The sequence below is a fragment of the Gorilla gorilla genome, chromosome 6 (genome assembly GCF_029281585.2).
Source record: "Gorilla gorilla gorilla isolate KB3781 chromosome 6, NHGRI_mGorGor1-v2.1_pri, whole genome shotgun sequence".
In the NCBI taxonomy this organism is placed as follows: Eukaryota; Metazoa; Chordata; class Mammalia; order Primates; family Hominidae; genus Gorilla; species Gorilla gorilla.
This window is the reverse complement of record NC_073230.2, coordinates 108,469,165-108,757,522: the sequence shown is the minus strand read 5'-3', so window position 1 is coordinate 108,757,522 and position 288,358 is coordinate 108,469,165. Positions and strand designations below refer to the sequence as shown.

The window sequence follows — 288,358 nt, the reverse complement described above, 5'->3', positions numbered from 1 at the left end:
TCTGTTTCATCATGTTAAACGTTCTAAGCACAAAATAGAAAAAATGGTGCAATTTTAAATGTTAAGATAAAGAAAATGAATGTGTGCTAATCTTAGAATTCAGAGAGTATGATTAGAAAATATCAAAAGAAGCAAGAGAATTCAGTTCTACTTAGAATACAGCCACTACACAAGGAAGATTAAGGGAAAAAATATTAGATACCATTTACTAATAAGCTGACAAGCAGGAAAATGACATTTTTGTCTTGGATATTATAAATATATTTTTGTGATTAGACTTTATAAATAGGGATGTTGGATTTAGGATAACAAAATTTTTCTTTTTAGTGTTGTTTCCTGTTCAGTCTATATAAAGTGAGGGGTGTTCAGAGTACATATTTAACTTTTAAGAAGAGAAGAATGCTAATTACTCCAGTATTCCTGTACCAGCCAGTTCCAAATAATAGACTAGAATGGTAAAACTGAGCCAACATGGTATGTCTTAGGGTGCAGCACTCTCTAATGCTTAGCTTGTTTGTTATATCCACTCTATTCATTCATTAGGTGCCAGATACTACACCATTTCCTCTTAGAGAGTGGACATGAGCTAGTGTCCTATTTTCTTTAAGTAAACTAACATCATTCTGTAACCAAATAATATTCAGGTATCAGTTGATGATCTAATCCAAAAACAAGAATTTTGTCCAAATTTCACTCATTTTAGTTATCACTTTCTCAATATTTGCTGAGTACTATTTCTACTATTATTTACTATCATTTTCTTATATTCATTACAATAAAGATGGTAGTTAATGTTTAATGTGTCCGTCCATGTACTACCCTAAATCATTTTACTTGGTATCAGAGGAATACAAATCACATTTGGGGAATGACTAGAGTTATGAGAAAAGAAAAAAAAAAACACAGCAGGTTCTGGTGGAAGCAGGAGTTTAAACATTACACATTCCTTTTAGATCCAGCCGTTACTCACAGACAAATTACTGCCCGGCAGCAGCAAGACTTTGACAGAGTTGTTATATCTAGTCTTTCAATATTCAGGACCAGTATTTAATAATGAAAACAAGATGGATTATTCCTTGTTACATGTGACAGGCATGATGAAATAAGAATTGTCATAGCTATTTACTACTTTTGAAAGAAGAAATGTGATCGGAAATGAAAATGCTCACTGTGATACTTCAGAAACTTTGATCAACAGCATGTATCTCATAAAAGTGTCCATTGGAAATGCCTGAAATAAGTCTTCCCAAATGCATTTACTTTAATGTTTCTTGTAAAATAAAAGACTTTTAGCCCCTCACTGTGTGCAAAATTTCACAGTATTTTATTAAAAGTGATCTTATGATCTATCTGGCTTTGGCATGGAAATCATTTTATTCTTGCTTTTTCTGAAGTTGGCTCACATGATCAATCTAAGAGTTGAGGAAAGAAAAGTGCTAGTCCATGACCTGATTTGCGATGTCTCGTTGCATAAGAAGGTATCATAATCCAACTTTCACAGGAAACACAAAGTTACCCTACTGAAAGCATAGTGGATAATAAAAGTGATATTCAGCTAATTTGTATACCTTGAAAAAGGAAGCCAAAAGCAATTAACAGATTTAAAATATATAAGAGAATGTAGTTTTTAAAAACATATGTCTACCAGCCTAGTAACTATAAAGTTTTAAAGCATTAATTTCTATGCATTTATTTATTCAGCAAATATTAACTGAACACCTATACTAAATGTTAGGCAATGTTCTAGATTCTGGGAATAGAGCAGTGAACTGCAAATCAGAAAGAAAATATCTTAATCTTGTGAAGATTCCATTATAGTGTGAAAACAGACAATAAACTAAGTATAGTTGATCCTTGAACAACATGGAATTGGCTGTGTGGGTCCACTTAAGGGTGGATTTTTTTTCAGTAAATATAACTGACCCTTCAGATCAAGATTCCACATCCGCAACCAAACGTGGATGGAAAATACAATATTGGAGGACTGGAAGATCACATATATGGAGAGCCAACTGCTCCTGTCTGCAGGTTCCACAGGCCAGCTGCAGGATTTGAGTATGCATGGATTTTGTTATACATGGGGTCCTGGAACCAATCCCCCACAGCTACCAAGGGATGACTGTAAAAAATATATATAAAATTGGAAAAAAGATAGGGGTGCATGGATGAGGTAAGCATTGCTTTGTTTTGTTTTGTTTTGTATTTTTAGTAGAGACAGGGTTTCACTGTGTTAGCCAGGATGGTCTCGATCTCCTGACCTCGTGATCCTCCTGCCTTGGCCTCACAAAGTGCTGGGATTAAAAGAGTGAGCCACCACGCCTGGCTAGCATTGCATTTTTTAAAAGGATGGTCGGGGAAAGCTTCCTTAAGACTAAGTTAAAAAAAAAAAAAGATTTGTAAGTAAGTGAACCTTGAATATCTGCAGAAATAACATTCCTGGAAGTGGGAATAACATGGGCACATTTCCTGAGGTAGGTATCTACCAGGCATCTATATAAGGAACAATAAAAAATCCAGAACAACTGGAGCAAAATGAGCAGTGGTGGAAGTAGTGAAAGATGGAGTCAGAACATTAAGGGAGAAAGATCACATAGACCTCATAGAACATCATAAGGAATTTGCTTTTACTCTGAATAAGATGAGAAACCTGGAGAGTTTTGAGCAGAGAGGAGAAATAATCTGACCTTGCTTTATTAATATCACCCTGGCTTCTGTGTTGAGATGAATATTGGATAATGGTAGTAGCAGAAAAGCCAGTGAGCAGGCTATTTCAATAAGCTTGATGAGAGCCAAGCAGTGGCAAATGCCTATAGTCCTGGCTACTGGGAAGGCTGAGGCAGGACTGAGTGGCTGAGGCAGGAGGATCACTTGAGCCCAAGAGTTCCAGTCCCATCTGGGCAACATATAATAACCTGATGCAAGACCCTTTGATTTGGACCAGGAAGGTTGCAATGAAGTGGCAAGACTGTGATATGTTTTGAAGATAAAATCAAAAGTATTTTATTAACTAATTCATCGTAAAGTCGAAAAATGAGGAAAGTTAAGTATGACCCCAAGGTTTTTGGCCTTAAGAAATTAATGTTGCAGTTAACTGTGATTGCAAAGTTTGTGAGAGAAACATGTTTGGTTGGGGAAGATGAGGAGTTTAGCCTTGGACATTGATAAGGTTTGGATCTGTGTCACCGCCCACATCTCAAACTCATGTCAAATTGTAATCCCCAGTGCTGGAGGTGGAGCCTGGTGGGAGATGATTCGATCATGGGGAAAATTTCCCGCTTGGTGCAGTTCTTGTGATAGTGAGTGAATGAGTGCTCATGAAACCTACTAGTTTAAAGGTGTGTGGTACCACCCTGCTCTCTCTCTTCCTCCTGCTCCAGCCATGTAAGATGTGCCTGCTTCCCTGTTGGCCCTCCTTCATGACTGTAGGTTTCTTGAGGCCTCCCCAGAAGTTGAACAGATGCTGCCATGCTTCCTGCACAGTCTGCATAATCATGAGCCAATTAAACCTCTTTTCTTTATAAATTACCCAGTCCTAGGTGTTTCTTTATAGCAGTGCAAGAATGAACTAATACAGACATGCTAAATTTAAGATGCCTGTTGGACATCCAAATGAGGATGCTTAGTCAGCAATTGGATGTAGGAATCTGGAGCCCAGAGGAAGGTGCTAGTTAAAGATATAAATTTGGTGCCTACCAATTTTTAGATAATATTTTAATCCATGAACCTGGACAAGAAAATCAAAGATTCAGATATTCAGGAATATGAAAAAAAAAGTTGGAAAAGAAGACAAAAAAACAACCAGTAAGAAAAGAAAGAAACCAGAATGACGTGTTGCCTTGAAGGAAAAACTCAAAATTGCCCTGAAGGAGGAGGGAGGAGATAATTGGTCAAATGCTGCTGATAGATAAGATGAAGGCTAAAAATCAATCATTGGATTTAGCGACATGAAGAAGTTTTAAAGAGTGTGAAATTTGAAAAGCACAATGCTCTTAATGAGCTAACCTCAAAAAAAGGAGCAGAGAAATGAAGTGGTAGCTGGAGGAGTTGGGAGGTTTGTTTCTTTGCTTGGTTTCTAATGGGAGACATAATAGCATGTTTGTATACTGATGTGAATTAATGAATAGAAGTGATGGTGGGATGATGCAATTCAACTTTAGTAATAGGAAGAAAGGAACGATTTTGATAAAAATGCTGATAGGTGAGAAAATATGGTATGAAAGCTTAAGGGATTTCCCTTCTGGTTACTTCAAATTTCTCAGTGAAATTAAAGTCATCAGTTGAGAAGGGATGCTCCAGGTCTGAAGATAAGAAGGTAGGAAATAGGACTGTAGGACAGTGAATGAATTGAGGCAATGGCGAGTGTATGCTAGAGAGCAGTAAGGGGTCACTTAAAGATTTTAATGAGAAATTTAAAATGAGACTGCTCTACATGAATGTTCCTCTCCAGCCATGTTCAGGTGCAAGGTCGTAGGCACTGATAAGGGAAGAGTCAGATTTGGCAGGTGTTGTTTTTCCAAGTGTTATGACGTAAGACAGAGGCTAGGATGTTGAGGGTATATACAAGGAAGAGATTATAATTGAACATGGAACTAAAGCTGGGTATGAAAAGAAATAAAGACAAGAGGTGGTGAATGATAATGAAATCTGATCATCATAAGTAGATTTAAGTTTTCCATGTAATTATAGAATTAATGTGGAATTGGGTGGAAGAAGAGAGCTCGAATAGGGTCAGACTGCTTGAAATTGATATTACAGATGAACTGTGTTAAACTCCTGAAAATATCACCAGCAATCTATTAATAAGGCAAAACCAGGCTTATTAGAATTCACTGCAGTAAGGATGAACACCACCATGACTCTTAGCCATGTTTCAAAAGGAGAAAATCAGGAAAGGCTATCTATAGTGGTAGGACTCTGGCAACAAATTTCAAAGTTTTTGTTTTGTCTTGTTTGGGTCTGGGAACTAGGAACCGGGTAAAATTTGTGACATAGCAAGATTTAATGTGTAATTGTGTCAGAGAGCTTTTTTTGCCCAGGGGAACTGACTTAGGTAAAGGCCCTCAGTAAACTGATTTGCAGGAATTTTCTGAAGCAAATAATAAACGCATTTATTGGCACATAGTTTTTGTCTTATCTTTCCTTGGAAAAGTTTTTCTGAAAAAAACAGCTCAGTCATGCTAACACAGGTAGCCTCAGATCCAAGCCATAAAAGCTGTCATCTTAACTGAAGTGATTGCAGATCTAATTTAGTTACTATAAATGTCAAGGACAAGGTTTTATGACAAAGTATCTAAGTACTTGACGAAGAACTGAGGATTTGATCATTGGAGAAGTGGATTCAAGGAAACAAATGAATATTGAGGTGACAAAGAACTAAGTCAGGAATAGTATTGAAATCATAGTGAGCCAGTAGTCATAATTATCAAGAAATGAAGAAATGACTAGAGAATGGTAGACAATACAACAATAAGAGATACAGAGGAGTATGGCATGCCAACATGAGATTCAAAATTAGGAAGTTTAGAAAGGAGGGAGGATAAATATCCCAAAAAAGACACATAAGAGCAAGGAGTCCTTCTAGAGCAACTTCTAGGCTGCATGGTACTAGAAATATAGGAACGCATAGTTTCTTAGCCGTTTATGAAAAAGATAGCCAAGCAAAGCCCTAAAGGCAGCTGAGCAAGGCCGAGCCCTATACCAAGCAACTGAAATAGGGATCAGTTAGAACTGGCAACAGTGGGAGTATGAAGTGAGGAAGATGATGGAGAAGCCCAAGTGTCAGGAATGAGAACAAAGGGTAAAGATGATCTAAATCAGGAAGAAAATAATAATTAGCTGAAGATACAGTGAAAGTTTGGAAATATTTTATTTCAATTCTTTTTTCCCAGTATGGGCTTTTAAAAATTTATTGTTTTTAATAGACTTTAGAAGATATTTTAAAAGAAAGGTTAAAAATTCTTGAATTTGTATCTTAATTATCAGAGCCAACTATGACTATGAAGTAAAAAGCTCAAGCATCTTAGAAATAATTCTAGATGTCAGTGAACAAGTTGCCTATAGCTGAAACTCTTTTTATTTAATGTTTCATGTGACTAAGTAGAGGATGTGCTATCCATTTCCACTGAGATATACTAAGCTATTATTTGCCAAATGGAAAAGCACTCAGAGCAAATGATTAATAGTTGTGATGAGTGGTGGACAATGGGGGATTCTCATAGCCATTATGATCTTCACGAATGTGTAATACAAATGAAACATCTAAAGGTTTTCCTTTTGCATTCATAACCAGGTTTCCCTACTCTGATTTTTAAAACAAAGAATGTGATCTCAAAAGAGAATCTTTTCTTTTCTCAAATGGTTGTGAGCAAAACTACTTATCTCTCATCAAGAAAAGAAATTGCATTACATCAATTTTAATAGTAAACATCTGATGGTCTTATCATTGTAAAGAGTACTAAAAGCATTGCTTGATAATTTACAGTGTAAAAATACATAGTAAACAAATACTCATTCATGATAAAAATAGCAAAGTAGAATAAAGGGGTAACTTCCTCAACTTAACAAAAAAACTACAGCTAACATCATTCTTAAAAGTGAAAAACTAGAAGTTTTTCCACTAAAAAAGGAACAAGGCAAGGATGCTCTCAACAGTCATTTTCATCATCATACTGGAAGTGTTAGTTAATAAAGTAAGAGATGAAAATAAAATGTGTACAAAATGAAAAAGAATAAATGAAATTGTCTTTGTCTGCAGATGGTATTTTTGTCTATAACGAAATAGAAAATCCAAAAGAATCAGTGAAAAAAACTCCTGGAACTACTAAGTGATTATAGCAAGTTTGCAGAAAATAACAGTAATATACAACACTCCATTGTTTCTCTATATGCCAGCAAGGAACAATTGTAATTTGAAATTAAAAACACAGTAACATTTAAATTATCAAAAATATAAATATTTAAGCATAAATCTAACAAAAAAATAAAATATCTATAGAAGTAAAACTACAAAACCCTGACACAAATCAAAGAAATACTAAATGAATAGAGAGATATTTTAGATTCATGGAAAAAGAAAGACTCAACGTTGTTAAGAAGTACTTCCAAACTTAATCTGTAGATTCAATGTGATCCCAATAAAAATTCCAGAAAGTTATTTTATGGATATTGACAAACTAATTCTAAAGTTTATGTGGACAGTCAAGAGATGTAGAATAGACAACACAATACTGAAGAAGAACAAAGACAGAGGACTGACACTGGCCAACTTCAAGATTTACAATAACCTTACAGCAATCAAGTATGGTAATCATAAAAGAAAGGCCAAATAGATCAAGGGAACACAATAGAGAGCTCATTATTACATTTGTGAGACATATATATACATATATATGTTGGTAGAGGTATAGGTCATTTATTTTCATAGCTGTCAAATAATATTCTAGTTTATAAAGATATCGTATTTTTCCTCTATTTTACTGTAAAACGGATATTTGGGCTGTTTCCAGTTTTAGAAAATTTTTTCTGTATATTGATTTTTTTACTCCATGTATTAGTCAACAAAGGTGTGTTAAAATTGTGCATAAAGTTTATAATGATAAATGTATCAATTTTCACATGATTAAAAAAAAGAAGACACAAAATAGAATCACTATCAGGAAGCCAAAAAGAAATAAAAGAGAAAATACATGGGAGAAAATATTTGCCATTTTGAGAACGTCTGTTCAGCTCCTTTGCCCATTTTTAAATCATGTTATTTGTTTTCTTGTCATTGAGTTCTTTGAGTTTCTTATAAATTTCGGATTTTAGCCCCTTATCAGATGTACAATTTGTAAATATTTTCTCCAAGTCATGGCCTCTTGGCACCCTGTTACTTTTTTCTTTTGCAGTGGAGAAGCTTTTTACTTTGATGCAATCCCATTTGCCTAATTTTGCTTTTGTTGCCTGTGTTTTTCAAGTTCTTACCAAAAAAATTATTTCATAGACCAATATTATGGAGCTGTTCCTCTGTTTTCTTCTAGTAGCTTTACAGGTTTAGTCATTTAAGTCTTCTATCCATTTTGAGATGACTTTTGTATATGGTGTAAGATAAATATCCAAATTGATTCTTCAGCATGTAGATATCATTATTCCAGTACAATTTATTGAAGTGCCTATTCTTTCCCCATTCTGTGTTCTTGCCACCTTTGTCAAAAATAAACTGACTGTAAATTTTGGGGTTTATTTCTGGGCTGTCTATATTGCTGTGTTGGTCAATATGTCTCTTTTTATTTTGGTATCATGCTGTTTTGATTACAATAGCTCAATAGATCAAAATTATATCAAAATAAAATCAGATAATGTGATGCCTCCAGCTTTGTCCTTTTGTTCAAGATTGTTTTGGCTAGTTCAGGTCTTTTCTGGTTTCATACACATTTTAGGATTTTTCTATTTCTGTGTAAAATGACATGAGAATTTTGATAGGAATTGCATTGAATCTCTAGATTGCTTGGGGAAGTATGGACATTTTCACAATATTAACTCTTCCATCCATAAACATGGGTTACCTTCCCATTTATCTATGCCTTCACTTTATTTTATCAATGTTTTATAGTTTTCAGTTTATAGATCTTTTACCTACTTTTTCTAAATTTTCTCTAAGTATTTGTTAATGCTATTGTAAATTTGGTTGTTTTCTTAATTTCCTTTTCAGACAGTTTATTAGTAGTGTCCAGAAACACTACTGATTTTTGTATATTGATCTTGTAATGTGCAACTTTATTGAGTTTGTTTACCAGGTGTAATATATTTTTTGGTGAAGTCGTTAGGGTTTTCTGTATATAAGACCATGTCATCAGCAAACAGAGACAATTTCACTTTTTCCTTTCCTATGTAGATACGTTGTGTCTTTCACTTGCCTAATTGGTTTGACTAGAACTTCTAGTGCTATGCTGAATAGAAGTAGCCAGGCTGGGCATCTTTGTCTGAATCCTGATCTTAGACGAAAAACTTTCAAATTTTCACCATTGAGAATCATGTTAGCATGGGAACACACAGACACGTGGAAAGGGTGGAGAGTGGGAGTGGGGAGAGGATCAGGGAAAAATAGCTAGTGCTGGGCTTAATACCTGGGTGATGGGATGATCTGTGCAGCAAACCACCGTAGCACACATTTACCTATGTAACAAAGCTGCACATTCTGCACATATACTCCATATGTTAGCTGTGGACTTGTCATATATGGCCTTTGTTGTTTTGAGGTAGGTTCCTTTTATACCTAGTTTGTTGAGAGTTTTCACTGTAAAAAAATGTCTAATTTTGTCCAGTGTTTTTTCTGCATCCATTGAAATGGTTGTGTGATTTTTGTCCTTCATTTTGTTTATGTGGTAGATAACAATGACTGATTTACGTATGTTGAACCATCCTTGCATCCTGAGGATGAATCCTGCTTGGTCACAGTGAATGATCTTTTTATTGTGCAGTTGAATTTTGTTTGCTAGTATTTTGTTGAGGACTTCTGCATTTATGTACATCAGGAATATTGGCCTGTCATTTTCTTTTTTTGTTATAGTTTCCTTGTCAGGGTAATTCTAGCTTTATAAAATGAGTTTGAAAGTAGTCCCCCCTTTATCAATCTTTTGGAAGAAGTTAGGAAGGAGATTGGTATTTGTTCTTCTTTAAATGCTTGGTAGAATTCATGAGAGATTATTTATTAGTAAATCTTCTTACTCATTTTTGATCTGTTCAGACATTCTATTTCTTCTGATTTAGCATTGAAATGTTGCATGTTTCTGGCAATTAATTAATTTATTTTAAGTTATCCAATTTGTTGGTGTTTACAGGTGGTCCCTGACTAACTATGATTTGATTTACAATTTTTCAACTTTACAATGGTGCAAAAGTGATACTCATTCAGTAGAAATTGTACTTCAAATTTTAAATCTTTTCCTGGACTAGTAACAACTGGTATGATACTCTCTCACAATGCTGAACAGTGTCAGAAAGCTGAAGTTCCCAGTCAGCCACACCATTCTGATGGTAAACCATAGATGCTTTGTAGTGTACTGTGTTACCAGATAATTTTGCCCAATTGTAAGCTGATGTAAGTGTTCTGAGCATGTTTACAGTAGGCTGGGCTGAGCTAGGATATTTGAAGGGTTAGGTGTGTTAAATGCATTTTCAACTTATGATAATTCTAACTTATAATGAATTTATTGAGACATGACTCTCTTATAAGTCAAGGAGCATCTGTAGTTGTTCATAGTGGTCTCATGACCCTTTGTATTTCTGTGGCATCAGTTGTAATGTCTCCTCTTACATTTCTAATTTTGAGTCTTCTCTCCTTTTTTCTTTGTTAGTCTAGCTAAAGTTTTGTTGATTTATCTTTTCAAAAAATCAAATTTTAGTTTTGTTGTTTTTTTCTGTTGTTTTTCTAGTCTCTATTTTGTTTATTTTTCCTCTGATCTTTAGTTCCTTTCTTCTGCTAATTCTGACTTTACTTTTTCTTTCTTAGTTCCTTGAGGTATAACGTTCGGGTGTTTATTTAAAATCTTTATTCTTTTCTGGTATAGATATTTATTGCTATAAACTTCTCTTAGAACTGTTTTGGCTGGGCACAGTGGCTCATGCCTGCAATCCCAGCACTTTGGGAGGCCGAAATGGGCGGATCACTTGAGGTCAAGTGTTCAAGACCATCCTGACCAACGTGGTGAAACCCTGTCTCCACTAAAACTACAAAAAATTAGCTGGGCATGGTGACGGGTGTCTGTAATCCCAGCTACTCAGGAGGCTGAGGCAGGAGAATCGCTTGAACCTGGGAGACAGAGGTGACAGTGAGCCAAGATCACACCATTGCATTCCAGCCTGGGTAACAAAGCAAGACTCTAGCTCCAAAAAAAAAAAAAAAACTGTTTACGGCACACCATAGATTTTGGTACGTTACATTCCAATTTTTGTTTGACTCAGTATATGTTTTAATTTCCTTTTTATTTTTTTTTAAACCCATTGGATGTTTAGGAGCATGTTGTTTAATTTTCATGTATTTATGAGTTTTTCATGATTTTTCTATTACTGATTTCTAGTTTCATGTTATTGGGGTCAGAAAAGATATTCAATATGGTTTCAGTAATCCTCAATTTGGTAAGGCTTGTTTTGTGGCCTAACAATCTATTTTGGAGAATGTGCTGTGTGTACTCAAGAAAAACATGTATTCTGTTGCTGTTTGATAAAGTGTTCTGTAAATATCTGTTAGGTCCATTTGGTGTAAAATGTAGCTCAAATCCAATGTTTTTTAATTGATCCTTTTTCTGGATGATCTGTTCATTTTTGAGAGTGGGCTAGTAAAGTATCCTCCTAGTATTATGTTGCAGTCTATCCTTATATTTAGCTCTATCAATTTTTGCTTAATGTATTTTGGTGCTCCAATGTTGAGTGCATATATATTTACATTGTTATAACTTTTTGATAAATTGACCCCTCTATCATTATAAAATAACATTCTTTGCCTCTTTTTACAATTTTTAAAGTCTGTTTTGTCTAAGTATAGATACTTTTGCTTCTTTTGTTTTCCATTTGTATAGAATATCTGTCCATTCTTTCAATTTCAGTTTGTGTCCTTAGAGGTGAACTGAGTTCCTTGTAGGCAGCATATAGTTGGGTCTTTCTATTTTTATCAGTTCAGCCACTTGATGTCTTTTGATTACAGAATTTAATCAATTTACATTCAGATGAATTATTTAGGTAAAGACTTATTGTTTCCATTGTGTTAACTGTTTTCTAATTAATTTGTAGATTATTTGTTCTTCTCTTCTTCTTTTGCTATCTTTCTTTCTGGTTTGATGATTTTCCATAGTGGTGTGCCTTGAGTCCTCTCTTTTTATCTTCTATGTACCTACTAAGAGTTTTTACTTTGTGCTTACATGAAACACATAAAATATATTACACTATTAACAGACTATTTTAAGCTGATAATAACTTTACTTTTATTATTTGCACAAACTCTACACCTTTACTTCCCCCAACATACAATTTGTTTTTGTATCTTTTAAAGTCTGTGTTTCTTAACAAATTATTTGTTTGATTATATGGTTACTTTTACCAGTGAGTTTTATATTTTCGTATTGCTACTAAGTGGCATTTTCCTTCAGTTTCCAGAACTCTTTTTAGCATTTTTTGTAAGGCAGGTCTAGCAGTGATAAATTTCCTCAGCTTTTGTTTGTCTGAGGAAGTGTTTATTCTTCACTTTTGAAGAGCAAGATTGCTGAGTGTAGTGTTCTTGGTTAACAGGTTTCTTTTTCTTTCTTTCAGCTTTTGAAACATATCATTGAATTCCTTCTGGCCTACTAGGTTTCTGTTGAAAAATGTTGATAGTCTCATGGAGAGTTCTCCATGTACATAACAATACACTTTTCCCTTGCAGGTTTCAATATTCTCTATTTTTCCTTAATTTTTGACAATTTGATTTCTGGTGAGATCCATCCACTTGATCAAAACATGGTGGAGAAAGCTAAAGGAGAAGCAGACATGTGCAAAGCGGCAAAACCTAATGGGCATCCTGCTTTGTAACAACTCGCTTTTGCAGTAACAAATCCATTTCTGCGGAAGCTCATCTAGTCTTATGAGAGCAAGAACTCACTCACTGCCAGGGAAAATGAAACTAAAGCTTTTATAAGGGATCAGCCCACAAGACTCAAAGACCTCCCACTAGGTACCACCTCTTAATGCTCTCACATTGAGGATCAAATTTCAACATGAGTTTTAGTGAGAACAAAGTATATCCAAATCACAGCATGCTATAAATATTTTTAAATATTTTATCTCATTGGAGTCTTTAGGGAAAAACCAGAAGGAAATAAACATTACCAAAATGTACTTTACTCATACTATTTCGTTTGTTTCAAATTTACTTTCAAATTTCAGTAGTTAAAAACTTTTTACTGGCAAAACTACCACATAACAAAAAGCGAAGTTATTACACTGCACTAGTTGTTATTTACATTTAGTAAGAGATAGCTCAGGTGAATAAGGTTCTGCTAAAATAGTGAGGAGTCTGTAAGGTAATTCAAAACTATTCATGTTATAGGTTGTGCTCTCTAAGCACAGCAAATAAATCTCATTCTAAAATTAGAAAAACAATATTACAATTCCCTTTATCTTTTTGCCTTTTCCCTATCAAATTTCAGCATTACAGTTCTCATAAATACTTCTGAAGTCTTTGTTTTATTTACTGTGTTTAACACAAGAAAAGAGAATTTAAAATCACTAATAAGCTTTTCTGTGTGTTCCTAAGTAATTTTTAATCTCTTTGGTATTTTCTTTCATTTGATGATTTCAACTAACCTATTGATAAAGGCTACCATTTGTAGTATGTGTTTATGTGTATAAGAATATTATGAACCTTTAAAATTTTTCTATTTCTAATCATCAAACATATAATAACTCTTTTTTTCTTTTTTGAGACGGAGTCTTGCTCTGTTACCCAGGCTGGAGTGCACTGGCGCGACCTATGCTTACTGTAACCTCTACCTTCTGGGTTCAAGCAATTCTCCCTGCCTCAGCCTCCTGAGTAGCTGAGATTTCAAGCACCCGCCACCATCCTCAGCTAAGTTTTGTATTTTTAGTAGAGATGGGGTTTCGCCATGTTGGCCAGGCTGGTCTCAAACTCTTGGCCTTAGGTGATTTGCCACCTTGGCCTCCCGAAGTGCTGGAATAACAGGTGTGAGCCACCATGCCTGGCCATAATAAGTTTTGACCAGGGTTTAACTTCAATATAAAACCCGTTTCCTTACCAAATTGTTTTCAGAAATAGATTCAAGATAATAATACACCTTCATGAGCAACGTTTAATTTAAGACTAAGACTGATTTGGGGGGCAGCATTGAATTGTTGATAAGGGAAAGTGGTGATGGAATTGGAAGAGCAGTATGGGAGATTTGTTGGGAAGGGCCTTTTTTTGGCTTACCCAGAATATGCCAGAATGACAGTTTCTACGACCATTGAAAAGAGAATATTGAAACCAACCAAGAAACTCTGAAGATCTCAATGCTTATATTACAATGTCAGCCCTGACACTCACTGACATATTGTTAGCATCCAGGATATCTAGCAAAGATGTGCTAACTTTTCATCCCAGTCTATTCTAAGGATCCGTAAGTAGCTAGTAAATATAATGCTTTAAGAGCATTTTTCCCAAGGAATATCCCACAGTATCTTCATAAATATTCACTTGGTATTCCTCCAAAATTAGTTTCTCAGCAAGATTTCTGCTTCCTTTTTAGCAAATATATTTTTTATGAATTTTTTTAAGAGGAGAGTTATAGTGTCACTGATTCAGAAGCTGCCTTTATAAAGGAAGGAGAGAGAAAAAGTCAGCCTCAGAAAACTTTTGTCTTTTGCTTACAGTAAGTGATATTCATACTCCTTCAATTTTGAAAAAATAATCTAACAATGATTGTCTATCCTAGGCTGCTTTTGGATATACTGTTAGTTTCTAAAGCATCTCTGTTTTTTGTTTGTTTGTTTGTTTTTTGTTCTTTGAGACGGAGTCTCGCTCTTTCGCCCAGGCTGGAGTGCAGTGGCGCGATCTCAGCTCACTGCAAGCTCCTCCTCCCGGGTTCACGCCATTCTCCTGCCTCAGCCTCCCGAGTAGCTGGGACTATAGGCGCCCACCACGGTGCCCGGCTAATTTTTTGTATTTTTAGTAGAGACGGGGTTTCACCATGTTAGCCAGGATGGTCTCGATCTCCTGACCTCCTGATCCACCCGCCTCGGCTTCCCAAAGTGCTGGGATTACAGGCATGAGCCACCGCGTCCGGCCGCATCTTTGGTTTTTAAAAATCATTTTTTCTGCTTTTATATCCAAGAGTAACGTTCCTTCTTCTTCTACGTATCTCATTACTGAATGAGGTCTAGCTTAGGAGTATAGAAAACCCAGAGGAAAAACTGGCAATTAAAAATCCCAACAAGAGAATGCTGGATAACAACACTTTTTTCTCTATAAACCACTTTATTTTAAATTTGTGAATAGTACTGACCTACACTAAGCTTCGTAGAGTTTTTTAAATACTTGTCTTTTTAAAAATAGAAAGTCACCAATGCTTCAATTAATTGTAAAATTCTGAGGTGCTTCAAATTTTCTAGTGAAAGTTAAAAGTGTAAACATATTTTCAAAATTTACCTGTTTTTTCCCTGTAAAATAACTGATGCCTTGGCAGAGAATGTGCATTCTTGCCCAAAGTGCCTACAGTTTGCCTGACTCACTCTGCCTGGGATAGTTCCATCCTGAAGTTCAGTGAGCTCTGAATTTTCACTCTGCAAAGTAAATGAAAAATTTTGGTGTAACAGGCAGAGATTTTGCCACCAACCATCTATTTGTATTAATTGGATTTGTGAAATGAAATTCCTGCATGGTTTAATGAGAATAATATGCTAAAAACCTCGTTGAACTCCATCTCATGCAGACAGACTTCACCAGACAAAGGATGTAAAACCCCTGCTATTCCTCAGCACTCTGGGCCTTATAATTAGTGACATGCATGGCAACAACACACCCAGCATGCCTGTGCTTTTCGCTTTGGGTTGTATAGTTGCAAATGAAAATAGGACCCATATTTTGTCAATAAAATTTATATTTTGGGAAATATAAATTATTATAACATATAAATATTAACCATTCCAGGGCATAAGACTCTGCAAAAATGACCTAATTCACAAACATTTTCAGTCTTTAATAAATTTATGATGGATAATTTTAAGTAGTTTACCATATTAGAAATTTATAATGTCAGGCAATACATTTTTAATAGTAAAAATGTGTTATTTCTGAGATAATGGGACATATTGTTCCTTAGCATAAAGGTCTAGATCCAGTAGTTATCATCACAAAAATAATAATCACAATAATCACATGTATTATATGACTTTCATGCTACGGAGTTTTATGATCAATATATAACAGATAATCTGTTTTCTATGGAATTCTCTAATTATAGATTTTAAGAATATTTTAGTAAAATTTAAAGCATCCATTTCTGCAATATTAGTAAAATTGAAGGATAAGTGAATTTGTGCCTGTCTGTTGGAAGCTTAGTGGCCATACTTAATGACTCATTGAAATTATCCATTAATGAGTCCTGAACCAACTTTCTGAAAACAATTACTTTGACATTACTATGCTAAGTGAGGAGGATGCAAACGTGAATGTCTAGTAGTCACTGCCCTAAGTCTGTTAAGAGAAACACATGTATAGAGCAGACATTCACAATTCAATACAGTGTGCACAAAGTGATGTTGACATAGGGAATCAGAGACTGTTTTCCTGTAGATTCTATGAGGATTATATCATATGGAGAGAACAGTTCAACCACAAAGGAAAAAAAGGGTGTATCACAAAGATAATGAAGATATTTCATCATTGAATAACATGCATGGACCATATCAGTATGTCATATGATATGACATACTCTTTCCTGGTAATAATAATATTTCCAGGTAATTGAAGCCAGGAGAAAAATTGTGAAATTTGAAGGTAAAATTATAAGATCAATAACTTTCTTTTTTGGCACAGAGTAAAAGGCAGATATTGGCAATCTATAAGTATTTGTTGAATAAATGAATACACGTTACACATTTTTGTATAAAATGGATCGTTTAATATTTGCAATGAGCCTACAAAAGACATACAGAGATGCGAAAAAGAGATAAAGAACCTACAAAAGAGATAAAGCATTATGACCTCCATTTGAGAAAATACAGTTTAAGATAACAGACTTTAAAAGAATCAACCAAGATCACCCATATAGTAAGTGACTGAGTAGGGACTCAAACATGTCTTGATTTCAAAGGCAGCCACTTTCTATCACATAATACCCCTTCTACCTCCACTTTGTTTATATATTCAAATTTCAAGATGTCTGGAGAGCAAGAAAATGTGTTTAGGACAAAGATAAGCGAGAAGTAGAAACCCTACTTTACTTTGAAATTTATCGCCAAATCCCCTATCAAAATCAGGGATAGCTTCATGAACACGTGTAGTATGCAAGAATATATGTAATGTAATTCAACATCGGAGTCACTTTCCTCTAAGCAAAGAACTCTTGAGTCAGAAAACAATGACTGTAACACTGAGAAAGTAAGTCCTTGAAAATTTTCTTAGTCTTCCTTCAATATGCAAATTCACTTATCAGATTAGTCCTGTTAACACTGTCTAAACAACCTCAGAACGCTTGGGAGAGACAGAATCACATTCACAGGGGGTTCATTGTAGTGAGGGTCTCAGTGATAGTGGAATATATATAGATGAGCTTTGAGAGCGCCACCTTGTGGCCAACTTGGAGGAAGACAATCTGGCAGGAGAGCACCATAGGTGGCCAGGAAGTCAGGAACAAGCACAGATGATTGAAGTTGGAAGGTAGGTTGGGGGACGGGGAGGAAAGGCAAAAATGGAAAAACTCATTATTTTACTTATGCCTCGTCATGCTTAAAGCCTGGGCTTTAAAAGAGAAGTGTAGGCATGGGACTATTATATTTTCCAATATTTTCCCCAGACTGTTTTAGAGTTTTAAAGAAGCCATAATCCATTGTGCTTCATAGGAAGAATATGACATAGTGATGTAATATCTGAGATCATGCAGTTACTTGTAAAATTTCCCGTGTCATGGCCACAGTTTCCCAAGTTAGACCAGAACCAAAGTTACCAAGAGTAAAGCAGTGGCTTGCTTTGCTAGTAAGTTCTCCAGTAAAATTAACTAGAAAAACTGTATTTTAAAAATAAGATAGTAGGACTCACAGGTAATATGGCTGAATAGGAACAGCTCCAGTCTGCAGCTCCCAGCAAGACCAATGCAGAAGGCAGGTGATTTCTGCATATCCAACTGAGGTACCCAGCTCATCTCACTGGGACTGGTTAGACAGTGGGTGCAGCCCACAGAGGGTGAGCCAAAGCAGGGTGGAACATTGCCTCACCTGGGAAGCACAAGGGGTAGGGGAACTCCCTCCCCTAGCCAAGGGAAGCCATGAGGGACTGTGTCATGAGGGATGGAGCTATCCGGCCCAGATACTACACTTTTCCCATGGTCTTCACAACCCACAGACCAGGAGATTCCCTTGGGTGCTGACACCACCAGGGCCCTGGGTTTCAAGCACAAAACTGGGCAGCCATTTGGGCAGACACCGAGCTAGCTGCAGGAATTTGTTTTGTACCCCAGTGGAACCCGGAACGCCAGCAAGACAGAACCCTCCACTCCCCTGGAAAGGGGGTTGAAGCCAGGGAGCCAAGTGGTCTTCCTCAGTGGATCCCACCCCCACAGAGCCCAACAAGCTAAGACCCACTGGCTTGAAATTCTCGCTGCCAGCACAGCAGTCTGAAGTCCAGCTGGGACACTCAAGCCTGGGGGGAGGAGCGTCCACCATTACTGAGGCTTGAGTAGGCGGTTTTCCCCTCACAGTGTAAACAAAGCCTCTGGGAAGTTCAGACTGGGCAGAGCCAACCACAGCACCACAAACCCACTGCAGCCAGACCGCCTCTCTAGATTCCTCCTCTCTGGGCAGGGCATCTCTGAAAAAAAGGCAGCAGCCCCAGTCAGGAGCTTATGGATAAAACTGCCATCTCCCTGGGACAGAGGACCTGGGGGAAGGGGTGGCTGTGGGCACAGCTTCAGCTGACTTAAACATTCCTGCCTGCCACCTCTGAAGAGAGCAGAGGATCTCTCAGCACAGCACTCAAGCTCTGCTAAGGGACAGACTGCCTCCTCAAGTGGGTCCCTGACCCCTGTGCTTCCTGACGGGGAGACATCTCCCAGCAGGGGTCAACAGACACCTCCTATAGGAGAACTCCAGCTGGCATCTGGAGAGGGCCTCTCTGGGACAAAGCGTCCAGAGGAAGGAGCAGGCAGCAATCTTTGCTGTTCTGCAGCCTCCGCTGGTGATACCCAGGCAAACACAGTCTGGATTGGACCTCCAGGAAACTCCAGCAGACGTGCAGAAGAGATGCCTGACTGTTAGAAGGAAAACTAACAAACAGAAACCATAGCATCAACATTCACAGAAAGGACAACCACTCAAAAACCCCATCTGAAGGTCACCAACATCAAAGACCAAAGGCAGACAAATCCACAAAGATGAGGAAAAAACAGTGCAAAAAGGCTAAAAATTCCAACGACCAGGATGCCTCTTCTCCTCCAAAGGATCACACCTCCTCACCAGCGAGGGAACAAAACTGGACAGAGAAGGAGTTTGACAAATTGACAGAAGTAGGCTTCAGAAGGTGGGTAATAACAAACTCATCTGAGCTAAAGGAGCATGTTCTAACCCAATGCAAGCAAGCTAAGAAACTTGCTAAAAGGTTACAGGAAGTGCTAAACAGAATAACCAGTTTAGAGAAGAACATAAATAACCTGATGGAGCTGAAAAACACAGCATGAGAACCTAGTGAATCATGCATAATTATCAGTAGCCGAATCAATGAAGCATAAGAAAGGATATCAGAGATTGAAGACCAACTTAATGAAATAAGGCTTGAAGACAAGATTAGAGACAAAAGAGTGAAAAGGAACAAACAAAGCCTCCAAGGAATATAGGACTATGTGAAAATACCAAACCTACGTTTCACTGGTGTACCTGAAGGTGACAGGGAGAATGGGACGAAGTTGGAAAACACACTTCAGGATATTATCCAGGAGAACTTCTCCAACCTAGCAAGACAGGCCAACATTCAAATTCAGGAAATACAGAGAACACCACAAAGATATTCCCTGAGAAGAGCAACCCCAAGACACATAACCGACAGATTCACCGAGGTCGAAATGAAGGAAAAAATGTTAAGGGCAGCCAGAGAGAAAGGTCAGGTTACCCACAAAGGGAAGCCCATCAGACTAACAGCAGATCTCTCTGCAGAAACTCTACAAGCCAAAAGAGAGTGGAGGCCAAAATTCAATATTCTTAAAGAAAAGAATTTTCAACCCAGAATTTCATATCCAGCCAAACTAAGCTTCATATGTGAAGGAGAAATAAAATCCTTTACATAAAAGCAAATGCTGAGGGATTTTGTCACCACCAGGCCTGCCTTACAAGAGCTCCTGAAGGAAGCACTAAATATGGAAAAGAAAAACTAGTACCAGCCACTGCAAAAACATAACAAAATGCAAAGACCATTGACACTATGAAGAAACTGCATCAACTAATGGGCAAAATAACCAGCTAGGATCATAATGACAGGATCAAATTCACACATAGCAATATTAACCTTAACTGTAAATGGAATGAATGCCCCAATTAAAAGACACAGACTGGCAAATTGAACAAAGAGTCAAGACTCATCATTGTGCTGTATTCAGCAGACCCATCTCACATGCAAAAACACACATAGGCTCAAAATAAAAGGATGGAGGAATATTTACCAAGCAAATGGAGAGAAAAAAAACAGGAGTTGCAATCTTAGTCTCTGAAAAAACAGACGTTAAACCAACAAAGATCAAAAAAGACAAAGAAGGGCATTATATAATGGTAAAGGGATCAATGCAACAAGAAGAGCTAACTATCCTAAACATGTATGCACCCAATACAGAAGCACCCAGATTTATAAAGCAAGTTCTAAGAAACCTGCAAAGAGACTTAGACTCCCACATAATAATAGTGGGAGACTTTAACACCCCACTGTTAGTATTAGGCAGATCAACGAGACAAAAAATTAACAAGGATATTCAGGAGTTGAACTCAGCGCTGGACCAAGCGGACCTAATAGACATCTACAGAACTCTCCACCTCGAATCAACACAATATACGTTTTTCTCAGCACCACATTGCACTTATTCTAAAACTGACCACAAAATTGGAAGTAAAACACTCCTCAGCAAATGCAAAATAACGGAACCGTCTCTCAGACCACAGTGCAGTCAAATTAGAACTCAGGATTAAGAAACTCACTCAAAACCACACAACAACAGGGACACTGAATGACCTGCTCCTGAATGACTACTGGGTAAATGACATAATTAAGGGAGAAATAAATAAGTTATTTGAAATCAGTGAGAACAAAGACACAATGTACAAAAATCTCTGGGACACAGCTAAAGCAGTGTTTAGAGGGAAATTTATAGCACTAAATGCCCACAGGAGAAAGCACGAAAGATCTAAAATCGACACTTTAAATCACAATTAAAAGAACTAGAGCAAGAGCTAACAAAATCAAAAGCTAGCAGAAGACAAGAAATAACTAAGATCAGAGCAGAACTGAAGGAGATAGAGACATGAAAAACCCTTGAAGGGATCAATGAATCTGGGAGCTGGTTTTTTGAAAAGATTAACAAAATAGATATACCACTAGCCAGACTGATAAAGAAGAAAAGAGAGAAGAATCAAATAGACACAATAAAAAATGATAAAGGGGATATCACCACTGATCCCACAGAAATACAAACTACCATCAGAAAATACTATAAACACCTCTACACAAATAAACTAGAAAATCTAGAAGAAATGGATACATTCCTGGACACATACACCCTCCCAAGACTAAACCAGAAGAAAGTTGAATCACTGAATAGACCAATAACAAGTTCTGAAATTGAGGCAATAATTAATAGCCTTCTACTAAAAAAAAGCTCAGGACCAGAGAGATTCACAGCCGAATTCTACCAGAGGTACAAAGACGAGCTGGTACCATTCCTTCTAAACTCTTTTTATGAAGCCAGCATCATCCTGATGACAAAACCTAGGAAACATAACACACACACACAAAAAAAGAAAATTTCAGGCCAATATCCCTAATGAATATTGATGTGAAAATCCTCAATAAAATACTGGCAAACTGAAGCCAGCAGCACATTAATAAGCTTATCCACCATGATCAAGTGGGCTTCATCCCTGGGATACAAGGCTGGTTCAACATGTGCAAATCAATAAACGTAATCCATCACATAAATAGAACCAATGACAAAAACCACTTGATTCTCTCAATAGATGCAGAAAAGTCCTTTGATAAAATTCAACACCCCTTCATGCTAAAAACACTCAATAAACTAGGTAGTGAAGGAACGTATCTCAAAATAATAAGAGCTATTTATGACAAATCCACAGCCAATATCATGCTGAATGGGCAAAAGCTGCAAGAATTCCCTTTGAAAACCAGCACAAGACAAGGAAGCCCTCTCTCACCACTATTATTCAACATAGTATTGGAAGTTCTGGCCAGGGCAATCATGCAAGAGAAAGAAATAAAGGGTATTCAAATAGGAAGATAGGAAGTCAAATTGTCTCTATTTGCAGATGACATAATTTTGTATGTTTAGGAAACCCCATCATCTCCATCCAAAAACTCCTTAAGCTGCTAAGCAACTTCCGCAAAGTCTCAGGATACAAAATCAATGTGCAAAAATCACAAGCATTCCTATATGCCAATAATAGGCAAACAGAGAGCCAAATCATGAGAACTCCCATTCACAATTGCTACAAAGAGAATAAAATACCTAGGAATACAACTTACAAGGGATGTTAAGGACCTCTTCCAGGAGAATTACAAACCACTGCTCAAGGAAACAAGAGAGGACACAAACAAATAGAAAAACATTCCATGCTCATGTATAGGAAGAATCAACAATGTGAAAATGGCCATACTGCTCAAATTTATAGATTCAAGCTACCATTGACTTTCTTCACAGATTTAGAAAAAAACTACTTTAAATTTCATGTGGAACCAAAAAAGAGCCTGTATAGCCAAGACAATCCTAAGCCAAGAGAACAAAGCTGGAAGCATCATGCTACCTGACGTCAAACTATACTACAAGGCTACAGTAACCAAAACAGTTTGGTACTGGTACCAAAACAGAGATATAGACCAATGGAACAGAACAGAGGCCCCAGAAATAACACCACACATCTACAACCATCTGATCTTCGACAAACCTGACAAAAACAATCAATGGGGAAAGGAGTCCCTATTTAATAAATGGTGCTGGGAAAACTGGCTAGCCATATGTGGAAAACTAAAAGTGGATCCCTTCCCTACACCTTATACAAAAATTAATTCAAGATTGATTAAAGATTTAAAAGTAAGACCTAAAACCATAAAAACTCTAGAAGAAAACGTAGGCAATACCATTCAGGACATAGGCAAGGGGAAAGACTTCATGACTAAAACACCAAAAGCAATTGCAACAAAAGCCAAAATTGACAAATGGGATCTAATTAAACTAAAGAACTGCTCCACAGAAAAAGAAGCTATCATCAGAGTGAAAGGCACCCTACAGAATGGGAGAAAATTGTAGTAATCTATCCATCTGACAAAGGGCTAATATCCAGAATCTACAAGGAACTTAAATAAATGTACAATAAAAAAAAAACAGTCCCATCAAAAAATGGGGAAAGGATACAGACACTTCTCAAAAGAAGACATTTATAATTTATACGGCTAACAAACATATGAAAAAAACTCATCATCACTGGTCATTAGAGAAATGCAAATCAAAACTACAAGGAGATACCATCTCATGCCAATTAGAATAGTAATCATTAAAAAGTCAAGAAACAACAGATGCTGGAGAGGATGTGGAGAAATGGGAATGTTTTTACACTGTTGGTGGGAGTGTAAATTAGTTCAAACATTGTGGAAGATAGTGTGGCGATTCCTCAAGGATCTAGAACCAGAAATACCATTTGCCCCAGCAATCCCATTACTGGGTATATATACCCAAAGGATTATAAGTCATGCTACTATAAAGACACATGCACACATATGTTTATTGCAGCACTATTCACAATAGCAAAGACTTGGAACCAACCCAAATGCCCATCAATGATAGACTGGATGAAGAAAATGTGGCACATATACACCATGGAATACTATGCAGCCTTAAAAAAGAATGAGTTCATGTTCTTTGCAGGGACATGGATGAAGCTGGAAACCATCATTCTCAGCAAACTAACACAGGAACAATAAACCAAACACTGCATATTCTCACTTATAAGTGGGAGTTGAACAATGAGAACATATGGGCACAGGAAGGGGAACTTCGCACACTGGAGCCTGTCAGGGGGTTGGGGGCAAGGGGAGGGATAGCATTAAGAGAAATACCTAATGTAGATGACGGGTTGATGGGTGCAGCAAACCGCCAAGGCACATGCATATCTATGTAACAAACCTGCACGTTTTGCACGTGTATCCTAGAATTTAAGTATAATTAAAAAAAATAAAAAGATAGTAACAAACTATAGAAATTATCCCTGAAAGTATGTTTATTGCAACACTATTTACAATAGCAAAGACTTGGAACCAACCCCAGTGCCCATCAATGATAGACTGGTTAAAGAAAATGTGGCACATATACACCATGGAATACTATGCAGCCATAAAAAAGGATGAGTTCATGTCCTTTGCAGGGACATGGATGAAGCTGGAAACCATAATCCTCAGCAAACTAACACAGGAACAGTAAACCAAACACTGCATGTTCTCACTCATAAGTGTGAGTTGAACAATGAGAACACATGGACACAGGGAGGCAAACATCACACACTGGGGCCTGTCAGGGGGCAGGGGAAAAGGGGAGGGAAAGCATTAGGACAAATACCTAATGGATGTAGGGCTTAAAACCTAGATGACAGGTTGATAGGTGCAGCAAACCACCATGGTACATGTATACTTATGTAACAAACCTGCACACTCTGCACATGTATCCCAGAACTTAAAGTAAAATAAAATAAATAAATAAAATACAAAAATAAAAATACGAAATACAAAAAAAATACTTACCTGTCATAAACTGCTAAAAGCAAGTTGAGAGTGAGTTGTATTCCAGAGCAACAACTCCTGAGGACTACTTCCAAAACCGATGCATTCCAAAAGCTTTAAATGTTGTGATGAGACTGGAATTGCTCTTTGACAGCTCTCAATGTTTGTCACTCTGCTGAGATTTCAAACTGGACAGGGCTTTGACTCACTATGAAAAAATGCAATGTTTTCATTAAAGTATTCAAAAATATTTATTGGTTTACTAAGTAACCAACAGCATGCTAGGTATCGAGATTATAAAGAAAAAAAAGTATTCTCTGCAATAAATTCACAATCTAGTGAGAAAACAAGCACATAAGCAAACTACGGTAGGTATAATAATGGAGTTTCAATGAATTTTAAATGCATAGAACATTGAAAAACACAGATAGTAGCACCTAATCCAGCATGATTGGTCAGGGCAGGTTCCCTAGAGGACAATATACTGAAACTGAGCCTTGTAAAATGAATAAACTTTTCTCTGACAGAGAGGAGGGAAAAAGAGGCTTCCCTTATACCCCTTATGAAAGGGGTAAATATTTCCAACAGTAGCAATGTTAATCACCGTTGACATTTCCTGCTTGTTAAGTGATCTATGACTGAATGCTGAACACAACCCACAATTGCAAATGTTGCTTTGAGAACAAGATGCAAACAAGAAAATGGTAAATATAAGGATCTATACAGAACTTTTGACAATTATTTTGATTTGAAGTTTACTTAGAATTGACTTCATTGTAGAAATGACTTTGAAGTTATGTGGTTGAAGGTGTGCTCAATTAAATGATCATTGCATTTATTGTTTTGTTTGTTTAAATGCAGTATTATCTGGGAAACTCATACTTAAAATAATTTTAATCTTCCAAGGAAGTTTGATAGTTAAAAAGTTGTGAAAGATTATTTGTCTGATAAATACATTCAATCAGTAATTTTTGAGATGTCATACATTTTACAGTGTACAATTTACACTTCCCTTGTTGTGTCTAGCCCTCTGGAATTAATGAGAATAGTGTGGCAGAATGCCCAGAGGCAGAAGCTAACAAGTGCTTTTAAAAATATGTAACACTTCTTATCTCCTGCCACTCCTAATACACAACGCGCATTTGAGCCTCAGTATGTTATATGCCATACTTACACACTGTACATGCCCCATCAACCTGTTCACACCTTACTCATGTGCTCTTTTTGCTGAGTAGCTACACCTCTTTCCACTCCCTGAGTGACTCATGAACAATTGTCGTGTATCTTAATTTCTGATCTTATATATGTGGTAGTGCTTCTCACTATCACTAGTTTATACACACGCTTTTGGGCTTCAAGTGTCAAAATCATTGTATTTGTTAATTACTTTTATTAAAGCTACCAATTCAATTGTGTCGAACATAGTCAAATTTTCCCACCTTCAAAAGAACTTGACAATCTTAATCTACCTTTAAAAATTTAACAACTGTCAGAAATTATATTAATTTATGGTTTCTCCTTAGGGTTAGTGAGATCCTGTGAAGCAGTAGGACCCTAATAAGAAGGTATCTCCTTGGTACCTTGTGGGGAAATTGACTTTTCCAAGTTTTAATGAGATTTAAATGCTTTGCTGGCTACACAACAGCAAACATTGGAGTTTACCCAACAATTTATTGGCTAGGAATACGAGAAATCTAATTCTAGAGGGTACTAAAAGCATTGGAGAATATGTGATACTGTAATAAAATGCTTAGGTAGATTAATAACACAATTATTGGAAAGATACAAATTGAATCATTGTGAACAAATACCATAAAACAATGTCCCAACTTCTATTTTTATAATTTTATTTGTCTTTATGGAGCACTCTGAATTTTTGACCATTAGATTATGGCTGGGAAAATCAGGCCCATCAGAAATTCTCAAAAGTCACTGGCCAAAACTCACCAGAAGCCAGAGGTCAAGAGGACCATTGATGCAGCTCATTCATTCAGCCCCAGAAGCATGGAGCAGAGTGGAAAGGGTGAAGAAAGGAAATGGGGTTCCACAGAGACGATTCCAACTGTCCATTTTCATCAGAAAAACTTAAAATGACACCTAATTAATTTCTCACCTAGTTGTATACAAAATGTTACAGCTTGTTTCTTTCTTTCCCTCCCTTTGTCTTTCTTCTTCCTTCCTTCCTTTCTTTGTTTTCTCTTACTTTCTTTCTTTCTTCCTTTCTCTCTTTCTTTTTCTTTCTTTCTTTCTTTCTTTCTTTCTTTCTTTTTTTCTCTGTTTCTTCTTTTCATTCTTTTTTCTTTTTTATCTGGAAAACTGAGTTTTTATTAAAGGGGTAATTTTTAAAATCTCACTAAAGATTTTTGTAGTAAGAATGGGGTACATCTCAGTTGCTACACATACTAGCAAGAAGTGAGTGTGAAAAGATCTGCCTTTGATTATCTCGTGAGATTAATATACTTTAAAACAGCTCTTAGGTTTGTTTTTCTTCCTCTGAGTAATTATAGGTTGAAACTTTAATTTCAACCTGATATAGTGTGGCTGTATAGAATGAAATGGCATTTTGATATTTTTAGCAGAATATATAAAAGGACTTATAAAAATACTAATCTAAAATAATATTGTTCTGTAGTGGTTTGTAAATACTATCACATTACATCCTCATTTTTCATAGTTCAATATCCTTGTCTATTAGGAAGAGGCATAATATTTCTTCTTGATACATTAGTAAAATAATTACTTGGAAAACATACCAAAAAAGAGCTATCTTATGCAAATTCCATTTAACCACAAATGGCATTTGACAATGATGCAGGTATTCATTTTTGATCAAAAAATTTAGCTACCCAGAGCTGTTTACAATAAACATCATAGAAAATGCCATTTGTTCCAGATAATTGCTCTATTTATTTAATTGATGCTTATGATCAAATCGCAGTGCAAGTTTCCAGATATGCATATTGATGAACTAGATGTAACACAGTAAGTTTCTATATTATTTTTTAAAGTACTCTGTGATCCAGTGGATTTGAAATTTGCAGCTACTGTCGGGTTTTACTAATCTTTGCAAATTTTAAAAAGGAAAAATAAATAAAATATAACTACAGATGACACAAATATCTACATGTTACTCTTTGAACATGAATAATTTATAAAACTTGCTGAATAAAAGTAAACATCAAGATTATTTCTATTTTATATCTTTCTTTGGCTTTCCCATTGTTGTAAATGCTAGCAATCAAGATAAGCAGTAATCCATATTCTATATCAATTATTAATTGCTATTATACATCTATATCATTAATTGACATTACTTTATATACAGCTACAAAGGTTTTTGTGTAGCAATGACACAGATTGCAGACATCACATTAAGAAATTTGTTTCATTAGTCTATACTTTTGCTCTGTTGTCTCTTCTGGATGAGAAAAGTACTTCATTAATAACATGGGATTTTCCAAGTTGTATTTAGGTTTTAATGTTTTCATGACAGCAATCTGACTGCGTTTATTTAAATTTAAAATATACATACCCTTTACGTAATTTCATTCTGGGAACTTAGTCAACCAAAAAAGAAACCTACCAATACATAAGATGCAATTAGAAGATATTTATTACCATATTATTTGTGTAGACCAAAAATAAAAAATAAAAATAAACTGTCAAAAAGTCTATCAATAAGAGAATGTTTAATAAGTTATGGAGTAGACATTGGGCTAGTCTGGTTCTTATGAGATGCAGATGGCAAGACAATTAAATATGAAAAGATTTATTAGGAAAAACGCATATAGGAGACAATATTGGGTGGGAGCATCTGAAACTACCCTGCAGTCTGAAGAAAGTTCAGTGAAGCCATCGGGGAGTCTGTGAGCCTAAATAGCAAGAAGGTAAGTATTCCTTCATGCACATGGAATCTTTGATACATACATTGATAAGCCATGAGGCAGGGAAGAGTTAATAATACCCCAAATATCTCCAAGTTTTCTTACCTTTATGACTAATGGTACCAGTCTGTCTACCAGGATTCATTCTGCACCTACAAACACTACCCCAGCTTCAAAGTTCAGCTCAAATATTATCCTCAAGCTTGCTACTCATGTACTATATAATTTCATTTCTACGGTATTCTTGAAATAAAACTATAGAGATGGAGAACAAGGTTAGTGGTTGAGAGGAGTTAGGATTAGGAAGGGTGTGGCTATAAAGGCATAGCGCAAGGGATCTTTATGGTAATGGAATAGTTCTGTATCCGAGACCTGAAGATGTTTATTAGCACATATTAACATTACATGGTGGTAATATTCAATGGCTCAAGGGACAAAATTGCATAAGAGTACACACAAAAAAATATAGAAAATTGATGAAATTTGAGTAAGCTCTGTGGATTGTACTAATGTCAATTTCTTGTCTTTGCTATTTTAGTTATCATTGGAAGAAACTGGGTAACAGGTACACAGGACTGCCTTGTACATATTTTGCAACTTCTTGTGAATCTGTAATTCTTTAAATATAAAAAAATTATACATGTACAAAAAAATGTGCATGGCCAAATTATTTGTAATTGTCCCAAATTGAAATAAAATCAAATGACCATCAAGAATAGAATGAATACAAGAATTGTAGCATTTTCACACAACAGCCTTAAAGCAATGCTGCACGCAACACAGATGATTTTCACAAATGTAATATGGAACAAAAGAAGCCAGTATACACTGTATTACATACTTTTCTTAAAAGTAACCTATGTGCTGTATATCAGCATAGTGGTTATCCTTGGAAGGGTAGTGCCCGGTAAGAGGCATAAAGATACTAAAAATGTTTCATTTCTTGATTAGGTTGTGTGGTATGTTCACTTGTAAAAATTCTCTAAGCTGACACTTGCATGTGTTTTACACTTTAATAAAATGTATATTTGAAGAATAATTGCTAAGGAAACCAGCTGTGTATTTTTATCACATTTTGTCTGATTGATAGATGGGTAAGAGTGAGTTAAGACTTGATCAAAAATAATTAAAAATAAAAAGATTTTTAATTCTATGCTTTAAAAAACTACTTCGGAGAGTATACAAAATTACATAACTATTTTTAACTCACTTTCTTTCCTAGCTAGGGATAAAAAACACTGGGCAGGTGAAGGATTCTTTATTTTTTTTTTAATGGTGGCCTGAGAATCCAAATAAAATGATGAAACCAATAGAAATATATTCATATGTACTTGTATGTCTAGTCTATGACTTACATGTGTCCAGGCTTTGACAAATTATCATCAAAGTGACAATTGTTCCTGGAGAGCCCCAGCTGGGGAAAGTGCAGCTGAAGATGTTTCTTAGCACATATACCATTACATGGGACTCATGTAACTTGAAAAATGCTGCAGCTGTAAACCTTTCTCAGTTGAGGCAAGACAATGGAGTTTAAATATTTACTGTATAACAGCAGGTGCTAAGTTCCATATTAGGTAGGAATTATTTATTTTGTTAATCTTCTCTCAGCCAATGTAGGGTGATTAGTTTATTATTAGTGTATACTTAGCCAGAGATTTTATAGCTATAATATCAGCACAGATTTATAGGGTATAAGTGATATACTGAAGATTCTTATGACTGTATTTTCCTGTTTAAAAAACATAAAAGCCTAAAAACTCAAGAGACCATCCTCTGACTAAAACATAAAGGTAATTTCAATACAGAATAAATAGAAAATCAATGACAGCCCATGCAATAAGCCTTTGGAGTTTTCTGTGAGATGTTGCCATGTTTTTCCGTGATTGCTTCTTGGGCATTCAAACTCACAAGTAAAATAGAGGGGAGGTCGGGTGCGGTGGCTCACGCCTGTAATCCCAGCACTTCGGGAAGCTAAGAAGGTGGATCACCTGAGGTCAGGAGTTCGAGACCAGCCTGGCCAACATGGTGAAACCATCTCTACTAAAACAATACAAAATTAGTTGGGCGTGGTGGTGGATGCCTGTAATCTCAGCTACTCGGGAGGCTGAGTCAGGAGAAACACTTGAACCCAGGAGACAGAGGTTGCAGTGAGGTGAAATGGCGCCATTGCACTCCAGCCTGGGCAACAAGAGCAAAACTCCATCTGAAAAAAAAAAAAAAAAGGGCAGAGGGAAAGAGCATTATAGTAAGAATCCAGATATTTACATGTTTTTATAGCCAGTTTTATCACTATCTTTTTGTCTTATTTTACAAGTCTCTCCACCTCTTTTGTCCTAAGTTTCCCTCCCACAAAAATATCAGCTCATTTTTTTAGTGTTACTATTGACTGATAAGTGACAGAAAAATAGTAGGTGTGAAATTTTTGCTTCAGCAAATTATCTGTTACATTTGCACAGCAGCCTAGTGAGCACAATGGAGAAATATTGGCTGAATCAAAGTATAGCTCGTTGGTTTGCACTTTGGTTGAACGAGGGAACATATATCAGAGAGCAGATTGTTGGTTCCATTAGCATCACCTTAGAACCTGCTGCGGAAGGGCTCATTCATTGGCCCAGCCCTGAATAACTCATACATCACTGGCTTGTACCCGAGTATGATAATACAAGTCTCAGATTTGGAGCTGACAAGATGCTAAGAGGTAAAGCATACGTATGAGATCATATTATCAGTTACTCAAAAGATCTAAACAGGACCGAGACTGGTGCCATTAGTCATAAAGGTAGGAAAAGTTGGAGATATTTGGGGAATTGTAAAATCTTCTCTACCTCAGGGCTTACCAGTATACATATCAAAGAGCCAAGATCATGCCACTGCACTCCAGCCTGAGCAACAGAACAAGACTCTGTCCAAAAAAAAAAAAAAAAAAAAAGATTCCATGTATATGAAGGAATACTTGCCTTCTGTGCAAAGTCCACAGAAGCTGTACAGATATCAAATAAATCTAAGGCAAATGTATAACACCTCATGGTAGTAGGTCTGCAAAAGACAGCTTAGAAAATTTTGGATGAGCATTGTTGATATATTAAGTTCAACACATTAACAACATAATGTGCCTATCAAAAAACAGCAATAATATTTGCATAGTATCCAAAGTGAGAAAGCTAATAGTCGTATTCTTCACTGGTTGGACAACATCTAGTGAGACTAGTTCATGGCTCCAGATAGGGGACTCTGATAAATTATGGTATACCACATTATTCAGTATGGTGAAGGAACTGAAGCCATGCTATGAGAGCACTGTGGAGGTGCCTGCACATGTATAGGGGGAAAACACAGAAGACAGGATATGTATCATGAAATATTTGAGGAGCTATTAAGAAGAAAACTTATTTGATCAGGAAACCCCTCCCCACAGAGTCAAGTTATAGGAAGGTAGCTTTTTATTCAACATAAACTAAAAACTGCTAACTATTGGAGATGTCAAAAGATTAAATGAGGCCGAGCGCGGTGGCTCACGCCTGTAGTTTTAGCACTCTGGAAGGCCGAAGTGGGTGGATCACTTGAAGTCAGGAGTTCGAGACCAGCCTGGCCAACATGGTGAAAGCCCGTCTCTACCAAAAGTACAAAAATCAGCTGGCATGGTGGTGGATGGCTGTAGCCCCAGCTACTTGCGATGATGAGGCAAGAGAAACTCTTGAACCCAGGAAGCGGAGGTTGCAGTGAGGCAAGATCGCGCCACTGCACTCCAGCCTGGGTAACAGAGTGAGGCTCTTTCTCAAAAAAAAAAAAAAAATTAAGTGAGCCGTCTTAAATGATGCTCTCCATCTCTACTGTCACTTCCTTTTCTAAGCCACCATGAACTTTAGCCTGGAGCCCTTCAGTAACTGCTTAACTTTCAAATCCATCATTGTTCCAATTCATTTAGCATACAGAAGCATGAAGGAGCTTTTATAAATGTGTATCTAAAGTAGCTTAAACTTGTAAGCATCTTTCCTTCTAACCCGAGCTTCCTTCTTAAATATTTGGCAGGCCTTACAAGGCTTTCCAGGATACGGTTTCTACTCACGTTCTTAGCCTTATCTCTGCATCACTCACTCCCTCCATCATTTCACCCGTGATTGCAAGGACTATGGGCTTATTCTTCAGTTGTTCAACGCTGTCTCTTACCACTCTACTCAAGAACACCTACATGTATTCATGTATTTCAGAGCTCAACTAGTAGTTTCTCAGAGAGGCCTTGCTAGGTCCGATCCCCTTGTGTCTTTCGTGTTCTGTTGTATGTATTTATAAGATTCAGTCTGTTTGTCTCTTCAACTGGATTATTTACAAGCTTCGTGGCATCTGGAGCCTAGTATCTCTGTTTCCTGTGTCTCACCCAGTGTAGATTCTGATATATTTATGGATTAAATGTAGCAATAAGTAATATTTTAGGACTTTTTTGCCTGTATGACATATAGGGCCTGAATTGGGTGAGATTCACTCTGGTTTTCAAAAAGTTCAAAGGATAGGAAGCCAATAAATAAATAAATAATATTTACTGCTTCTGGCAAAAAAGACAGTGCAAATTAATGTCATATTTTTGTGAGCACGAATTTTCTTAGTGAATTATAGAGCATCCATCACCTTATTACTCAGAGTGTGATCCATAGACCAGCAGCATCAGCATCACCTGGAAGGTTGTTAGAAATGCAGAGTTTTGAGCCCACCCTAGACCTACTGAATCATAATTTGCATTTTACCAAGACCCCCAGATGATTCAGAAGCACATTAAAAAATTGAGAAGCACTGATCCGCAGTATCTTCATATTTATACTATTAATGATTTAAAATTATTTATGTTTTTCAATATAATTGATGTAATAGAACGTATCACTGGAAAAAAATAAACTGGACAACTGATAGTTGATTTCCATCACTGTCTAATGGATGTCACAGGCTATATTCAGCTACCCTCACGATCAGGGCAAGTTTACCTGACCACAAAGCAAAGAAACAAACGAAGACCTTACAAGTCAATTTGATAGAAAAAGCAGATGGCAAACAGCCTCACAGTTTAAAATTTATTCTGTAAGCCCATTTTGCATGATGATGTGTCATATAAGCAGCTAGTTTGTAGCCTGTCATTTGGGATATACCTGCAAAACAGACATTTCTGAAAACCGTTTCATTTCAGTAACTGTGTGGTTGTGTGCAACTGACGTTATTGAGAATGATTTCTAATTATTTTGGCTTCCTTCTGGTAAATTACCAGAGAGAAGTCTAATTTACCATATGGTTTGCTGATACGCTAATATTCACAAGCCATCATTAGATGCAGTTAATCTACAGTCAGGTGCTCTGTTTGTTCAGACATATTGGAACAACCACTGATTAATATTGCTGAAGAGAGTGGTTAATTTTATTAGCCACTAAGAATTCTGCTGTGAATAATCTTATTTGCTTCATGTGAACATTTATCTAAGAATGTGCAATCCAGAGAATATATTTTAAATGCAGGCTCCCCTTGAAACTCATACCAACACTGGTAATGGAGTTCTATAACAGGCACTGGACTTTGTTCACTTTGCAATCTGAGATTTGAGGGTTTCTTTTTCCCTGCTATGTTTCTACTGCTATTTTTATTAAGTGTTGCAGTTTTTTTCTGTCAACTTCACCTGAAGAGACATCAATCTTGCTCCCCTAGGGCTTAGAATCTAAGCCAGTCTGACAATACAACTCAGACATGTTTCTAATAATCATTTAGAAGCTCTATGACAGAATTCTTTTTCCATTTATCAAGAACTATACACAGGCATTTTGATCACTGTCGCAATTTAGAGAGCAGGTAACAGTAAATGTGCTGAGGATCCCTTCCTACATCCAGTATCAGGTTCTGTTTGAGGTGGGAGCATTTAATGAAAACAGAAAAGTTTGAATATAGAATGCATTTTTCCACTTTCCTCTACTCACCCATAAGGTTTCACTCACTCCTCCTTCTCCCTTCCTTATGATCCTTTTTAGATTCTATTTTTCTTTTTCCCAGAAGAAGTAGTAGAGACAAGCTAGAAACAGAATTTAAATATATTTTAGAATAGATGGCATTCTAAATACACACTTTGTTTCTTTTGATATCTATCCACTTTAAAAATTGCAAGCATTTGTTTTCACAATTTTACTATACTGTAAATTGTTTATAAGAAAAGAGATTGCATAACTTGGGGAAGGTTTGAATAATTTTTCAGTCCTCAGATATCTAAATTTTGCCCCATACCACATGTTATCTTGCTATTATAATAATTCTCTGAGCTCTTTGAAAATATTCCCAATAATGGAAAGAAATTTGGATATTCAGTACATATCTATTGCTAGTATGTGAAGTATCACATAAAATATTTGGAATGATTCCAAAACATACAAAAATAACTCTTTATTTCAGTATGCCCTATCTGTGCTTATGCATAGTCATAACCAATGTATTAGTATCTGCTGCACTGGTGGCAGATAGAGCTTATGTTTTAGAGTCACACAGAAATGAGAATGAGTTGTAGTCACTTCTTACCACTCTGACTGTGAGCAAATTGACCTCTAAACACCCCATTTCCCTCTGTACTGTGGGGATTACATCTTCCTTACGATACTTGTATCAGGATTAAATTAAAAATATATATGTATCTGTAAAACTTAATGCAGTGCCTGCCTGTCAAAATAAGTACTTAATAAAATGTAGTTATTGATATTATTTGTTTAGATATATTTAAAAACAAAAATATATTCTTGTATTCAAAACAACTCAGCGTATACCCATAGGTGCTTATTCGTTATTGAATTCAAACAATGGCTCACTGGTGACCAAAACAAAGTTCTTTTTGGAAGCAACAAACCCACCCACAGGTATAATATTAAGGCTCTGTGACCCACACAATACTGCTTCATGTTTTAGTTGAATACTACAATGGAAATATAAAAACAGCTAACAACAAGTTTTACTGTGTTTTTGTGTATGCAACTTTTATTCCAGAAAATAAAAGAATAAATAGAATACTTGGCTTTCATAATTTTTGTAAAAATTAGTTTCTATAAAAATGAGACAGTATATTATTTTTAAAATCAAAATAAAGTCGAGTGGGTTAAATGACTAAAAAACAATAATTGTATCATTGATCATAAGAAAGGGCATTTCTGCAGATGTGACTTCAAACATACATATATCTATGCACATGCCTACTAGAAAATAAGCAGTTATCAAACCTTTACAATAGGTGCAATTCCACTTGTCACAAGTAACAATGTGTGAGAGATAGGTAACTGTAATTTCCTCTATTTTCACTGTCTAGTATCCATTTCTGAAATGTGTATCCATTTTTTCCTCAGTACTTTCATGCTAATATTCTTTTTTAAAATCAATATACCATGATGGCAAAAGTAAATGTTTTAAAAATACACAATTATGTTGAGAAAGTAGGACTGTGTGAACTAGTAGGAATTTTTTTAAACTTCACATAATGCAACTTTATGTTCCTCCTGAGCTTAAAGTAAAATAAGATTGATTACAAATGTAGTGATTCTAAAATATACAACAAATTATCCAGTTGCTGTACGCATATTCTTCTGGCCATCCAAAGATAGTATAAGCATTAAACATTAATTCTCACTACCTGGAAAAAATATCATGAGGGCTTGGCTTTCCATGTGGTAATTACTGAAAGCTATGAATTAAAAATAAAATAATTGTATATGCTTGTTAGAATATTTGAGTGGTGGCTGCTGCATGAAATGGACTCATGAGTAGCAATGGTTAATGGTATATACAATTCTCCTGGAAATAATTAATATCTGGGGAATAAAAGACCAGACCAATAGTGTTTATTTTTCTATTTTCACTTATGATCAGAATAGCTTAATTTTACTTCTAACATATTTTTACTTAAAATTCATGTATTTCAAATAATTTCCTTCATATATAGTGCATTTCGTTAGGTACAAAAATAATGATTGCTGGTCAGAACAGGTCTATGAAATACTTGAGTCTACTAAACTATCGTACTCTTGTTTTTCAAAGTGTGATAGAAAGGACAATAAGTGAAAAAAGTTAAAATATGTATTTTTCACTCCAGTTAAAATATGGTTTTAAATACTAAAACTTAAATTATTTGGGGTGTGAATAAGAGAGTTATTCAGTTATATTTGCGGGAGTTTATATTTGATGAATTTGGGTTCTTTGTAGAGTGTTTTGTTTGCTTGTTTTCTGGGTTTTTGTTGTTGCTGTAGTTTTTGTTTTTGTTGTTGTTTTGAGGCCAAGTTATTTAGCTACCCTAGAAAGAGAAATTAACTCACATTTCACCCACAGTGGGACTGGGGAAAGGAGATATCTGAGAGTCAATCACAACACTCTGGTTGGCAAAATAATAAATATCTGTGCTTTTAAAAGTGTTCAGGTCCATAAAATTTGCACCTTCTATTCATTGTTTGAACTAAACAGTTTAATTTTGCACAGGCTGCATAACTGTTAGCTATTATAATGCTTAAATAACAATCATGCTCACAAGTTGTCAATATTCCTATGCTGAAGTTACTATATCTGTTAATCTCGATACTTAAATGGCATTGGTTGTAAGGATGTTGAAAGAAGAAGGACTCTTTGTTGGCTTTCTTCCAAGAGACCTGAAAGGATCATATATTTTTTGGTGTTTGCTTCGGTTCTCCACTTTGCAAGCCTCAGAAGTTTGATTTTTATCGTCACAAAACAGATGATTCTAAGACATTCATACCAATTCACTCTCATGAAATGAACTAGAACTAAATTGCCTAATTTATTAGCTTACATGGAAGAATACATCTGCCAAGGGGAGAGAAGATGAAGATATGCATTCTCTGGCCAGAACATTCCCTCCCTGTTGAAAAAGCCATTAGAAGCCAAATTATAATCAAAAGGTTGCTTGATGATTATGTAATCAGAACAAGAAAAGTTATTTGTATGATTTGTATGTTTAGTGGCACTAAACCATAATGGGAGATAGCAGTCTCCACAGTTCACTTGATATCTGTCACTGAGAGAGATTCAGTCTTTGTCAGGGCCCCCTGTCTTCTAGAGAAATAAGCCTGTCTCTTTGGTGCTTTGCCAACTACGGCTCTTCTGACTGACTCAGTCATTCATTAGCTTTAGTCTAGTCTTGCTGTGTTCAGAGGGTCAGTGTGTGCTTCTAAGTGAGTTTCATGACTTTTTCTAACTCACATCAGGCTCATTCTATAATTGTAGAGCGAGAAGCGGTTCCGTTCCCCTCTTGTCAAGTTCCAGGGGAAGTATCCTTTACACCCAGCAGAGACTTACTGAACAGCCTGGCAAAATCAGAATTGCTATCTTAAATTGTCTGGAAAGTGATAAATAATAAATTTCAACCGCACTTGAAAGTTAAATTAGTTCTTTTCAATGTATTGTCTCATATGATAAAATAGCACTAATTTTTTTCAAACTGAGGGGAGCCAGGGGAGAACAATTTAAGGAAAGAGTACACTATAAATCAGCATGAAAGCTCTTTTAGATATATTGTCCTTTTTATCTTAAAAAAAATTGATACATTTGTCTTAGATTTTTGGCTTTGATTTTTTTATTTTAATTTTTATTATGTTTTTAAGTGTGGCAACCATGAACAAAGCAATCACTTGGTAAAGAATATTATCATTAGAATTCTGAGAGGCGATTACAATATCAGGCAGTAGGCACCACACTGTAAAGCATGACTGCATAAAATCTGCAATCAGTGCAAGGAGCAGTTTCCTTTAGTTTCAGAGAAATTACAGCAGAACAACTAGGTAGCACGTAAAGAAAAGCATTGCTTGTAGAACAGAGAATCGTTAAAAGCAGAGATAGGTGTGAAGGGTAATGGAGACCTTCCCCCACAATAGTCAAAGGCACTCAAAGTCAATGATGATTTTGCGATGCCTCATGTGGATGATGTAATCTCTACAACAACTCAAGTAAGACAGATAGTATTCTTAATTGCCAATGTGGAAAGTCGTCATTTCCATTTTTTACAGAGGTAGGAGAAGTAGGACCTACAGAATTATTATTTCACTCCACGTATCCTTTTGGGTGCTTGCTTCTGGTCATTTAGCTATAGACTATTTGTTGACTGCTCTTCCCCATGGAAGCGTATCTCATGCACTGTCCTGAGATTCATGTCTGTGGCTTCATTCGCTCACTGGACATTTCCACTCAGATGTCATGTGAAAACTGCCAACTTACCATTTCCAAAATTGCACTTGTCTTTTTCATATGTACTCCTGCCTCACCTGACATGTTCTTGACTTTAGTTAATCATGTAACCATCAATACATTCTCCCAATAATATGCTGAGTCATCCTCTACTCTTCCCTGTACCTTAGCTCAGCATCCTAATTCAGCCGACTCTATTCCAAAAATGTATTCTGTATTTTACCTCTACTCTCCTAAGATGCTGCCACTGCCTTTGTATTCTAATCACCAGCTTCCAAGACCTAGCTTCCCCCTCATTAGTCTTATCCAACTCTAGTATAACCTTCATATTTTACCCAAGTGAACTCATAAGTAGCAAATCTGACAGTGAGACTCCCCAACATGAGAAAATCACCAGTCTCCCTTAGAATAGCATGTCAAGCCCATGACGGAGACTGGCCAGCTATTTGTCATTTTCCTTTCCTCCTGGGCAGACAATGAGACTACATTGCCAAGCCTTCCTTGCAATTAGACATGGCCAAATGACTGAGTCCTAGTCAATACAATAGAGACAGAAGTGATCTAAACCATTTCTGGGACAGGCTGCCAACTCTATATTGATGCCTAGCACTACGTCAGAAACTGTAAGTTAAAGATGAGGGCGCTTCCACCAGCCAGGATCCCTGAAACATCAAGTTGGCCGGAGCCCCTACCCAGCACAACTAGGAATATGCATTTTGGACTATAGGTGAATGAGAAATCCCTTTTTTATTCTTAAGCCACTAATATCTTAGGGAGTATCTAGTACAGCTGCTATTATTACTTTAACTGGTCTAAAGCTTAATCATCCTTCCTAGCCACACACATTCTAGCTTATTCCCAAATCAACCTGCATAGCCCTGTGCTCTGCACCATTACCACACTCTGCGTGTTCACTCTCCTTGCCTTAAAAGGCTTGGAAGACTGCAAGGCGTCCTTCAAAACTAAACTCAAATATTACTGTTACGATGGTTTCCAATGTTCCTAGGGTCCCGTGAATATACACATCTCAGCATTTACTATAGGACCCATAACTATGAGTGTGATAATGTTATAGAAAAATTCTTGAGGGTAAAGGCCATGTTATGAATGAATACACAGCTAATATCCTGTGATTGTCTTTCAATAAATTTTGTTAAATGAATGAATAAATTAGGTTCTACATACTAGGATTTTATAACAAAGAGAAAACAACCAGTAACTAGAGTTTGTCTATGAAAATCATTCTTCATTTGGGCAGGCGTATTTGAATATTTTCTGAAAATATTCACAAACCTTCTAGGTATCATATGTAAATAGCTGTCTTGTTGTTTTCTAGGGATGGCTGACACTAGAATACATCTTCCTTGTCTGTTTCTATAATTTTCAAATTTTTGAAACTACTGAGATTTACTTTTCTAAAGCTTTTCCATGCACTATTAAGCAGAAAAAATGAAGAAAGTAGGTCAGGTTTCTGACCTGTTAGCCTTGCTTTAGTTGTGTTCTTACACAAAGACACTGGCAGGCGTTTAAAATGCAGAAATATGAACAGAAAGTACAATACCAATGGCAAAATCTTCTTCTCCATTTATATATTTTGCTGTTTGCACAAAAGAATGATTTTGACAGTATGTTGTACACAAGAAAAAATAGTTCAAAATGCTGCTACTGGCTAGAGCTTCATATAAAACAGACTCATGCTTCCTGGTCTAAGATAGTTTACTTTTCTTTCCCGTGTAGCATCAACTAAATAATCTGATGAAGTGCAATTTCTATTCAGAAATCATGATTTTTTTATTCTAAAGTAATAGAAAATATGTAATAAACATAACACAATTAATATTCACCCATCTCTTTATGTAATGTTCATGGAACTAAATCATTAAATCTTTCATTGCTGATTTTTCCAGAATGGGAAAGATTTATAACTCTATGCATTAATGTTATTTCATACACATAGTCAAATATATATACAGCTGCTTACTAAATTATCTTAATGATGACACTTGTCTCAGAATCTCTGACATAATGTAAACTTGATTCAAAATGAAGTATAGGGTACATAGCTGTGTTAACCTGGGTTATTCTGTACTCAAATACAGATTCACTGCCTTAAAATACTGAATCATCTTTATTATATTTACTGAAGATGTCAAAAAGATCTTGACGTGGTTAAGAGAACTTCTGAATGTTCAGGAGTCTTTCAGTATTTTGGGCTGGGAAAAAAAGAGAAATTATAACTTTATATCACTTCATCCACACTTATTTTGTCTAACTTCATTTGTTATATTAGCCTGTCTTGATATATTCTTCCAAGATCTGCTCTCCATTCTCTCCTAGAAGTCTTCTATTTCTTTCTTCAAAATTTAGTTAGCTTTTATTATATGTAATCAGCTACTTAATCTGTTCATGTTTGTTGTCTAACATGAGTAAGGCTAACTTTCACTAGAACTTAGTTATCCAAATAGCATTGGATTCCAAACATATACATTTATTCTATTGCTGCTGATAAGTCTCAAAGCTGTTATCCTCATAAGATCCTTCTTAATCACTTGGTGAAATCAAGGTGTTGGCAGGGCTGTATTCTTTCTGGAGGCTGTAGAGGACAATCTGTTTCTGTGCCTTTTCCAACTTCTAAAGGCTGCCCACTTTCTATGGCTTGTGGCCTTTTCCTCTGTCTTCAAAACCAGAGATAATGGACTGTGTCCTTCTCATACTGCTGTCTGCCTATTTCTCTTCTACCTTCCTTTTCTTCCATTTAAAGACCTCTGTGATTACACTGGACCCACCTGGATCATCCAGGATAATCTCCATATTTTAAAGTCAGTTAAATAGAAACATTAATTCTATTTGCAACGTTAATTCTTCTTTGCCATGTTGTATTAGTCTGTTCTCATGCTGCTGAGAAAGACATACCTGAGACTGGGTAATTTATAAAGGAAAGAGGTTTAATTGACTCACAGTTCCACATGGCTGGGGAGGCCTCACAATCATGGCTGAAGACAAAGGAGAAGCAAAGTTACATCTTACATGGTGGCAGGCAAGAGAGTGTGTGTAGGGGAACTCCCCCTTTTTAAAACCATCAGATCTCGTGAGACTTATTTATTATCACAAGAACAGCATGGGAAAGACCTACCCCCATGATTCAATTACATCCCACCAGCTCCCTCCCACCATATGTTGGAATTATGGGAGCTACAATTCAAGATGAGATTTGTGTGGGGACATAGCCAAACCACCACTGTCCCCTCCCAAATCTCATGTCCTCACATTTCACAACCAATCATGCCCTCCCAACAGTCCTCCAAAGTCTTAACTCATTTCAGCATTAACTCAGAAGCCCACAGTCCAAAGTCTCATCGGAGACAAGGCAAGTTCCTTCTGCCTATGAGCCTGTAAAATCAAAAGCAAGTTAGTTACTTCCTAGATACAAGGAGGGTACAGGCATTGGGCAAATACTCCTATTCCAAACAGAAGAAATTGGCCAAAATTAAGGGACTACATGCCCCTTGCAAGTCTGAAATCCAGTGGGGCAGTCAAATCTTAAAGCTCCAAAATGAGTTCTTTGACTACATGTCTCACATCCAGGTCATGTAGATGTAAGAGGTGGGCTCCCATAGCCTTCAGCAGCTCCGATCCTGTCACTTTGCAGGGTACAGCCCCCTACGTGGCTGCTTTCATGGGCTGGCATTCAGTGCCTGTAGCTTTTCCAGGTGCCCAGTGCAAACTGCTGGTAGATCTACCATTCTGGCATCTGGAGGATGGTAGCCCTCTTCTCACAGCTCCACTAGGCAGTGCCCCAGTGGGGGTTCTGTGTGGGGGCTTGGACCTCACATTTCCCTTCTGCACTGCCCTAACAGAGGTTCCCCATGAGGGCCCTGCCCCTGCAGCACACCTCTGCCTAGACATCAAGGCGTTTCCATTCATCTTCTAAAATCTAGGCAGAGGTTCTCAAGCGTCAATTCTTGATTCCCATCCACCCACAGTCTCAACACTATGTGAAAGCTACCAAGGCTTGGGGCTGGCATCCTCTGAAGCCATGGCTTGAGCTGTACCTTGGCACCTTATAGCCACAGCTGGAGCAGCTGGGATGCAGAGCACCAAGTCCCCAGGCTGCACACAAAATGGGGGCCCTGAGTCTGGCCTGCAAAACCATTTTTTCCTCCTAGGCCTCCAGGCCTGGGGTGGAAGGGGCTGCCACAAAGGTCTCTGACATGCCCTGGAGACATTTTCCCCATTGTCTTGGCTGTTAACATTCGGTTCCTTGTTACTTATGCAAATTTCTGCAGTAGGCTTGAATTTCTTCCCAGAAAATGAGGTTTTCTTCTCTGTTGGTGCAAATTTTCCATACTTCTATGCTCTGCTTCCCTTTTAAACATAAGTTCCAATTCCAAGCCATATATTCGTGAATACATTAAACTTTTAACAGCACCCAAATTACCTCTTGAATGCTTTGCTGCTTAGAAATTTCTCCCGCCAGATACCCTAAAACATTTCTCTCAAGTTCGAAGTACCACAAATCTCTCAGGCAGGGGCAAAATGGCACCAGTCTCTTTGCTAAAACATAGCAAGAGTCACCTTTATTCCAGTTCCCAACAAGCACCCCATCTCCATCTGAAAGCACCTAAACCTGGATTTCATTGTCCATACCACTATCGGCATTTTAATCAAAGCCATTCAACAAGTCTCTAGCAAATTCTAAATTTTCTCACATCTTCCTGTCCCCTTCTGAACCCTCTGAACTGTTCCAACCTCTGCCTGTTACCCAATTCTGAAGTACCTTCCACATTTTTGATTATGCTTACAGCACTACCCCATTCTACCAGTACTAATTTACTGTATTAGTCTGTTCTCACACTGCTAATAAAGACATACCAGAGACTGGGTAATTTATAAAGGACAGAGGTTTAATTGACTCACAGTTCCCCATGACTCGGGAGGCCTCACAATCATGGCAGAAGGCAAATGAGGAGAAAAGTCACGTCTTACATGGCAACGGGCAAGAGAGCATGTGCAAGGGAACTCCCCCTTTTAAAACCATCAGATCTCATGAGCCTTATTCACTATCATGAGAACAGCATGGAAAAGACCTGCCCCCATGTTTCAATTACCTCCCACCATGTCCCTCCCAAGACATGTGGAGATTATGGGAGCTACAATTCAAGATGACATTTGGTTGGAGACACAGCCAAATCATATTATTCTGCCCTTTTTTTGTGGAAATATGACATATTCAGTTTCCAAGGATTAGGACATAGCCTTTGGGAGGGCCATTATTCTGTCTACCACAAATAGTACAGGTATGGGTTGCAAAACTGACATACCTGGGTTACAAGTCACCACAAATTATCTAGCTTTTTTGCTGTAGTGCTCTTGTGGGGAAAGTAGTACCTCCATCACTGGGTTATATAAAAAACAATTTTTTAAAATGAATCTAAAGAGGGTTTTTAGGACTGTGACTGACATATAGTAAGCTTTAAATAAATGTTAGTTATTATTAAAATTTTGGTAATCTCTTGGCAGTACTTAAATTGTTTGACAAAGTGATTGAGCAAAAGCTTTTTTCTTTTCTTTCTTTCTTTCTTTTATTTTTAAGACTGGGTCTCACTTTTTAGCCCATGCTGGAATGCAGTGATGTAATTACAGGTCAGTGCAGCCTTGACCTCCTGGGCTCAAGTGATCCTCCCACTTCAGCCTCCTGAGCATCTTGGACTACAGGTATATGCCACTGTGCCCAGCTATTTATTTATTTATTCATTCATTTATTTTAGAGACAGGGTCTCCCTGTGTTGCCCAGGATGACCTCAGACTTCTGGTCTCAGGCAATCCTCCCACCTTAGCCTCCCAAAATGCCAGGATTACCGACATGAACCACCACACCCTTCCAAAAGTTTTTTTTTTTTTTTTTTGAGACGGAGTCTCGCTCTGTCACCCAGGCTGGAGTGCAGTGGCGCGATCTCGGCTCACTGCAAGCTCCGCCTCCTGGGTTCACGCCATTCTCCTGCCTCAGCCTCCCAAGTAGCTGGGACTACAGGCGCCCGTCACCACGCCCAGCTAATTTTTAGTATTTGTAGTAGAGACGGGGTTTCACCGTGTTAGCCAGGATGGTCTCGATCTCCTGACCTCGTGATCCACCCGCCTCGGCCTCCCAAAGTGCTGGGATTACAGGCGTGAGCCACCGCGCCCGGCCCCAAAAGTTTTTTATTTATGTCAAGTATAGTAGTGATAAACAGTTAAGCTGTAAACTCAAGGTCTTAAAGGCTTTGAAAAAGAAAAAAATAAATTGTATAGTTCAAGAAATAAAAGCTAATTTGAAAATTGCAATTCTAATAGAGAATATTCTATAAATGACTTGCCCCCTTTGCCTAATTACATTGGCCTCCTAAGGAAACTTATGTCCCTTTGGCATTGTCACTCACACATGTATAAACTGCGATGTTCATTGACCCAGAGCACAGTTTTTCCAGTCTTAATACACGTTCCCTATATTAAGCTCTGGGACTTTTCCTTCCTGTTACAAAAATAATTTCATTTTGTAAACACTTTGTGGTAGTCTCAAAATACTTTAAATACAGCCAGAGTCTCTTTCAAGCCCCAATACCCAAAAGTAGGATCTTCCGAAAAGCATCATGCACTTAATGTAAAGTGCATTTTGCCAGCTTTAATCTGTAAGTAAACACTGCAGACAGCTGGTCTTATTGCATGAGGCTGTATATAAACACAGTTTCAGGTCTCTAAATCTCATTAGTTACCATACTTCCCATTCCTATTCCCACACTAAGCTTTGTCATTGGGAAAATTGGTTCATCTCCTTTTCTGTTTCTTTGCCTATCTTGGATTTTTTAGAACACATATATGCATTTTATTTCATTTTGTTTTAAAATTATTTCCACTGAAGTCCCTCTACTTTATACCTTCCAAAAATTCACCAATCCTTCTGTCTCATTAATAACATCCTTTTATGTTTTCCAACAATGCTATAGATTCTTCTCATGTTTGTTTCCTTTGTTGTTTCTGTGAGATTTGGAGAATGTGAGCTTCATCCACAACAGGATCAAAAGTCTAAACCATTGCATTTTGTTTCGATATATGTGTAAGTTAAAAATTTATTTGAAACAAGCCTACTCACATTTTTGAAAGAGCAATATATTTTCATTAGCATAACTTAATGATACTATTGAAAATATAATGTATATTAAACAATAATCTCAAATTTTTCTGATGTTGTGTATCATACTTAGTAATAATTATATAATGTTTTTGTATTTAATGAATAATAAAATAAATTGAGGTAATTATCAAGTTAAAATTAACTTGCAGGTTATTGTTTAATTTCAAGAAGAAAAATACCAAATCAAAGTAGAACACATCTCAGAAATACTTTAGACTTTAAGCATTAATTTTTCACCTTAGATTTCTTCTTTTGGTGAGATTAAGTGCAAGCTATTATCAAACATATAATTGTAAAATTATCTATGTGTATTTCATATCAGACTCCAAAGACTTATACTGCTATCTAGTGGCTATATTGAGTAATATAAAATTATTAACTAGGTAATCCTGCTCAAAATGCATAACACTACACCATTGCCATTATATTTTTGAAAATAACTAAGATTGGCTTACTGTTCATCTTCTAAGAACATAAGCTCTAAAAATTGCACTTGACTTGCTTATGGAGGACAAGGTACAAATTCTTTCATTGTGAATGTAATATACTTTATGAATAAATGTATTGTTTTAATGATGAATAAAAGAATGTTTAAGGATGGAAACACTGAACAAAAAAAAATCAGATAAACACGAGAACAACTCTTAAATAATGAATCACTCTTTCTGATAATAAAAACATAGCTTCTTCTGAATATGTAATACCTTGTCCTTGACTTTTAAACATTGCTAGGATTTTTACGTTTTTACCCAGGGATTTTCTAGTGATGGTACAAACTGGGTTACATTTTAAGCAAAGCTATTTACAGGGCACATAAAGTTCAAAGAAATTCTAAGGTAACCTTTTCAGTTTATTATTTGTATATTGAGAATTCACATTGTAAAGGATAATTGAGAGTTCTTAAAACCTAAATTATTCGCAGTGAAGAAAAAGAGGGAAAGTTGCCATGTGAAGATTTGATAACCAATGTGAGGATCAAACAAGCAAAATGTAGTGGTTAGTTGGCCTAGCTTTTTTAATGGCTGTATCACATCTACATTATTGAAAAGATCACTTGAAAAGGATGACTACTAAGGAAAATAACGTATTCTCCAAATGTCGAGATTTTGAAATGAGAGCATTACCTGATCCCCCTCACAGTATGTGCAGCAGGGGTGTGGCTGGTCTGTTCGGCCACCATGCACTCAAACACCTTACAGGAGGGGGAGCATGCAGACGGGCAGGTGCAGGAACCAGGGCAAGCACTTTTGGGCTCTGTCCACATCGTAGCACCTGGGGTGGGTGGTACCTGACACTCCTGAAGCCCCTGTGGGCATGTTACAACGCACTTTTAGCTCTGCCATCCGCAGATGGCTTAAGTGTTAACCAGCTCAGTGCCCTCTTGGTACCCAGGTTCTTGTTGGGCATCCAGGAAGAATCAGGGACACGTGGATGAATTAAATGATGGTAAATGTGGGGGATTTTTTTGTGAGATGGAGGTGGCTCTCAGCAGGATGGATGGGGAGCTGGAAAGGGGATACAGTGGAAAGATGATCTTCTCCTGGAGTTTGGCCATCCCTTGGCCGATCTCCTCTCTGACCATCCCCAGACAAACTCCTCTCAATGTTCAGATGCTCCTTCTTTTCTCTCCTTCTCTGCTGCACTGTTCTGCCACTCTTCTGCTTCTCTGCTCTGCTGCTTGTCTGCTCATCTGCTTGTGGAGCCTGGGGTTTGGGGTTTATATGGGTACAGGATGGGGGGCGTAGCAGGCCAAAAGGCAACATTTGGGCACAAAAAAAGGAATGTTTCTTCCATTTAGGGCCACAGGTTTCCAGGCTTGAGGCTGGGGCCTTTACCTAGGGACCACCCTCTTCTACCCAGTATTTCCCTGCCTCCTGTCCATATCAATTTGACAGCACTGTCTCCACAAAGAGGGGCCAGGCAAATGTTTAAGTATTATTGTTCATAGGAGGAAGGCTAGTTCTGCTGTTTAATATCTGAAAATTGTCTTTGCTACCCAAATACATCCCCTACTCACAGATATAGATTGAACATATACGTGCGCCCATAGATGAACATGTGCATGATCACAGAGTTCAGATTGTTACCTAGGCTACAAGGTAAACATTTAGTTTTTCTCCTAGGGCAGTTTAACCCTAATTACCTTGAAAATTAAGTAAATCTTAGAAATTTGACATTTTCTGGAAATAGCCCTTAGGTATTTATAAACATATTAAATGCTATATAATTCATATAATGCTCAATAAAAATGTTAGCACATATTTTAATCATAATTTTTACACCTAAATGTTAAAATTTGTAATACTTATCATGGCTATTATTTTGGATGTCTCATGGACTCCTTAAACTCAATCAAAGTATTTAAATGAAGATCATTTAGAGTTTCTGTAAGGTTTTACTTACAAATTATTCATCAACATTTTTCAACAGTAAGGCAATTGCACAGTACAACAAAGGATTATTTATAAATTTTCAATAGGACTGAAATCATGGCTGCGTAATGAAGAGCTTCATGATGCTACTAATAATTTAATTGCTCTGAAGATACTGGAATACATCCCAAGTCAAGTGTCACCAACTACTTCTCAACCATGATATAAGAATAACTATTCCAAAATCATTAAATTCTGAGGTAAAGGCTAACTTAAATTGTTTAGTAAAACCTCATGGAAAGTATTTGTTGGGCCAGTGAATGCACTTGACAGACTGTGTGCTAATATGAAATGCCAGCATGTGATTACTTCAATTAAAAATCCACTGACTCGGTCATGTCTTTTGTGAACCTCATACAAATATAGAGAGTAATCATGAGCAATGGTGCATGAAATGACAAGTTCTGAGGAGGTTTACAACAACTTTTGTTGTATGTATATTATTTTTATATTAATACTATAATAATATGACTTAATGTTACCTTTAAAGTGAATGCAATATATATATAATATATAGTATATATAATACATATATTATATACACACACGCCCTAGAGAGAGAAAGAATGAGAGAGAGAGAGAGAGAGAAGAGAGATACTCCAAATAATAAGTGCCATCTAGTAACAATCATCTTACCTTCTTTATATAAGAATTTCCATAGCTTGATATAATTGTTCCACAATGTGTGCATGTATCAAAATGTCACATTGAACCTCATATTGACAATTATCATTTTTCAATTAAAAATAAACACTTTAGCCTTGTGCAGTGGCTCATGCCTTTAATCAATCCCAGCACTTTGGGAGGCCGAAGCAGGAGGGTCACTTGAGGACAGGAGTTCAAGACTAGCCTAGGCAATACAGAAAGATCCCATCTCTACAAAACAAAAGTAAAAAATAATTAGCCAGGCACGGTGGCACATACTACTAGGCCTAGCTACTCAGGAGGCTAAGGCAGGAGGATTTCTGGAGCCCAGGAGTTGGAGGCTGCTGTGAACTATGATCATATCACTGTACTGCAACCTGGGTAAGAGAACAAGACCCTGTCTCTAAACAAACAAACAAATGAACTTTTTTCTGTTGGGGTGCAGAGAAAAAAAAGCAAAACAACTATATATAGTTATATATATATAGTTTTATATATATAGTTATATATAGTTTTTATATATGTAGTTTATATATAGTTTTATATATGTAGTTATATATTGTTTTATATATAGTTATATATAGTTTCATATATATAATTTTATATATAGTTATATATATAGTTTTATATATATGAAAGAATTTTATCTATTTTTATATATAGTTTTTTATGTAAATATAGTTTTATATATATATATATATATATATATATATATATGAAAGAATTTCCAAAGCCGGTGAATACGTTTAAGGTTACCTATTCACTCATTTCAAATACTCAAATATTTTTAAGTGACGAAACATACAAGATGAACAGAAAGAACTAAATTACACTCAGTGGCAACTTTAGAGCCTTCAGAGACTAAAGAACAATTATATATACATATATATCATATATATGTATGAAATATATATATCTCATATATATACGTTTAATAAAGTAATCACTATTACTTTAACACAGTTTATTACGAAGCAGAGATGTCATCCAGCAGCCTTCTATTAAGAGTTGAAGTTATAATCTACATGAGATCTGATGTTGGTTGTGAAGTTGATTTCTGCTCTTATCTCCCTGTTAAAAGAGTTTCCACCCACCAAGCTTCAATAGATTGTACAAATAATGGAAGTAGAAACAGTTTCTACTGATATCTGAAATATAAAGTAAAAAAGAAAAATCACACATGTGCATGAGAAAGTGTGGTTATTATTAAAATGCATGCTCTTTCATATTTTCCATCTCAGCATTTTGAAAACGAGACGTCAGTCTTTGAAACCAGGTGAGAAGAATCCCACCTTCCTCATCAGAAGAGGAAGTGATAACTCATGCAGACCTCTGCGTAAATCGCCATTACTGGAATCAAATCATGAAAGAAAATATTTACCGTTTATGCCTTTGCTTTTAAAATGTTTGAGGTACAGTTAATAAACGTTTATATATTCACATTAGACTCAACCTCTTCACCTCATGCTAATGTAAAAATTTGTCATTCTACTGCTGTCACAATTGATACAAAATACAAAATCCATATAAAGATTATAATGGTTGATTAGTTTTTCAAATGAAGAAGGAAAACAGTATATCAGTTACGCCTACAACTGTGCATTTTTTTTACTTATATCTACTTGATAATTGTGGGAGACAGCATTGACTTCCAACTCTTGAGGTCTATTGTGAGCACATGAGCAAAAATTTGGTAAGTCTGGCTTTTGTCATACATCATCCTCCTTTATCTATTAGTACTTTGTCAATCATAATATAATAACACCAAAGTCGTTAATATTCTTCAGCAAGCTTACATTTTAATTCTTTTTCTCATTGCTCAAAAATTACAAATAAGTCTTAGTATTATAATTTTAATAATATGTTGGCAGTTTATTTTCAAAGTTGGGAGTACTTGGCTAATAGAGTTATGACTTGCCTCTTCACATTTCAGGAAATATATTTTCTAATATTGCCATATTTCTAATATGATAAGCAATGGACTTATTCGAAATATATTTCACAAACTAAAAATAGTCTAACTTCTGTTCTGAACTTTATATTTTTAACAGCATTTTATACATGCAAAATAACTATGATAGTTTTTCTCTCCAATTAAGCATTTTAAAATAACCAAAAGTAAATACTTAAAATTATTTGATATCTTTTATTATGGAGATGTCAATCAAAACAAAATCAGATACCCAGATATCCAGTATTTCTAGATATCTTAATCCAGGGGAAGATAAAAATGATTTCAAAGCAAAGTGCTTTACACATGCTTACATTTTTAACAAAATGCTTGGAAACACAGAGAATATACATTCTAGTCTGCTCACTCAGGATCACCTCACAACATCCTTCTGGATATTTTCCTCGTACTCTGCTCCACTCAAAGCACACATTTCTTCAAAATGTAGTACTCTATGCATGTTGGTTGACAGCAACCCAATGAAGCTAGACACTTACGCCAAAGCCTGTGTTCAATTCAGCAGAAATGAACACTTAACACACCATTAAGCCAACCATTAAGGCCACCTTGTTCTCTCTGCTTGGCTGCTGCCTAACCTGCCAGGAAAAGGCACCTTAAGTGCTTCCAGTGAAAGCGACACATCACAGCAGCAGAGTGATGGATTCAAAGCACAAATAAGAGCTCCAGAGGGTGGTTGCTAGGATGGAAAAGCAGGTGACTGCTGCCCTAATATTCTGTGATTCTGTTTAAGAGCAAGGTTCAAAAAGAAAAATGCACACACAAGGAATGGACCAATCAGTAGAAAATAAATATTTAGATAACTCTTTTCCATTGTATTAAAAAATGCTCTCTTAGAGTTTCTTATGTCTATGACTTAGAGGTAAATTTCCAACAAGCTATATTATATGTATGGGTGTGTGTAAAAATGTACCCAAGGTGTTTTTTTTTCCTTATCGGCACTATAACACAGTCTATAACAATTTAACAAATGAAGCAAGGTAATTATTCTTCTCAGTGTTAAATTACCTTCTTGAGACTAGGCTGGGCTCTTTCTATGATTTAACTTACTAAATATTCACAAAAATCATTTTTTTATTTTACAAATTAGGAAATAAAAATGTAAAGATGTTAAATGAACTTATCTGAATTTCCATAACTAATAACAATAGAGTTTTCAACTAAGATCTATCTGATATTTTGCCCTGAAGCATCTATCATTCACATAACATCACATTACCTCTATTGAAAATTTGTTATCTAATCTTTGGTAGCTATAAATCAAGTTGTTTCATTTGCCGAGACAAGCAGCTAAGTATCTATAAATATGACACTTGGTTTGAAGTTGAGCTCTGATGATTTCACTTTTAGTAATTTTATGGAAATACATTTCACATACCATACAGTTCTCCCATTTAAAGAATACAATTTAATTGTGTTTAATAAAGTCACAGAATTGTTCAACCGCTACCACAATCAATGTTAGAAAATTTTCCCACCCAACACAAAACCTCATACCCTTCTGCATTCATCCTACCATTTCCCACAACCTCCCAAACCAGCCATAGACAACCACCGATGTACTTTCTCTCTCCCTGCATTTGCCAATGCTAAGACATTTCTAATAAATCGAATCAAACAATATGTGGTCTTCTGTGGCTGGCTTCATTCACTTAGCATCATATTTTCAAGGCTCATCTATGCTGCGGCATGAATAAGTATTTCATTCTTTCTTATTGCCAAATAATATTGCATTGTATGACTATACTACATTTTATTTATCCATTCGTCTGTTGGGCCTTTGGATTATTTTCACCTTTTGATATTATGAATCATGCACTTATGGACATTTGTATACACATTTTTACATGGACATATGCTTCCACTCTCTTGGGCGTATACCCAAAAGGGAAATTCCTGGATCATATGGTAACTCTAGGTTTAACCTTTTGAGAAACTGCTGAAGTGTTTTTCAAAACTGTGACCCATTTTTCATTCCCAATTCTAGTTGTATGAGTCTTCACCTCTTTTTTCTTGGTCAGTATAGACAAAGGTTTGTCAATTTTGTTAATTTTTTTAAAGAACTAACTTCTGGTTTTATTTTTTTCTTTTGTTTTTCTATTCTCTATCTCTTTTCTAACCTCATTTTTTCCCCCTCTTTCTGCTTGTTTCAGGTCAAGGAGTGTTTGAAGATGCTAGGTCAATACATAGGTTTGAAGAAATAAATATGTTGATTGTGTATTTACATGACTGTCTTCTCATACTCTGGATTCGAGGTTTTGGAAATCAGGAATTCTGACTTATTCACCTTTGTCTCAATTCCTATTATCTTTGCCACAAAGTACTGCAAAAAATATGGATAAACAATTAAAACCATGTTCTTGAATGCACTGAGGAACTAACAAGAAAATTGGGGATAATCAGAGAGTGAGAACAAAATTAAATTAGAAAATTAGAAACAGGTAAGCAACAAGCCATTTTCGCCTTGACAATATCAACCAAACAAAGCAAGGTGAATTGAGCTTTAGTTTTCACTGACCTATAGGAGTGAAACAGAATACTGTGAAAGGCAGGAAATCCGGCAAGGTAACAAGGTCGGTCCAATAAACTATATATACACCTGCTTCCCCAGGGTAATGGCAAGGGAAGACACATATTACAAACGTATCTATAGAATATTCAAAGCATACTAAAATAAAATGTATTTTTGATTATACATACATACGTGGTAAAACTATGAAAACTATGAAAGCAGGCAAAAGAATGATAAATACTAAATTCTGATAACATTTCCTCTGAGCAGAAAGAGAAGAGAATAGGTTACACGAAGACACATAGGGATTTTAAAGGATATGTTAAAAGAATTTTCATAAACTGGACGGTAAAATGTAGTTGTTCATGTTATTGTACATTTTAAATAAATGTTTGGTATTTTACAACATCTGATTTTAAAAATTAAAAATAAAAATACATAGAAGGAAGCCCATAGATCATTGTAAAAATAATATGAAACCTAAATAGTTGAATGACCAACTCAAGGTCAAACAGCTTGTTAACAAAGTCCAAGATTAAACTAAGTTTTATTTAATAAGTATGTATAAAACTTTTGGCCAGGCATGGTGGCTCACGCCTGTAATCCCAGCACTTGGGAGGCCGAGATGGGTGGATCACCTGAGGTCAGGAGTTCAAGACCAGCCTGGCCAACATGACAAAACCCATCTCTACTAAAAATACAAAAATTAGCTAGGCATGGTGGTACATGCCTGTAATCCCAGCTACTCGGGAGGCTGAGGTAGGAGAATCGCTTGAACCCAGGAGAGGGAGGTTGCAGTGCAATGAGATCATGCCACTGCACTCCAGCCTGGGCAACAGAGAGAGGCTCTTTTAAAGGCCATCTACAAAATGGTATAATTTATCACTAGGAAAAATGGCTTAAAATAGCAATAATGTAATTGGCCATATTCTGCTAACCATAACAAGTTTTATATCAATTGAAATTCTTATTAAATGTCCTTAAAAATATAGCTACAACAATTTGCAAGAAGATTTATCCACTTGTGGCTCATTTGCCTCAAGTCCCCAATCCCAGGTTTACTTTTCCTATTCACAAAACATTCTTGAAAAGTTGCACCCTACTGCCTTGTGTTGTCAAGATGTGTAACTTTCAGTATTAGAAAAATAGTACCAAAAATTCATAATGGAATATAATCTCTTCATATTTTCAAAAAAGAATAAATCCACATACATATGATAACACGCATATGAGGACTTTTTGTGCAAAGAATCACAAGAGTTGGTAAATTTTTGTTATGTTTATTTTACCACAATTTTCAAAAGTGGTTTTAGTCAGCTATGGGAGCTTAAAGAAATAGATCATAAAGGAAAAGTCAGACAAAGTTGATTCTAGCATTGTTAAAAGGGCAGTTCTCAAAGGGCAGCTCCTGGACCAGCAGTATCAGCAACAACATCATTATCACTTGGGAAACTGTTAAAAATGCCAGTTTAGCAATTTATGTTTCAATGAACCCTCTAGGTGTTTCTGGTACTAGCTGTGAGAATCACTGATCTATTATATAGTCAGGGCTGAGAGCTATCAACTTCAGGGCAGGGATTTGCAGCCCTAAGACATATCAGAATCACCTGGAGAAATTATAAAATGCTGATATCTGGGGCCCATCCCAAATTAACTTAATTAGAATCTCTGGAGGTGCAGCTGCTATGAAAAACAGTCTGAGGTCCTCAAAAAAAATAAAAAATAGAGCTACCATATTATTCAGCAATTCCACTTTTCAGTATGTATACAAAAGAATTGAATCAGGATCTTGAAGTGATTATCTGCACTTCTATTTTCATTGCAATATTATTCACAATCGCTAAAGCATGGAGGCAACCCAAGTGTTCACTGACAGATGAATAGACTTTAAAAATTTACACACACACACAGACACACACTGGTATACTATTCAAGCTTTAAAAAAAAGTATATACTGGGCCGGGCGCCGTGGTTCACGCCTGTAATCCAAGCACTTTGGGAGGTCGAGGCAGGCGGATCACTAGGTCAGGAGATCGAGACCATCCTGGCTAACACGGTGAAACCCCGTCTCTACTAAAAATAGAAATATTAGCTGGGTGTGGTGGCAGGCGCCTGTAGTCCCAGCTACTTGGGAGGCTGAGGCAGGAGAATGGCGTGAACCCGGGAGGCGGAGCTTGCAGTGAGCGGAAATCATGCCACTGCACTCCAACCTGGGCAACAGAGCGAAGCTCCATCACAAAAAAAAAAAAAAAAAAAAAAAAAAAAAAAAAAAAAAAAAAAAAAAAAAAAGAATATTCTGCCGTATATGACAATGATGCAAACATACATGAACAGGTTGACATTATGCTAAGTTAAATAACCCAGTCACAAGAGGACAAATACTGTGTGCTTCTAAAATAGACTCATAGAACAGAGAGCCAAATGGTGGTTGCCGGGGGCTTGGGGCTGGGTAAATAGAGAGTTGTTCAATAGTTACAAAGTTTCAGTTATGCAAGATGAGTAAGTTCTAGAGATCTGCTATACAATATTGTACCTATAGTTAACACTGTATTATGCACTTAAAAAAATTTAAGAGGGTAGATCTCATGTTGAGTATTCTTAACCACCAGAAGGGGGTGGGGGAGACAAGACATGTTTATTGCCTTGACTGTTTTTTGTGATGCTGGTTTCACAGGTGTATGCGTATGTCCAAACTTATCAAATTGTATACAATAAATATGTGCAGTTTTTTGTACTTCAATTATACGTCAATTAAATAAAACAGCTCCCCAGGTGATTTTAACATGCAGCTTGAGTTGAGAAACATTGCTCTGATGGCCATAAGATGGTTTAGTTAAGGTCCTTAAAAACTCTTTAAGGCATCTGGGCATGCCTTAGATGTGTAGAGTGATGCAGTGTAAGCGAGTGATATGTATAGTTTAACTCCATCGCCAAAATTACCGTTACTATGAGATGTGGCTGGATGTTCTTTTGTTTTGTTTTTGTTTTTGTTTTTTTGAGATGGAGTTTCACATTTGTTGCCCAGGTTGGAGTGCAATGCGCGATATCGGCTCATCACAAACTCCGCCTCCCGGGTTCAAGCGATTCTACTGCCTCAGCCTCCCGAGTAGCTGGGATTACAGGCATGCGCCTCCACGCCCGGCTAATTTTGTATTTTTAGTAGAGATGGGGCTTCTCCATGTTGGTCAGGCTGGTCTCCAACTCCCAACCTCAGGTGATCTGCCCGCCTCGGCCTCCCAAAGTGCTGGAATTTCAGGCGTGAGCCACCGCTCCCGACCGGCTGGATGTTTTAAATGTTAAATTAATCAGAGTCCATGTTCCTTAAGGAAACTACTGATTATCATTTGATTTTTTCATGTACCATGTCTAGAGTTTTGAAAACACTTTGATCATGTTACATGGAAGCAAGTCTGGTCCTTTTCAAAAAAAAATTCACTTCAGATTAATAAATTGGTTTTTGAATTTTTTTTTATCAATCACGTAAACTTAATATAAATGTGGCCAGAGATGGGGCCTAAAAGGCCTTGATTCTCTAGTGATAGCATTCCTATACGATCCTATATGTTTAATATTTTGTTCTCTACACCTACCACGTTGTGTTTCATGGTTATCAAGAAACAAAATGTTTTCAAATCACACAGACAATTCTTTTAATTTGTGCTTCATAAATGGTGATTGTTACTATTTGCATCATTTCCTTTCCGCAAAAAGTAACTTTCATGGTAGATCTTCTCCCCAGTTCAAGTGCTTTTAATTCAGTATTATAAATTCTCCAGGACTCACCCTGTAGCACTGTGCCCAGACTTGGATTTCACAGGCAATGCCCCTCACTCTAAGCCTTTCCATCTGCTTTTCTCCCACTCACTTGGCTTCCAACATTCTTATTTTATTTCCCACCTTTCACCTATGAGAGCAGTGAACTGATTATGAATACCTACATCTATTGATTAATCAAAAGACAGATGAGGTTGTTATATAGCTTTCCTCATTTTAAATATATTAAGTACATTTTAAAAGTTTCCTTTTAAACTCAATTATCTTTCCTTGTCAGTTTAATTTTAAAAAGTAAAAACCCATAGGAAACTTTTGACAAGAAACACTTCCAAGGCAGATTGATGTCAGCATCATCTCCAGATGATTCTAATGTGTCACTAGGGTGGCAAACTCCTATTCTAGAGTCCATAGTTCATTACCCTGGCTATACATTAGAATTACCTTGGATACCTTTAACTATACTTCTTGAATCCCACTCTTAAAGATCCTGATTTAAGCTCTGGAGGTGATTTGAATGTGCAGCTAGGATTGACACTTGCTGCTCCAAACCAATGATTCTCATAGTCTCCATCAGAAACACAAGGTGAGCTCATTAAAACCGAAGTCACTGCGGGAAAAGACAGCCGGTTGTAGACTTCATGTCTACCAATCAACAGAAATAGAAAATGGATGTTACTTGTTTTATGCCCTATAGTTTCTGATTCTAGTCCCTGATATGTAATAAAACAATACAGTATGCAGTAGTCGCATATATTGGGACATCTGCAAAATGGAGACAGAACTTGTAAAATATGTCAAAAAAATCTTTGGTTTTCAGCAAAACACCATACAAGTCTGTAAACTTGCTTTCTGAGTATTATCTGATCTGATTCTATGGAAGGTATTTTGCAACTGTAAATTGTAGACGGCTGATAGCAATGCAAAATGATTGTCTGTAGACATGCAAATTCTGTCTGTCTGGAACAAGTTCTATTGACTTTCCTTCTCCACTACAAAAGAGGCTAGCTTTGCCTCCATTTGCACATTCAGAGCTGTTTTACACCTTTTCTAAAATTATTTTTAACAAATTTAGATTTTTTTAATAGTGCAAATAATAATGGACTGGCAATAGACATTTTTTCAAAGGATCTTTTGAGCTCAAAGGAACAAAAATTTCAAAGGAATTTTTAATTGTACCAGTTTGATAGTGTTTAATAAAAAAATATTTAATATATTATGTGCCTATCCAGGTACAATGCAAAAATTATAAAGTAAATTTTTCCCAGAATAATTTCATCCTAAATATAAATGTAGCAAAGATCTCCTGGTATAGTGTATTATTACTTACAAGGACTCAAATTACATATTACATATTACTTACAAGGACTCAAAAAAAATTTTGAGACTAAATATCAGGATGAACCACTAGGTGGCAAAGTAACATTTGTTTTGTCACATTTTTAAACAGACTTGAAACCTTCCTTCAATGTTATTTGTAATTGAAATATGATGTTCACGGGATTCTGATTCAGTAAGATTTTCTAAATATTCTCTTATTCAAATGAAACTTAGTAGTTTTCTCAGGGAAAAGCAATGTTCATAATACATTCTTTAGAGGAACAAAGAACAAAAAGTTGTGTTGGATTGAAACATCTATTCTGAAATCAAAGCTGAACTTGAATTTAACAGTTTTATATCTGATGTAACAAAATCCTCAAGTATGAATGGACCTTACATATCACCTTTACTACAAGTTCACCTTTACGCTGAAATGAACTTTAAGATTGTCCTGATCACTAATTCTTTGTGCTCCTATTAAACATTTTCATTTAGAGAAAATATGCTCTCTCACAAGACATATCTATTGTTCTTTCTTTAATTAACATTATACCTTGGGGTCTTCCTTTTAAAAAAAATTATTTATTTTATTTCAGTTCTGGAAAATGCTTTGTTTTCTATGGCACACATCCTATTTAACACAATGTCAGTCCAAATTTACCTTTTTTTTTTTTTTTTTTTTGAGATGGAGTCTCACTCTCACCCAGGCTAGAGTGCACTGGTGCAACCTCGGCTCATCTTAACCTCCACCTCCCGGGTTCAAATGATTCTCCTGCCTCAGCCTCCCAAGTAAACTAAAGGCATGTGCTACCACATCCAGCTAATTTTTGTATTTATAGCAGAGATGGGGTTTCACCATGTTGGCCACGCTGGTCTCGAACTCCTGACCTCAAGTGATCTGCCCGTCTTGGCCTCCCAAAGTGCTGGAATTAGAGGCACGAGCCACCACTCCTGGCCCAAATTTATCATTCTTAATGGTGGAGCTCTAGCAGTATTTCTATTAAACACAGAAACAAAAATAGGATGTCCCCTACGTTCACTATCTATGTCTTAGTAGTTAGTAACCATAAACTTCAAAGCTTAAAACAACACATATTTATTATTGTAGTTTCTTTAGGTTAGAAGTCCAGTGTGGCTATACTGGGTCCTCTGCTTAGGGTCTCACAAGTTTGCAATCAAGGTGTTAGCCAGGGCTTCAGTCTCATCAGAGGCTGGACTGGGGAAGGACTTGTTTTTGTTGGCAGAATTCCATTTCTTGCAGCCATATAGGACTGAAGGCTTCACCTCTGCTCCTAGAGGCCAAACTCAGTTTCTTTCATGTGAGTCTACCAACATAGGCAGCTTAGTTTTTCAAAGCCAGTAAGGAAAGAGAAAAGCAGGCAAAAAATTCTAGTAAGCCAAGGCATTGCAATCTCACGTACTTAATCATATACATCTCATCACCTTTGCTGTATTCTATTGATTATAAACAAGTTATAGGTCAGACCCACACTCAAGGGAATGGGACTATGCAAAGACAGAAAGTTCAGAAAATGGGTATCATGAGGAAGCATTCTAGGGTGTGTCTACCACACCACTATCACCCTTTTTGTCTAATATTATACTTAAGGTACTAACGGTATTAGTCCTTTTTCATGATGTTGATAAAAACATACCCAAGACTGGACAATTTACAAAAGAAAGAGGTTTAATGGACTTTCAGTTCCACATTGCTGGAGAGGCCTCACAATCATGGCAGAAGGCAAGGAGGAGCAAGTCTCATCTTATGCGGATGGCAGGAGGCAAAGACAGAGAACTTGTGCAGGAAAACTCCCATTTTTTAAATAACCAGATCTTGTGAGACTTATTCACTATCATGAGACAAGCACTACGAAGACCCATCCCCATGTTTCACGTGGGAATTATGAGAGCTACGAGATGAGATTTGGGTGGGGACACAGACCCAAACCACATCACTAACTTACAAGAAAGCAAAGAATAAGGCAATATAAATAAAACAAAATATAAGAACAATAACACTAAGTGTAAATGAATTTAACTCCCTAAAGACCAAATTCATGGGTTGGATGATTTTTCTAATCCAACTACATGGCTTTCTATTTTATTTTATCTTTAATAAAGTGACACAGGAAAGTTTCAATGTAGATGAATAGGAAAATTATTTCAGAAAAAGATGGAACAAAAAAGACAATATAAAAATAAAAATACGGGCCGGGCATGGTGGCTCATGCTTGTAATCCCAGCACTTTGGGAGGCTGCGGCAGGCAGATCACCTGAGGTCAGGAGTTTGAGACCAGCCTAGTCAACATGGTGAAACTCCATCTCTACTAAAAATACAAAAAATTAACCGGTCATATTAATGACCTTTCACTTGTTTATACTTTTGTAGATATGCTGAGAAATGATAAAGTCACCCCATGATATTACATGGGTGTTTACATAAGCTTGTCATTCTTACTGTTTTATGTCTCCATTTTATTGTTATATAGTGAGCCCTCTGTATCCATGGGTCCACATCCACAGGTTAAACAAATGGAAATTGAAAACATTAGAAAAATAAAATAAAAAATAACAATACAACAATAAAAATAATACAAATGAAAATACAGTATAACACCTCCTACATTACATTTACATTGTATTAGGTATCATGAGTAATCTAGAGATGATTTAACATATACACAAGGATATGGGAAGTTATATGCAAACACTATGCCTTTTTATATAAAGTACTTGAGCATCCCCAGATTTTGTTATATCCCAGGTTTCCTGGAACCAATCTCCACAGATACAGGGATATGACTGTTAACTAATTTCATCCTAAATTTATGTTTATAAGAAACTTATTTTACTGATTTTAAGTTTAAGACAAGTAAACTTATGAGGCCTTATATAAGTAGGAGTCAATTTTGATTGTTTTACATATGAAGAAAAACTTTTCTAGGTATACATTACTTGTTCAAAATAATATCCTCTCAAAACTGTGAAGATTTTGACTCATGAGACTTCAGTCTTTATTGTTGTAGAGAAATTGCTAGCTTTGTGCTGTCTTTTCGTAAGTAACTATTTTCACCCTGTGTGGATATTAAAGGATTGTAAATTCACTTTTGAAATTCTAAAATTTTATCAAATATCCAAGTATGTCAAATCTTGGACCTTAGTTTTATTGTTTGGTTCCTCCTAATCCCTTAACATCTAAATTTTTCAAATTTTTCTCCAGTCCTGAACAGTCATCTCCCTTTGTGTCTTAGATGGAAGTGACCACTTTATCAGCCCTGTATTTCATTTTTTGTAGTTCCTGTTACCTGCATATTTCATCTTCTGGACCTATATCATATCTTTTATTATATTTTGATTATTTTCCTTTGAATTCTATGCAAATTTCTTATGCATTTCTTCTACATGTCAGTAATATCCAATGTGGTATCAATCATCTCCATCGCACTTTCAAAAATAAATCTGGCTATTCTGTTTTTCATGTCCTGCAGCATTTTTATAATAATTTCGTATTGCGCGCTCTTGGTCTAACTTTATTTCTGACTGAAGTATTTGCTCTAATTCCTCACATAATTCTCCTATCATAAAACAGTAATGTTTTTGGTGCCAATTGTTTTTGCTTTTTCTCAACTGCCAGCAGGAACTCTATATATGTCTTTTCTTAGGACTGAAGTCCTATCAGAGACTGAGCAGGGCTCCATTTGAATCTTCTAGAGCCATATAAAGGAAAAAGAGAAAGAAGGTCCTTTGTCATCTTTGTTAAAGGAAAGAAGCAGCTGGCCGGGCATGGTGGCTCATGCCTGTAATCCCAGCACTTTGGGAAGCCGAGGCGGGTAGATCACCCGAGGTCAGGAGTTCGAGACCAGCCTGGCCAACATGGTGAAACCCCGTCTCTACTAAAAATACAAAAATTAGCTGGCCATAGTGGCAGGCATCTGTAGTCCCAGCTACTCAGGAGGCTGAGGTAGGAGAATCCCTTGAACCCAGGAGGCAGGGGTTGCAATGAGCCAAGATTATACCACCGCACTGCGGCTTGGATGACAGAGCAAGACTCCATCTAAAAATAAATAAATAAAAAGAAACATAAGATGAATTTTCTCTTACATTGGGAGAGTTAGGCTCTTTCATTTTATTTCATAAGGGCATAGATTGAATCTATGTTTAAATACTAGAGCAAAATCAGGGTGAAGAGATGTGGGAGCCCAACCAAAAGCTAGTGGCTACGCTGGCAGCTTAATGCCCTCTATAACCTGAACCAGGATTGAATTACAGCATACATAAAGCAGGACATGTATATGGATTTCATGTGGCTTCCCAGTAGTCTGCTGGAAGAGAGTCTTTGTTGTTTACTTTAGCACTAAATATTTTGTCTCAGAGCCAGTGACCCACAGCCTCTAATTTTGTAATCCAGAGATCATTTTCAAACACTGACCTAGTCAAGGAGATATCTTCTAAGTCTAAGACATTGAATTCTGTAGAAAATAAAACAGTAAATATACAATTAGGAAATAAGTATGCCACCTATTCTTCATGTATATGTGTATTTGATTTCCTGATTTTTACTAGACTTCTATTTAAAGATTTTAAATATATGTACCAAGTTGATGATATATGCCTAAAATTGTGCTTAATAAAATTCAAGGCATATTTTAAAGCCTTAAGAAATATTTGTTATTGAACCACATTTTGACAAACAACTGTTCTCCATTAAGCCCAGCACTTGATTCTCTTTTTCTCTCCCTTTACCTCTTACCCACATCTCTCCTTCTCTCTCTTTTTCTTTTCCTCTCCTCCCACAGTCTCTGGCTTGGAAAAATACCTGAGTGGTGTACTTGTCACAGAATTGCAAAATATTATTTATGTATATATATTTTGAAAATGAAAGCAATTATCAGGATTCTACTTCTCATCTTCTATAACTTATGATACTTAATATGATAATATGAGTAATATTCATTAATTCTACAGGTGAAACATTATTTGCAGATGGATAAGAGATATTTTCTAAGGGCAAATTCAGTAAGTCTGCATATTATTATAAGCCAAAAATAGCAGGAATTATTATAATAAAAACTTGAAGAGCAGAACTTGGACATATAAATCAGATAATCTTGTCCCAGAAATGTAAAAGGCTGTACAGCTTGCAAGCTGTGTTCTATTTCTGAAAGAATTTCAAACAAATATTACACATTCCATCAATGAAGAATCAACCTCATCATAATACTGACAATTGACTGTATATACTTATGAAAAAGCTGTTGGATATTCTGAATTTTCCATATGCAGCTGTGATATCAACATGCTTCCAGTTTTCAATTCTTGTTTTGTTGTTTTTTCATGTTGTTATTGTTGCTGTTCTGATACTAGGGTAGACATAGCAATTTTAATACTTTAATACTGTCCTTACCATTTTCCTTTCCAAACAAAACTGTGTCATCTACAGCTCTGACCGATGTAGACCAAGTGACACTTCTCCCAGGCCACAGATGGGTGTGACAGAATCCTATGGCATTTTCTCAGATAGCTGGGGCAATTGTAGGGAATATTCTGTGAAAGAGAATTCACAGAAATTTGAATTGGAAACATACAGAAAAAAATGAGGTCATTATTAGTGAAAACTAAAGATGAAATAAAGCCATGAGAACGATTCAGGATCATGAGGGTCATGCTAAATTGAGTTTATGAGGAGAAAGAAACTCTTAAGCACAATAGGAAATTGAGAATATGAACAAGCAAGAGCTGCAAGGTAGGACAACAGAGAAGGGCTGTGTTTTAGCATTCCTCTAAGACACATACTTTAGATTTATGAAAATTTTTGATGTTCAGCCGTAAGTTCCTGTAAGAAGGAATCGTGAGGAGACTTACACATCAGACATTTCTAGGCGGCCTATAGGCCGTAAAAATTTTCCCAAGGTGCTTTGGATATTTGTCATCAGTTCAATCATCATGACCATTTTCAACTATTCCCCTAACATGATGGCATGTTTAGGCAATATATTATGTTTTTTAAGATAAGACAGCATTTTTTGATATGATTGCTATTTTATAAATGTCATTTGCAACCTCCATCACTGCAAACTCATTAATTAATTAAACAAATATTTATTAAGTTCTTATTGTAGGCCAACACATTGTTATCTGTGATCATGTGAGATAAAAACTAAAGGGATCCACAGGAGGACAGCAAATTACAGAAAACGTGTCAAACAATGAATGAATCATACTTCACAGGGAAAAGTTGAAATATTTTCCTCTAAGATCTGGAACAAGACAAGGATACCCACCTTCATCACTTTTATTCAACATAGTACTGGAAATCCTAGCCAGAGCAATTCAGCAAGAGAAGAGTGTAAATGGCATCCAAATTGGAAATGAAGAAGTTAAATTGCCCCGTTTGCATATGACATGATCTTACATATTTTTTAAAACCCCTAAAACTCCACCAAAAAAAAAGCCTGTTAGAACAAATAAGCTAATCTAGTACATTTGCAGGATACGAAATCAACATAGAAAAATCAGTAGCATTTATACACACTAATAGCAAACTATCTGAAAAAGAAATCAAGAAAACAATTCCGTTTACAATAACTACAAAAAAATAATAAATACTGAGGAATAAATTTAACCAAGGAGATGAAAGATCTCTACACTGAAAACTGTAAACATTCATGAAAGAAATTGAAGACACAAATAAATAGAAAGATATTACATGCCCAAGAATTGGAATAAGTAATATTGTTAGACTTTTCCTACTACCCAAAGTGATCTACAGATTCAATGCAATACCTATCAAAATACCAGTGGCATTCTTCACAGAAATAGAAAAAAAAACTAACATGTGTATGGAACCACAAAAGACCTCAATAGCCAGAGAAGTCTTAAGAAAAAAGAAAAAAACTGGAAGTGTCATATTATCTATCTGACTTTAAATTAACTAAAAAGCTGTAGTAACCAAAACAGCATGGCATTGGCATAAAAGCAGAGACATAAAGCAATGAAACAGACTAGAGAACACAAAAATAAATTCAGACACTTACAGACAAGTGATTTTTGACAAAGGTGTCAAAAACACACAATGGAGAAAGGACAGTCCCTTCAATTAAGGGTGCTGGGAAAATTGGATATCCACATACAGAAATACAAAGCTAGACCATTATCTCTCACCATAATCAGAAATCAACTCAAAATGGATTAGATACCTTAATGTAAGACCTGAAACAATAAAAGTGCTAGAAGAAAACATATGGGAAATGCTTTGTGACGTTGGTCTGGGTGAAAATTTTTTGGATAAGGTCCCAAAAGCACCAGCAACAAAACCAAATATAGACAAATAGAATTACATCAAACTAAAAATCTTCTGTACTGCAAAGGAAACAATCAATAGAGTGAAAAGACAATACAGTGAAAAGAATGGGAGAAAATATTTGCAGACTATACATCAGACAAAGGTTAATATCAAGAATATATAAGAAGTTCAAACAACTCAGTGTTTAAAAAAAAAATCCAACTCTCAATAAGCAAAAAACCTGAGTAGATATTTCTCAAAAGAAGATATACAAATGGCCAACAGGCATATGGAAAAAAATGCTCAACATAACCACAATGAGATATCATCTCACTCTAATTAGAATGGCTATTATCAAAAAGTCAAAAAAAAAAAAAACAATAGCTGGCACAGATGTGAAGAAAGAGGAACTCTTATACACTGTTGATGGGAATGTAAATTAGTACAGCCATTATGGAAACCAGTATGGAGTTTTCACACACACAAAACAGAACTACCATATGATCCAGCAATCCCACTAATAAGTATATATCCAAGGAAAATGAAATCAGTATATCAAAATGATGTCTGCACCCCCATGTTTATTGCAACACTACTCACAAATAGCCCAGCTATGGAATCAAGCTAAGTGTCCATCAATGGATGGATTTTTTTTAAGTGCTATATATACACAATGGAATACTATTCAGCCATCCTGTCATTTGCAACAGTATGGATGAATCTGAAGGACATAATGTGTATTAGTCTGTTATCACACTGCTAAAGAAATACCTGAAGCTAGATGATTTATAAAGAAAAGAGGCTTAATTGGCTCGTGGTTCTGCAAGCTGTACAGGAAACCGCTGGGGAGGTCTCAGGACACTTTCAGTCATGGTGGAAGGGGAAGGAGAAGTAGGTACGTCTTACATGGTGGCAGGAGAGAGAGAGCAAAGGGGGAGGTGCTACACAGTTTTAAACACAGACTCCTGAGAACTCACTCAATATAATGACAACAGCCAGAGGGATATCTGCCCCATGCTCCTCCTCCAACAATGGTGATTACAATTCCACATGAGATTTGCATGGGGACACAAATCCAAACCATATCGTTATGTTAAGTGAAGTAAGCCAGGAACAGAAAGGTAAATACCTCATGATCTCACTTACATGTAAAAACTAAAGAAGTTGATCTCATAGACGTACAGAGTAGAATAGTGGTTACCACAGAGGCTAAGGGGACGGGGATTGGGGAGGAGATGAGGAGAGATTGGTCAATGGATACAAAGTTTACAGTAAAATAGGAGAAATAAATGTTGGTGTTGACAACAGAGAGACTCTGGTTACCAATACTGTATTGTATATTTCAAAATAGCTAGAAGAGAGGATTTTGAATGTTCTCACAGCAAAGAAATGATAAATACATGAGGTGATGAATATGTTAAGTACTCTGATTTGATTTTTATACGGTGTATATATGTATTAAAACATCGCACTGTACCCCATAAAAATGTACAATTACGTCTCAACTGAAAACAAAATTAAAAAAAAAAAAACCCTGGTGCAGTGACTCACAACTATAATCACAGCACTTTGGAAGTCTAGAGAGGACGGATTGCTCGAGCCCAGGAGTTTGAGACTAGCCTGGGCAACATGGTAAAACCCTTTCTCTACCAAAAATACAGAAGTTTGCTGGGTTTGGTGGTGTCTGCCTATAGTCCCAGCTACCAGAGGGGCTGAGGTGGAAGGATTCCTTGCGTCCAGGAGGCAAGAGTTGCAGTGAGCTGAGATGGTGCCACTGCACTCCAGCCTGGGTGACAGAGTTAGACCCTGTCTCAAAAAAGAAAAAAGAAAAAAAAAATTAGCCAGATCTCGTGGCACACACCTGTAGTCCCATCCACTCCAGAGGCTGAAGTGGGATGATCGCTTGAGCCTGTGAAGTGGAGGCTGCTGTGAGCCATGATCATGCCATTGTACTCCAACCTGGGTGACACTTTCCTAGATAATTTGAGACTTCTGCACATCAAACAGGAAAGAAGTAAAGAAAAATACCTATGTCATGCTAATTCTTCAGAGAATTTAGGCCTGAACAACCAAAGGAAACAAATTTTACATCCTGGGGCAGGGTGATACAGGCAGAAGTAGCAACTAGCACAAAGTCCCTGATGAGAAAATGAATTAAATGCTCTTATTTTAAGAGGAGAAATTACGGTCCTGGGTAGGGAAGATTATACAGCAAAGCTGGAGCTCCAACCACAATATTTTCACTTAGAGTACATTTCTCAGCCGGGCGCGGTGGCTCAGGCCTGTAATCCTAGCACTTTGGGAGGTCGAGGAGGGCAGATCATGAGGTCAGAAGTTCGAGACCAGCCTGACCAATATGGTGAAACCCCATCTCTAATAGAAATACAAAAAAAAGAAAAATTAGCCAGTCGTGGTGGTGTGCACCTGTAATCCCAGCCACTCAGAAAGCTGAGGCAGGAGAATTGCTTGAACCGGGGAGGCAGAGGTTGCAGTGAGCCGAGATCATGCCACTGCACTCCAGCCTGGGCTACAGAGTGACAGTGAGACTCCATCTCAAATAATAAATAAATAAATAAATTAAATAAAGTACATTTCTCTTCCTAAAGGAAGATTTATCTACATAAAATCAAATTTACCTACTTAAATATCTTCAATAATTCCCATGATAAAAGAAAAAGGAACATCCTATAAAAGACAGGAGCATTAAGAAAATGGAATATCAAAATGTCATGTAGAGGAAAGTCAGTTAGTGATACAGGAAATGTTAATGATATATTCTAAAAAGAGGATTTACAATGAGTATGTAGTTTGCCTTTGCCTTATGATCCTCCCCAAAAGTTGTTGGTGAGTCTGAGCTATGTAGACTTTGGAATGGGGAGGGGTTGCACCCTCCTAGTGCATATACCCCACTGGGGTGTATATGGCATATGTTCAGGAGGTGAATAGACTCGCATGGAGTGTTGTAACCCTTACAGAGTGAGGAGGACATCTACGCTGGGAGGTGGCCTGATGTTGGATGTGGAAACCCAAGCAGAGTGAGGAGGGCTTTTGCACAGGAATTTTGTCTGGTTCAGGGTGTCAGAGCCTGAGAGGGGCCAGGAGGATGTCCGTGCAGCTATCTGCCTGGTAAAAAGTATCATATCCCTTGTAGAAAAAGAAAGTTATCTGTGTAAGAAAAAATGGTGACGGTAGCAGGACATTAGTTACATACAAGGATATTGATAAAATTAGTAAATACATTAAGTATAATGAGAGCTAGGTTTCTTACTGTCAATGAAAAGAGGTACCAATAGGAAAAGGGAAAAAGCTAGAATTAATCCAGTAGTGTTAGATAGGAATTGGAGATATCAGTGTTATCTCATGCTCTAGATCTACAGATAGGTAAGTAGATAAAAAAAAAATAGATGTATATGTGTACATGTGTGCGTGTGTGTGTCGGTTCTCCTCTGCTGCTGCCCTCAACCCCTTCCTGTTGATATTCCCTGGCCTATGGTCTCAGCTCTGAGCACTTCTCACATTAAACAGTCAATGAACAACCAACCTTGAAACTTAGGAGTCCTCCTTGATTCTCCCTTCGCCTAAATCCCTGCATCCAAAAAGTAAACACATCTTATTTTCTTAAACCATTCCTCAAAGCTATTTTGTAGTTGCTAAGTTTGTGTTATGCATTTTCGACCTCAAAACTTTTCCATCTATTCCAGCCTACCTACTTCCGCATTAATACAAGCCTAAATTACTGCCTCCTTTCCAACCTCCCTGCCTCTAGTTTATTCATTCTGCCATTCATTCATCAAGTATATATTTAACTTATATTATGCATTAGGACAAGACAGCCAGTTCTCGCCCTCATGTAATTTATAGCCTAGTGGTGACTAATAAACTAATTTGATAAATAATTACAAAATTAACCTTGTAAGTATAATTGCGATACAGATGCAAAGGAGAACTACAGGAGTTATGAGAAGATATAACCAAGAGAAAAGTTCTAATCTGGAGGATGAAAAAGTCATCATCAAGAAAGTTGTATTTGGGCATGGTGGCTCACGCCTGTAATCCCAGCACTTTGGGAGGCTGAGGCTGAGGTCAGGAGTTCGAGACCAGCCTGACAAACATGGAGAAACACCATCTCTACCAAAAATACAAAATTAGCTGGGCATGGTGGCGCATGCCTGTAATCCCAGCTACTCGAGAGGCTGAGGCAGGAGAATCACTTGAACCCAGGGGCGGAGGTTGCAGTGAGCCCAGATAGAGCCATTGCACTCCAGCCTGGGCAATGAGACTGAAACGCCATCTCAGAAAAAAAAAAAAAAAAAAAAAGAAAGAAAGAAAGTTGTATTTGAGCTGTGGTCTGAAAACAATAATGGTTTTTAATGGTGGGATGGTTGGGATAGAAGATTCCAAATAATAAACACTGCATATGCAAATTCGTCAAAGCAAAAAGAAGCAAAGTACATTCTAGAAACCAAAATAAGCCAGCCTAGCTAAAGAACAGTGAGGGAGGGATAGAGAAGAGGTGGATTTGAGAGATAGCTGGGAGGTAAAATTGACACGAGTTTGGATGCACTGGATCTGGTGTTATCTGGGAGAGGGAGGTATCAAGGATGACTCTTGAATTGCTGATTTTAGCAACTAGTTAGATGATTATGCTATTTGCTTTGAAAAAGAACTGGAGCGATTCCAGGCTTGCAATGGAGGAGGAGGAGAAAGAACATGTTTACTTTCAATTTCAGGTAGAAAAACTTTTATCTGCCTATGGAACCACTTACAGGAGACAAATGGAGCTCGGAGTAGACATGTGATAGACGTGTAAATTTGAGGACAGCTGTTGAAGATAAGAATTTTCAGAGACAGAAGAGTCAAGGAAGCTAAAGGAAGGAAGCCTTTCTAAATGCAGGAAGTGATTAAGTCTCAATGTCTGCTGACACATCGGAGAGAATAACTAAAATTCATCTATTGGAATTAACCATATGAAGGTCAAATTACTTCAAACTCTTAAACCTACCAGTCAGTGGGAGGGCTGGTAGTGGGGGGTGCAACCCTCTCATGGGACATTCCTCATTGACTCACCTCCACCACAGGGGACTTATTCACATTATTTCTCACTGCCCCACCTACCCATGTTCCCTCAGAAATATTACCTTTACTCAAGCCCTGATTCAAATTTCTCCCCTGAAGAACATTTTTGCCTTGTGTTTTTATTTACAGTGCCCATCACTTTTAATGTTCATTGTGATTTTTATATATATGTTATCTCTCCCTATAAAAAATATTAGCTCTTTGAGGGCAAGGATCATATTTCTGTCATCGTTGCTTCCACAGTGACTGGCACATGGGATATAAATATGAGTTCAGTTGTACTTTTTAAATTTTCTATTACTCATGAGTTGCTTTTCAATGAATTTCTCATTATCCTGTTTCTCTTTTCATATGCATTTCTGAAAGAGGCTGACAAGATGTTTCCCAGTAAGCTTTGCCAGGTGTCGGCATATTCGTGAAGTCACCATGGATACAAGTTCTGTTCCTCAATTTTGTAAGTCAAAAAATCTTAATTTCACCAGTTAATCTAGTGGTGACCAGATTCTAGAAAGTATTCACAACAACTGAGTTTATAAAAAATATATATATATACAGATATATATACACATATGTACACACACACACATACACACACACACATACACTCCCCCCACACACACAAATCTGAAGATAGCATACATTCACATGTTAAATATTCCAAATTAAAGAATACTTTGAATGTTTATGAAATGTAGAAAAAATAATATACACATTAAAATATTTAGCTTGTCCATGATTTTCATATTTGATGTTTTGAAAAAGGGAAAGACAATGATAGAGAAGGCAGAATCCATAGATACTGTGAGAGTCGTGGTAAAGTAGGAAGAACATAGTGCATCTGAAATGAAACAAACCAGGGTACCAATTCCAACTGTGGTTCTTAAGCAATTTTTTTTATCCTTAAACTGGGAATCACAAAGCCTACCAAATAGAATTATCATGAGAATTAACTGATTCGATTTATAAAAAGTTCCAAGCACGCTGTATTATATGGGTTGAGGCCTCTGGACTCAAACTGAAACATCGGCTCTTCTGGAGCCTTCAAATAAGAACTACACCATCAACTCTCCTGGGTCTCTAGCTTGCCAACTGCAAATCTTGGGACTTGTTAGCCCCCATAATAGCAAGAGTCAATTCCATATATATATGGAATATATAGGATATATATGGAATATATAGGATATATATGGAATATATAGGATATATATGGAATATATAGGATATATATATATGGAATATAGGAGATATATCCTATTGGCTGTGTTTCTCTGGACAACTGACTAATAGACATATCTTGGGAGAATGAAAGAGTTTGATGAGGGTCCTCCTAGTGGCATAGTTAATGATAAAACTCACTGTAGATTATTGTCAATATTTACTATCTCAACCAATGCCTCCAGATCTCTTAATTGATGTAGCATGCTAAAAGCATACATTTACTAGAAATATTTAGCAATATTTAGAAATTTTAGTCAGCCATTGAACGTTTTCCAAGGTACACAGGTAAACAAATTTCTGATAGCAACACCTATTGCTACTTTTTTCCCTCCCTGACATATCCAGTTGTAACATTTCTTTTTCATATTTGCGGCATTACAGTCATAAGGAAATGTTTAATCCATCTCAAAAGTGTTCATTAAAGACACCGTAGAAGCTAAAGCATGTGTTTTTGAAAGGCAGTGATTTTTAAAATGTCTCCCCACGCACTCTCTCTGCACACATGGGCACGCACACACTTGCACCACCCATAAAATGTTTAAATGAGAAAAGGAGCGTATTTTATTTGGAACTAAAATATACTAATCATATTTTATTGAAAATACTTTAAATTTTACTTAATGAGCTTTTGTCAAAATCTGTGCAACACTTTTTTTTTTCCTTAGTTACTGTGGAAATTTTTTTCTGTAGAAAAAATGTAAGATGCTACCTATGGTTAATTTTTGCACAGTCTTTTGGAATTTTGGTTAACAGATGAGCCACAGTATAAATTTTTTTACTAAAACAGGGCTCCAAAGGCAATATGGATTTGAGAAAACTACTCAACATTTTTATATATGTTTCAGTCAATAATACAATCTTTATTACAAAATATAATTTCAAACATGATAAAAGACAAATTTGTAAACTTACTCTTTTTCTCTCCCTTATGTCTAAAGGAAAATAAACATCTTTCCTTGTCCTTGTTAACAGATAATTTTCACACAATGGTAAAATCATGATGCTCACACAGATATAAAAATAAACAGTTGTTCATTGCTATTTAACTCAATCTTTAAAAACAGGCAGATATTATAACTGGTTCAAACAAGAACTCACGAACAGATGCATTTATAGATCAGGAATATTGAAGTAAATGTGCAGATGGGTGCAAAACTGTTTTTCCAGAAGGAGGGGAGGGAAAATTGCAGTCAATTAAACCTCTCTCCAGAAAGGAAAAGTTTCATATGCCTGTAGACAATAATTTTTTTTGCATTATTATCAGTTATCTACATTTAACACAGTGGTAAAATAGCTTCCAAAGAATCAGAACCAGATAACCTGAAGAGGTATTCTCTAGGGCCTAACAATCTGTAGTTTTCCACTGAAGCACATATTTTTCTTTACATTCAAAAATGTGGTGTGTGCCTGCAGTCCCAGCTACTCTGGAAGCTGAGGTGGGAAGATGGCTTGAGCTCAGGAGTTTGAGACCAGCCTGGGCAACATAATGAGACCCAATCTCTTAAGAGATAAAAGAAAGCAAACCCTAACCCTGTCTCTGCAGCTGTCAATGAGCAAAAATATTGGCATTTAAATGTGTTTTCGTTGTTCGGCCATATACTAACCAAAAATTTCATAGAGCTTCAGAGGGATAACTTAAAGCCTCATTCCTCCAACCCAGCCAGAGAAATATAGCTTTTAAGAGACTCAGATTAATTCTTTTAAAAGACCCCAACTGTTCAAAGTTTATGATGTTGGAGTCAGTGGGGCAGACAGGGGTAGCGGATGGAAGCTGGCTGGAGAGAGAAAGAAGGGAGATGTTGGAAAGAAAGAGGAAAAAGGGAGATGTTGATGCCCTCTGTCACTTCTCTGCCTGTCATTACCTAATCCTGTCTCTAAAAAATAAAAATAAATGTGGGCTTTGTTATTTAGCACAATCGTATTTATACACGAATCTCTTACTTTTATACCCAGTAATCCATTTTTTAAACTGTGGTATTTTAAAATATATGCAACATAATATTTACCATTTCAATCATTGTTAAGTATAAAATTTAGTAGAATTAAGTGCATTAACATTGATGGGTAACCGTTACCCAATCATCCATTTTTTTATTCCATACATTTCCAGGACCTTTTTCCAGGGGAAACTGAAATGAAGTAGTAAGAGGAAGAAAACTGTAATACATTTTACATAAAGAAAGCTTCTCCTTGTCAGCGGATATTTTTCAAAACATCAATCTATCACTAATACATTGCTATTGGTGACATTTCATATGTTCATTAAAATTTGCCTGAAAAATTGGTTTGAACTTGTGAAAAACAATAACAGACCTGGGATCTGAGGCTTGTTTGCAAATGTAAGAATCTATTTGTAAAAGGCCACCTTTCAAAGCATCTCCAATATGTCTTTTTCCCACTAATATAAAAGGGTGGACTCATTGCTAGACAATAGTAATAAATAATTTTTTTAAAAACTAAGACTCCATAACAAAGAGAATGTGTGTGGAGGTCTTTGGCTGTAATGGTGTTTCCTGATTACCTCAGTCCAGTCACATTTAGAACCTGTCATCATGCCTGTGGGGTTTCCTGCCTATGGTTTTTTCAACATGAATAAATCATTTTACTGATTCATAGGACCTTTTCTCAGCTTGACTCTCTGTTTCCTGATTGGAGCCCACTGCTTCTGAATCTACCTCCAGTCAGAGTCATATAATCATTAAAAGCAACAACAATAATAATAGCTAGCATTAATGACATGCTAGACCTTTAATTCTCCCAATAACCCCATTGCAAACTTATAGATGACATGATTGAGCCTTTGATTGGTTAAATAATTGGCCCAGTCATAAAACTATTAAGTGGTTGAACTTTAATAGATAGGTAATTCATTCAGGCTTTTATTAAATGTTGACAGGCAGTCACAGACTAGATGCTAGAGCACAAAGGTAAAAAGAGAAGAACTCAGGCCTTACGTGGCACAGTTGTGCTTAGAGTCAAATATGATTAATCAGGTACCTGATGGATCTGAACTGGAAAAATTATGATTTGAGGAACTTATAAGCAGTTTTTACCCTTTCAGGTGAATAATGAAATATCTTTAATGAAATTCTTTACTTTTTTCTTAAAAGTGACCTTTTGATGATACCCTGTAGACAAGAACTGATGAAGCAACTTCTCATAAATTCTTCTTACAAGTCCTGATCGTTGATAAGTTGTTTTAAAATCAGATGCTTTGAATCCACGTATAAATGCAAATTGCATGTGCTCTCAATATTGAGAAAATCTTTTGTACTAAAATTTGAATTTAGATCAATCTGTAACTGAAGATCATTATTTGTTCTTGAGACATCTATGTGTTTTTGCCCAAGAAGTTCCCAAAAGGCTATATTCGTCTAAATCAATAACAGGTTAGATACACAAAACTGACCTTCTCTTCTGCTCATAACACAGTGAAGTTTCCAACAAGGAATTGGACTAGATTTGGAGAAAGGCTACTCAGAGTAAGTGGTTTTTGTCCTAAGAATAGTGTTATTAAAGGCTGAATAACCTGGGTTTTGGATGTTTAATGTGAACTATTGTGAATGTCTTGATTAGTTCCTGCTGTTAAGAGCACACTTCCTGGAAGAAAAAGGATAGACTTACACTCAGTCATCCAAGGAACTGGCCTCTGATTGGAAAATGTTTATTCCTCTCTTGGTCTAAGGGCAGTTGGGCGTAGATGGAAAGGTGTAGAAATGACTGCAGATTCACATGGGTGAAAACTAACCTTCCATCTCTTGAAGCCCACCAGCAATAGATATGGACTTTGCACATAGGGTTTGTCCCGCGGGCTCTAAAACTTCAGGAGGCGTTGCTGATTCTATCCCATACATTCAAGTATTCCCAGGCCTTCAGTAAAACTTGGTTAAACTTTGGAGCTTCATTTTAGTTGTACTATGGGGAATAAGGAGCATTGCTTCTTCTACAAGGTTAGAATGGGAATATCTGCAGAGGTACCATCAGATTTTGGGTGTTCCTGAGGGAAAACAATCATAGATTTTTGCATGTTTCTTTCATTTGCATATTTCATGACAATAATTTATTTAGGTTTCTTTCATTTGCTTATTTCATGACAATTATTTATTTAAGTTTGTTTTGAAAATGTTTATTATGTTTTTCCCCTGAGCAGACTGTAAACTCGTTGAAAGAAAGAACCATGTGTCTGGTTTACTGTTGAACACCCATGGCCTAGCACAGTGATGAGTACAAGAGAAATGCTCAAAAAATCTATTCCTTGAATAAGACAGAGTTATTGAGAGCAAAGGCAGCTGTAAGATGACAAGACAAGAAATCACTGGAAGGAAAAGGAGAAACTAAAAATGAAGTTTGCTTAATTTTGGAATTGAGATGGGTAAATGTGCATAGGGATTTTGATTACTGAAAACAACCAGAAAAATCAAGTCATAGATCAGTGTGAGTGTGCCTCCATGAGTAAGGGATAATATACTGCCACTCAATAAATTAAAGGGGTGGCGGGAATCCCAAAAGTAAGATGTCTTTATGAATTCATTGCCCGAAATGGGTCAGGTCACTGTGTTTGTGGTAAATATGCATATGCATGAGCCTAATAAATTTCTTAGTCCTCATATTATATACTTATTCTTAAGGCAAGGACCATGTTAATAACCATAGTTAGTAGACAGCATGAACTAGCTGGTTTAAGATAATGTGTTTTTTTTTTTTTAAGGAAGGAACTTAAGAGAGTTTCCACTACCCTTGTGAAATAATTACTAAAATTCATTATTCTATTGATCTAAAGAGTGGGATTATGACATTTTACAACCCAGTACAAAACCCTCTTAATATTTTCATCAATAATAGATTCAGTCATCAAAAATTTATCATCTGTGACCAGGCGCAGTGGCTCACGCCTATAATCCCAGCACTTTGGGAGGCCAAGGCAGGAAGATCACCTGAGGTCAGGAGTTCGAGACTAGCCTGGCCAACATGGCAAAACCCTGTCTCTAGTTTAAAAATCTAAAAATTAGCCAGACGTCATGGCACACGCCTGTAGTCCCGGCTACTCAGGAGACTGAGGCAGGATGATCACTTGAACCCGGGAGGTGGAGGCTGCAGTGAGCCAAGATCGCACCACTGTATGCCAGCCTGGGCAACACAGTGAGACTCATCTCAAAAAAATAAAAACAAAAAAAAATAAAAAAAGATTTATCATCTGAGGCCAATGCAAGGGTACTTCACATGCTAGCAAGTCATTCCCTATTTTAAAACTATAATGATAAATTTTAATGTGATTGTTTAGCCATTAAATTTCCTGATTTTAAAAGTATTAATCTAGAATAATGGTTTTTGCTTTGTTTCTTATATTTCTTCCAAAATCTAGACTCTGAGTATTTACGATATGGATTTAGCTGTCAGTATCTGAGAAGCAGCAGAGAGCAATTGATTTTAAAATTACAAAAACATGAATAAAAATATTAGGTCATATCTATCCAATCTCTAAGCAGTTTTACAGAGAATGATAACTATAAAGGAATTAACATCAAGGGCATTGTTCCCTGAGTCTAATTCATCTTCATTGTTGGAGGCTGCCTTGTAAACTAAATTGAATGCATAGGTGTCTGCTTCTTTAAATCCTGAAGTCAGAGCTGTTCTGCAAATGGCACCTTTATTGTCTTCATTTTAGCTGTTTCCTCTCTCTTATTTTTTTCTTTTTGTCATGTCTATTTGTTATCTCTCCAGTAATCAATTGTGCCTTCCATGTTCTATAAGCTAAATCAAGAAATATGATTTGGTAGATTACACAAATGGATTGCTTTGTGAAAGGTAGAAAGCAGGAATTTGCCACCTCCCTTAATAGATTTTTCAGAGAATTTATCCACAGAAGAGCATTTATTTTCTGTGGCTTAATCTTCTTAAGGGTACCATCAACATTCTCAGTAATTACTATACTTTAGTTCACTTGTTTGATTGCCTTTTGTACACTTTGAGGAAGAACAATACAGCCTGTTTTCTATTGCGTTTTCCTACAGTAATTCCGTATCTGTAGAGTAGGCTCCCAAATATCTTCTTGAATACAAAGGACTCTATTCTTCCATTCAATGTGAAAAATTTGTACAAATAACTACCCATACACGTCACTCGAATGTGAGGAATAAATAGCTCCCTTAAAATATCAAACACATCATTTAAACTTACTCCCATCAATGATTTTAAATCTGTTGTCACACTTCAAACATTTGAATTGGAAAATTTAAGTAATAATATTATAAAATATTAAAGTCCACAAATTTCCAGAAGACTTGACATAGTTTTCTAAAAGTTTTAATTATGACAGAATTTATACCTTTTTCACTGGACTTGAAAATGACTCAGTAGACACCTTATCCCATTTGTGAATTTGTAATCATGTCACAGGAGACAATTGAATTGTGCCCTGAAGAGATATATGGTCAGACACAATTGTATACATTTTTAACACATTGACAATATTATTCTAAATTATCATGCATTTATCTATATTCCACATACTTTTATTTTAGTCAATATGCAATTCAGTACTTATATTGCAAGGATACAAAATTTGATCATATTTTTATATATAATTGTTTAAGTCTGATTAGGTTTATATTTCTATTAGAAAGCATATGTTTGAATAATAGAGCCAATATTATGTTTAATTTTTAATTGTAGGAAGTCATTTGTAGCCACTAAAGGTTGTTGCAATTTGTCTAAATAGCTATATTACTTTCTTTCTTTTTTTTTTTTTGAGATGAAGTCTCGCTCTGTGGCCCAGGCTGGAGTGCAATGGCACGATCTCAGCTCACTGCGGGCTCCGCCCCAGGTTCACGCCATTCTCCTGCCTCAGCCTCCTGAGTAGCTAGGACTACAAAGGCCCACCACCTCGCCCAGCTAATTTTTTGTATTTTTTTAGTAGAGACGGGGTTTCACTGTGTTAGCCAGGATGGCCTCGATCTCCCGACCTCATGATCCACCTGCCTCGGCCTCCCAAACTCCTGGGATTACAGGCATGAGGCATCTCACCCGGCCTTAACTTTCATTTTAAATCAATTGTAACATCTGCCTGGTTTCCCAATACCATGAGTAAAATAAACACTTTATTTAACATATTGTTCATGCTTATATCTGCATGAGAGTCAGAATTTTACGTTTTATCTGAAAATTATTACTAACAGAATTTTCCAAACCAAGATTATTGTCATAAATTGTATTACCCAGAAGCAGATGCTGAGGTGGAGACTGGAGTATAAGATGTTTCTTAGAGAGTAATAACTCTCTAAGTAATAGAGAGTAATAGAAAAGTAAAGAGAGGAAGCAGAACTGGGCTGCAGAACGAGTGGAATTGCAAAGCAGTCCTGACTGCCTCTGCCAGGCCAGTTGTAGCCCATTAAAGAGTCCCATGCTAGCCGTCTACCTCGCCTGCCTTAGTCATGTGATGCGGGCTTCCCAGAGAAGACTGTGACCTCAGCCAAGGAAGCTCCCTACCCCTAAGACAAATCCTGCATTCTCCTTCTTTCTCTTTCACACGTACAAATTTGCCTAAACGATGCCTGCAAGCCATCGCATAACCTTTGACTTGTACTTTTTGTGTGTTTCACAAAGCTGAGTGAACTAGCGAGTTAGCAGGAGTCCTCCTGGAAACTATTTCTACATGGGACTGCTAGGCCAGCAGTAACACAACTGCACTTGGAAATGACTGTAAAGCACATAAACACAAGCCCCTAATTCCATGCTCAGTGTATCGCCTTAAACAGATTCCAGAAATGCTTGTAGCCTCTGCCAAACCACAGGCACTCGGGAGTGTTAAACAGGAGAAGCAATGTGACTTATCCAATGGCAGTTTTTAAAAAAATCTTACATTTGCCAAAGTCACAAAAGCATATATCCATGTGAACACATGGCAAGGGCTCCGAAGGAGCTTACCCTGAAACTGAAGCATCATTTTCTTCATAGCAAATCTATTTCTAAGTATATGTATGAGTTCAGTGTCACAAGGGAGTACAGAAGATAGAGTGAGTAATGCCAGGAAAACTTTACCAAGGAGATGATATTTGCTCTTGCTAGGAAAAGAGGAGGCAGCAGGTAGAGAGAAAATACTGGACTTACAAATCAACAGGAAATACATATAATGAGTGTAGCTTTAAAGACCTGGTTTGGATAAACATTCTAAATTTGAATGCTTATCTCAATCTCTAGATGTTTTCTGAAAACCAACTACATTTAGAAAATAGGAATGTAAATATTCTGAGAATAGATTCTTTCCTCTGTGAACTTTTGCCTGAAGAACAAACTTGCCTTGCTTCCCAGTAGGTATACAACAATAATCTGGGCTAGACTTCTCTTAAAGGAGACATAACAAGCTATCAGTAATATTCCATTTGTCATATTGATCAAATAAAACAGTGTATCTCTTTAATTCCTCTCCCAGACTCTCATTCCTTTACTGTTGTTGTTTCTTTACTTCTCATTCTCCCTTTTTTTCCTTCATTTTTAATGCACCCCATTAAATAAAAATTCCAATTCTCCTCCCTTCCCACCCTTTCCTAATATGGCCTCTGGAAAACCTCCTTCAATAAAGAAACTCCTTTATGTCCTTTACGTCTTCCTGCCATAGCTTTGCCTTAATTGAGATCTGCTTCTTTTTCCTATTGAGAAAGATTTCTTTTTAGCTCTCAAATTTAGAGCAACGGTGCAGTTTATCATTCTAACTGGAAAATTTCAAAGAGTGAAAAGCGGGATGTTGGGGGGCAGTGTGTTTATCATAAGGCTGGGATCACAGGCATAAACCTGAACTGCCTGGGACAAGCCAAGATGTCTGTTACTCTACCTTAACCACAAACATGAAATTAGAGTTGGGTCAGAAAAAAAAGAAGTAAAGTTTCTTAAATCTCCATCGTCACTTCCAAAATAATTTTTCACTATTATTTTACAGTTCATCACCCAGATGACTGTATTGCCAGCCTAGAACAGGGGTCAGCAAGCTACAGCCTGCAGGCCACGCCAGTTTTTACAAATAAATTTTAATCTGAATACAGCCACAGTCTTCATTTGCATATTGTCTGGCTGCTTTTAGCTACAGTGGCAGAGTTGAGTGATTGCAACAGAGCAGAATGGCTCCATAAAGCCTAAAAGATTTACTGTACAGTCCTGTAAACAAAAGTTTGCTGATCCCTGGAATCCACTGTAAGTGGGGGTCTGAGCATGTATGTGTCTATTGATCTTACTCATCATGTATATCAAAACAGCACATGAAGCACAGAGTAGATGCTCAGTATTTGTTTTATAAATAAATAAAATGTAAAATAAAGCTACAATAACGAATATGCATGAACAGACTGATCTATTGAACAGAAAACACAAAGTCTCCCTGATAGTTACCAGTATTTAGCATAGGTATTTAGTATTTAGTAAATTTTCTACAAAAGAAAAAAATGGCTTACGAAGTAAATAAACTTGAAAAAAATTAAACTGTTTGGAAAAATTATATATTTACCTTAGCTATTTTGTGTGCAGAAAAAATGTTTTCTAGTTAGATTGGGAACATCTGCCACCACACTGATGCTCTCCTCTTTGAACTGCAGAAGTAACTCTGCACCCGTGCTCTGGCTTGAGCTCCTCCTTGTTCCACACACTCGGGCTCTCACTCCACTCATTTCGTTTTCTTCTTTCTCCAGGATCTTCCATCTCTACCCCTCCTCTTACTCAAGAGGCAATGGTTATATACAAGGGCTTTTGAGTCAGACTTCCTGGGTCTGATCCTGGCTCTAACTCTAGCTAGTTAATCTTGGGAAAGTTTTTAACCTTTCTGTGCTTTACTAGGCTTGTCTTAAAAATAAGGAGAGCTATCTCATAGATGCCTCATAAATTTTTTGTGAGAAGTAAACACAACACTTCATATAAAGTGCAAGAACACTAACACATAATTAGCACTTGATTTTTAAAAAATAATCGTAAAAAATAAAATTATATTTAAGGCTAACCTATCTTTATAAATCCAAATGGTGTATGACTCTATATCCCTCTTTATATGCCCTTCCCTTCTCAGACAAGTTCTTTGAAAGAGTAGTCCTAATAAATTCCAATGCTCCTTTTTACCTCCATCCTTCCACCAAATTGCTCTTCTCTCAAGGGTCCCTGGTGACCTAATTTCCAACATCAAGGAAAATGTTTCATTGCACATTTTTAAATAAACTGCTGCATTTTCCTGTTAGCTACTAGATCCTTTTGAAATTCTCTTCTCTCTTACCGTCTGTGAAAATAATTTCTTTTGATGATATACTGAACTATCTGATTAGTCTTGGTCTCCTCTGTGAGCCCTTTTGCCTCTGTTAAAAGATGGTTAATCTCCAAAGTTCTATGTAAGTTCTCCTCTCTTATAATTCTATTCCCTCTCACTGGAAGGGTAGATGAGTGCCTCTGACTGTATCTACATCAGAAGATGTATCTTTCGATCTCTGGAGTCGCATGTGCAAATGCTTCTGTACATATCTAATTGCTTACATCACAGAGCTTTCACAACCATCATATCCAAAACTGCACACATCATCTTTTACCTCCACCCATTATTGCATACTTTCATTAATGGTCTCACTAGCTACCTAACTGGTCAAGCCAGAAATCCTGTGGTCCTATTGCTCCTTTAGTGCTACTGAAGGAATTCTATCTAGAATGAGAAAACTGTGTATTTTGAAGCCAAAACAATCTGGCTTAAATACAGCTCTTGGACTGCTTAACTGGTATTCTTTGGCATGTGAAAACATTATTTGATCTTCAAGTTCCTCTTCTATAAAAATGGGGCAGCAGCCAGGTGCGGTGGCTCATGCCTGTAATCCCAGCATTTTGGGAGGCTGAAGCGGGTGGATTACTTGAGGTCAGGAGTTCAAAACCAGCCTGGGCAGCATGGTGAAACCCTATCTCTACTAAAAATAGAAAATTAGCTGGGCATGGTGATGCTATGATGTAGTCCCAGCTATGCAGGAGGCTGAGTCAGGAGAATAGCTTGAACCCAGGAGGCAGAGGTTGCAGTGAGCCAAGATTGTGCCATTGCACTTTAGCCTGGGCAACAAGAGTGAAACTCTGTCTCAAAAAAAAAAAAGAAAAAAAAGAAAAAAAAAGTGGGGCAGCAGTACTAAATTCACATATTTGTGGGGGGAGAGTGAATGGTAATCTGCCACCACATGAATGCTCCCCTCCCTCAATTGCAGAAGAAACTGCACCTCTGCTCTGGCTTGGGCACCTTCCTGTGCCAAATATTCAGGCTCTAACTCCATCCATTTTGTCTATATAATATATAAAAGCACTTAACATGAAACCCATAGTAGGTTTTCAAAAAATACTAATTTGCCCTGCCTGTCTTCAGTGACCACACATCCAGTTCGTCACTTTCTCTGTCTTCTTTCTATATGGTTTTCAATCCCATTTTTTCTTTTCCGTTCCTATTGCCACTACCTTAGAGCCGCCCTTCATTGTTGCTCACTTGAATCAGCAACACCTTCAACTACTCTCCTAGCTTCCAGTGTACACATCCCCCAAATCATCCTTTACCTTTAGAATGTGCTTTTTGAAAATTTTGAAATCCTACTTACATCTCCTTTCTTTCTTTCCCTCTATACCAAAATTCCTTGAATGAGTTGTGTCTGTGCCCACTTTGCCCACTCCCATATGCTCTTACATCTTCTAATTGATTTTTCATAAAACGTGCTTCTATTAAATTCACCATCATACTTTACACTGCACTATCCAGCCTGTATTCTCAGTCCATTTTATTTTCACTGACCTGTCAACATTGTTGAACTCATTAGCTGACTTTCTGCCCCTTGAAATATTATTTTTTTCTCTTGACATTTAAAATATAACATTATCTGGGTTTTTCTCTCTCTCGCTGGACACTTTCTCAGTCTCCTTGATGTTTTATCTTCATTACCTGATCTCTAAATATGGAAACCTTCTAGGACTTTTTCATTCAGGATATTCTCCCCATGTCAATATTCAGTCTTTACGGGATTTCATCTAATCTCATAGTATAGTATAATATCCCATCTATATGCTGAGAATCCCTGCATTAATACATTCATGCTGATCCTCTCTCCAAAATTCAGACTCATATAACCAACTGCCTTATTTATATCTCTACTTTGATGCCCAATACCAATAATCACCTCAAGTTTAAGTATCCAAAGCTGAACTACTAGTAACTCTCCACCACCATCACCAACACAAAACTGTCATCCACAGTCTTCCTATCTCAATAAATGGCAACTCTGGGAAGGTGTATTAGCAGAAAGTGGAGGCTGTGATGTAGATGTAGTTAAAAATTAACCTGTGTTAACTAATTATAACCCTAGTTAAAACCAGTGATCTGCCAGGTGCAGTGGCTCACACCTGTAATCCCAGCACTTTGGGAGGCCAAGGTGGGAGGATCACCTGAGCCTGGGAGTTTGAGACCAGCCTGGGCAACATGGCAAAACCCTGTTGTTTCACCATTAAAGATTTTTTACGTCTATGGATTAGATTAGTAGTATTTAATTTTCCTTATTAGCTTGAATTCAATGAATCCATCTTAATTTTGGTTTTAGGTGGAGGGAAGCCTATATATTAATATGCTAATTAATTGGAAGTATAATCCTAGGGCACTAAAAGTGAGAGGAAAAGAAAGTGAGGCAAAGAAGATTGAAAAATAAATGCAAGGGGATATATTATCTATCGCTATCTGACAAGCCTTAAAATGACATGTCTGGAAAACTTGTGTAATGAAACAGTCCATTGGCAGGAAAAATAGGAAATTTATCTGCTGTCTCTTTTGTGTCTCTTACCAACTATTGGTCAAAATTTGCCCTGGCCTGCCCCTCTTTGTTGTGTCCTGGTCCCTGTGGCAGCCTCTGGTGAAATAAGATCCCAAATTCTGCAGTGGCAGCTGCAGTGGGGATAGTAATACAGAGTCTGAAAGCTAGGCAAGTCCAGGAAGCTCTGAGGAGACATGTGGACAGTGTTTGACAAACCCCCATATAACTCCATCAGCAGATTTAATAGTTAATGCCTCCTAAACACCAATGGAATTTATTTCTCCTCTCAGCAAGAACTCACATCTATGCTTCAATACTTTCAAGTCATTTTTTAATTAGAAGAAAATAGTAATTTAGAAGTACTATCTGGCCAGGCACGGTGACTCACACCCATAACCCCAGCAGTCTGGGAGGCCCAGGCAGGAGGCTTGTTTGAGGCCAGGAGTTCGAGATCAGTCTGTACAACATAGGGAGACCACATCTGTACAAAAAATTGTTTAAAAATTATCTGGGCATGGTGGTGCACAACTGTAGCCCCAGTGTACTCTAGATGAGGTGGAAGAGTCACTTGAGCCCAGGAGGTCAAGACTGCAGTGAGCCCTGATAACACCACTACACCCCAGCGCAGGTGACAGACTGAGACCCTATCTCAAAAAAAGAAAAGAAAAGAAAAGAAAATCAATACTATCTGATAGCTGTTATTTTTAAAATGAATATCAACTTATATGTTGCTTACAATTGTGGAATAGCTTGAAAATACATAGGCATTTGGGACTATTAGTTCATTGTTTTATGAATATTCACAGTTAGAGTTTCTCACTCATTTCCTAAATTATTTCTCAAATAAGAAATAGCCTGATACTACATTTTATTCTAACCTTACTTTTCAATCTCTTTGATGTTTAGAATGTTGATGACTAAGGCAAATTTCATGACTTTTTAATATCTAATCATAAAATTTTTCCTCATAAAGTTTCAGTTTGAACTCCTGTAGCAAGGATTTTTTACCATTTCCGTTTTAACTATTTTTGGACCCAGCTGACTAGAATAATATTTGTATGTGAATTAGCTGTGAAGTCTATGCAGATTTACAAATAAAATATCATTGTTAGAAAACTTGGCGGGGCGTGGTGGCTCACGCCTGTAATCCCAGCACTTTGGGAGGCCGAGACGGGCGGATCATGAAGTCAGGAGATCGAGACCATCCTGGCTAACATGGTGAAACCCTGTCTCTACTAAAAATACAATAAATTAGCCAGACATGGTGGCGGGTGCCTGTAGTCCCAGCTACACCAGAGGCTGAGACAGGAGAATGGCGTGAACCCCGGGGGCGGAGCTTGCAGTGAGCTGAGATAGCGCCACTGCACTCCAGCCTGGGTGACAGAGCGAGACTCAATCTCAAAAAAAAAAAAGGAAAACTTATTTTGGCACCAAATTTCATGGCAGGCTACTACTGAATGGTAATGTTACTTGTTTTAAAGGTACCTCAACAATAAATGAGTCTACCTAAGATATTTAAAACCGCACCTTTGACACAATCTGGTATTAACTAAAGAGTCTAAATTCTGGAATAGATGATCAATATTAAAAAGTGTACAGTTTATTTTACATACAAATAATTGAGTTATTTTAAGAAAAGTACAAAAATAAATATTAATATCTATTTAAATTATACTGACAGGAAAAATTTTGATATTTTTAAGTGATTGTAATATTAGTTCAATAAATATCATCCATTAGGCCCAAAGGCTTGAAATAGTGCTTATAATATGAAGAACTTTCTTTAGAAAATTCTCAATTTTCACCTCCATTTAACATGTTCTGTAACATTCTCTTTCTTGATATGAAGGCTGATTACAGAACTCCTCCTTGTTTTACACAGTAAATGTGGAACTAGGTGTGAATATAAATTTGTTTAAATTAATAATTGCCATTCAATAGCTTTCTGAGTTCATTTCCATCAGATTTATTTAAAATCGTTTTTAGAGTACAGTAATAGTGAGAGTTGAGTTTCACATATAATGTTCATGAGGGAACAAAATGTTCTCAAACACAAATTTTGAAAGCAGTCTTACAGTGTCTTGTATTGGCTAGATCATGCAGATAAATCTTTATGAGGGTATCACTTTGATAGGAAAATATATTCAATTATTACTAATAACTTCTTTATATATAAAAGACAATATTTTATTTGCTTTTCCTAAACCAAACTGGTGCATGCCATACTTTGTCATAGTAAATAAAAGAAAAGATAATATCAACATCTTTCTTCTAGTGAGCAGAATTCAGGAAAGTTCTCAACATGAATACATTGTGGTCAGGTTTATAGACAGGTTTATTAGGCAGTAGGTTTAAAGAATATTCCTATACTATTAATACCAAGTGGTGATAAGCAGTGATAAAATAGCTTACACTACCCAGTTCTGTTATAGAAACAAAAAAGGCAAATTTTATTACTTCCAAAAGTGTATCTCTTCTTTTTGAAATAGAGTTTTGCTCTTTTTGCCCCGGCTGGAGTGCGATGGTGTGATCTCAGCTCACTGCAACCTCCACTTCCCGGGTTCAAGAGATTCTCCTACCTTAGCCTCCCAAGTAGCTGGGAGCTACAACCATGCCCAGCTAATTTTTTGTATTTTTAGTAGAGATGGGGTTTTGCCATGTTAGTCAGCTGGTCTTGAACTCTAGACCTCAGGTGATCCACCTGCCTCAGCCTCCTAAGGTGCTGGGGTTACAGGTGTGAGCCACCTTACCCGACCAAGTGAATCTCTTTTTATAAACCATTGTTTTAAGGTAGTCTCTTGTTTGATGTTTCAAAGTAATTCATCTATTTTAGTGGCAGTAACTCATTAGCCCTATCGACCTACAAAGATTTCTGGTAGAATAACATCAAAATAGTAAGAATAGTGTTGTTGACATTAGGCTAAGTACACAAATAAAAAATAAAAGATTAATTTAATATTGCAAAAATTTGAATCTATAAAGCAAGAGATCCTAGTGAATCTAACTAGCAATTGAACCAGCTGTAGCAATGAATGCCAGATTCAAACTAAAGAGTAAAGACAAATTACAAACAGTTCGGAGAAGGATTTTTATAGACCACTAGATGCCACTGTTTTGTGAAAAACTTATTAAATGATATAATGGAACTCTAACTTATATTCCTTTTTTAAAAAATCACATCTTGAATTGGGATGTTGCTATATCAGAGTTCTAAAGTGAGTAAATTTCTTTGTCTCTGGGATTAGTTAAACTCACAGCAAAATGAAAGTAATACAGTATTTGAAATAAGTTATAAAGCCCAAAATTTATCATTATCAATGTAAATTTTTGGCTATTAAACTTGAGCCATCATTGATCTGGAAACAGTGATTTTGAACTGAAAGCTTAAGTGGTTTGACTGTATGTAAAAAGAGGGCTGCATAAGCATATTTAAACTGTGGCATATTACTTGGGCCCAAAATACTTTCTTTGAAAAAGAAACGTGATTGCTTACAGAAATTTAGGAATGGCACCACCCATAAGGTAGGGTGAGAAAATTTCTTGAAGGCAGCTGTCTTTAATCCATCAACTGGCATTGATCTCAAATTAGATATAAACGAGTCCACATCAAAACTACAGAGAAGGAGATCATCTTCAGAAGTAACCAACCTATTGATATTAAAATACAGAAGACCCTTTTCTTTTAAATATGCTGCATTTTAAAGGATGATTCTACTTATTTTCCAAAATGAACCTAAGCAAAATCATTAATAAAATCCTTTAGTGTCAGGCAGAGATACAACATTTTTTTCGGCACTTATGGAAGTTTGGTGGAAAGCTGTAATAGATAAGTACTTATTCTTTTCTTTATTTTTCTTTCTCTCTTTCTTTTTTCTTTTTGGGCCAGTAAACAGAATTTATTAGTAAGCATAAGTCAGATCGGCATGGCCCAAGGAGACAGTGCTGCCAAAAGCCTTCATGAGTACAGAACCTGCCACTTGTCCAAGGGGCTGTGATTGGGAACTTACCTGACCCCACCAACCATCAGGGATGAGGTGCTTCTCAGCCACTTTGTCTTCAAATTTGTTAGCATCAAACTTGGTGAAGCCCCATTTGTTGGAGATATGGATCTTCTGCCATCCAGGGAACTTGAACTTGGCCCTGCGTAAGGCTTCAATCACATGGTCCTTGTTCTGAAGCTTAGTGCGGATAAACATGATGACTTGACCAATGTGGACCCTGGCCACAGTACCCTGGGGTTTTCCAAAGGCCCCTCACATACCCATCTGGAGCCTTTCAGCCCCAGCACAGGGCTACATCTTGTTGATGCAGATGACATGGATGGGATGGAGCTACACTCGGATGTGAAAGCCATCTCTGCCCCAACTTTTCACCATGTACTTATTGGCACAAATACGGACAGCCTCCAGGGCTTCAGAAGACAGCAGCTCATATTCATCAGACACCATGTGGCCACAGAGTGGGAACTCATCCACTTTTGCCTTCTTTCGACCCAAAGATACAGATCTCAGCAGAAACGAGACTTTGGGTATGGCTGTTTTTTACAATACCAATAACAAGGAGCAGGATGGTGGCCCCTGGCGACACAGGAACTTCGCCAGTGCGTGGAAGAGACAGTGCACTCCTATACTTTTCAACTAACGCTAATATCTAAATATTTACAAAGTATTCCTTTGAATAGACTAATGGCTTTCCAAATCTAACCAAAGTAATTAAATGAACTAGTGTTGACTAACAAGCTATCATCTTTTTATTAGACAAATGATGTCTAATAAGCTATCATCTGATTAATTTTTTAGATACTCAAGCTAATATACTGTTGTAACACAGGATACTCCATTAGTTATCTATTGCTGTATAACATATCTCAAAATCTAGCAGCATAGAAATAACAAACATTTATAATTATCTCACAGTTTCTGAGAACCCAGAATCCAGAGTGGCTTAGCTGGATAATTTTGGTTCAGTTTTCTTGGAGGGTTGTGGCTAAACTGTCAGCCAGGGCTGTAGTCATCTCAACACTCAGCTGGAATCAGATCCATTTTAAGGTTCATTAACGTGTTGTTTGCAAGTTTCCATTTCTCTCTGGCTGTTGTTCAGAGACTTCAATTACTCACCATGTAGGATTCTCTATAAGATGGCTTATAGTATGGTAGGTTGCTGGCCTGAGAGTGAGCGATATGAAAGAGAGAGAGTGGACACGCAAGGCAGAAGTCATAGTCTTTTTATAATCTCATTTAAGTGACATACCATCTTTTATTCATTAGAAGTTCACCACTAAGTTCCCACACTCAAAGTGATTGCAAAATAACATAAATATCAGGAGGTGTGGATCATTGACAGTCATCTTAGAAACTGCTTACCACACCAACACTGAAGTCTAAGATATCCTTTCAGTATCTCTTAAAGTAACTAAAGGCTTTCTAAAGCTAACATTGACTACTAAGCTTTCATCTGATTATTAAACAACTAATTTGATATTTTTAAGTATTCAAGGTAATATTGTCATAGCACAAGGGTACTGATTTCACAGAGTCTATAAAAAGAAACAGTGAACAGAACCTTTCATTGTTTCTTTATACTATTCAGGCAGTTTCCCTAACAGAAATAACCCCCTGAATTAGGATATAATAGTTTGATGACATTATTTCCTGAAATCACTGTTCTCCTCACATTGATTGATTCTATATATTACATACAAACAATATAACCTTGACAAAGTGAGGGTCTATTGCAAACCTGTCTAAATATTTGTCTTTTATCTGAATAATATAAAAATTCCTGATGAACCCTCTTAAAATGTGAGTGTTCAACAATTTTATTTCTTAGCGCAAACTAGAATGTGAAGGTAATCTGGCTGTGTTATGTGTTGTCCCATGATTAATTCCACCCATCAGACTAGTTTGCTCCTTGGCTATGCCAAACCTCCTCCAGCTGTCACCTGGATTGAAGGAGATGATATTTCCAGAAAGTGCCAATTAAAACCTTCATATTTTATTATATTAGTCTCTGGTGATTCATGTGAAATAATTTCTCAAGATCTTAATAATCTCTGAGTAAACTCATAAAATTATGACTTTGGCATATAATTGATACACAATAATTCTGTAGAACGACTGAACATGCAAACCTCAAGAGCAGTTTGACCACATGTACCCTTCCCTTCCCTTTCTTTTAAAGATCCGTTAGTGTCCTTTTAAAAGCATCCTCTATGCTTGTTGTTTGTTTGATAGTTACTTTAGTTTTAGAGTCTATCTTACTGGAAGCATTGGGGTTATCCGAACAGCCCTGCAGCACGCAAAGATGGTGGAGTTTTTGTGGCCTCCTGGGAAGGGTATGGGCTGGAAGGGATACAGTTTGACCCTGCTGGATGTCACAGGTATTGCCTCACAGTTTAAAGTATTCTAGAAACTAAACTGGGCAAAAGCGGGGAGAGTCAGCACTGTTCCTCTGCTCCTTGCCGCCGTCGTCTAAGCTAATTACGGCAAATGTGCACCCAAAGTTAGCCAAGTCCAGCCAGGTTCAGACCAGAGCTAGGATGGCAGAATCAGACTAGTGAGGTAAAACGCCAGAGATGAGACAGAATTTGCAGAAGCAGCGGGGGGAGAAAAGAAAATATAAAAGAGGAAAAATGTGAATGGAGCTATGGTAATTATAAAAGAGAAAAAAAATACATTAAGAGGGCGACCATTGCTTTAGGAGGAAGGCAGAATCTTTGTTATGCCTTTTCACAGTCACTTCAAGGTCTGACAGATGTCCGTGTTCCCTCCCTGGCTGTTTTGAAATTGTCTCTCTTTTTAAGAAATAACTAGAGAGATATGGCCATGTTCACTGCAGGAAAAACCCCTGAAAAACAAAATTGTTTTACTTTGACTGGATCCCAGGAGGTAAACTGACAGTATCAGTTTTGCAAAAGAAAAAAAAAAAGGCACAGACAAACCTGATAAAATTATCCTTTGAAATTGAAAAGAAATCACAGTTACCAGTATCACACATATACACACATAATTTATATTCCTTATTAGGCCTTTGCTAACAGTGGGAATATAAACAAGTTATGTAACCAATTTTAAGCTTCATTTTCTTCTATAAAGACGGAACACCTACTTCACAAAGTTAGTCTACATGTTGTATTAAATAATTGTTTTGTGTTTCAGTGGAAAACTAATCATCTTTTACAGGAGACCTACCTGGGATGTTAGATTCTAGCTCTGTTCATTGTCTTTCAGGTATTTTGCAGCTCTTTGTAAGTTAAAGGTAGCTGACAGATAAGTAAATTCTGTGCTCTCTGGTAGTGCTTTAATTGACTTCCTCCCCTCTGTGGAAAACTAGTTTTGTCTCCATTTGCAATTCGTCTCCACGTTCCTTTATTCTATAATAATTTTTGCTATTTTGCTTATTTTTTACTGAACCAGTTATAACATCTACCTGGTAACTTCATATCATATAAGGAAAATAAATTCTTTAGCATGGGTTCATTTTTATATCTATATGAGTCATGATTTTTTATTTTGCAGAAAATTATCTTTTAACAAATGTATGATAATGCTGAGCACAGTGTATAGAATATATTAGAAATTCCAGAAAATAAATTATATTTCTGATTTTAATTTTTTAAACTTTTGTGTGCTATTATTATATTTTCAATTTTTTAAATTATATTTATTCTTCGTAAAAATAATTTATGGACATATTATAAAGATAGTGCCAAGACTTACAATGTACATCAATAGTTCACTACAGTATTCTCTATCTTGTAGGCCCCGACCCCACAAATTATGAACTGTGAAATTTATAGCTTTGTATTTATAAATAATATGCTTACACAGCTATTTTATAAGTTACCAATTTTAGATATTTCCTATTGATTTCACATCATGGCAAATTAGAATTTAGCTCTTCCATACCATAAATGTCTATTTCTCCTGCCCCAGTAATTAACATAGATATACTGTAAATTTTATTTTATTTTATATTTTATTTTATTTTGTTTTATTTGACAGAGACTCGCTCGCCCAGGCTGGAGTGCAGTGGCTCGATCTCGTCTCACTGCAACCTCCACCTCCTGGGATCAAGTGGTTTTCCTGCCTCAGCCTCCTGAGTAGCTGGGATTACAGATGCGCACCACCACGCCCGGCTAATTTTTTTTTTTTTTCTTTGAGACGGAGTCTTGCTCTGTCCCCCAGGCTGGAGTTCAGTGGCATGATCTAGGCTCACTGCAAGCTCTGCCTCCCGGGTTCACGCCGTTCTCCTGCCTCAGCCTCCCGAGTAGCTGGGACTACAGGTGCCCGCCAACACGCCCGGCTAATTTTTTGTATTTTTAGTAGAGACGGGGTTTCACCATGTTGGCCAGGCTGGTCTCGAACTCCCGACCTCAAGTGATCTGCCCGCCTTGGCCTCCCAAAGTGCTGAGATTACAGGTGTGAGCCACTGTACCCAGCCCATAAATTTTAGTTAAACCAAGTGTTAGTGCTTTCTTACATTATATGTTGTGTAAATGGTGCCCCAGATGCTCTGCAAAGTAGGAATAAAGATTAAATATGTTCACACAAATAATCTTCCTTTCCTCCAAAGTGCTACACTTTGATTATTCTTTCTTTCTAATGCTGCTGTATTCATTGTCTATTGCTGCTGAACGAATGACTCCAAAGCTTCGTTACTTAGAACAACAATGAATTCTGTGGGTCAAGAATTCAGAGGCAGCTTAGTTTGGTGGTTCTTGCTTGGAATCTCTCATGAGGTGCCAGTCAAGATGTTGGCTAAGGTTGCAAGTTATCTGAAGTCTTGACAGAGGCTAGAAGATATTTTCCCAAGATGTCTCACTCATTTGGGGCAGGTTGTTGGCGGGAGGCCTCAGTTCCTTCCCACAGGAGCCTCTCCATGGGCTGCTTAAGCATGTTCATAATATGGTGCCTGGCTTCCCTCAAAGGGAGCATTCCAAGAAATAGCAAGGCAGAAGCATGATATGTTCCATGATCTAGGCTCAGAATTCATATACCATCATTAAAAAAAAAAACAGACTTTAAAAAATATAATTCACATGCCATATAACTTATCCATTTTAAATGTACACTTCAATGGTGTTTAGTATATTCACATATATGCACAACCATCACCACAGTCAATTTTAGAGCATTTTCATCACCTCAAAAAGAAACCCCATATTCTTTAGCTATCACCACTATAAACCCCTATCATCTAGCACCCAACCGTAAGTGAGCACTATACTATTTTCTGTCTCCATAGCTTTTCCTATTTTGGACTTTCATATGAATAGAATATGTTTTTATGTGGACTTTTGGACTGGCTTCTTTCACTTAGCACAATGTTTTCAAGGTTAATCCAAGTTGTAGCATATGTCATACTTCATTTATTTTTATAGCCAAATGATATTTCATTGTATAAGCATACCACATTCTATGTATCCTTTCATCCACTGACACATTTTGGCTACTGTGAATAATGCTGCTATAAACATTCATGTACGAAGGTGGGCATGGTGGCTTACACCTGAAACCCCAGCACTTTGGGAGGCTGAGGCAAGAAGGTCGCTTGAGCCCAGGAGACTTAGACCAGCCTGGACAACATATTAAAAACATGACTCTACAAAAAATAAAAAGAAATTAGTGGGGTGCGGTGGTGTGCACCTGTAGTTGCAGCTACTCTAGAAGCTAAGGTGGGAAGACTGCTTGAGTCCACCTTTTTGAGACAGGAACTCACTCTGTCACCCAGGCTGCAGTGAACCAAAATCGTACCGCTGCACTCCAGCCTGAGTGACAGAGTGAGCCCCTGTCTCAAACAAACAAATAAAAATTTATGTATAACTTTTTATGTGGACATGTTTTCATTTCTCTTGCATATATACCTAGAAATGGAATTACTGGTAATTCTGTTTAATTATTAGAGGAAATGCCAGACAGTTTTCTAATGTGACTGGACAATTTTGCATGCCTATCAGTAATTTATGAGAGTTCCAATTTCTCTACATTCTCACCAACACTTGTTATTATCTGACTTTTTAAACGTAGTCATCCTAGTTTGGTGTGAAGTGGCATCTTCCTGTTGTTTTGATTTGCATTTTTCTGATAACTAATGAGGTTGAGCATCTTTTCATTTGATTTTTGGCTGTTTGTATGTCTTCCTTGGAGAAATGTGTATTCAGGTACTTTAGCCATTTCTTAGTTGGTTTATTTGTCTTTTATTATTAAGTTGCAAGAGTGCTTTAAATATTCCAGATAAAAGTCCCTTATCATGTATATAATTTGCATATATTTTCTCCTATTCTGTGGTGTGTTTCTTTAAATTCTTGATAGTGTTCTTTGAAGCATAAAGCTTATTGAAGTCCAGTTTGCAATTTTTTTCTTTTGTTGCTCATACTTTTGGTGTCATATTGAAAAATCCAAGGTCATGAGACTTACTGTTTTGTTTTCTTCTAAGAGTTTAAACTTTTACATTTAAGTCTTTGATATATAATATCTTGAATTTATTTTTGCATATGGTATGAAGTGAATGTCCAACTTCATTCTTTTGCCTATGACCATCTGGTTGTCCCAGCACCATTTGTTGAAAAGAATATTTTTCCCCATTGAATGGTCTTGGCACTCTTGTCAAAACTTATTGACCATGGATATATAGATTTATTTCTGGTCTCTCAATTATATTCCATTAGTCTATATGTCTATTCTTGTGCCAGCACACTGTTTAATTACCATTGCTTTGCAGCGAGTTTTGAAATTGGAAAATGTGAATCTGCTTACTTTGCTCTTCATTTTTTAAAATTATTTTGGCTATTCTGGGTTTCTTGCAATTTCATATGAAATTTAGAATCAGCTTGTCAATTTCTGCAAAAAGTTTGTTGTTATTCTGTTAAGAATTGCATTGATTCTGTAGATAAGTTTGGGAAGTACTGCTATCTTAACAATACTGCTATCTTAATAAATAATTGCTATCTTAACAATAAATAATAATGAATAACAAACATTCATTGTCATCTTTATTATATATCCAAATAATACATAATCCAATAATCCAAACAATAAGTAAACCTTGCAACCCATAAGTTTAGGTTTTATAAAATTTCTTTCAACTCTATTTCATAGTTTTCAAAATATACATTTAGCACTTCTATTATTTATTTCTAAGAATTTTATTTTTTTGATACTAGAGTAAGTGGAATTATTTTCTCAATTTCATTTGCAGGTGGTTAATTTCTAGTATATAGAAATAAAATAGATCTTTTTATATTAATCTTGTATACTACAACCTTGTTTATTATTTGCTCTTGTAAACATGTAATAGTTTTTAGTGGTCTTTTTAGTATTTACTATATATATACAACATCATGTCATCTGCAAAGAGAACTAGTTTTACTTCTTCTTTTCCAGTGTGGATGCTTTTCTTTTTCTTGCCTACTTGCCATGACTTGACTCTCTAGTGCAATACTGCCTAAAAGTGGTGAGAGCAGACATCCTTTCTTGTTATTTTGCATGGTGTTGACTATGAGATTTTTGTAGATGCCCTTTATCAGGTTTAGGAAATTGTCTCTATCAAGAATACTTGACTGGAGCTCTCCATTCTTCTAATCCACTGTGGACAGGTTGCTCTCTAGGAAAGCCACACAGCAATTGTCCTGGAATTTCCCTTTATTGTCATCCTTAAAATTTTACTGACATTTTTCTAGAATTGATCATTTTTGCTGAATACTACCTCTGTCTTTCTTAATTTACTTCCTTATTTGTTCAAGTATATCCTCCAATAGCTTCCCATGAATTAGTAACTGACATATATTTCTGCATTTCTAAAAATGACTTTAATTTATTCTCATCATTGATTGATAATTTGGCTATCAAATTATTCATCAAATATCATTTTCATCAATAATTTTGAAGATATTGCTCCAAGGTCTTCTATCATTCATTATAGCTTTTGAGAAGGCTAATGCAATTCGGATTTCCTGTCTCTTGTAGGTGACCTTTGTTATTTTCTCTAGAAGCTTTTTCTTCCTGATGCTCGTTATTTTGAAATGTCACATTTTATGGGATTTGTGAGGTCTGCCTTTATTTTTTTATGGGCCACTTGTGCTGGACACCTACAATTTGGAGATTCATGTCTTTCTAAAAATTGTTTTTTATAGTTCTTGATAGTTAATCTATTTTGTTTTTTCTTTTCTCTATATATTTTGTATAAAATAGTCGCTGAAACTCACAAATTTTTCCTTTCTTTTCTATGTTTACTATTTTCACATTTTGTGTGTGTCTGCGTGTGTGTGTGTGTGTGTGTGTGTGTTAAGTTTTGGTCCTTGGCTTTATCTTTCAGTCCTTTTATAATGTTATTTATTTCTATCATAGTTTTATTCTCTTTCCTTTCCATAGCATCCTACTCTTGTAATATCTCATTGAGAATATTAGATTATTTTCAAATTTTAAAAACTATTTCCTGTATTGTCAGTTTCCAATGGGTATCTTTGTTTTTGTATTTGTTATGGTAGCTCTTTTTTATTACTTGATTGTTTTAATATTGTTTTAGTGAGGTTTGCAGAGGCAGAAAAACAATGTGTGATCAGTCATTTTTTTTTAAAAAAATGTACTGGGTTAAATAGTATCCCCATATAATACATGTCTCCTGAGAACCCATGAATGTGGCCTTATTTGGAAATTGCAGAGGTAATCAACTTAAAATGAGGTCATACTGGAGTAGAGTGAGCTCTGAATCTAATATGACTGGTGCCATTATAAAAAGAAGGTAGGCCAGGCACAGTGGCTCATGCCTGTAATCCCTTTGGGAGGCCAAGGCAGGTAGACCACTTGAGCCCAGGAGTTTGAGACTAGCCTGAGCAACATAGGGAGACCTTGTCTCTACTACAAAAAAAAAAAAAAAAAAAAAATCAGCCAGGCCTGGGCATGGTGGCATGCATCTGTAGTCTCAGCTACTCAGGAGGCTGAGACAGGAGGACTGCTTCAGCCCAGGAGGTTGAGGCTACGGTAAGCTGTATCATGCCACTGCACTCCAGAGCCTATGTGGCAGAGCAAGACAAAGACAACGAAGAAGAAGAGGAGGAAGAGGAAGAGGAAGGCGGCAAAGAGGAGAGATATTGGAACACAGAGATAGATACACACACAGGAGAAATGGAAGGAATGTGAAGACAGAGGCAGAGGTTGGAGTGATACGTCTACAAGCCTAGGAACACCGAAGATTGACGGCAATCACCAGAAGCTAGAAGAGATAAGGAAGGATCCTGCCCTAGAGCCTCAGAGGAAACATGGCCCTGCTGTCATCTTGATTTCAGGCTCCTGTCCCCAAGAACTGTGAGAAAATAACTTCCTGTCATTATAAGTTACCTGGTTTTTGTACTTTGTTAAGGCAATCTTAGGAAACAAATATCCTCTTCCTCATTAAAGTTGGATGTAGAATTTAGCAGGAACAGAAATATTAACTTGCTTTTTTAAAAAATGTCTCAGATTAGTTCCGTTTAAACCTTCCTTTTTTGAGAAAGAGAAAACTGACACAATCCAGTGTCTAGCACCTCTTCCCTATAATCATTATCAATGTTGTAAAAGTTTGGCTGCCTCTCCCTGTTCAGTGGTTTCTCCTGGCCTGTTCAGTTCAAGCAACACTAGCAATATTTTCCACCCAATGACATGTGAGTAGAATAAAACAGTTCTTCCTATGGTGATAATTGAAAATAAAATTATAGTTTTATATATTTAACTAATTAGAAGTTTAGCTAATGACTGCTTTTCATATATAATTTTAGGGTCTGGGCAGTTTGACGGCTTTTTTTTCTAAATCAGATTGGCATTCATTTTTCTTTTATGTCTAAGAATTTGTTCAGCTCTGCTACTAATTTTACTTAAATATTTTTGTTTCAAGACTAGTGAGAGATAGAAGGAAATGTAGGAAACGAAAAAAGAAAGCCAAAAAAAGAAAGTTTAAGAAGGAAATACTCAACTGTCTAGCAAATGCCACATAATCCAAGTTAAATATTACCTAGAAACTGTTTTATGTGGAGGGAGTTAATGTCATCTTTGGTGTCTTAAATACTGTCAGAGGCCAAATTGCAGCAGGCTCATGATTGCATTGGAAGTGAAGAAATGGATATGTTTAGAGTGCTCTACTCTTTCAAGAAGTTTTGTTTCAAAAGGAAGGAAACAGGGGCAGTTATAATACTTTCAGAACAGAAGTGACTAAGAGTGCTTACACTCAGAAAAGAAAGGGTCTGAAAGAGCCAGTGGAGCTGAGGAAGTTGAAAATATAGGACAAAAGGAAAGATAGAGATGAGATAAAGAGATGGAGTGATAGCAATAAAGAGTTAGAGAGCTGATAGAGAGAAAGGGAGAGGGGAGAGAGAAAATTGGTAGAGAGATTATCTTGAGCAGGAGGGTGTACAAATATCCAGAGAACAACATCAATTAGCATCAGTTTTGGACATAAGCACAGCCCCTGAGACTAGAAAGAGAAATAACTGATGTGGACGCAGCTTTGTTTTCATGGAGTTAAGTGAGGAGGGACAGGAAATTGAGAACTCTTGACTTTCTGTGGAATTAGAAGGCAAAATCATGTGCTGAGTGCATTTATAGAAAGAAACTAAATAAGCTAAAATCATTATTTTACCTTGAAGTCAAGGTAGCAATAAAATGACAAAATAAGCAAGTGCTGTAAGAGCTCTCTTTAAAACAACATGGAAAGAGAATCATTGAGTAACTTCGAGTGTCCTAAACACATGGCTTCTTAGTAGGCCATTAACAGAATTTATGGATTTCACACAGCCCATCCATCTTCTATTTTTAGTTCATTTACAAAACAATAAATGACAGGTACAGACTGTGGTTTCAGATGCTAAGAGACTGGTAAGTTCTGCTATTTTATCTCTGAAGGCTGTAAGTATCCTGTTTTGGTTGGAAAAAAAAAAATAGTGCTTCCTCTAAAAGACATCCATTGAGGATGTGGCTTTTTGAGGTACAGTTTTGCTTTTATTTGCCTAAGTGCTTGCTCTTCAGAGTGCAAGAAAAAGCTGCATGGAAATTATATTTGACTTCCTCTGGTCACACTGTCTTATTCCAGAAAAAAAATAGTACAAGAAGTATGTAGCTCCTGTAGATAAAAGTTCCTGATATAAATTTCTAAATTCAGTAAAATACAGATAAGTTACTTACTGAAGTATTTTATATCAAACTGCTTATTTAGAAAAGAAAGTGCTTTCATCACCTAAGCATATAATTTATTCAATCATCTCAATTAAAGGAATGCATTCATAATTGAACATGGCACAAATGTTTGCTAGAATACTAAGAGACACACAGAATAAGACTCTTGTTTACAAAAAATAAAATGTATAGAGACATTTGTAAAACACAAACATTCCAGGAAGAATTGAAAAAGTATTTTTATAAGCATTGCTGTTTCTATTTATCCTTGCTTTTGCTATGTATATAAGTGTATTCTAGACAAAAAGGGAGAGTAATGGCACAGGTACAATTTTTGTATTCAGCTTAGGCACATAGCTACTTGTAGCTGGCTCCATTTCCAAGTGAAATCATACAGTAATTGGTATGAGCCAATCCAAACTTGGATAAAAACTCTGTCTATTTCTAGCAAGTTAATCAATCCTACCATTATGCTGAACCACTTTGTGATGCTTTTCTTCCTGTCCATTGGGTTACTGTGAAAAAGCAAAGTTGCATTAAATGTGGTATCTGTCTTCTTGGCTTTTACTTTTTCTGCCAATGATTATTTCTGAATGGATTTTAGTTTTGCAAATTATAGCACAATGTCAGGGTCAAGAATGATGAGAAAAGATGAAAAATATAGAATTATGGAAATGATCCTAGCAACACTTAAAAACTTTTATTGTACGTATGCAAATGAGACTGCTTTAACTTAAAAATCAAATAGAAATTGAGCATTCTGATTACCATAGAAATAGAAGAACTGAGTTATTTAAGTGCCCATTTTCTTAAAATAGCAGGGTAATATCAAGGCATTTTGATGTTTGTTGGGAGCTGGAAGAAGCAGTATGTGGGCTGAAAACTTATATACTTCATTCAACATATTAATTGATAATAAAACATTACTTTCATGATATTTTATAATTTTCATTTTATACTAGATTGTTTTTCTTTAAAAATAGAAAATACAGCAAGTTATTTTTAAACTGTTACATAATAGAAAATTTCTTTTAAGTATCCAATAATTAAACCAAGTGGAAAGTAACAAATATTTATAGTAATAAATCGTTTGTAACCATACAAGAGTACATACACATTGGACATCAATGTTATTGTTCTTGAATTCTTGACTACTTTCCGTGTTTAAAAATATTTTCACAAACGTGGTATGCAAACTGAGTTTAGCGTTCACAGCCAAGAAAACTAGATAAGCCATAAATGTATCACTTATGTTAACACAGTTGTACATACCTAAATGCCTGATAATAACGCACATCAAATGATTAACTTACTGGTTTGTAATAATTTGGGTATACTCTGTTTTTAAAACAGAAAGCTCATTTTGATGGTCCTACATTCCTAGGCAATGCTGGGCCCACAGATTACCCGTAAGAGCACATCAATATATATTTCCAAGGATACTTATCAAAATTTGTATGTTTTTGATCCATTCATAAAACATTCCAAATTATTAGCATTTTGGTTTGTCTTCTAGATCCTTCTTATTCAAATGCATCCCTGAATTAGCAGTATCCACAACTCCTGGGAGCTTGTCAGAAATACAGACTCTCAGGCCCCACCTCAGCCTTGCTGAATTGTGATTTACATTTTAACGAGATCCCCAGCCCAGGTGATTTGTGTGCACATTAAGAGTTTGAGCAGAGATGCTCAAGGAATTAAAAACCTAGTATAGTGGAAGATTTAAAGGTTTTCAGGTGGTGTAGAAAATAAATAAATTCCAAAGAAAGGCAGCCCAAATCATATTCAACTTTACTTTTTCACATCTTAAATTCTCTTTAGAATCTATATGTTGCACTTTGGCCATTGAGTGAGTCAGTTAAACAAACAGGCACAGTTCAGGATTTTGTAGAAATAAGAGACTTTATTATAAAGTACTGTAGTTTGGAAAATTGTTTTGAAAACAGAAAAAGATATGAAAGGATGATTAGCAATATGTTTTCTGGTTAATTTCTTCAGCATTTTAAATCACAGTTTCAATAATATTCAATCTGTCACTGAATCAAAGGCAAAAATCCCTAAATAATGAAGTGATTAAGCACTTCATTCACTTTCATTGCATTAATTGAAAATATTTCCAAAGCTAAAGAAGTTGTAATGCAATGGAAAGTACACAGGACTTGGTCCTATTTCAAAAATTGTCTAAATGTATGTTCTGGAAGTTTTCCTACCATCAGGTATTGAGTTCTGTATAAACATTTTTTGAATAAATGAATTAGTGAGAAATCAGAGGAGCCACAAAGGCTATTCTTTCTAGAATGTACTGTAACAGGAAAAGATAGAAGGCAATATTTTTGACTGTTTATTAATCCAGAGAGCCAATTTGTTATTTTAAAATAAGAATTGCATTATCGGCCAGGCACGGTGGCTCATGTCTGTAACCCCAGTACTTTGGGAGGCCGAGGTGGGTGGATCACCTGAGGTCAGGAGTTTGAGACCAGCCTGGCCAACATGGTGAAACCCTGTCTCTACTAAAAATACAAAAATTTGCCGGGCATGGTGACAGGCGCCTGTAATCCCAGCTACTTGGGAGGCTGAGGCAGGAGAATCGCTTGAACCTGGAAGGTGGGGGTTTCAGTGAGCCGAGATCGTGCCATTGCACTCCAGCCTGGGGAACAAGAGCGAGACTTTGTCTCGAAAAAAAAAAAAAGAATTGCGTTATCAAGAAGAAAGGATACTCATGTTTGCTAATCAGCACATTCTCTTCCTGGGGAAAATATGTGTCAGAAGCAATGTTATAATCAGAAAGTTACTGTGAACCCAAAACATTAGATGGATGATTATAATGGCTACTGCCATCATGCCTGAAAAACTGATAAATAGCTTTTTGCCTTAAGATTACACTAAACCCACAGAATAGATGCTTGTCTTTGTGAGTTCAAGGCACCTCTTCATGTGGTCAGTTATAGAGGTATTTTGTTACTATTTTCCCTTCTGATTCTCTTTTCTTTCTTTTGGAAAAAACTGCTTGGAATGAAAGCAAGAACGGATTAAAGGAGGCCAGTTAGGAGGCAATTGCGTGTGTGTCTCTGTGTGTGTGTGTGTGTGTGTGTGTTTGTGTGTGCATACAAGTGACCTCAAGTAAAATTTGGCTTGGACAATCTTCATTCACTCCTGTTTAGCATTTGTCCAGGATTTTTTATTTTTATCAAAGTATTTGTATCAATATTTGCATTAAAATAATCAGAGATGAGTTAGATCTACTGTTTGTATTCCCAACTTCTGTCAGTTGGTCAGGCGCATGGTTATATATTTAAAACAATGCACAATAGCTACCTTTTCTAGAGCCTTTCCATATTTAGTAAAACTAACATCTCCCTTTCAAATAGCGTATAGTATACTCACTGAGAAAACCAAGTACATTTGGAAGTGAGTGGCTAAGACAGTCAACTCTTTGCAGTTTCAGGTGGTGATGGGAGAAGTTTTGAAGCCGCAGCCTCTGCCAGACACTTGGTAAACTAGCCAGCTCTGTCATGGCAAATACCACAGACTGGACAATGCACGAAATTACCAGTCAACAGTCAGCAGGGTCAACAGGAAATATGGCAAATGAAAGGTTAGCTATATATGATATTTCTACTGTATAATGTAGAGAATATAATCTCTTGGTACAGTAGTTTGGTCATTTATTGTAAGTCTATAAATATTTATTTTATCGTTTGGTAAAGCTTTTTTAGTTTGCAATAGATTTTGGAAGCAATGAACTGAAAACATGAAAAGCAAGTGCTATAGTTTGGATATTTGACTCTCCAAACCTCATATGGAAATTTGATCCACAGTAATGGAAGTGAGGCCTAGTGAAAGATGTTTGGGTCTTGAGGGCAGATCCCTTATGAATGGCTTGGTGCACTCGTCATAGTAGTAAATGAGTTCTCACTCTATTTGTTCCCAGGAAAGCTGGTTGTTAAAATAAGCCTGGCACCTCCCTGCCCCTGCTTCCTCTCTTGCCATGGGATCGCTACACAGCAGCACCGCTCTGCCTTCCACTGAGTGTAAGCCATCTGAGGCTCTCACCAGAAGCAGATGCTGGCACCAGGCTTCTTGTACAGCCTGCAGAAGTAGGAGCCAAATAAACCTCTTTTCTTTATAAATTACACAGTCTTGAGTATTCCTTTATAGCAACACAAATGGTATAAGACAACATGTATAATAAAAAATTTAGTACTGGTTGCCTGTAGTTCCAGCTACTCAGGAGGCTGAGGCAGGAGGATCACTTGAACTCCCAGGAGTTCAAGGCTGCTGTGAGCTACGCTTAAGCCATTTCACACCAGCCTGGGCAACAGAGCAAAAAAAAAAAAAAAAAAAAAAAAAAAAAAAAAAAAACGTACTGAATATCCATTTCCATTTTTAAAACAAGTGAATAATATAAATTTGCACAAAAAAAGTTTATCCATGATTACTGTTCACCATAAGGACCACAGTAAAGTCAGTAGTCACTAGAAAACCAGAAAACACAAATCTCTGAGAAACCATCAGTATCTATTCAAAAGCCAATCACTGGCTGGGTGCGGTGGCTCACGCCTGTAATCCCAGCACTTTGGGAGGCTGAAGCGGGCGGATCACGAGGTCAGGAGATCGAGATCATCCTGGCTCACATGGTGAAACCCTGTCTCTACTAAAAATACAAGATAATTAGCCGAGCCTGGTGGAGGGCGCCTGTAGTCCCAGCTACTCGGGAGGCTGAGGCAGGAGAATGGCGTGAACCCTGGAGGCAGAGCTTGCAGTGAGCCGAGATTGTGCCACTGCACTCCAGCCTGGGCAACAGAGCGAGACTCGGTCCCCAAAAAAAAAAAAAAGTCAATCATTATTTTAAGAAGAATGTTTCCAAAGACAACAATTTAATACCTGCAGCTGCTACATTCCATTTTGAAAAGCATGAGTTTTCATTTAAAACAAATGAGTGTTCTTCTAAATAATTTATTTTCAATCCCAATTTTTATGCACGTATGAAAAGTGAAGAAAATAGCTCCGATGCCAGTTTTATATAAGTGTAATTATATGCTTCAAATAAGAAATTTTGTTAGTTGAATCTAATAATGCTTCAGAATATTTTTCCACCCAATTCATGGAATCAAAATCAAATCAATAAAAAATTTTAGAGAAGGTGAGCATCTGTCATTTACAACATTACATCAGTGTAAAGTCAGTTTAAAAGTTCAACATTTAAGGTACATTTAGATACATTAAGACACAGTTTTTAAAGGTTCATTTTTACAGTGAAATTATGAATACAAATTTTGGTGGAGTCAGGATTATGGTAAACACAACGTTGCAACTAAGAAACCTATTGTATGAATTGGCCATGCCACATTCACAATAATGCTCCCTAATAAATCACCCCCAAATTCAACAGTTTAAAACATTTATCTTCATGGCTACGTGATGGCCAGCTAATATCTGAATCAATAATCAAGAGTGAGATAATGGTAGCTCGTAGGAGGGCAGGAGTGAGGCCTTGGGTGGTAATGAGAAGTAACTGAATTTAAATATATGACAGTGAGAGGTGAAGCCAGCTGAGCTTCTGGGTCGTGGGGACTTTGAGAACTTTTGTGCCTAGCTAAAGGATTGTAAATGCATCAATCAGCGCTGTGTGTCTAGCTAAAGGATTGTAAACGCACCAATCAGCACTCTGTTAAATGGATCAATCAGCGCTCCGTAAAATGGAACCATCAGCAGGATGTGGGCAAGGCCAAATAAGGGAATAAAAGCTGGCCACCCGAGCCAGCAGTGGCAACCTGCTTGGGTCCCCTTCCACACAGTGGAGGCTTTGTTCTTTCGCTCTTCACAATAAATCTTGCTGCTGCTCACTCTCTGGGTCCGCACTACTTTATGAGCTGTAACACTCACTGCGAGGGTCTGCGGCTTCATTCCTGAAGTCAGCGAGGCCACGAACACACCGGGAGGAACAAACAACTCCGGATGAGCCACCTTTAAGAGTTGTAACACTCACTGCTAAGGTCTGCGGCTTCACTCCTGAACCCACCGGAAGGAATAAACTCTGGACACATCGGAACATCTGAAGGAACAAACTCCAGACTCACCATCTTTAAGAGCTGTAAAACTCACCATGAGAGTCTGCGGCTTCATTCTTGGAGACCAAGAACCCACCGGAAGGAATAAATTCTGGACACAATAGGCTTTGCATCAGACTGTAGCAGCTGAATCCATTGATCTGAGCTCCATTCAGCTGACATAATAGTTCATGTGTTTCTCATTCTTCTCCTGGTACCAGTGGGCTAGATCAGGACATATTCTTCTCATGGTGATAGCAAAAGCTTAAGAGGGCAAGCACAATTACTGAAGATCTCTTCAAGCCTGGGCTCAGAAATATTAATAGCACACTATCAAATCTGTCTATATGCCACTGGCCAAAATAAATCAAAGGATGGGAAAGTACAATCTGCTTAGGATGCCAAGGGTGTGGATACAAAGAAGGATGCAAAGACTTGGGCTAATGTAGTTTGATCTAGAAACCCTTCTGGCAACAATGAGCTCAAAAACAGACATATGCTGTATTTGGAAGTGGTTGTGGTAGACACATAATTAATTGCAAACTGAAAAAGTACAATATTCTATAATCAACATAGAGAATGAAGGTGTCAAAATTTACACATTTTTATATGTGTACAGAGTAGGTAAGCTACAAAATTTTTGTGATAAAGTTGATCTTAAATAAGTTATAACACACTTCAGCATAGCAATACATGCTTTTTTTTCTCTTTGCTGCTCATCATCAATAGGATTTTAAGAAATGTTTGCAACTTGGAAAAATCAGTTTGCAAAACAACCTAAAAGGCTTACAGTGAACTGAACTTCTTTAAAAAAACACAAAGCCTCTAAGTTTTGGTTCATTTTGTTCAAAATTAAGTTTGGAAATCTTTAATCAAAATGTTCTGCAAATAGAGCAATAAAAAAAACTGCAGCTTTTCAGGCTTATAGAAAAGTAAAATGGAAAACAATGCTTAACACAGAAAGGCATTAAAATATATCTACATAACCAAGGTAATGACTGAATAAATTAAGAAATGAGAGCTCAAATGATGTACATAATTTTGGAATACTATAATTTTACTTTGAAATACTTAAATTTGTGGGATGAACTTTTTGGCATAGGTCTTTTAACAAATTAATTTATAATTTCTACTAAAATTGAATAAAACACCTATAGATTTAAACTTGGTGAAATATACAAAAGAATAAAAAAGAGACACTTATTTGACAAGTTATTTTCTTTTGTTTTATTTTTTCTTTTATTTGGAACGGAGTCTCTCTCTGTCACCCAGCCTGGAGTGCTGTGGCACAATCTCGGCTCACTGCAACCTCCACCTCCCTGGTTCATGCCATTCTCCTGCCTCAGCCTCCTGAGTAGCTGGGAGTACAGGCGCCTGCCACCACGCCTGGCTAATTTTTTGAATTTTTAGTAGAAACTGGGTTTCACCGTGTTAGCCAGGATGGTCTCAATCTCCTGATCTCGTGATCCGCCCGCCTCAGCCTCCCAAAGTGCTGGGATTACAGGCATGAGCCACCGTGCCTGGCCATTTTAACAAGTTATTTTCTTATGAAATACATATGAAAGAAAGGTTTTTAAAATGCAGACAATAAGATAAAGCCTGTTAAAAATATCTAGGTTGAAATATTTGTACATTTGAACACCAAAAAATAAAATAAAATAAACAATAACCTCCGTTTAGCAAAATTTGCTCAGGTCTTACTGGGCATCTTACATCTGTAAAGACAATATTTGTTGTTTTTTGTTTGTTTGTTTGCTTGGTTTTTGTTTTTGAGATAGAGTCACGTTCTGTCACCCAAACTGGAATGCAGTGGCGAGATCTCCACTCACTGCAACCTCCGCCTTCCAAGTTCAAGACATTCTCCTGCTTCAGCCTCCCAAGTAGCTTGGATTACAGGCCCCCGTCACCACGCCTAGCTAATGTTTTGTATTTTTAGTAGAAACGGGGTTTCCCCATGTTGGCCAGGGTGGTCTCAAACTCCTGACCTCAGGATATCTGCCCACCTCAGCCTCCCAAAGTGCTGGGATTACAGGCATGAGCCACCATGCCTGACCAAGAGAATATTTGTTTAACTCAAAATATAATGGTCCACATAGAAAATCAACCTAAATTTTCAAAAATTCCAAATTTATTAGCCATAAGATACAACTTTGAAGAAGATTGTACGTAATTTTATGAAAACTGAAAATAATTAAACAGTATTAAAAAATAAATTATTAAGAAAAATTTCAGTGGCATTATATATAGACATGGATAACGAACTGCTTAAAGAATATGAATAGTGGGCCAGGCATGGTGGCTCATGCCTGTAATCCTAGCACTTTGGGAGGCTGAGGCTGGTGGATCACTTGAGGTCAGGAATTCGAGAATAGCCTGGCCAACATGGTGAAAACACATCTCTACTAAAAATACAAAAATTAGCTGGGTATGGTGGCGAGCACCTGTAATCCCAGATACTCGAGAGGCTGAGGCAGGAAAATCACTTGAACCTGGGAGGTGGAGGTTGCAGTGAGCCAAGATCACGCCATTGCACTCCAGCCTGGGCGACAAGAACAAAACTCTGTCTCAAAAAAAAAAAAAAAAAAGAATAAATAATATGAACAGTTTTCAAGAATAATTATTCTGCTTATATTTTTAACATTAATATAATCTATAAAATCGATATTAAAATTTTTGCTTTATGAACATGGACACATGCCACTTTTTATTTTTAGAAATTATTTTACAGTTTCAGCATAAAAATAATTGTTCGTAAAGAGATAAATATTTAAAAATATGTAATTTTGGAGGGGGTCTCTTTCATTCTCATAAATTTCCTAGATTGAGATTTAAATAAATGGTCAAACCTATATTTCAGCAGTCTAGGCATAACATAATATAGCAAAAACTACACAGATGATAGTTGTCAGAAATGTGGATAGAGTTTAATTATTTTTAAGTAAATAGGATATGAAGTAGACAATGCTAGGTTTTATAAGTTGATGTGTGGAACTAGTTGTTTAGTAGAAGGTGTTGACCCTCATGGGATGAAAATTTAAAAGGAGGCAAAAAGAGGTACAGTTTGGCCAGAAACCAGTTTTCCAGTGGAGAGATTCAAGAGACATTGATACATAGGTCTGAAGCCTACAGAAGTCTTGGCTATTGATATAAATTGAAGGTACAGCTTCTTCTAAATAATGTGAGGGTTAATATTGAGTGTCAACTTAATTGGATTAAAGGATGGAAAGTATTGTTCCTGGGTGTGTCTGTGAGGGTGTTGCCAAAGGAGATTAACATTTGACTCAGTGGACTGGGACAGGCAGACCTACCCTCATTTTGGGTGGGCACCATTTAATCAGCTGCCAGCATAAAAGCAGGCATGAAAGGAGCAGACTTGCTGAGTCTTCTGGCCTCTGTTTTTCTCCTGTGCTGGATGCTTCTTGCCCTCAAACATCAGACTCCAAGTTCTTCAGCTTTTGAACTCGTGGACTTACAGCAATGACTTACCAGGGGCTCTTGGGCCTTCGGTCACAGACTGAAGGCTGCACTGTCAGCTTCCCTACTTTTGAGGTTTTGGGACTCAGACTGGCTCCTGGCTCCTCAGCTTGCAGACAGCCTATTGTGGGACGTCACCTTGTGATGCTGTGGGTCAATTCTCCTAATAAACTCCCCTTCATATATTCATCTATCCTATTACTTCTGTCCCTTGAGAGAACCCTGACTAATACACCATGTTAAAGGCATTTCTCTTATCAAATGTACAGAGTTCAATTCATTTGAAATCTCTGAATGTAATTATTTTAGGTGTTTTGAAAAAATATTAGGTAAAAGATAACATATTCTGTATTTGTCTTGTTATGATAGACCAGTAACAAGTTAGTAAACAAGAAACAAAAAAATACTCACTACATATTAGTTTTCTGTGATATCAAGGCAAATCAATGAAGCCCCCAGTAAGATAATATAGAGAAAGGTAATTTCATAATTCCATTTACCCAGCAAACATAATGTATAATTCAACTACACAATGAATCCACTGGAATTTAGTACATGGATGAAATTAAAAATTAATATATTTTCATTCTATATTGATTTATTTTATTACTCATGAGAAAACACTGTGTTGTCATTTACAAACATACAAATACTACATACCTTAAAATCCCAGCTCATATAATACACCAGTTGAAAATGTACAGATACAGCAGATAAACTAAGGCAACCTGGCATTTTTAATTTTTAAAAAAGACTGTTTCAAATTTTTCACGTGGTTCGCTTTGTAGTCATCCGATATATTTAGCAAGGTATTACCTATTGCTTTAGTACAAACTAGGTTATGTATTTGCATAATCTTATGATTACTAAATCCATGTTTTTGTGTTTTCTCTTTCAAGATGTTTCAAGATCTTTCAAGGTCTTATTCAGTTATTTGAATCTGGAAATGAGATTTCTGTGTGTGTGCATATGTGTATATTTTGAAAAATCTTTGTGGAAAATATGTTGCAGAATCCTGCAGTAATATAACATCTAAATTTATAGGATTTGGTAGTTCTAAGACTTCTCATTACATCTGAAGAAAACTCTAAATACCTCTTTTTACTGGAGACATTTAGATATTTAGTCTGACTAGATGTCAGTAAGTGTAGATAATCAAGTGCTTCACAGATAACTAAGAACAGAACAGAAAAACGTGCTAGATGGAAACAGAATCAACTGGATTCTAACAATTATTAGAAAGCTAATTCTAAAATTAATATGAGGCTTTAATTTCCTGAACCTTTGAAAATATGTCAGTCATCCTACTTGATGAACTCAATCTTTCATGTCTTGAAAAATAACACATTCATTATAACATTAGAATACAACAGAAACATCCGCTCCTTGCTCCTGGTGAGGATATTCGTTTTCTCACCCCACCCCCAGTTAACTGTTACCCAGGTTTTTCTCTTACTTTATATTTACCTCTCCTTTCCCTTTAATTCTTAGCTGGTACACACTAGACCTCATTGTTCACTAAGAAAAATGGCTACAGGGAAATTTCCTCACATTTCCTGCAGCAAATCTATTCATTTTCTCCACTATTCCTACTAGTACAAAAGAACTAACTGTGCTATCAAATCTACCCTCATCAGCATGCAGATATTCTTTATTATTTCTATGTTAAAAATCCCTTCCCTAATCCCACATTTCCTCCAGTTATTATCGTATATTTTATTCCTTTCCTCAGCAAAAATCCTTTATCTAGTTGCCTGACTTACTCTCTCCAACTCCATTTGTCCAATTCATCCATCAAACTACACATATTTGACTTTATTCTCCTTTCCACTGACTTGATTCTTTTCAAGGTCAGCAACTACCTCAGAGTTGCCAATTTCAATAGGAATTTAACCTACTTGGCAATGCTGTTCTTCAAGAAAGCTTCCCTCCTGGATTCCTGGATCTAATAGTTTCACGCTTTTCTTCCTACCTCACTATCTCTTGAACTCAATCTCTGATTTGCACCCTCCTGCTACTTCTGATTCAAGATTTACCTTTCCCTCCTCCTCTTTACTGTCCACATCTTCTTCCTAGGTTGTCCCTTTCTTTCCTATGGCTTTAGATCACATTCTTGTGCTCCCATGTTCCAAATCTCATTCTGAGGTCGGACCTATCCCCTTGGTCTGAATTCTAGACTCAGGTGTTCAACTGCCTGTCTGACATCTTCTCTTAGATACCTAATTGGGTTGAAAGGTTCAAACCATAGCTGGTGATCCTCTCCATTGATCCATTCCTCTTCCTGTTAAAAATGGCTCTGCCAATTAGTTAAAAAAATACACACACACACACACACACACACAAATCATGCTTGATTCCTCTGTGTTCCACACTGGCATCCCTGATTGATGCCCAATTGACCATCAGGTCCTGTTGGTTCTAACTGAACTGCCACTGCCCTATTGTAAGTTATCTTCCTATCTTTTCTAAAATACTGCACAAACTTCTTACTTCTTAATTACAATCCCTGCTTTCATTTTCAATTTTTCTGTTCTCCAAACTGTGGCAATAGTGATCTTTTAAAATAAATCAGATTACATCCCTTCTCTGTTTATCCCCCTCTAATGGTTCCCATTGTGTCTTTTCATAATCAAGCCCCTAATTCCTCTGCAAACCCAGGTCCTCTATATTCTCTCTTGCTTACACTCCGTGTTTCAGCCCCCTGGCCTCCACTCTGCTCCTCTAGCCTCCACCTTACCTTTTTCTACTTGAAATGCTCTTCTTTCCATTCCTACCCATCACCAGGCTCATTCTCAGGAAAATATCCTTTAGATTTCAGCTCAAACATCCCCTCCCCTATAAGATTTAAAGTGGGCTCTGCCTACTATCCTTTATCTTCTCACCCTAGCTATTTTGCTGTACACTTATCACCATCTGAAAACACCCAATTTGTTTTCTTGTTTACCATCAATCTATTTAAACGTCCATTTGGATGGATGCTCCCGAACAACAGGAACATTGTCACTTTGGATCTTCCTTTGACCTAGACCACTGCTCACCCTGTATAGCACTTGAGAAATAAATGTTAAATAAATATACAATTAAATAAATAGATTATTTGTATAGCATATTTGTTATATACAAAGGGCCAGGGATTTTGAAATTGGATGACATCACAATCTAACTCAAGCTAAGTGGTCCAACACCCTCAACTGTCTAGAAAATCCAGAAAACATTAATAATCAATGGAGACACAGAACAACAGCACAGCTGAAGAGAATAAAAGTAAAACAAATATATTAAGCTGGAAGGGACCATTATTTTCCTTTTCTGAGAAGTTACATAGAAATGCATATATAACTATAGGAATCTTAGAATATGTTTATAAGAAAAAATAATCAAGAATACATAAAATCCTTCATTTGGTTAGGACCTGAGTTAACATTTTATTATATGATTTTCAGATTTTTCCCATGGAGAGCTGTACAGTTACTGAACTCTTGAAATGTAGTTAGTGCAAATGAAGAGCTTTTTATTTTATTAACCTAAAAGTAAAATTGAAGCAATATAAAAGGTTTTTTACCAATAAACACCACTTTATTGTTTAGTATGACTGCATTTCACTTAAATTACTGAAAATAAAATGTGTGAATTTAGACACATAAATTCTGGATTTGTATGCCGGCTTTTTTTTTTTTTTTTTTTTGAGACAGAGTCTCACTTTGTTGCCCAGGCTGGAGTGCAGTGACACGATCTCGGCTCTCTGCAACTTCTGCCTCCTTGGTTCAAGTGATTCTCCTGCCTCAGTCTCCCCAGTAGCTGGGATTGCAGGCACTTACTGCCACGACTGGCTAATTTTTGTACTTTTAGTAGAGACAGGGTTTTGTCATGTTGGCCAGGCTGGCCTTGAACTCCTAACCTCAGATGATCCGCCCTCCTTGGCCTCCCAAAGTGCTGGGGTTACAGGCATGAGCCACTGTGCCTGGCCTAATTTTTGTATTTTTAATAGAGACAGGGTTTTGTCATGTTGGCCAGGCTGGCCTTGAACTCCTAACCTCAGATGATCCACCTGCCTTGGCCTCCCAAAGTGCTGGGATTACAGGCGTGAGCCACCATGCCCAGCCCATATGCTGGATTCTTAAAAGACTTAACTAAAAAAAAGCAAAATATTTTGCTAATAAATTTCTGATGGATAACATGTTAAAATAACATTTGGGATATAATGGATTAAAATATATTTAAAATAAATTTAACCTATTTATTTTTATTTTTTTCTATGTGCCTATCAGAAAATTTAAACTACATATGTGGCTTATATTTCTACTGAATAGCACTGAATATTTATCCTTTTTGAGTAATTGTTTAGTATTTCACTGTGTGGAATATTAGAGCCATTCTTAGTGAGTGTTTAGAAGGTTTCTAAATTTTCATTTGTGTATACAATGCCAGGATAAATGCATTAAGCAAAACTTTTATTGTTGATGGATGGTTATAAGGGCCAAGTATCTTTTACGCTGAATTTTAAAAGAATTGGAGAAGGGCATGGCAAATTTTTAGAAAATCATTTTTATAAAGCATATAAAAGTACATAAACTTATATACTTTATAAAAGTATACATTTTATATACAGTTGTACCTTGGTATCCACAGGGGATTGGTCCCAAGAACCCCCAGGACACCAAAATTCACAGATGCTCAAGTCCCTAATGTCAAATGGCTTAGTATTTGCATATAACCCGCACACATGTTCCTGTATACTTTAAATCGTCTCTATATGTACAACACCTAATACAAGGTCTACAACATCACTTCCTTCACATGGATTCAACATAGTACTCAGCACCTAGCAAATTCAAGTTTTCCCTTGGAACACTGCGGAAGTGTTTTTTCTGAATATTTTTGATTCAGGTTGTTTAAATCGACAGATGTGGAACCCACTGATATGGAGGGCCAACTGTACTTTCATAAAATATACTCATTATACAGAATATAAACTATAATCAATATACATTAACATAATGTATATTATAAAGATTTCCATGAAGAACATTTAAAACACTTAAATGCTAAATCATTTATAATTTTCTTAAAAAACACATTCTATGACTATTTCACCTCCCTGAGAACATCTTACAATTTTTGATGAAATACTGTTATTTTAAAAAATAGAATACAAGCCCTTGGATATAAGGGACCAAAATCTCTGGTCCGTTTCTGCCATTTTTGCCTGTCTCTGCAGAGATGCCTTGAGTACAACCTCAGAAGACAAAAAGCCAAAAGACAGGTACCCCAGCAGCCCCCCTGGGAAAGTGTGTCCTCTCTGTGCTAATGTCACTCATCTAAGCTCTAGTGAAGGGTTTGCAAACAGAAATGGAATTGTTCTCAGTCCAGTTCAGAGAGGTCCTTACTTTCTGAGAGCCAACCTGTTAGACCCACTCCAAGTGGCCAGAATCTATAACAATATTGTCTCCAGAGAATCATAATACACTCCACATTAGAGGAAATAAACAAAGTAGGACTGTCTTCATTTTCCAAGCGTTTTGAGTACTTGACCTGAATATTGACCATTTGCTCAATATTTCAGTATTATTTGAATTACATATTCCCAGTGTCCCCAGGCCACTATTAGGTTCCTAGACAGCCAAAGATTCAAGTTTAATATAGAGAAAATTAGAGACATAGAAAAATTATTTTATAATATATGAAAAAACTATCATATTTAATAATTCTAGAAAGTCTTTTAGAGTTTGAACCAGTTATGCTACTTACCTTATTCATAAAATTATATGACTTTCCTGGGTAAGAGCATTACAGTTTAGTCTTTTTCATTTGCTTGTTTCATCAGTAAGGGCTTTGCCTTCTATGTCCTACATTGGAATTTACTATAATTTCATTCAATTTATATAGATAATAAGTGAGATCTAAACATTGTTCACTTTCTCACAGTTACAATTTTATATAGCTAGGTTGGAAATTCAGTTAGAAGGCACTCCTCTCTACATAATCTTTGTAGTGTCACAGAAGCATCCAGAAGGTCTGCCTTCTTCTTCCAGCCCTGCCATGTATTGATTATGTAACCAAGGATCTGCCAATTAATCTTTCTGGAAGTCAATTTCCTCATCTATAATATGGGGAAAATAAATTCTGTGCTACCAACCTCACAAGATTGCAATGAGAATCAAATGGGGTAAAACATATAAATACATTTTGAAAAGAAAAAAAAAAGAGAGAGAGAGATAACATTTCTGGAAACCCAGAACAACTTTAACAGCAATATCAATAACAAGTCCTCATTTTGTAACTATGTCTTGTATTAGGAATTTTATGATTGCAATCAATAGAAATCAACTCAAACTAGCTTAAGAGGGGGAAAAAGTGGAGAGAGGACTGCATCATAAGGATTCAATGTCATTCTGGGATCTGAAACTAGGAGCACGTCAAGATCTCAGGAAAGAACTGGAACCAGTTACCTTTCCTCTCTTCTCTTGTATTTGTTCTCAGTTTATCTGAAATATTATTTCTAATATCTAAAGATATATTTCCTCTGCCTATCCTTGAATAAAAATTTGGCTGCTTGCATATGCAGAGCATGTATTTTTCAGATCCAGCCACTTCGAGACACCAATCTCTATTTAATTTCCAATTACAAATTCACTGGGAATCTGGTTACGCTTCGATTATGTGCCCACCTTCAGTTCTACAAATTGTGATGAATGATCATGAATAAGATTTTAAAAATGGCTGTTGGGTGAATACTGCTATTCTCCAATATATTAGAGACTTTTTATTTCTTTTTCCTCCAGAAAAAAAGGTTGTTGAATATAAAATCCCTTAGGTATTCACTCTTCTCTTTAACTTTCCAAAGCATTTTCACATGTGAATGAAATGAGATATTGTATTATCTTAATAGATAGAAACAGAATTTCTCTGAGGGATGGAACTATTTTTGTTGAAAGGGGGAAAAAAGATACTTCAGTAAGCCATTTGAAAGAGAAGAGAGATCTGGAGGGCATAGGTGCCAGGTGAGTCCCAAGAACAAAAGAGCAGCTTGGGGTGCTCTGCTTTAGAAAATGAAAGCCATTGGATTTTGCTCCTAAGAGGATCGGGGAGAAAAAAGAAAGAAGGAGGGGACTGGGAGGCAAAGAGTCCAAGAAATGTGGCGCATCAAAGTGGCATGAGGCAAGGAACTTGTAAAAATCTCCCCATTGGTACTGTGGCCCCCACCCCTTCACCTTTACCACCTCCACCCTACACAAACTCTTTAAGAAGAAAAATATTCAAGATGTGATTTTCAGTTGTTTCTGTGCAATTTGAATTATCTGTTCATTCTGCGGAATTAAGTAAGAGAGAGAGAGAGTGTGTGTGTGTGTGTGTGTGTGTGTGTGTGTCTAAATTAAGTACATCTGGCCAGAAGTGGTGTGGAACAGAGGGAAAGCGTGTTAAAGCAGAAGTGGAGGCAGAGCATACACCACCCAAGGTGTCAAGGGCAGGGAGGCAGCAGCTGACTCTGGGTTATAAATGCATTATCTCCTATGCTCCCTCCAGTAACTTGCCAAGTAATTAAAACAGATATCACTACTGTTTGACAGATAAGGAAACTGAAGACAATCATTTACGGAATGTCTTACAGCAAATTAGTCTTGGAGCCAAACTAAAATCTATACGTCTTTTCACTGAACTCAGGTTATTGCATTGAACTTCCTTCAAATGTTATGATAGGGACAGGACAATGGTAGCATACCTTAGTGGCAAGAATCAAGAAGACATTTTAAATGAAATGCTCTTAATGCTTTTAGTGAAACCACTAAGATTACCTTTTAGTCATTCTTCCATTCATTTAATATATATGTGTTGAATTCATGCTCTGTAATTAGCATTATGATAGGTGATAGCCTTTTGCTTATGAGTGAGAATCATTTGATCAAAGTGAATCTTTTTTAAAATATTTTATTTAATTTTAATTTTATTTATTTATTTTATTTTTTGAGATGGAGTTTCACTCTTGTTGCCCAGACTGGAGTGCAATGGTGCAATCTTGGCTCACTGCAACCTCCACCTCCCAGGTTCAAGTGATCCTCCTGCCTCAGCCTCCTGAGTAGCTGGGATTAGGGGCATGCATCACCACGCCCAGCTAATTTTTTTGTATTTTTAGTAGAGACAGGGTTTCTCCATGTTGGTCAGGCTGGTCTCGAACTCCCGACCTCAGGTAATCCACCCACCTTGGCCTCCCAAAGTGCTGGGATTACAGGCGTGAGCCACCACACTCTGACTTGACCAAAGTGAATCTTAAAACTATGAGAAGAAAAAAAGGAATAAGAGGACCATGAAATCCACAGCATCCTGTTTTTTTTCTGTTCTGTTTTGTTTTGTTTTGTTGGTACTCTTTGAAATTGCAGTGACACAAAGTCTAACCTAGATTCAGCACCAGAAGTAACTAATTATGAATCCACAACTAACCATATTAATCTTCATACACTGATGGTGGGAATTGAATGGTATATAGCACTTTAGAAAACAGCTTGGTAATTCCTCAAAAAGTTAAATACAGAATTACCATATAACCCAGGAAAATCATTTTAAATTTTCCTTTCTAAGATCAAGAAATGCCTGGAAAGTGCTCTGCCAGCCTAAACACTCTCCCTTATCCAAAAGTTCCCAAGGAGAAGGCTATATTCTGAATGTCTGTGTACCTGCAAAATTCATATGTTGAAACCTAATCCCCAATTCAATAGCATTATGGGGGGGGCGGGGGCTTTGGGAGGTGATTAAGTGATGAAGGCAGAGCCTCATGCATGGATAGTTCCTCATAAAAGAGACCTGGGGAAGCCTGGTTGCCCCTTCCACCATGAGAGGACACATAGAAGCCATCATCTATGAGGAATGAGCCCTTGCCAGATGGCGAATCTGCTGACATCTTGATCTTATACTTTCAAGCCTCCAGAACTATGAGCAATACATTTCTGTTGCATATAAGTTTCTCAGTCTAAGGTATTTGTTATAGCAGCCAGAGTGGACTAACACAGAACTGTTTAGAAAGGGGACAGGAGCACTTTGTGAATTAAAGCACCACTCTATCAATAGCTGTGCAGCCCCAGATACCCAAAAGAAGTGCCTTGGTAAAAGAATGAGGTTGAATTTACAGCTGAAGCTTGAGAGCTAAGCAGCACTTTCCAGTTAACACAAATGAAAAATGGGTGAGCCCATGTGCTCAGGCTTGCTTGTGAAAAACAACGTTTAACTCAGGCCGGTCCTGAACCCATTGACCCAACCAAGTATACTGAATGGAAAAGAGAGGCTCCTGCAGAAGTTCTGCCTATAACATGGAGATTGGAAACAGATATGCAAGCAAAGCATGGAGAGCAGAACATTGCTTTTAAGATAAACTCAATGTTCTGAGGCTCATTCCACGTCTGAAACTTCTGCCTACTGAATTTTTAATCTATCTTCTTCAGTGTTAGAGTGACAGTGAGCTGGGAATAAAGGGGGTAAGGATAAGCCAGGCATAGGAGAGGTGACCAAAGATTTTCTTTCAATACATACATTTTTCCCCAGTCACTTTTCTCAGAGATTTAGGATCTGATCTTGAGCACTTGGCTGACTGACTCTCCACTTTGCATAATGTTATAGATCGGTATATGGAAGATCTGGATAATTTCATGTCTTAAAGCTCCTCCTGTGTAATATTTTTCCCCATTCAATGGCCCTTAATTCTTTTTGTTTTGTTTTGTTTTGTTTTTGTCTGAGACAGGGTCTTACTCTGTAGACCAAAGTGGAGTGCACTGGTGCAAGGCTGTAGTGCAGTGGTGCAATTACAGCTGACTGCAGCCTCGACCTCCCAGGCTCAAGCAATCCTCCCATCTCAGCCTCCCAAGTAGCTGGGACCACAGGTGCATGTCACCATCCCTAGCTAATTTTTAACTGTTTTGTAGAGTCAGGGTCTCACTATGTTGCCCAGGCTGGTCTTGAACTCCTGGGCTAAAGGGATCCTCCTGCCTTGGCCTCACAAAGTGCTGGGACTACAGGTATAAGCCAATGCACCTGGACCCTGAACTCTTACAAAGAGATATTTCTTAAAAACTGAAAACATATTTTATTCCTTTTAGCCCCTACTCCATATGTGGTCTAATAAACCACTGATATTCAACAAATGTTTGCTAAACCTTTTAATACAATTATTTGGAATAATATTGCCACTGATAGTAATTAGAACAGAAAAGCACTCAATGCTTCCCTGAATCCCTTTGGCCTGCCTCCTACTCCCAGTCCTCTATCAACCCTTCTGTCGCAGTTCCTGCTGAGCTGAACAAGAGACACACATGCCAGCCTCACAGCTTAAACAAAGAGCTACAGTGAAAGAAAAACAGCTGAGCCAGCAGGAAGCATAAACAGAGGGGGAGGTGTCAAGATAGCTATTTTTAAAGCCAATGTAGTAAATAAACTCATAGGCTTTAATAAAGCCAGGTAGCTCTTTTCTTGAGAAGCTAGCCTATGCTTAAGGCTTGGCCCAAGGTTTGCTTGATCCTCTGTTAGGACAGCATATTTGAAATTTTGGTAAGGCAAACAACACTGGGGCAGGGGAAGACATGTCCTCATTCTTAGGTTTATTCTTAAAAAGAAAAATAGGAAGCTTGAGAACCATGAAAACACAATGCAGATAGGAATCACAAAATATGTACAAAATGTTATTGTTGCCCATCAAGATACAAACGGATACATCATGAATTTGATGACAATTTCTTCTCTTCGGATCTTATCTACATCCCTGCTTCTGGCCCTCAAAGTCCTCAATTATCCCTGTCACCTTAATCTCTTTCTCTTTCCTATTTTGTTCTTATTCTTGGATCTGACAAAACAGAAAGAAAAATGCACTATAATTATGAGCACATGATGTGCCTGGAACTGTGTTATGAGTTATCTTACTTAACACAACACTTCTAATATCTCCAGTGTTGAAGAAGAAACTGAGGTTTACAAATTCCAGTGCAGAATAAATTCCCTCCACCTGAATGGCCTGCACAGCTCTATAGGATCTGGTTCCTGCCTACCTTGCAGCCCTCACCTCCCTGATCTCCTACCTCTCTCATCTCCACTTCAGTCAAACTAACCTTTGAGTTCCTTGATCAAGTCAACTTCCATTCTACCCTAGGGCTGTTGCCCTTGTATTCAACATTGAAAAGCACTGGAATCTTCTTCCTCCAAACATGGTTCCTTCTAGTCATCTGGTTCTCTGCTCAAATGTTGTCACCTCATTAGAGTAATCTTCATGAATGTTCAGTTGAAAGTACCTAACCTTTCCCTCAGAGTAACTCCTTGTTGTGGCCACGAAGGTGCACCATTCAGATGACCCTTTAAGGGAGCATAGTTGGCTGATAGCCTCCAACTGCCCCATCTTTAGATCCATTGCAGGGTTCACACTTAGGCCTGAGGCTCTCTCTTCCAAGGCTGCCCTGAGCCTATGACTGAGTAAGGTAGGGGTACTAGACCCAGCCCACTTCGCCACTTCTGCCCAGTACAGGACTTCTCTAATGAATAATATCTACTCAGGACTGGGTTGTGGGACAGAGATCTCATCAGGTTGGCCAAGACTTTCTTCAAGCTGCACCATAACCTGTCCCAAACTCCCTCTTTCCTTCTCTCCTTGTCCAGGTGTCAGAGCTGCATCACATTTGAAGTGCTCCCCAGCTACTCCTGCTCCTACTCTCTCTTATCCTTCACAGAATCTTCTCCCAATCTCTTGTTTGTCTAATTCTGTCTTGACGTCTGCTTCTCAGAAGACCTGAACTGGTGCACTCTCTTGTAAAACACTGTTTCATTACTTTCATAGCATTTATAACTATTTTTATTTTATCCAATTAAATTGATCCACTTATGTATTTATTTAATATCTCCCTCCTACCACTGCCACCATCTCCTCGTCAATGTAATCTGTCTTATTCATCACCTTATTCCCAGTGCTAAGAACAGCACCTGGCTTATAACAGGTCTTCAATTAATATTGTTGAATAAATGAATTAATGGATTTAGAAGGCTAGATTTATACTTTAGATCCAGAGGCTCCTCTTTATTCAATTACTGCGGGTTTTACTGTTCTAGGTTTTGGACATAAAACAGTAAGCAAGAAAGACAAAGTCTCTGCTCTTTTGAATTTATATTCAAGGGAGGGAAGACAGGTAATAATCACATAATCACAAACATATATATGCTATGTGATAAGAGATATAAAGAAATTATAGTGTGTAATAAGGGAATAAAGAGTGGTTGTTGAGTAGTTAGGAAAGATATCTCTCTGATAAGATGACATTTGAACAGAGATTTGGATGAAATAAGGGAGTGAGTCAAGCAGATACCTGGCTCAAGAGTGTTCCAGGCAGGGGGAGCATAAATGCCAAGGCCAATGATGGAGTGTGTTTGGCAAGTTCAAAGAACAGTCTGGAGGTCAGTGAGGCTGAACCAGACAACAAGGAGAATGGCAGAAAATACTATGGGGAGGCACATGGTTAAAAAAAGGGGTAAGTCCTTGTATGCCATCATAAGGATTTTAGATGAGATTTTCCTCTAAGTGAGATGGAAAGTGAATGGATAGTTCTCCCTGACATTTTAAAAGGATGCATCTGGCTGCTAGGTGGGAAACAGTAAGCGATTAAGGTAAAAGTAGAGGGAGCAGAAAGCAGGTTATTTAATATTTGATAAATATCTCTAGTTTCTATCAGTAAAGATGGCGATATTTGGCCAAGTTCTGGTTATATTTGAAGACAAAGTTAGTAGGATTTCCTAACAGATTGAATAACTAAGGCTTGCAGGAAAGGAAAGAATCTAGGATGACTCCAAGCATTTGGCCTGAGCAAACAGAAAGGTGGAGTTGTTGATTACCGTGTTTTCCTCTGGTCAAGCTCAGCTGAACAGGTATAGTCATACAGAGGCAGAGTAGATTTAACCAGATTTGAAGTTTTTCCTGTTGAATACAATGGTGGGAGTGTTTTGAGGATATTGCAAAGGAATAATTATCCTGATGGAAGATGGGATATAAGTTGCATAAGGAGAGACATTAGCACATGCAGCGCATGACAGAAAGAGAAAAGGCATATGGTCGGTAGATGGAAGGTCTCTGTGGGACTGGAGAATTGATGGTAATAATGTAACAGAGGGTGAGATGAAAAGGTCTGAAGTGGTGGTCAGAAAGTAGGGTTGCCATATTTTTTCCTTTGTCCCATAACTCTATTAGTCTGTTCTTATGCTGCTAATAAAGACATACCCAAGACTGGGCAATTTATAAAGGAAAGAGGTTTAATTGACTCACAGTTCAGCATGGCTAGGGAGGCCTCACAATCATGCTGGAAGGCAAAGGAGGAGCAAAGTCACGTCTTACATGGCAGCAGGCAAGAAAGCTTATGCAGGGAAACTCCTACTTATAAAACCATTAGCTCTCATGACACTTATTCACTACCAGGAGAACAGTATGGGGGAATTTGACCTTATGATTCAATTCTCTCCACCTGGTCCCACCCTTGACGTGTGGGGATTATTACAATTTAACCTGAGATTTAGTTGGGATCACAGTGAAACCATATCAATAGTAATCCTTTTTTCTCAGTTGAATAATATTTGAGAAGAGTTACAAGTGAAATGAAACAAATTCCATACCTACCTCTCCAACTACCATCCCATGTGTCAACCCCTCTCCATGGTTAAGATTCTTGAAAAAGTCTCCTTATTCAGCTTCTGCATTCTCCATGTTTACTTCTTAATTCCATATGGTAAGGCTCCCATTCAAAACACAGCAAGGCAAAATTTTGTTTGCTATAGGTTTCAACACCACCTTGAAGCCAGCTAAAAAAGTCTACTCCTTTTGATTTATGACATCTCTTCAGTCATATCTTCTCATTCCTACATTAAATATACCCCAATTTCTTCAATTATTCCTTATGACATAGTTTGTAGCTACTTTGAAACCTGAGGCTCTCAGCTGAATGTGTTCTAATTTGTCTCTTAACATATGTCTCTAACTCTCTTAACATATAATGTTCAGTATTATTCAGAAATAAGAAGAGATAAAGTACTGGTGGATGCTACATGGATGAACCCTGAAAACTTTATGCTAACTGAAGGCAGCCAGTCACAAAATACTGTATACTATATGATTCCTTTTATATAAAATGTCAGAATAGGCAAATCTAAAGAGACAGAAATTAGATTAGTGGTTGTCCAGAACTGGGAAAAGATAAAGGATTGGAGATGATGGCTAAGGAATGCAGAGCTTCTTTTTGTGGTGATGAAAATATTCTACAATTGATTGTAATCAAGGTTGCACAACCCTGTGAATATACTGAAAGCCACTGAAGTGTACACTTTAAATATGCAAATTCTATGGCATATAACTTATATCTCAAAAAAGCTTGAACCCGGGAGATGAGGTTGCGGTGAGCTGAGATCATGCCACTGCACTCCAGCCTGGGCAACAAGAGTGAAACTCCGTCTCAAAAAAAAAAAAAAAAAAAAAAAAAAAAGCTGTTAAAAAACAAACATGATGTTGAAAAGAAAAAACAGTACTCTGAAGTAGAGTGCTTTAACCTCTGTAATTTCAATTTCACTCTGTATAAAAGAGATAAATAAATAATATTTGCTCCACCTCCTTGACAAGGTTGTTGAATCATATTTTGCAACATCATAATTACATAAGTTATTAGCTTGAGTGACTCTCACCACCTCACATTTGGATTACTAACACAATTCACTTGCTGGTACCCATTTGTTTTACATGTAGTGGTAAGAGGGTTTTTTTATTTTTTTGCTTTTTAACATCTAGTACCCAACTCAGGAAAGAATGTAAGGAGCACTTAGTACCCACTGTATCAAGTCCAACCCTTCACCTTAGCATTTAAAGCTGTCTTCCAACTTTGTCCCATACATCCCATCATTCTTCACACCAACTTTGTCCCACACATCCTATCATTCTTCACAACCAAACAACTTTCAATTATAAAACCACTGTTTTCTCTTTCACGTATCTTGCATATTAACTGTTTAGCTGGTTATTCCCCTCAAACAAAATATACCCTATTATGGCCTGAATGTCTCCAAAGCCCTAACCCACAATACGATGGTATTTGGAGATGGAACCTTTGGGAGGTAATTAGATTTGGATGAGGTCTTGAGAGTGGGGCCTTTAAGACGGGGCCTTTATAAGAAGAGGAGAGACCAGACTGCTTTCAAGCTCTCTCTCTCTCTCGCTCTGCCATGTGAGGACGCAGCAAGAAAGAGGCCATCTGCAAGGCAGCAGCAGAACCCTCACTGAGGGAATGAATAAACTGGCACCTTAATCTTAGGTTTACCAGCTTCCAGAACGGTGAGAAATATATTCCTATTGTTTCAGCCACTCAGGCTATGGTATTTTTAGGGCAGCCTGAACTAATACATACTTCTTTAAACTCCCCACCAATATCCTGTTATCACTTCCTTCAAACGTTTTTTCAAAACTTTCTTATCTTAGAATTTCCCCCCATACTGATCAGTTCATTACTCTGCATCCTCTTAGAAATTGTGCTACATACAAATCTAATTTGCTGTTCTTAGTCGTTTATGTATCACATTTTAACTCACCTATTTGACTAACTTCAAAGGACAGAAGTAATGTTACCTATTTGACAAACTTCTGTTACACATACTTCATTTCTCCAAAACACAAGTTTTGTAGTCATTTCTACCCATATTCAGCCAGCACTGCTGCTTCTTTTGCTGAAACTGTTGGTTCGACACTCTGGTCCGAACTTAATAGGAAAGACTCACCATAAAAGATAATCAAGAATGGCTAATGCACAGTGTGTTGAAATTTGATTTCCTTAAGTTTAATTCCAGAGTTCTGATACACATTAGCATTTAGAGTGCCTAGAATTACAGTGTAGAAGGTGACTAAGTACATTTAAAGATTGTTCCTTTTTGTTGTTATATTACAAAAGATTATAGTTGAGGCAGATCTTGAAATTGCATCTCATCAGCCCAGCAGGTGGTGTGACTCCCATAGGAGAACAGGAAAGGACATGTCCCATAAGGAGGCAACACAGTCTCTGCTAGCTCACAAGCGTGGTCTCAGTGACCTACTCGAAAGCTATTCTGCTTGTATCATCAGTTCAGCCTCACCTTGGAAAACTCAAGCCCAGTTTTCCCAAATGATTTTTAGAGAATAAGATTTCCAGATGAAAACCAGGGAGCATGTTCCAATTTTTAATACATCAAGGAAGATGTTCTTCCTTGCTACCAGCCCCATTTTCTAATCAGTTAACGCTTCCTGTGATATCTGTAGGGGAAAGGTGTAGTGCAATTGACAGGGAGAGATGAGATCTTAAGCCTCTGCTCATTTATTGGGTGCTGAGTAGCAATGCCTCCCGCAGGCCACAGGAACTTATCTCCGCCGATCTGTTACAGCTGGAAGGATGGGGAGATAGCACCATAGATCCACTCCTCATTTTATGGGCAAAGAAGCTAAGGCCTGTAAAAATGGCATGCCCAAATGGTACAGGAGTTACAAACACGGTCATAAATATTGGCTCCAAATTTGGCATGGAAGCTTATGTGCTGCTCTAGAGGAGATCTGCTACGATGTGGAGATTGGCTTGTGTGGGTGTGTTTTATTGCTCTTGTCATTTAAAAATACTTTTGATTATTTGTCTCCCATTTTTTTTAGGTTACGAGGAAATCCTTCAAAATGCGTTCTTGTGAAAAACGTGACAACGGAAGGAAGGAGGGAGGGATAGGAAGAAGGAAAGAGAAGCAAAAGGTAGGAAGAAAGTGACCTTGGTGCCCTTTTCTAGTTCCCTCCCCCGACTTTCCTGTTCTCCACTGTGCCCATCTCTGGTTTCACCAGGCTCCACTCCTTCCCCAGTTCCCTGTTTCTCACGGCCCTGAAACCAGCCGACAGGGATTTGCATTTTGAAAAACCTTGCGTGGCTGCCGGCGCTGGGCATGCTCAAACGCCCAGAACTGGCTTTTTTCGGCAACTTTGGCAGCTCTCCCACCCCCACCCGAAGGGGCAGGTACGCACAGCTCCCTCCGTGTGAGTAAACGGAAAGAAATTACCCCACTCCCGCCCAGGGCAGAAGGCCACAGCCCCGCGGGGCAGTGGCGCGCCCCGGGGACGCTGCCAGGGGGCGCCAGGCCCTCAGCGGTGGCGCGGCGCCGGGGTCGGGGGCCGGGGGGCGCGCGCGCCCCTCCGAGGGGGCGCTGTCCGAGGGCACGTGCGCGGGCGCGCGCTCTGGGAGTGGTCGCGGGGTGGTGGGAGGGGCGGGCAGGGGCGGGGCCGCGGCGGCGCGCGGAGGCCGAGCTCGGCTGGGCTTGGCGAGGCTGCGGCGCGGCCACCGGCGGGAGTGCAGCGGCCACTGTACCCAGAGATTCAAAACCCCAAACCCGGGACTTGAGGGCGCTGAGCCGGGCCGGGAAGCAGAGCCTGGTCGTGAGGAACAGCCGCCCGTTGCTGTCTGCCCCTTTGCGGACAGCGTCTCCCTCGACTCCGCTTAGGAAGTGGTGGGGGCGGCGTGGCCCCCGTCGGGAGGCGTTCGAACGCCCGCTCGGAGAGAGAAAGGATTCCCCTGTGCTTGGAGCCCGCACTCGGGCGCGGAGGGAGCAGCGGCAGGCTCTCGCTCTCGGCACCATGGGCTGCACGCTGAGCGCCGAGGACAAGGCGGCGGTGGAGCGGAGTAAGATGATCGACCGCAACCTCCGCGAGGACGGCGAGAAGGCGGCGCGCGAGGTCAAGCTGCTGCTGCTCGGTAAGGGCGGCCGGGTCGGGGCCCGGGGGTCGGCGGGGGACGGGGTGCGGCGCTGCGCGGCCCTCGGCGTTTGGAAACCCGGAGGGAAGGGAGAGGAAGCGCCCGAGGAGGCTTCTGAGCGGGAGCTGGGTCCGGCGGTGCGGAGGCGAGGCGGGTCCCCCTCTCCCGGTGTCTGGCCTCTCTCCGCCCCGGCGGGCGAGGACTCCCCGCGGCGGGGCGGGCGCGTCACTTCACTCGGATGCCTTCGTGCGACCCAGCAAAGAGCCCAGGCGCGAGTCCGAGGCGGCGGGTCGCGTGGAAACCCTTTGCTTTGAAGTTTAGCTCAGCCTTGTAAAGATGAAGGGGCATTCGCGGCTAGAAAATAAAAACACCCCCCCCCGCGACCCCAACCCCCTCCCGGAAAACCCTTCTTCGTGTGCGGTGTAGGTTGTGTTTCGACTGTGGTTTTCTCATGCCCACAGTGCCACGTTTGGTGAAATCAGTGCACCTTTTGTGGGGCCTCTGAGATGGGGCTGAAGCGTCTTTCCTGTTAACTTCCTATGGCGACTCCTTAAGTGGTCAAGGAGCGCTGATTACATTCCCCCTGCGCTGAGAAAAGGCTGCGCTGGATGCTTGATTTTTCTTGCTGTGGGGGCATGGAAGCCACCCAAGTGGGGTTGGGAAGCTTTGCTTTAGTAGTAGGCAAGGCAGATACTCGAGTGGTGAAAACTGCTGTGAAAGAGCGAGAGGGTCACGCCAGACAACAGGGTTCTGTCTCCGCTGCCACCGTTTCTGATGAATGAGATTTGCCGGGTACACGCAAGGCTTTTATTTGTTCTTAGCACTGTTCTGTTCGTGAAACGCTACGTGGAGGTCTTTTCCAGATGTTTGACGGGGAAGAAAATAAAGAGTAAACCAGGGTTTTCACTGAGGGAAGCATTAGGAAAATCTTTACAGGTTAAGATTCGTGAGTTAGGGTTTTCTTTTGTTTGCATATTTTCTTCTCACACTCTAGGTATTTAGATAGATGAAAAATTTCTCAAGAATCTTCATTTGCATTTCCAGGGACTGCTTTTATTTTTATACCAGTTATAATAAAAAAGAAATGTTGCACAAACCTGTGTTCAGTAAGCTTCTGTTTCATTGGTTTAATGACTGCAGAAAAAATGGTGGGTTTTTTTTCTCCATTACTAGTAGGCTTGGGAGCAGCAAAGTTGGCATGACTAAAAGTAATAATGATCTGAGTCATTTTGCAAGTAAACTGTGAAATAACTTTGCATTTTAAGGACCTGGGTGGATTTTTTCACCCTGTCGCCCCCAACATAAATCTTTCTCAGTTAATGTTGTTTGCCTAAGTTTTTACATTAATAAGAAATACTGTGTTTTGAGGAGGTTAGTGTATGTAATTCTCTTGTGAATTGAATGTGAGATAGATATGAAATAAGAGGATTAAGAAGTTTTTTTCTTGCAGTTTTTGCTCTCCTGGTGTGATACGTTGTTTCAGTGTATTTCTGTGTGACTCTTAGTTTGAGCCAGCCATCCACCATGTTTAAAGCAATTGAAAAATGAATCATCTGGTGGTGGTGTTTTGTCCTTTAATTAGGTGACTGTTAGGGATGGACTAGAATAAAGGTCCCAGGAGTAGGCTTTTGCTTATGTTCAGAAGAGATCAGTGTGTCTTGATCTTAGCACGGTTGGCATTTGGGGCTGGGTAATTCTTTGTTCTGCAGGTTGTTTTTGTGCATTGTAGGATGTTCAGCAGCATCTTTGGCCTCCACTCATTACATGCTAGTAGCAGCCCCCTAACCTGTGAGCTCCAAAAGTGTTTCCACATATTGCTAGAAGTCCTCTGGGGGCAAAATACAGCGTTAGTTAAGGACCACTGTTCTAGATTGACTTAAATATAACTGAATGTATAATACAGAACCAGAAGTTGAATCTTGACAGTCATCATAAGTGAGTTCAGAGAAAGATGTAGCAGAGGCCTCGTTTTCAGAAGAAATTATGGAATTCTTATTTCTTTTTCTTTTTCTTTTTTTTTTTTTTTTTTTTTTTTGAGACGGAGTCTTGCGCAGTCGCCCAGGCTGGAGTGCAGTGGCCCGATCTCGGCTCACTGCAACCTTCACCTCCTGGGTTCAAGCGATTCTCCAGCCTCAGCCTCCTGAGTAGCCGGGAATTCAGGTGCGTGCCACCATACTCGGCTAATTTTGTATTTTTAGTAGAGACCGGGTTTCACCAATGTTGGCCACGCTGGTCTCCAATTCCTGACCTCAGGTGATCCGCCCACCTCAGCCTCCCAAAGTTCTGGGATTACAGGCGTGAGCCACCTCGCCCGGCCAGAATTCTTATTTCTCTAAACCAGTACTGGTACCATTAGGAATATTTCAGAATGATTTTTAGAAATCTTTAAGTGACTGAATTCTTTTAGCTGTCTTTTCTAGCTTTGGTCTTTTGCTTTTCCCTACCTCTCTCCTCTCTGGAAATCCTGGCTGTCCCTGCTGGCCCAGCACTCTCCTCTGTCTTATCCCCGTTCTAGTCTACCCTTTTGCCCAGAGTTCCATCACCCTAGTCCTGTAAACAGAATGCTGGCTTACTTATTCCAGAAATTCAATTCTTGGAATGTTCGAAAACATTGTTTTCCTAATTTGACTTTAGTAGTAAATTGTGACCTTTTGGTTCTTTTTTGAATCCTTAAAGCATATGTGTAAGCAGCTAAATGAAATAATTCCATGTAAAACACGGCAGTAGAATAAACTAGAAATGTAAAATCGTTTCTAGGTAACGTATAACCAGTGTCACAGCCATTTACATTAGATCGTGTTCCTCTTCACTTATTCTGTTTTTCTCATCAAATGATGTTTTTTAAATTTAAGGCATAAAATCTCTAAAGTACTTTTAAGACAGTCTGTTAAATATATTGCATTTTTTTCTTAAGGAATGTATTGTCATTTTAAACAGCTGGGCTGAGTAATTTAGATATGAGACTTGCACACTATTAGTAAAGATTTTGGCACTGTCTATATGATTTAAATCAGAGGTACTTCACTATACTGAGCAGTGAATTAGGCCTTAAAAAAAGAGGAGCTAGTCTAATCATTGACACTAAGGAAATCAGGCCAGAGTTTGGGTTGTTTGTCTTTTAGGTTTAGTTTTTATGCTTACTAGGATGATAATACTTAATAGAGAAACTTATTTTAAAGAAGTAAGTAATAATGAAAGTTTTTTGTATAATAATGTCTAATTGTTGAGGAAATTATTTTTTATTGTTATATCTTTGAGAATGTTTTAATTTATCATCCTTTTAAGGGCAGTAAGATTAAGCTTATGCTTTATTTCGGTAGGTAACTATAGTATACTACTTAAATACTTATGAAATATTATTTTATTATGTGTTTTGAGGACATAAGAGTTGACATACAAATAAATGATCATGAATTTATTTTCTGTTCCAAAGCTTTGAGCAGTATTCTCCTTTATTCCACCTCACTATCCTTCCTTCCGCTCCACTCCCCCTCATATACAAAATTCCACACCCTTGTCTCCTTCTTCAGCTTGGTTTAAATATTCCAGGTTTGGGGGAAAATGAGCTGAGGGATTGGATTTCTTCTGTTTGGTGGATATTTTTCTGTTGCTGCCACCAGCCAGCTCTTTGGGATGCTGCATCATTAATCTTCACTCCTTTTGAACTTGCCCTGTGACTTCCCCTGGTTGAGAAATGTTGGCATTGCAGGGCTTTTGATTTTTCATTGCTTTGACTTTCTTAGAATTGGTTTAGGATCTTAGATGTCAGAAAGCCCATTTCCTTGAATAAACGGATCCGGTATTTCAGTATGGGTTGTGTGCTTCTTTCTCATGGCATACCTTGTATTAGCAGTTACTTTAATAAGAAGCCACAGGTGGTTTAAGAGTATGTTTTGGAATTGCTGATTTTTTTCTGTACCTTCTGTTTTTCATTTTCATATTCATAGTGCAAGTCCTTCTCTGCCTCTGGCAGCCTAATTCCAATAGGCTCTCCTGCTTCTTGTCTTTCCCTCTAGCCTGTTCTTTCTACTGCAGATATCATGCTGCTTCCTTGCTCAGAAACCTGTGTTGACTTTTCCGTTTCCTGCAGAATAAAATCTTTTAGACTTGGCTTCCCTCTACCCTTATACTTTTTCCTTAGGGCACCCTTCTCCAAACAGAAACTGTTGGCACATGTTAAAGCATATTTGCACTTGATTTCTGGTATTGTTTATCCTTCTGCCCAGCCTATTTTCCTACTGCTGTGGGCACTTTAAAGGCAGAATTTTTGTAGGTTTTCTTTGAATACCTAACAACCCTTCTATTTTATTATGTGTAAAATGACTTCTTAATTATGTAAAATTATTATCTTGCTGGAATATAAACTTTATGCTCTGCTGTTTTCAATATCCATGAGAGCAAATAACTGTCCAGCCAAATTATGTAAACAAAAAAGGAATAGTAAATTATGTGATGACCACAGTGAACACATGGCATCTAAAATCAAATTCTTTGGTTTAAGATTTTTTTTCATATTTATAAGAGCTTTTCACAGTCATTGTATTTGATAAATTAAAGTTGAGAAAATGATAATGGATATTCATTGGAGGAGGATCTGCAATGTTGCAATTATGGCACTTTGCCCTCCAATTTTTTTTTTTTTTTTTTTTTTGTAAAGGTAGATCTCATTTTCTAATTTTTATTTTTGGCCCCAATTTCTTTTTTTTTTTTCTTTTTTTTTTGACGGAGTCTTGCTCTGTCGCCCAGGCTGGAGTGCAGTGGCGCAATCTCCGTTCACTGCAAGCTCTGCCTCCCGGGTTCACGCCATTCTCCTGCCTCAGCCTCCCAAGTAGCTGGGACTACAGGTGCCTGCCACCACGCCCGGCTAATTTTTTTGTATTTGTAGTAGAGACGGGGTTTCACCGTGTTAGCCAGGATGGTGTCGATCTCCTGACCTCGTGATCCGCCTACCGCGGCCTCCCATAGTGCTGGGATTACAGGTGAGCCACCGCACCCTTTGGCCCCAATTTCTAATGCATAAAAAGTATGACTGTTGTTGAATGTCTCAGTGATAGGAAACATGCCTGTCTTACAGAATTTAATAGATGTTATTTAAACCTGAAAAAGACTGCTGTAACTTTTTAAACAAAAATTGTGTATTCAACCACAATCAATTTTTATTTTGTTACACATTTCTAACTGCCTTGGAAAATTCTATGTACAACAAATTCACACAGGAAGACCTGAGTGTATTTGAGTGTGTTTGTTGCAGATTTCTTGGTCACATGTTCTGGCACGCAGTTAACCAATGTATGACTCCCCAGAGTATGACACAGTGAAGTTCACATCCCAGACTCCATTTGAGTCTTACGAACTAAGGTCAGCTCTACCTAATCTTTTAGTGCTCAGACTGGTTTCTGTCATAACTTGTTAGTGCCAATTAAAAACCTTAGCGGAAATAGGGCAAAAAAAATTTTTTAAATGAATGTTCATTACCATAAACGTAGTGACAACACAAAATTTATTGTCATACAGTTGTGGAGGTTAGAAGTCCAGAAAGGGTTTCCACTGGGCTAAAGTCAGGTTGTTGATAGGGCTTCTTTTCTTCTGGAGATTCTAGAGGAGAATCCATTCCCTTGCCTATTTCAACACTACAGAGGCTGCCTGCTTTCATTGGCTCATGGTGCCTTCTCCATCTCAAAGCCAGCAATAGCTGGTGGAGTCTTTCTCATGTGGCATCACTCTCCTGCCTCCCCTTTTCACTTGGAAGGACCCTTGTAATTACATTGGGCCCACCCACATAATCCAAGTTAATAGTCCCATCTCAAGATCACATCTGCAAAATTCCTTTTGCCCTATGAGGTGACATATTCACAGGTTTCAGGGATTGGGACATACTTATCTTTGGGGACCATTATTTTGCCTTCCACAGTCCGCCCTCTGGCTCCCAGAGGCTCATGTGCATCCTGCAAGCAAAATGTGTTCACCCTCTCCCAACATCTCCAAAAGTCTCAACCCAATACAGCCAGAACTGACTGCAAAATCTCAACCAGGGCTCTTGATCTAACTCAGGAATAGGTGAGATTCTGGGTGTAATCCATACTGGGACAAAATTCCTGTCTGTTTGTGGACCTGTGAAACTAGCAAACAAGTTATCTGCTCCCAGAATATGGTAGATCAGGCATAGGTTATCATTAAATGGAAAGAAAAAAGGAGTCTCTAGTTTTGAGCACTTTCAAAACTCCTTTAGGTTTCAAGGACTGGGGATAGTTCTCTGTGACTCTTTACTCCACCCTGTGGGTACTGAACTTCTCCACTCTTGGGAGTCATCCTTCTTTTCTAACGAAGGGTGGTAGCACCTGTATGCTGCTGATTACTTTTAATCAGCCTGTTTCTTGCCTCTGGAATTAATGGTGGTCTGACAGCATTATTTCATTTCATATTCTTTTACTTCACTTTTTTCCTGTCCCATTTTACTGTAACCAGCAAGAAAAAACAAAAACAAAGAACTGGCCACATCTTTAATACTTTGCTTGGAAATCTCTTCATCTTAATGTCCAGGTTCATAGCTTACAAGGTCTGCTTTCCACATAACTGCTGGACTTAATTCAGCTAAGCTTTCTGCCTGTATATAGCAAGGATCCCCTTCCTCTAGTTTCTAATAACATGTTTCACCTTTCTTCCCATCCAAGTCCTCATCAGCAGCAAATTTAAGCTCCATGCATCTAGCAATAGTATGTTCATGATAATTCACATATTTTCTAAGGTGATAATGTTTCATCTGCCATGCTTCTCACTTCGTTCTGAGCCCACACTGGGAGAGACATTAACATCGTATTTCTATTAACAGTATGTCAAGACCACCTAGACTTTTTCTATTGTGCTTCTCAAAATTCTTTTAGCCTCTGCCCATTGCCCATTTCTGCATTTTTAGGTGTTTGTTATAGCAGCACCCCATTTCCCATTATCTTCATTGGTATCTCATATATCACTTTTGAGAATGCAAAATAATTGTAATTTTACATTGTCCAGTCCCTCATAATTTATGTGACTATCATGGTAACACTAAAAGCACCAGTTTCTTACATGTCATATTGAACCCATGGTGTTGTTACTCAAGTCGTAATGTGAAAGAATAAAGCTTTTCTTTGCCTCTTCTTCATTGACATTTTTCCTGATCATCCAGTCTAAATTAGTCTTCCTTCGTCTCCCTTCCTACTAATACCATATTGAAATCATCTTGTACTTTTATTTTTTATTGTCTGTTGCCTTTCTCTATGTCATTGGCCCCATCAGAGCATGAATCTTGTCAGACTTATCATCTGATGGGATGGCACATAGTAGCTGTTTCATAATTGTTGGTTAAATTAATGGGTAAATTGTTGAACATTAATTTTGACTAGTTTTCTTTTAAAGGGAAAAATTGGTACATATTCTTTGTGCCTTGGGTATTTTGAGTGAATTTTAGCCCAATATATATCTTGCTGGTTTAGAGTAATGAAAACCTACTACATTATTCCTAACACATTTCTAAAAAGTAAACTAATTTTGGGGACCATATTCTTGTTGCATGATCAAAATCATGATTCTTGGTAAATAATTAAGTGGTAGAGTGAAATGTGATTTTCATATTTGAATATTCTGGGAACTTTCTTTTTAACAGTATTGCTGCCTTGCTGTTTCACATGTTATTTTGCTGCTTTCTTAAAATGCATACACTATTGCAATGTGGCATTTAATATATACTCACAACTATATATTTCATACAGGATGATGTGACTCTGGTAAATCTCAGCTTTCAGGAGCCAGCAGGCTGCTCAGAAGCTCACCAGCAGACTGTTCTTTATGTCTTGCTTGTTCCTATGTGGTGAGGATGATCACTAGTAACATTTGTAAGATGTGTTCCATGCTTTTCCTGTCAAATTACGCTTTAGCCTTACCAGATCCTTAAGAGAATTTACAGTCTACTTGGGGAAATACAATATATACATAAAGATAAGTCCTCATAATGTCAAATGGGGAAGAAAAAGAATAAAATAGATACTAGGTAGGGGAGGTGAGTGTCAGTATTGGGACTTCATTGTTGATCTTGGGGGGTGGAGGTGGAGGTAGCCTGCCTCTCAGATATTACTTTGGTTATAAATCTGTCAATTGTTTTCATGTATTTCTGAACCTACTATTTAACCCTTATTGGGTGTAAGCTTTGTGTTGTATGGAAACTTATAATGTAGAAGAGACTTTGCTATCTATGAATTTAGTTTTCTAACATTTTCCATGTCTAAGGAATTTTTTCCCCCTCCAAGGTTTATTTAGCTCTGTAGAAAGACTTTCCAGAGAGGAAAGGTGAGTTGACTTAGAACTCTGGTGGTAAAAGTTTTCCCATGAGACCTTGGGCAAGTTACCAAATTTTATAAGCTTCAGTTTTTTCTTCTATAAATGCTGGATAATAAATACGTCTACTTCATAGGGCTAGTGACAAAGTAAGCTAATGCATCTGAAGTACTTAGAATACTACATGGTACATACATTCTTAATAATTATAGGCTATTATTATAAATACTTTAGAGACTCTGTGGAATCAGCCCTCCCTTGCAGTTTCATCCATTTGTGGTCATAGACATTAAATTCTTTTTATTGGCTTTTCTTAGCAAGGATGTGTGTGTGTGTGCGTGTGTGTGTGTGTATCTATATGTGTGCATATGTGTGTGTGTGTATCTATATGTGTGCATATATGTGTGTGTGTGTGTGTATATATATAGTGAAGACTTCAAGAAGTATAAATTCAGTTTTAAACATTAGTTTCTAATCCCACCATAACTTCCTTGAGGGACTTGGATTTCTCTTAACAGCCTCCTTACTGGGACTAGACCAGGTAAATATCTGTGCTGTGTTAAGAATTCTATAGAGAATGCACTTTACGTAATCAGAAGACCTTACAAATGTTATAGCAGTAATTTTCTCTTGATTTTATTATCCATTTTTAGAATTAGTGCAGTGGCTTCTTGCAAACTTTTTTTTTTTTTTGGAAAATAAAGCTGTTAGTGTAAATTATGAAACGTTGAGTTTATTCGAAAGATGGTGCCATTTCTCAGAGGAGTTTGACAACTTTCCACAAAATATAAAATCCTTTCTAAAACTTCCTGCACTGTTGACTCAAAGAGATTCCTGATAGAACTCCAGGATTATAACGGATTTACTTTTAGGAGAAGAATGTCTTTAAAAGTGGTGGTAACCTTGATAGAGAAACAGTGAATTGTTGAATCTGTGATAGTATTTGTGCCTTTTAATAAATTGTAAAATGAGTTCCTTAAGACTTACATCTTGAATTGTATGAAACTCCTCCTGTTACCCTTGCCTCACTAAAGTACAGTCCAGAATTTTTTCTAGTAACTAATCTATATTATTCATTTTTCTTGTTTGGGCACATACATCTTATTTGACAGCTATTGCTGAAGGCTTACTAATTTTGTTCTTCATGGTATTTAAGAGGGATGGAACTTGTAAGTAAACTTACAGTTATAACCAATATAATGTAGTAGGAGTTAAACTGCCTTCTTATATGGTTCCGAAGTTAATCTAATTCCAAGAATTACATTTATTTCGGTATAGCTTGAAATCCATGTATACTAGCTCACTTAAGTTTTCACAAACTGAGCACATTAAATCAGCAATCAGATCAAGAAATGTATGCAAGGTATATTTTGTTACTGTAAAAAGTAATGCTGGTCAGTAAAGTTGCTGGGAATATAAGATGGTGCTCCTCTAATTCAAGACCAACACTGAGCACTTGCCTTCATCAATTCGTCCTCTCTTGCCTCCAGCACCTTTTTCCATCCACCTGATCCACTAGCATCTTCATACTGCTTTAAAGACTCCTGTGTCCTGGTCTCAAGTCATGCCTAGCTTTAAAAGTGATAAAATCCAAGTAATATACCCATTAAGTAATTTTTAATAAAATCCAAGTAATACACCCCTTAAGTAATTTTTAATCTATTTTTTTATTTAAACTTTTCAGAATATTCAGAAAAATAGGCAGTGTTCATATTTTTCCTTTTTCACTTTGCAGTCACTCTTTAAATTACTTTCTGCTTTAAATTATTGACTTTCTGATTGATATAGAAGTATTGAGAAATAGGCAGTCATGTAAACATATCAATCTATATATTTTTTAAAGAGGTAATGTGGTGTTTATTCCAGAGTACTTTTTTCTTTCTGGAGTTCCTTTTATATGAAGGTTGGGCTTCTCATTCGAACTTAATTGTAACTTCTTTGTGGTTTTTATCTTTTTGTGCTACTTACACATTTTCTAGGTTCATTTTTATCCAGTTGGTAATAACTAATCTACCTATTAATATATTGAGCTTTACATTTTAGTGGTGAAATTTCTATGTCTAAAAACCATTTCTAATCTTTAGCTTGAAAAAGTATCTGTTATTCTACTTCTTTATTTTCTGGCTTTTTCAAAGCCATTTTCATTATATTGTACCTATTTCATAGTCTGAAAAACGATTTTTGAATTCTTGAGCTTCAGCTATTTATGGTGTCTTGACTCTGTCTCGTGGTAAATTGTGTCCTCTTATAATTTTTCATTTGTGAGCATATATTAAGCAGTATGTTGTCTGTGTGAATCCTGTACACCCTGGGTTGGCTGCAGTTTTCCTTTCAATCTCGTGGATGCTGTGTCCTTCTTACTTGGTTTTTCCCAGGCAGCCCTTTCCTGTAGAGCCAGTATGAGGTAGCCAGGTTCTCAGCTGTTTCGAGTGCTTTGCCTTCTCTGGTTATCTCAAGCATCAGGAAAATTATATGTTGCATACATTCCACAGAGGTCCCATGGTGATGGGGAAAGGTCAGCTCAGGCATTCCCTCTGCTTAGCCACACTTCATCATACTGCTTGGATACATGTTGCTGCCTAGGAGACTTTCTTAACCCAAACAGGCCCCACTGCCTTTAGCAGTTTCTTCATCTTCTCTGACATACAATTCAGCTTTGGCCCAGAGAGGAGATTAAGATATGGGTCTGACTCTACCTCTCTTTTCCCCATCTGACTTCTGCAGTTGCTCCTAACTGAATGCCCTGTAGCTCCCAAGCTTGCAGGCTCTGCCATGGGATGCCTGGGAAAGTAAGGCACTTGTACTCTTCCATTTTTGTCTGGGTGATACCAGTGTCTGCCTCTTCTCCCATTATTCATGTAAATGCAAAAGAGAAAAAAAGCACTTTAATAATTTTCAAAAATTTCTCATATTACATTCTCTATTGTGTCTGGCTCTGAAGTTAGGTTTTTGTGTTTTTTTCCCACAATTATTCCTACTGTATGTCCTTGCTGCAATCCATGTGCTGACCTTATTTTTTTAGAGCTCGTTTTTTTTAAAGTTAAACTTTACTATGCATAGAAGTAATTTTGAATCTTTCAAAATGCAGATTCTCATTGAGTAGGTCTGGGGTGGGGCCTGAGATTCTGCATTTCTCACAGGCTCCCGGGGTGCTTGTATTGCTGAGCCACAGTCCAGTCCATCTCAGAGTCCTAGAGGAGGTAATCTTCTCTGGTTCTTTTCCATTTATCCATTTCATAAGCATTTCTCACGTCTTATCTGGCCTTTGCCACATTCATGAAACCTATCACTTTATCAGTAAGGTATTTAAAACACTGCCTTGCACAGAGTAAACATTCATCATGTTCTAGATATTCGCATGTACATGAACACACACATATCTATCACACTTAATATTATTGCTGTTTTATAGTTAAACTTCTTCTAATGTCAATCTAGAAACTTGTTTTAGTAGTGCATTTTGAGAGAAACCATTTGGTATCATCTTGCATGGAAACATCCGCTTCCTTAGGAATGACCAAAAACTATAATTAGTGATAATGAATCTTTTATGATTTGGCAAGAGTGTTTTAAGTGGAGTTCTTTTGATGATACGATTATACAGGTCAGGCTGAAAGAGCCCCACTAATAATGTTTTTCTGACTGTTTTCCTCTGGTAATGTTTGTGATAAAATTCCTTTGTCATAAATAAATATTGTTGCTGGTGCAGACTGAATATTTGTATTCCCCCAAAATTCACATGTCGAAACCCTAACCCCCAATGTGATAGGGTTTGGAGATGGGGCTTTTGGGAAGTAATTAAGGTTAGATTAGGTAATGAGGGCTGGTCCTTCATGATGAGATTGGTATCCTTATTAAAAAAAAAAAAGACACAGGAGCTCTCTTGCTTGTACCAAGAAGTGGCCATATGAGACATAACTCAGTGAGGGCCCTCACCAAGAACCAGACCATTCTGGCCCCCTGATGCGATCTCCAGCTTCTTGACCTATGAGAAATAAATGTTTAAGCCACCCAGTATAGTTTTCTGTTATAGCAGGCTTCACTGACTGAGACAGTTGTAAATTCTGATTAAGTTTACAGTCATTGGACTTGAAATAATCGTGCTGCTTTCCCATCACTTCAGCTCTTCTGATCTGTAGGTGGTGCATACAACATGATTTCCATTGCTTTTAAAAGGGAATTCTGATCTTAAAAAACTACCCTTCATGTTTAGTGATAAGTAATTGCAAAATAAGAACTATTTGGTGATTAAACAGCATGTGTTCTATAGCTTCTACTTTCATCATAATATCATTTGCTGGTTGGGCTTAGTTGCAGTTACGACATCTGGTTCTTATGAAACGTGTAAATTCATTCAACAAATATTTATAGAATGCCAGTTCTATGGCCTGCATTTTCTAAATATGTGGGAATGGAAGTCTTTGGGAAGCTGATAAAGTACATAACACATTATTGGAACATTTCACCATTAGGTAAAACAATGTGTTTTTTGTTGCTGTTGTTGTTGTTTAGTTATGTTTAAATATAAAAACTGGGCTGTGGATTCTCTCTCTCATTTGTCTTGATATGCCTTTGTAGTAAATCATCTTAAAGATGTTTTAGATGAATGCAGTTTATAGGTCAGGTTGAGTTTTTTTGCTTTTTGCCAAAAACTATTTCAGACTTTCAGAGCTAAGCACTAAGTAAATGGACTCCACAGTAATTTATACTGTGCACATGGTGATGCTTGGAATTTTAGAACTAATTCTCTGGAAAGTTGTCAACTGACAAATGTCCATTGTAGAATTAGCAGTCCCATCTGAAATAACTTAAACTGTAATTTAAAAAGTAGTATAGAAAGAGCGATTCTGAAAAATATGAAACTCTCAAAAATATCTTAGTAGTGGCCCCCTTTGGAGAATCGGTAGGACTTAGGCTTTGTAATTCATAGACTTGTGTAGATTTTGCATTGTATTTGGGTATATGTCGACGTTTATGTCCATCAGTGAAAAAAATGTTATTTTAAAATTAAAAAAAAAACAAAACACTTAGAAAATTAGAGCATCTGAATGATTTTGTTAGATAAGCAACTTAACTTTTAAAAATATAAGCTAAAAACCATTTTGAAGAATTTCTAGAATGGGTTCATATCCATGGAGAAATAAGTTGAGAATCAAACTTTAATGTTTTAGAATTGAATTCTAGAAATGATTTAGTATAAAGGTTTGTCTTTATTTCTGAAAGTTAGGATTAGCTGTTTAGATTGATGATAGTTTTAATAACTAAATATTATGTGGATGTTTACAACTAATATCTCCAGTTTATTTGATGGAACTTTTGAGGTAAAAATATAGTTATAACTTCCTTGTAATATATTTCCCACATATTTTGAGGTGTTCAGTCTTGAGACTGATATGTGGTATTACTAATACTAATGTAGTCTCAATAGTCTTAATTATATGCAGTATCAGTGTAGAAAAAAATATAGGAATTGCTTTCTTTTGTTCTAGTATTTATTTTCAAATGCTGCTTCTCTATATATAAAATATTACAGCTATACTGTGGACATTTAGGGAAGCAAACATTTGAGTAAATTTCTTTTCTTGATGTATTTTGAGTGGTTGATGTTGTATTGCAAATGTAACTTTACACTTATTCTGGCTTAAATATTTACTTATTAAATATTTTCTGTAAATCCCAACTTTAGTGGCTACATAATATGTTTTACAGATATTCCATAATTTGTTTAATCACACTAATGTTGATAATTGATGTCGCCCACATTTACAGTCATGTACTATGCTGGAACTGTCAAATTTTATGCATGTATCATTGCCTGTATTCCTAATTATTTCCTTAAATTATTGGGTTAAAAGTTTTGAACCCTTTTAAAGCTTATGATGTGTATAGATATTCACCCCCTAAATGGTCCAGTTTCTATCCCTACAGGAGGCATGTGAAGCTGCTGTGTTTCACCTTACCCTCATGAGCATTGAGTGTTCTTGTAATTATCTGCACTAACTTGATGGATAACAATGGCTTCCCACTGTTACATTAATCTGCAATTTTGGATTTGCTGAGGGGCAGTAGAAGGACCATATACTCTAAAGAAGTTAATGTGCTCCATTTTGAGATTCATCAGAACCTGTCTTGTAATACTTTACGTGTTTGTATATTCCCGCTTTCCCATGTACTTTTTGATTTTGTTATTTTTTCACCTAGATAGATTGTTTTGCTTCATGTTAATGAGAGGATTTAGAAAGCCTTAAATTGTTGGCCCATGTAACTATTCCTTGAGTGGTTTTAACAAGGCATTTTTAAAATTTACATAATTTTATATGCCTTCAGGATATACAAACTAAAGTAGAGAAGAATTTGTTAAATGAGAAGAAAAAAGGAAACTACAGTAGACAAGATTGATTAATTCACGTTAGCATTGAAAACCTACATACCCTAACAAAGTGGGACCAAACAGCATACCATCTATATACCACCTGTTTTCATGGAAGTGCAGATTACAGTGAGATGCCATGAGAACCGGACAATACCAAATGTTGACTTGACAGCTTTAATGTACTGTTGGTTGGGAGCATCAATTGGTAAAACAATTTTGGGTAAAGCTTTATCAATACTTAGTAAAGGTTACGTACCTTTGAATTGATAATCCCATTCCTAGGTATGGATTCCAGAGAAAGTGTTGTACATGTACCAGGAAAAATATTTACTACAACATTGTTAGTAATAGCAAAATTTCAAAAGAACTAAATTATTAATCATCAGGAGTGAATAAATATGTGAGCAGGAATGAATAAATAAATGAGGGTATATACTGAAAGTGAAATACTATGTTAGAACTATACAAATGAAGTACTATACAGAGATAGTGAATGTTTGATAAATCTCAATAACAATGCTAAGTTAAATATGCACTTTGTAAAGTGATATGCTTTATGACACATTCGTATAAAGTTAAAATATCCTCAGAACTATGCCATATGTTTATAGGTACAAACACATAAAGGAAAACTGTAAATAAATGCAGGGAGAGGATAAACATCAAATTCAGAGTGCTGGTTACTTCTGAGGAGGCAGAGAGGGAAGTGGATCAGGAGGATGCATCCAGGGTACTGCAGTGTTTTAATTCTCAAGCCGGATGCTGGACACACAGATGTTTATTTTCTTATTTTCTAGATATTTTTATGTCTGACTGAAATATTTTGTAAATAAACAGAACTTTTGTTATTGTAGGCTAATTCATCTCAATTTTGGCATGTTTTTCTGTGAATTCACATTCGGTTATTTCCCAAGCCTTATTTACTCCTTATTGCATTGCATTGTCCATCCATCATCCGCCGTTTTTCCATTTTTACACAAGTTATTCTTTTGTAATGTCCTCCTACCTGGTCTTCCTCCCTATGTGCTTCCCACCCTTCAGTCTGTATCAGTAACTGGCCAGAAGTTGTCAGTAGCTCTGGTTATTTACAGAATATTGTTCTCTTCATTAGCATGGAATTCAGGAGCCTCTGTGGTTTGGCTTCCACCCTGCATTTCCATATTTCCCATGATTCTCCCTTGCCACAGTATGAGAACTTCCCCTGCTTTCCCATCTTGATATCCTTGCTTATGTTCCTCTTTCAGGGAGTGCCCTTCCACCCTTACCTGTTTCCAGTCCTGCCCAGGCATGTTCATGAGCAGAGTTTGGGAGAACTTTCTCAAAGTTGAGTAATATCTGGATCCCTAGTAAAACAGTTCTTATGGATTCCTAATATTGATTTAAATGTATTGCAAAATCACTTCAATATACAAAACTATGAAAACATATAATTAAGTAGAAGAATGTTTCTCACTTCTAGATAACCACAAAGCCAAAAAAAAAAAATTACACACAAAACCACAAACCAATAGAGTTCTCATTAACATGACTTGTTCTCTGCTGGTTGTGATGTCAGTCAGCTATAAACTGCTTTCACATGTGGTATGCCTACTATCAAATGCCACAGGATGTCTCAGTTCTTCCATTCTCTTTCTCTAATTGCAAAGTCCTCATTCCTGGGGTGCTCCCACCCCCAGTGGAATAAATGCCTCAATGAAGCATCATCAAGAATGAAAAGGCTCATTAGTGTTCCCCACCAAGTGGCTGCATTTCTACATGAAAAAAATACATCTGCCTCTAACTTTCAAACTGCCTAAGTGCAGATTTATTTAATAAATATTAGCTATCGTCTGCTACAGGCTGTGTCAAAGGTTGTGTGGATCCAAACATGTATCATACATGGATCCTGCCCTTGAGTTTCGTGGCAAAAGAAACCAAGGAAACATTATTTACGGGAGGGATAAATGCTAGGGGTTGTGATTTGAACTTGTATAGGGAGGCATCTGAATTTCAAGTTCAGAGCTGTTAGTACATAGCCCTTCAGCTATTAAAGGGCACAAGCAAGAATATGAAGTTGACATGTTTATTTTTAATTTTTTCACTTTGTTCTCCTTTCACGGCCTCTTTTCAGTTTTTTAATATACGCTATTTCCTTCAGTTTTCTAGAACTAAGGTGGTAGGTAGTATTAATCTCATGTTACAAAGCAGGAAATTGAGTTTTTGATAGATAAGGAATTTGCCCAAGACATACTGCTAGTACGTGGCCATGCTGGGTGTTGTCTCCTATACTGCCTCTCAGTCCTCTGTTATGCTTCTTTCCTTATGTTATTTCATGTGCGCATTTGCAGTTATGCAATTAAATGGTATTTTTCCCTCTATTAGGGAGAAAGGGCCTGGTCAAAAGTAGACACTAAGTAAATATCTGTTGAATAAATTAATGAACAATTATATCTTATGTTGAAAGAATTAATAACTGCAACACCATTATTAACTGATATACCCAACAGGTGTTTTAACTAGATAATTTAAAAGGGGAGACTAAGTCATGCATATCCATTGAAATAGGTCGGTGTTTTGTTTTTACAAAAACGGGTTAAAGAAATCAACTTAAGGATCTAATCTGGGGTAGATTCGGTCTCAATTCTTTTTTTTTTTTTTTTTTTTTTTTTGAGATGGAGTCTTGCTCTTGCCCACGCTGGAGTGCAGTGGCACATTCTCGGCTCACTTCAACCTCTGACTTCTGGGTTCATGCCATTCTCCTGCCTCAGCCTCCCGAGTAGCTGGGACTACAGGCGCCTGCCACCATGCCTGGCTAATTTTTAAATATTTTTTTAGTAGAGATGGGGTTTCACTGTGTTAGCCAGGATGGTCTTGATTTCCTGACCTCCTGATCTGCCCGCCTCGGCCTTCCAAAGTGCTGGGATTACAGGCGTGAGCCACTGCACCCGGCCAGATTCAGTCTCAATTCTTAAACACCTGCATTATTTATGGCTGAAAGATTTCAAATGAAAAGTGAAATTTATTAAAAAAAAAAAAACCTGAGGCAATTAAATATCCTGAATCTTTGAACAGAGTTAATTATATCTAATACACTGTATTTACCGAAGAATGTAGACTTTTATATTTTAGAAAGATTTTTTTAACATCATTACTTTCCCATTAACCAAAGTAACTAAAATATTAAATTTATGATAATGTGTCACAATGTAAAAATATTCCTATCATTGACAGGCCAGCCCCTGCATGATAGTGGTAGAGATTCCAAGAGGGCAGTTAAATTAATCAAGCTTGTCATGTCATAGATAGTCTTCAAGAAGGATCAAAGGGTTCATTTTCACTTTGTATTCTTTTTTTTCCCATTAATATGGCCATAATATAGTTTTACATCCTTGGTTTTGATTGTACAACGTGCATCTTAAAAATTAGTAAGCTGTAGTTAATGCTTGTATTTTTCTAATAACTTTTAAAGTATGTTTGAGCACTGATTTGTCTAATTATCAAATTGGAAGTAAAACTATTTCCAGTTCCACAAGTTTACTTGGAATAATGTCAGAGGTATTTTTTCTCTAATACAGTAGGAGAAAAACAGTGAGGTGGTTAATAAACAAGACACAGGTGGCCGAGGTAGGATGCTTATTCTATCTGAAATGCTTAAATAGTGTAAATATACAAGGGAGTGTTTCCGGTGAGTTTGTTTTGAGGACTTGTATTAATGGCCTTAACATTCTGAAACATGGCCCTAAAATACTTTTTTCCTGAGGTCATCAAGAAGGTTTACATCCATTGTGCCATAGTCAAGAAGGAGAAAATAAATTTAGGTAACACAAAGTGGTATTTTATTTTTCTTGCACTTTGGTGATTGCCTAGTTTTCTTAATCTTTATATCTTCTGTAACTTCTTTGTTTCCTTGAGCATAACTCCTAGAAATATTTCAGGCAGGCAATTTACATACATTTCTATGAAAATCAGGCTTATATAGTCACTGAACTGATTTTTTTTTAATTAATTAATTATTAATTAATTATTTTTGAGACAGTCTCATTCTGTCACCCAGGCTGGAGTGCAGAGGCATGATCTTGGCTCACTGCAGCCTCGACTTCTCAGGCTCAAGCGATCCTCTCACCTTAGCCCCCCGAGTAGCTGGAACTACAGGCACTCACCACCAAACCCAGCTAAATTTTGTATTTTTTGTAGAGATGGGGTTTCACCATGTTGCCCAGGCTGGCCTCAAACTCCTGTACTCAAGTGGTCTGCCCGCCTTGGCCTTCCAAAGTGCTGGGATTTACAGGCATGAGCCACTGTGCATGGCCACTGAACTTTTTTTTAGAAAGGAAATAAAAGGTGTACTTTTAAATTGTTATTTTATGGTTATAATGTCTTGTGTTTAACAGAGTTCTCACTTGTAAACATTTTGTTAATGGTGTATTTTTAAGCTTCTGTGTGAATTTGGTGAATTTTGTACTTGGTGTAGTTATGAAAAACTAGGATTAAACTTGGTGCACAGGGATTTTAGAAATAAAGCCGTAATCTTCCCCAAGTTCTTGGGTTTGCTCTGGAAAGAGTGGCAGGAATGAGGTGGCAACATGATTTTTTGAACACTGTGTATACATTAATTTCCAGACTGAAGTTATCTGGGGCTTCCAGTTTTTATTTGGATTCTTCTTACATAAACAAGCCTCTAGCATGCTTTCTGTTGTTTACTACAGTAACTTTAGGTTCATTGTTGACAAATAACATGTTAAACTTTTACATCATCTTTTATAGTTGGTTTTCTTTATATTAAAGGAAATGATGTGCACATTGTATATTTAAGAGAAAACTGTAATGTTTTCCTGAAAATGGTATTTTCTTGAAAATGGTATTTACATTTGCAAGAAGTTGGTTTTGATTATTGTCACTGGAGCTTTGTGCTCAGCAATAGCTTTCTGGGCTGTGTTCCAGAATTATTTGAGAGCTATAATTGTGAAAGACTTGGATTTACAACTTACTAGGTTATAGATAAAATATTTTTTAAAGTAGATTCTTCTATAAAATATAGTTTGATCTTTAGTGAGATATATTACTAGAGGAAAGTTACCTATTACCTATTCAGAAAAAAATAAAATAATACATTGCTTATTTTTTCCATTATAGCCTGATTTTGAATTCAAGTTTAAATGTATTGTTTGTTATAAGTGTATTTCTAACTGAAGTGATTTTTCAAGATTACTGACTCAATATGTGGGATTATGCAATTTTTGAAGTATTGAGCTCTTCTTGGTAAAAGAAAAAGTTTAATACTTTTTGTAGTCTCCTTACATGAAGGAAGACAGAATATTCTGAGTTGATATTAATCAAACACAGGAATTATTTTGGTTTTTGGATATTTTTTGAATTGTTTTTTTCTTACATAAAAAGTAAACATTCATTGATACATTATCAACTTCAGTAATATCGAATTCTGTATTTCTATCCAATAGTACATATGTAATGCCTAACAGTGATTTCTTTGGGCCTCTGTAAGGTCTATAATATTAAATAAAGTTTTCAGTGATTTCCGTTAGGTAGTTAGAGGTTATGTTTTTATTTATTCTGAAATGATTTCATCAGGATTAAACAAACTTCTGTGTGCTTACCTTCCTTAAATGTATTTTATGTAGTCTAGTTTTCAAGACTTTGTACTCTTAGTCATTAAGGTGTCAAAGTCAGTGAGTAGGCTGGTGCCTTTATTATTGAAGATCAGTGATTATAATTGAAGTTTTGAAATTTTAAGTAGCAATGGCATTCCAGGAGGAATGATAGCGGAGTTACACAGTTAGATGTTTAAGAAAAAAAAAAAATACAGTGTGTTATTGAGCAGACTATTAGAAAACTGCTGGGCACGGTGGCTCACACCTGTAATCCCAGCTCTTTGGGAGGCCGAGGCGGGTGGATCACGAGGTCAGGAGTTTGAGACCAGCCTGGCCAATATGGTGAAACCTGTGTCTACTAAAATTACAAAAATATTAGGCATGGTGGCGTATGCCTGTAGTCCCAGCTACTCAGGAGACTGAGGCAGAAGAATCACTTGAACCCAGGTTGCAGTGAGCCAAGATTGCACCACTGCACTCCAGCCTGGGCAACAGAGCAAGACTCTGTCTCAAAAAAAAAAAAAAAAGAAAGAAAGAAAGCTGATGTACATATCAGCAAGCAAGTCTGCCTCTCTTCCTCGTGAAATTCAAAAACTAAGAGCTGTTGGTGCAGGCATTAGTTTTCTGAGGCTGTGGTATTCATTTGCATAATCTTCTCACTTTTCCAGTCCTAAAAAGTATGTTGTACTCATTAGGCATTTATTGTATGCTTATCATGTACCATTTATCCTGTTAAAAGAAATGAAAGAAAATATGGGAAGAAAAGATTCTTATACTCTGGATGTAGCAGTGAATAAGAGATTTAAGATTTCCTTTTGCAAGGTGATTCAAACACCCCGAGTGTATGTTATGTTGTGTTATGTCATGTCATGTCATGTCTACCCTTATAAAGGAAAGCTTTTTTTTTTGAGATGGTGTCTTGCTGTGTTGCCTAGGCTGGAGTGCAGCGGTGCAACCATAGCTCACTCTAACCTCAAACTCCTGACTCAAGTGATCTTCCTTGTCTTAGCCTCACAAGTAGCTGGGACTGCAGGTACATGCCACCATTCCCAGCCAATTTTTTAATTTTTTATTTCATAGAGGTGGTATCTTGCTCTGTTTCCCAGGCTGGTCTTAAACTCCTGGCCTGAAGTGACCCTGTTATCGCAGCCTTCCAAAGTGATGGAGTTACAGGAGTGAGCTGCTGTGCCCAGCTAAAGGAGGGCTTTTGAGCATTGAAATGAATCATTGCTTTCTAATTCTATAATTTTTAACAGACTTTATATTTTAGAGTAGTTTTAGGTTCACAGTACTATTGAGCAGAGAGGGTACAGAGCTTTCCCATATATCCCAGCCCCCACACATGCATAGACTCCTCCATTATCAAAATCTCCCAGCAGAATAGTACATTTGTTACAATGGATGAACCTACAGTGACACATCATCATTCAAAGACCATAGTTTTACATTAGGGTTTACCCTTGGTAGTGTACATTCTATTGGTTTGGAAAAATGCGTAATTACATTTATCCAGCATTATAGAATCACACGGAGTAGTTTTACTGCCCTTAAAATCCTCTGAACTCCTCGTATTTATTCTCCCTCCTACCTTATGCTAAGCAACCACTGATCTTTTTTACTGTCTCCATAGTTTTTTCTTTTCCAGAATGTCATATAGTTGAAATCATGTAGTATGTAGCCTTTTCAGATTGGCCTTTTCACTTAATAATATGCACTTAAGTTTCCTCTATGTCATAGTTTGGTTATTTATTTTTAGAGCTGAATAATATTCCATTGTTTGAATGCACCACAGTTTATCTGTTCACCTACTGAATGACATCTTAGTTTGCCCAAATTATGGTAATTATGAATAAAGCTATTGTAAGCATCCATGTGTAGATTTTTGTCTGGACATGTTTTAATGTCCTTTGTGTAAATGCTAAGGGACACAATTTTTGGATAATATGGTAAGAGTGAGTTTAATTTTGTAAGAAACTACCAAACTGTGTTCCACAGAGACTGTACCATTTTGCACTTGCCAATGAGTGAGAGTTCCTGTTGCTCCATATTCTCACCAGCATTTGGTTGTGTCAGTGTTCTGGATTTTGGCCATTCTAATAAATGTGTAGTGGTATCTCATTGGTACTTCAATTTGCATTTTCTTGATGACATATGATGTGAAGCACCTTTTTTCTTTTTTTTATTTTTGAGACAGAGTCTCACTCTGTCGCCCAAGCTGCAAATGCAGTGGCATGATCTTAGCTCACTGCAACCTCTGTCTCCCAGATTGAAACAATTCTTCTGCCTCAGGCTCCCAGGTAGCTGGGATTACAGACACTCACCAAAACACCCGGCTAATTTTTTTGTATTTTTAGTAGAGGTGGGGTTTCACCATATTGGCCAGGCTAGTCTTGAACTCCTGACTTCAAGTGATTCATCCACTTTGGCCTCCCAAAGTGCTGGGATTACAGGCATGAGCCACCACATCCGGCCCTGAAGAATATTTTTGTACACTTATTTTCCATCTGCATATCTTCTTTGGTGAGGTGTCAAAGTTTTTAGCCCATTTTTAAACTAAGTTATTTTCTTATTGTTGAGTTTTAAGAGTTCTTTGTGTATTTTGTATTTTTTAAAATATACATTATTTTTTGAATTGAGAAATATAACCTTTGTATATTTTGGATAATAGTCCTTTATCACTATGTCTTTTGCATGTTTTATCCCAGTCTTGTGTGTTCATTCTATTGACAGTGTTTTTCACAGAGTATAAGTTTTTTATTTTAATGAAGTCGAGCTTATTAGTTCATTCTTTCATGGGGAGCATGCCTTTGGTGTTGTATCTAAGTCATCACCAAACCCAAGGTGATGGAGAGTTTCTCTTCTTCTTGGAGTTTTACAGTTTTGCATTTTACATTTAGATCTGTGATCCATTTGATTTAATTTTTGTGAAGGATATAAGGTCTGTGCCTAGGTTAATTTTTTTTGCATGTGAATATCCAGTTCCATCACCATTTGTTGAAAAGACTGCCTTTTTTCTATTGTATTATTGCCTTTGCTCCTTTGTCAGAGATCAGTTGACTTTTATCTATGTGGATCTGTTTCTGGGTTCTTTGTTCTGATCCATTGATTAATCTGTCTGTTCTTTCACCACTACTACACTGTGTTGATTATGATAGGCTTAAAGTAAGCCTTGCGAACAAGCAGTGTCAGTACTCCAACTTTGTTCTTCTCCTTCAGTATCATGTTGGCTACTCTGGAATTTTTTCTCATATAAAGTTTAGAATCATTTTCTTGATATCTACAAAAGAATTTGCTGGCTAATTCCGTAACTCTTAATGAGGTGTTTGTTTGCTTAATCAGTATTCTAATATTTAGCAGTGTTTCCACATACTTATGAAATTGTTGTTTTCTAAAGGGTGACTGAAAAGGTTTGGCTGAGTCCCTACCCAAATCTCATCTCGAATTGTAGTTCCCATAATCTTCACGTGGGAGGGACCTGGTGGGAGGTAATTCAACCACAGGGGTTGTTACCCTCGTGCTGTTCTTATGATCGTGATTTCACATGAGATCTGGTGGTTTTATAAGGGGCCTTTCCCCCTTTTACTCACTCACTTCTCTTCCTGCTGCTGTGTGAAGGATGTGTTTGCCTCTCCTGCCATGATTGTAAGTTTCCTGAGGCCTCCCCAGCCATGCTGAACTGTGAATCAGTTAAACCTCTTTCCTTTATAAATTACCCAGTCTTAGGTATGTCTTTAATTAACAATATGAGAACAAACTGATAGTCACAGTATAAATGGCAAAATACTATTTTCTCAGTTTGCACCACACTATTCATGCCAGCCTCAGGCAATCCATCCCTTTCAAATTCCTCCCAGTTCATCCTGGGATATGTAGGGAGGACCTTTCAGCTACAATCTTTGACCTATGGCTCCTGGATTCTACAGGAACTCTTATCATTTTCCTCTTTTCTCACTATGGCTCACAGTGGCGATGTCTTCTAAAGCTGTTGAGGTTAGAGGTGGCATAGCTTCTGCCACTGCCCACCACCCACCACAGACATGCTGATACTGCTAATGCCCAGGCTTGAATTTGCTGTGTCTATCTTGTGGCCTTGAAGAATTCCTTGTGATGTTCTCCATGTCAAGCTGAGGGTGCCATCCTGGGCCACGTAATAAATTTATCTTGTGCTGCTGGCTCAAGTTCTGGTGGCTTGTGCTGTCACAGTCCCACAGAGACTTTTGTGAAACAGTTTTTTTGGGGGGCTTACTTGTTTGTTAGCAGTGCCCTTGTGCCCTATTTCAGTCCAAGTCCAGATGGGCTGGGCTAAGTGACACCATACTCAGAAACATAGTTCTGAGGCTTGTACTTTGTTTTTAATCCAAGCTGTGTACATTGATACCCTGTAGCCCCACCTTGAGAGGTGTCTAGAAAAGGTGAGCACATCTAAAGTTTAGTCAATACTCTTGTTGGCCCATAGCAGACACTTTAGATATTTTCATTTACTGTCTTTTTTTGAAAAAAAAGTGTGATTGACACATAATAATTGAATGTGATTATGGGGTACAACATGTTTCAATACATGTATACATTGTGTACATGATTGAATCAGGGTAATTAGCATATCCATGACTTTAAACGTTTATTATTTATTTGTGCTGAGAACATTCAGCACAATAGTAACATTTAAAAATATTCGTTGTTTCCTGTTTGGATGGTGGAGAATCTTTAGTTGTGGTTCTCTCCAGGTAGATATTCTTGATTTCACTTTTTTGTATTGTATTGAGTCTAGTGTTCAAGTAGGCTGAATTTAGTTTGAATCTCAGCTTCTTCGCTGGTAGTGTGATTGTGGCACATTTCTAGATTTCTGGGGAACTCAATCTCCTTATCTGTGAAATTGACGGAAAACACATCTCATAGGGATTGCATGAGGATTAGAGATATATGTTAAGTGTATTGGGCACATGCTAGATACTGGTTATGTGTCAGTAACGTTGGCCTCTCTGAGTTGGTTGTATCACTTATTAACTATCAGTAAATAAAGGAATCCCTCCTGTTACTTGGCTTCAAAGATCTGTGCTCAGAGGCAACTCTGTTGCAGATCAATTTCCTTAAAGCCTCTCTGGGAAGATGCCTGCTTCTGTAAGTATCACATCAACACTCTTCAAGTGACTTGCATACTCTAGGTAGCCTCTCCTCTAAGTTAGGTTATTTTAGACAGTTTTTTCTTTTTCTTTTTTTTTTTTTTTAATGCAGCAGTCAGAAGACTGTAGGTAACAAAAACAAAACAAAACATTCATGGAGCCCAGCTTCTCTGTAAATTTTCTGGACCTCATTTTGGTTACTAAAAAAAAATGGGAGTAATGAGCCAGGTGATCTTTTAATAACTCGTTTGTGTTTAAAAAATTCATTATTCTATAAGAGAAGATCTGTTAGGCTCAATTTTGTATTTTAGGCAGGTGGCTTCCATATATCTAGGATGTATTCTGGTATTTCTGGTGTGGAATTAATTAAGCATCCAGGAGAAATTCAGTATAGGTCAAAGTTTGGGAATTGACCAACAGCTTTCAGCCCCTTTTGGTTTTGGTCTGCAAACATTTTCATTACGTTTTAAAAATGACTACTTGTGATATCCATTTGCAAATCAAATTGTTCATTTTAAGCTATTTGCAAGTGTATTATCTGTTGTGATTTTGTCAGTTGTAACTTTTTAGAAGAATATTACTTTGAATTGTTATGTAGCCCATTATGTTCTTCAGACCATTATGAAAATCTGTTTTATTAAGGAGAATATTTTGGTAAAACAATTTGAGTATTTCCTAAGGAAGGCAAAAAGTATATATTTTATATTCTTTCCACTTAATTCCATTATTTGGTGCTAGTTCTAATTTTTAGAAAAAAAATGTCCTGGTAACTAATGTAATAGTTGGCATTGTGTAGTACGATATCTTGCAGTCTTCTCCAGAACACCAAATTTCCACAAACCAAGCAGCTCCCTAGTTTATCACATCTAAGAAGTGTCAAATGAAAGTAAGTTAACAGACTTTTAAAATATAGTACTCTTTTGAATCTTTGATACACTAAGTGAATTGTGAATCCTCAAAAAGAAAGTAGAGTATACACCTACTAAACTACCTAGCCTGGTATTCAAAGAACAGATGTTGAGATTCTTCATGATATTAGTGTTCCAAGGATATGGTTTGTGAGAAGCTCATTATATAGTACTTTGTAGTTTATAAAGTACTGTTGCATTATTACCTTATTTGTTTCTCACAACCCTTTTATGTATTGTTTTACTGGTCAGGTACATGAGCATCTGAGAAATTGTTGCTGCATATTGAAGGCACATACTTATTTACTTGGAGATTAATTTGTGTTAAGGAAATTAGAATCTTATATCAGCAACAGTATTTTTTTGATAAGCATTTTAGGAGTTAATTGAGTACAGCTCTGGTGATTACAGAGAAATCTGTTAGAAGTTGTTGACACAAAGAATGAGTTTTAAAAATGTCAACTATTTTACCACTGGGCATGCTAGTGAAATTTTCCACTCAATTATGTTTGTGTCAACAACAAAGAATTTCTTTAAATGTCATATATTTTTAGCAGTGCATTATGCATTATGGCTGTGCAATATAAACTCTCTTAGTTTTTATTAAATTTAAATGTGTGTTAGCCTGTAATGTTATCGTTAATGCTGTGCTTGTTTCTAAAGTGGGAGCTCCACAACTCAAAAAACTCTGAATCATGGACTAATAGGAAGTTGAGTCCAAAGAGATTTTTTTTAGCATCCCTTGGTTTATCCTCCTCTTCAAAAAGCTGAAATTACCCCTGAAACTACTGGATCATGGAATTATACAGTATGATTGAAAGTCACTGGAAAGATGCTCAATTTTTTATTTACTGGTAGATACTTATACAGTGCTTACCATTTGCTATCCTATGTCCTAAAGGATCTATAAATACCAGGTTATTTAATAGTTATCGAGTGTCTGTGCTGTGGACTGAATGTGTCCCTCTGAAATCGTATGTTGAAGCCCTAACCCACAGTGTGATGGCATTTGGAGGTGGGGCATTTGGGAGGTAATTGGGTTGGAATGAGGTCATGGAATGGAGTCCTCATGATGGGCATGAAGGGACCTTGAGTTCTCTTTATCATGTCTGGATTCAGCAAGTAAACCAGGAAGAGGGCCCTCACCAAGAACCTGACCATGTTGGCAATTTGATCTGAGACTTCTAGTTTCCAGAACTATCAGAAATAAGTACTTGTTGTTTAGGCCACCCAGTCTGTGATACTCTCTTACAGCAACCCAGACTAAGATAATCTGCTCCTGTGCCAGGTAGTTAGCCTGGTCTTTAAGGCATTTTATGAAATTCTACAGCACCTCACTGAAGAAGTTTGTATTATTTTACTCATTTTATAGATGAAGAAACAGATACTCTTCTAGAAATCTTCTGCTTCTCAAACTGAAGGTACACAGCTGTATGGCAAGGTTAATACAAGCAACAGGAAAAGAACTATCCTACATCTTTAGGATTTGGCTTTGTTGCTGCACAAGCAAAATCAGCTGAATTCTTTTCAGCTTTATGTTTTCGAAGAGAAAGTTGTTCTTGGAGCTTAACATTTCAGTACCAATGGAAAATCTCTCCACCTACAAAGAAGCCCTCCTTGGGTTGAAGGCATACTTTGAACAGCTCCTTGAGGTTGGGGAATAGATGGTTAAGATACATACCTGGGATAAGTAATAAAATGGTCCTTATTCAGCCACACACTAGGATTTGGTGTGGCTGAGCACGATGGATGGGTTTTGAGACATCCTGTGGGAAGAGATTTAAGAGAGTTGAGGTGGCCTTCAGTGAAGAGAAACAGCAAGGAAGAATGGAAGTGTGTGGGTAATATTGATAGGTTTCTGCTCTGCAGTGTTTGATGTTAATCTTATTCTTGTCTTCCCACAAAATCTTTAAAGTGTTTGCTTTAAAAAATAATTTGTAAAACTGGGTTTGTTTTAGGGAATGTGGCCAAATACTGATGATAGATTCAAGGAAGACTTAGAGTACTTGCTGAGACACCCAAGGGAGGCTGACACCCCTGGGTTTCATCTGTCTATCTGGGACTTGTGTTGATTTCCTCTGGCAGTATATGTGTCAGTTCTCTTTTATATAGCATCTGAAGGTTTTACATGTTTGAAATACATTGAAATACAGAATGGTCCCTATCCCCCAGGACCCCTCAGTATTTTATTTAAGCTACATAATTTTAATTTTGTAATCATCTTTATCCTACACCTCAGCATGCATACTACTAGCCCTTCTGTGGGTAGGCTCATACCTGTTTACCAAATGCAGGTGTGTTCTGAACAATAGTGAGTTCTTACACCTTGATTGATCTCTGCATGTCCTCTTAATAAGATGGTCTGTTCGTAGTAGATTCTCCATCACTCCATTGTGTGTTTAGCGAATTCTTCACTGTTGGCACGTTAATTATATTCAACTGAAATTCACTTACATAACTACTTATCTCAAACCAGTAACACATATTTGAGAAACTGAGCATTTTGAGTCCAAGTTCTGTGTTTTACATTAATTTAAACATATGTGAAGATAGTTTTAGCCCATTATTGTTGAATTTTGAGATATTTAGAGACAGTAGTTTTCCTTTTGTCTTTTTGCCTACCTCATAGTCAAGAGTATGAATTCTGTTGCATATAATCCACATGTTGATACTAATTCATTAATCAGTGTTCTTTAGAGTTGCCCCACCAGGTGCAAACCTACGTAAACTGGAGGCCAGCCTTGTATTCTTGTATTGAACATAAGAATATCATGCGGCATATTGTAAAAGCATCACTGAGATTACACTACTCTAGGCCTCAGATATGGCCCATGCCTTTTTTCTTGTGTCTAATAGTCTTATCAAAACAGAACTGACCTTTTTTAGTGAATCTATGCTGCTTTGTCAAACTGGTGCTTTTTTTTTTTTTTTTTGGTGGGGGGGGACCGAGTCTCTCTCTGTCACCAGGCTTCTTTGTCAAACTGGTGCTTTCTATTTTTTTTTTTTTTTGTGGGGACCGAGTCTCTCTCTGTCACCAGGCTGGAGTGCAGTGGCGTGATCCCGGCTCACTGCAACCTCCGCCTCCTGGGTTCAAGCAATTCTTCTGCCTCAGCCTCCCAAGTAGCTGGGACTACAGGTGTGCGCCACCACATCCAGCTAATTTTTGTATTCTTAGTAGAGATGGAGTTTCACTGTGTTGGCCAGGATGGTCTCATCTCTTGACCTCATGAGCTGCCACCTCGGCCTCCCAAAGTGCTGGGATTACAGGCGTAAGCCACCGCACCTGGCTGCTTTCTCTTTTTCTTGCTTTCTTTTTTTTCTTTTTTTTTGAGACGGAGTCTTGCTCTGTCGCCCAGGCTGGAGTGCAGTGGTGTAATCTCGGCTCACTGCAAGCTCCGCCTCCCGGGTTATGCCATTCTCCTGCCATAGCCTCCCTAGTAGCTGGGACTACAGGCGCCCACCACCACACCCGGCTAATTTTTTTGTATTTTTAGCAGAGACGGGGTTTCACCGTGTTAGCCAGGATGGTCTTGATCTCCTGACCTCGTGATCTGCCTGCCTCGGCCTCCCCACTTTCTTTTTGAGTACTCACATTTTTCCTTTTAATGAGTTGTCTTCAGAATTGGCAGAAGTTGACTCTAGACTTTACCTAATTTTATCACTGCCTCTTTTAATTTGGGGCATTTATCCATCTCTGCTCTTCTCTAACATCCTCCATGATTTCTCAAATTTCCTTTGATGAGTTTACAAAGATACCAGTAATTGGAGAAGCAAAAATGATGATTTAATAATAGCTGATTGACATTTCAGAGCATTAGTATACCACTTACTTCTTTACTCGACCTTTTTAATAGCAATGGAGAGGCATTGGAAAAAAGGATATATGAAAAGTTAGAAAATATGCCTATGAGAAAAAGCTAAAGATGACATTATTTGTCTCCAAAAAAGAGAAAGCTCAGACTTTATATGTGAGGATGTATTGTAGTAGCCAGCTCTTTTGCATGTTCCACCAAGACCGAACTGAAGGGAATTGATTTAGGCTGCATTATTAAGGGATGTATATTGAGTATTAATAGGAGTTTTATGATTCTGAATATTGTTCATCTCTGGAGGGACTTTTTGGTAGAAGTTGTGATTTCTCTCCCCTCTTAAATCTCTAAAAATAACATCAATTTTCATCTCTCAGTAATGTTGTACAGTGCCCCCAAAGGCTAAAAGAGATATTAGGCGACCTTTCAAGTCTTTTCTTGCTCAGTGACTTTGTCTTTTCACAGATCTCACTCCACAGCTAGAGATCTGTTGCATTAGATTCACTTTTGTTCTTTCTTTGTCATTTAAAGGGCTGTTAACATTCCATCATGAATCTGCTAATGGAAGGGTGACCCTGCAGTTTAATATACTATCCTAGTGTAAAAATAAAACTCCACTTTGTATGTTTATGTAAAATACAGATACTTTATGTGGTATTTCAGTTATTTAAAAAACATGAGATATTTGATAAATTATTTTTAAAGACAGTCTTTATTTTCAGTTTACCTTCAGAGTTTTGGCAGAATGTTTTCTCTTTCTGTTGTGAAATTGAACATACTGTGCATTCATTTTTATTTTTTCATTCAAGCACTTTATTTCTAGTTCTTTTAGTTAACATATTCTGTAACTAGAAGTAGTTTTTAGTATAATAGTTTTTAAAAACTAGATTACCAAAGAACAAATGCTATTTGAGAATATCATCTCTCAAAATTTCTGATTTGGAAATAAATCATAGATAAAAAATCAAGGTTAATATGTAAAATACTTTCATAGCAGTTACTGTACCATTTGGACCATATTATCTCGTTTGATCTTTGTTACTTTTACTTCGTTGAGAACTAAATACAGATAGAGTAAATTAATAGAAAACCTTGGACTCCTAGATCTCAGCTTACAAATAGGGATTTTGGGCAATTTGCTTAATCTTTGTTTATTAAACCTCAGTTTTAACATTTATAGTCTAGCATGGTAATGGCACAGTGCTTGTTTAGATTGCTGGAAAAATAAATACAGAATCCTTAGCATAGTGTTTGTCACATAGTAAGAGTTATAAAGATTATTATTTTTATGCATTAACAACAGATTACAGTTTGCTTACTACCATTCACTAGGCATTATGCTAAGCAGTGAGCATATAAGGACAAAAATATTCCATTCTTTGCACTGGGGAATCTTTCATCCTTGTATTGGAAACATAGGTAGAAACATGTAATTGTGATATGAGTGCTCATAGACATGCAATCTTCCAGAAAGTAGAGTTGGATAATAATTTGATCGTTGGAGAAAACAGAATTTCAAAATTGTTTAAAAAAACAGAGGGGGTTACTATTTCTTTAGATTGTTCTCATTTTAGCAAAATAGATTGATACATTATTCTTACAAATAATCAAAGTAGACATAAACAGTTTTCCTTTGCTTGAATATAAATGTGTTTAGAAGATAGTTGGAGGAACTGGAGAGCCTCTTAGTTCCATTTACATACTGATATTAATATTCTAAGTTGATTTTAGGATTACTCACATTCAATTTATATTCTAATGTTGTTTATTTAACTCTACATGTGATAATTTACTTTTAGTCCCTTAAAATGACATGGGTGCTTTGGCAATAATATCTATATTTATAAAGTTACTTTCAGTTTGATATCTCCCACCTCTCACTAATACTACTGTCATAGATTGGGGATGAAATGTTACAAATGAATCTTCTACATGTAATACATATGTATACCTGTGGTTCTTAAAAATGATTTGCTGCAGCTTCCCAAGCAGGTTCCAGGTGCTCTTCCCTTTTTAGTCTTTAGATGTATAAGTTGACGAGATGTATAAAGCACTTTTGTCATTTGAGGCTTATTTGTCATGATTAGAGTATATTACCTGAGATGTCAAACAGCCTGTGAGAGCTGATGAGGTGACTGTCATCATTATAAATAATAGCTAGTGAGAGTGAGTGGGTTAATGGATTGCCGTTTCCTGGTAGTGTTTTAGAAGCTAAGGTCACCTGAGAACCATTGGTGGTTTCATAGACTTCTTAGAGTTGGAAAGAAACTTGGAGTTACCCCTTCAGCCTCACAGCTAAGATAAGAATGACCTTTTTCTACATCTCTGACTAATGGGCATCCAGACTCGAACACTGCACATGGATGCATGGAAGAAAGACAAGAAAGTTTTTCCTTGCAATGCTCAGCATTATCTGGAATGTAGACATTTGTAGCGTCTGTAGTGTATAGCAGGAGGCGTATGCAGTTAGGTTCACTTTTCTGTGCTTAAGATGGTGGTCAGTGTCACAAAAGTGAAGATGGAGTCAGAAGTCTGGCAAAGGAAAAGATTTTCGTATTTTACTTCACCTGGAGTAGTAGCTCCCATCCTGCCAGACCCGATGCTCACTTTTGTAATATAATTTTAATGCCCCCTATAATATTCAGAAACAAAATTTGTAGATAATAGTAACCTATTTTCATATATTTACTAAAAACCACTATAATATGCCCAACTGCAATATATTAGAGAAATAAAAGTAATTTATCCCTTTTTTCAGTATGTAAATGCTCAGCCACAACTGTGTCTTTATGAAAGTTGGATGCTTGTTTCCTTATATAGAATCATTTATAGTTCACTGTACGTGCAAACTGCAATAGATATGCCATTGAGAATATGACATGCAGAGATGGTGTTCAACTTTACTGAAATTTCCAAATGACAAGGATTACAGTCTTCTCTCTTTTATGCAGTAGTTGCATTGCTGGAAAAAGTCAACACATATCAAAATCATGCAAAAAAGTCTTTGTGTTTATGTGGAAAATTGAGTTAGGTTGTAGATTCAGATATTATAAAGTTATGATTTTTCACCAACAGAATATAGGTCATTAGAAAATTGTGCAGGACATGGAAAGTACTCTGTTGATGGGATTCTTCTGGATATCACAGTAGTATACCCAACCACACCAATGACCAAAAATGTTCCCACAAATTCCCATTAAACTGTTCCTGGGGTAGCGCTATCCTTTTTGAGAATCATTGCCCTTAGCTGACTCCATGGGAACTTCAACTTGCAACTTGAAGCCCTAGGTGCTGCCTCAGACTAGAGAATATACAAGAAATGGCTTTTGACAGGTGCTCTAGAAATCTCTAGTCATGTACTTAACCCTCTTTTTACTCATTTACTCGGTTTTTAAAAGATTACTGTGAAATGTATTAGAAACAAGCCTCCCCATGCATACAAAGACCATAACTAGAACATCTGATTCACTTAAAAATTCTGACAAAATATACATAATATTCACCATTTTAATTATTTTATTTTATTTTATTTTATTTGAGACAGAGTCTCGCTCTGTCGCCTAGGCTGGAGTGCAGTGGCACGATCTCCGCTCACTGCAAGCTCCGCCTCCTGGGTTCACACCATTCTCCTGCCTCAGCCTCCCGAGTAGCTGGGACTACAGGTGCCCACCACCACGCCCGGCTAATTTTTGTATTTTTAGTAGAGACAGGGTTTCACCGTGTTAGCCAGGATGGTCTCGATCTGACCTTGTGATTTGCCTGCGTTGGCCTCCCAAAGTGCTGGGATTACAGGCGTGAGCCACCGCGCCTGGCCAATTATTGTTAAGTGTACAATTCAGTGGCATTAAGTACAGCCACATTGTTGTTCACCATCACCAGTGTCCATCTCTGGGACTTCTACCTCATCCCAAATTAAAACTCTTTACCAATTAAATAATAAATCCCCATTGCTTCTTCATTCCCAGCTCCTGACAACCACTATCCTACCTTTCTAAAAATTTACCCTACTGGTTTGACTCAAAATATTTTGTTACAGGTTTTTCTTTTTGATGATGTTAGATTGACTGTCTTTTTATGTTACAGGACCTATATATTGCCTCTGTTGCCAGAAACTTATGCTTAATTTTGTTTCTTTAATGTTGCTTGTTTTGTCCCTTAAATGTAACTAATAATATTCTAATTACTCTTCTTTCTGTACTTCTGTCCCTGATTCTTTTGATTTTGTCATAAACTATGATTTTCCCCTTTAAAATGTTCTAAGATTTAAAATAGGGAGTAAGAACCGTGTCTTGACAGATGACAATTGTAGTTAGATTCCGTAGTCTACCCGTGGCTTTTGTGGTGGTTTTCCATCCACTTGCCTCTGCTCTCTTTAATAAAGTTCTGTTGTGACTGTTAAAAGGCCTAAAACCTTTTAACGTTTGCAAGTTGGAGACTTACAGGCTAAAATTTCCTCCTGAGGGAATCCTTTTGTATTTCTAGTATCATTTTAAAGTAATAGACATGTATCATTTTCTCATATCAAACACCACCCCTATCTATTAGGTAAAATCTTTGGACTTCTATTTTATATAAAATCAGTAGTCTTTCAGCAAATTGTGTATTCAGAAATGCTATACAATAGAAGAGGAGGTGGAATGAAGGTTCCATTTAGGAACAGTTTGCTCTTAGCAAGTAACCAGGTGTTAGTGTTTCAGGATGACTTCATGGAAGGGAAGTCATTGAAATGTCTATAATCAGGTTTTTAAGTGTCATTCCCAAATTATCTTGTTGATTATTGATTACCAAATTTTATTAACTTTTAAAGACAGTTTTATTGAGATATAATTCACCAAAAATCATTAAAGTATATTTCCGTAATTTTCAAGTTTAGGCATAATGTTGTGCAGCCATTACCATAATCAATTTTGGAATATTTATATTACCACCAAAAATTTCATGACCTTTACCAGTCACTTCTCATTTCCCACAAAACCCACACCCTTACTCAACCACTGGTCTACGTTCTGTCTCTATAGATTTGACATTTCTGGACATTTCGTATAAATGGAATCATGTAATACGATCTTTGGGTTCTTTCACTGAACATAGTAATGTTCATAAGGTTCCTCTACATTTTCACATGTATCAGTACTTTGTTCTTTTTCATAGCTGAGTAATTCCATTGTACAGACGGGCTACATTGTTTACCTCTTTATCCGTTGATGGACAGTTGTCTTGTTTCCACCATTTTGCTATTATGATGCTGCTATAAACATTCATGTACAACTTGTTGCCTGTGAGTGTATTTCATTTTTGTTGTGTATGTATGTAGGATTGAGTGTTTAACCTTTTGAATAAATGCCAGAGTGTTTTCCAGAGTGGTTGTACCATTTACATTCCTATCAAGCAGTGTATGAAGATTCCATAATTCTTCTACATTTCAGCAGTACTTGGATTGTCTACCTTTTTATTACAGCCATCCTAGTGGGTGTGAAGTAGTACCTTTATTGTGGTTTTGATTTCCATTTCCCTGATGACTAATGTTATTGAGCATCTTTTCATGTTTATTAACCTCTATTAACTCTGAAAACTCCAGTGTACAAAATCCCTAATGGAAGCCTTATTAGTCCATTCTTGCACTGCTATCAAGAAATACCTGAGACTGGGTAGTTTATAAAGAAGAGAGTTTTAATTGGCTCACAGTTCTGCAGGCAGTACAAGAAGCATGGCTGGGAGGCATCAGGAAACTTTCAGTTATGGTAGAACACGAAGGGGAAGCAGGTATGTCTTGCATGACTGGAGTAGGAGGAAGAGAGAGGCGGGGAGGTGATATATACTTATAAGCAACCAGATCTCAGATAACTCACTCACTATCACCAGAACAGCACCAAAGGGGAAATCTACCCCCGTGATGCAGTCACCTTCCACCAGCTCCACTTCCAACATTAGAGATTACAATTTGTCATGAGATTTGGCTGGGGACACAGATCCAAACCATATTAGAAACTCTAACCTGGCAGTTAGCTCCATTAATGATGGTGGATCAAAGGGACATAGTGTATTTCATTAATTCTAAGATAGACATTTTTCACATTTGACATCACTAAAATCAGTGCATTTTACAGTAAATATATTATGGCTTTAGTAAAGACAGTTTGGAAAAGAAAATTCAGTTTACAGTTGAGGTTTATTACTTCTGGTTCTCTTAGTCCTACAGCAACTGATTCAACTAGAAACTAAAGTATATTGTTAAATTAGGACCAAATAGTTCCTTCTCTTACAGCTCATCAGATTAAAATTATGGTGTGATGCCTGTTTACCTACGTAAGCCTTTTCGGATTAGTATTTACTTGCCAATTTATAGGCAATGATAAATTTGATGTATTTATCCTCATTAAAAAATCCTTGTAAAAAATGTATTAATTTATTGGGTATTTCCTCAAGATTTTTTTCTATGTTCTTCTTTGTAAACTTTAGGTCTCTGTGTGTCAATGCACGTGAAATAGTGCAGGGATTTAGTGAAAGCTACACCATCATTTATCATTGTTAGACTCACTCTTGTCTGGCAAAGACAGCTGACGAAGAAAAATATTGAAGGCTTGTCTTTTATTGATCTCCACTGGATTTTGACCCTTGCAGAAACTGGCTGTGGCCAGAATGTATGAAGTCAACGTCATCTTTTATTATTGATGTTTATTTTAATTTACATCTTGATGTAAAATGGCATCTAGCGAAACTGTATGCTTCCCATAGTATTATAGAAAACTAGGGTGCAGGGTGAAACAATCCTATTGACAGATGATGTACTTTGATAGATTCTGGCATCAGATTATTAGATTATATCTTTTCCGGAACCAAATTTGCTTCTGTATAACTTCTGTTTTTGATTTTAAATTTCAGTGTCTTAGTTACACAGTATGACTTCTCTTTCCTAGGAGGGCTCTTCAGTTATTTATCAGACATCTTATTTCCACTAGTCTTTTTTCCTTCTAAACATTCCTTCCTCCCTCAGCTTTTCTTCAAATGAAATAGTTTGTTTTGTACACCACATCTCTGTATATAATCCTATTTGTGTGCCCTTCCTGGAAAAATGTCTTTAAAAATGATATTTGAAAGAATAGTGGTCCAATGAAAAGTATAATAGTACTTGTACTTTTAGGATTATATGAACTGTACACATTTTATTTGTATCAGCCTTTCTGTAATCTTTTACTGTCATTTTCTTGTAATCTGAGCTTTTTGGAATTAGGACCTACGTGTTATTTAACTTTGACTAGATTTCTTAACGTTGTCCTGGCTATGTCGATGAAATAGTTCATTTTGAAAGATTTCTATGGCTAGTGAATAGTTGGAGGTTCGTAAAAAGAGGTGAGGCTGAAAGGTGTTTGGGTCCAGTTCTAGAAATGCCTGGAATGTCATGCTAAGAAGTTTGCATTGAAAAGTTGTTACAGATTTAAACATTTTAGAAAAAGAGTTCTGTAAGGAATGTGCAATTTGGGAGCTGAAGGTAGTTAAGTTTTGAATATGTTAATATGCAGAGGGAAGTTTCCTTTGTCTCATGGGATCAGATTTTGTCTGTCAAACCAACCTGTCTTAAGGGAACTTCTAAAAACAAAATAAAAATTGCCAGCATACCTTGAGTATTTATTGTAGTCTAAAACATATGCTTCTATTCAGCAATCTTTTGATGTAGAGTCATAACCTTTTTTTTCTTGAAGTATTGTTCAGAGTTGTCTTTTTCACATAACCAAAATGTACTCCTTATTTCCAGTTTCTGTTTCTTTCAAGTGAGAATTTAAAGATACTTGCAAAGCAACGTGAATGAAGAATCCTTCCAGATTGTAACATCCTTTTTCTTCCGTACTTAAGAATTATCTCACCTTTTTACCTGTTCAGCAGCATTTTTTAGCAGCTTGCCTTACTTATTTTCTTTCCATGGCATTCACCTTAGTTTTCACGAGGAAAACCAAAACAAGTTTTTTTAAAAAAACTTGCATCTTGCATGTTTATTTGCATAATATTAGAAGTTTTTTAAAACGTAAAGATGGAACCAAGGGTAAAGGAAATAGTAGGTTTATGGAGTGTGACAGAGACTGCCAGTTATCCCCCAATAACCAGTGTCCTTCAGCATCTGTTTTCTGGGCACATGGCCACACAGTTAGTGACTGTATTTCCTAGCCTTTCTTGAAGCAAAATGAGGCCAGAAGACAAGCTTCTGCCTATGAGGATGTGAATGGAAGTGATGGGTACTGGTACCACTTCTGGATTGTGCCCTTAAGGTGAAAGGGCACCTCCTCCACTTCCCGTACTTGTTTTCTCCCTCCTGCTGACTGCAGGGTTCACGTACAGGTGGGACCACGAACAGATATCTTACATCTGAGATGGAAGCCATCTCATGAAGATGGCAGCACAAAAATATATGTCTTTTATATCTTGTCTAAATATACTTTTAAAATATGCTTAGAAACCTGTTGCGTATGTTTTAGTAGGATTACAGTAATTAATTTGGACTATAGCTTAGATGTCAAGTAAAAAAAATTATTTTAATTTATCCTGTACACAGCCTCCCTCCTGCTGTGAGCCCCTACATTCTGATAAGTAGGGAAAAACTAGGGAGTGTCCCAAAACTGCAAAATGCTTAAGCCTTAGTCCTGTCTGATAATTTAAAAAGTCCACTTACATAGTGTTCAGATAAAAATGTTTCATCACTTGCCATGCTCCCCTTCTGCTATTCTCCCCAATTGGTGTGGGGGACAGCAGGTGGGTGGGAAGGGAGGGAAGAGTGGCTTAAACTCATTGTAGTCTGATCACATAGATGTGATGTTCTGTGCCTCCCTAGTCTCAGAGATGATGGCTTCCTGGTATTCCTGGCATCACAAATGAAATATCTGGTGCTATAACTCATAGCTTGCTTGGAGCTTACCTGCTTGAGTTCCCTCTAAGTGCAGTCTTCAAGTCTTTTACTAAGTCTTGGTCGTCTCTCCTACGCTATATTGGTCCATGTAGCATCCCAGTGTCTGTCAACTCAGTTACCACACTGTCTGAAAATTAGAGGTGCCTTGATTGGGAAATATCAACCCCAGAGGCTCTCCTGCCCAAATGTGGTGTGGTCATTTTTAGGGCCCATGTTGATAACGGGCCCAACCTGGGAGAAAGTGTGGGGAAGGATTGGAGGTAGGGCTTATCAGGAAACTTTTGAGAGTTAAAAGTAATTTGCTTCGACTAGGAGTGAGATTTATGTATATGAGTGATGAGATGGGAAGATGGGTAGATGCAAAGGAAATTGAAGATGATTTTATTCAACTTTAATCATAGAGATACCATTTATTTCTAAATAAATCGCATAATTTTGATTTAGTGTAAAAATTTGGAAATCACAGAAATATTCAGGAAGTAAAATCACATTACTCCAGTATAAACACTTTTTTCACTCAGAGATCATTGTTCTGAGTTTTAATTTTTTTAATTTATTTTTTAAACAACATTTCTTCAATGTAATTTTTCCCATGTACTTGTCTTGTATGAATAAGCATATGTATATATAGCTCTAAAATACACTAATATGCTTATTTTCCCTCTATGAATTATTTTTGTATCTTCTGCTGTTTTTTTTTTAGAATATTGGTATTTTTCTTGTAAGTGTTCATTATGTATTAAAGAAAACTATAGTTTGATACTCATTAATTATAAATATTTTTTCCTATTCTGTAGTTTGCCTTTATATTTTATTTATGGTTTTACATTTTTTTCTTCAAGTAGGTTTTGGGGCTTTTCATTTTATTTTATGTGTTATGTTTACATGTTTATATATTTGTTTATATATTTAAGTCTAGCCTTCTTTTAAAAAATTTGTCAGCGTAAAAGCCAGGCTCTTGGATCACATAAACCGAACCTGACCATGGCTTAAGGAAGGCAGATGTTTATTTCTCCCATGTAACAAATATAAATTTAAATAGTCGTGAGGTGCTTTACCCCATGTGGTCATTCAGGGATCCAAGTACTAGTAGTCAGTCATTGATTCTTCACTACTGTGCACCTGTAATAAAAGAAAAAGCTAAAGAAGCAAAAAGTATTATTATTTTCATTAAACCTTGAGACATAAATATATATCTCTTTAATATTCCATGTGACCAAATGGGAAATACACTTACAGTACTCCGGTATACCAAAGCATGATGGTTGGTTATCGTGAGGGAAAGCAGTTGTATGAGTGTTTGAGTTGTGAACTGAACTAGTGCTTTTCTTGGAAAACCATTTTTAATTGATAGACAAACTATGGTTTGTCCACCTTGGGATTGGCAGAGTTAGCCATTCACTTCAAGGAAAATAGCTAACAGTATTTGTTGTCAGCAATAAAATTTGAACTTTCAAGCCAAATAAAATTTTTAAAATAAAAATATTTAAAAACTTGTTCCTGCTACCGGCATCTCGGCATCTTCACAAGGCTGAAATCCTTTTCTGAGGAGATTATGAGTAATTTTGAAAAGGAAATTAAAAAATATATATGTGTATATTTATGTGTGTGTGTGTGTGTATAAAAATAATGAAATACGTCAACATTTGGTCCTGCAAAACTTAACCAATTTCCAAATCAAATGTGGGTTAAAGACTCATTCCAAGTACAAGATAGACCGATGGATTTAATGTACAGGCATACCTTGTTTTATTGTCCTTCACTTGATTGTACTTTGCAGATACTGCCTTTTTTTTTTTTTAAACAAATTGAAGGTTTGTGGCCACCCTGCATCCAGCAAGTCTGTCAACACCATTTTTCTAATATGTGTGCTCATTTTGTATCTCTGTGTCACATTTTGGTAGTTCTTACAATATTTCAAATGTGATCTGGGATCAGTGATCTTTGATGTTACTATTCTAATTGTTTTAGAGTGCCATAAACTCTGCCCACATAAGACAAAGAACTTAGTTAATAAATATATGTGTTCTCATTGCTTCACTGGACTGGCTGTTCTCTCATATCTCTACCTCTCCTCAAACCTCCCTATTTCGTGAGACACAGGAATATTGAAATTAGGCTTATTACTAACCCTGCAGAGTGGCGTCTTAAGTTTTCAAAGGAAAGGAAGAGTCACAAGTCTCTCAGTTTAAGTCAAAAGCTAGAAATGATTAAGCTTAGTGAGGAAGTCATGTCCAAAGATAGGCTAAATGCTAGTACTGTTACACCTGAGATAGGCTGAATGCTAGTCGTCTTGCACCAAACATTTAGCCAAGTTGTGAATGTAAAGGAAAAGTTCTTGAAGGAAATTAAAAGTGCTACTGCAATGAACACACGAATGATAAAGTGAAACAGCCTTATTGCTGACATGGAGAAAGTTTTAGCGGTCTGGATAGAAGATCAAACTAGCCACAACATTCCCTTAAGCCAAAGCCTAAGCCGTGTCTAGGCCCTACCTCTTCCGTTCTGTGAAGGTTGAGAGAAGTGAGGAAGCTGCAGAAGAAAAGTTGGTTCAGGAGCTTGAAGGAAAGAAGCCATCTCCATAAAATAAAAGTGCAAGGTAAAGCAGCAAGTGCTGATGTAGAAGCAGCAGCAGGTTATCCGGAAGATCTAGCTAAGATCGTTGATGAAGATGACTACACTGAACAACAGATTTTCAATGTAGGCAAAACAGCCTTCTATTTGAAGAAAGTCTCATCTAGGACATTCATAGCTAGAGAGCAAAAGTCAGTGCCTGGCTTCAGAGCTACGAAGGACAGACTTACTCTCTTGTTAGGGGCTAATGCAGCTGGTGACTGCTGAAGTCAGTGCTCATTTAGCATTCTGAATATCCTAGAGCCCTTAAGAATTATACTAACTCTTGGGTGTGGTGGCTCACGCCTGTAATGCCAGCACTTTTGGGAGGCCAAGGTGGGCAGATCACCTGAGGTCAGGAGTTCGAGACCAGCCTGGCCAACATGGTGAAACCCCCATCTCTACTAAAAATATAAAAATTAGCCAGGGGTAGTGACAGGGGCTGTAATCCCAGCTACTCGGGAGGCTGAGGCAGGAGAATCTCTTGAACCCAGGAGGCTGAGGCTGCAGTGAGCTGAGATCACACCACCGCACTCCAGCCTGGGCGACAAGGGGAGACTCTGTCTCAAAAAAAAAAAAAAAATTATACTAAGTCTGCTGTGCCTGTGCTCTGTAAATGGAAGAACAAAAGCATGGATGACAGCATATCTTTTTTTTTTTTTTTTTTTTTTGAGATGGAGTTTTGCTCTGTCGCCCAGGCTGGAGTGCAGTGGCACAATCTTGGCTCACTGCAAGCTCCGCCTCCCGGGTTCACGCCATTCTCCTGCCTCCGCCTCCCGAGTAGCTGGGACTACAGGCACCCACCACCATGCCCTGTTAATTTTTTGTATTTTTAGTAGAGACAGTGTTTCACCATGTTAGCCAGGATGGTCTCGATCTCCTCACCTTGTGATCTACCAGCCTCAGCCTCCCAAAGTGCTGGGATTACAGGCGTGAGCCACCGCGCCTGGCCAGCGTATCTTTTTAGAGCATGGTTTTCCTAATATCTTAAGCCCAGTGTTAAGACCTTACTGCACATATATAAAGATTCTTTTCAATATATTTCTGCTCTTTCACAATGCACCACATTATCCAAGAGCACTGATGGAGATGTACAAGGAAATTGTTGTTGTTGTTGCTGTTTTTAGAGACAAGATCTTGCTCTGTTACCAGGATGGAGTGCTGTGGCATGGTCATAGTTTACTGCAGCCATTGACTCCTGAGCTCAGGTGATTCTCCCTCCATAGCCTCCCATGTAGCTAGGACTACAAATGCCTGGCTGGTGTTTTTTATTCTTATTTTTTGTAGAGTTGGGGGTCTTGTTATGTTGCCCAGATTGGTCTTGTACTCATGGCCTCAAGCTATTCTCCTGACTTGGCCTCCCAAGGGGATTATAGGTTTGAGCCACTGTGCCCAGCCTAATGTTGTTTTTATGCCTTCTAACACAGTATTTGTTCTGCAGCTTATGATCAGGAAGTAATTTCAACTTTCATGTGTTATTATGTAAGAAACACATTTTGTGAGGCTATAGCTGCCGTTAGATAGTGATTCCTTTAATAGATCTGAGTAAAGTAAATTGAAAACCTTCTGAAAAGGATTAATCATTCTAGATGCCATGAAAAACATTTGTGATTCATGGGAAGAGACCAGAATATTAACATTAACAGGCATTTGAAAGAATGCCTGGGTTGATTCTAACCCTCATGAATGACTTTGAGGGATTTGGGACTTCAGTAGAGGAAGAAGCTGCAGATGTGGTGGAAATAACAAGAGAACTAGAATTAGAAGTGGAGCCTGAAGATGTGAATGATTTGCTGCAATATCATGATAAAACTTTAAGGAAAGAGGAATTGCTTCTCGTAGATGAACAAAGAAAATGGTTTCTTGAGATGGAGTCTTTTCCTGGTGAAGATGCTGTGAACATTGTTGAAATGACAACAAAGGATTTAGAATCTTAAATGAACTTAGTTGATAAAGCAGTGGCAGGGTTTTAGAGGATTGGATCCAATTTTGAAAGAAGTTCTACTGCTGTGGGTAAAGTGTTACTCAAAGAGCATCACATGCTGCAGAAAAATCTTTCTTGAAAGGTAGAGTCAGTCAGTGCAGCAGACTTCATTATTGTATTTTAAGAAATTGCCACAGCCACCCTCAACTTTCACCAACACTACCCTGATCAGTTGGCAGCCATCACCATGGAGGCAGGACCCTTCTCCAGAAGAAGATGATGACTCGCTGAAGGGTCAGATGATTGTTAACATTTTTTAGTAATAAAGTATTTTTTATTAAGGTATGTACATTTTTTAGACATCATGCTATTGCATAGTTAATATAGACTATGGTAGAGTGAACATAATTGTTATATGCACTGGGAAACCAAAAAATTCATATGAATTGATTTATTGCAATATTCTCTTTACTGCAGTGGTTTTGAATAGAACCCGTAATATCTCTGAGGTATACCCGTACAAAAATAAGAAAACTTCACAGAAATCGTTTCAGATTCTACACTGTAATCAAACTTTAAGAAGTTACCGCTTCTCAAATTACGACGTAGAATAAGACTATCCATAATTATACTTAAATGTTATTGAATGATCCACCCTTTTCTAACTAAAGTATGTGAAAATGGATTTTCTTATATTTCAACCAAAGTGTAATGTATTACAGTATATTAAATGCAGAAATAGATATGAGAATCCAGCTGCCTTTTATTGTGCTATTTGTAGAAATGCAAAACAGTGCTACTTGTCTTACTATTTTGGGGAGGGAAGGGAAAATATAATTATTTCATTAAAATAGTGTATTCCTTTTTAATAACTAGTTAGCAACTTAATGACTGTGTTATGATAACTAATCAAGAAAAAAGGAGGTGACCTTTTTCTTCTTTTTCTTCCTTAGTGGCTCTCCATCTTTAGCATGCATCAGAATAACTTGGAGGAATTGTTAAAACACAGATTACTGGACCCCTCACCTCCAGAGTTTCTTTCTGATTCAGTAAACGCTGGATGGGGCCTGAGATGTCCATTTCTAACCAAATCCTCAGGTCATGCAGATACTGCCATCATAGCTTCAGAACCACTGTTCTACGTATTTCTTTGGCTTATTAGGCAAACTTGTTTTACCTGCCATTTGGGAAGGAAAAATACTAGAATTTTAAAAAGACGTGTAGTTCAGGTATAAAGATGCTGGAAGTGTAGTATCCTTAGTTGCCAGAAATTTGGGAATTAATTAAAAATTAAGCAGAACTGTTTGTCAGGAATTATTCAGTGTCTGAGACTTTCCCCTGCGTACAAGCTAACAATTTACCATACCACCATTTCATAAGTACTATGAAAAGACCTGAAATTCCTGGGTTAGAGACAAAAAGTTACTTTGATACAGCAGTTATGCCAGAGAGTCAGCATTGGTGGTGATTTACCCAGTCCATAAGGGCAACCTGAACAGTGCCAGGTGATAGGTGCACAAGAAGTGGGTTACGTTACAGTAGAGGAACCCTGACCTTAGGGATCACAATTTTTTAAAAATAAGTCAGTGTCTGACCTTTGTCCCAGAGGATATATTACCTTTATTATACTGGACAGTAAACCTATTTTTTGCCGTAGAAGGAGACATTATCTGTGTCTTGTTGTCTCTGCAAATATCCTTGAAAAGATAGGAATAGGTAGTCCGTGACTCTGCTCACAAATGTGAGAGAGGCCCATGAAGAATTGTAGCTTGGCATAGGAAATGTTGAAAAAGTTTGTATATGTTAATTATTTGCCAGTCCTTAATAGAAAACAGCTTAGCAAAAACATGAGCGCAATTATGCTTGAGCTTTAGACAAAGCAGTATATGATTTCCTGATGAAGAAAAACATCCTCCTCTTGTGTGGTTCTAAATTATTTTCATAAATGTGTATGTATAATTGTCATAGGAAGTAAAATTTCTTACCCTTATAGGTCTTACATGAACTATAAAACAGAAGATTCTTATTAAGTATGTATGTGTGTGTGTGTGTATGTATATATATATATAAAGTGTAAATGTGAAGTTAGTATAAGAAGCAATGGTATGTTAGCCACAATAAATTGCACTTGCGATATGATTCTTTTGATTTGGCATACCTCTTCTGTAAAGGGCTGTATAATGTCAAATTTTCCCACATCTTTTTCTACCTAAAATTCTGTAGCTTTTCTTTTGTGCAGCATGCAGTGTTTATTTGGCCTTCACTTGGTACAGATGCCTCATTAACCTCTTTTGTTTTTCCCTCATTAGCTCAAGATAATTAAAGTATTACTACTTGGCACAGGGGTAGTCAAGACTCTTTGGGTCAATGTGACAGAAAGCAACCTCATACCTGGCTCTCTCAGCTGGGAAATCAAGGTGGATTTGTCTGCAGTTACGACTAGAGTGATATATTTCCTGCTTGGCCCAGGTCAGTCCATTTGAGCTTGTGTCCACTTTAACTCTCAAAAGTCCCTACTTGGAAGATAAATTATATGTTCTCCTGACTGTGGCTTCATGTAAAGGTTCAAACAGTACTGTCAGGCCTCTCATGTCCTGGTCTTCATTCAGTGCTGCTCTCCTAGGTTTTGGCCCATCCTTTAAGGGCATCCTCCATTATGTGATCATTGAAAATGGCTTTTGTGGGCCAGATTTCACATACCTTTTCAGTGCTGTAATTTTTCTTGATAGCTTTCATATAAAAGGGAAGGGAAAGACCGGCTCATTCCTTTGTGGGAGGAAAAAAAAAAATCACTGTATCTTAAGTGATTGTTTTGTAAGTTTTTATATATATATATAACATGTATATATCTTATATTGTAAAATTTTTGTTTGCTGGTTTATCTATAAGCATAAGGAATTTTATTCCCAATGACACCACTCTCATGGGCCACTTGGAAACACATGACACTTCTTCTTTGACCAGTTGGGTGATTGACAGTCAAACCAGATAGAGTGGTAGATGGAAAGGTTCCTCCAGCACAACATTTAACATTTGCTTAAGTATCTTAGGGACTTATAAACACAAACTCAAATATAGACCTTGAAACTGTATGACACCCTTCAAACATATGGTGTGATTAGAGTGACTTAGAGTTTATCACTATACAAATAAAAACACTGTATTAAAATTTTTTGCAGAAAACGTACACCTGAAAATATGCCTGTGGCCTCTGGTCCTCCACCCTTCCTCATCGAGTGGGTGTGTAGATTCAAATTTTAGAAACATTTTGTCTGTCAGTTCGGTTAGCCGAATGGTCTGTTTGACGGGCATCTGAGAAAAGAGCTTCCAGTGCTGCACACAATTCTTTCTTTTGTCCTGCCTTTCTAGGGTAGCTTTGTGTGTGCATTCATTCATTTTTGTAAAACCACATTAATGTATTCTTTCATGGTTCTGCAGCTAAATGTTCAAAATCAAAGTGTCAGCGGGGTTGCCTCCTTTGATACATAAAAATTATATATATTTACATTATACAAGCTGATGTTTTACTATATGGGTACGTAAATAATTAAGTCAGGCTAATTAACGTATCTATCATCTTGCATACATACCATTTTTTGTGGTGAAAACATTTAAGATTTACTCTGTTAGTAGTTTTCAAGTATACAATATGTTGTTATTAACTGTTGTCACCATGATGTACAGTGGATCTCTACAACTTATTCATTGTAACTAAAACTTTGTACCGTTTGACCCACATCTCCCTCCCTCCCCTTCAGTTCCCCCAGCTCATCCTCCTGGTAATCACAGTTCTGTGCTGTTTCTATGAGTCTGACTTTTTTAGATTCTACATGTACTATATAAGTTAGATTATGTGGTATTTGCCCAGGTTTATCCATACTATCACGAATGACAGGATTTCCTTTTTAAGGCTGAATAATATTTCATTGTGTGTATATACACAACGTTTTCTTTATCCATTCATCTGTTGACAGATAATTTAGATTGATTGCATAAGTTGGCTATTGTGAATAATGCTGCAGTGAACATATCTCATCAATATACTGATTTCATTTCCTTTGTGTGCATACATTCTTGCTCATTGTAATAGTATGACACCTATCTCAGAAGTGAATGGCTCAGGGGATAGTTTTATATGGAGTTAAGATTGGGGAAAGTGGGTCATTTTGAAGCTGTGGATTTTGGATTTGAACGTTTACAGTCATTATTAAATTCTTCTTATATTCCAGAATGTCAGATATCTCCCATGTATGTGTAAATATTTATTTAAATATAAGTTCAGAGCTTCTTAGAACTAAATGGAAAAGATTTTAGATAATTACCTTTGTTGGGGAATGATAATTAAAAACAAAATCTTCTCCCAACCCAGGAATCCTCTTTACAAAAATAGCACAAAAAGAAAATATTTTCATTATTAAATAAGCATTAAACCAGATTGTGATGTACATCTGCTAAGAGATTGAAAAGACAAAAGACCCTCACCCCTTTATACATTACAGCCTATTCAACCCATTACATGCATGTTCACGTGACAAACAGTAAGTCCTCAAGTAAGAAGACTTCAAAGCACCTTTGTCACACATAGCTTACCCTACCTTTACTGTGGTAATTGGGATGACCATCATGTTAGCTAATTGGCCTTATTCATAGGAGAAAAAGAAACTTCTATCTTTAGGTAAGAAGTTAGTTTTGCATCTTGGAGCAAGGTGCCCATGAAGTCAAGTTCCTACCCTGCCACAGAAACTGGGAGACGGGATGCTATCTCCCTTGATATTTACATTTCAAAGAGATGGCTCCCAGGTCCTTGAGAAAGACATTCCTGAGTCATAAAGCTGGCAGAAGGCCTATTTTGTTTTCAAAAGAATATATTATATACATTTCAAAGAAAGAGAAACGTATTTCCAATTATAATTTTTCTAAAGTAAATGCTCTAAGAAAAAGGGAGGGAAATGTTTTTCATTTCAACAGGGAGAATTGAACGTTTTATTTTTAATTTATATTTGCCCTTGCACCCCTACTTTATCTGCTTCTGTCTTAAATATAAGGACCTCGATCTTATTAATCTTACAGTAGCATTATAATAAAGAGAAAGGATTTTAAATGCATTTATAATTTAGTTTTAGTTCATTGTAGTTTAGTTTTATTCAGTGTTAACATTTTAAATCAGTAAATTCAACATAAAAATTAAGATTTCTTAAAAGGAGAGTAGAGGTATGAGGACTTCAGCATAAGATAACTTGGCTAAATCCCCATGTTGTAGCTGAACAGCCTGTGATGTTGGACACCCTCCATCCTTGAAGCCAGGAAATAAATGATATAAATGTGACCCTAAGCAAAAGTTGACCAAAGGATTTTTTTCTTTGAAAGAAAAAAAAAAAAGATACTTGTTTTCTGAGGTCAGAAGCAGTTTTTTGTTTTAAACTTTACTAGCAGATAAAACTAAAATTTCCTGTGCTACCCCCAACCAAATCAGAGGCAGACACTGTTTGACTATCACATTGATAGCGATAAATTACATAACTCTCTTAAAGGAATTAGAATCTAGCAAAGGGTTACCTTATATCTTGATTTGTTTTTATTTTTTCTCTCTTCCTCCCACCATCTTGACTTGATGCATTTCCCTTTCCTGGATCCTACCGGTAGGCTGCTGTATGTTTGAGACCCCAGAATGCCTGTGAGTACTCTCCCTGGTGTTAATGTGATGGTGCTCCTTTGTCCTCAGCACAGTCTTGTTTGCTGGGCTCCATATTTGCTCTCAGAGATGCAGTTTTTCGTTAGCCACTTCCTCCTTAAAGGAGACCAGTGGGCGGAGGGGGAGGACTCCTCTGTGTGCCTGTTACCAGTAGCGAATCTGATGCATCTGCAGCAACCTCAATTCTTACCTCCTCAGAAGAAAGAATTCGGCCGAGGGGCATAAGGTAGGGAGACCGAGAAGTTTTAGAGGAGTGAAAATTTATTAAAAAGTTTTAGAGCAGGAACAAAAGGAAGGAACGCTCACCTGGAAGAGGGCCAAGCTGGTGACTCGAACGGTTATTGTGCAGTTTGGCCTTTTGACTTGAGGTTTTATACATTGGTACGTCCAGGGTCTTGTGTCCCTTCTCCCCTGATTCTTCCCTTGGGGTGGGCTGTTCACATGCGTAGTGGCCTGCTAGCGCTTGGGAGAGGAGCCTGTGCAGTGTGCTTACTGGAGTTGTGCCCATACTCACTTGAGGCATTCTTCCCTTACCAGTCTAGCATTCCTAGAGGAAGGTCATATACCAGTTAAACTTCCACCATTTTGCCTCTTAATGCGCATGCTTGAGCTCACTCACCCGTCTCTTCAGATCTTATTGGGAAGCTGCTGATGACCAGTTGCAGGTTTTTTTCTATCTATATGGAAACTGCCTTTCCCTTTCACTGGCTGTGACCAATTACTATTTTAGAGAAACATTTAACAACCTCCTGTCCATCACCTGATGGTCACCTGACATTCCTGGTCAGGTGGAGCCCCCTCCTGCCCTGCTCACGCCTGACTAGCTACCTACTGTAACATCACAACTTTGGCTTTATCGCCACTGGCCAACCATAACCATAGCACACACATTCTCAGCCCTCTGGGAGTCACATTCTCCCCTCTAAACTCTCATTCACTCCACAGTGATTAGTTGACTGATAGTTCCTGTGCGGGCCACGTAGTCACCTTGACCAGCCAGGTTTCGTGACTGCCAGTGGTCACGCACTTTGATCTTTCTTGACTGACACATGTTACATATTTCTCTTTTCTTCTTGAAGTTGCTGTTGGTAGATGGGAGCACTTTTCATCCCATCCTGGATTTAAGTGAAAAGTAACAGCAACTTGGCTGAGTACTACTGGAAAAAATTTACCCCCCAACCCCATTTTTTTCTTTACAATATTGTTTCCTGCTGAAGCCATGTTCACAGGGTTAACAAGAATTCTAGACAGAAATATAGCTATGATTAAGCATTATTCAGTCTGTGCTTTGACCCACTTCCTTGTAACTGAAAGTCACATAACACTGAATACTGACCATTTGCATCCCGGTTGTTCCTATAGATAGTATTTCTGGCCTTAGATTGGATCTCTGGTGTTAGAATCATGAGGCTTTTGTTTAAGAATTGTTTAAGTAGATCCTGAATTCCAATTTAACAGCTGAGGCCATCCAGTTTAAAGACCCTCACAGAAGAACCGAATCAGCCTAAGAATAGTTTCTTCATTTCCCTGTCCTATGGCTTTACCCTGCATTCGTTGACCGTTCAATCTGTACACTTCAGCCCACTCCAAAACCCTTAAAAACGCTAGCCCCAAACTCCTCAGGCAGATAGATTTGCGGTTTCCTCTATCTCTGTTCGGTGGCCCTACTACGATTAAACTTCTTTCTCTGCTGCAGCCCAGGGTCTTGGCATATTGACTTGGCATGCACATCAGGCAATGATGTGCAGCGTTACACTCCCAGCCTCCCAGAAGTGACTGTGCTGCCTGAGATTTGTAGAGAACAACTATTTACTCTTTCCTGTATACTATATGGAGAAAATACCAGTGTTCAGAATGTTGAAACCCTAACCACGTGGCATTTGTAATTTTCCTGTTAGGAGACTCTGTATGGAAGTGAGAGTTGAAAACTAATTATGTAAATTGCTAAGCTTTGAAACGTTTTTGCAAAATTTCTGCCTGTAGATATCTATTCCACAAAGAGTATTTTGTGACTAGTAAAGAAGGTACAAATCCAGTTAATAAGACTGCCATCCCCACTCTTTTTTTTTTTTTTTGAGACAGAGTCTCACTCTGTTGCCCAGGCTGGAGTGCAGCGGCACAATCTCCGTTCACTGCAACCTCTGCCTCAGCCTCCCGAGTATCTGGGTCTATAGGCACCTACCACCACGCCCAGTAAATTTTTGTATTTTTAGTAGAGACAGGATTTCACCATATTGGCCAGGCTGATCTAGAACTCTTGTCCTCGTGATCTGCCCGCCTCAGCCTCCCAAAGTGCTGGGATTACAGGCATGAGCCACCGTGCCCGGCCCCCCACTCTTTAATGTTAAACATATTTCAGGACTTTTTGAACCACAAGCCATTGACTGGATGTGCAATGCAAAGTAAGCTAAGCGTCTCATGTTCCCATTTATTTGAAGAGATAAGAAGTTAATTAGAATGTAGAGATAATATCTAATAGCAGGAAAATTTGGTTTTTTTTCTTAAGGTTTAAACATTCTCATTTGTACATACATAGTTCAACTGGAAACAATCTTATTCTTTACTATTTCTGATTTTCTTCCTTTCGTGGATCTCAAAACTCACGAGCTTACATCACTTGAACCTTTCTCTGGGCTTTTCAGTTGTTTCACTAGCGAAATGGACCATAGTGGCTATTCATCAAAGTTCACTCTATCTGTGGAATCACCATCCCTGTGTATGAATCCTGGGATCTAGAGTGCCTTATCATCACAGCATGGCAACCACTGCCTTAACTCACAGTACTCTAGAAACCCAGAGTGGTTTATTAAAGACAGCCCCACTGGAAACTGCCTAGGTTGTATTGCTTGGGTGGACCCCCTGGATTAGAGAAATGTGTGAGCCAGAATGCCTGCCATTGTGCTTTTCATGGAGCCAAGCACACTGTTGTTGATTAATAAATAATGGGTTGTTTATCTTGGAATTGTTTTTATTGGCAGATGCCCTGAAAGATTCAAAGGCTGTCTGTAAATGGAGAATGCCTTTATTGTTTATTCAGTGCCTGCTTTTCTATTCAGTGTGAGGGTATTTGGGGAAAATTTCTTACATATCAAACCACAAGTAAAATTTAGGGAGTTTTATCCTCAGATTTTCAAATAGGCCATTTAACTATGACCTCTTTTCAGATGCCTCTGATGATTTGGGTGTGTGTGTATGTGTGTGTGTGTGTCTTTGTGTGTGTGTGTGTCTTTGTGTGTGTGTGTGTGTGTGTCTTTGTGTGTCTAGAGAGGGAAAGAGGTAAAGGGAGAGATGAGGCCCAGAAGTTGACCATCAGTTGTATCAGTCAGAAATAGCTTAAATAAATTCAAGTACATTTCTGGTTGGTTGATTTTGTGTATAGCACAAGCTAGCTTCTGAGAATTCAAATACAAACGTGCAAAGTGAGAGGCAGCAGGAATCACATGCAGAGTGGGTAAGGAGAGGTTGACAAAGGAGGTAAGTTCGATGCTTAATAAAAAATCACCAGGGTGGCAAGACCAGAGCAAATTGCATTTTGGCAGGGGAAACAGTGTTTGAAGATGTGTGGCATGAGCAGCAGTGGGTGTTCCTGGAACTGTAAGTTGTTCAGTAATGCTGAACAGGAAACTCTGTAGGAATGGCCCAGGGAAAATGGGAATATGGAGCCTAAAATGAAATGAAAATATAGTGAAAATCCTGGGCCCGGTCTCTCAAACAGTCATAAATTCCTCCAGGATATTGTAGTATTGGCCAAAGAGTATGTGAAGCCAAATGATAGACTTGTCATATCTTCCATGTCTTGTGTCCTTTGCTCAGATGTTCTCAGTACCCAGCAATCAAGGGAGGGGAGCCTGACAAATAATTGATCTAATTTGGTATAAAGATAGCAGCTATTGTTAAGTGGAAAGGGTATTTAAGAAGGGCCTGATTTTGTAAACCGTCATTTCGTTAGTAGTATTTTCATGTTAGGGTAGCATAGCACTAGGAACTCAAATCTTGAGGAGAGCCTGCATGTATACAGAGTGAAGGAGAGTTCTGAGAATGGCTCCTGGCCTTATGGCTTGCATGACAATGAAGATGAAAAAACACTTTTTATTGTATTTTATTTTTTTTTGTCCAGCACAACACTGAATCCTCAGTGCTAGCAAATCATGTTAGTTCTGTATTAGGTTTTTAATAATGGTGATGGAACACATATTCCATGAGACATAGCTGTTTGAACATCTGATATTTTAAAATAGTTTTTCATGTGGCTTCTTGGTGCCACTGCTGCCTATTTCACAAGAGCCACAGGTTAAAATTAAGATAATTGGTCAGGCAGTTAAAACATCTTCCAATGGGGAGCAGAGTCTTAAATAAAACTAATTTATACAGGTTTAATTTAACTTAGAGAAGACTGAATTTTTTAATGCTTTGGAGAATACACACAAACAACAGTAGAAGCATGTTTTTTTATTTGAGTTGATTGACTTTAAGTATATGAAATAATAGGTAGAGCAGACTTATTTCCCAGAACTTTTCTGTGTGTTTGGAAACCGATGAAGCTCATTTTATTTATTTGTTTTAAAGTAAATTTTAAATGCATACAACATGATATTACAAAATATATGTATCAAAATGGTTACTATATTGGGACAAATGAACATATACATCATTTCATGTAATTACCTGTTTGTCCCCTGTGGCTAGAACAGCTGTCATCTACTCATTTAGCAAAATCCTGACTCCATACAGTATTATTACTGTACAACTACAGTTCTCATGTTGTATGTTAGATCTTTATACTTATTCATCCTACATATTTGCTGCCTTGTATCTCATTTTAGTATAAAACAAAATTCAGCTCTAAGAGGTAGACACACAGAGAGAGACTGGGTGTGTGTGTATGTGTGTGTGTGTGTGTGTGCGTGTTGAGAGTTGAATATACTTAAGTGATTATGATGAAATTAGAAACCTTTTATGTTTTATATTTTTAGGTGCTGGTGAATCTGGTAAAAGTACAATTGTGAAGCAGATGAAGTAAGTAGATTTAAACACCAAATTTGCTGTTTAAGTTAGTGTACCGTTCTACCAAAGGAAGTAAATAATTCTTTTTTTTCCCTTTTGTCTCATTAGAATTATCCATGAAGCTGGTTATTCAGAAGAGGAGTGTAAACAATACAAAGCAGTGGTCTACAGTAACACCATCCAGTCAATTATTGCTATCATTAGGGCTATGGGGAGGTTGAAGATAGACTTTGGTGACTCAGCCCGGGCGGTAAGTTATTAAATTTGTTGGAGCTGACCTGATGAGTAAAAAGAATAACTTGTATGCTAATACCATACTGTGTAACATAGGCTTGTCAACTATCAGGACCATTTCATAAAAGGAACCAAAAGGATAGAAGTGAGTGAAATGAGGAGCGTTAGAAGTGAGTGAAATATTAGAATATGTAGGATTGTATAATCTCTCCTTTATGCTTTCCTTATGCATTAGATGATTTGGACAACTGAATAATCACCACAGTGCTTTCTGTATAGCATGCTGTGTTGGGTACCCCTGTATTCCCATAATAATTTTTAGTACTGAGTAAACTGCTTACCCTGGCCCTCTTCAAAATCTGTTTCTGCAATTTGGAATACTGAAGTGATCTAGTCATTTGTATTCATGCCTAGACTGAAAAGCAATCTAATCTTGAATAATGAAAACAGTATAAAAGTTTGCTTATCTTTGGAATAGGAAAATATCGGCTATTAAAAACCATGTATCAAAATTTGAGAGCTAAAAGAGATTTTTGGAGACAAGCTAGTTTCAATTCGTTATTTTGCCAAGAAAGAAACTAGCACCCAGGAAATTACATGGTACAGAGATTGCCATACAGCTCGTGGTAACCAAGGCACTATGCCTGTGCCTCCTCATTTGGCCCAATAACTTGTTTCAGTTGGATTGGAAGCAGCCCAATCCAATCCATAAGGCACCTTTGTTTTCTTTTTTTTCTCTTATCTTCTGTTTGATTGCTTAATGTATTTATTTCTAGCAGATATATTATTATATTATTTTTACTAGTATTTATTTTTATGGTTCCTTTATAATTCTGTATATTCAGTATACATACTGTCTTCCTACTAATACTATGAAGATTTTGTGTATAGAGACTATAAATTTTTCTTTTTCTCTTAGTATCAGCTAGATTTTATTTTTTAAACATGTAGGCTCAATTTATGCTTATTACTAGGGAAGAAAAATGAATGAAAGCAATATTAGGGAATATACATTGGAAAAATCTGTAAAATCTAGTTTTTAAAATGTTACTTTAAGAATTCTCTTACAAGTTAGCTATATTAATTTACTGTTTTTTAAACTTTTTTAAAAAGCTTAGTGTCATTAATTAAAAATTTCAAGTAGATTTCAATATCATTTTAAATAATTTATACATTTATCATTTATTCAGCAAACTTTTTGAGCTCAAAAAGCATTTGTTGAATGAATAAATGATAAATGCATAAATTAGAGTGATTTCCAAGCAATAAGTGTTCTTGAGATGATCAAATCTTATTTCAGAAAAGACATTTTAAAAGCACATTATAAATTATTATTGAAAATAATGTTGAAATCTACTTGGAAATGCTAATTAAACTAAACCTTTTTAATCTTTGTTTAAAAGACTGCACAGTAGGGAACCATGCTTAGATTAAGAAAAAAGAAGTAATAAAAATTGTACCTTAACACCAATTCCAATTATAAACTTTTAATTTAAACCTTTTACCAAATTCACATATATGACATTCTGCATTTGGATCTTTTATGTGCTTACGAAAGAAGAAAGCGTTGTAGCCTCCATTTTAGGAGATCATGAAGGGTCAATACAAACAGTTTTTCATGAGTTCTTTTTATTTTCAAGTTTTTCTCTCAAGGAATGTTGTCGTTTTCTCTTTCTTTTTTTAAACATAACTTGGGCGTAGTTTCAAGACTGGAAATAACTACTCTCAAGCTCTATTTTTTTTTTAAACCAGTTTTCTGATGCTTTGGAATCTTATGTGGGCCTGCTTTGCTCATCTTTGTTTCACTATTGCTGGTTTGACCCACTGTTTTTAGACTGTCTTTAGCGATACTTCAGTAACTGTCTTCTTCCTGCCTTTAGACTATTACTTCTGTTTGCTTTCTCCATCATCATTAACTCATTCACACATATGCCTCATGTCCTCCCGTTGCTTGTTGTTGGTCTACTCCGTGTTTTGTGTTACCTATCTCTACATAAGCTTTCAAAACTACTGGGCTTTTGCAGTTGTGCTAAGGAATACAAAGACAAATTAAACGTGGCCTGGACACAAGGAAGGGGCATTGAAACTGAGTGTTGAAACATGAATAAGAGTTTTCTGGACAAAAATGGAAAAAGCGTTCTATGAATAAGAAACAGTATATTATTATTATTATATTTATTGTTATTATTATTTTGAGACAGTCTCGCTCTGTAGCCCAGGCTGGAGTACAGTGGTACAATCTTAGCTCACTGCAACCTCTGCTTCCCAGGTTCAAGCAATTCTCATGCCTCAGCCTCCCAAGTAGCTGGAACCACGGATGTATGCCACCACACCTGGCTAATTTTTGTATTTTTAGTAAAGATGGGGTTTCACTGTGTTGGCTAGGCTGGTCTCGAGCTCCTGGCCTCAAGTAATCCGCCCACCTCGGCCTCCCAAAGTACTAGGATTGCAAGCGTGAGCCACCACGCCCAGTCACAAACAGTATATTCAAAAGAAGTCTGAATATATTTCTATTTCTGGAAGTATTAACCCTGAGTTGAAGGATAACCAGATATTGAATTTTGATAGGTACCACAGGTTTGCTTTCCGAAGAAAAGCAACATGAATAATCTGTTTTAGTAACCGTTCATCAGTGTCTGTTTTACCATAGTCTCAACAACTTAGGTGTTATCAACGTTTCAGTTTTTAACATCTGATAAATCAGAAGTATTGTCTTTTTCTAGTTTTTTCTGATTTTTAATGAATTTGAGAATTATTTTAAAACATTTTGTTCATTTATATTTCTTCTGTGAACTCCTCTTAGTTTTCACTCATTTCTGTTCAATTACTTACCTTTTCACATTGATTCTGTTTAAGTATTAAGCATATTAACCCTTCCTTGCATATTGCAGACACTTTTGCCTGGCATATTTCTTTTAGTTTTTGAAATAGTACATTACAGAACTGTTAAGATTTTTACAGTCGATTCTCACTTCTGTGTTTTGTTTCTTACTAGAATGGCATTCTTCACCTTATAATTTTTTAAATTCTCTTTTTTTTTTAGAATGTTTGTAGTTTTATTTTTTATATTTATCTCTGTCTCTTCACACACCTTTAAATGTTGTGTTTGTTGCTAGTTAGGATCTAAGTATATTTTATAATATCTTTTGCCTAACAGTCATTTGTTAAATATTAAATAATCAGCCTATTCCGTCTATTTCTCAGTGACTTGAAATTGCTGCCCTTAGCATTAAATTGGGTGTGTTTCTGGACTTCAGTTTTTCTTTCTATTGATGTGTTCTTTTTCCCCACATCTGTCACTTACTAAGCTATTCAACCTCCCTAAGCTTGTTTCCTTATAATACAAGGGAAATAATATCTATGTTGTAGGGTTGTGAGGAATAATGACATTTTGAATATTAAGCACTCCCCACATGCCTTGGTCATAATACAGGCTCAGTAAATGTCTGTTGCTGCTGTTGTTATCTTTTGCTTTTTTTTCTGTTTTTTTTGAAATGGAGTTTTGCTCTTGTTGCCAGGCTTCAGTGCAGGGGCACGATCTCAGCTCACTGCAACCTCCGCCTTCCTGGTTCAGCGATTCTCCTGCCTCAGCCTCCCGAGTAGCTAGGATTGCAGGCGTCCACCACCACCACCACACCTGGCTGATTTTTTGTATTTTTAGTAGAGACGGGGTTTCACCTTGTTGGCCAGGCTGGTCTCGATCTCCTGACCTCAGGCGATCCACCTGCCTCAGCCTCCCAAAGTGCTGGGATTATAGGCATGAGGCACCGCACCCGGCCTTGTTTTTTTTTTTTTGTTTTTTGTTTTTTATAATTATTATTACATTACTGTTATTCTACTGAGAGTCACATCATTTTAATTTCTATGGTTTCATGGATTAGTTGGCACCTGGTAGAGTAAACGCACCCCATTTCATTCCGTTGTTCTTTTGCCGAATATCAAGGCCATCGTGGTTTTCTCTGCCAGATGAACTTGAGAGCCAGCTTAATTCCCCCACAACCCTGTTGAAACACAACAAACCAAAACAGCTTGTTGACTTGGTTGGGATTACATCTTACTTAGTATATAGGTTGATTTGGTAAGAATTGAGTAAGAAGATGTAAAATCTTAATAAGTGGTGACTAATTTTCTGTGGTTTGCTTCATATTTGGCAGTTACCAGATTTCCAAAACAGATTCAACACTGGTTATTTAAAATGAGAAGAAACAAAATTGTTTTCAAGGCTTGCATAGAGCAATCACATTTTATGCCTAATATCATTTCACAGCTTTCGTAGAATGAGGATAGTCCATCTGCGAGTGATAATATATTGATAATTTAGGTGATTATGTTTCTAATGAAGTAAAATTTTAGAAGCTTTACAAAGGGGCCTATTCACCTGTTCAGGCACTGAGCACTAGAGGAGAGCTGTTCAAAATGTGACTCATGGACTTGTGGACTAGTGCCTGTCCACAAGAGTGTGCACAAAATGGATATAGAAATTAAATGTAAGCATTGGGTTTACAGCAATTGACAGAGTAATTTATATGTTCACTCTGAGAGTTTTTAAAATATTAATTTATATTTTGTGTGTCATTTAATTTTTTCTACTATTATTCTGGAATAGACTGGAAACAAATGCAAATGAAATAAAACACAACACCGGTTCTTCATCACAGATAGCTTGAGAAGCACTTATTTAGAATATAGGCTGTGAGGAGTAGGAAACCTCACCTTGAATTGACTTAAGTTTTCCCCCCAAGTCTCATACATGTTCCTGCATAATGGCCATTTTTCTGTTCCAATCACTTTGTTATTTACTTTCATTAGTTAGTTTGTCTGTGTCTGTCTGCCAGATTTGCTAGATTGTTTTTTAGAAAGGTTCTATCAGTTTACCTTCCTTGCAGAAGTTTTTGGAATGCCTTTTCTTAGCACTCTGGGCAGCCAAAATTTAGGAGTCTTGTATTTAAAAAATCTTTGCTAATTTGTTGTTAGTAAATCATATATCACTTTAATTTGAATTTTCCATTTTTAATGTAGCTGAACAGTTTTCCCTGTCTATTGATTATATTTTTATTTTTCTATGTGGCTTGTGCACTTTATTCATTTACCACTTGGAATCTTGGTGTTTTGATTATCTGTTTGCTTGTTTATATGTGTGTATGTATTAACCCTTTGTCCATTAATACAAATGTTTAGTAAGTCACATTTTACTTAACTGCCATTAATGTTATGGTAATACTGTATTTTAAAAAATGTTTAAAATTCCCATTATTTCTTCCATTGTGTTTAAATGTAGAACATCCTCTCTCAACAAAAGATTTACCAAATATTGATGCTCTTTTTAAAGCAAGGGGAATTTCGAGGGAGTGAATTTTAACATTTGTTTCTGTGTTTCTTTTTTAATCTGTCTGAAGCATGTTTTGTTATGTGCATGGAGTAAGGATGCACATTATTTTATTTCTCTTCAGGTGGCTATCTAATTATCACCAGTGTTATTGGATTAATCGTATCTTTTCTGACTGTTGTATCTTGCCACATTTATCATGTAATAAGTTCAGATTTGGGATTTTTTTCCCCTATGGATCTGCCTTCATAGTAGACTGTTTCCTACATATTGTAGGCTTTTAATATCTGATTATAACATCCCTGTGCTCCCAGTCTTTTTCAAAATGCTCCTTGTTACTTTTACTTGCTTTTTCCACATGAATGTTTGAATCATTTATAGTAGTATTCTGGTTTATGTTTGAGAACTAAGATGAAAATACGGTTTTTGTTTTGATTCTGAAAAATATTGATATATATGTGGCAAAATGATACTAGCCACCATTTGAAATGAATGTGTGGTTCTAATACAGTATTTTTCTATCCTCATTTCACTTATCTCACGTTTCTGTATTGACAAGTTCTCTTGTCAATACCAGGAACACTTAAATGTCAATATTTCTCCATTTTACCAATTTGAAAAAATATATCTATACATGTATAAGATTTATAAATTTGTATATTTATATAATGTGTTTATTGATAATTTCCCTTCTTGACTTAATGAAACTCATACTTCATGCTAAATTCACTGCAATTTGGTTAAAAATTTATCTCTGCAATTTAGTTAAAATTAACTTTTTATTTTAGGCTTTTCCCCCCTTTTAAGTATTCTTATGGGGAAAATAGAAAAATGACTTCCTATTTCATTTCCTTAAGACATTTTTACTTTGATTATATTTGTGCTTTTAGAAAAAAAATGTATTTTACATGTATGTATTCCTTAAAGCAACTCTTCAACATCTGATCAAGTCGGCTTCATCCCTGGGATGCAAGGCTGGTTCAACATACGCAAATCAGTAAACATAATCCATCACATAAACAGAACCAATGACAAAAAACACATGATTATCTCAATAGGTGAAAGAAAGGCCTTCAATAAAATTCAACAGCCCTTCATGCTAAAAACTCTCAATAACACTCCATTACCATATTATTTAGCTTCTATTTTAGAAGGGCTTGCAGATCTTTTTAAATTTAAACTCTTAATCTCATACATAAATTCTATCTCCTGTATTGCAATAGTCGTCTGACCTTTGCTTTAAAACCTCTGTCTCTCATTCCCCTTCCCTTTTTTGTTTTTCAGGTGGCTTTATTTAAAAAAAAATTCCTCTAGTTGAGATGAACTCTGATATCTTTTGCTCTAAGAATGCTCCTTTTTCTGCTCTGTGCCTAAACATGAACTCTGTTCTTTCTTACCTTTAATTATGTCAGATGACAGCCATCATGCTCCCTTAAAGTCTTCTCCTCCCATCCTAGGCAGACTCTTCTGAATTTTCATCAAGTGGGTGACAGCTTTAAATAAAACATGTAATCACTAAATAAGTACAGCATGCCAGATATCCCCTGACCACCGCTTGGAATGAGGACTTACTATTTGTCTCTTGACAAAATAGTGCTTCATAGCTCCTTTCTGAGTTCTCAGAGCACATGGACATATGAACTGGAATTTACTTTCTCTAAATCATCTTATTTTTGTTTAGCTTTTAGTAATTTGAAAATATTTTAGCTTTGCTACATCCAAGGAATTTTTCTGTCAAATAATTGCCTGGCAAATAGTCTTTCTTTTCACCACCACAAAGACTTCCTGTAAACTGCTTTATTAACCCGTAACCCTCCTTACCAAACTCCAGTCTTCTCTTAAGTAATCCCTATTCTTTTTCTACTCTGTATCACACTATTTTGGTACACTTACATTTATATTTATACATGTTAAGTAATTTTCTTTCTCACAAATTTTGCAAAGACCTCATTCCATGGCAAGATAAAATCGTTGTAATCATTCTGTGTTTTTAAAATTTATCCTGTTTTAGATAATGAATCGTTGACTCCCTAATTTGTATGATTGGGTGACTAGCCATGGAACTTTAAGTAAGTTGCTTAACCTCTTTGTGCCTTGGGTTCGTTTTATACAGAAGATTAGGTAGAATAATTTCAGCAGTGTTTTCCTGCTCAGATTTATTGCCTGAAAGCTCATCTACAGACACACCTGAATGTCCTGGCAATGATGTGGAAGTGAATAATCCCAGTAAGTTTTTTTTAAAGAAAAGAGGCTTGAAAAAATTATCTGAGCTTTACAACTTGATGTTATGAGATACATATAGATAGTAAAATGGTTACTATAGTGGAGCAAGTTAACATGCCCATTATCTCACATAGTTAATTTTTTTGACTAGAAGAGCAGTTAAAACCTATTTAACAAAAATCTTGAATACAGTACTTTTTAATTAGCTACAGTCCTCATATTGTACTTCAGTCTGGACTTCTGTAGACTTGGTCATCCCGTGTATCTGCTACTTTGTATTCTTTCAGTATGTCTCTATTTTCTCTTTCCTCTCCCTCCTCTCCTCCCCCACCCCATAACCATAACTACTGGTTTGTTCTCTATCTTTGTATATTTGACCTTGACCTATTTTTGTTTCTGTGGATTTTTTTTTTTTTGAGACCTGGAGGACATTATGCTTAGTGAAATAAGCCAGACACAGAAAGAAAAATATTACATCATCTCACTTATATGTAGAATTATGAAAAAGAAACATTTTTTAATGCCACAGAGAGAATGTGATTTATAAATACAGCTTCCAAAGTTTCTTAAGTCTTTACTTCAGGCCTATTCCTGGAAAGTTTGAGAAGAATGTGATCTTGTGACCCATACTGGAGGGCATTAGTCTTTTTTTGTCAAAAAACGCTCTTGAAATTGAATGAAGACGTCGTAATGAAAGCTCATTTAAAAACCTACTTAAGCGAAAAGTACTTTGCTAAAATAGAAAGGTTATATTTGATGTAATTTAATAAATAAAAATGGTCAAATTCAGAAATTTCTCATGTATAGGTAATAATTTGGATAATTGAATAATTGTTTACTGGAATTAGACTAATGGTGCAAAAATGACTGGAAACCATGTTATGTGAGGTTTATTAAGGATATCATGCACGTGTCACTTGCTTGCATGCATTTCTCTTGTGATTTGCTAAAAAGGGAAGCATATGCTTGAATAATATGTTCTCATGCTGAGAGACTTAATTATTTTTCATGATGGGTTCCAGCTGAAAAGAAAATGTTTCACAAATTGGCAACAGCATGAATTTATATTGTCAGCTAGTACACTCTGCTAGCCTGTGTCACCAAATGCTGCTTCTCTTCTATACCCCTTATAATAATGTGTGCCATCACTTTATAAGCATCTGCTACAATACTTTGGAAGAATGCCTCTTGAAAGAAATTAGGAATTGTCCACCCAGTTATCTTAAAGCTACATATCTCAAGTTAAGGAGAATCTCTGTGAAGAAAGAAACTTCATATCTGGGTTTTTTGTTTGTTTATTGTTTTGTTTTTTTTTTAATTGTGTTATTACTTGGAAACTAGAGTTAGGTTATCCAGTATGGTAGCTACTATCCGCATGTGGCTACTGAATCCTTAAAATGTATCTACTTTGAATTGAAATGGGCTGTATGCATAAAATACACACCAGATTTTGTAATATGTATGAAAAAATATGAAATATAATTGTATATTTATTACATATAAATGAATTGATATTTTTATACATAGGTTAAGTATACTGTTAAAAATCATTTCACCTAGCTTTAAAAAAAGCTTTTAAAAATGTAGCTATTAGAATATTTAGATTGTATTAGTGTTGCACATTATATTTCTCTTGGTCCACACACTGATTTAGAGTGGTTGATTACTTGTGGATCAGAATAACCAAATATGAGTAGCCTCAAATTTTAAGCAAAGTTTAATTAACTTTATATAAAGTATCTTTTTCATTTAGAAAATTTTACTTACTGTCCTCTATATATATCATGAGTATTTCTACTCCAAAGCTGTGCTTATTTTGTTTTCTATGCCTGGATTGGCAAAACACCTGCTCCCAACTTCTGCCCCATTGATTTTAATGTGTCCATACTTAAAATCTCCTGAAAATCTCAGACCATTACATGAAATTAGTCTTCTGGTCTTGCCCACTCCACATTGATTTCTCCCTTCTCTGAACTTACTTTGCAACTATAAGGTATATCAGAAAGCTAACACTTAATTCAATTCTGTCTCTAATCTTTGAAAGTTGTGTTTCTTAGTTTAGAAAACATTTTGAGGAGAGAGGAAGAAGACATAGGTTCTTCTTCTGTTTTCTCAAAAATGATCATCTTCAATACACAACAAACTGTCGGTGGATAATTGGCTAATGTCCCCTTTATGAGCCAGAACCTTAATTATTCTTCCAGCTTCCTAGTGCCTTGACAGATACTACTAACACCACAAAACATAGACATATGATGTGTGATTATTGTCTTTTGGTCAAGGCAATTTTTAAGTGGTGCCTTAGAGAAAGAAAAGTAATGACATGTTAATAAAAACAAAGGAAGTTTGCTATTGCCTTTTTTTTTTTAACTCTAAAATTGTCTCCTTTGTACTTTTTATCTCTGACATATCCCTTTTTACTTAAAAAATGTCCTTTGAATGTTCAGGATGATGCACGCCAACTCTTTGTGCTAGCTGGAGCTGCTGAAGAAGGCTTTATGACTGCAGAACTTGCTGGAGTTATAAAGAGATTGTGGAAAGATAGTGGTGTACAAGCCTGTTTCAACAGATCCCGAGAGTACCAGCTTAATGATTCTGCAGCATAGTAAGTAATCATAACTTCAGAACTAAACTATCATGAATAATTACTTGCAAGTCAAATATACTTCCAAGACAATTTTACTGCAGAATTGGCTGACACATTCTTGTACAACTTAGGATATTCAGGATGACAATATTTTAAAACTTTGTCTTATGTGTGTTGTGTGTGTGTAGATAGCAACGTTATTTCCTATATGTTCAATAGTGTCTCAAGAGACTCATGCTATGTAACTCTAGTTGAAACATGGAGAATGGTACCTTTTCCAATATATTTTCAAGAAAGTAACTGGAACTTTCCAAAATCCACTCCAAATTGGGATGTATTTCTAGTTTACTTGGAGCTATCTTAATGAGAATGTAACTGATTTGAGTTCTTTTCATTATGTTAGCAGTGCCTCAGAAGAGTTACTTGTCCAATGACAGGTACTGTAAGTAGGGATTTTTTGAAGGAGTGCAAGATGACTCCAAGGTATTTTTTGACTAAGTAAAATAGCTCTGTATTTGAAAATTGTCAGTTGTGTGTGTGCCCTGTTGTATTTGACACTGTTTCCAGATATTTAAGTACAGTTTTTTGGAAGAAAAATCTGCCTTGAATTTTCAGGTGGTGGCCCCAGAAAGTTTGCAAAGCAGGTTGTGATGAAACCTAATCAGGGAGGCTGGGTGAGGTGGCTCATTGCTTATAATCTCAGCACTTCGGGAGGCTAAGGTGGGCAGATCACTTGAGCCCAGGTGTTTGAGACCCATCTGGGTAACTTAGCGAGACCTCCCCCCACCATCTCTACAAAAAATACAAAAATTAGCCAGTCATGATGGTGCACACCTGTGGTCCCAGTTACTCAGCGGGGCTGAGAGAGGATGATTGCTTGAACCCAGGACTTTGAGTTTGCAGTGAGCCGTGATCGTACCACTGCACTCCAGCCTGGAGATGGAGTGAGGCCATGTCTCAAAAAAAAAAAAAAAAAAAAAAGAAACAAAAAAAAAAAACCTAATCAGGGAGCTTTCTGTTTGGTGATCTCCATAGAACAACACCAAAACAAACAAAAAAAATTATAATTTGCCACACATACTCAATGTCCTATATGATATGTATTGCTCTTAAAACCTATGTTGTGCATTTGTTTTACTTTCCAGGATTGTTCCATTTTCTTGACACAGCTGTTGGCTGTTAGGAACACAAGTAAGGATTAGATAGATGACAAATTTTGAAAGGTCTAGGTGAATGCGTGCACTTTGCCACAATGAATAAATAAATGAGGTGTGCCTCCTGAAGAGCGAATTATATTATTTGTTCAGCATCAGACTAGGTACTATATGTTGTGTGATTTAGTGTGTTTAAGAAATAATGAATATTGTATCACCCACATCAATCTTTATAACCCTGTGTTTCATAATCCATATTTTGAACATTTTACACTTGTATTAACCATATGTATTATTACGTGGTTTATACATGTATATATAACATAAACATATTGAATATGTAGCCCATCTCTCCAACTGGTATCATATCCTATACAAAGAAATATTCCTTGACCCACTGAGTTGGTCCTTGCGCTCCAGTTTTAGGTACTCCTAATGTACTTTTTCTTCAGCTTTACATTTATTTTGAGGTTATTTTGTTTCTATTTATGTTGTGAATATTTGATTATTTTCTGTCTCTGCCATTACATTGTAAATTCAGTAATGTGTTTTTACCTAATATTGTATTCCCATAGCCTGACACAGTCATCACTCAATATGATCTTGTTTAATAATGAATGAATTCATAAACCAGACATCACAGAGGCTAGAAGACAAATTAGAAAAAATACTTACAGGAGGAACACAACTCATAAACCATATTTGCTTTGACACCACCAGCATCTGTAGAGATTTAAGTGGGAGTCACTATGATGAGAAGATTGCTTTGAGTCGAGTCCAGCAAAAGGAGCTACTTCAATAATTAAGGGGTACTACTTGGGAATGACAGATTGAAGTTCTCTTTCTCACTATATGGGGCAACTTCCAGACCCCCTCAGTCTCTTGTCCAAGACCCTCTCTCCTGTGCACACTACTTGGACGTGAGTTAACAGAAACATAGGCCGGGCATTGGTGGCTCATGCTTTGTAATCCCAGCATTTTGGGAGGCTGAGGTGAGAGGATCGCTTGAGCCCAAGAATTCCAGACCAGCCTGGCCAACATACTGAGACCTTGTCTCTACAAAAAGTAAAAATAAAAAAAATAGCCAGCATGGTGGCCCATCCCTGTAGTCCTAGCTACTTGAGAGGCTGAGTCAGGAGAATCACCCAAGCCCAGAAGGTTGAGGCTATAGTGAGCTATGACTGCACAGCTGTATTCCAGCCTGGGTGACAGAGCAAGACCATGTCTCAAAGAAAAAAAAATTAAAATTATAAAATGAAAAATATGTTGCTTTAGTTTTACATTATTTTATTTCTAATAGTTGTGACCTTAAGATGGCACTAATGCGGCTGCTTTTTAGGAATGAAGAAAGTCTTAGAAACATTTTTCTCCATAGTGATTAGAGGGCATCTTGATCTGTGAGTTCTTGGCTGGGGATGCTAAGATGCAGTCAAGTTGCCCATTAGGACTGACTAGCCACCAATTCACACTTTAAATTTGTAATCATTTAAAACAATCAGAATTTTTCACAGTGCCTGCTTTTCTTCTTTGTCTTATTGAAATACTATTTTTAGAGATTCTTTTGAACTATAGCAGTTTTTTTATTGTTGTTGTTTCTGGTTTTTTTGTTTTTTGAGACGGAGTCGGGCTTTGTCTCCAGGCTGGAGTGCAGTGACGTGATCTTGGCTCACTGCAACCTGGGCCTCCCAGGTGCAAGCGATTCTCCTGCCTCAGCGTCCCGAATAGCTGGGATTACAGGCACGCCTCACCACGCCCAGCTGATTTTTGCATTTTTAGTAGAGACTGGGTTTCACCATGTTGGCCAGGATGGTCTTGATTGCCTGACCTCGTGATCCGCCCACCTCGGCCTCACGAAGTGCTGGGATTACAGGCGCGAGCCACCACGCCTGGCGAACTGTAATGGTTTTAAGCAAAGAAATCTGTGAGTAATCAAAGAACATTTTAAATAAGAGTAGCTCATTATTTTAAAGAGGCAGTAAAATCTTGCCATGGCTTGTTTGATTTGTTAAGTCGGGTTTTCTTACAGTAAAGTAGAACATTTAGAATTAAAAGCACAGAGAAAGTACTGGAGGATTATCACCAATGTGATAATAAGATTCTCTTAAATTCAGTAAATACAATACAGGTAACTCAGGCTGTCATCTCTCTATGTATTCTAGTATAATTACCACATACATACACTTGACTGTCTAAACCATTTTTTTATTTCTAAGTTATCAGTCACCTTATAGGTCTCGTAATAAAAACACTGCAGTGATGGTCTCTACATTCAGCTGACCTTAGGACTCATTCCAAACTCCTCATTTAAGGCTTTATATAGCTTACTAGTGGCTTTACTTTCCAAGAAAGACCATGCAACTGTTCCCATCTCCATACTGATTTACAGCTTCTCCTGGGGCAGTGTCATTCCTTTTCTTCCATCCCCATTATTCATGTTTCTGTTTAGACCCCTCGCTATCCATGAATCCTTCTTTAATCACCTAGGTCCACGTTAATCTCTCCATACCTGTATTTTCTGTGAATTACTGACTATACCATATAATTTGACACAAGATAACTTACTCTCTTACATTGCATGGTATGATACCACTACATTTTTATATCACGACATATGTAGCACCAGTGGCAGAGAGTATTACATGAGTGACTAAAACATGTATTGATTTAGAGAGCAGTAAAGTGCAGCGTAAAGGAGTATGTGCTGTTTTCCTGTATGTAACATAAGACTGGTTGAAAAGAAACATCTCGTTCAGCCTTTGGGAAGAGCTTTCATCACTACTTTCTCCAAAATTAAGACTTTAAAAATCTTCAGTAAAAAAAGAATGATGTCTGGATCATAAACACAGTGCTATATCCAAAAGGTGTGATAAAGAATTCTAAGAAACGAACTCATGGTGTGTATTAGCTTTTTTTTTTTTTAAGTTATTCTTTTTCCTTTGAATCACTGATAACTGTCCCTAAGAAATAAAGTACACATTTAAAAAATACTAAAAGAGCTTTGTGGTTGCAGAGGTGTAAACATTGTTATTTCCGTGGGAGTTTGTAAGATAAGATACAAGCTTAAACTGGTTTATATCTTTACACACAAATTTAAAAACTTTTAGTGATTTCAGATTATCGCTTGTATTGAAATGTGTTTTAATTTTTGTTTTGGATGATCTTTATTGGCTATATTTACCATTAACATGTTGTTTTGTTTAATTTTCTTTCAGCTATTTGAATGACTTGGACAGAATAGCTCAACCAAATTACATCCCGACTCAACAAGATGTTCTCAGAACTAGAGTGAAAACTACAGGAATTGTTGAAACCCATTTTACTTTCAAAGATCTTCATTTTAAGTGAGTAGCTTTGAAATATATGATTTCTAAATTTAGATAAAAACCCATTGCTTTAGAAATAAAAAGTATAATAAAAGTTTACAACATTGTTACAGTTGGAAATTACAGTTGGAAAAAAACTTTCTTCAGATGATTGGACAAAAGAATGTTTGGTGAAAGAAGTCAAAAAAAGCATTCCTAAGAGGAATATTTTTATTTAAGAAAATCTATCCACACAAATTCCGTTTTGCCTATAGTTTTTACAGTGATTCAAACAAAATAGTTTTTGGCTTTTATTTCTAAACAGAAAATTCTGCTCTAATATACTGTGTTTTCGGAAAGTGTTGCCATCTATTTTTAGGTAAAAAGAAAGCAAGTTTTACTGATAGCATAAGTGCTTATTTATGGAAATATTAAGAAGAGCACCTTTAACAATTTTTTCGTGAACAGTTTTCTTCATAGGGAACTTACCTTGCCTATGAAGGTAGTCCTTATGCACTATTTCATGATAAGAAGTATTCATTTAAAGTGTACTGAATATCCACTTACTGAGGTCGGAGCAGAAAAGCACCGAATCGTAGTCTTTAGAAATGCAAGGGGTCTTGGAGTGCATATTTTTCCAGTTCCCTCATTTTATGATGAACGAGGCTCAGGAAAGTTTAGTAAAATATCATATTCAAATTTACAAAACTACTTTTCTCTTTTTCCAGTAAATAACATTTTCCAAGGTATGAGGAAAACTGTTGGACTTAAACACAACGAAATATAATGTTTTCATTTGCAGAGTCTTGTTTTATCTATACAGCCTTCCTGGTCAGTTACTCTGTTTCCCTTCCAGGTCATCTGCTAGTCATTACCATGACTTTCTTCTTCTAAAATGCTCCACCTACTCATTTCATTGTTCACTCAAACAAAATTGCCTTTAAGTCTGTACTGTTATTCATCATTTCTGTTAAAGTAATAGTAAAATCATGAAAAAAGAAATTATGTAGCCTATGTAAAGATATATACATTAATAAGATAACATCACAGGATATTCTACTGAAACAAAACTTCTGTATTTTCATAGACATCTAAGACCACTGTAGTGTTACTTGATGTTAAAAAAATACTAATTTAAAAATACAGATGTTCCTCTTTTGCTTCTTAGTATTATTTATTTCAGTACCTTGAAGCTAAATAAAGAGGCAGAAGTTCTTTTTTTAAAATCTGCTAGTTTCTTATAATTCACATTCATTTAAAATGTCACATGTCCCAAGTGCCAGTTGAGTGTTCAGCTGAAGGAACACCAAACACAAAGCCCTTGAACAGCTTTGGGAGGCCCGTCTGAAGTCAGTGACTAATTTATATGAATATAATAGAGTCACATTATTCACACAGTATTAAAACCTATGCATGTCCTACACCAAATATTCCTGGAAATGAAAATAATAAAAATGCTAGAATTAAATGAGTTGTAGACTTACAGGGATTTTGTTGTTCTTTTAAGTTTAACAGATAGGGATGTTTTTGTTTTTCTTTAACCCAACAAGGTTAAGATTGATTTTAAGGAAGATTGCCACTGCAGTCATGGGCATCAGTTAGATATCATCGCACAGCTGCAGAGCTTTATAGATACGTTGACCCAAACTGAGCACACTCCAGTTGTCACTGCAGGAAATTGGATTAGAAAAGGTGTTTATGATCTGTTTTTTAAGGAAAATTTTAATATTTCATGTTTTTCTAAATTTCAACTTTTAAATACAGTGAAGGATTAGATAAATCATTTGTTACCAGTTTGTGATTTTTTTTTTAAGATTATGTTTAGTGGAGGTTTTTGGTTTCTTGTAGAAATTCAAACTTTACAAGACCGTGTATATATCTAACTTTTACCCAACTCCATCCCCACAATACCAAACAGAATTTTTTAAAAGATTACAAAAGCAGAAAGCAGAATTTACTGTTATATTATTCTGTTTGCAAAAAAGTAATTTATCTGCATTTGGTTTGCAAATGGAGTGTCCCGTGTCGTTATTGAAATTATTTTGTCTTTTTTATTTTCATTAAAAATTTTATGATTCAACATAATCATTCTAAATAAATCTTTACTGTGAATTATGGATTAGGCTTTGCTTCAGCTAACTCTGTTGCTCTGAAATGGTCGTGATGATAAAGCAGAATTTCTAAAATCATCTTGGAAAAAAAGGTTCCTAAGTGAGAGAAAAAATAATTATCAGTTCATCTCATAAAGAAATCTTACTGTTACAAGTAGTGAACACTGTTAAATTATATGCAACGATACTTCTGATTGCTTCCATAAGTATTTTAAATTTAATACATTTGTTACTATCACTTGTCACTGATTTACAGGTGGTTCATGTAATTGAATTTACAGAAAACTAAAGCTTTATTTCAATTTTTCATGGCTACTTCTCTCCAAAAAACAAACATTGACCTGCTTTCTTAAACAAAGATATAGGTAATAATTAATTTATCTGGCAACATTAGCTTTGTGCTTTAATACATGCTATGGTGTTGCATATGCTTTTTTTTTTATTTTCATTTTTTTCTTAAAAAAAGCCTTCAGTGGACATTTTATGCTGCTGTCATTATCTGTTACTGAAATCGTTTAACTTCTTTTAGTCTGCTCATTACTATTTCCATAATATTAAATAAACAAACTCAGTACTCTGATTTCAAGTAATCAGATATGTCTGATCTGGAGAATATTGTCATTTTATCTTAAAACTAAGAAGTGATTTTAATGACAAGGAAGTTCACTATTAGATTGGGACTTAGAATTTTTTTTTTAACCTAGTATACCTTAGATTCTGATTTTGGTTTTGTTCACCTTGTTTTAAAGATTATGTTCTAAAGCAAACTTAAATTATGTTCAGGTAATGGCTTACGGTAGTCTCCCCTTATTCGAGGGGATACGTTCCAAGACCCCCCATATATGCTTGAAACTACTGATAGTACTGAACCCTATATACACCATGTTTCTTCGTAGGCATACATATCTATGATAAAGTTTATAAATTCAGCACAGTAAGAGACTAACAAGTAATAATAACATAGAACAATCATAGCAACGTACTATAAAAGGTATGTGAATGTGGTCTCACTTTCTCAAAATACTGTAATATTTTTGGACCTTGGTTGACCACAGGTAACTGAAACTGCAGAGAGTGAAACCAGGAGTAAGGGGGAACTACTGTATTTCTAACCAATATTGTCTGAGAAGAAAATGTCTGTATTTTCTGTATTTCTGTATTTTCTGTATTTCTAACCAATATTGTCTGAGAAGAAAAGAGTTGGAGTTAACAAGCAAAGATTCTAGACTTAGGTTCCCCTAATAAGTAGTTGGGAAAACTTGGTTAAGTTTCTTAACAGGCTGTTACGGTTTTGCTCTGTGTTAGAGGCTTAAAAATAAAATGAGTTATTGCTTATGAAAAATGTTGTAAAAGTGAGAACTTTATATATAGTAATAAGTGGCAGAGGCAAATATTAAATCGATTATTTGGTACTTAAGGCAGTCTGACTATATAAAATTCACTTTTCATCTTGGTCAGGTGCACTCTTAAACGTTTATTTCAGGACCATAGTTTTCACTTCCAGCCTAGGTTTTTCAAACGTGTCATTTCAACATCCAGCAAATACTGGGATTCAGTAAAGTTGACTCTCAACATTATCCTTCCAGGAGGTTCATTTATCATACTTCATTTAGGCTTCTTGGTTGAGGTTAATGTATTTAGTTGCTGTTTTTATTCGGTGACTTAAAGATAAACACAGGTTTGTCAGGAACCTCAGATAAACTTTGTCTTATTTTGGATTTTGAGTTCTGTTAAATTACTATTATTACTAGCATATAGTTTCAACTTTGCTTTTTATAGGTTAAATGAGCCTCAGATGAATGAGAGCAGAAATGCATTTAGAATAATTCTACTGGGAACTCTTGAGTGTGGTCATCATTTTGTGGTTTTTTCGTGCTCTTCATGTTGTAATTCTTTGTTTAATTTTAACTGCTGAGTAAAATTTCAGTTTCACATTAAAAAATGGTAGTAAATTCAAAATGAGGCAGTAGGGCATTGTAATTTAAGAATTCATATTATCCCTGTGATTAGGCATTTATGGCCAGTGTCTGTGGATCATTTTGCTTTAATTAAAGAATCAGCAAATGTGTTTTACTTTTTTTTGTCAGATATAAAGCATTCTTTCTATCCTAAAATTATCATAATATGAGATAAATTTCTATTTCATTTCTATAGTAGTATAAATGCGTTATGCATTTGGGAATGCAACATCCGGTTTATGAGTTTGATATCCATATATGGTTGCTAGCTTTGTACCAGTTAGTTTTGGTGACAGTGGTATTAGATGCTAGTCTAAGGCATAAATCATCACTTCTCAGCATGTCCAACATCTCCTTCCGCCCCACCCTTCAGAATCCCTAAGAAAACTCAAATTCATTTCCTATGTGATGTTGGTTTAAACTCTTATCTTTTTATATGAAGCAGAACATACCATATTTTTGCTCTTTTTAAATAGAAGTTCAGAACTTAACAGTATATAAAATAATGAAGATACTTCTAATATAAGTGTAGAGCAATGAATAATGCTTGTACATTTTTAGCTACCATTATATGGAAAATGAAAGCAGTGATAAAAATTAGTGTTTCTTCTAGTTATCTTCATCTAGCTCTCTCTGAATTCCAACAAACTTAAGCAGTTTGATCATTTGTAATATCAGTTCTCTGTCATTGTTGCTTCTGGATTAATTAATTGACTTGGGGATTAATTGATCCTCAAAAGGATGGTCCCCCAAGCTAGTAACATCTGACTCCTAACATTCTGAATCACATCAAAGTTTGAGAACCACTGGCTTAGACTCTGAGTTCTTTGTTTATGACCATGACCATTCTCCACCTGTCATCACATGTCCTCCTTCCCTGTGCGTCTGGTTCCATTTGGCTTAATAGTTCATTCCTCAGTTTATCTCTTCCACTCTCATTTTACTATAAGCAGCAAGCAGGAAACTGCAGCCTTCTACACTTTGCTTGCAGTTTTCCTCAGCTAAATATCCAAGTTCATTGCTTAGAAGTTGCACCTTTCACCCAGCGCTGGAACACACAGTTCAGCCAGCTGTTTGCCACTTTATAACAAGGACTGTCTTCTCTGTAGTGTATAATAACATGTTTTCATTTCCTTCTGAGACCTCGTTAAAAGCTCCTTTAGCGTTTGTATATCTACAACATTCTGTCCACAATGATACATGTATTCTCTAAGACAACAGAAGGTTCTTTCCAGCTTTATTTCCATCTCAGCTCTTAGCAGAATTGTCTTTAATCTCCCTATTTCTACCAGCAATCTCTTCAAGATAGTGTAGTTTTCTTTTCTGTCAAATGCTTAAATATTCTTCTACCTCCTACATATTACCCAATTCCAAAGTCACTTCCATGTTTTTAGGTATTTGTTAGAGTAGCACCTCATTCTCTGCACTAAAGTCGTATCATCAGTATTCACCAGAAAAGCAGATCCAGTAGGTTATGTTTATTTCAGGGAATTGGTTTATGGGATTATGAAGGCTAACAAGTCCGAAGTTTGTAGGGTAGGCTGGCAAGCTTGGACATGAATTGTCATAACATTGTGGAGGAAGAATTACATTTTCTTCTGGGAAACCTCAGTTTTTGCCAGTTTTAGCCTGTAGAGTGATTGAGGGCTGTTATATTATTAAGGACAGTCTCCATTACTTAAAGTTAACTGATTACAGATGTTAATCATATCTATAAAATACAGCAACATCTAAATAAGTGTTTCATTAAATAACACCTAGATAAATGTATGATGGCGTAGCCAAGTTAACACACAAAGCTATACCATCACAGAGAGGAAATGTGGGCTAGGGTCATTTGGGTTGTTATTGACATCTGTTATTGGATGGACAGAGGATGTGTGACATCTAATCAGAGAAGTTATCTGAGATATGCTATCTTTTCAGTAAAGTTATTTTCAAATTGTGTTCCTGGGCATTTTAGCAAATGGTAACCCAATTTATATCATTGTAATTTACTGTCATTTATTTTGTTCTTGTTTGATTGTTATTACCAGCTATGTTTTTTACATCTTAACTCTGCGATTTAGTTTGTGGTAGAAACATTTTGTTATATAGCTTACCTGAATTTAATGAACAATGGTCCAGCTAAGCCAAAAGAATGAAGAAGCCCACTTAAGTGATCATAAAAGTAACAATACTAGTTGATGTACTCAAATTTGGTTTATAGGCCAGTACTGCTCTGTAGGGAAAATTCTTTTTGCCTGGGAATTAAATAGGGACTATTTTAATTAGTGCACCATCTAGATAAATGGAGCCTTTAAAAATGTACCAGTTCGCATAGTGTTTTCATTATATAAGTGGTTATTTCTAGGTTGCATAATGTAGTCTATGCAAATTTTAACTTTTGCTTAACTTTATAAAGTCTTATAAGAGAAAAGGAATAGACTATTGTCTTTATATTGTTTGATTTTGCTACTACTTTGTTCACTAACCTATAGTGGTTCGCTCTTGTATATTGTATAAAAATTGAATTTCTTTCATTCTAAATTTTAAGGCCATTCAGTAGGATCCCTCATTTCTTTCATATTTCAGTTCTCTCATTTTGTAATGTATCATGATTTTACTTTTTATGCAAACCTACCCTATCTGAATTTCATTTGCTTGCCCTACATTTTCTTACCTGAAATGGTTTCTTCTTTACATCAAAGCCTTGCTTATTACTTCTGAGTTAAAACGACATGTTTTAGTAGGAGGAGGGGTCTCTGTTCTCTGCCTTCAATGTTCCGTGACTGTGGCAAATGGAATATTTACTCTTTGATCTCTGCATTCCCCAGTTGCTTCATGTGACTTCTCAGTGTTTACACATAGTGCAGTCCATTCATTTGTATTTGCTTTAATGTTCTAAGTGTTCTCATGTGTGTTAATGTCTCGTTTTTTTGAGGGTATTTTTGTTTTTGCTTTTTTTTTTTTTTAGAGATACCCTCCCTTCAATCAAAAATTTTTAAAACTAGCAGGTTTTTTTCCCCTTTTGAGAAGTCCAGTTTGTGACATTTTTTTTCTCCCATAAAGTCCTCCTCTCCTTCCTTTTCATCAGACATTTCCACAACTATTTGGAGCTTTTTTTGTTAGCATTAAAGAACTTCTCAGAGCTTTTTGAACATTTAATGTGATGTTAACTCATTTCTCCTCTTAACAGAATGTTTGATGTGGGAGGTCAGAGATCTGAGCGGAAGAAGTGGATTCATTGCTTCGAAGGAGTGACGGCGATCATCTTCTGTGTAGCACTGAGTGACTACGACCTGGTTCTAGCTGAAGATGAAGAAATGGCAAGTAGAACTACTTTAAGAGTTGAGCTTGAAACATGAAGAGCTGAAGGTGTTGCCAAGAATTTCTTTCTAATGTCTATAACAATTTGAAAGTACAGGGTCTTTCCTCTAACTTTTCTATTTGTCTGATAAAAGAGAGATATACTAGAGAAGCACAGGTGGATCTTGAGGAAAGGGAAAACGTGGAGAGTCAATCTCACCTCAAGCCTGTAAGCTTAACTATGCATTTCTATATCTAATATCAACATAGCACATGGAAATATAGTTACATAGTAGTCCAAGATTCCCTTTTCTTAATTTGTTACTTCTATTAGTTTAGTAAATCTTTTTTTTTTTTTTTTTTTGAGACAGAGTCTCGCCCTGTTGCCAGGCTGGAGTGCAGTGGCACCATCTCTGCTCACTGCAACCTCCACCTCCCAGGTTCAAGCCAGTTCTCCTGCCTCAGCCTCCCAAGTAGCTGGGATTACAGGCACGTGCCACCACACCCAGCTGATTTTTGTATTTTTAGTAGAAATGGGGTTTCACCATGTTGGCCAGGTTGGTCAGAAACTCCTGACCTCAGATGAGCCACCCACCTCGGCCTCCCAAAGTGCTGGGATTACAGGCCTGAGCCACCGCACCCAGCCGGTAAATCTTTAATATATGTTATGCTTTGTTGCTGCCCTGTAATTTTCAGATAGGTTTCAATGTACCATTAATATGGGGGAAATGTTTTTAAATAGAAATGTAAAACTTTGTCATTTTAAGTTAACTTTATTACAAAGTGGGGGAAAAAAGAGTAGAAATGTCGGTTTTGTTCAGTTGACCCTTGAACAACAGGGGTTTAAGCTGCATGGGTCCACATATATGAAAATTTTTTTCAACCAAACACATTCATGGGATGCAAAACCTGAGTATACAGAAAGCCAGCTTTTCCTATATATGGGTTCCACAGAACTGCCTGCTGGACTTGAGTGTATGCAGATTTTGGTACCCTTGGAGGTCTTTGTACTAATCCCCCTGAGTATACCGAGAGATGATTGTATTTTTAAAATCAAGTATATGAAATTATAGTGCAGTAGGTGCAATGCAACACCACATGTTCATTTCTTTCATTTCAGCACTATAAAATGTATCAGTGCCCTCTTTGATGAGCACAGATCCTGGAAGGTCAAGAAACAGGAATTGGAAGTGTCCTTCCAGTATTTATATTTATTATAATATTTACAGTATTGGGCTAATTGGGTCTTAGCTTGTTCAATTTAATTTATTAATCTTTAAAAACCTCTATTTATCTTTTAATGGAAATTTAGATGAAATGAACTCTATGACAACGTCATTTCTTTTCACATGTTCACACTTCACATCCCTAGATTATAATGTCCTGTAGCGGGATATTCCCTGGCACAGAGCATGACATACAGTGGGCACTTGGCAAGTAAAAGTTGAATGCAAAAAGTGGTGAAAGATGATTAGACACTTCTCTTACCTAAAGTGAAAGTGTGTTCTGAAATGGCAGAAATGTATTTTTGTGATATGTATTTTTCAATCACTAAACTCTGTTTTATTACAACACCTATTATTTTTTAAAATAGTCCTCAAAAATCCTTGCTGTTAGTGACAGTTGGTTTTATTTTTTTCTATTACAGAATCGAATGCATGAAAGCATGAAATTGTTTGACAGCATATGTAACAACAAGTGGTTTACAGATACATCCATTATACTTTTTCTAAACAAGAAGGATCTCTTTGAAGAAAAAATCAAAAAGAGCCCTCTCACTATATGCTATCCAGAATATGCAGGTATTTTACTTTTCTGGGAATAACTTGTCAAGTTACATATTTCTAAGTGAAACTTCCCCTAAGGCAAGAATTCAGTTGTTAATTTAAATCTCTTGGCTTAGTGATTCTTAGACCTTTAAGGGGTATTATTTATCAAACTGCAGTTGAGCATAAAAATTTCCTTAAGATGTAGATGAAATTACTGAAAATAATGTATTCACTTTTTGGAAAAGCTGTTAGATAATTTTTAGTGATGACTCCAAGTTAAAGTACTATTTTTTAAATCCAGTTAACAGATTTCATATCAGGTACTGTGTGATGTACAATAAATAAGACATGTCTCTGCCCATCATCTAATCTCAAAGACAGACGTACTTAAAACAACAAGCAATAGCAGTGCAACCTACTGCTAAAAAGGAACATGAACATTATAGTAAGGGGAAATAAAGACAGGATCATTGAGGCAGCTAACTCTTCCAGAAGGGCAGGGCAGGTTTCACAAGAAGCCTAAACTTTGGTAATGAGACTGTTAATAGTGCTTTAATTTTACTATGATGGAAAATTCCCTGGAGTGAGGAAAGTAGACCTGAAGTACAGTCCTGACTTTTCCATAATTAGCACTTTGATCTTGAACAAGGCAGTTAGTTCACCTAGGTCTCAGTATTCCATCTGTGAAGTCAGGAGTTGGGCTAAAACATTAGTTTTAGTTTAATTTAGTTCCTTGGAGCACCTCCTGGGTTGCTGTTGAAGGTGGAAATGGGAGAGGGAACAGAGCTAATTACTGCCCCCTGCACCCACCACCTTATAACTTTTTCATTAAAGCAGAGTAACTCAGCTTTCATCTGGTTTATGTATTGAGTAAAGTTTTACTTTAGTGAAGAGCATTCAGTATGCCTTAAAAAAACAGGGAGTTTGATTACCACTGGTTTATGTAATCTCCAAATCTAGATAGTTTGAAGAGTTTAGTTATTTACCCTCACCCCACTCTTCCTGTTTTTTTCTTTAAAGTCTCAAGAATTTGTTTTTTATAAACAGAATTTTCCTCAGTCTTGTGTTGAGTAAATTGTACGATGAGTATTCACTGCCATTTTACAGGAAATGTTAAGACAACCCTGTGATGTCAGTGCTCAGGTATCCCTACCCATAAAAATGAGAATACCGGGGCTTCATGAAGCCAGAGTCCAGTTCCAGACCCAAGTCCATTGTCCTCCTGCTCCTAGACCATGAACGACTAGGCTACATTTAATTAAACATTCAGTGGAACCAAAAGGGGAGGGTTCTTTGGTAAATATAATCATGTTACTTATAGCTCTTTTTGTGTACTGTGAAGTTACACTTCAGTTCAAACTAATTTCACACATTTACTTACTTTAAAACTTTGCTTTCTTTTTGAAAGTCAAAGTCCTAAATCACTGTATTCAGGAACATTTTTTTGTGCTTATTAGAAATAAGCTACCCAGAGTCAAGATGGCTTAATTTTTCCCTTATTTGAATATATTTTTGAGTTTATTTTTATCATATTCTATGATGTAGCCATTTTGTACTAATTCATAGTACCAGATTCCCCAAGTGAATCCATAAATATTGTATACCTACGGGGATTTTAGAGCAACTAAGAATATACTTGTTAGCTCTTTCCTTGCCAAGTAGACAGTGTGTTTAGGAATTTTTGCTTGTGTTTTGCTTAAGTTAATAAGAATACCTGACTTCAGAATCTTTGCACAAAAAGAATATTACATAATTCTTTCACATCCCCAGAGTTAAGATTATTGTTTAAGATCTCCATGGCATGCCCGAAGTATTGATTCAGTTGCTTCTTGCTTCAGCCGCAACTCTCAATTTCCTGTGGCTGTGGAAGAACCCTGTGTAGCCCCTAAACAACTCACTTGATTTATCTCCTGTCTGTCTGCTCCTGTGTTATCCTTCTCCTCCTCTTCTTTTTACTGTATGTTGCCACTTCACCAGTTTCATCTGCAGGCACGTCATCTTAGCTCTCTATCCTTTCGTAGTCGTATCTATTCTCAATAGGTTAAATTTTGTGGTCAGCCCTAATTTCTCTCTGGAGCCTTAGATTTACATTAGCAACTGCTTGAACATACATGTTTTGTTGTTGTTTGGTTGGTTGGTTGGTTGGTTGGTTGGTTAGCACCTGAAGCTCAAACAGAACTCTTTTTCTTGTTTACACTCAGATCTCTTCTCTTTCCCTTTTGATTGTGTCATCAGCCTCCCAGTTCTTCATTTTTGAACCTGGTTATCACCTATACTTACCTTTGTTCAGGACAATTCTATCACACATTAAAAAACAATCTATCATATTTGCTCTCCTGTCCCTGCTTTGCCATTTGTTTCTTAAGACTTAAAATCAGAATGAAGAATGTTCATTCATATGTGTTGTAGCTTTTAGGGTAATCTAGCTAGCTGCCTAGGATATATAGAGCAAATTGAGCTAGGCACTCAATGTAAGCTGTTTGGCTGAAGCATAGTTTAATTTAGCAGTTGCATTAGCTTCTGTGGGCCAACGAGATGCTGTTGATTGCTTTAAAATTTTGGATAACGAAACTTATGATTTAATAAAATTTGATTTTTAAAAGTATGTGATTTCTAGTGATATAAAAGAGTTAAAATGTAAACTTAAAGACGATAGCTTTAGTACCTTTTTATCCCTAATAAAAATCTCATAATCTATGCTGTCATAGCACATTACACAACATTCCTATGGGCATTTGTCACATTGTATTACACTGGGTTCTATAAGATATAAAAGGAGTATGAGGCTTGTGAGGTATGATATTTACTCTTGAAGAGTTCACATTCTAGTTTAGAAGATTCAACACTGAAAAATTTAAGACTCTATAAAGCAATATGACAAAAACTGAAATAGTTATTTCTAGGAGGAGGAAAAAGTTTTTAAGTGATAGAGAACCCAGCTAGATTTGATTAATTAGGAAAAGTTAGATGGAGTGCCAGTTTTGAGCAAATGTGAAGGCAGGCAGAGATCTCAGCCGGTGAAGTAGAATGAAGAGGAAGTACTACAGTACCACAGGTGGCAGTTTGCATGTTAGGTCCTCACGACATGGACCTGGGGTGAGCGCCAGTGTGGAGGAGAGGATCTCAGAATGATGGCACTGCAGAGCAGGCTGGGTAGTAGAGGACCTTGAAAGTCTGGCAGATAATTTTGGATTATTACTACAAAAGAGTGGTTTAAACAGTTTTTTTCCAAATGAAATTTGAATGTTTTTCAGTTTTTTTATTGAAGCATTACATAGAGCATTACATTATATACATTAATGTATATTATAATATTCTGTACATACATACATACGTACACACACACCCTCAGCATAAGTGCGTGTTTAAAGGTTAATGTACCAGTATCTACCACTCAGGTCAAGAAACCAAACAGCTTCAGGACCCCAGAAAGCCCCATCATGCTTCATCTCAGTCTTAACCAATCAAACCCTCCCCACAACACACACATAACACACTCACAACCCATACACAGAGTAATCACTGATTACTCACTGATAATCACTGAAGACCTTAATAAAAGAAAGAACACAAAGGAAATATACACCCACTTCACATGTTCCACAGACACTATTGGTGAGGTTTTTGTCCTCACCAGTTCATTTTTCAAACATTGTTGGATCATACAGTATGTGATCTTTTTGCATCTAGCTTCTTTTGCTCAACAGTACACTTAGGAGATAAATTCATGTTACTGAGTACTTTCATTCTCACTTCTTCTATGTCTTCAGTGATACACAGTTCTGTCAAGTGTATATCTAGAAACTGAATTGAGGGGTCAGTGTTTGTGTTTGATTATCTTTAGATATTGCCAAACAATTTCTGGAGTGTTTGTACTCAGAGGAAGTCTTTTATAGTCAATAACCTGAAAGCTGTAGTGTGTCATTCGCTTTTTTTGTAACCTCATACTCCTAAACATCATTGTAGACCTTGGTACAATTTTTGAATAAAGAAAAATGAGTGAAGAATGCTAATTAATGTATATATAGTAAAGGGAGGAAAAAATACTGATCAGCATTCAGCCAACATTTTTTGATCCACCATTGGGCCAGAACTGAAATAGCATGCCGTCTTCAAGCATCTGAGCTGGGGTGTAGAGGACAGAGGATAAGAGGATAAAAGATCTGGCATTTGAGGATTGAGACAGGAACAAAGATCATGATGAACACGGAATGCCATGTAAAGGAAATTTTTTGTTTAAGGGATAACTTAGTCATTAAAGGTAATTAACATGGAGTGTTTTTCATTTAGAAGAAATAGTGTCTCCCATTCTAGAAGGGAAAGCACAGTTAAGGAGTCCATGAATGAAACTGTATGAAACTAACTTCAGTTTCATATGTATAAAACTGAATTCAGTATTTTAAGCAGTTATTTTAACTTTTTGCATTCATGTTTCTTTCCTTTTTCCATCTCAGGATCAAACACATATGAAGAGGCAGCTGCATATATTCAATGTCAGTTTGAAGACCTCAATAAAAGAAAGGACACAAAGGAAATATACACCCACTTCACATGTGCCACAGATACTAAGAATGTGCAGTTTGTTTTTGATGCTGTAACAGATGTCATCATAAAAAATAATCTAAAAGATTGTGGTCTCTTTTAAGTTTTGCAGTTCATGGTAAAATGCATTTTCAAACCAAATGAGTACTTATATATGGATCTCTGTAGACTAGAGTCTTGCAGCAACACAGAATGTAATATAAGGCAAATGCATCTGGGACTTGACCAAAGTTGTTCTGTTTTGTTTTTTTAACTGAAAGTAACAGAAGGACCTTTCTTAAATGTGACAGATGGTCCTGCAGTGTGAAACTGAAGGACAGTGTTAAAGCTGGGCTCTAGTATATTGATGATTTCTGCATAAGTGTAAATATGCAAATGTATGTATACATGTATTTATGACTTTAGTTTTCGACATTATTTTTAGGTTTTAAGAGTGGCAACTTAGGATTTTAGGGTGATGGCTTTGGAAGTAACATAAATATACCTTGTACTGAATGACAGACTATTACTACTTTTGCCAGTTTTAAACAGCTTTATTTATGTTCATGTCCTGTAAATTTTTAAGTACAGTAATTAATATTAGGAAACATTACAGCCCTTATTTGATTATATGTATACTTGTATTAATAAAAATGTTATTTGTACAAACATTGCACAGACTATTTTAATAACATGATTTGTTCTTTAAATTTTATGTGTTTTATTGAAATGTTCTTAAGATGAATACACCTGCCTTTGGATCAACTATTTAAACATTGTATGCATTTTGATTTTTCCTACTTTAAGAAAATAAAATAATTTAATTTTACATTAGATTCCACGTTAGATTTGGTTTGAAAAACTAAAATTTCAGATTTTTGAGGATATACTGTCTTAGACTTATTGTACACACTTAGTTTTTATTCACTTGTTTTCACTCAATTTTAATATTTGGCTGATATGAATGCATTGCCTCAAAGGTGATGTCATATTAATTTTTATTCACTTTAAATAACTACATTTTTGTTTATAACTAAGTTTGGAGGGATCCTAAGAGCATTTTTATGGGTAAAAAAAAAAACCTGTGGGCATAATGAATTTTGAGACATTCATTGGTGAGGCTTTTATTTCCCTTGAGGAGTCTCTTGTACCTAGCATACATGATAGCTCCTTGTTGGGAAGATAACAAGAAGGATGTTTGAATACTCTATTGCTGATATAATGCAAGATTTAAATTTATACATATAACTAATTTCAAATGTAATTATCACACTATGGTAAAATTACTTTTTTCCTTTAGATAATTCAAATTTCTCCACTTGCTTGAGTTTATATCATTTCTTTTTCAATTATACTATTATTTCTGAGAATGAAATGGACAATTACACTTAGAAAATGAGTAATAGTGTTTAATAAGTCAGTGATTATATGTATGCTCAAATAAGTGTTATGTATCAGCTAGATACTGAGCTTTGATAGAATAATTTTCTTTTGATTATTCATGATGTGTCATCTCTGACCTTGTTTCAGCAAAGTAAACAGCACTCCCCACCCCACCCTCCTTTTTTTACTCATCTTGGAAAAAGTTAGTCTTTCAGTACACGTTGCTGGTAAGTAGTTTCCAAGTTACGTGTTGTCACTGGGTTGAAGTATATGTGTGTGTGTGTGTGTGTGTGTGTGTGTAACCATAAACTATATTCATATCTGTTTCATTTGGAGGATTTTCTTCTTTGTAATGTAAAGAAATTCAAAGTTATCAGAGTTCCTTAAATGTGTTAGTTTAGATTCTTTATGTGCCTTTCATGAAAGATATGTTTTCATTAATTTTACTGGTGGACCTGTGATATCCACATTGTGAAGCTGTGTATGAAATTCAACTATAATATGAATAAATTTGAATCATGAGAATTATGGGTTAAAAAGCCACAAAGAAGCACATATTGGTGACCATCATTAATGAAATCCTGAACTTTATTCTGTGTAATTGTGTTAATCCTAATAAATTTAAATTTTTAAAATTTTACAAACCTATTGGCTAAGTACATTTTGGATTAGAATTAAAGTATCAGTCTGTTGTATCTTCATTTCTTCTTTTTCTATGCTCTTTTTACAATTGCAGCTACTCCAGAAGCTCAGATTTTCCCTGCTCCAAGCTATGAGATGTGATGCCACATTTGGAATTGCCTTCTTGATATCCCCTTCTGAGAATCCATTGCCTGCTTTAACTCATTATATTCAAAACTAAATTCATCATCATTCTCTCCTTAAACCAGTTCTCACCCTGACTTTGCCATTTTTCTTTACTAAGTACCATCATCATTTATTCCTTCAATGGGGAACTTTTTAGTTTAAGTTCTGGGATATGTGTGCTGAACATGCAGGTTTGTTACATATGTATACATGTGCCATGGTGGTTTGCTGCACCTATCAACCCGTCATCTAAGTTTTAAGCCCTGCATGCATTAGGTGGAACTCTTCTGATTCCTAATCTCCATTTCAGTTTACTGACAGTTCTACAAAGCCTTAAATCTGTTTTTTGTTTGTTTTCCTTTCTATTCCTACTACTACCTATTCAAGTCTTTGCTAAACTTCCTTTTGAAATGGCTTATTAGTTAAATTCCCCACCTCCCATTTCTCTCTTCTCGAAAAACCCAGGTTAGTTATCCTAATATAGAACTGTGGCCCTATCACCTTCTATTCCTTGATCTGCATTGGCTCTGATTTGTCAATAAAATTAAGTATAAGTTAGCCTCCCATTTAATGCTCTTCATCACCTGAGGCCTCTTCACTACTTCCTCATTCCTTTCCACACTGTATCCAAATAGTGTCCTGTGCATAACTTGGGCTTTCCTCCAAGTACTGTATTACTTACTACATGTGATATGCTTAGAGCAGTGCCTACAATGTGGGAAGTGTTCATTTGTGTCTGTCAATGTTATTTTTATTAGCACTTTTAAAATGGTGTGTAAAATGTATTGGCACTTTTAAATTTGGCACTTTTAAATTTGTTTGTGATACCTCTTTTAGACTCCTCTGGCATCTGTTCTTCAGGGTGCCCTTCTGGGAACTACATGATTCTGATAGAGCTGCCAATCGCATTTCTTACTTCTCAGTCTATAGGCTTAGACCTGACCAATCCGAGTCCTCCAGCATTGGACAAGTGAGCCAATCATTGTCCCAGTTGCCATTCTTAAAGTCCCTAAGGTGCTTGTGGTTTCTAAAATTCTCTTCATTTCAGTACCCTTCTAAAAGTCTACTTTTTTATGCCTAATCTAGTTTAATCGAATTCAGTTTGTTACTGAAAAAGTACTGATTAAAATCCATATGTTCTCATTGAATACTGACAGTAACTAGGGATCAAAAAAGGCTTAAAGAGGTTAATTAACTTGAGCAAGACCAGATCAAGGTTTTAAACCTAGAGCTTCTGACTCCATGTCTGTCAGAGGACTCCAAAGATGCTACCTTATTTCCAGAAAATGTGTAAGTAGTGTTTCGCCTATCCCCACTCTGCCCTTCTGAGTTCCTCTAAGCCATAATAGTTTTTCAGATTTAAAAAAGGAGATACTTATTAATGTCTTTCATCAGAGCTATTTTTTACTCCTTAGATTTGAAGCTACTTAAGAGCACAGTTACCATTTTTTACATCATTTGTCATTTGCAGAACCACCTTATGTAAATGAATTTAGTTGATACTGTAATCATTATTACAGATGGTAGCATCATCATTGCTTAGTGTGTTATGTTGGAAGTAGAAAGTGATGGTGAAAATCCTAGGCCCTGGCACCCCGTCTGGCTTCAAATCCTGGCTCAATTTCTTATTAACTGGGAAAATCTGGGCAAATAATTTAGTTTTGCTCTGCCTCCATTTATATCATCTGAAAAAAAAATAAGGATTAAATATTCCATTAATTTTAATGGTTGTTGTCAGCATTAAATAAGTTCACAGTACATGTTAAGTACCTAGAAGGGAGTGTGGAATGTATAAGCCGTCAATACAATTTGCTGTTATTTGATTATAAATAATAGTTTTAAGGTGCCTGGAAAATCATAATCAGTGCTTAACAAATGGTTGTTATGTGCTTTGAATGAAATGCCTCAAAAATAAAACTCTCATAATTCGTTTTCATAATGAAAACTAAGTGTCTCACATATTGATACTGGAAGATGAGAAAATGCAATCTCTAATCAACTTGAGGACACTTCTGTCGTTTTAATGTAACCAATAGTATGAAAGAGTTGATATTTTAATGTTAGGTTGGAAATTTTTTTTTTTTTTTTTTTTTTTTTTGAAATGGAGTCTTGCTCCTTCACCAGGCTGGAGTGCAGTCGTGCAATATCCACTCTCTGCAACCTCCAACTCCATGGTTCAAGCAATTCTCCTGCCTCAGCCTCCCGAGTAGCTGGGATTACAGGCGTGCGCCACTACACCCAGCTAATTTTTGTATTTTTAGTAAAGGGGGTTTCACCATGTTGGCCAGGATGGTCTTGATCTCCTGACCTTGTGATCTGCCCGCCTCGGCCTCCCAAAGTGCTGGGATTACAGACGTGAGCCACTGCGCCCAGCCAGTTTTCTTTTTTAGTTCTTTTCAAAACCCTTTCTTAACAGTTGAAATGCATTTATATAAAGAAGTTTACGTTTCGCAATCCCACTGGCCTGTTTCCCAGCCCTTTTTTTTAACCAATTACTGTTTGCTTTGGTGTCTGTTGTGATTTCTCTTATTTAGTTGGATTTTGTAGTTACTTTAAAAGTTATGAAATTTCACATTTCATCAAGTCCAGAGGCCAGAGACACCCAAATATGCACAGACAGGAATCGGCTGCAGTTGTCCAAGCCAGAGCTGATTAGGCCTCAACTGGAATAGTCCCACCATGTAATAAATCTTCCTGAGTATTGTGTATAAGGTCAAATATTTCCAGCTTCTTTGATTTTACTGCCCGTCTTCCTAGGTCTCCATCCATAAAGTGGATGGAAACACTGTCATTGAAGGAGCTAGTTCTTCAAATTTAATTTTTTTTTTTTTCTTCTGAGACAGAGTTTCGTTCTTGTTTCCCAGGCTGGAGCACAATGGTGCGATCTCGGCTCACCGCAACATCCGCCTCCCGGGTTCAAGCAATTCTCCTGCCTCAGGTTCCCGAGTAGCTGGGATTACAGGCATGCGACACTACACCCAATTAATTTTGTATTTTTAGTAGAGACGGGGTTCCTCCACGTCGGTCGGGCTGGTCTCGAACTCCTGACCTCAGGTAATCCGCCCGCCTCGGCCACCCAAAGTGCTGGGATTACAGGTGTGAGCCACCGCACCTGGCCAAAATATTTTTAGTTGATTAAAAATGAGATAATTTGAGGAAACATGCATAGAATACTAGACAGAGACTATTTTAGCAGATAAGAGTGCCACTTTCAGTAAAAGAAGGTGTCACCTAGAAGAAAGTACAGGTGCTCCTTGACTTACCGTGGGTTAAGTCCTGAAAAGCCCACTGTAAGTTGATAATACCTTACTTTGAAAATGCATTTAATACACCTAACCTACCAAATGTAGCTTAGCCTGGCCTAACTTAAAGGTGCTCAGAACACTTAGATTAGTATACAGTTGGACAAGATAGCATAAAGCCTATTTTACAATAAAGGATATCTCATGTAATTTTCTTGGATACTGTACTGAAAATGAAAAACAGATTGATTGCATGGGTACTTGAAATATGGTTTCTAACTGAATGCATACCAGTTTCGCACCAACGTAAAGTTGAAAAATTGTTAAGTTGGACCATCATACGTTGGGGACCATCTGTACATAGAGTAGGACTCTTGAGAGCCTAAGGGCCACAGAAATTCCTTTTCCAACTGCAGTGTCTATGGAGGGATTCTTATAATTAATTTTATTCCTGTGCAAACACACTATCTGTGTATTCTCTATTTTACCAGGATTTTTTTGTTTTTGCTAAATTAGACATACAATTTTGCAATTATTTTTTACTAAATTGACAAATGTTTGTACAATTTCAGTGTAAAGCTAGTCTTCAAAATAAACCACTGTGAAGATTGGATATTACCTTGGATTTTCTGTTGTGCACTCTTGAATTTTAATTATGTTCTGTGGAAACTTCACAGAGTTTTAGCTTTGATCCTTCCTTCACTTTTGAAAATCAAGAGTAAAGTTAAGTCAAAGCTACTTCTAAACAGCTCTATCTTTAATTTCTATTAAATAGTACTGAGGTATCAATTTTGTAGCTTGTGGAATGTGGACTATCCCAGCAGCAAATTCGTTAATATGGTCTGTATAGGACTCACTTTGCAGCATTCAATTTTAGTATAACATGTTTTCCTGTTTACAAATATAAGTAATTACCTTTCCATTTTAAGTGACCAATTGTCCTAGCAATCTACTTCACAAGGCAATTTACCTGTAATAAATACAACTTTTTTGCAGACTTGAGCATACGTTTAAACCATTTAACCATTCTTGAATTTCTTAACATAGTAAGTTACAAATTTTAATTATGAATCTTTTTCTTCAAAAGGAATCTTGTCTAAATCTAATAAAGCATTTTTCTGGCTGAAGCTGCAATGGAAAGCTTCAGTATGAAGCTGGCGTAAGGAAAGCCAGTAAAAAGTGCCCTTTCTTCTTTCTGAGAGCCCCACCTCTGATCCTCCTACACTTAAGGCTTCTAGATGCAGATTTATACAATAATGCTAAATCAAGACCTTGAAAAATATACTCATATAGTAAGATTTACTCAAAACCACGAACTCCTCCATTATTTAAAATACGTTAGAGATACATAAATATATAGAGAAAATGCATACATACATAATTTATTGAGTGCCTACTGTGTGCTAGGTACTTTTCTGGGTACTTTACTAATGCTCTCATTTAGTCGTCAGAGCAGTCCTGCAATATTGGTAAAATTTCCATTTTCTGTATAAGGACACACATTTAAGAGAGGTTAGTATTTTGTGCAGTGTTGGCTATCTAGGAAGTGGCAGAGCTGGGTGTAAAATCTAGAGTTAAGACCTTTGTTAGCCATATCTTCAAAATCCAGTGTCATTTCTTAGCCATATCTTCAAAATCCAGTGTCATTTGTTAGCCATATCTTCAAAATCCAATGGCATAAAGAAGTTTTTCCCAAGGGTGCCACATGGTGTAGTGCAGCATGTCCAACAGCATTGCCTGAACAGATGTTAATAAGTATGCATGATGCACATCAGCATGTCAATGGCTGTGAAAAGCCAGTGCAGTAAAGAAGTAAAGAGCTCTCTATGTGTTAACCCTGCATTTCACAAACATAGGAACTGCGCAGACACAGCAGCCACTACCCAGGTGTAAATGTAGAGCACTTGAAACGTAGCTAGTCCAAAGTAAGTTGCCCTATTAGTGTAAAATACAAGAGTTCAGATACACAGAATTAAAAAATTACATGTTGAACTGATTTGTGATATATTGGGTTATATAATTTTAAAATTCTACCTTTTTTTTTACATTTTTAATGTGGTTTTGGAAAATAGGTACTCATGTGTCTTTGCATTATATTTGTATTTGGGAAATGAAATGCTTTATTTTTCTTCCACAACAACTCTATTTGCATTGCATGGAAATGTTCCCAAGTTTTAGAGAAACACATACAAAAAATAAAAAGGATAGAATGCTAAAATTTGAATGTGGAAGATGTGGGTCTTGGTGTCTTGAATAAATCACACCTTCAGTGACTTTCTTGGGAAATGGTGGGCCTCAGTAAAGACCTGGACTATTCCAGTTTTAAATGCTATCGTTTGGTTTGGTGTAATATAGCCTTTCCTGTGGGGGGAAAACCCATCTCATTTTCACTTTAAATATGTCAGCTATAATAAAAGAGAGACATACACATTTTAAGATCTATACTCTAAAACAGGGTTTTGAAATTAGCAGCTCTCTTTATTTTTAGTTCCAATACATGGAGGGGGAGTCGACCCTTCAAGATACTGGAAAATTATTAAACCCAGTTTACAGACTCATCTCTTTAGTGTTCTGCAGCCAAATCAAAAGATGAGTGGTTTTTTTTTAATGTTGTTATTGTGTTGTGTTTTGTTTTTTTAATATGTTTCAATTCCCCCAGCCAAATTCCTTTCTTTCTCCACACCTCCCACAGGACTGGGCTGAGCACAGTCATGCATTAAAAAAGCTTCTGAACTTATTTTGGAAAGAGTAGCTCCCTGGAGTGTGGAGGAGGACAGGAATTTGCTATCTGCAGGACTTAAATCAGGATAGAGTATCAAATATTCCAAGGCCTTACATGCATGTTATGTTTTTTGATAAAGACAGAAGAGTGCAAATGGTTTGCTCTTTAACAGTCAATAAAATCATATCTACTAATCAATATATTTGAAGTTTACTAGATTCTCAAACTTTCCACAAGATTTGAGTTCATTAGTTTAATAGGATCGATCTGAGAAAAATTAGATTTATGTGCAGATTTTAGCTATCCTTGTCCTTGGAATGTGTATGCACACACACACACACACATCTGTGAGAATGATTATTTTCTACTTGATACAGTGTGCATCAAATAAAAGTTTACTATATTGGAATATGGGAATAAATTCATTTATAATTAGTTGAAATTGTCCAGACACATATTTTAGAAAAGTATGTTATTTTTGTTTTAAGTTTGGAAGAACCTGAATGATTAAACCTGATTTAAGTCCCTCTAACAATTATGAAGAAAAAAAAGACTAGATTTTATATCAACTTAATTGTCTTTTGGTTTAAAGTTATGTATCCAATAAAGACATTTAAAAAGTAAATTTATGTCCATATTATTTTTAATAATCCAACCTTTGAAAAAAATCATTGGCCAGGCACGGTGGCTCAAGCCTGTAATCCTAGCACTTTGGGAGGCCAAGGCAGGCGGATCACGAGGTCAGGAGATTGAGACCATCCTGGCTAACACAGTGAAACTCCATCTCTACTAAAAATACAAAAAAAAAATCAGCTGGGCATAGTGATGGGCGCCTGTAGTCCCAGCTACTCGGGAGGCTGAGGCAGGAGAATGGAGTGAACCCAGGAAGCTGAGCTTGCAGTAAGCCAAGATTGCACCACTGCACTCCAGCCTGGACGACAGAGCAAGACTCCATCTCAAAAAAAAAAAAAATCATTTTTTAATCACATCATGTTCATATTTATACACATCATTAAGGTAATTCTATTTTTACCTCTTGTATTAAGTTGGTTGAATGCACTTATCTTTATTTAAATACATTATGGTTCACATGGAAAGCAGAGCTTTACATGGAAGAAAAGCAGCATCAATCCTACCTAATTTCTTGGAATCCAAGTTTTTTTTAGGACTGTGATTTTTCTTGGCATTAAGTATGTGGATAATCAAAATCAATGATTATTCTGTTTACTAACACATATTTGACTGGCACTCTCAGGCCAGGGCTGTTTTAAACACGACTTATCTCAAATTTAGCGGAAGAGTTCACTTAAGTCATATAAACGCTTCATCTTTTCTAATTAAGTGTTATCTCTTTTTTCCATGAACCTTTGGCAAAAATGTCCTTTGTGTTTAGCTACTGTCAAGGACAGTTTGGAAGCATTTGACCTGTTAAGGAAAATACAGCTGCTATCTCCACTTATAGACATTGTGGCAAAGCTCTAATGAAAAAGCAACTTTAAAAATGTGTATGTTTCTTCTAATAACTCATTTCACCAAGTCAATTTAATACTTTTAATTTAGGTCTGAAAAGACTAAGGACAACATTTGGTGTGGATAGGTTTTTAAAAATTTTGCCACAGAGATTTGGACGGAACAAAACTATTATGTTGACATTATTATTTTTATTCCAAACACTGTTTTTCCATAGTATTTAGGAATAGGAGTGTAAGTGTGTGAACTCGGGTGTCATTTACTTTTCAAATGACAACTTAGCACCTTTGCTGTGAAAAGTCCCATTTAGGGACACAAAACAGGAATAGTAATGAAGAGGCCAGACTGTCTGAAACAATCCTGGCCCTGCTGCCTCCAATTGTGTGACTTTGAATAAGTTACCTGGCCTTTCTATGCCTCAATGATTTCCATATAAAATGAGGATAACATATTAGTGCTGTCCTCCTGTAGTTGCTGCAGGGACTCATGAGTTATTAATGTAAGGTGCATGATGTGTGCCAGACACATGGTAAGTGTGATGGAACTTTTAAATATAAATTTCATCATAGTGATGTTGGTGATGATGACAAATATATTATGAAGAATAGAGAGGAAAAGAAAAGGGAGATAGACATTTAAGTAACTAATTGTAATTCAAGGCAAAACAAAACGGGTTTGGTGACCGTCTGTTCCAGCACAGTTCCAGTTTATCCCTATTGTCACAGCATGATTATTAACTTCATCCCATTGCAGTCTCAGAATGGATCTATAGTCCTGGACATAAGAGCAACTTGATATGAGAGGTCACAGGACAGACTTAAGGCCTTACGAAGGAAAAGACTTTTGAACTGACCCATAAAAGGAACAGGAGCAGAGAGGGAAAGTCATTTCTCTGTCCGTTGCCCAGCTCTTCGTGAAGGGGAGCTAGAAGAAGCTACATTTTCCTTTAGTTTTCAGCAGAGCAGAAAAAAAATCCAAACAAGACTATATTAGCATTCTATTGCCACTGTAACAATTTACCACAAAATTACTGGTATAAAGCAATATAAATTTATACACTTAAATTCTGGAGGTCAAAAGTCTAAAATGGGTCCATGGGACTGCACATCATCTAGAAGCTCTAGGGGAGAATCTGTTTCTTTGCCTTTTCCTCTTTCTAGAGGCTGTTCGCATTCCCTGGCTCATAAGCCCTTCCACTGTCTTCAAAACCCAAAGCCTATCCTCTTCCCTCCAATCTCTGCATCTGTCCTTACATTTTCTCTATATGTGTTCTGGCTCCTGCCTCTTTCCTATAAGGACCCTTTTGATTACACTGAGCTCATCTGGGTAATCCGGAATAACCTCTGCAATTTAAGAGGCTTAATTTAATCACATATGTAAAATCCCTTTCACCCTATAAAGTAACATGTCCACAGCTTTCAGGAATTAGAACATGGACATCTTTTGGTGGGGGCGGTGTGTTATTCAGCCTACAACCGAGACTCATTTTTCTGGTATCAACAGTACAGTATTTAAAGTCAAATGTCATCCTATTAAAGATGAAAGGTTCAATGTTTTAACAATCTCAGGCACAGAGCTGTCAGCTAACTGCAGTTTCCAAAACCAGAATCAGGAATTCTCTGAGTTACTTTAATGTGACTTTTTAGCTATATGTTTAGGAGAATATCAGTGCAAGAAATCCTCATTATCTGAGAGCAATTGGTAATGGAAAGGATTTTAAAGTTAGACCCTTTAAAATAGGAAGAGAAATTCACAATAAATAATCATAAACAAGGTTGACTGGTTCATTTTTTGACAAATGAAGTGTAACATTCTAAAAATATGCTTTTTGTGCTTAACAAAATTTAAATTACAATTTCAGTTGTGCTCTGATTTGTTGAACAAACAGTAAAGTAAGTTGATTCTTTTAGTATGGTGTTTTTCAACAGTGTCAGAGCATGACTGCCTTCCTATTTGGCTTTCACAGAATGATCATAAAGTGTTATTTCTGAAAATACATTTGAGGACTTTCCAGGTTTTTCAAAGACCTCCCTTAATAATTCACTTCTGAATAATTTTGTTATCATTCTTATATTCTTTATTTTTAAACAATTCTCATTCTGTGTCTTCATTTTTTATGGGCTTTGATTAAAGAATTTCTCCAGTATTACTTTCATCAATTACATTAACAATATATTCACAATATTTCTAATTTCACTAACTGTTTATTTGAATCATATTTGCACTGAACATCAAACCACACAATGCAAATAGAATAATAAAACTTGGATGGGCAAAGATGTTGCTGTCATTGGTATGGCTGTGTACTCCTATTAATAGAAGAGCACTGCTTGAGCAGAGACTAAATCAAAAGTTCCGAATGAAATTTTCATTATATGATGCATTTTTCTTCCCCATGCAATCTTTTTTTATAATGGGTAAATCAAATAATAAATACCCAGGTAATCAATCTAGCCTTTTACTTGAATAGAGATGTTATAACTTGGGGGAAAAAAGTAGGGACTAAAAACTCCATTTAATTTGTCAAAATTATGTTTTTTATGTTACTATTATAATAATTATATTCAATAGTGTGGTGATCAATTTCTGACAATTTTTTCCTTACCTATAAGCTCCATGAGGGCAGTAATTATGTCTATAATGTTCACTATTTTGTCCCAAACACTAAGATACTGTTACAGAATAGGCAATCGTTCAATTTTCAAGCAGGAAGCAAGATGTAAAATGTTCTAAAAGATGGTTATGTTGAGCAAGTACTCACTTACAGCTATAATATTTACTATAGAGAACTTGTTATATCCATGTGAACCTGGAATTCATTGTAGAAAGTGGGAGAATTCAATAAAAATATTTTGTCACTAAGACTTAATGTAAAAGAAGTATAATTTCTTCTCCTTATACTTTGAAGAACATTCTTGGTGGTAATTCAAACTCAACATTTCCCATATTTTTCCACTGAACATAGTATTATCCAAGATAGGTATTTGGAGAAAAGGGAAATTGTTTCATCAAACAAATTTGTAAATAAACAACATACTGTACCCTCCTCTTAAAGTTCTCTAAGTCTTGCTGCAAAAAAAGAAAAATGTTTCATTGGCTATGTTTATTTGATAAGGAGACGTCAATTCCCCCTGCCCCCCAAATACCAACAAGGACACAATGAGTATACTTAGAATAGTTTTTAAGTACTTCCTGCATTTTTCTCCTCTTCCCACACCATCTCTATTATTTTGAGCTTTAAGAACTTGGCAAGTAGAGAATGGAGGGAAAAAATAGAAAAGTAGGTGAAGAAAAGAAGAGAGAAAAAAAGAAGAGTGGAAATGTTCAATAAATACAGATGGGTGAACAAGAGGCTGTACTCTGGAGCCAGGGTTTCAGGGAGAGGAGAGACTTAGTAAAACTGCTGGAAGAGGTGGGTGGTTTTCATCCACAGGAAGGCTTTTTCAGGAGGAAGATATCCAGTGTTTAAGGATATGGTAATAAATGTCTGTGGTTGTTTGCAAAGAACAGCTAAGAAAGTTGGTATTTTGGTCCTTCCTCTCAGAAAGCCTCTTGGATTCTTATCCAAATGAGTCTTCACCCGCCTAGAGTTTTGTGAGCCAGGGAGTTAAGGGATAGCCATGGAGATTTACGGACTTTCACTTATGTAACTAACCCCACCTAAGTGAGTCTTTATAAAAATTATTTATGAAATTGTATATGTGTTTGTGAATGGGTATGTACAACACATAATGTATAAGATACACATGCATGTGTGCATATGGAATATATGGAATATATGCATGTATGTCTTAAAGAAGAATAAAGCAAACACTTGTGTTCTCTATGATATATGAAGTTACAATATCTGGAGGCTACCATGTGTCTGTCCCTGATCAGTCCCTGATCACAGCTCTCTCTATTCCCTACAGAGCTAAGCAGGATCCTGAAGTTTGTGTTCATTGTTCCCTTGTGATTTTTTAAAATTTATCACATATGTACATACTCTTTATATATTTTTCTTTTTTTGCTTTTTTGAGATGGAGTCTTGCTCTGTCACCCAGGCTGGAGTGCAGTGGTGTGATCTCAGCTCACGGCAACCTCTGCCTCCTGAGTTCAAGTGATTCTCTTGCCTCAGCCTCCTGAGTAGCTGAGTGCCTCTGGGACTACTGGCATGCGCCACCATGCCTGGCTAATTTTTGTATTTTTGTAGAGGCAAGGTTTCACCATGTTGGCCAGGCTGGTCTTGAACTCCTGACCCCAGGTGATCCACCGGCCATGGCCTCCCAAAGTGCTGGGATTACAGGTGTGGGCCACTGTGCCCAGCCCTGTTTTTCATTTTTGAACTTTAGATATATGACATCCAACTGTAGGTGTCCTTCTACAACTTGCCTTTGTTGTTGTTCAACATTGTTTGTGAGATTTATCCATGTTGGCATGTCTTGCTTTTCATATGCTTTCACTGGTAAATTTTAATTGATTGTATGAGCGTGTCATAATTTATTTGGTAATTCTCTATTGTTAGACATTTTGATCATTTCCCCTTCTTTGGTCAATACTGCTGTGAATCCACTCATCTGGAGCTGATACTTGGGGAATGGAATTATTTGATACAAACATACTTGTATCTTGAACTTGGCTAGATGTGAAATTACTTTTCAAGGTGGACATAGCAATTTATACTCCTGCGCACATTTTATAAAACTTGCTGTTTATTGTTATACTCAAGAGCACTTGGTATTGTTAAAGTTGTATCCAATATGCAGCAGGGCAGCAAAATTTGCACCATGATCAGCTGCTAGGGAGACAACTTGTGAAATTTTGAGCATACTCTCTAAAAACACGTCTGCACTCTGTCTCTGTGAGTCAGCATGAGTTCAGCCCCAGCCAGTCTGTATGGTGTCCTGTCTTAGGAAACAATGTTTGAGAACAGAAAGATTTGCTTAAGATCTTTCTTTGAAACTGAAAGATGGCCACCACTCCATCCTGTGCAGGTATCTGGACTAGCAAGGGCGTGTCTGCAAGAGGGGTAGAAACCTCTGACTGTGTGAGATGCACATGATCAAATCAATGGTGTATGGGGACTCATCTAACTTTACAGTTCCCTTTTCCTGTTTGGTATTTGGAAACAGAACTAATCTCCCTTTATATATATATTGAGTTAGCCCCTTGGTTTTTGGACATTTCAGTGTGGGGCGTGAGTATAGGGGGCTATCTCAAAAAGGGAAATAGAGAATCTCACGAGGTATAAGGAAGAAAACTTGAAAGCTTAAGTGACTATCTGAAAAATAAGAAGTGTGATTGTATTTATGCTGCAAACAAGTTAAACAGGTGTTGCCAAGTCCACAATAGGTGATGTAGAAACCCTCCTTTTGCTTCCTATTTCATTCATACTAAATCCAATTTAAACTTCTCTCATAAACTGTACCCTAACCCAACCCTCTCATAACTAGCCAAGTTTATTTCTCACAACTCCCTCCAAAATTTCATCTTGTCTCATCAGTTTGGTCTCAAAGCCTTGTAAATATGCCAAGGTTTATTGTCAATATTTTCCTTTTTCTGGCATGACCTTCTCACTTCCTTCTCTGATGTAAGTAGTCTGAGGTTATACTCAACAACTCTTCCTTAAATCACAATAGCTACAAGCCTTCACCAACCTTGCTTATAGAAATTCTAATAGATCTAAGGACCTCCCTTTTCTAGATATTCCCAGTATCTTCTTGTGGTGAATTATGAAATTTTCCCATTGGTCTTACACTTCATGATTCCAAGGAAGCAGTACCTCAAAGCTCCTAGAGGTCAAACTTCATTTCCAAACCCCTTTTGTCCAACAGTTGACCATGATCCATGTGGCATTGCCCATGATTTATTGCCGTTCTTCTCAGTGGTGCAACTGGACATACATACACTATCACTGATAACTTTGCTATAAGTCCTAATAATTCTGCAAGCCTATGACTCACCTGAACACCAATCATCTCTTTCTGAATTTCTGGTACTACTGCTGTCCCACATGCTCTCCAGGATCCGGAAGAAAACTTCTGTCAATGGCTCCATCCATTTCCTGGCTCCTTTTTGTGAAAACGGGGTGACTATCCATTAGTCAACACCCACTTTGTAAAAGAAACCAAACATAAATTCAAGACAGTTTAATAAGTATTAACTCCTGTAACTGGCAAGTCTGAGCATGGGGTAGACTTTGAGCACATTGTGATCTAGAGTTTCTAACAAAGCTGTCATTCATACTCAGCTTTTCTATGACTCTGGGCTCTGCTTTCCTCTGTGCGATGGTTTCATTCTTATGCAAGCTTTTTTTCCACACGGTAAGAAAAATGGTTCCTGTCAGCCTCAAGTCATTATTCTCTATAACTTACTAACCAAAAGAAAGAGAGTCTCTCTCTTTCCCAGTGTCTAGCTAATCTCATGGGGGACTGAGACAGGTATTTCTGGGATCATATGTCTAGCCCTTGGATTATCCCCCTTGCTAATCAGGAAGGTAAGTTACTGTGATAAGCTAGGCCAGGTCTGGGGCAGAGCCCTGTGGCTAGAGCTGGTGGAACTATGTAATTGACAGGCCTCCTCAGAATCACACCAGATGGAAGAGGAACATTTCCCAAGGAAATATGATGAATGAAGCATGCAGGCATGCATGTGTGTGCATGCAGACACATATACACACAATATCCCCTGGAGTCTTCTTGACTAAGCCCAGTTAGGAGTTCTACACACTTCCATGGCCCTACATATAAGAGCTTTTTAATGGTTTAAGCTCTTTCTTTCTTACAGTACAACTTGTCAAACTGTCACTCTCTAAGTTTTCCCTCAATGCTAGAAGGACTGCTTAGAAAGTTCTGGAATTAAGTGTGTAATGTGCCTGAAAAGTCGCTTTCTTCAAATAACTCAGACCTTGGCACTAAGTATGGTTCACTGGCCCAGCTTCCCTTTCTGAGGTAAATTTCTTTTTGAGGAAGAGAAGCTTGAGGAAACATAAGCTTCATTTAATAGGTTCCACTTGCGTCAATTAGGCTTTTATGCATTTAAATCTCAGTGATCAAGGTGTTGGTGCCTTTTCCCCCTGGAGGCTCCTAAATATAAATGAATACGTTGGGTAGAGTTGCTCATAAATCCACCCACTAGCACCCAGGTTCTAGCTGTGGAAATAGATGGTGCCTCACTCCACTGCTCAACACAATCTGAGCCCCATGTTTTAAAACTCCAATGAGGTCCCATATTATTTTCCCAGGGCCCATTTAGATCCCTCCTGTATCTTTAACTTTTCCATTGTTTATTTCAGCTGACATTGCTCTACAGTCTCCCTGAACTGTTAGGCATTTATAGTCCTTACAATTCAGAACACCCATCCAGCACAGTCATTGTATGTTCAACAAGAATGTGTAGTTATCGAAAGAGCCATACCTTATACATACATACAATACTGCATGTTGTATGTGTTTAATACATACTTTTAAATAGTCTTGAAGATACACACATCGGTCACTCATTTTATATATACATTTTTTAAGCTCACAAAGCTCACATAGTTCAGAAAATAATTCTGAGCAATCAATTTCCTGAGAGATAGAGGAAAGCTCCCAGCAACACTCCCCGTGATTTCCCTCAACTTTCTTGGAGTGAGAGATGTACTGATGCATTTAAACTAATGCTTTTCAAACTGTTTCACTGACTATTAATCCTGCAAGATGTCTTTCAAAATATTTCCAAAGAAATGTTTACTGTTTCTCCCTTTGGGAGATTTACAAAGCACTTTACCATAATAAAGATTCTGAATATGACTGCATTAGAGAAAGCTACTTAATTTAACACAGCACCTCACAAACTTGTTCCACCAGAGAAATGAATTTATATGAAACATGTATTAACCTCTTGTACATTTAGTGCTTGAGGAACACAGTATGAGAAGTGCTAATAAATTGAGAGATGTAGACTTTTTTTAATACATCAATTGCATCTCAAATGTTTACCAGTAAACAGTTACTTCATGTAAGATGGAAAGAAAGGGATTAAAGTGTTAGGATGGTGTAAGAAAAAGGACATTTACCTGGGAGATCAGTTTATCTGGGCCCTGTGTCTATCATAGCACATTTAATGTGCAATTTCACTCCTGATCCTATATTACCTTATTGATTTTATTCTTTGGTTCACTTCTTGATGATTTTTAATTTGTTATTTGGTTGCATTACCTGTGTTTAGGTTGTTTTAAATTCGTCCTCTCATTTACTCAATAAAAGTTTTTTGAAAACATACAACCTCTCTGCTAGCTGTGGTAATGAAAAATTAACAATAGATACATGAAAATACCTTCTCTAATTTTCCAGCCCACTGGAGATTTCAGTAAGTAATTACTGCAAGCTATAAAAATTCTAGGGCTTTCCAGAGAGTGCTATCTCAAGCTCAAATAATCAGGTAAGTTTTCTTGGAAGAAATCGTATCAAAGACTTGAAGGATGAATGAGTGATGGTGAGGTGACCATCTGTCAGAGGCGGCGTTCCAAGTAAAGAGAACAACATGTGTTCTGCTGATAAGAAGAGAGAAAAAACATGCTGGGTTCAAGAAACCTAACATTTAGTACGGCTACATCATTGAAGGGATTCAGGGAGGGGAATAGTTGATAAAAGATAGATGAAGCAGGGCTATTACACAGAGCTTATGCAGTGCTTTGCAAGTCATTTTAAAAAGTTTGAACACGATCAAATTTGCATTTTAGAAAGATAACATTGACTACAATGTGAAGAATGGGTTGAAAAGGGATAAAACAGAGCAAGCAGATCAGTACTAGAGGTGTGTTTAATAATCCAAAGAATAGTGGGCTGATTTTTAAATCGAATATACAAGTTTCTAAAATGGAGCAACTCAGATGAATGCCACTTTAGTAGCTAGGTGTGGGAATGAAAAAGTAACAATAGATATATGAAAATATCTTCTTAATGTTCATCTTCTTTCTGGCTCTTGTAGCTTCAGCTATTGAAATAGTGAGGAACAGCAAGAAAGCAGGGTCAACAAAAAGGGGCAACAGTTATCACCCCAGATTAGTATATGCTTAAGACATGGTAAGAAGTTGATCTATGGAACAAATATGTGTAGCTTATACCAGTGTCTCTCTATCCTGCCTGCTCAACAGCCAGAGAGCTTTGGAAAATTCTGATACTAGGGCCGAGATTCTGATTCAATTCAATTCTGATTATCTGGTTTGGGGTCTTATAAACATCCCCAGGTAGGATTAGAAGGCGAGAGTGAGATCCAATGAGAACCAATGAGTCTACAGATAAATTCAGACGTATCTATTTTAGCTTTGTTAATTTACATTCCATAGTCAAAGGTAGTTTTCCTCAAATTTTAGCAGGCATTAGAATTACATGGGAGGCTTGTGAAACTCAGATCGATGGGCCCTACTCTGAGAGTTTATGATTCAGTAGGCCTGGGTGGGACCTGAGAATATACATTTATAACAAATGCTCAGGTGGCGCTGCTATTGTTCCAGAAACCAAGATTTCAGAACCACAAGTCTAAGAACCACTAGTCACTTTGGAAATAAGAACTTCATAATTCCTTTTTTGCTAGTGGAACAATATTTTCTTATTTTATTCTTTTATTTATTTAGATATTTGGAATTGTTTCAGTTTCCCACCTTTGCACTGCACACCAAAATGGAAACAAAATTGAGAAACTATGATATGCTTTTATTTTATTATAGACATGAGAAGTAAATACAGGGCTTAGAAGAATTTCCTCAAAATATTTTCTATGCTGAAATTTCTTTTAAAAAATTTATTCTGATTCAAATAAGGAAGGAAACCCACATTTTAAACATGATGCATATGCAGTGGGAGAAAATATAAAATAATCTGATGATTCACCACTGTTCATGATTTAGCAAAAGCTTGCCCACCATAGTTACTAGAGTGGCATGTCTGCCTTATGTTTCTCTCTGAAGTGAGTCTACAGCTTATACCAACACCCAGTACCTGGGGCTGGCTGGCTGGCTTACAACTCACAGTCAGAATCAACTACGTTGTAGTCTGTGCTAATGAGTTATTTTTATGTGACATTATTGTTGTTCTGATTTTTTAGGAACCTTGGTTAGTTTATAAAAGACTGGGGTTTTTTTTTTTTGTTTTTGTTTTTGTTTTTTTTTTTGAGACGGAGTCTCGCTTTGTCACCCAGGCTGGAGTGCAGTGGCGCAATCTCGGCTCACTGCAAGCTCCGCCTCCCAGGTTCACGCCATTCTCCTGCCTCAGCCTCCCGAGCAGCTGGGACTATAGGCGCCCGCCACCAAGCCCGGCTAATTTTTTGTATTTTTAGTAGAGACGGGGTTTCACCGTGTTAGCCAGGATGGTCTCGATCTCTTGACCTCGTGATCCTCCCGCCTCGGCCTCCCAAAGTGCTGGGATTACAGGCGTGAGCCACCGCGCCCGGCCCAAAAGACTGTTTTTTAACAGCAAAATATTACCAAGAAAATTTTGATTTCATAGTCAAGTCTGACATGTTTCTCAAACGCACACAAATCATTTGAAAGTTTTAATTAAAAGTAAAATCTACGCTAAAAAAACTGCACATGGATTAATCACATCAATTATAATTTAGAAATTATATACAGACATGCGTTGCTAAATTGGGAAAAGTTCTGAGAGATATACTGTTAAGCGATTTTGTTGTACAAACATTATAGACTGTACTTCCACAAACCTAGATAGCCTACTACACACTTAGGTTATATGGTACAGCCTATTGTTTCTAGACTACAAACCTGTACAGCATGTTACTGTAGTGAATACTATAGTGAATACTGCAATGTTAACACAATGGCAACTATTTTTGTGTCTAAACATAGAAAAGGTATAGTATAAATATGCTATAAAAGATAAAAAATTGTATTGTGTATTGATCTGTTCTCACACTGCTATGAAGAACTACCTGAGACTGGGTAATTTATGAAAAAAAGAGGTTTAATTGACTCACAGTTCTGCAGGCTGTACAGGAAGGATGGCTGAGAGGCCCCAGGAAGCTTAGAATCATGGAAGAAGGCAAAGGGGAAGAAAGTATGTCTTACCACGCTGGAGCAGGAGAAAGAGCATGAAGGGGGAAGGGCTACATACTTTCAAATAACTAGATCTCGTAAGAATTCACTCGCTATCAGGAGAACAGCAAGGGGGAAATCTATCACCCTATGGTCCAATCACCTCTCACCAGATTCCTCTCCTAACATTGGGAATTACAATTCAACATGAAATTTGGGTGGGTCACAGAGCCAAACCATTACAATCTATATAAGACACTTATCATAAATAGAGCCTACAGGACTGGAAATTGCTCTGGGTACCTTAACGAGTGAGGCCTGGCACAGTGGCTCACACCTGTAATCCCAGCACTTTGGGAGGCCAAGGCAGGAGGATGACCTGAGGTCAGGAGTTTAAGACCAGCCAGGCCAGTATGGTGAAACCCTGTCTCTTACACTAAAAAAACAAAAATTAGCTGGGCACTGGTGGCTGGCACCTGTAATCCCACCTACTTGGGAGGCTGAGGCAGCAGAATCGCTTGAACCTGGGCAGCGGAGGTTGCAGTGAGCAGAGATTGCACCATTGCACTCCAGCCTGGGCGATGAGTGAAATTCCATCTAAAAAAAAAGTTAATGAGTGAGTGGTGAGTAAATGTGAAGGCCTAGGATATTATTGTACATTACTATATATTTTATAAACTTTATACTTAGACTACACTAAATTTATAAAAATATTTTTATTTCTACAATAATTTAACCGTAACTTATAAAGTAACTTTTAACTTTATAAACATTTTAATTTTAAACTTTTTGACTCTTTTGTAATAACATCTTAAAACACAAACATTGTACAGCTGTAGAAACTATGTCTTCTTTCTTTATATTTTTGAAAGGTTTTTCTTATTTTTAAATTTAAATTTTTTTTTTTTTTGCTTTTTAAACTTTTTTATTAAAAACTAAGACATAAACATACACATTATCCTAGGCCTACACACAGGGTCAGGATCATGAAGACATCACTAGACAGAATTTTTCAACTCCATTATAATTTTATGGGACCAGTGTTGTGGATGTGGTCCCTCATTGACCAAAATGTCATTAGGTGGCACACGACTATATTAAATTTTAATATGAATTATTAGAAATTTAAATTTTTTCATAAAATTAATTCTTAAGGAATATAAGAGCCACAGTGTCAAAGGTCTTAGCATTACCCTTTCTGCTTAGCATGTAACATTTCTTGTGCCTATTGGTGAATGAAGCGTTATGGATAGGAAGAAATTTTCATACTGAATAATTTCCCAAAAATACATTTTTTCAGAATAAGTTTGGCATGTTTTTTACATACCATACATTTTTTTCTACCAATATCATTTTTAGCAGTAACAAAATGAAATCTACTCAATGCCCCAAAACATAATGATCACTATAGATTTTACTTCTAAAAATATACCAATATGAAATATCACAGGAAGTATGGCTATAAAAGCAAAACTCTCAAAATAAAATGAAATGTTGCAATTTTGAAGTTAAAGAGCCAACTGACTTCTTCTCAATTAGAAAAAAATCTGGCTAAGCAGATGGATCCTGTACTGAGAGCCCCAAGGCCAACAGACTTGGCTTTATTGGACCATGACCATTAGCCATAGCTATGCCCTTTTCTTGTCATTAACTCATATTACTTTACCAAACTGAAATATTCTAAAAATAAGGTAACTATTATATTAGTTTTGGGGAGCATCATAAAAACTGACAGGAAAAGCCAACAAACCAATACTTTTTATTACTTATCATTCCAGATTGTCACCAAACAACATGAGAAGTTTTCATCAATTTTGGATGCTTGCCGAATTTCATCTTTATCCCAATTTTTCTTGATAGTCCGTTCTTTAATAAGATGGTCCCTGTAACCTCCAAAATTCCATTATGAAAGAAACAATATTGTTTCCACAATCTTGCTATTGTGAACACATGCACTTAAGAACTCATAATTTATCTAGAGCAGTTTCAAAATGTCAGGGTAATAGGAAATTATTTTAAAATATGTTAAAATTGCAGACAAAAACTCTGTAACCTCTGTAAGCTCCTCGAAAACTTTACTGTTGATTATTTAAATTATCATTTGTGTCAGAATTTGTGGAGTATTTAATTGCCAGCCAAGTAAAGAAATATTTACTACCAGTACCAGTACAAGACATTGCACTAGATACTTTTCAACATAGATTTAATTTCATTCTGAGTACATATATTATCTATCATTACTTATTCATAGCTTAAAAAGATATATTTTAACTCAAAACAATAATAGCCTCAGTGGTTAAACATATATTCCAAATTAGCCATTACTAGAATGTAAAGATTGCATTTTTACGATAAAAAATAAAGAAAATCTATGACTAGAATTAGACGTTGAGACAAAATAGGATGTTATTGGATATTACGTTTTGATGTTTTAAGTATTTATGCCAACAATGGTGATAAACTTGAAATATTTGTCTCTAGACAATGCAACAAATGCATGGTGAAGCTGGAGTCCCAAGAAAGGCTGTATAATATTATTTACAGTTTTTGGAAGTGGCTATAGGTTGATAAATAAGTAATTTAATCATAGCACTTTAGAACAGGAAGAGAAATTAGAGATAATCTACTTCCACATGAAGTAGATTTATTTTACCCATGAAGCACAGAGCTAATACCGGTAATGCTTGTAGGTCTACTTTTGTTGTATTTACACTTGAAGTACAGATAGTACATCTGATAACACATTCCCATATAGTATAGCGTAAACTTGGAAAGAGTTTATTCTTGGCTTTCAAGCTTTTGTGTGCTGCTGTGTTTGTTAATGCCCAGAGATCCCATGCAATAAGTCTGAATGGAACCCAGGTATCTGCAATTTCAGTGGACACTCATAGTGATTGTGATGCAAGTCATCTTTGGTTAGTACTAATGAAATACAGAACTATAGAATCTTAAAGTTCTAAAAAGGGATTTTATGTTGAGTAAGCACACTTTTCCAAACAACTCACAGTTTTTTTCTTATTCAAATATGTTGCTTTTTCTTTTCCTTTGTCAACTCTAAGGAAAAGGGAATGTTGTTTAAACAAGAAGCCTGGAAGACCCTAGAGCGGTACATTTGACTCATTTCCTGCACTTGACTAAGAATCAGAATCACTTGTAAAAATACACATTCATAGGCCCTTTTCTTGGAGAGTCTTATTTATGGGAAGATATATGGTAGGATACACAAATCTCCAGTTTTCAGAATCACTCCTGGTGATTTTGTTAACTCACCCAATTTGAAAGCCCAGCCATGATCTGTTACATTGGAATATGTTTCAGTGGTTCTCAACTTTGGCGTATAGGATTAACTAAGGGGCTCTGTGAAACCTAGGGTGTTAGACTCCAACCCCAGAGCTTCTGAATGTGTAGGGCTGGGGTCAAGAATTTGCATCTCTCCCAAGTTCCCAGGCAATGCTGCTGATGTTTCAGGGATGACACTTTGAGAACAACTGGGCTAGATGATGCTGTGCCAAAGCAGATAATTAACAGGAAAGTGCCTAGAAGTTGCTGCAATACCTCTGCCAAAACCCACAATTTGCCTCCTGTTGCCTAAGAACAATATTATGCCCTCTACTTCTTTTCTTTCTTCCAAATCTCAAGCAGGTGTTTCTGATTAGTGGAACCCAAACTGGAACCTCCTGGTAGAGATTCTGGTACCTGTAGTTCCCAGGCTTCTAGCTGTTACAATGTTTGGGTGCAGCTGGAGCTAGACTGGAGGCTACAAGAGGGAAAATGGTGTTCAGTCACCAATACATAACGTAGCACAAACGTGCAGGTAGGTTTTCGTAGTAGTTGGTCCCAAGCTAAGGAAGTCAGTTAATTCCTGACCGTACTCCAAATGTGAAAGGGCCAGTAGGATCTGAGGGTCTGGAAAATGGAAAAAAATATAAGACACTTAAAAGAGAGAAACGAATTTTAGAGTTAGGTGATCAGGATGAGACCCGACTGCCCAATATAACTAGTAATATAGACTCAATCAAGGCCGAAAAGAAATCTGACCAATGAAGAAAGGCATTACACTTTTGACAATGCACCCAAATGTAGAATCCTGCAAAAGAGCTGGACATCTGAAAACTATTATATGTATAAGTGATGAGTAGACAGAACAGGAACTGGAAGCAAAAACAGATTGCAAGAAGGGCCGAAAATCTGTGTTAGGGAAAAAGTATGCACAGAATAAGGCATACTTCAAGTGAGAGTACAAGAGAGAAAAGAAAACTGAAATCTGATCTGAATATACAGAGGTCTCACATTCACCAGGTAAATGAATGCATTCATATGCAATGACCAAAATGAAAATAGCAAAAAATATTTCAGGACATAGAAAGAAATGAATGTTAAAAGTATAACTATAGAGGAAAACAGCAGCTCAGGCAAGAAGCATAGTGTTCACAATTAGTGTCCAGTGAGTGGAAAGAAGTAAATTTTTAAGATTCTGGTTAGCTTGACTGACTTCTGCCAGGCCTTCATTTGTACAGACACCATTTTTAAAATCAGATGTCAAAACAGAGAATAGTCCTGAGATAAAAGATTCAGTTTTACGAATGAAACTAAACAGGGACATTGAAGCTGTCATTGATTTGGGTAGCCCAAGGTACCAAGATGATCACATTAGCACAGAATGAGATTTTCAAGCACTAGGTTCTTTTCAATTTTCTCTTGAATCCCTATCTTAGTTACAATTTAGGGAGATAAAAAAGCAATATTCTTTGCTCTCAGTAAATTGAATAAATACCCTACATTGCTGCAATATCTAAACACATTTTAGCTTTCATTTAAGCATTTAGAAATGCTTAGGTAGAAGAAATCACAAAATAATAAACATATATGTGACCACATTACAATTTAAAACCTTTTAATGCTAAAACAAAAACAAAAAATAATATGTATTAGAAGGGAAGGGTGCCTAGGATAGCTACACTGTGTGAACAACGCAAATTGCGGCATAATATGTATGGTTTTCTCACATCTTGTAAGATTAAAAAATGAATATGGAGAGATAGACCTTAAACTGTGAAGTGGGTATGTCTGGGAGTGAGGCAGGAAAGGGAGGAAAGGGGCTTAAACTTTTTACTTTATACAGTTTAGTTCCACTCAAATATTTTATAATGAGCCTTTTGTTTTATATATATAAATGATTGACCACTTAAGTATTCAATATTAAAATATTGGATTGTGGAATGCTGGTTATTTGTACATTTTCATCACTCCCCTGGCTTTAGGATCTTCTCTGTAGCATTTTGTAACAAAAAGCAATGGAGGGATATCTGCTGAATGATGAGGAAAAAACTTATTTCTCAGAAGTGTCACAATAATTTAAGACATCAGAAAGACATTTTCCAATGAGCAAGGACTCATGAAACATATTAAGCATGTACTACTAAATAAGACATCCATCCATGCATACATACATATATATAATTCACTAATTAGAAATTACTGTGCTGAAGACCAGTGGTGAATGTAATCATTAGAACATGGAAATAATGCTAAAATAATATGGACTGTCATTACAGAAAATAACCTAGAAATTACAATTCGTGAAATAAATCTACAGAACAAAAATAATAATTTCTCTATAAAAGACCAAAACAAAAATTATGCAGTGTCTCCCTTAAAGTGGTAAAATTGAGACGGAAGCAGCATAATCGCAAAAGTGTCCTCTTTTTTAATGCATGACGTGCAGTGAGTGCTGTGATATGCTACCCGGATCCCTCTTCAGGAGTGACACACATTTCCTCAGCTGCCTGGAAAGTTGCTGGGTGTGCTGCCTGGTCAACAACTCTCTGTCTTCAGCTGTTTTCAGGCAATGCCTCATTTGAAGTGACATCTGGCCCAAGGTCACAGCCCCTTCTAGGGACAAGGCAGTATGCAGTGACTGGTCATCTGGATCCCCTCGCCAAAACTCTCAAGGATTGATTGTCCAAGCTTCAGAGCTCCTTGTGGATTGCTAAGGACTTTATTGAGATTGCACAACAACACATTTTTTCGGCTGTCCTGTCCTGTTTTCCTCTATTCCTTCTCACAGGTGTTGATTTCAAGAGCAATTCCCCCAAATCTTCCTGCACTCAAATCTCCATCTCAAAAAATATGGTAGGTTCTGACTCTTATAATAAGGTTAGTGAGAACTAAATTCAATATTAATTACTGAAAAGTAAAAAATTACTAATTTTTTAAAAAATGCGGAAAATGAACAAATGTAAAAACTCATTGAATTCCATAAGGGGATCAATAAAAGATCAATTAATAATAAAACCTTTAATCACCCCATCTCAACAATCAAAACCTTGAAAATGTAACGGAATAATTTTGTATAGCAAGTAAAAGTAAAACATCATGATAATAAACTTAAAAAGAAAAGTATGTGATATATAGAAAATAAATTTAAAATTTTAAAAGAAGAGGATAATGAGAAGGAATGTCTTACCCTACCATTGAGCAAAATGTCATATAAACCTACGGTAATTTTATCAATTTATTATTGGATGAGGAATAAAGAGGTTATGAAATAGATGAGCCTAAAAATAAACTCAGGCATATATAATTTAGATTGTGATAAAAGTAGCAATTTATATAAGTGGGGAAAGAAGAAACTGGTCAAGAATAGTGTTGAAATGAGTGACTAACCATTTGCAAAACATTAAGTCAGATTTTTAAGTCATCCCGTCTAAATAAGGTTAAGCCTTAACTTTCCACTTGAGCCTGTGATTCCCACTCTTCCTGTCCCCTCTGTAACCTCATACAATTTATTTTTCTCATATATTTTTCTGTATCTCCTGTCCCTCCCCCTCCATTCTGTCATCATGTAAGCGTCCTTAAGCCTTTTCTGTCTTAAACAAACAACCAACAATAAGGAAATAAAACCTCTCTCAACCCCTCTAGCTCTTGGAGCTTCCACCATATTTCTTGCCTCTTTTTGACTGAAACAGCCTCCTATTGTTACTCTCTTGGCTGCTTCTCCTGCGGTCACTTCTTATAGCAGCTTGTTGTTTGGCCCCATGTCTTAGACTCAGTCCCTAGAGACAGACTCTGAGACAGAATTTGGGCCAAAGGGTTTGTTGTACATGCTCCTAGGAGATACTCTAGTAAGGACACGAGGGAGGCAGGATTAAACAGGGGGAAGGAGATCTCCAGCCTGTTTCCTCCTGAGGCCTCAGTTGATCCTGTGGGGAAGGACTGGAATTCTTCCAATTAAGACAAATCTCCTCACCATACAGTCATTGACCTGGGCTGCCTCTTGCATGGCAGTTCTGCAAATGGGGGCACCTGCCTCTGATGGATGGCAATTCCCAGAGAAGGAATGAGGTAATTGGCTCTACAGAGAGGGTCTGTATAAGCAACATAGTATGCACTACACCTAAACTTTGAGAGTTTCACAGCTACTTCCTTCCTAAATTCTATCTTCCTACCAGGGCAAAGCTTTCTGGGATCCTGATTAGTCTTGTTTCCTGGGAAATTATGAAAAGAAGTGTCAGTTGGATGAACTACAGCCCCTGTTGCTGCAGCTGATTTCAAAACTATAACTGATACCATCTTCCTGTACCATCCACTGGAGGTTCTCCTCTCCCTCAGCTCACACTTCCATTGATCTAGGAAGTTTGCCTCATTAGGTGATGCACACCATCATTCTTGAGAAGTTTGAGCTCCTGCTTGCTATTCTCAGGCCATGGCAGATGTATTTTCCTATATAGGATTAAAACTGGGCATGGCAGCACCAAAGAGGCCCAAACATATCCCATCCTGCCCTCTTGGGGTAGCAGCTGCCCTTCCTCCTCCTGAAGACCATATCAATTACCTCTTCCAGGGTGGTGCCTCCTTTCCTTTCCTGCTGGTTTCTTGGCACAAGGATTCTGGAAGACTGAATAGCAGTAGTAGTCTAAAATTCAATGGTACTGTTTTAGGAACCAGAATTTCCAGACATGTAGAATCTAAAACATATAAGGGAAAATGCCAATTCCCTCCAAGTGGATCACTGGGAGTAATGGTTATCATGGCCACTCCAGCTTTTATCTTTCATTTCCCAAGCCCTTGAATTCTACCTTTGGGGCACAAAGCTCCATATGATGATTGTAGATTTAGGCTGTATGTGACACCCTGGATGGTGATGCCCATTCTCATAGGGTATCCTTTCTAAGCTGGCACCTCAGCTATGCTTTTAAGAAGCCAATCTGCCAGGTGTGGTAGTCCACACCTGGAGTCCCATCTGCTTGGGAGGCTGAGGCCAGGAGCATAGCTTGAGCTCCTGAGTTCTGGGCTGTACTGTGATATGCCAATTGGGTGTCCACATTAAGTTCAGTGTCACTATGGAGACCTCCCAGGAACAGGCAATCACCAGGTTGCCTAAGGAGGGGTGAACCAGCTCATGTTGGAAATGGAGCAGGTCAAAACTCCTGTGCTGACCAGTGGTGGGATCACATGTGTGAACAGTCAGTGCACTCCAGCCTGGGTAACACAGAAAGACCCCTTTCTCTCTCTCTGTCTTTTTTTTTTTTAAAGAGGCCAATTTATCTCTACCAAGCTGATTGCTTCTGAGTTGGGCAGGATATCATAGGAACAGTGGATCCCTTAATCTCAGACAGGACCAGGAGCAGTGTGAGGCAAGAGGGTCCCCTAGAATGCAACATTTAAGGAGCCACTCAATCTCAGGATTGTGCCACTTACCTCAGGCTGTTTTTCATTCCATACAAAATGGCTGACCAAGTCCATTACTGGGAGCTCTGCCCATCCAGAAGTTTTCCTCTCACTGTTGATGAAAAAAGTCAAACTCTCTAAATAGTTGAAGAGATTTATTAAACAGGCTGGAGATCTCCTTCCCCCTGTTTAATCCTGCCTCCCTCGTGTCCTTACTAGAGCATCTCCTAGTCAAATATGAATGACCACTGGCCTGTGACACAGCCCTCAGGAGGTCCTAAGAACATGTGCCAAAGGTGGCCGGGCCATCGCTTGGTTTTATCCATCTTAGGGAGGCATAACGCATCAATCAATACATGCAAGATGTACATTGGTTTAGTCCCAAAAGGTAGGACAACTGGAAGTGGAGGCTTCCAGGTCATAGGTGGAGTCAAAGATTTCCTGATTGGGAATTGGTTAAAAGAGTTATTATCAATAGAAAGGAATGTCTGGGTTATGATAAGGGGTTGTGGAGACCAAGGCTTTATCATGCAGATGAAGCCTCCAGGCCGCAGGTTTCAGAGACAAAGACTGTAAATGTTTCTTATCGGACTTAGAGTCTCTTCTATCAGTAATTCCAAAAGGGAAGTGGGTATAATGAGGCATGTGTGGCTCCTCCTTCCCTTCATGGCCCAAACTAGTTTTTCAGGTTAATTTTGGAATGCGCTTGCTGAGAGGAGGGGTCCATTCACATGGTTTTGGGGTTTAGAATTTTATATTTTTGGTTTACATCACTGATGACTTGCAGGGCCAGGCTTGAGAGAGATTATAGTGTAGAAGCCTCCACTTCTAGCTTGAACCCACCATAATAATTTACCCATCTATTAATCCTGTTTGTCCTTTTACCTTCTCAGTAGTTGCCATAGGGGTTTCCTGTGAGGCAGCAGGCATGAGCAGAGGGAAACAAGCTGTACAACCCTGGCAGATGACTGGGAAGCTCGGCCCCACGTCATGCAGTTTACTTGTACATTCCAGCTTTCTGGATCTGTCATGCTCAACTCCAGATGTACCAATTCCATCTGGCAATGGATTGCTGCTGGGCTTTTTTGAGCCCTTTATGACTTGGTGATTTAGACAGAATAATGCTCATGAGGAAAACTCTAGCCATGTGGTTACTTGATGGTCCAGCATCAGATGCCCTCATCTATTAGGCTTGCCATAAAATCCGTATAGTGTTTGATCCCACTGCAGATAACTCTAGCACTAGAGTCCCAGGTTGTATGGCCTCAGTGACAGGGTTGTTTGCACTGTAGCCTAAACTTGTTCTTTCCTGGAAAGCTCTTTCCTGTTTTTGTCTCCACTCAAATATGGCAATTTTTCATGTCACTGTCTGTGGTAAATAGGTTAATCAGTATTTCCGGTAGAAGAGCTCCAAAATACCTACTCAGTGTGGTGATTTTGTTTTGTTTTTAGTTGTGGGAGATGCAAGATGCAATCACTTGCCCTTTATTTGTCCTCACACACCCAAGATTACTGGGTCCCTAAAAAACTTTACTGATTTGGCAGTTTGCTAATACATTGTAGTATGTATCTACCACCCTATGGCGTGCATGAGTCTATTAAGTTTCTGACATACTGTTTACTGCTCGCTCATCCCATGAGATTAAAATAATGCCTCTGTGACATGTCCAGATAATTAAAGTTCCTTCAGACTCTGATAGACAAGCAGGAGAGCTAACAGTGTCCTGAGGCAAGACCATTCATTGTGTGTTGTCCATTACACATGAATTCAAACTGCTCCTCATCCTACTTCTCATATGAGTGGGAAAGAAGGCATTTTCCAGGTTAATGGCTACATAGTATGTGCCAGAGGCCATGTTAATCTGCCATAGCAAGTACCTTGCTGACAGCTGCAATTGAGACTACCATTTGATTAAGTTTATGGCAACCCACTAGCAACCACAATGATTTATCTGATTTTTGCAAATTAAATGGGTATATTACATGGATAATCACCTCTGCCTTGTTTAAATCTCTGGGGGTGGTATTCCTCCTGAGACAATTTTTTTCATTAAATAAAGTTATTATCAGGGCTGATGTAGGGGCTGAAGGCAAGTCACACCAGTCCATCAAGATAACTTTCACCTCACAGGTAAAGCAAACAAAATAAGGGGTTGGGCCTATCATCAAGTATGTCCATTTCAAATGCAAATACAGGGAGCAGAGAAATAACCATCAGGTGGGTCTGTGGACCCAGTGGACCAACTGTGAGCCAGACCTGGCCAATACTTTATTTATTACCTTTCCTCCTATAGGCACCCATACTAACTGGGAGAGCAAGAGAATACTGGTGCTTTGTGTCTCCAGTTTCAAAATCCGTTCTTACCCCAACAACACTTCAGAAAATCTGGAAAATCTTTCCACAATACAGTTACCTGAGCAAATGGTTATGACCCCCTAGGGAAGTTGTAAGTGATCCTGAATTGAACTGCAGTTTTCTAGGTTCCTTTCCCATCAGGACCTGGCTTCTCCTTTGTTCATTGCTTGGATTTAACCCTTAATGTGATCGCCTGTCAGGGAAGTAGGAATAGAGTTTAAAGAGGGCAAACATTGCTTTTTGAGCTGCTGATGCATTTGAGGCCTCTGCATGATCTTCAAGCAAGGGGGACAGCCACTATATTTTAATAAGAGGGAATGGGCCACATCTTCAGGCACAATGGTTTTATAGAACTCTGGGAGTTCAAGATATTCAATACCATTTATCCCTTCCAGGGTCTCTGCTTTTCCTATTAGGGTTCTATCAGTATGCAGAAAAAATTTCAGAGCTGAAAATTTAACGTCTTTGAAGTTCCTCTACTCTTATCAATAAATCATGAGCCCGATCCTCTCCTCCCTCTGGCTTTAGGAGATTAGGATTTTCATAAAACTTGCCAAGAAGTCCCTCTGACTCTCATATTTTGTCTTTAATTGGTGATTTCTCACCTCAAGCCCATCTTTATCTTTATTCAATGATAATCAGCCATAGCCACCCAATTTCAGGATGTATTTTAACTCATTCCTGTCAAGTGTCAGAGATATTCCATTAGTCAGCATATCCTTTTCTACTGGTATTCTATCCAAGCTCACCATCAGTGAAAGTTTTAACAATTGTACTATCACAGCATGGCAGGAGCTATCCGTACTACAACTACTATCCTCATTGCCAGCTTGCCAGTGAGAGATCCACCTCCAAAACCCAATTTAGAGTCTACTTTGTAGGACTATTTCTTGTACCAGCTAGTTTAGATTAAATTTCCTGAAATTGACTCTGATATGAGAAATTGTGAGCAGAAAGTTTATTGGAAATTATCCTTGGGAGATTCACTTGTAAGAAAGTGATGAAGGTAGAATTGGGCAAAGGGAGAAACTGACACATTCTGCAAGTACAATTGCAATCTCAGGTAAAGCTATAAGAGCTATGAAACTAAGAAGGCTTTTCAGAGTTATCTCAAATTGAGAGAAGAGGTTCTTTGTATTCTCACGTCAGCGAGTATTTGGTCACAGGCCATCCTCAGGGGAGGGCAAAACTCTGGGCAAGGAAGTCCTCTGTTGGCTGAAGGCAATTCTCACTAAGGGACACAGCTGAGGACTAACAGATATTCAGAGCAGCTGGGGATGGATGTTTGGGCCCTATAGAGATCTGGATGGAGCATGCCACTCTCCTCCACTACTTCACTGATCCACTGAATCTATGCCTGTCTTGCTGCACAATGAACAATTTTTAGATTTTTATCTTACTTGTCTTTATCCCAACATTAGTTTTTGCGGTCATTACTCTCGTCTTGAAACACTCTTTTTCTTGCTTCCTTGAGACCATTTCCTTGCCGCAATAACCTCTTGGTTTTTCTGTCTAGTCACTGCTTTGTCTCTGCTGTTAGTTCTCTTTCTCTGCATATTTCTTAGATGCTGTTTTTCTCAGGATTCTGTACAAAGCCCTCCTCATTCCCAGCCAGTATCACAGCCAGTTGTGTAGAATCAATTTCAGTCCAAGTAATGATGACTCCTGAATATAGATTATACCTTTATACTGATTGTATCTTAAATAGGCATCTTGCTTTCTTGATATTTGGAAAAGCCACATTTAGGCTCAACATGTCAACAATGGAAACTATCTTCTTTGTTAAAGATGGGCTCGTCTTCTTAGGTTTTCTATCTTGGTGAAAGTCATCACCTTCCAACAATTACTTTAACTAGAAACCTGGGAGACTTCTTTGCTCACTCTCGTTCTCACATTCATTATTCTGTTTCACCAAGTGCGGCTGATTTTACCTCAAGTCTATTTACTTTGCTTTACTTCATTTGCCCCATCTTTGATCAGACTACGTCAACAGCCTTCTAATTGGTGCCCATTGCTATTATTCTGAAATTCAAACTTCTTGTGGAATTTTCAGTCTCTTTATTTTCTTGCCACTCCTTATTCCCTACAGCCTATTTCTCACCACTTCTCAATTTCTACTGTTTCTATTTATCTCTGACCTTTGATTGGACAATCTATTTTTAGCTCTGAGATCTTATTTGTTGCTCACCTTTGAAGAAATGCTATTAAGCATAGCTAAAATAGTATAGTATATTGGTTAATAGAATGTGTTCTGAAATTAGAATCCTTTAGGTCAAAGGCTCCACTGCATATTAGCTGTAAGCCCATTGACAACTTACTAAATCTCTTTGAGCCTGAGTTTCTTTCTCACAGATTTGTGGTGAGAATGATACAAGATAGCACATGTAACATATTTAGAATATCCTATGTGACAAATAATGCACTAAACAATGTCAATACGATACATGGAAATGAAACAACTTACACCTGAATAACTCTTGGGTGAATATTAACATTAAGGCAGAAATAAAAAAGACTTGGAAATTAATGAAAATATGGATGGAACTTAACAAAATCTCTGGGATGCCACCAAAGCATTGTTAAAAGAAAAGTCTGTAACCCTAAATGCCTTCATCAAGAAGTTAGAAATATCTCAAATGAGCAATGCAACTTTGCACCTAAAGGAACTAGGGAAAAAAAGAACAAACCATCCCCAAAGCTAGCAGAAAAAAAGAAATAACAAAAACTGGGGCTGGGCACGGTGGCTCACACCTGTAATCCCAGCGCTTTGGGAGGCCAAGGTGGGCGGATCACGAGGTCAGGAGATGGAGACCATCGTGGCTAACATGGTGAAACCCTGTATCTACTAAAAATACAAAAAATTAGCCGGCCGTGGTGGCGGGCACCTGTAGTCCCAACTACTTGGGAGGCTAAGGCGGGAGGAGGGCGTGAACCTGGGAGGTGGAGCTTGCAGTGAGCCGAGATTGCGCCACTGCCCTCCAGCCTGGGCAACAGAGCAAGACTCTGTCTCAAAAAAAAAAAAAAAAAGAAAGAAAGAAATAGACAAGAAATTAAGAAAATTGAGATGGAAAAATTTCATACAAAAGATCAATGAAACCAAGTGTTGGTTCTTTGAAAACATAAATAAGACTGCCAGCTAGATTAACAAAGAAAAAGAAAGAAATCTAAACAAGCACAGTCAGAAATGACAAAGGCAATACTACAACTTATACGACAGAAGATCCTCAGAGACTCCTATAAACAACTCTATGCACACAAATTAGTAAATCTGGAGGAAATGGATAAATTCCTGGAGGCACACAATCTCCCAGGATTGAATCAGGAAGAGATTGAAACTCTGAATAGGCCAATATCAATTTCTGAAAATGAATCAGTAATAAAGAACCTACGAACAAAATAAAGCCCTGGACCAGAAGGATTTACAGCCGAATTCTACCAGATATACAAAGAAAAACTGGCACCAATCCTACTGAAACTTTTTTAAAAATCGAGGGAAAAGGGGCTCCTCCCTAACTTACTCTATGAAGCCAGCATCGACCTGATACCAAAATCTGGCAGAGACACAATGAAAAAAAGAAAACTTCAGGCTAATATCCCTGATGAACATAGATGCAAAAATCTTCAACAAAATATTGGTAAACTGAATCCATCAGCACATCAAAAAGTAAGTACATCACGATTAAGTAGGCTTTAGTCCTGGGATGCAAGGCTGTTTCAACATACACAAACCAATAAATGTGATTCTCCACATAAATAGAATTAAAAGCAAAAATCATATGATCATCTCAATAGACACAGAAAAAGCTTTTGATAAAATCCAACATCCCTTCATGATAAAAACTTTCAACAGACTAGGCATCAAAGGAACATACCTCAAAATAATAACAGCCATCTATTACAAACCCACAGCCAACAACGTAATAAATGGGGGAAAATGGAAAGTATTTCCCCTGAGAAATGGAACAAGACAAAGCCGCCTACTCTCACCACTCCTATTCAACACAGTACTGGAAATCCTAGCATAGCAATCAGGCAAGAGGAAAAAAAGAAAGGACATACAAATAGGAAAAGAAGAATTCAAACTATCTCTCTTTGCTGATGATACGATTCTATACCTAGAAAATCCTAATGAATCTGTCAAAGGCTCCTAGAATAAATACATGACTATAGTATACTTTCAGGATACAATATCAATTTACAAGAATCAGTAGCATTTCTATGCACCAATAACACTCAGGGTGAGAGTGAAATCAAGAACATGCTCCCACTTTATAGCAGCCACAAAGAAAATGAAATACCTAGGAATACAGCCACTGAAGGAGGTAAAAGATATCTACAAGTAGAACTTTGATATTATTACTTCTTCTACTGAACTTCATATATATTATTGCAATTGCCTATTTTCTCCTTAAATTCTTCCTTAGAGTATAAGTTCCTTGGTAACCTAATATATTCCCTGTTCTAATAAAATAATCTAGTAATAATTATACAACGTTTGTATAGTCTGCAGTGACAATGATTAAAGTATGTGTAAATCATGCTAAAAAAAAAGATTAAAGAGCTTGGGAAAGGAGCAAATAATTTCATTGAGTTCTGAGGGATAAATAAGACAGATACAAGAAAGGAAGGATGATCCCTGTAGAGAAGACAGGATCCGTGAAGGCTTAGACACAATTAACAGTAGTTGGTAAGACCGCTGCAAAGCATGGGCAGGGAAGCAGTAGGAGAGGAGATCAGAAGCTGGGAGCAAACAGATGACTACACAAGTCAAGGCCTTGTTTTCCAGGTGCCTCGTAAACCTTCCTGATTCACTATGAACCTAGAAAGCAGAGGGTCCTTAGGAAAGCAAATAGTAACTTTGTCAACATCCCGGATGAATAGAGACTTACAGTTCTATTTAATTTGATTGAAAGTAATTAAGAAATGTTCCTTCTTTTTTATGTGTGTGTGTCTTTAGGTGTAGAGTCATATCTGCTGCAGAGTTTCAGTGAAGTATGATTAGCAACATGGCCTTAGGTTTTATATCAAATTTTAGCTGATGTAGTTATGATAACATACTACTTCATAAAAAAGGTATATTGTAAAATCTGTGAGAGATATGAGAGGTTAACTAAGACATAACGTGGGATCACAAACAAGCTGTGTATATTTAACATAGATGGGTCTTGAAAGTGTTTGAATGCTGTACAAAGGGGAAACCATAGGTTGATGATGAATCATAGTTTTTGAGGAATGAAAATAAATAAAATCCAAAGAACAGGAGGAAGAATTAGACTTAACCTGGAGAGGAGAAACATTTTCTACCAAGGCTAAGTAGGAAAGTGTACAAATTAAATTATGTTTATGTGGGGAAGAGAAGGATTAAGTACCTGGGAGAATGAAGGGGACAGTTGTGGGGTGAGAGTACTCAGGAAGAAGATAAAAACTTGATGTTATGGTCCAAATGCTTGTGTTCTCTCCCAAATTTACATGTTAAAATCCGAATCCCCAAGGCAATGATATTAAGAAGTTTGAACTTTGGGGAGGTGATTAGGTCTTGAGGGTGAAGCCCTCATGACTGGGGATTAGTGCTGTTATAAAAGAGGTCCTCTCTGCCTTGCCCCTTATACCATATGAAGATACAGCAAGAAGGCACCATGATGAACTAGGTAAGGGGCCCTCACCAGATTCTGAATTTGCTGGCACCTGGATCTTGGATGTCTCAGCTTCCAGAGCTATGAGGAATACATTTCTGTTGCATACAAGCCACCCAGTAAGTTTATGGTATTTTGTAGTGGCCTGAATGGACAAAGATACTTGAAGAATTCCCTGAGAAGAAAAAAGAAATGAGTATTTTGGGGGGTCATTTAGAATTGTACCTAGGAAGAACTGAGGGTAGACCTAATATGTTGTTACAGTCTGCACCTTGAAGAAAGAGGATTTGTTGGAGGCTGGAGGAGTAATGATCTGAAAAGGCAATGGGAGCCAAAAGAATCATTGGTGTCCCCCAAAATACAAAAATTAGCTGGGCATGGTGGCACATGCCTATAGTCCCAGCTACTCAGGGGGGTGAGGTAGAAACCCAGGAGGTTGAGATTGCAGTGACCTGTGATGGCAGCACTGGACTCCAGCCTGGGTGACAGAATGAGACCCTGTCTTAAAAAAAAAAAAAAAAAAGAATCATGGCATCATCTATTATCACCTTTGACCATATTACATTGGCATTATCTATTTACTGTCCTACCTAATGGCAAGATTTAATCTACAAAGACAATGACTATGGTTTTAAAAATATATTTTTGTATTCCTGACACTAGAACTATTTTTGTATCCACACAGTAAGCACTGAAAGAAATTGACAGGGATCTGTCTGCAAAGGTAACATTCTGTTTTTATTTTAAAAAAAATGGTTAACTGTACATTTCCTATGAAATAGGGGTTTATGGAGACAAAATGGAAAGGTGTAATAAGGAAATAAGTTGTGAGGGCTGGAAAGAGAAAGAAGGACAGAGAAAAGTTGTGATGAGGACACAGTGTAGGAGAGAAGGACAGAGAGATTTGCATTGAAGCTCATTGTTAAGTAGGGCAGAGTGAGATGAACTGACCTCAAGCTGAAATTCTGGCCTCAAGTTGTTTCCATATTAAAGTAGTTTGATTCTAAATTGTATGTTTTATTTGGAGTCAACATTTGCAGGCTCTGTTTTGGAATACCAACAGGATATTGGTAGGAAGTTGTTTTTTGCCTGATCAGAACTCAACAAAAGAAATGGTGTGGTTGACCCAAGTTATGAAGTCATGTTACAACAACCAGTACTAGGATATGTTTTAAACTAATCCCTCAGGATATAAACCAGTTTATATAAACCAGTCTTTAATTCTGAGTACTTCAGTATTATTTCTGCCTGTTCCTTTTCTTCTTTTAGCTTTTTCTGCTCTCTCTCTCCCCTGTTGTACCTCTGCCTAATATTTCCTTGTTTTTTAAATTTACCTTTATTCTTTCCCTAACCCTTTCTCCTTTGTGAGGAAGGGGGAAAGTTTGTGTGATGAGACCTAACACAGAAAAATCAACATGAAGAAAAGAGAGGGGGGCTATGAAGTACACTAAGCATGTCTTTCTCTTCCCTGTTACATAGAAAAATGTCATCCACAAGCTGTGTTTGATTAGAAATAAACTGCATCAATTATCCAAAGTGAACAATGAGCATGGAAGAAAGAATTTCAGGGTCATGGGAAACACTAAGCCTAGACTCAAATGCCTTTGTCCTTTAATTTTAGCTTTGTCATTTACGATCTGTGTGATTTCTGGTGAGTTTTCTTTTCTGAATTTCAACTTTCTTATTTCTTAAATGAAAATGTTATTCTGTAACTGTGGTAAGCAGAATCCTGGTCCTTATGATCATTGCTCCCTGATGTTACACCCATGAATGTGTTACTTTACATGACATAAGGAACTTTCAGGATGTAATTAAGGTTACTAATATGTTGAGTTTAAGATTGTGAGATTATGCTGAATTGTCTAGCTTCACCCATTGTACTCATATGAGACCTTCAAAGTAGAAGAGGAAGGAAGAAGAGCAAGTTCGAGAGATTCAGGTCATGAGTAAGGTTCTGTGTGCTGTTGCTGACTTGAAGATGAAGAGGGCTGCCTGGAAATCAAAAGAAGGAATAAATTCTGGCAACAATCGGTTATCTTGGTAGAGGACCCTCAGCCTCAGTGGAGACCTGCAGACCTGTCCAGCACTTTGACTTCAGTCTGCTTAGAGGCTGAGCAAAGAATCCAAACATGCTGTGACCTATAGAGCTTCTGACCTATAGAAACTATGAGATAATAAATTTGCATTGTTTAAAGGTGCTGAGTTTGTGTGAATTTGTTATTGCAGCAATAGAAAACTACTACTAGTAGTACTACTAATATTACAAGAATTAAAGGAATTGACACATGTTGGCGTTTAGGGAGTAAATAAATCACATCTCTTTCTTCTCTCAAATAAAGGACCAAGTGAGAAAGAAGACAGAAAGGATAAATGGAAAATTTACTGATAAAGACTGAATTGCATGACATGACCTCAATGTGTGGCCATCATAGGCTTTCTAATATTTTTTTTCTGGAAATAAATGTACACTTCTAGTCATGATCAGAGTCAAATACGTCAGGCATCCTCTGTAGAAGTAGATTATTTACTACGTGGTTGAGAAGAGACTAAATAGCAGCATGAAATAGTATGAGAGAGACCATGTGCTTGGGCTGAGCAAGGTTATTTCCTGCTCACAAACTCACTAATTGGATCATTCATACTTGCCCAGTGAGTGAAAAGAGAGACTGGGTTGGCTACTCCAACTAAAATGCTTCCACATGGAAAAATAGTCCATGAAAACTAAGTCCTTAGCAAAGAACCTGGCACAAATTAAATGCCTCATATATAGCTATCCCAAAGTGGCAATTATTTGGCTTTCCTAGCATTGTCAAATTTCCTGGGTTTGGGACCCATCCCATTTCAGTGTGGCTCTTTCTCCTGAATTTGGTCCTACTCCCTCACATTGACCTCCCTGTGCTGAGAGAGTCAAGGCCCAGAGGTCTTCATTTCAGCACCCAGAGGAGGTTGGCATCTCCTGCTTGTAGATCTGCATGTAGCCGCCCTACTCCATCCACTTCCTGTTTTATTATCCTTGGGAATGACCTATTGGGTCTCATAAACTTGAGACCAGGTTCTCTGTATTTAGCAAGTGTAAACTTACAATGCATATAGAGACATCCTTGTAGATGAGTTTTCAATAAAGAGAAAGGTGGTAGGGCTCTCTTCTGTCCCCATTTTATACACTTTGCACCTACCACTTGGAAATCAAAAGATCCTCCATTGAACTTGAGTATTCTTGGAACTCATCCAGTAGTGGCAGCCTTTTTCTAATTTAAGGAAACATATGATACAAATACATCAAATTTTATAACGTTAACTATTGATAAAACTTTGCTAAATGTGTATTATCATCTAGGGACCAACAGTATCTAATTTGGCACAAAATTATTGGTGGTGTAATTTCATGGTTAATGTTCATCAATAATTTATAGTACTACACAACAAACTTGATGACTTTCATATCTATTACCAAAACAAATTTCATTTAAAAAATGACATAATATAGAAGTGATATTCGTGATGGGAATTTCAGACTACGTAAGAAAAGATATAGGGCTGTAGTTCTCTACTGAGGAATTCTGAAGGAGCACACGTTGCAGAGGAGTCTCATAAATCACAAACTTAAATAGTCACTGCTTTAAAATCTAGGCTGGCTCTGACTATAACACTATTTTATACTCCTCTTTCCCAGCCAATTAAAATTCCAGCAATTACATGGCATTCCAGTTGGCTATTTTTGCTATCTGCGTAAAGGCAGGCAATCATCTTAGAATTATAGGATGTGGAAGGAAAGTGAGAATAGTGCAAACGCCTCTTAGTTAAAAAATACATTTTTCTTGAGCTTTATAAGGAAAAGAAAACCCCATCTCATGGCACTACCAAGATGCCACAGTCAATTCCAAAATATTTGTGAGCATTAGTATGTTCACTTAAAAAAATCTTTTGTTCTTGCTGCATTTATGCAAAATGCCTGTGAAGAATCTATGAGACCTTTGGTAGGTTACTTATCTTTTCTGTGCTTCAGCTTTCTCATCTGAAAAATGGGGACAATAATAGGGGTTTCATTTTATCCAACAACATGGATTTTTTGAGTAGTAAATTAGCACCTCTCTCTTTCTCTACACACACACATACACAATGCTTAGAATAGTGATAAACACATAAAAAGATATAAGCTATTATTATTGTTATTCTTAATCCTTAACACTATTTATAGTGAATGATGTGTTCTTTCTGTGACAATATTTATATAGTGTTTACAGGTATTTGCTGTTTATGGAGGGTTTTAATACCTTACTAAGCTTAAATTAACACTTTCATGTAGTTGTACAAACAGTCCAGGTAGAATTATATTGACCTAATAGATGGAAAAAGTATAAATTGTAAGCTTTAAAAAAGGCTTTAGAATTAAGGCTTGCATTTCCAACTTCCAACCAGGATCACTTTTATTATATAAGGAATAATACAACTATCTGAATCTTAGTAAAAATGTTTTGAATTTTTCATCTTCTACACAGAAATTCTACTCAGAATAGCAAAAATAAGATTATTTCAGAGAAAAGGTTTTTTTGTTTTTTTCTTTTAAGACGGAGTCTTGCTCTGTCACCCAGGCTGGAGTGCAGTGGCACCATCTTGGCTCACTGCAAGCTCTGCCTCCCGGGTTCACGCTATTCTCCTGCCTCAGCCTCCTGAGTGGCGCCCACCACCATGCCCGGCTAATTTTTTTATTTTTAGTTTTTAGAGATGGGGTTTCACTGTGTTAGCCAGGATGGTCTGGATCTCCTGACCTCGTAATCCACCTGCCTCAGCCTCCCAAAGTCCTGGGATTACAGGCGTGAGCCACCACACCCGGCCTCAGAGGAAGGTCTTAATTTAATTCAATTTGCTTTGAAAGTGCTTCATCCTCAGTAGTCAATATTTTTGATAGAGTAAAAGGAAATGCACATTTATGTTCTGAGATTTTGAAGCAGTAAACATTTATTTTTCAGCTAATAACAAGACTCTTTGGCAAGTGTTGCTGATGACAAATGTTTACCATTCTCCAAGCTTAGAGAAAGGATTCCTTTGAGCAGTGGGATTTATGTTGTCTCAGTTAGGCAGTGACTAGACTGACCTTTTCAAAATGCTCTAAAATTGATTATAAGAGGATAGAGACTTCAATGAAATAAATAAATAGGATTTAAAACGTAACACAAAATGCACCAGAAGGCACACACAAATAATAGCGAACTGTACATTGAAAGCCAAAGAGATCACATATTGCTCAATAACTCCATCTGTGAGGTAAATAGGAATGAAATATAAAATAGACAGAAAGCCATTCAGAGTTGGGAGGAGCCAAGATGGCTGAATAGGAACAGCTCCGGTCTACAGCTCCCAGCATGAGCGACGCAGAAGATGGGTGATTTCTGCATTTCCATCTGAGGTACTGGGTTCATCTCACTAGGGAGTGCCAGACAGTGGGCGCGGGTCAGTGGGTGCGCGCACCATGCTCGAGCCGAAGCAGGGCGAGGCATTGCCTCATTTGGGAAGCGCAAGGGGTCAGGGAGTTCCCTTTCCGAGTCAAAGAAAGGGGTGACAGACGCACCTGGAAAATCGGGTCACTGCCACGCGAATATTGCGCTTTTCGGATGGGCTTAAAAAACTGCACACCACGAGATTATATCCCACACCTGGCTCAGAGGGTCCTACGCCCACGGAGTCTCGCTGATTGCTAGCACAGCAGTCTGAGATCAAACTGCAAGGCGGCAGCGAGGCTGGGGGAGGGGTGCCCGCCATTGCGCAGGATTGCTTAGGTAAACAAAGCAGCCTGGAAGCTTGAACTGGGTGGAGCCCAGCACAGCTCAAGGAGGCCTGCCTACCTCTGTAGGCTCCACCTCTGGGGGAGGGCACAGACAAACAAAAAGACAGCAGTAACCTCTGCAGACTTAAAGGTCCCTGTCTGACAGCTTTGAAAAGAGCAGTGGTTCTCCCAGCACACAGCTGGAGATTTGAGGAGACTGCCTCCTCAAGTGGGTCCCTGACCCCTGACCCCTGAGCAGCCTAACTGGGAGGCACCCCCCAGCAGGGGCACACTGACACCTCACACGGCAGGGTATTCCAACAGACCTGCAGCTGAGGGTCCTGTCTGTTAGAAGGAACACTAACAAACAGAAAGGACATCCACACCAAAAACCCATGTACATCACCATCATCAAAGACCAAAAGTAGATAAAACCACAAAGATGGGGAAAAAACAGAACAGAAAAACTGGAAACTCTAAAACGCAGAGTGCCTCTCCTCCTCCAAAGGAACGCAGTTCCTCACCAGCAACGGAACAAAGCTGGATGGAGAATGACTTTGACGAGCTGAGAGAAGAAGGCTTCAGACGATCAAATTACTCTGAGCTACGGGAGGACATTCAAACCAAAGGCAAAGAAGTTGAAAACTTTGAAAAAAATTTAGAAGAATGTATAACTAGAATAACCAATACAGAGAAGTGCTTAAAGGAGCTGATGGAGCTGAAAACCAAGGCTTGAGAACTACGTGAAGAATGCAGAAGCCTCAGGAGCCGATGCGATCAACTGGAAGAAAGGGTATCAGCAATGGAAGATGAAATGAATGAAATGAAGTGAGAAGGGAAGTTTAGAGAAAAAAGAATAAAAAGAAATGAGCAAAGCCTCCAAGAAATATGGGACTATGTGAAAAGACCAAATCTACATCTGATTGGTGTACCTGAAAGTGACGGGGAGAATGGAACCAAGTTGGAAAACACTCTGCAGGATATTATCCAGGAGAACTTCCCCAATCTAGCAAGGCAAGCCAACGTTAAGATTCAGGAAATACAGAGAACACCACAGAGATACTCCTCGAGAAGAGCAACTCCAAGACACATAATTGTCAGATTCACCAAAGTTGAAATGAAGGAAAAAATGTTAAGGGCAGCCAGAGAGAAAGGTCGGGTTACCCTCAAAGGGAAGCCCATCAGACTAACAGCGGATCTCTTGGCAGAAACCCTACAAGCCAGAGGAGAGTGGGGGCCAATATTCAACATTCTTAAAGAAAAGAATTTTCAACCCAGAATTTCATATCCAGCCAAACTAAGCTTCATAAGTGAAGGAGAAATAAAATACTTTACAGACAAGCAAATGCTGAGAGATTTTGTCACCACCAGGCCTGCCTTAAAAGAGCTCCTGAAGGAAGCGCTAAACATGGAAAGGAACAACCGATACCAGCCACTGCAAAATCATGCCAAAATATAAAGACCATTGAGACTAGGAAGAAACTGCATCAACTAATGAGCAAAATCACCAGCTAACATCATAATGACGGGATCAAATTCACACATAACAATATTAACTTTAAATGTAAATGGACTAAATGCTCCAATTAAAAGACACAGACTGGCAATTTGGATAAAGAGTCAAGACCCTTCAGTGTGCTGTATTCAGGAAACCCATCTCACGTGCAGAGACACACATAGGCTCAAAATAAAAGGATGGAGGAAGATCTACCAAGCAAATGGAAAACAAAAAAAGGCAGGCGTTGCAATCCTAGTCTCTGATAAAACAGACTTTAAACCAACAAAGATCAAAAGAGACAAAGAAGGCCATTACATAATGGTAAAGGGATCAATTCAACAAGAAGAGCTAACTATCCTAAATATATATGCACCCAATACAGGAGCACCCAGATTCATAAAGCAAGTCATGAGTGACCTACAAAGAGACTTAGACTCCCACACATTAATAATGGGAGACTTTAACACCCCACTGTCAACATTAGACAGATCAACGAGACAGAAAGTCAACAAGGATACCCAGGAATTGAACTCAGCTCTGCACAAAGCAGACCTAATAGACATCTACAGAACTCTCCACCCCATATCAACAGAATATACATTTTTTTCAGCACCACACCACACCTATTCCAAAATTGACCACATACTTGGAAGTAAAGCTCTCCTCAGCAAATGTAAAAGAACAGAGATTATAACAAACTATCTCTCAGACCACAGTGCAATCAAACTAGAACCCAGGATTAAGAATCTCACTCAAAACCGCTCAACTACAAGGAAACTGAACAACCTGCTCCTGAATGACTACTGGATACATAACGAAATGAAGGCAGAAATAAAGATGTTCTTTGAAACCAACGAGAACAAAGACACAACATACCAGAATCTCTGGGACGCATTCAAAGCAGTGTGTAGAGGGAAATTTATAGCACTAAATGCCCACAAGAGAAAGCAGGAAAGATCCAAAATTGACACCCTAACATCACAATTAAAAGAACTAGAAAAGCAAGAGCAAACACATTCAAAAGCTAGCAGAAGGCAAGAAATAACTAAAATCAGAGCAGAACTGAAGGAAATAGAGACACAAAAAACCCTTCAAAAAATTAATGAATCCAGGAGCTGGTTTTTTGAAAGGTTCAACAAAATTGATAGACCGCTAGCAAGACTAATAAAGAAAAAAAGAGAGAAGAATCAAATAGACACAATAAAAAATGATAAAGGGGATATCACCACTGATCCCACAGAAATACAAACTACCATCGGAGAATATTACAAACACCTCTACACAAATAAACTAGAAAATCTAGAAGAAATGGATAAATTCCTCGACACATACACTCTCCCAAGACTAAACCAGGAAGAAGTTGAATCTCTGAACAGACCAATAACAGAAGCTGAAATTGTGGCAATAATCAATAGTTTACCAACCAAAAAGAGTCCAGGACCAGATGGATTCACAGCCGAATTCTACCAGAGGTACGAGGAGGAACTGGTACCATTCCTTCTGAAACTATTCCAATCAATGGAAAAAGAGGGAATCCTCCCTAACTCATTTTATGAGGCCAGCATCATTCTGATACCAAAGCCTGGCAGAGACACAACCAAAAAAGAGAATTTTAGACCAATATCCTTGATGAACATTGATGCAAAAATCCTCAATAAAAGTCTGGCAAAACGAATCCAGCAGCACATCAAAAAGCTTATCCACTATGATCAAGTGGGCTTCATCCCTGGGATTCAAGGCTGGTTCAATATACGCAAATCAATAAATGTAATCCAGCATATAAACAGAGCCAAAGACAAAAACCACATGATTATCTCAATAGATGCAGAAAAAGCCTTTGACAAAATTCAACAACCCTTCATGCTAAAAACTCTCAATAAATTAGGTATTGATGGGACGTATTTCAAAATAATAAGAGCTATCTATGACAAACCCACAGCCAATATCATACTGAATGGGCAAAAACTGGAAGCATTCCCTTTGAAAACTGGCACAAGACAGGGATGCCCTCTCTCACCACTCCTATTCAACATAGTGTTGGAAGTTCTGGCCAGGGCAATTAGGCAGGAGAAGGAAATAAAGGGTATTCAATTAGGAAAAGAGGAAGTCAAATTGTCCCTGTTTGCAGACGACATGATTGTATATCTAGAAAACCCCATTGTCTCAGCCCAAAATCTCCTTAAGCTGATAAGCAACTTCAGCAAAGTCTCAGGATACAAAATCAATGTACAAAAATCACAAGCATTCTTATACACCAACAACAGACAAACAGAGAGCCAAATCATGAGTGAACTCCCATTCACAATTGCTTCAAAGAGAATAAAATACCTAGGAATCCAACTTACAAGGGATGTGAAGGACCTCTTCAAGGAGAACTACAAACCACTGCTCAAGGAAATAAAAGAGGATACAAACAAATGGAAGAACATTCCATGCTCATCGGTAGGAAGAATCAATATTGTGAAAATGGCCATACTGCCCAAGGTAATTTACAGATTCAATGCCATCCCCATCAAGCTACCGATGACTTTCTTCACAGAATTGGAAAAAACTACTTTAAAGTTCAAATGGAACCGAAAAAGAGCCCGCATCGCCAAGGCAATCCTAAGCCAAAAGAACAAAGCTGGAGGCATCACACTACCTGACTTCAAACTATACTACAAGGCTACAGTAACCAAAACAGCATAGTACTGGTACCAAAACAGAGATCTAGATCAATGGAACAGAACAGAGCCCTCAGAAATAATGCCGCATATCTGCAACTATCTGATCTTTGACAAACCTGAGAAAAACAAGCAATGGGGAAAGGATTCCCTATTTAATAAATGGTGCTGGGAAAACTGGCTAGCCATATGTAGAAAGCTGAAACTGGATCCCTTCCTTACACCTTATACAAAAATCAATTCAAGATGGATTAAAGACTTAAACGTTAGACCTAAAACCGTAAAAACCCTAGAAGAAAACCTAGGCATTACCATTCAGGACATAGGCATGGGCAAGGACTTCATGTCCAAAACACCAAAAGCAATGGCAACAAAAGCCAAAATTGACAAATGGGATCTAATTAAACTAAAGAGCTTCTGCACAGCAAAAGAAACTACCATCAGAGTGAACAGGCAACCTACAAAATGGGAGAAAATTTTTGCAACCTACTCATCTGACAAAGGGCTAATATCCAGAATCTACAATGAACTCAAACAAATTTACAAGAAAAAAACAAACAACCCCATCAAAAAGTGGGCGAAGGACATGAACAGACACTTCTCAAAAGAAGACATTTATGCAGCCAAAAAACACATGAAAAAATGCTCATCATCACTGGCCATCAGAGAAATGCAAATCAAAACCACAATGAGATACCATCTCACACCAGTTAGAATGGCAATCATTAAAAAGTCAGGAAACAACAGGTGCTGGAGAGGATGTGGAGAAATAGGAACACTTTTACACTGTTGGTGGGACTGTAAACTAGTTCAACCATTGTGGAAGTCAGTGTGGCGATTCCTCAGGGATCTAGAAGTAGAAATACCATTTGACCCAGCCATCCCATTACTGGGTATATACCCAAAGGACTATAAATCATGCTGCTATAAAGACACATGCACATGTATGTTTATTGCGGCATTATTCACAATAGCAAAGACTTGGAACCAACCCAAATGTCCAACAATGATAGACTGGATTAAGAAAATGTGGCACATATACACCATGGAATACTATGCAGCCATAAAAAATGATGAGTTCATGTCCTTTGTAGGGACATGGATGAAGCTGGAAACCATCATTCTGAGCAAACTATCGCAAGGACAGAAAATCAAACACTGCATGTTCTCACTCATAGGTGGGAATTGAACAGTGAGACATGGACACAGGAAGGGGAATATCACACTCAGGGGACTGTTGTGGGATGGGGGGAGGGGTGAGGGATAGCATTGGGAGATATACCTAATGCTAGATGACGAGTTAGTGGGTGCAGCGCACCAACATGGCACATGTATACATATGTAAGTAACCTGCACAATGTGCACATGTACCCTAAAACTTAAAGTATAATAAAAAAAAAAAAAAGAAAAAGAAAGCCATCCAAATGCTGGTTGCCAGATCTTTTCCTTCAAAGTCAAATGGAGACAGGTACATTCACCAAATGAAACAATAGTTCCTTGACTCTATTTAGAAGGCCTTTGATTAGCTTGCAAAAAATGCAAATTCTTGGGCTTTCCCCGTGCTTTACTTAATGTCTCCGAAACCACACTTTTAACATACATGGTGTCAGACCTCAAGGATACTTAAGAATAGCCGCTGTAATTTAGGCTTCAATCTTCTCCTTATTTTGTAGTCTAAGAGTAGGTTCTAAGTTAGAAGAAAAAGAAGATTAAGGCATGTGAGTGCTTGGGTCTAGGCGTCGGGAAACAGTAAACATTGGAAACAGAGGAAAACTCCACTGAAGGGGGAATTGGGATTGGGTTGGAGGGAGATTGGACATTGAGAAAAAAAAAGATTAAATATTTCTTGGGTTGATAATAGTCATATTTCTTGCTTTCAAGTATTAGAACCAAACTCTGACTATCCTAAGCAAAACATTAATAATAATAATTTCATCAGAAGGACATCGGAGGCTCACAAAATTTACGACGGGCTAAATGACTTGGTTTGGTAAACAAAGATCAAGGGGGCTGTAGAAGGCAAGCTAGTAAGAGCATGACAAGATTCATGGAGCAGTAAGAGGCTGGTTTAGGCTGCCTGCCACTTCGGGGAATATAAACTGCAACTTGTTACTAAGATCATCAAGATTCATGGTTTAAGGAGCCCCCAAGTCAAACTGACTAATCCCAAAGTATGTGCTTTCTCCTAGCTCTGTTCGCATGGGGTGAGAAATATTTACCCCCCCCCCCCACCCTTGGTATTTATGGGGCTGGGCACTACCTCTTATCAAGGCTCCACAAACTGGGGTTTGACAACAGGCAGAGAAGCTGTGAATAGGAAGTAGGAGTGTGGCTGCTAGAGAACCAAAAAACTGTCAAATATCCACTATGAGCTCCATCAGGAACGTTCATTTGGGTCTACTTACATCCCATTCAGGTGAGCTCAATAACCACTCATGATGGAACCTACTTTTCTCAGCTCTTCCTTAATCCATCTCTGCTCCCATTTACATGAAGACTTACATATCTGATATATTTTCTAGTTAGAAATTTCTCATTCCTTGTGCTCAATATCTTGCCAAATACAGTCATTCAGTATTTCCTACTTATTACTTTCTAGGATTACATAATTTTCTGAACATATTTGAACAGACTGAATGCAATCTTACTCTTATTGAATACTATCTGTGTTTGGAAGCAGTACATTGCAAAGGCAGGCACAGTCTAAAGCCAAAAATAAATTGTCAAAATTCTCCATTTTAATCTTAGGTTTTTGTAATGGTCATAGTTCTCAGCAGTAGTACTACAAACAAAAGTAATTGATATAAAACTGGAATATTTTATATTTTAAAAATGTGAGTCAAATTAATTTAAAAATATATGTCCAACCAGCTCATGTCAAACAGATCTCTCAAATATTTACCAAATTCCTTCTTGGCTGCCCATCATTCTTCTTGTCCTTATTCTAAATGAAATTCCATTTTAGTGGGGAGATAAAAATAAAATTAGATACATTATAAAAATAATACAAGATTACACTTTATGATAGTGTTTGCTCAACATAAGATAAACCTTCATAAAACAAGTAGAGTTCAACTTAGACCTTGAAAAGCAAAGGGCATCTAGATGAAAGGGAGTAAATCAGAATTGGTGAAGCTATGCTGTGTTCTCCACTTAAAGGCAACATTGCCCTGCTTAGTGCCTTTGTAATTAAGCATTGTTTCACTCCTACTACTTCCTTATTCAATTAGCTGGCTCACTTGGTAGGAACTTGAGTTTTCTCTTGTCTTAGAAGATTTTTCTTTCAGTTCTGCCCTGCTTGTATATAGAATTTTAAAAATGTTTGGTAGTCATTTGATCTACTGATGTTAAGATGTGGAGTATTTTGCAGGTAATATCCTTAAAGCTAAGATGTCCAGAGAACATGGATCCATCTAGAAATGCTTTGGTCATCATTAGTAGTTATGAAAAGCCACTTTATTTATTCCAAAACTCATAATTTTTTTTACAGAACCTATCTCTGAAGTAGGAGAAAGTAGAATAGGTATGCTGTCTTCTCTCTTCTCCAGGGAGGAAACAGAGCAATCTTGACATGACAATTAGAGCCAACCTCCTGGTAAAATCTTCCAGTGGCCTCTCATTTTACTTAGGATAAAATCTGAATTCCACAGTGTGCTCCACAATGCTATGCATAATTCAGTCCTGTCTCCTTTCCAACCTCATTTCAAACCATTTTCTTCCTTCCTCACTATGCTGCAACCACAATGGAACCTCTCTTATTACCCAGATACATCAATGTACTTCTGAAATCAAGGTTTGTATTCTTCTTGATACCACTACTTGGAATCTTTTTTCTCAAGTTCTAGAAATGCTGTGTCTTCTTTTGCCAGGCCTTAACTCGTGTTATACAACCCAGAAAACCTGCCCTGATGGCTCAATCTGTAGTTGTCTCTCTTTTATCCAATTTATTTTCTGCGATATCATCCTGTTTATTTGATATAACTCATCACCTGAAAATTATCTTGGTTATGTAATAATTCTCTGTCTTTCCACTAAATATGTTAGCTCCAGAAGGGCAGGGATGGTGTATGTCTTGATAACCAACGAATCTCCAGTGCCTTGATGATCACTTGGCATACAGAAACTCTAAGGGTAAATGTTTTGAATGGCCAGTGCTGACTCTGTTATAGATGAAGCATTATAGAGGCAATTACAGAGGGCTCAATTTTGATGACAATGGGAAAAAATTAATCTTATATTCCTTATAATTGTGAACTTGAAAAGCAGTTGGGTCATTTCATTGTTTGCTCTATTGATGGTAACATCAATAGTCATGAGATCAATTAAATTACTAAAATTCTAGAAGCCAGGCCTATCATTGTCTTTTTTTTTTTTTTTTTCATTTACTCTATGACACCAAGAGTCTATAATCACTAAGAAGGAAGGTTTCTTGCAATGGTTCAAACTTTGGCGGCAGGAAGGAAAAAATCATTCTGAGGAGATAATGCAACATTATCCTATGCCTGCACACGTAAATAAATTAAGGGATGAAGTTAAGATTCTGACTAAAGTGGATATAGTTTAGGAGAGCTGTAAGAAGTAAAGTTACTTGGAAGTAAGGTTAGATTATTGTTAAGGTATGATAAGACTAAACAATAATCCAGGAATAAAAGCATAAAGTCCATACTGGAAATACTTGGGAATAAATTTAATTTCTTGTACAGGGAAGTGGCCCCAAATTAGCAGTATTTGTAAAGAGTAATCTGTCGGTTATATATTGAGTGAATTCCAAAGGGGAGCAAAAAGAAGAAAAATGTTTCTTAAGAAGCACAATTAATGTTTCCATGCTTGCCAAGAAGAGAATTGCCTTTGCTTTGATAAATATAAATTTTAATATCTGTTTGAACTCCTTTGCAAGAACATATATTTCCTCTTTACTGCATAAACTATTGGAATTTTATTACTTAGAGAAAAAAATAAAAGGGGTAGGTCTTCACAACTGTATAACAAGTAGGATAACTTACATGTTGACCCGAACTGATTTCTTTATTTTTTTCTCTTTTTTTCTTCTTTCTCTTTCACAGATGCCATCTTCCGTTTTCACTGTTCCCCTTTCTTTTTAATAGACATCTATTTTACAGAGCTTTTAATGTGAGTTCAACAAGACGACACTGTGGGGGATAAATGAGAAGAAGAAATACAGAATAGATTCAGGAATTTGGCGGAGAGAGTGGTGAGTGTGGGCTGGAGATGTTGGAGAAAGATCCAGAAATGTGTGACTGACTGCAGATCTGCAGGCGCCTCCTTTGAATTTGTGAAGGGCAGGAATCTCTCTTGGTCTCCTCCCACACTGAATTTAGCAACTCTGAAATCATCATTTCCTAGACTGCCAAAAAGAGAAAAACTCATGAAGTCACTTCAGTTTTTGTCCCTTCTCACTCGCATCTATTTTCCATACAGAAACTGGAGGCATCTTTTCATTTCCCAGATAAATTTTGATTTGCAATCACATTATGTGGTTCAAAATATGTGAGTCATTTACACCTTATTGTGTTATCCTTTTTCTCTTAATGACTTCAGAAATTTCTCTGTATCCTTAATGTGTGAAAGCTACAGTGTGTTCAGGTGTGAGGTTTTATTTGTCGCTTGTTTAATTGTTTTCACTTTGCTTGGCATTATATGAGTTTTTACAATATGTGGAATCATATTTCTAAAGTTTTGAGAAATTGCTACCCATTATAGTAGTATTTTCTATTATTTCTAAGTATTTTTCTATGATCTCATCTGGCATTCCATTTACATTTTTAAACTTCTAGATTTATGCCTCATGCTTCTTAACTTCTCTTTGATAATTTCCAGATTTGGTTCGTGTTATGCACAGTAGTTGTGTTCTAGAAAGTCTTTGGTGACACTGAATTAGGGAATACTGAGCCATTGTTCCTAGGGTGCAATCTCACTTATATTATAACCTTAAACCCTAAAAAACAATTTATCCTGGAAGATTATATTTTCTTTATTTTACAAAAGAGAAAATGAGATTCAGAAGTGTTAAATGACTTGTCTAAGGTCACCCTACCACCAAGTGCCAAAGTTGGGACCCAAACTCCTTCCAACTTATCCTAGAGCCAGAGCTTCTTGCACTGCAGTGTACTGCCCTGTACTCCTCCATTCTGTCCTTGCCTTTGTATGAGAGCTGAAATAAGAAGGACAGCATCACCTTAGTTTGACCTAGCTTGGAACATGTACATCTGGCAACTCAAATTTTTCACCACACTGTGCACGCCCGTGAATGACAGCAAATGTGCTATGAGTATTGATTTTAGAATTACAAATAAATTTTAGCGAGTAGGTGTATTCCCAAATATGGAATCTGTGAATAATGAGAATCAACTGTGTCTCTGTACCGCCACCAGGTAGAATTCCTTAATCTTGCAGATCACTATTTTGTTCTTCAGTTAGGTTCAATTTGTTATTTGACTTAACTGTGACGAGTTTTCATAATTCTTAATTTCAAACAAATTGGTAGTTTTATGATCTCTAAGTTCTATGTCCACAACAGTCAATTTTTGTTCCATAATTATATACTTTTGCATAATGAGTGTATTTCTCTTATCTCTTTGAAGATAGTAACTATATTTATTCCAAATTCTTTTTGTATTTATATATTATCTGTATGTTATTGAGTATAAATTCTTTGTTTCTTGAATTTGTTGCTTCCCTTTCTGGCCTTTCTCAGATGGTGGCTGATTCTCAGTCATGTGTTCACCATGTGCCTTTGATTATGGCCACGTGCTGACACTATGGCCTTTTAGTGCATATACTTGTTGGTGATGCCGTTAGTTTAGGTCTAGCACTTGTGGGAGGCTTTGTTCACTGCTTTAAAGCCTTGAATGTGAGGATCTTTTGTCCTCTTTACCCTCTTAATACAGCTATGTATTAACATCTATTTTATAAACTTTTTACAATGTCAGTTTTAAACTGATAATCTATAATGCCAGTTTTGAATAGGAGCCAGAAATTTTGGTATGAATGTTCAGTCCACTAACTTCAAGCTAAAAGTCCCATGATATTGTCAGTCCTGGTAGGACATGTAGCTGTGGAAATAAAACTTCCTGACATAAATTAGACCATAGCAAAAAGTGCATCCGGAGCCAAGCAGTACGCCTGAATGGAGGAGATTAAGGGAATAAATGCTCTGATGTCTATTTCTTCTCTTCCTCTCATCTCCTGCTGGTGCTTTTTCTTTTCCTTCTCTTTTCTTTTTCTTTTTTGACTAGAACCAATAATAAGCAAGAGAATTGGTAAGCCCAGGAGATATAATCCACTGAGAATTTTAAAGCAGAGTCTAGAAGAACAGAGAGGGAAAAATCAGCACATCAAAGTACTTTTTCTTTTTTTACTTTGCCCACACCTGCCTTTAAGCATTCAATGCAGTGTTTGATTGTGAACTTATAATTGAGGGCTAACGTCCAGTATTTGCCAAAATTAATGTTCCTGTTAGCATAATCTAACCCTCTGATTATGTTTTTATTTCTAGGTAAAAAAAATTTACTAATTTACAGTCAGCATACATAATCTAGATTATATATTTATATATAAATACATAAAATATGCACATATATTTTATTAATAAATATATGTTAATAAAATATGTACAAAAACACAATTATTTTATCGGTATCTTAGTGTCTTTACTAAGAAGCTTGATATATGTTAAAGTCCACCAGTGATCTAAAAATCAAGAGATTGGGGCTTGGGATACTCCCGAATAACTCAACTGAGTAATAACTCAACTGACTGCCCTCTCCTTACTAGGCCTTCTTAGCACATCATTTCTTTTCTTTCTTTCTTTCTTTCTTTTTTTTTTAAAGAGAAGACAGCAAAGCAGTTAAGGCAAATATTTGCCATGCTTGATAAACAATGTTCTGATGTTCTAACTGATTCTAATTAAGACAGCCAATACCAGCTAAATTAATGCACCATTACACAGAAAATAAAAGTATCATCAGGAATACAATCTACTAATTTGCTGATCATGGTCAAACAGCAGCCAGTAGGTAGTAATGGCATGACAAACAGGTAGTCACTGAACTATATTTAGAATATTCTATGCAATTTTTTTCTCTTCAGCTCTATAATTGATGGTAAAATAGTATCTTTGGGTATCCTTGTTATTGCTAAGTATACCAAAATATTATTGTAAGAAAATTACATAAAACTTATATGCATACATATTTTCCCCCAATCAAATTTGCATCCCAAGGCATTTTGTTTTTGCAAATAGGAAGCATATATATAAGCAATTTCCTCAAATTAATTTTAATTAATTAATTAATTACAATTTAGAGGCCATTAATAGACACGTGTACCATGTGTCAGGAACTGTGATAGGGACTGAGAATATGAGGATGAAAAATCATGGTCATTGCCTTAAAGAGCCACCATAAAATAGACAAAAAAGCCAGGTAGACGATTATGCATAGGGCAATAGGTGAAGCGAAGTCTACGGGTGAAATAGGTGGCATAGAAATAAGTTAGAGAGACTGTGATTAACTGTGTGAGAGGCTTATCGGTCTCATAGAGGAGATGCAATCTAAATTGTGTTTTATAGTAGGCTTACCAGCTTCCTTCAAGATGTGTATTTATATAAATTGGTGGTGGGTTGGGGAGTACAAGGGAAGAGGAAAGTGTCCTTTGGTTGAGCATTTCTCTCAAGGAAGAATATAAATAAGTCATTTACTATCATTTGCACTCTGATCTCTTAATTTTAAAATTCTTTATAGAGTAGTTTGTAACTCCAAATCCAAATATTAGAATCAGCCATGTAACAGCATTGATTGCCTGTCAGCATTATTGAGGATCTCTACGTGAAAGTTGCCAGCAATATGTGGTAGTGGAAGACACACAGATGAACAATGAATACTCCTTTAAAGCAGTAATCATCTAGTAAATGGGCAATATACATGCAGACAGAAAGTACATAAAATGATGACTAGTATAACAGTGGCATGAACACAACAAAAAATACCATGAGAAATAATTAAAATAAAATATTAGTGCGATATATATAATGTTAGTTATATTTTTGTAGTGTTTCTCAAGGATACAACATTTTTCTTGATATTAATTTCATTTAATGTTCACAAATACCCTGAGGTTGATATTGATATTTCTATTTTATAAATGGAAACAAAATAGGCACATAAAGATAATACATATATTAAAAAATGAAAGGAAATATTATTGTCAAGGGTAGTTAGAGAAAAGAAAAAAGGCTGTAAAAGATGGACTGGGCTTAAAGCCATTGAGAAGAGGCTGGGAAGGCATGTCACCTGGGTTAATGTAGACGAGAAGATGAGGGATATGAATATGTAGATCATAACAGTGAGCAGATCAGCTTGGCTAGAACAGGCATAGGAAAAAACAACTACATATAGGCATGCAAAATCTATAATAAAAATTAGAAAAAACTCACATTCAACAATAGAAAAATTATTAAATTATTATGTATTTATAGGATAGAAAGTTAACTATTGAACTATGATTTAAATTAGTATTTAAAAATCATAGTAATGATGAAAATAATTAGCTTTTAAATAACCAATCTTTGCATAATTAATAAATGCAGATGGTACAAAATTCAGAAAATACAAAAGGGTTGATAGTGAAAAGTGCTCATTTCTCCCTGGTCCTCATTTCATTCCCCACCCAAAGGCAAACATGATGATAGGTCACATATATTTCTCTGTAGATAATAGGTGCATGTACAAGCATGTACCCACATATATTACAATACATATATATCCATTTTTATTCCCAGATTATAAATATTTGGTTCTTAAAATTGTTTTCTTTTTAAATTTAACAATATATCTTGGAAATGGTTTGAAATCTGTTTATGTAGAGCTGCCATTGTATAAATGCACTACAATTTGTTGATGGGCATTTAGGTTACTTAAGTATTTCGTTTTTTATAAACAATACCATAAAGGGGCAGAGTAGATACAATTTAAATTTTGGTAGACATTGCCAAATTGCCTTCTGTAAAGGTTATGTCAGTTTATATCTCACCAATAGAGTATGAGAACAGCTCCTTCCCCACACCCTTGCCAGTATAGTGCACTTTCAAACTCTTCGATCTCTGCCAAAATAAATTAAAATTTATGTATTACTTTTTTTAAAAAGTAGGCTGAACATCTTTAAAAAATTCATATTTCTTTTGTTGACGAATAATTGGTTAATATCCTTTGCTTATTTTAATTGGGTCATTGACTTTTTTCCTATTAATTTTAATTATTCTTATAATCATCTGTTTTACAAGTTTTGTCTCACAATTTTGTCTTTAAGCATGACTGCATTTGTGATGCTTGTACCCTGTAGTTATGTTTTATTCATGTGTAGTTGAGTTGTTAAATTATTTCATATTTTCTTCTAATATTTTTATCATTTACCTTGTATTTACACCTTTGATTCTTTTAGCACTTAAAAAATAACAAATGCAGGAAGGAAGGATCCTACGTGGTTACCTTAACATCACTTGTTGAAAAATGTATCTTTTCCCCAATTACATGAAATGCCTCTATCATATAGTAAACTGACATAACTTTAAATTTATTTCTGGAATCTCTTGTCAATTCATTAATCTGTATAAATATGCCTTGCCTGTCATTGTCTAACTTATTTTAAATATGTGTAACTACTTAATGACTCTCAGTCTCCCTCACTATAACTATATACATGTATAATCATGTTGGCTGACCACCCTTTATTATGTTTATTTTTTGAAATTTTCAGGGACAATGACTTATTAATAATATGCAAAGGTTAATGTAATAATATACTTTCTCCACTACTGCAACTAGTCCTAAAGTAAATGATTGCTAATCCCATAAAATAAATAATTTATTTCCTTCTTCCTCTTCACTGATTCTTTACTTTTCTCATCATTGGCCAGAACTTTGGTCTAGTGGCTTGCTTCCTGAGGGTTTGGAGCCCTCAGTTGCTTTAATGTTGCTAGTTTGGATTTTCTGCAGTTGCCTATAACATTTATCAATAGGCATGAAAACACCAAGATGCTCCAGTGAACTTGGATCTCGACATATTCCTCTCTGCCCACATTGTGTTACAACAACCCCTCCTTATGGTATTCCAGATCATGTCTAACAATATTGTAACTTCTTTCTTTATCTGCTGTTCCATTGGTATAAGAGAATCCTGACCAGCCTCTACTTTAATGGAACCCTTGCTGTGTACACAGTTAAATGTTTCCCCTTGTTGCTTCCCTTCCCCAATCCCACTCAGGAGCTGGGTCTTCTAATCCAACAGAAACTCAATTTATAGGGTGAGGAAGTAGAAATTCTGCAAAAGGGTTACTGGGAGCAAAGGCGCAGGGGCCAATCCTGCTTCCGTAATTTGTTTCTTGCACTCAAGTAGCCTAGCTACTGGGGACACAGTGCATTAGTTCAGTGCGTACATCTCAACCTAGAAGATGCCCCAAGATGCTGCTTTAGATGCTTTAATTGGTGTTTGAATATTCTATTAACCAGCTTCTTCCAAGATGACACACTGTATGAGAGGACCAGTGAATCCCCGGTCAGGTATTTAGTGTCCTACCTTCTTCCTTAGAATGAATCATTTGATCTGAGTTTATATTATAGAGGGTCCCATGTACTCTATAAGCATTTGAGTTGTGTTGTGTCAAGAGACACTGTGAACAGGAAAGGCAACTTGATATCCAGAGGTGATTTCAATTCTGGCAAGAGAAAATTGCTGTCACCTGCAGCATGAATATAGCCCAAACTGATCAACCTGACATAAAATGAATGGCTGGGCTCCATAAGCAATGTTTCTATATGTAAGACTTGGCATTGGTTTCTGTTGCTGGCAGATTGGGAATTCCACGGTTGCAGTGGTAGATCAGCAGCTTTGGTGCAATATTTTTGCTTCTGTGTCCCATTGACCTAGGGCTGCCCTTCACATATTCTGGTTTGCACAAGCATTAAAAAACTGAATTGATTCATATACGTGTCCCACATAGTGATGGCACAGAAGCTCCGAGGTCAGAAGGGAAGGCATACAGAGTGGAGTGGAGGCAAGATGTTGTCAAGGGACATCTGTATGCAGCTGGTTAATGCACCAATGGCCAAAGCAAAAATGGATTGAGAGGATGTGACGCAGAACATATTGAGTCATCTGATATTACATCTCTTTAAGAAAGAAGTCTTTGAGGATGTTATTTTGCTTTTAGTAAAATCAAATAGATCATGGATGTAAAAGAATACACCAGATCTCAAGGCTAGAAATTAGTCGCTTTACAACTAGGCAGGACTAAGGAAGGAAAGCCTCTAATTTTAAATAGCAATTCTTTTAAGCTCTTGAATAGACACATGGTATGTGAGTACTTTAAGGTCCTTAATACAGATTATGAAATTGCTTTTTTCAAATTACCTAAGTAAAGTAAACTGTGTAAGAGTGTCAATTTCATAGTATCTTTGACAGCATTGGGAAGGAAAATTTTAGTCTCAGAATTTGGTAGTTGAAGAGTGGCATTATATTTTAAATGTGTAATTATTTAATTACTAGTATTGTTATATTTTTAAAACTCATGTGTGCTTATTCACCTCTGGTTTGCCTGTTCAACAGTTCAAATCATTTTCCCATTTTTAAACTGAATCTTTTTATATCTAAGACCTTGTTATATATTTAAAAGTTTAATCTGTCTATCATGTACATTGTAAATATTTTCCCACTTTTTAAGTTTGCCTTGTATAATGTGACTTTAAATATTAACCCCCTTGTTTCTGCATTTTTGGTTAAAAGCTGACACTTCGGTAGTTTTTTTTCAAGTATGGCTTCCCCCCAACCCCAAGCTCTTCATAGAAAGCTAAAAAAAAAGACCTTGTCAGTCATACTTTGTTGTCACTTAATTTATGTTGACTTGTCTCTACTTCTCTGTTACAATCTCCATTTGTAAGGCATTATGTGTTATTTTTTGACAGCTAATGATAGTTATTGAAAAGAACTTAAAATTTGCCCGGAAGAGCAAATGGCTGATAAAATAACATTTTTAAAAATTCTAACTTATCTCCTTTGTTTTGGCTCAAAAATTTATATTTATCCCTCATCTCAAGCAATGTAGATTTTTGTTTTTGTTTTTGTTTTTGAGACAGAATCTCACTCTGTCACCCTGGCTGGAGTGCAATGGCATGGTCTCGGCTCACTGCAACCTCCACCTCCTGGGTTCAAGCAATTCTCCTGTCTCAGCCTTCTGAGTAGCTGAGACTACAGGTGCATGCCACCACACCCAGCTAATTTTTTTGTATTTTTAGTAGAGACAGGGTTTCACTCTGAAGGCCAGGCTGGTCTCGAACTCCTGACCTTGTGATCCACCCGCCTCAGCCTCCCAAAATGCTGGGATTATAGGCGTCAGCCACCGAGCATGGCCACAATGTAGAATATTTTAAGATCTTAGATTCCTGCTTTTCAAGCTGGTTTACAGACAGCAACATCAGCGTCACATATATGCTTACACGAATCTCAGGCCCCATACCAGAACTGCTAAATTAGAATCTACATTTTACAAGGTTTTCTAGTCATTCATTTAACATTATTGTTTGAGAAGTGTCATTTTAGACCCCATAGACAATTTTCAAGGAGACATAAAACTAACCAATTAATTAGTTTCCTGGATTATGAGGTTTCTAAAAATTTAAAGTGTAGAACGATGTAACAGAAATCTACATTGTTGCCTAATTTTCTCCATCCTCACCTCAAGATTTTTATTTTAAACAGTTGAACAAATGAATAGGCATCTGAGTTCCTGATAACTTACATTATTGATAATCACCATTAAACTGAGATTCTCAGCACCATACAGTCAATCTACAGTTGGAGGAAAAATTGTGAAATCTCATCTCTTTATTTCCAGGGATTGTGAAAATCCTGAGTCTTTGTCTTTAAAGAAGAAAATTAGAGGAAGAAGGAAAGAGAAAGTATTTAATATAGTTGTACACATTTTAAGGAGTTGTATATAGTCATATCATAATTATTTTCATTCATTCATTAATACATTCAATTTATTGTATACTTGTGTACAAGGCACTGTGCTAGGTACTGTTAGGGATAATAAAAAAAAGAAATAGAATAATATTATTGTTTCCAATAACAAGCACTTTTGTGTGCTTTCAATGTGCTGGACGTTTCTTCTGGGCACTCTTCTGGCTCTGCAATCCTCACAGCTACCCTGTGAGGCTGGTACTGTTATTACCTTCATTGTATAGAAGTGGAATCAAAGGATCAGAAAGATTAAGCAAAATTTGTCAAGGTCTTACAGTGAATAAGTGTGAGATTGCAACCATATTTGCCTGAATCCCTAGTTCTACCACACATGGTTGACTACTTGCTTTGATTCTATCAGATGGCAGTTTGAAAAACTGATGAAATCATTTATTTGCATTCCTGATTTCCTCCGTTTAAAGTTTAGGACATGGAACGTGAGCATTTTTTTTTCTACTGCTAAAGGTGAAAATAAATAAGCAATGTGTCAAATATAATAGGCATGAATAGAGACATAATAAGCACAAGTAAATAAAATAAGCATACCCAGCTTATTTCTAGTTTCTTTAAAACGCCTGAGGAAATACATCATGGAGGCATAAAGCTGTGCATTTTCACCTTGGGTGGGCAGGAAAGAGATGCTATTTTATTTTTTGTTTCTGAGACTGGTCTGTGCTCAGGTTGGTCTTGAACTTCTGACCTGGGCAAGAGACACTATTATGAACAAGGTGAGCAGGGCTGGACAGAGATGCATGCCTCCTGCTTCTTCCCTGCCCAGCCAAAACCGTGGCAAAGAACTCTCTCTTCTGCCGAGTAAAGCACACAGTCCATAGATAACTGAGATCAAGAGTTACTTCAAGGAAGAATAGAATGATTTATTAAGGGAGGAGGAAACATTTTTCTCTGTGTACATGTGTGCATATGTGAGAAGTTTTATAAAGTATTTTTCTTAACTTTATTTTTAAAACATATAGTAAGATAAATATAACTATGAAAAACATTTAAATAAATGTGTTTAAACATGCTGATGTCCTGTGATCCCAGCTTTATGGTAGAATTTCCTCTTTGATTGACTATGATTATGTGATATACCAACTCTTTGTTCTAAACAAGATATATGATAAGAGCATGGAATGTTTGCAATACTAATGACTTACAAATTATATGCAGATTATTTCTAAAGGCACGAGACATTTTTTCAGGTTCCAGTAATGGGAAAGATGGGAAAACACCCAGCAGTTGACTTCACGCCAGAAAAACTCCAAATGACTCATTCTACTTAATTGCTTAATCTAAATTATTTCTCCACAGTAGCTTCACAAATATGGCGTTGAGTCTTTTTTTCCTAAGGATTAAAACAAATTGTGGTGACCCACTGAAATTACACAAATTAGGGTAAAAGGAATGTAAGTTGCATCACACAATACTAATATTCAATGATATAACTTTAAAACATGCATTCTCAATGAGAATGATATCTCCACAAGGGGGCAAAAACTGGTTCTTGGGGGAGGAAAAAACTCTACTTTTTTATGTATAAATCACGGATATATATACAGTATATCAAAAAATACATAACATACTTATGGTAATACAATTTCATGGGACGTGATTAGACGTCTAATCACGTCTAATCATGTCTAAAAAGGTAATAAAGCGGAAAAACAAAATGTTGAAAAACGTTGTTTTAAAATATATCTCCTAAATCTTGGCCAGTAAGTCACTTCCTTATTGCTGTCACTAGGTGAAGAGCACATATTGCTCTCCTTTCCTGGCCTTAACCCTCTTGAAAGCCAGCGATAAAATGCCTCACCTCCAGCTGCCTCTAGTGAGGTTGTACATACAAAATTATGGACAAGAAGGAGTCCAACCAGCTTTCCTTTCCTAGGTCCTGTGTGCTAATAGATTGTGTGTGCTTGATGCCGAGACACTGTGAACTCGAGAAAAGAGACACTTTAATATCTCTGAAATCAGGATGTGTTTTACCATCAGTGGCATCCTAGATGAAATGAACAATAATAATTTTTGTCATCACTGTGAGCTGAATATTTTTCTCCTAAATTTACTGAAGTTTAATTTAGACTGTTTGCATCTCTAGTCAATAGCAAAATTTACTCCATAGCCTTTTTTGTTCGTACTCCTTTTATCTAGAGCAGGGTATTATATTAAAGTTAAATTGGGATATTTCCATTCATTAAATGGCCTGGTTAATTTAAAAGATGTTATGATTACATTTTTGTTAGAAGTTATTTTGCACCGGTTGGTCCAGCTGTTTTTTTTCTAATGGTACATCTTTAATCACCTTTTCAATCTCCTTTATGAATTTCAGCTCTTCAACTGCTTGGATAAATTTTAATAACTTATATTTACCTTCTATGTTCTTTGGTGAATGTGTTTATGAGAGTTGCCTCCAACTATATTTTTAAATTATATACTGTAATGTAACCTTGCTGCTGCTTTTCATCTTCCATCTTGTTATCTGATATGAACATTACCACTCCTACTTTCATTTTGCTTGAATTTGCAGAGCATGTTTTGACCCATTCCAGTATTTTCAACCTTTCTATATCCTTTGCTTAAAGTGTGTTTGTTTTTTGATAATCCAAAATGACAATCTTATATTTTAAGGGGATAATTCAGCCCTTTCTTATTTTAGTATGAAATTTGTATAGTTGTTTTATTTCTATATCTTATGTCACACTGTTTATTATATTTTGAGGTGTCTTCTTTTTCCTCTTTTTTTTTTATTTTGCTAGTTTCATTTGCTATTCATTCTTTCCCCTCCCCCCTTTTAAAAATTAGAGACAGGGTCTCGCTATGGTACCTAGGCTGGTCTTGAACTCCTGGGCTCAAGCAGTTGTTGCCCCTCGGCTTCCCAAAGTGCTGAGATTCCAGGCCTGAGTCACAGCACCTGACCCCTTTCCTTCCCTTTTTAATGTTAAGTTCTGCTGAAATTGATTTTATTAAGACTTATCTTCCCCTTTCTAGTGCTCATAATCATATGTGCATTTTCTGCTATTTTCTGGAAACAATGTTAATTTTTAATCACAATCTTAATTTGGTAATTAATAAATCAAAATGCTTTATTCCTCCTTGTTTTCCCCTAATCTAATAAGAATTTTAGAAGACTGAGTCTCCAAAACTTATTTGCTGAAGCTACTTCCTTTCTAGCAAAAGGCCAACTGTACTCCACCTAATGACCTCTTAGGAATTTATAAAAGAGGAAACACATCAAATCTAATTATTATGCCAAAGAGAGATATAAAAACCACATGGTAGTCTATATATAGATGAGTATACATTACTGCATATGTTTTTGCAATCATAAATTCAAAATAAGACATCTGAATCTATAATTACAAGCCATACTGTAATGGAATCTTTAGTGTTTATTTTGGTTCACTGAACTTGGTGACAAAATACAATGTAGCTAAACAGTGAATTTTGTTTTATTTTAACAGAATATTAGGAAATTTAAAAGTTATATGTATAAAGAAAGTTTTATGGCTATAAAGAGGTATAATTTCCCTGAAAAATAAGTATAGCAAAATATATGTTTCGTTAAAGGAGAGGTTGCTATCAGTCCACTCTACAGTAGTCCAGTCTTATCCAGGAGGGATGTGTTCCAAGACCTCCAGTGGATGCCTGAAACTGCAGGTAGTACAGAACCCTATATATGCTATGTTATTTCTTATACACACCTATAATAAAGTTTAGTTTATAAATTAGGCACAGTAAGAGATTAACAACAACAATTAATAATAAAATAGGGCAACTAACACAACATACTGTCATAAAAAGTATGTAAATGTGGTCTTTGTCTCTCAAAATATCTTATTGTACTGTAATCGCTTATCTTCAGGCTGAAACTGGAAGGTGAAGCTGCAGCTAGGAAGGCAATGGGCCAGGCGTGGTGGCTCATGCCTGTAATCCCAGCACTTTGGGAGACCAAGGCAGGGGGATAACCTGAGGTCAGGAGTTCAAGACCAGCCTGGCCAACATGGTGAAACCTCGTCTCTATTAAAAATGCAAAAAAATAGCCAGGCGTAGTGGCACGCGCCTGTAATCCCAGCTACTTGGGAGGCAGAGGTAGAAGAATTGCTTGAATCTGAGAGGCGGAGCATGCAGTGAGCTGAGATCGTGCCATTGCACAACAGTCTGGGTGACAGAGTGAGACTCCGTCTCAAAAAAAAAAAGGCAATGACTATATTCCCATATGTTAAGCAAACAATTCAGTAGCATTAAATTAATTAAGCTACTACTTATAATTTCATACTTTAGAAAAATAATTTGTTTAGTTAAGCTAGTTTAACTTTATTTAAACTCGCAGATAAACACATTATGGTAAACCCATACAATGGAATATTACTTGGTCATTAGAGGGAATGAAGCAGTGATACATGCTACAACATGTATCAATCTTGAAAACATTATGTAAAGTGAAAAAAGCCAGACACAAAAGGTCACATATTGTTTAGTTCCACTTATATGAAATGTTCAGAACAGGCAAATCTACTGAGACATAAAGTTTTATAGATTACTGGTTATTTATGGCTGAGGGAATGATATGGCTGAGAGGATGGGCCAATGAGGAATAATAGCTGAAGTTTATAGGATCTCTCTTTGTGGTGATGAAAATGTTCTCAAATTGACTGTGGACATGGTTGTACATGTCTGTGAATATATTAAAAGTTATCTAATTGTGAACTTTGAATGTTTAGATTACATTGTTTATGAATTATATCATTTATGAATTATATCTGTGAATAAATCTGTCAAAAAACCTTCTTAAAGGTTAGTTGCAATGGAGAATCTGAATCCATTTCAATGAGCATTTCATACTTTGCAACATAAAATCAATTGATCCTATCCAAAGCATCTAAACTTTGATTGGATCTTTGACTTTGACTGGCAGACACCCTAAAATGGTCTCAGACACAGCCAAGATCACCAAACTGCAGCTGGAGAACTGTTGTGTTAAGCTACAGAGTTTGAACTTCAGAAAGGTACAATTTGTTTTTTTTTTTTAAAAAAAAAAAAAAAAAAAAAAAAAAAAGCTCTTTCTCAGCTTGTGTGAGTTCCTGGAGTAAACTATTTCTGGTTAGGTTGGAAGTAATATTCAAACTTTATTTTTAGATAGAGTACAAAAACATTTACATTTCTATCAGTCTAGAAATAATGGCAAATGCATGTGAGATGCAGGTCAACTAAGGAGACTAGTGAGGCTGGAAATGAAGATTTTTGGGAAAAAATATTGGATGCTTTTACAGATAAAGCATTTAATACCATGAGAAAGCTGTCTGAACTCAGATAGTTTTGGAAATCTGACTCTGAATAGTAGTGGGAGAGAAAGAAAAGCTGGATACAGAGTAATACCGCAGGCAGAACCCAGGAAGTTCCTTGTTAATGTTCACCAGACACAGGGAAAATCATTTCCTTAAGAAACAAAAGAGGTGGGGTCCACGTGATTATCCTTGACGTAAATTAACATTCTTTCTCACTTAAAAAGTAGCAATAAATAGCTCTTACTTATATAGCCAAAGGTTAAAGAGTGAATTTTAAAAACATTTTAATGTAATAAGTTATCTATTTTTATGCATGTATAGTCAGGAGAACAACAAAATTGGGCACAATAAAATTGCTGTATAAATATATTGTACTGGAGTAGAAAGAGCAAAAGATAGAAGGTATAAGAAAGATGGACAAGTTTGGGGTAACCATTGCATGCCAAGACTTGATCATTCAGGAGCAAACTTTCCCAACTACTCTGCCAGAAACCTAGTGTCCCGTTGTGATAAAACTGTCTTCACACTCTCATATTTCAGAGCTGACGTGTTTTATCCTATTTATTCACTCACTCAAGCCACTCTATTATTTAATGACTAAGCCTTCAGAGGCCATGTAAACTTCAGTTTATGTGCTTGTTTGATCCTGGCACAAATACCTTAAAGGTTAATTTAGATTTTCATCATTTCACTTGAATTTGTTTCTTAATGAGTCATCCTTTCAACTAATATTTATGAACTGTGTACAGGGTGTTACTATAAACAGCAAACTTGCTCTTCCCTTAACAAAACACACTTATAAAACTTTTATCTTTGGGTAAGACTATAAATGTGTGTATATACATACCACAGATTGGTGTGTGTATGTACATACCACAGATTGGTATGTGTAACAGTTTTTTTTTTTTTTTTTTTTTTTGAGACGGAGTCTTGCTCTGTCGCCCAGGCTGGAGTGCAGTGGCGCGATCTCGGCTCACTGCAAGCTCCGCCTCCTGGGTTCACGCCATTCTCCTGCCTCAGCCTCCCGAGTAGCTGGGACTACAGGCGCCCGCCACCACGCCCGGCTAATTTTTAGTATTTTTAGTAGAGACGGGGTTTCACCGTGTTAGCCAGGATGGTCTCGATCTCCTGACCTCGTGATCCACCCGCCTCGGCCTCCCAAAGTGCTGGGATTACAGGCGTGAGCCACGGCGCCCGGCCGTGTAACAGTTTTTAACTTCGTAGAAATTATTGCTAGATAAAAAGGTGGTTTTATTGAAAAGGAGCAGCACACTCTCTTTTTCTAGAACACACTGATTCCTGTGAAATAACTTGCAGTATGAGATTGGCTGTTCTTGGACCATATTACAAAAGAGCTTAATTATTAGAGTAAACAAAGATATGTATTACATAGAGCTCTCATTTATAAAGATGGGGGTCAGAGCTTGGGCCCAAAATCTAATACAGTATCTTCCAAAATTGATTTATATTCACTTCAGTTTCTCCAACTAAAGAAATATGATTTCATAATATTGAACAATACTCTTTAGTTTCTATGTGTCTTCATTTCTTACTTAAACTCCGTATTCTGGCTTTTATGATTCAATTGTTAGATTAATCAACTCCAACTTTGGTTCCAGGTTTTATGTTTGAAAATTCTGATGTCAAAAATGAAAGCACATTTTCTTAGTTCAAACAACAACAAACCACAAAGCAGGTTAAATGTATTTCTCTGAAATTAACTGTCACCCTTTTCTGAAGAGTGAACTGTATTTGGATTGTGTGACAGAATGTGCTCTTTTAGTCATGATTTATTGCTGTTGTTGAGACTGCTCTAAGAATGCGATTTCAGGGTATTCTAAAAAATGAATATTATTTTTTAGAAATGTGCATTCAGTTTATTTACTCATCTGCTTGGCCAGATGATAATATCAGAATGACACTGCAAATTTTTTTGTTATCAGGATTTTAATAAAAATGAAATACAGATAATTCAGGAGTTAGAAAAATTTATTTATTTATTTTTTGATTTACATGGTCAAAACTAAAAAGAGAGGACTGCAAAGCAGAATCTTGGCTAGAGAAATGCCAGACAGAACTGAACATGCCGAGCACTAGTGATAACTGTAACACTGAAGGAGTGAATGGCACTGTAAAATTGTCTTATGTGCCTTTCATTTGTTTCTTTGATATGTGCCCATTATTTTGCATAAACATGCAAAGTGGAATGTAAACTAGAGTCATAAAACCATAAAATTCAGATCTGGAATCTCTTAATTTTAATAATGAGAACCTCGGACTAATTAGTCAATGTTAGGTCTCTTTATCCACAGTTTTCACATATAACTTTATGGAATTTTCAGTTCCCTTACACAGATATGTAATTTTATAGACCTTATTTTTGTGATGTACATCACAGTGCCAAGTTGACTTTGTTTTCTAATAAAAGCTTTCCTTGCCCTTTTAATTTTTATCTTAGGAAGGAAATGATTGTAAAACTATCTAAATTAATACATTGCCCTTTGGAACCATATTACTGATGCCTCTTAAATAATTGTTTTGTCCTTTAGTGAGGAAACAAACTCCTCTCCAGTCATTTTTTTCTTTGTTTTTCTATTAAAATGATTCGAATAGCCTTGACCTGTGTGTGTTTATCAAATGCTTGTTGAGGAGTTATCGTCTAGACTAGCTAGTGAGCTTAAGGACTGAAATTGTGGAACCACAGCTGATGCAGCGGTTGCCTGTGAAGATGCCTGCCAGAAACTATGTTCAAGGTTGCTCCATAAATAGTAAATCTTTTTCCTGTGTAGTCTTTAATAGGAGCTTAAAATGGATTTGTAGAGGGCCCTGTGGATTGAACAACAGGAAATTTTAACCAAGTCATTAATAGCTAATGATGTGAACTGTAGGCAACTATCCACCATCAGTCATAGGAGTAAGAGGAGACAAAGGCCAGATCAAGGAAAGGGAGGGTGGCAGCTTTTACTGCAGCAACTTCTCACTTCCTGCCTAATATATTTGTTATTCCAATGATAAACATAATTCACTGGCTCATTTACTTTTCTTTTTATTTATTTATTTATATATTTATATATGTGCTTATATATTTATAGTTAAATAGAAATGTTTATTTCTAATAAATACTTCTAAATTTATTGTGTTGTTTCCTTGTGTTTTATATTACTCTAAATAAACATAAAACAGCTTACATATTCCTTTTTACATTTGAAGCAAATATTTGTTGAAATGTACTCTGTTAAGAATCACGTATCTGATAAACATCTTGTGTTCAGTATATATAGAGAGCTCTCAAAACTCAATAGTAAGAAAAACAACTCCGTGAAAACAGTCAAAAGATTTGAAAGGACACTTCACCAAAGAAGGTAAATATACACACGAAAATATGCCCACTTTCATTAGCCATTAGGGAAGTGTAGGTTAAAACCACAATGAGATACACTAGGTATTTATTAGAATGTTTACAATTGAAAAGTTTGACCAACCAAGTATTGGAGAGAGTGTGAAGGAAGTGGAACACATGTATATTTCTGGGAGGGAATGTAAAATAGTACAACCACTTTGCAAAACAGTTTGTCCTTTTCTTCAAAATATTATACTTACACCTACTGTAAGATTTAATAATTCCACTCTTCGGTATTCAGTCCAAGAGAAGTGAAAGCTTATGTCTATACAAATACTAGTATATGAATGTTCAAAGCAGCTTGATCTGTAATTGTCTCAAATTGGAAACAACCCAAAGGTCCATCAATAAGTGAATGGATAAACAAATCATACGATATCTATAGAATTGAATATTACTCAGCAATAAAAAAAGAACTATTGATACTGGAACAACTTGGATTAATTTCAGAATAATTATTCCAAGTGAAAAATATGACAGTGTTTTCCCAGAGACAATAGTGTTACAGTATGATTCTGTTTACATAAAATTCTAGAAAATACAAACGTATCTACAGAAAGATTATCAATTGCCTGGTGACATGGATGAGCGACTTCAAAGGAATACTAAGAAACTTTTGAGAATAGTATATATGCTCATTAACTTCATTGTTATGATATTTTTATGGGTACATACATATAGATATGTAGTGTGTCAAAACTAATCAAATTGTATATTTACATGTGCCCAAGTTATTGTATGTCAATTATATCTCAATGAAGCTTTTATGTGACCTTCTTTGTTTAGTAATTTATTAATAAACACATCTAGACAATAAAGAATCTGTAAGAGATCAGAGGCTGCCATGTTTGAACTTTATCCTCAGTTCAATTTGTATCAAGACTATTTTAGAGGTATCTTCCTAAACTCCTCCTCTTTCTTTTCTTTCTTTTTTATCTTCTCCTGTTCTTCTCTTTCTCTGACTCGTCTTTTTCTCCTCCCTTGCCTCCTTTAGCTCCTGTTCCTGCTCTTTTCCTTCTTCTTAATCTAAAAAACTTCCAACTTAGTTTCTCTTACATCCCATTAGTGTCTTTTTCTTTTCCATTCTTTTCTGCATTTATGCTCAGCATAATAAGCATTGCCTATGGACATGCCTGGGGTTCTTGGATTTCTGCAGCCATATGAACTGTGTTGCATCTTGTGTTGTGCGACATCAGATCAGAATCAAAATAATAAAAACACGCACTATTGAATTTCAGCTTAAATATCACATCTTCAAGGAGGTCTTTTCTCACCTTACACTCAATGTGGTTCCCAGCTCTCCTTTCCCACTGCTTTCTGACTCCATCTAACATAATATTTTTATCCTTTATTGTGAATATTCATTACATATGAGCCTCCCCTTTTGATTTGCAAGATCTCTGAGGGGGATCCTCGTTTGCTGTGAAATACATGCTAGTACTGTATTCTCTGCTTGCTGTGAAGTAAATGCTAATACTTTATTTGAATGAATTGAAAGGATACTGATTAGATTAGACCAATCTTACCCAGACTATCTAGGATAAATTATGACCAGAAACCCCAGAGAGAATTCTTCTTAGATCAATATCCACCTACTATATGGTACTAAATCAAGTAATAAAGAAATAGTTATTCATTTACTTGTTTATCAAATATTTACCATAGGGTACTGAATTTTTCCCTAAAGAATACCAAGAATAAATAGACATTTCACCTGTCCTTATTTACAGTATAGTTAAAGCTATATATAGTATAGCTAAAACCTACACATTAAAAGATAACTAACAATGCAAGAGAGCATGTGAAAACTGCTAATGAATGTAATGGATAGATCCATTAGTTGTTCAGAGCACCTAGACATCACATAAGAACAAAGTAGTCAGGGATCACCGGGAGACCACAGGAGTATCATCTGGACGAAATTAAATGTGAGACGCGCTTTGAAAAATAGGTATCAGGAACTTTGAGGTTTGTTTACTACTTTTGGAGACTCAAATACACAAGCTTAAACACAAAAAGAGTTTATGTTCTCAAGTGAAAAAAGTTTAGAAGCTGTGGGAGAATCTGGTTGGAATTATGGCTTAAGTTAATGTTCCATGAAATCATCAGAGATCATGATTTCTTTTCTTTTTCTGCTCTGCACACATGATTTCTATCCTCAAACATATCTCATGGTGTAATATGCATCTAGCCATTCATTGCATTACATTCTTAAAGGCACTAGGATATAAAGAGTAGGAGCACTATGTTTTTTGCTATTTTTCTTCCTGTTCTATATATAGCATGTATAACCATGATGATATGGCTTGGCTCTGTGTCCCCACCCAAATCTCATCTTGAATTGTAATCCCCAAGTATTGAGAGAGGGATCTAGTGGGAAGTGATTGGATCTTGGGGGCGGTTTCCCCTGCTGTTCTCCTTATAGTGAGTGACTTCTCATGAGGGCTAATGGTTTTAACGTGTGACACTTCCCCTTTCTCTCTGTCTCTCTCTCTCTCTCTCTCCCATCACCATGTACGACATGCCTTGCATCCCCTTCACCTTCTGCCATGATTGTAAGTTTCCTGAGGTCTCTCCAGCCATGTGGAGCTGTGAGTCAATCAAACCTCTTGTTTATATATTACCCAGTTTCAGGTAATATCTTAATAGCAGGATGAAAACTGGCTAATACAGAAGACTGGTAGCAAGAGTGGGGCACTGCTATAAAGATAACCTGAAAATTTGGAAGCCACTTTGGAACTGGCTAACAGGCAGAGGTCAGAACAGTTTGGAGGCATTGGAAGAAGACAGGAAGTTGTGGAAAAGTTTGGAACTTCCTAGAGATATATTGAATGGTTTGATCAAAATGCTGATATTGATACGGACAATGAAGCCCAGGATGAGGTGGTCTGAGGCTGAGATGAGGAACATATTGGCAACTGGAACAAAGGTCACGCTTGCTATGCTTTGGCAAAGAGACTGGCAGATGATTTAGGGTATCTGGCAGAATAAGGTGCTAAGCAGCAAAGCATTCAAAATGTGACCTGGATTTTTATGAAAGTGTGCAGCCATTTGTGTTCACAAAGAGATGATTTGGGATTGGAACTTTCGTTTAAAAGGGAAGCAGAGCATAAAAATTTGGAAAATTTGTAGCCTGACCATGCAGTAGAAAAGAAAAATCAATTTTCTATGGAGAAATTCAAGCTGGCTACAGAAATTTGCATAAGTAATGAGGAGCCAAATGTTAATAGCCAAGACAATGGGGAAAATGTCTCCAGGGCATGTCAGAGATCTTCATAGCAGCCCCTCTCATTGCAGACATGGAGGCCTAGGATGGAAAAATGGTTTCATGGGCGAGGCCCAGGGCCCTGCTGCTCTGTGCTGCCTGGGGACATGGCACCCTGAGTCCCAGCAGCTCCAGCTCCAGCCATGGCTAAAAGGGGGCTAAGGTACAGTTCAGGCCATTGCTTTAGTGGGTGCAAGCGCCAAGCCTTGGCAACTTCCATGTGGTATTTGGCCTGCAGCTATGCAGAAGGCAATAATGGAGGTTTGGGAAACTCTGTCTAGATTTCAGAGGATGTATGGAAACACCTGTATGTCCAGGCAGATGTCTGCTGCAGGGGCAGAGCCCTTGTAGAGAACCTCTGCTAGGACAATGTGGAAGGTCAATGTGGGGTTGGAGCCCCCACACAGAGTCCCCACTGGAGCACTGCCTAGTGGACCTAAGAGAAGAGGGCCACTGTCCTACAGGCCCCAGAGTGGTAGATCCACCAACAGCTTACACCGTGGGCCTGGAAAAACTGCAGACACTTAACATTAGCCTGTGAAAGCAGCTAGGGGACTGTACCATGCAGATCCACAGGGGCAGAGTAATATACATATACGCATATATATATATATATATATATATATATTTACATATAGAATAAGGAAATGTACAGCTATTTAGTAGTTAAGTTAATGTGATAGTTATAGAACCAAAATAATAGAATTAGTTATTGATATGTCAACTACACTGAAAAATTTTTGAACAAAATTATTACTTGAATTCTGAAGATTCCTTGTATCTTAAACATTCTTGTGTAGAATACCCACACACCAATAACTGCATTTTTATAAAGAACTTTAAAGCTTCTTTTATTGTTGCTCCTCTTTTTATGTAGGAACAACTGTGTGTGTGTGTGTGTGTGTGTGTGTGTGTGTGTGTGTGTATTTAGATAGTGAGGTTGAGTAAATTACCTTGATTAATTGGACTTAATGTCTACTAGAACATTTTTTCAGTTTATTTTCTTTGGCTAGAACACAGAATAAAAAGTAGAAAACAATAACCCTTGTACTTTAAGTAGAGTTTCACTACATTAAATAGTGTATTTGATGGCAAAACCAGGCTGTAAGCTCAAATTCAATTTCAAATTCTTTGCAAACTCATGTCACCCTGTTCTGTTCTATGTTAGGCAATTGACCCAGCAGTAGCCAGATAAAAGGGCTTAGCATATGAGTAATTTAGACCACATCTGTGAAACTCATATGTATACTCTGCATGCATCATAAGCTTTTCCCAAAGTAGAAAATGAAATAAACAGAGATAATTATTGCTGCTGAAAAATTCAGTGCTCTGCAAGACAGATTTTATTTTAACTAGTGCATATTACAGTACATTTATGGAACAAAAGACAAGCTTATGTTTTTAGATTTTGTTTTCACATTCTATGTGCCATGAATATTTTCTGACCTATGCATAGTAAATGCAATAGGGTGTTTTTCCTGCCTCCCCTTACTTTTTCTCTCTAAAAGATTAACATTAAAGGAAAGCATCAGGGTTCCTTTCATTTACTTATCAAACATGTGAACATTGATTTTAGTTATTTAACCTTTGCTGAAGAAATGTAGAGGCATATATGGGGGAAAAAGAATGTCAAACCAGTGCAGAATCCTTTTTTATACAATACTGATGAGAGTGTGGATAAACTGACATTTTAATACAGTCATGGCAGAAATGTAAATTTTTCAACCTTTTTAGATACTAATTTAGCAATATCTACCAAATTTCAACATGCACATAAAATTTGGCCCAGAAGATCCACCACTAGGAATTTATCTCATGGATGAATTTACACAAGTTTCAAAGATAAAAGGATATTTACTGCAGTATTGTTGGTTTTAACAAAACAATGAAAAGAAATGTTCATTTGTAGGAGAATGGTTAAGTAAACTACTTTTTGTAAAAGCCAGCTAATGAAATAGATATCTATGTGGTGACCATGATGAAAATAAAGTATACATATATACTCATATGTATGTGCTTGTATGTTCACAGAAATTTTCTTGAAGGGTGCATATGGAAGAGTTAGCAGTAGATATAACGGGAAAGAAAAGAATTGAAATTTTCTTGGAGGGTACATATGGAAGAGTTAGCAGTAGATATAATTGGAGAGAAAGGAATTGAATTTTTCTTGAAGGTACATATGGAAGATTTAGCAGTAAATACAATTGGAGAGAAAGGAATTGGTTAGGTGAAGCCTTTTAGTTTTCTCTGTATTAATTCTTTTCATTTTTGTTTTTCCATAAGCATATACTATTTGAAGAATCATAATACAATATTTATTAAAATTGTTTTAAAACATAAGATTGTTACTTTTTTGAAATGCTTAATATGGTTTGGATCTGTGTCCCCACCAAAATTTTATGTTCAGTTGTAGTTCCCAGTGTTGGAGGTGGGGCCTGGTGGGAGGTCATTGAATCATGGGGGTGGATTTCCTCTTTTGGTGCTGTTCTCATGATAGAGTTCTCATGAGATCTGGTTGTTTAAAAGTGTTTGGTACTCCCCCCTTTCTCTCTTCCTCCTGCTTCGGTCATGTAAGATGCACCTTCTTTTCCTTCACTTTCTGCCATTATTGTAAGTTTCTTGAGGCATCCCCAAGCAGGTGCCAGCGTCATGCTTTCTATGCAGCCTGTAGAACTATGAGCCAATTAAACCTCTTTTCTTTATAAATCACCCAGTTTTAGGTATTTATTTATAACAGTGCAAGAATGAGCTAATACATGCTCAAAAGCAAAAGTCCTTCAGATATCAAGATTCTAGATTTTCCCAGCTTAAAATTTTATAATTACAATAAATATCATGGAATATATTTTGAAGCAAGATAAAAGAATAGAAAAAGGGCTCTAATACTAGCAACCTGATCATTGGGAAAAATCAAGAGGAATGGTAGTAGGAACTTGACCAGTCAGCAATAAAAATTGATTCGAGGATTATTTTTAATTATATTTATCTTATTAACTATGATACTTAGGATTAATATTAGAATTATATGAACTTTCTCTTTTCTTATTGGTAGTGAGAAAACAAATTGCAGCCATGTTTCTTGCATGTAACAAATGTTCATTAAATATTTGTTAACAATTTAATAAGCCTATATAAAGACATTCAATCATTAAATCAAACTGTAATATCTGACCTATGATTTTATACTAGTAAAAATTAGGGGAGAGAGGAGATGGAGCAAGATGGCTGAATAGAAGCCTCTACTGATCTCTACACAAAAATCACCCTCAAAAGGACCAAAAGTCATGACACTAATCACAGTACCTGGTTTTAACTTCATATCACTGAAAGAGGCACAGAAGAAGGTAAGAATGACAGCCTTGAATTGATAATGCCTTCCCCTGGCAGTGGCTGCATGGCATGGAGGGAGAATCTGTGCATTTCACGGGTGGAGAGAACAGTGATTGTAGGACTTTGCATTGGAACTTAGTGCTGTCCTGTCACAGTGGAAAGCAACAGGATAAGAATTCAGCTGGTGCCACAGAGGGAGCATTTAGACCAACTCTAGCCAGAGGGAAATCATCCATGCCAGCAGACAGAAATTGAGTTCCAGCAAGCCTTGCCACTGTGGGCTAAAGTGCTCTTACGTCTTAAATAAACTTGAAAGGCAGTATAAGCCACAAGGACTGCAATTCCTGGGCAAGTCCTAGCATTGTGCTGGGCTTGGGGCCAGTGGACTTGGGGCAGGGGGGCACATGACCTGGAGAGACACCAGCTAGGGCAGCCAAGGAAGTGGTTGGGCCACCCTTCTGCCAACCCCAGGCAGCCCAGCTTGCAGCTCCAGCAGAGATGCCTTCCTTCCACTTAAAGGGAGGAGAAGAAAGAATAAAGAGGACTTTATATTTCAACTTGGATATCAGCTCAGCCACATAGGATAGGGCACCAGGCAGAGTCCTGAGGCTCCCGTTCCAGGCCCTAGATCCCAGTTGACCTTTCTATACACACCCTGAGCCAGAATGGAACCCACTGCCTTAAAGTGAAGGACCCAGTTCTGGCAGGATTCATCACCTGCTGATTAAGAGCCCTTGGGCCCTGAATAATCAGCAGCAGTACCCAGTGAAGTAAAAATATACAAGGGTACATACATCTCAAAATTTGCCCACAAGTGGTCCCCTTATGAAGAACTTTGCTCTGTCAAAGATGTAATTTTGTCATCTCTGCTCAGAATGGATAATTGTGTCTATATTAAGCCAATAAATATACTGGCATCATTTCTAAGACCTTTCTGTTGAAGCTGGTTAGTTTAGCCTCATTGTTATATGTGTCTTCTTTGGAGAACAGAAGACACTGAAGGCAATGATAAAAACTGTCAAATATTAAAGAGTTTTCTCTCAGAGAGAGTGAAGCTACTTTGAGTGGTTCCAGAGAAACTTTAGGATAATGGAATGGAACTCTCAGGGAGGAAGATTTGACTCCGAAAAAGAAATAACTTTCTAAAACTTATGACTTTTAGTAAAGTGGAGAACATCTTAACATTGCAATTTTCATTAGGAAACCTGGCTCTAGTTGTATGAGACTAGTTGTACTCAATGGCCTCTTCCCACCACCCATACCATTTTTCCCTACTGAACAAGATGTTAGAATATACAGGTCCTGAGATTTCTAGTTTAATCCAGAGAAAGAACTTTATCCAGAGTGTCTGACACACCCTTTAACCTAGAAACTCTGATTCGTTTGCAGGTGTCACACAAATTTTCTGATACTAGCAGACGAACATATGCTATGATGAAGCCATAGTCAAATACTGAGGAACATTCCTCATGTATCAACACAATTTTCTCTTATAAATAAAATAAAAAGTAAAATAGTTATAAAATCAGCAATAAAGAATTTAAAGGATATTTTGTAAATTATTGATGGATTTTCATATTCATAGTTCATCCTGGTTCCTTCCAATTCTGTGACCACCTAAAGGAGTGTGTGGTGCACCATTAAGCCAATCTTAGCTGTTGCTGTATGTTGAGTCATGAGATATTAAAAATGGCTTGTGGACAAATCATCTCCCAATTAGGGCAATTGTACATGACCTGATCTAATCTTTTTTAAAAAA

General features: G+C 36.9%; 1 protein-coding gene, 2 long non-coding RNA genes and 1 pseudogene across 4 annotated transcripts; 2 read left to right on the top strand and 2 right to left on the bottom strand.

Annotated features, from left to right (window-relative positions):
* Positions 1-24,756: 24,756 nt before the first annotated feature.
* On the bottom strand, positions 24,757-48,002 carry LOC129523935 (uncharacterized). Its single transcript, XR_008667551.2, has 3 exons — positions 47,959-48,002; positions 34,531-34,622; positions 24,757-24,905 (listed from the first exon to the last, which is right to left on the bottom strand). It is a non-coding gene; the product is annotated as an uncharacterized lncRNA (long non-coding RNA).
* Positions 48,003-88,903: 40,901 nt separating this feature from the next.
* Positions 88,904-89,509, bottom strand: LOC101124233 (large ribosomal subunit protein uL16-like; annotated as a pseudogene).
* A 36,253-nt stretch (positions 89,510-125,762) lies between these two features.
* LOC129523815 (uncharacterized) lies at positions 125,763-126,628 on the top strand. Its single transcript, XR_008667453.2, has 3 exons — positions 125,763-126,101; positions 126,273-126,365; positions 126,471-126,628. It is a non-coding gene; the product is annotated as an uncharacterized lncRNA (long non-coding RNA).
* Positions 126,629-126,872: 244 nt separating this feature from the next.
* Positions 126,873-212,090, top strand: GNAI1 (G protein subunit alpha i1). Of its 2 annotated transcripts, none has more exons than XM_004045650.5 (8): positions 126,873-127,353; positions 181,560-181,602; positions 181,699-181,840; positions 191,821-191,978; positions 196,327-196,455; positions 203,664-203,793; positions 205,422-205,575; positions 209,997-212,090. In XM_004045650.5, exons 1-8 carry the CDS (start codon positions 127,236-127,238, stop codon positions 210,185-210,187), a joined length of 1,065 nt encoding a protein of 354 aa, XP_004045698.1. In that variant the 5' UTR covers positions 126,873-127,235; the 3' UTR covers positions 210,188-212,090. The 2 variants fall into 2 exon arrangements, with proteins under 2 accessions (XP_004045698.1, XP_055203546.1); XM_055347571.1 differs by lacking the exon at positions 126,873-127,353 and adding an exon at positions 173,208-173,363.
* Positions 212,091-288,358: the final 76,268 nt, after the last annotated feature.

Bases quoted from the DNA above. Each gene is read 5' to 3' on its own strand.
- GNAI1 (XM_004045650.5), top strand. From the start codon at position 127,236: ATGGGCTGCACGCTGAGCGCCGAGGACAAGGCGGCGGTGGAGCGGAGT. The intron at 196,456-203,663 runs GTGAGTAGCTTT...TCCTCTTAACAG, and splicing joins TTCAAAGATCTTCATTTTAA to AATGTTTGATGTGGGAGGTC. The intron at 203,794-205,421 runs GCAAGTAGAACT...TTTCTATTACAG, and splicing joins TAGCTGAAGATGAAGAAATG to AATCGAATGCATGAAAGCAT.